We start from the raw sequence: 288358 nt of genomic DNA on the forward strand, positions 1-288358 counted from the left end.
GGCCTCAACCAGGTAGGACATGCACAAAACACCTCATCTAGGAGGCGTCTAGGACACATCCTTCTTAGATTTCTTAATCACCTCAGCTGGTTCCTTTCAATTGGGAGGAGCAACTCTACACTGAGCACCTCACCCTGTCTTTAAGGCTGAGACCAGCCACCCTTCAGTGAAAGCTAATTTGTGCCGCTTGGGATCTCATTCTTTTGCACTCTACCCAGTTTAAAACTTTAGTAGAAAATTAAAGAAAAAAACTAACCTCACTTGCCTGGGGGAGAAATTTGATAAGTAAATTTATTTTTGCTGTTTTATTAATGAATATTAATATTGTTAGCACATTTGCATGCAAATCTTGTAAAAATGAAACTTGAAACTTCGTAGTTAAGAGTAAAGGCCTGGTAAACAGCAAATTGCTTTACTAAATAAGACTATAGCAGATGCTGTTCAGAGTGTTCTTGATGTCCAGGCAGACAGATTGTGTGAGGTGCTAAGCTAACTTCAATTTGTCCCCAGCTAACCTCTGTATGTTTTAGGCTAACCTCTGTAGCTGTGTCCCAATTCATAGGCCGCTTCCTTCGAAGGACCCAGCCTTAGCAGCCTACGTAGGCCAAATTGGGACAGCCTTCATGGCCTGGCTGTGATGTAATACGCCTTCAAATGCGGCCTCCGAAGGATGCAGCCTATGAATTGGGACACATTTTGCATGTCCTAGGCTAACTTCCATTTGTGCTAATTTCTATTTGGGCTAGACTTATCTCTGTTTGTCCTCGCCTAACCTCTCTTTGTACTAGGCTAACCTCTGTTTGTACTAGGCTAACTTCTGGCCGCAGTTTCATATCAAATATTAAAACAACTCATCTAGCTCTTTGTTTGAAAATTAAGCACATTCACCAAAATATAATACGTTCTTTTATTTACCTATTTTTTTTTATGTACATAGCAAGTACTTCAAGGGTACAAGCATTATTTCAAGCACATTACTGCTGAGGAAATTCAGCAGAGTCAGACCCTCTGCTGGCAATGGTTACTGTAATTGGTCATGAGTATGCACTGAAAGGTTTTGACAACTTGTGAACATTTCAAATCCCCACAGGAAGCTTAATAATCACCCCTTGAGGTTTAACTAACAAAGGAGGGAAATGAGAAAGAGCATCAAATTTCTCCATCAGCTGAATTAATCAGGAGCCTGAGAGCACTCTTTAGAGCACAGGCTAGCATCACATCTAATGACTGCAAGTCAGAGCACAGTGTCCCTAATTGGACTTTAAACAGACAAGGAGAGAGGGGACAAAAATATCATTGCGCTTCCATTAAACTCCATGTAGCAGAGTGGAAGTTTAGACTGAAGTCAAGGTGGAATACAAAGTGATGACCTTACACTGGGGTTTCAGTGGGACATACAGATTTCCATTGGAATGATAAATCTTAAGCACATAAAGCTGCACTCAGGAGTTTACATAAACTCATCATTTTGGGTTTTTTATGATTTAAGTGAACTGTTCTTTGTCCATGGTGGAATGATTGTACAGACTTCAAAAAACAAGAATTCAGTGAACAGGCTTCAAAATTATATGGTCAAATATGCTCCCCCGTTAATCTTTGGTTAAATATTAGCGCATTGCACCTCGACCAGACACTTCCCATCAACAAGCTTCTGCCAAAATTTTTGTTGGATATTGTTGGACTGCTTTTCTTGGCAGATCATTTAAAGTAGTCGGTTTCTTTGCACAGACCAAACTTTTAGGCATACTTCACGAATTTCCCTTGGGTTGAGGTTGGGGTTTTGGGAAGGCTGCAGTGAAATTACAATAAAATTCATGTTCATAATGAGTATATGTTCTGACCACCGCTGTATGGAAGCTTGTTTCTACAGGTTTAAGTCAAAATAAAGTCAAAAGTTACTTTATCAGAAGCTGGAGTCAGTAAGTCAAAATCTTAACATGCCTCACGTGAAATTTTGAGATAATAACCTGATAATCTGAAATTTTAAGTTATAGATGGGATTTTCCTTTGAGTGGCAGAAACAAAACGTTTTTTTTCCAATGGTGGAAACAAACTTCCATAAGGATCATGTTTCAAATCCAGTATGTCTCTTCTTTTTTTTTAAACAAAGCATATATTTTCAGGGATTAGCCAACTGTGCAGTAAGACCTTGATTTGTTCAATAGTAACATTCCCAAGTGTGCTTTAATACAACACACAGTTTGCATAGCAGGCAAGTCTGTAGTTTCTGATTTGCAATTCATAGCAGCTTCCCTCACACGTTTGCTCTGGTGTAATAGACTCGTGTCATTGATGAGTCCCTGGGGTGTGTAGAGTGAATCCTTTCTCAGGTCTGTATCGATTGGTCTGAGAGTCCTACCTGATTTACATTGACAAGAGCAGCGGGGCCCAAATGAAAGTAAGCATGTTTCTCAAATTGGAAACACAAGGGGCACGGTGCTCCGCAAACAGACAGCTGGGAAGGTAGACGCTGACATTTAGATTGAACACCGGTGAGGAAGGCTGACTCGGCTGCTTTTGGGGTTTCTTTAGACGCAGTGGTCACTTCTAATTAATCATATACTCAAGGATTAACAGATTATTTCAGGTTTATTTTATCTTTTAAATGTGACACAGGGCTACTGTTGTTAATTAGTTACTGATTTTTCAGTTAAAATAAATTATTTAATTACATATTTTGAACTTCATTAACTATGATCATATATTTTTAAAATAAAATTATTATTGTGAGTTTAATAAAAGTTACTTCTTCATTCCCCAAGGGGACACCACAACACATGGATCTGAATATTTGATTTGACACTACCTTGGGACCAGCACTTACACTCTAAGAAATAAAATGTTGTATTTACTCCACCCAGTTATGTCAACCGGTTCCACACAACTGGGTTAGTGAAATATAAAATGTATGATACATTTAATTTGAACAAGAAATTTTAAGTACATCTGATAAGATTTGGATAATTAAATGCAAATCAAAAGAATCATGTTGTATTAGCTGAATATCATAATGTTGATATAAACTAACCTTGTTGATTTAAATTGAGAAGACTAAATAAAACCTACTCAACCAAAACAAGCTGTACTTACTTTGAGAAATAACATGTTGTATTTACTCCACCCAGTTATGTCAACCGGTTCCACACAACTGGGTTAGTGAAATATAAAATGTATGATATATTTAATTTGAACAACAAATTTTAAGTAAATCTGATAAATCTACTCACCCAAAACACGCTCTACTGAAACTATAGGATTAAATCACTTTAACAGAATTGCAACTTAGTCTATTTAAGTTTGTAAATTAAATAAATCGAACACAAGTTTATTCAGTTAACCTAACTTTAATAACACTTTGTGTAAAACTTGTTGAAGCACACTTTGAGCAATTCAAATGCTTCTAGATCTTTTCCCCCAAACAATCTTTACATATATTCAAGTGCATTTTAGGTGCAGGAAGACAAGATACAGAATGTCATGTTAAACTGAAATGATTAAAACTGGAAAGTGTTGTGATTCCAACATTTTTAACATTAACATGACTTAATTTAAACTTGATTGGGCTACAATGAAAAGCCCACAATACAGCCCTGCAAACAGCAGGTAGAAATTACTTTTGTGTCATTTTTGTCCATATTTAGAAAAATAACCTTTGCTTCAAAACTTAAACTGAAGTCCAAAGTTAGGAGCAGTCTTTTTCAGTGTAGTTGGATGTTGGTAAAGGTTCAAGAACAAAGAACGCAGAAAAGTGAAAGGCCTTGCAGAAGTTCTTGTGGCAATTCAAACTGAACAGTTTATGAAGTGCAAGGAGAAGGGTTCGAGAACCTTAAAGTTCAGTGTCCTCTATAGTTCACTGCAGGCTGTTTCACTCAAGCAGTTTGTTTTTCAGAACCTGCACCTTCATGGATAGGATGTTCCCATCCAACTCCATCAGCACCTTCTGAAGAAATTCAAATGTGTATTTCAGGTGCTTTGGGTAGCTCAGATTTAGACTATAGATTAGTCCAAGCAGGAGGGCACAACCCTTTGCCACATCACTAAGAGCTTGCAGCACAGTGCATCCTTCTATGATGACACCAATGTCCTCAGGTGTATCTGCAGAGTTTGCTCTCATGTCTGACAACATAGACTCCCAAAGTCAGCTGCTCTGTTTCTCTGCTTGCACCAAGATCCACATCCTTTAAATAAAAATTAAAAAAAGATAAGTTAATTGCGTACATATACATATGGACAAGTAAGTCCACCTTCCATTTCCAATCCCAAATTTAAAAAAGGAAAATAACTGATCGTTTTCCTTTTTTAACTTACCAAGAATTCCTTGAACAGGTCGTCTGGCTTTTCATTTAAGTAGACACAGACAGCTTTCAGAATGCATTCCTGTCAAACATCAACGCTGGGATTCTGGTGGAGATAAGAACTCAATATGAGAGAAGTTTCCTATTTTGGTTCCTTTCAACCTCTTTACAAAACAAAGTCAAAAATATTAACACATAGCAGATATGTGATTAAGCAATGTTTCATAACTCACATCAGTGATGTGCAGTGAGGTTCATGATTGGTAAGGCACTGACTCCTCTGTGTCAGATTAACAAATATATGAACCCAAAAATCGAAGCTTTTCAATTTTGACATTACGTGAAAGCTTTCATTTTTGCTTTAATCAATTCTAGATTGTTCAACAATATATTTAATAATTGTGCCCCTAAAAATATTAAAATTAAATAGAAGATTAGAACTGGGCAATATGGACTTAAAATCCTATCATGACATTTTGTGGATAACAATAAGTCTGTGAAGGTTCACAGTCATCCCCAGGTCATCGTAGTCTAAGGAGCTTGGAAAGAAAAGTGAAGCTTCTTCAGTGAAGATTTCTGACACTAAACCAGAAATCAACATGGAGTCGAATTCTTTCAAACAATGTAGCAACTTAATTGATGCACATTTCTAAAATACACTACACATTCATTTCATTCTTCAAACTACAGGATCGCTGGCGCTCCCAGTGGTCATTACTGATGTCAGGGAGCAGGTGCGGTAGATGTTGGGAGTAATTTTAAAACTGTCGGTCTTAGTAGGCAAGTCTCATCTTAACAAGAATCGCAAAAGATTTTGGAAAATTACACCGAAGCAGGTTCAACAATATTTGTTAAATGTTTTCATACTTCTAACATGTGAGAGAGGTATACAAGCTAGAGTGTTAAAAAATTTGCCAGGCATCATTTGTTTAAAAAAAATGCAAAAGTATTCCCGAAAGTGTCAGATGTGTATCAGTTAGTATACATTAATCAAATTTGTCATCCTTAAATTGTTGAACTTACCAAATAATCCTCAGATGGCGATGGATTCTATCCAGGATGCTAAGCATATGCAAGTCTCAGTTGAAAATGGCGGATGATCAAACTTCCACACTGCACATGTGCAAACTCAGAAGTACGGAGAGCCTATTAGGACAATCCTCTTTAAATTAAAGTGCTCTTCATTTTAAATGAACTTTTTACATTGGATTTAATTTACTGCATTTTGTTGTATTGAAATATTATGTTGTTAATTAAATTCAAAACAACATACTTGTGTTTAAAGTTAAAAATCAATTGGTGGCATTAGTTTTAACATGAAGCATTTACATAATGCTACCAACATCAGTGTGTCATTTCTTAGAGTGTAGAAATGCTAGCATATGACCTTCCTAGGGTGGGTTTGTGTGCCCTCCCAGTTCCAAACTAGGGATGTGTGAGGTGAACAAGTCTGGTTAACCGCTGGTTAAGGACTACACCATGGAGCCACTTAAAATATATTTATAGAACATTTATATTCATATAAAATAATTAAATAGTTAATAAATTAAACTTAAAGTAACAGAGTTAAGTACAAAATGAAAATAAACTTTAATATACGATAGGGCTGCCACGATTTTTCGACTAGTCACGATTACGTCGACTATCAAAATCGTCGACGACTGATTTAATAGTCGACGCGTCGTTTGAAGCTTTGTAAGATCACAAAAGACGCAGGAATAAGTGGCAGGATTTAAGAGTGTAATAACGGACTGAAACAGAAGATGGCAACATTGCATGTACAAGGATGCCAGCTACCGTTAAACCCCGAAGAAGAAGAAGAAGAAGCAGCTGTGTCCCAGAATTCATAGTGTGGCCCAGCGCAGTTTCCAACAATGGCGGCAGCTAGTTAGTTTTAATGTTACTCTTATTATTCTTTCTGGGTCACAAAATAAACGTTTAACATATTTTCAGGCGAGAATGTAGCTGTTTAAACCTCAAATATCTGCTCAGTTTATCAGGACACCACATATTTTCAAAAGCGCTCCGACGTTTTCGGAGACATCTGTTACCCACTAGGTCGTTAGCGAGCCGGGGGCAAGGCTAACTAGAGCCGTGAGAACACCGGACTCCCCGCAAATCGTTTTCAAACCCACCGCCGTCTTTCGCTACTCAGGTTAAATATATATGAGTCACTTAGATAACTTAAAATGTTATTGTTTGGCTTTTTTTTTTTAGTATTTTATTTGTTCCTGAGTAAATCAGTTTGTCTGAGATTAAAGTTATAGTTTTTACACAGCTGAATAAACGTCAAGCAGACAGCTGATTATCAGAAGTGTGAGATGCTCCAGAATATACTCCGGTGTCCTGTTATATTTTAGATAGCAAGGAGTTTATTAAACTTTACCGAAACAATCTGCAAATTTCATTAAAATTTAATAAACTATCATCTTGTCTTTATTTTTAGTTAGCACATACCTTAAACACTTAAAGCTGTAAGCTAATGATAGTTATATAAGAGCAGATGCTGCTGGTGCAATAAGCTGTAGTTTTACGTCCAATGGATGATGATCTGATTAGTCGACTAATCGCAAAAATAATCGGTGACTAGTCGACTATCAAAATAATCGTTTGTGGCAGCCCTAATATACGACAGATATGCTGTGTATATATACACACACAAAGCCTCTGTAACCTTAGAAATCTTTAAGAGGTCACGTGTGTAAAAGATGTCCATGATACAGTCCTGGACTGCGCTCAGATCGTGGGTGGAACATGTTTTTAAAGCAAAAACATTCATTTGTATTTGACAGGGGGCAGATGATGGAGTGAAGCTGATGTAATTATGATGTTGAAGCCTGGTATGAGAGTCGACGGAGCCAGCAGCTCAAGGAAATGTGAGCCTAAAGAATGTCAAGGGTTTTAGTTTCTCTGAGGAACACGACAGATCTTGGGAAATGTCAATGTGTAAACACATTAAAAGGTTACGCTTCATCAGTCACATGCACCCGACAGGTGCACAGACGAATCTGCACATGAACAGACGCTCACTCTTAGACGTTTGAGGAAAAAAGACAACAAAAACCCCCACATAAATAAATGCAGGCAGATTCACAAAAAGCACACATACAGACTGACTGCATCAGTAAATGACCTTTTTGTCTAATCCTTATTTTTGAGTAAGCAGCACAAATGGCTTTTTCATGAATCTCAGAGACAACCAAATTACTTTTCTTTGCGTAGTAATTTCTGTGAGAAATGGCAGGGTGTGCAAAGCAATGCCTGAAAAATGGGGTATGAGCAAAAACAGAGCAACAGTGAAGGGAAAAAAATTACAGGACAAGCACTCAAAATTTCCTCAGAGCTGTAATTTAGACACCACTAAAATGCAGTATTTTTTCCTCCCAAAGAACCTTGAATAATAGCAGCAGCATTGCACCAGGACAAAAAATTATTTGGTCTTCATAGATACACCACTCAGCCACCAGCTTTCTGTTCCCTTTCTGCATATCCTAAATTGTATTTAATAGCTTCAATCAGTGTGGGGTAGTGAAGCCTGCTGCTAATGCACTAGTCGTGTTTGAAGAGGGGGCATTGTGGGCGAAGCATCAGCCCGTCTGCCATTAATGTTGCATTACATGTCCCATTCCCTGCTATAATTACAGCTCTTTCTCTGCCTCAGTTCAGACTCGTGTCTTGACCTGAGGCTGGGAATAAATCCAGTTTATCAGGGGCTGAGGATGAGACCGGCCCTGAAGCACACACAGCTCGGCTGCAAACACTTCTTCCCAATGCAGGCGTGTGGCTCGGACCTGGGAGTGTCAGCCAAAGTATCAGCTGCATAAGGCGAGCTGCATGCCAGATATTGTTGGTCTATCCACACAGAGCTCAGGATCCCAGCCAGAGAATTACCATGCGCACCGGGGTGGAGGAACGTGGCTTGAGATGAATAGATACAGAAATCCTTAGTCACACTGTGCTGGAATGGCATCTGCTCTGAGATTTGTGTGACACTGAGCAGAAAGGAGTGGTGTGCATTTTCCCTTTGTTGCTTTTTAGGTTTTTGCAGAAGTGAAGACTCAGACCTTTCAGATGCGTTGCTCTAGGAACAGTAGGCCACAGATTTCTATAAACAGTTGAAATTACCCTCAGCATACTTTTTTCTGGCTTCTGTTTGAGACTTTGGCATTGGATCTAACATTGTGTGAAACATGGTCAGTAAAAATAAATTTATGCTTCTTATAACAATGGCTCTCACCTACAGTGTGGTGCAAAATCCTTGAGTCTCTCGTCATTTTTAAAGCGGTCTTGAGCAACCATTCTTCAGGCTTTTACTTTGGCTGCTTTCCACTCACTTTCAGTCCAGTTCTTGCACCTGACTTTCAGAGGAATGCTTTTAGTTTGTTTGGTAAGCCGCTTAACACTGACCTATGAGTCATTCAAGCACAAAACTAACCCAATTCAAAGGATATGTCTACACATAACAAACAACGTAGAAATAAATCCATTTTAAATGGTATCTTTAGGCATTTTTTGGCAAAAATGCATCATTTGGTACCATTTCTTCAGTTGAATGAGCATGCCAATGACAGGACAATTTGACAGGAATAAAACACAATTAACGCACCAACGAAGTGATTCTCAAAAAGCTATTAGCTGTAAACTTGGCCAATCTTAGCACGATGTGCTATGTGTCCTTAAAAAAAAGGAAGAAACTGGACAAATGAGGATAAAAGAAGAAGTGTCACTGTTAAAAAACAGTCTGCAGCAGATGAACTGTATCTACAAGTCATGACCTTAAGAAATAGATATAGCTCTTACAAAACATAGCTTTGAATATCCTGGAGAACTATTCCTGAAGACTACTTGAAGAAATTACAACAAGCTTGGCTAAGAGAGTTCAGGCTGTGCTGAAGAATAAAGGCGGTCATACCAAATATTGACTTTCAGGCTTGTTAGAATTGTACAGACTCTGGCTTTGCCTGATACGCTGTAATTACTGCAACCATTTCCCAATTTCCTGGCAAAATATAAAGAAAGACGCGCCTAGTGACTTTTGCACAGTGTTCTAAATTGGTATTATAACATTATCACACTGCCTAACAACCGGTTAACAGACAACAACATTAAGACTGTACAGCTAGACCAAAGCGTTGCAGGAAGCAAGCAAAAATTAGATAAGATTAGATTTTTCCAACTTATAATGTATAATTTTATTTAGTATGCTTTGGTTAGATTATTTTTTGAGGGTCAACTGCACAAACACACCAAACACACATGAGTGTGTCACAGTGTTGCTGTAATACAGAAATCTCTGTCTGTCTGTATGTGTGCAAACTCCTACACGATCAGAAGCTGAGAAACCAAAATTGCCACACAGGTACATGTTAGGCCTATATCCCACATTATGTCATTGTGTTTCCTAGCAACCACCTACTAACAGTCAAAGGAGCTTGCAAAGAAAAGCGTCTGGACTTCTTTAAGTTGCTTGAAGACGTTTCACCTCTCATCCGAGAAGCTTCTTCAGGACACCAAATGTCTGCCATCTATAATCCAGTTTTGAGTTCCCTCCCCAGACGTCTTAACTTTGACTAGTAAAAGCGCTATATAAATACAGGCCATTTACCATTTACCATTTAACACCCACTTACATCCTGGGCCATCTGACCTCAGGAATTCGCATGATAAGGTGGGGCCAGGTTTCACAACGAGCTCACCCGAAACCCTGGCTGATTGGGACCCACACCCAGTTTCACACCTTTGCTCATGCGATTAGAGGATCATCAGGGGGTCCTTTTGTCCCTCTGTGGGGGGATACTCCCACTAGGTTTAAATCTGGGACTCCCCACCATTTGACCTTAGAACTGAAGAAGCTTCTCGGATGAGAGGTGAAACGTCTTCAAGCAACTAAAAGAAGTCCAGACGCTTTTCTTTGCAAGCTCCTTTGACTACGATGACCTGGATGACTGAGAACCTTCACAGACACCTACTAACAGGCTAAAATGACACATTATGAACCTGTAAAGCCTCATGAAAGCATCTGATCAGTTCAACTTCATGACGGTAACATATAATTTATATCCACAAAACCTGACTTATGTATGGTATATTATACACCGACTGTAACAAAGAAGTAAAATTGCTGGCCACACAATACTCTAGTATATGCTGTTGCTAGTTTCAATTCTACTCTTCTATTCTATTGTAAAAACTCACTGAATAGATGCATTCCAATTAAAAGTTTAAAATACATTTCTTTGGCTTTGGGATTTATGGGGAACTTCAGATATTTATTAGAAAGAAGTAAAGGACAGATGTTCTCTAAGACACCTTAGGAACTCATATGTCTAATTTTCTACATTTCAACTATACTAAAGTCAGAGCCTTGAGAAAAGAGTTGTAGCAGACAGGTGATCAGGTTGAAGTTTGTCTTAATTAATTAATAAGCATAAAACTGAATTAGATATAGAGTGGAAAGTATTCAGAATGAGTCATATTGTACGGCAGCTTTTAATATCAACCACGTGCAACATAAATACCTCTCTCCATCCAGTGCTTGTTACACGGTGATAGTCTCTTGACAGTGATATACCTATTATCCCACACAAAGGTGTGTTATTATGGATCACATTATGATTATGCAGGAGTTTCCAATATATCATGATCTGCTGGCAAAAAACGGATAATTTAATTGGGAGATTTATTATAATGAATTTGCATCTATTAAAAAATATACTTTACCAACCAAGTTTTTGAAAATTAATCTTTAAGCCATTTATAATTTTCAGTTTAAACCATCAAAGTCAATGACTTGTAGACCCCCATCCATGTCATCTTTAATTAAATCTGCTCTTTTAATGTAATTGGGTTCTTTATACAGAGATAAGCAAAAGTAATGTCGTTTATTTTTTGTAATAACTATTTTAAATAGCAAGTAGTACTGAGCAATGTTCCCTCTAATTTTTCATGTGTCTGAGGAAAACACACAATCTCCCTGAGCGATCCCTTGGACCACTGTGAGCAACAGCACATGTGTGCACTGTGGTCACGCCAGCATCGAATCCATCCAAGTTACATGGTTTATTAAAATAATCAAATTACAGCACTTACATTTATTTTAGACTACTTTTAATTAAGTGCTTCAGCCCACTTACAATCAAAATTTAAAAATAAATCTTGTTCATGACCTGTGTAGTATGTTAACACTATTGGAAGTAAAAATAACTTTAACTCCAATTTTGAAAACACAGCTTTCTTTTTTTTTTTTTTTTTTTTTTAAATAAAGCTCTGACTTGTATTATGAATCCGTGGTCTGGGAGAGAGTCCTGTAACTCTCTGTCTGCAAACTACAGTATATAACGACCAAAGTTGGGCAATTAATTATATAGTTACTTCTTCAAAAAAAGTTACTGAGTTTTGCAAACAACAAAGGTTTTTTGCAGCTGTTTACCTAAAAATGCAGCCAAGGCGGGTTTTTTTAAACAAACATTTCAAACTATTTACAGAACAATCAGGTGTTCTGCATCAAATGTGATGCCACACAAATTATTTGTGCCACTCCAAAAGATAATTTCTGTCCACTATGAGATAAAGGAGAACAACAGCCTGATACCTGCAGGCCTGACAACAGGAGATGTATCACTCCTGTAACACCTGTAACATTCAGTAGTCGCCTCATTGTTCTGACACACACAACAAAACTATTGACTACACTACACACTAACTACACAAGATTTGCGCTAAACGTCGAAAATCTCTCACATCTCAAAACACCGCCGTCACTCCTAAAACTTCCCCCCTTCCTAAACAACTAAATGCCATGTTGCCATATCATTTTTTGATTGGTCGACATGGTACTTTTTTCGACCAATAGGAAAGGGTGGGGGTTTTTTTGGTTTTGTTTTTGCTCACAGGCTTTCGAGCGTTTTCCTTATAAAACGCAGTTTTTACCGTTTCTTCCCGCAGTAAAGATAGTATTCAGGAAGAAAACCAAACATTGCATATATTTTTGTCATAACTCTGGTTTTACGTGGCCTATCAACACAATAGAAAAACTGGTATAAAGTCCACACTGTTTCCGTCAATTCTTCCGTCTGTTCTGCTCACATCTCCAATGGTTGTGCACGTTGTCATTAACATGGCTTCACTCCACATCAGCATGTGTTGGCACATAAGGACGCTGCCATAGCCTGCCTGACGTTGATTAGCTGCGTATATACGAATGTGAATCACATTATTGGCTGGACTATGGGATAAGGTGGCATCGTTCTAATCCCATACGGGAGCAGCCAGTCACTTACTGACTAACTGTCACGGTCCTGGGTCGTTTTGACCCAGCGTTTTGTGTTTTCTTGAAGTTCATTTTTGTGCCTTGTGTTTGTTCTGATTTGTATTGGTTTAGGGTTGAACCTGAAGTTAGTGTATATTCAGCCCTACCTGTGTCTGTCCTTGGTGCTCTGTTCTTGTCCCCATGTTGTGTTGTAAATCAGTCCGTGTGTTCCCTGCTTTACTTTGTAGGCTCGTGTCCTAGAGTTCCTGTCTTATTCTGAAAGTCTGTGTCTCCTCCGGTCCTCATGTGTATTAGGTTCAGCTGTTCTTCCCTCCTGTGAGTGATTACCTGATTACCTTGTGTGTGTATATTTAGTGGGTGTCGGTCTGTGTTCTTTGTCGGCTCGTCTGCGTTATCTGCATTCATCTGCCTGCATTACTCTGCCCCTCTCTGCCCCGCACCCCTTTGTATGGTCTCAGGTTTGCTCTTTAGTTTCTCCCAGTTTAGGTTTCCGTTTGTAATTGCTCATGCTGCGTTGCCTGTTTTTGCCACCTCCACCTTGTAAATAAACATCACTCGTATCATCAGTTTGCTGCATTTTGGGTCCTCCTTTTCCTCCACAACACACGGCTCACTCCGCCAGCCGTGACACTAACACTGCAAAACAGAATTGTTAAAGTATTAATTTTAATTTCAATTCAGGTTAGATTTTTTTTTTGTGCGCAACACAGATTTTCCGTGCGCAGAGACCGTGCCAGCAGTGCGCAATTGCACACGCGCGCAGCTTAGAGGAAACATTGGTACTGAGTATGCTGGATGAATCCAAATCGAAATGCTCTCCAAACAAGCTTGAATGAAAGACAGGAACTAAAAGCACAGAAGACTCATAAAGAAATATATCAAAATAAAACAGGAGGAGAAAACCATGAGGGCAAAGGCCTTCATACAGAGACAAGACAGAGGGAGGAACAAAAAGACACTGCTGGAAACAAAAATACATTCCCAAAACCTGAAACTGGGACAATCACAGTTATTTTGAGTAGCTGGTCTTTGACTCTTATCATTCATTATTGTAAATGATGAGTTGTAGCCAATATGCAATCTGTCACATCTGATGTGCATGATCAGCCACAACATTAAAACCTGCTTCCTAACATTGTGTAGGTCCTTGTCTAAGCATGAATCTCTGCGTGTCTCCCGCTCTAGGACACTTGCAGCGGACCCTTTAGTCCTTTGTACTGTACAGTAGGACCTCCTTGTGGGTTTGTTTTGGCAGCTCAGATTGGGATCTGGGGAGGTTTTAATCTCAGCCGTGCTGTTAAGGGCAGTTTTTGGGACAAAGCTGTGGCCATTACTCTGCTGAGAGAGGCTGCTGCCTTCAGATCACAGGGATAGGTGTTTAGGGGCATGTCACAAGTTAAAGTAACATCCACATCAATAGCAGGACCTGAGGTCTTCCTTCAGAACGCTGCATTTTAATGAGAAGATCGGTTTTACTTACTTCACCAGTCGGAGGTTTTCATCTTGTGGCTGATCTGTGTGTACCTGTGTAAAAGATTCCTGCCCCGAAGGTTTCACAGTGACCTTCACAAGTTGTGTAGCGTTAATACGTGAGCATTTCTGGCCCTCGTCTACAACGGGGATCGTGTCTCATGCAGTATAATTATTTTCACACAACATCCCATGCTGCACTAAAAACACCACTGACTTACTGGTTGCTATGGGAATAAAAAGGAGGAAAAAAACCTCATGTTGCGGCCACCATTATCCGGCATTTCAGGGTTGTGTTCAGAGGAGCCAAGAGCATGGCACACAGGAGGCAGCTGGTAAAAGCAAAAGAAGAAAAAGAAAAAATAGCAAGCGTTGCTTACAAAAAGAAGGTTAACTGTTCCAAAACAACGAAGCATGAAAACACAACACGGGAGCAGGCCGAGGCTGAATCCAAAGCACAGGCAGAGTTCAGAGAAACAAGCAAGAACTAAGAGCTGAAATCTGAATCCGTAAATACACGGTGATGCTCTGGTTTCTGCTGAGGCAACAAGAGGTAGGAGGGTGGGAATGTGCTGCATAAACTGAAGAGGGCTGATGAGCGGTGTGAAAACAGGTGAGAAGAGGGTCAGGAAACATCAGGTAATGCAGCAGGGCAGGTGGGACTGAAGAGGCAAGTGAGTGACTGAGTCAATGACTGCACAAATTAGGCCTCCAGCTACACAATATATTTGTTCCCGACATCTAAAGCAACCCACCTAAGCACCACTGAAAAGCTGCACAGTGCAGGAGTGGCTCCACTTCAAGAGAGTGAAAAAAAATCAGAGGGCAGGTAGGGTGCAGGAACCACAAATGTTACAGCTGACTTTTGACCACAAAATTTAAACTGCTTGGCAATTTAACATTGCACGCTGTGCAATGTTAAATACATTTTGTCGGTTGTCAAAGTGTTTAAGATTAAAAACAACTATAAAACTACAAATAACCTATAGCAACTGTCTGGGGGAGGACAGTCTCAAATATCAGTGATAAAACCTGCTATGAACGAAACCTTACTCAGAACCCCATTTAAAAGCAAAATCTATGGAGGAAGCGATACCAGCATATGCAAATAAACTACGACATATATTTTAACACATGAACTGACGGTTGTTTAAAAAGAATCCGTCTCTTGGATAAACTGTGAAAAAATGTGTCAGCATCATAATAGAAACTGAATGAAATCACAAAAGTAGCATCAGTTGTGTTTTTGTATACAAATATTAAGTCTCTGTAAAAACATTATCTCCTGATGCATAGTTACATTCACTGGCCACTTTGTTAGGTACATCTGATCAAACTTCAGTGGAAATATCTAATTAGCCAATCACAGCAGCAGCCTGCTGAATATCGAGCTGAGCATCAGATTGGTGTGGTTGTCAGTGTCAGGGGCTCAGGAAGTTGCAGAAACTGCTGATCAGCTGGGATTTTCCTGCACAACTATCTCCAGGCTTTACAGAGAACTGTTTGAAAAAAGAGAAAATATCTCTGTGTGAAAATGCCTTAGAGGTTAGAGGTCAGAGGAGAATGGCCAGTGCCAAAAGAGCATCTCTGAATGCGCATCCGGTACAGCAGCAAGAAGACCACACCAGGTGTCACTCCTGTCAGCTACAAACAGGAAACTGAGACTACAGTTAACACAGGGTCACTAAAACTAGACAACAAAAAAACAAAAAAACAAAAAACAGTCTCACTGGCTTAGTGAGTTCTTATTTCTGCTTCAGCTTTCACATTGCCAGAATTTGATGTAGACAGCACGAGAGCATGGATCCATCTTGCACTGTGGTTCAGGCTGCTGTTGGTGATGCAGTGTTGTAGGCCCCTTGAGAATTGTTTAAACAGCACACCTGACTATTGTTGCTGACCATGCTGAACATGAAAATGAGTTCACTATGAGTGTATGGCCTTCACAATCACCAGAACTCAGTCCAACAGAGCACCTTTGGTGATGTGGTGAAACAGGGAGATTCACATCATGGATGTGCAGCTGTCAAATCATCTGCACCCGCGTGATGTTGTCATGTCAATATGTGCCAAAATTTCTGCGTAATGTTTCCAGAAACTTGTTGAATCTATTCTACGAATCATTAAGGCTGTTCTGAAGACAAAAAACTGGTTCCAATCCAGGGCTATTAAGGTGTACCTAACAAAGTGGCTTCTGGCGTTATAGGCATTTGTTTATTTTGTGTTGCAAAAATGAATTTCTTCTTATTGGCACTAACGTTTTTTTAAGCTTTACAAATATCAAGTGAAGCTCAAAGAGATTAAAGTTTGTTATCTGTATCAGTCACAAAACACACTTTACACAAGTTTTCCTAAATCACACTGTATCAAATCAAAGAAGCACAAAGAACATGTCTGATAAATGCCGGTCCCGAGGTATTTGTCAAAGTCTATTAGGTTATTTGTCTTTGTAAAAAGAAAACAAAGGTGCATGGAAGCAGGCTGCCCCTGCGTCTATCTGCCTGTGTCTATCAGGGCCTTGAGAAGTCATTGATCCATGCAGACCCTTTGCTCATATGCCCGGCAGATGCTGCAGTAACAACAAAGACTTCTGTTCCTCCCTGACAGCACGACCACTCGTGTTTCCGTCAAGAATGGGTAGAAACCCTGGAGCCGTCAACCTTGCACAGCAGGATCAAATAAAACACGATGATAAGCTGGGGTGAAGTTTTCCAGACCTAAGAAATGCTGCACCTTTCATGTCCTCGAGTCGTATTAACATCCTGCAGAAAGCTCAGTAAATACTGCTTCTTACCTGTGGCCAACTGGCAAAGTGGACATTAACTGAGCTTTAAACTCTGTTATTGAGCCGCTGCCATTGACATCTTCATTGATCACCAGTATTCTCATAAGGCCCAGTAGAAACTCAGCTGATTAATCATTTAAGCGGATTTTAATGAGAGCACAAAGAGGCTTGAATTGGAAATTGATGATATATGAAAATCTTAGAGGGTGATACTGCCCTCAGCAATGATGGTTAATTGGCAAAAGGACTGAATTTATGTAAATAACATAATGAGCTACAAGGAGCGGTGTAATGAAAAATGTTGATGGATGTCAGTGACACAAGTAATTCTCTCTTATGTTGAACATTTGACAGCGGCATAAAGGAGCTTCAATTTATCATACATGCGACAAGATTGCTATTTTTCCCCAGTTTTGAACATCATGTATGTCACTTGTGAAACTGCTGAGATCACCACTGTGAGACCGTGATGGCTAAAACGAGGAAGACAGTTCATCAGGTGATCGAACAGGATTTAAGCTCAACAGATATTGTTTAAGGACTGTTTTTGCATTACTTCAAGATAAACGTAGCCTCAGAAAATAATGTCCTGTCAAAGTCTTTGGTGGGTTACATTATACAGTGTACTTTGGTGGTGCTGCAGAGCTCATGCAATGGCAATATAAACAGGGGTCACTTCCAGCTCATCACTTTTCTACATGCATTTTTAATGTTTTGTAGATCATTTTAACCTGAACCATGCTTTTCCTTAAGGTACAAAAGCAGTTTTTAGTGAGTAAACCTAATCAACAAGTGACAATGAAAGCAAAAAGTGAGTGCAAACTATGGTCTCCTGGCCATTCCCACCCCCACCAGCCTTCTTGTCTGGATACTGTAGGTCTGTTAAACCTGATCATTATTTCTCGGATATTGTTACCTTGTGCAGGGTGGCATTATACAGTGCAACAACCTGGGATGAGAATATGTTATGGAACATTTACATAACCTCACAATACTTTTGAGTTATTTCTCCTGCTACATATTCACTAGAGACTGAACCGCAGCAGCAGGAGAAGTCCGAACAATAACCACTTATCCAGGCGCAGTTCAACAATCACAGCAGGAAGAACAGCTGCAACTGTGCTCACAACCTGCAGCTGGATGCTGTTGGACATCTACAGTTTAATATGAGTAATGAGCATTAAATGCATCATGTAAAATGTCACATCATTTCTCCTCTTCAAGTTATCTGCAGCCTTTCTTTTACTGGACTGGATCACAACGACTATTCATGTGGATTAAAATTCATGTAAACCATATTACGACTAAATTATTGTGACATAAAGGCAAAAGCATTGCAAAAAAATCTACATTTTATGGTGAGTTAAGAAAAAAATGTCCTCTGTGGTCTTTAGGGAGCGCCATAGAAAAGGGTTCAGCTTATTTTGGAGATTTGGGGTGTGGTCGTTTTAACTCAGAGTGAAGGTTCTTGCCCCATCTCTCCTAATTTTAGTGATGCAGTCCTAATTTTTGTCTGGGTACTGTTATATAATGGATATAAATGATGACCTACAAGCTGGAGTTATACTAGCAGTATGCTTAGGAGAAACTTTTTTAGACAAACATCTCAGTAATTCCCAGAAGTTAAAAATTTAAAGACCCCAAAGACGCTCAGATGTCTTATAGGTAAGTTCATGCGGCAGATGTGCTTTCCTATAGCAGCTCCTGCAGGGCTTTAACATTTCTGTAGAGAAGCCTGTTTTTGTTTTTTTTACTGTCCATCCACCCAAAACTGTGTAACTAGAAATTTTGAGATAACTCAAAACTTTGACTTAGCACTGCTTGACATTTTTATTTATTTATTTCACTGGCAGCAACAAGCTTCCATACATCTCTGCTTTTCTGGGTCAACTCGGATTTAATAAAAAGTTCTCAGACCAATCAGAGGATGAGCTATCGGGCCTTTTGCTGGAGGAACACTGACTTAAATCAAATCAATCTCCACATTATACAGCAGAGAGGTTACAAGATGTTTGCAGACTGTGAATTCAAACTGAGCTTGAAAACTGTCTCTAAACTGTATTATTAAAATAATCACATTGCATGTGTTTTTTTTTTCATGTAATGAACATAATAAATAATTGGGAAATAGATGTTATGTTACCACATGGACCCTCCTGGGACTCCCGCAGTGACCCTCAAAGAGGTGCCGGTCTCTATTTTGAGAAACTGGAAAAGCTCTACGTGGAAAAATCAGTGACATTATCAGAGAGAAAGAGAAAGAGAAAAGCAGAAAAAGACAGCAGCGAATACAAGAAGAAAGCTCGGACTGATTCAAAAACTCTGACCAATCCGAAGTCACATGACTCAACCACCAGCAGCGAACGGAGAGCACAAAAGAGACGCAGAGCCTCGGTGTACACAAGCCTGCACACCGCCAATCCGACACGGCTATACGCCCAATTTCTTTTTAATTGAAACCTTTTACTCCCGCTCGGTGAGTACATTTCCCACTGCCATTTTCTTAAGCATATTTTTGTCCTCTTTTTCTTCCTTCCTGTTCTTGGTGTTTCGACACGGGGAAAATGTTTTCTCGTTTTCTGCATGCAATGATTTAAATCTTGGATGCAGAGTGTTTGTGCTCCGGTGACATCCACTGAGAAATAGCCCTACGTGCTTGCGGACGCTCTTGATATTTTTCCCCCCTCTTCTCTGTCTTCCTCTCCTCTTCCCGAAGCAGCTTTTTCACGAGCTCACTTGTTCCGATCTCGACCTTTTGCTTATTTTCTGGCTTTTTCCTCCTTTATCATGGCTTATTTTGGTGTGGTTTTGGTGCTTTTCTCGGGTCTTACAGTGTTTCTCTGGTGTTCGAGGCTGTACGTCTCCTCGGGCGCAAAAATAACAGTTTTGATTTTCATCTTTGAGGATTTTGCTTTTCCAATAGGTGAGAAATTTAACTTCGCTGGAGTTTGTTTTGGTGCTGTCTTTGTACTTCTTTCTGCAGCCTAGATGAGAGAAGTCTGAACTTCCCTTTCCTCTTTTTTTGTCTTTTTAAGTAAATGTCTCGAACAAACCTGGATTTGTTTTAAATAATGAACTAATTTGAGCTCTTTTAATGAAGAAAAAAGAGAAGAAACATAAATCAGTCACCATGCTACAGTTAGAAAGATCTCCACTGTAAATGTGTAATTTGTTTCTATAGAGAGCGACTGGAAAAGGTGAAGGCATTCAGCTCTTTTGCTCTTCACATTTGCCTTCCAGTGACAGCATTGTGCAAAATTCAAACAACTTTATGAATGCAAATCGCTGATATGCAAAAGGAAACAGATTCCTGCCAGCTGAACCAGACACAGCTGTGCTTCTCTGCCCTGTTTGTCTTGCTACACACATAAGCCTTGATGCATGTGGGATTGATAACTGGTTGACACAGTCAGGCTTTACGCAGAGAAGCTGGGAAACTTAAACTCACTAAATGAGTCAATGAAGAGGGGAAAGGAGTTGGCTGGAAATTCTGTGACAGCTCATTATGCAAATCAGGCTTGATAGATTTGATTAATAGTTTGACCTTGCTGTATCAGCCAGATCTCACCCACAAACCTGCAGGCAACAAATCCAAAAAGAACACTAAATCCCAGACAATCCATATTACGTTCCCCTTTTAAATGGCTGCTGGAATCCTTGACCAAAGTTTTGTTTTTGTGCTCCACTGAGGGAAACTTTCAGAGCTCTAGACAAAAACCTTTCAATCAGCCTCAAAAGATGTGTGTGGAGACGTTTGACAGCGTTTCCAGCCTTCAGACTTCGCAGGTCAGGGAACAGGTGGGGGAAGCCGAGCATGAAATGTGCTGCTACGCAAACAATACTTATCTCTCACAAGGAATGAGGGTGGGAGGCTGACTCTGGAATAGCCAGCCGATACACGCATGCACTGAATCGCTATGAGCTCAGAGAGGGGATGGAAGGAATAAAGTTTAGCCAGGCATTTCTGGACCGGTCAGCAACCTGCCCGTATCCAGCGGAGGCCCGGCTTTACGTTTGTGCCCCCGTGGGCTGAGATGATCATTGACCCTTAGCAGGTGTACGATGCGGGCTGCCTTGAAGCCACGCACCACAGAGCCCATCTTCAGCGAGCTACGGATGAAAAACATTTTAGAGCGGCTGCAGCTTTCAAACTATAGGTCAAAGAACAGATTAGGAGAGCTGTCTCTCTCTGTCTCTTTTTATATCCCCTGCATGTGAGAGATAACCAAAGAGAAAAGCATACGGGCAAAGGCAGAAACAGAAAGAAAGATGATGGGATGCTCATGTGGAGGAGTGGGCTTTATGAGTACATACGTGTGATATCTACTTCAGTTCTGTGTTACATTATGCATGTGGTAATACCCACTGCTCCTTATTAAGGCTGCTGCTCTCGGATGCTATTTCTATGCCTGCATTTGTCATATTCAACACATTTCTCTGGGCAGAGTGTGTGTTTGGATAGCAGCAGCTTGACTGAACGACAGCCAGTGTGTACGTATGCATGCACCTGATGCTCACTTTTGTTGTGAGACGTGCCATTCGCCTTGCAGCGTCAGTATCTCGGCATCACGGCCAGTTACTTCTATTCCCTGTGCACAGAGATAGTAGTTGATTTCAGCACCATGGACAGCTCCCAACACTTTATTCCTTTGGCAGCTGGAGCGAGATGATTCTTGCCTGGAAGTCTGGAGCGTCTCTACTCACTAACCCCTGCCCTCTCCACCGCAGACGTCTTATTCTCAGCTATTTCAAGCTCTGCACCTCACATTCAAAAGCCGAAGAAAGGATAATTATCATTTTGTGTTTTATCAACAGAACAGGGAAAGTAGTTTAAATTAAACATTTGAGCATTTCTTGAACCGTTTCAATATAGGAATCTAAAGTATAAGTTTAATTTAATACTTTATATGAAACAGAATTAATTAGTTTCTGGATTCACATGTTGGGGAATTAAATCTTGTTTTATGACCCACGCCATCTTTGTTTTCTGTTCCCAGAAGTGACTATATTTAGAGGAGAGAATTGAGTGCAAAGTTAACACCTGGAATCCTCACCCATAAACTGCACAGGTGCATCACGCAGACACAGAAACATGCTAATTAGTAACAGATTGATAAAATAATTTCTCCCAAACCAGAGAGCAAAACTGTTAGACAGCACATATTTCACAGTCAGCCTTATTATTTATCACATAACTCCAGTGATGTGCTCCTGAAGGAACTGACACCACAAATTGAGGCCTTAGCAGATCGCCTGCAGCTGCCTGTGTCGGTGCTCCTCTCAATCAAATCAACTGCGCCCCTAAATTTAATTGTTAACAAATTCAAGGGTGATCATTGTTCTGTTGTTATAAAAGAGAATATCAGCTTTCGACACTAAAACCATTTCCAGCACCAGGGTGTAAACATGCTTTTTAGTGCTTAGAGTTGGACATTTTGACTGACTGTACACAGGATAAACAGACAGATGTCAACAGCTGGTTTTCAAATATGCATTTTGGAGCTTTGACGTTAGCCCTTGCTGGCATGTTTGCCAGATTGGATGAAAGGGTGGAGTGCTAAGCTATCAGCTAATGTCAGATTGTTTTGTTAGGTGTTAGCAAGCTGTATTCATAAATTACATCCCTGCATTGCGCAGACACTCACATCTAATCATTAGTGCAAAGTAACATTAAAATACTAAGATTACATTTACCAAAACTGAAGCACAAACTTTTTGAATCGATTGAAGCTGTAATGTTTGTCATCTGTCCATGAAAATGCTCCTAAAGGCACCAACAGCACAGCCAGAGTGCAGTGGTCCAGTTAAGTGACTAAAAGAGCCTTTTATTCTAGTGTTCAGATGGATAAGTTATAAAAAATTAAATCCCTTTCAGGCATTTTTGTGAAGGGTAAGACTATCCATAGAGATACTGGGCTGTAAATGTGCGTTTTAATGATGGAAATTTGGACATTTTAACATGAGTCTATATGGGTCGACTCACTTTTACAGCCAGGAATTGTCCACTAGAGAAAATGCACATTTTGGCTCATCCTTGTGGGCTTGATTCTTTTAATTCCCCCTCATACTGCATGTGATCTGTGGAAGTTTGTTTATGCCACTGATACAAAAAGGTTTTGGTCAAAATTTCATGTTTGTATCGCAAAATTTTGACTTGCTCAGAAGTAACACAAAATTTAGAGATATTAAGCCAGAACCTTGACATTTAAGATTACATTATTTTCTTTTTTGTGTGTGTGTGTTTTCAAGGGACCACAGTGAGCTGTTTGTGTTGACAAAATATAAACAGCACTATAAAAGCACACACTGTGCCCTTTAAGTTACTCTAGAGCTTAACTGAGACTTCTTCAGCAAACATTAAACATCAGCTTCATTAAAGAAGCTCAAGTGTAGCCGGCCCAATTTTAAAAACCTAACGAGATAACTTATTTTAATGATTTCTGCTGTGTTTTATTCTTTAGTGTTTAGAATTTAATCTCTAATCTTATGCACTAAGAATAAACAGAAGTATAGCAGAGTAGATATTTCTGTTTTACCAGTATCAGGAACATTTATACTTTTTCCCAGAGCGTTTTCTGACCCAACCCCAACAGAAGTAACCCTATGACATTCACCACCATTTTTTACCAAAGAAGAAGAAGCAGAAAGCATTTTGTGAGTTGGACTTTGTTGGCGGAAATAAACTTCAGTACACTGAGATTTAACAGGTTTGCAGCCACACAGACAATAAAACAGAAAAAGAAGCTGCTATTTTGCTACGTGTGCAAGTATAAAACTATTTGCTGCCGTGGTATTGGTATCCTAAAATGACCACACGCTTTGAGCCATGCGGCTTTGTGCTTTCAAACAATGTATAATCGAGTCCAGTGCCATTCAAAATACAATGGTTTTCAGTTTTTACTCTGCATTTTGAAGATTGGTTCTTGGTAAGGAGTAAATATTATTGTTGCTCCAAAATGTTATTTGATGAAGATTAAAGAAGCTCTTTCACCTTAAAAACATTGAAATGTTTTCGTAGAATACACATTATACTATAGTAAATCTTTAAAACTGGAATATCCTTTAGTTTTTAAGGATAGAAATGCAGATACATTTTTTTTGCTACTTTACACACAAAAATTACTCAAGAATTTAATAAACAGTCAAACTGGTAAAAAAAAAAAAAATGCATCAGATCGTGTTCTGAACACACCTCTGAGGAATCCACTTAGATAGGAACCTTAATCACAAATCCCATTAAAACCAACCACCGACTGATCCCACAACATGTATTGTCTGCATGCAAAGCCTAAAGATTATACCGCCGTGCCGAGTATTCCCAATCAGGGATACATCATCCAAGGGGCTATGCAGACTGTCGGTGTGAAAGCTGCACAGGACTCCATTTGTTGCTATTAATTTACAGCTGAAATGGGTATTTGACCAAAAGCAGATCAGCAGCATACCAGGCTCAAAGTTTGGGAAATTCCAAGCTTAGTAAATCTAAAAATACTAAAAGAAATTCAGCTGTTTTAAAATTGATTGTGTTTGATAGCAGCCACTTTAAAACCTTTAAAAAGACACACACTTTGAACATGACTCATAAATGACTCAAGCTGTTGCACGGTCTCCATCATTACTGTAAACCTAAAAAAATGTGGTTTATTTCAGGCACACTCACTGTCAGAAACTGATCTAAAGCACCCAGGTAATTTAGTAAATTAGTTATGAGTTCTACACTTTTGCCTAAAAAGCAAAGGATTCCAGGAGGAGACACAGAACCCTTGGAAGTTGCATCAGGAAGGCCACGCAACATAAAAATCTGCCAAATCAAATATGCAGAGCTTCCCGCTGGCGACCCCTTGTGAATGAGGAGCTGAAAGAAGCTGTTATGTAGTTGTATAAGTGAGACTGGTCTTTTCTGTAGTTAGATTTCAAAGCCACGGGTAAAAAACAAAACAAAACAAAGCTGGAATATGCTCTACCTGACACTCACTGGCCACTTTATCAAATACACCTGTTCAGGTGTTTGTTAATGATGGCTCTAATCAGGTCAGATGGGACCAGGCATTAAAAAAAAAGTATCAATATTTTGTGTAAAAACATGAAACATCGTGTAGCAACAGTTCAGGCTGCTTGTGGTGTCGTAACAGTGCAGAGGATAATTTCTTGGTACACTTTGGGCTCGTTAGTAGCAACTGAGCATAATTTAAACAGCACAGTCTACCTGAGTATTGTCAGTGACCATGTCCATCCCTATATGACCAAAGTGTACCCATCTTCTAATGGTTGCTTCCTGTAAAAGAATACATAATGTGACAGGGCTCGCATCCTGTCAAACTGGTTTCTCAAACATGATGTTGAGTTCACCGTACTCACACGACCTCCAGAGTCACCAGATCTCAATCCAATAGAGCGTCTTTGTGCAGGGATGGGAGATTTGCATCATGGATGTGCAGCTGACACATCTGCAGCAGCTGTGTGACGCTATCATGTCCATATGTACCAAAATCTCAGAACAGTCTTTCCAGGTCTACGTAAAAAAATTGGCTGGTGGATGTTAATTAACATTCTTCCCCTTATTTTCATCTCCAACACAAAATAAGAACTGTAATATTTACAAATGTAGCATTTCCCACACGACTCTTGTTTGGGATTGGGATTTTTTTTTTTTTTTGGTCAACAAATATAGAAACCAGAAAGCGAAGGATCACGAAGAGAGAAAAACTGGCTCCTGCCCGAATGTTTTTGTTCTTTTTTAATTGAATCTTTCCTGCTTGCATCACAGTGGATGTGTATTTGCATTAAAATGAGCACTATTTAGTGTTTGTGACACAGCATGCATTCACCATGCCGTCACTCTGCTTACAAAATCTGTTGTGCACAATAAACTGAAAACATTGTCGGCACGTAACGTTTAGCAGCAGAAGAGAGCCTTTTTTTCATTTAAATTGCAAATTCTTCCTAAAATGAAATGATAATCAGCTCTTTGTCGTGCTGTTTTTCACATTCATGGAAAAGAACCTCCACATCATCCGCATCCCCCTCAGCCTCATGCATATTTCGACTCATTTGCTCCATTTCTGACTTTCACGTTTGACCTTTCACCCTGGGTGTCAACTCCTGCCCCAAATTATTACCTCAATATGCCTTTTAACCCCCAGTCTTCACCCTTCTGGTGTCATAAAGCGGAAACATATTTTGTTATCTGCTAATTACCCACAGCTCTAGTGACCCAGTTACTTTAGCCTGCTGGAGAGGAAGCTAAATTTGGCACTCACACAAGAGGAGAATTAAGGAAATGGAGAAATATGTCCGTGCCAAGAGATATGGGAAAGCATGGCATATGTTCGTATGCCCTCGAGCAGAGCTGTGTGTGGACTCCCCCTGCTGCAACAGCAGGTGGAGTCTTTCCCCCCCTGTCATTCATTCACATACACATATTAGTAATGCAGGAGAAATCCTCTGTTTTCATGAGAACAGGGTAGACTCCCAACAAGACGGAAAGTAAAATTTTAAGAATACTTTGAATGTAATGAATTGGTGCACAGCGATGCAGTAAAGCAAAAATGCCTGAAAACAATGTCCCTGTGGAATCAGTGAGACTATATGTAAGCAGCTTTTACCATCAAAATCACCCCAAAACAGAGTAGTGTGAAAGACACACACTGACCTCACAGATCACGTTTCTGGTATGTTATTAAATTGCACCGATTTCAGAGATAATCTGAACTTCTATTATTGTAAGATGCGAGATAAAATGTCTTCCAGAGATATGACTTCATCCCATCTCACTGTACAGGTCACATTGTGCTTTATCTCCCGGCTGTCGTCGCTATAGGTTGCTCAAATCAGATTATGGCACTGCTCATTTTAGGCACGTGACCGTGTGCCCTCAGTCTTCATGCTTCACAGAGACTCCATAAAGAGGCTGGTAAAGCTGATGGAAAATAGAGTGTATTCTCCTTTGAGAAACTCTGCATATTCGCATACTTGTGGACTCTCGCACAGTAAAGCATAGCCTTGCAGTTCAAAAGTCAATTCATCAAATATATGAAAAATATGTAAACGATAAAAGGCTGATGGGATAGTAATATAAAAGGATAGAGTCGCAGTAATAATTTATAAGCTAGCACTACCTACCAACCGCATGATGTATGCCTGCATTTTCCATCTTTGATATTCCGGTCCAAGGCCCAGTTCTAAGCTCCTTGAAAATGATTGGCATTGCAAATGTCTTTTTCCCTTCTACCTTTTTTGAAGTTCGCTCATTCTCTCCTTCCATCTCACCTCCTTTTAAAACCCCCCTCTCTCTTTCTCTCTCCTTTTGTTGCCATTTCCCCTCTCCTTCTTCAATTCAAACTCAAGACAGGTATTATGCAGAAGGTAATGGGGTGTGAACTGAAGGGAAAAAATATAAGAATAGTGCCTGACAGTCATCCTTCCTTGTTAAGATCCACAGCAGAACTGAAATTCCTGCTACATAGTAAACAGGGCTCGAAACTGGAGGGCAGGTTTCTGGTTATATGTGTGCAGTAATGGGCTATTCTCTATTTCCTTTGCACTGTTAGCCAGTATTTACTGTACAAGTCCTGCAGGAGAAATTAGATTCCACCAGGCTCCTCTGGGCAGGGAGGAAAACGGCCCAGCAAGGACCTCTATTCATTAAGTCCTTAATTGCTAATTGGGGTCTTTGAATGATTCAGCAATAGCTGCTGCTGTTGGGGCATTAGCCGAGTAATTTATGGCTGAGAGGGAGCATGGAATAATGAACGAGGGTGAGACAGGGTTATTAAAAAAGGGCACTGGTGCCCACATAGTGTTGTTATTACACAGTCACCTTATGTTAATGCTCAGAAGTCTGTGGTATGCTCTTTTTTTCTGTCTGATTTTCACCATTTGTCTGAGTTAAATTCATTATGTTCTGCAATTAAATTTAATTTAGCACTAATGCAATTTTTTTTTTTTGATTAAGCATATTATTGTGCCTTTGTGGAATTTGTGCATTTAAAGTGATGACATCTCTTTCTTTGACTGTGACAGACAATGAAAAATTGCGGCGGTCCTATCAGCTGCAGTCATTATTCCTGCTCCAAAGTCTCCCAGTAACAATAAAAGCTGGTGGGTCACTGAGAGATTCTTAACAGCATTTTCCCCAGCATTTTGATAAATCTTCACACCTCATGCTGTGTATATTCTCACATAAGAGAGGACGGGGAAAAAACTCATACATGGAAGCAGCATAGTTTATAAATGTTTTTCTGTCCACATTTAGTTTCTCATTTGGCTGTGATTCAAAAGAATGGAGAAAACGGGCGTATCATAAAAACTGATTCCTTTGTAATGCGCATGTCTTTGAACAAAGGAGACATAAATTAGATTAATAAGCTTCAGGTATATTATTCTCACTCCCTACAGCCTCAGAGATATAGGTCTAGTAATCAGCTGTTGACCCCCTGGCAACCTCTGCTTGCTATGGAAAATGTATTCCCCAGCCTTACCACATTTCAAATGGTGCAACTTTGAAGGTGACATTCTCCATTTCTGGTTTTTCAGTTTCATTGCTGCTTGACGAGTAGAGTGTTTGCACACAAGTCGGTGTTACCAATAGTTTTCAAGCCTCCATGAATGTGGGACTACCAATAAAGTTTATAGCAACCGATTGGGGAATACAAATTTTTCCGTTGGAACAACACATCTCTTACTGTGCTGTCAAGTTGTTTTCAGATAGTTTCATTTGCTGAGATTGAAAGTGGTTACTTCCTTTCATGTGCGGCGATTACATTGAAATTACAAACCAGATGTGATTAGTTTATTGCATTCAAACTAATCATTAATGCCCGTTTCCAGCATAACATTTAATAAATCATAATACTAGGTTTAGTCCTAATAAATAACATTCACTAATCTACATCACTCTACATGATGAGTAGTTAAAATAGTTTTTAATCATCATCCAATTGTTACTTTGATCTGTTGTGTTTTTCTATTATAAGTTACAGAGCGGCTCATTGCACCTTTATACTGAACTCACAAATACAACAGTGTTATCAGTTTATATTCAACAAAATATTTTTCTGTTTTTCTGAGTTGAATTCATTACAAGATTGTATTCAATGCACTCCTCATGCAATTTTAACAAGGTTTTTCAATTTTGAAAATTAAACCTGTTTTTGTCTGGAGATGTTTTGCTGCTGTAATTAAGCTTTTTTACTGGCCCATGACTGAGAGTGACAGCCACAGACCAAGTAACTGAGTGATTTCAGCAAAATTATTGAAACATTTTGTTAAATCCTCACATCTTCACAACAGAAACATGGAAAGTGCTACGCGTCTGCATGAAAAAAACAAAGAAAGAATTAAAATACACGAATGCTTCATTCTTCATGTCTGTTAAATTCGGAACAACAGTCAAGAGAAAAACTCAATTAACCTGGTATCACCATAGTGTTTATTGTTCTTATTACACATTAAACATTCAGGGTATATAGTGTTAATATAAGGCAGGGATGTCAAACATAAGGCCTGGGGGCCAGAACCTGCCTGGAAAAGATTTCTGTTTTTTCACGATTGACAATCATTTTTTTATTTATTTTACAGCAGTAAATTCAAAGTTTTTCACACTGAGAGGAGAGTTCAGTGGCCCATGATGTTAAATACCCCTGTTTGACACCTCCGGTCCCCTGATAAAAGGTTAAGAGGTGGTTGAAGAACTTCTATTCTCCAGACATGCTACTCTTGCTGTTTAGCCTCTTGGCTAAGCTAACCTCCAGCTTCATCTTTATCAAACATACGCTCAGGTGGAATCTATCTTAAACACCTTAAACCTACCTGTTGTTTATGGCTGATTAACATTTGTTTGATCTATTTTAATCTACATGATGATCCTCATGGTTTGCGTTACACATGTTAAACAGTAGAAAGAGAAGAAATAATCCATAGCTGCATTGGTGCCCAGTTTGTAAATTTAGATTGTATGAAAGCGTAATTAGGTTTCAGTACACAGTATTTCCCTTGTAATGTGTTTGGCTGTCCATCAAAGAAATGAGGCAAAAAGGTGAAAAGGTGTCTTATTATAAACCAATATTTTGTTCACTTGAGCAGCCACGTTTTTCCAGAAAGGCACTACAAGCAAGAGACATGAGACACAGCTGAAAAACACCTGCCTCCTGATAAAGCAGAACCGACGTGTGTCGATGGCTCTGTTCAGACAGACTATGAAGACGTCTGCAAATTAAACTTTCCTCTGTTGACGAGAGTCGAGGTTAGTCGCTTTTGGTTGTGCGCTGTCAACTTGCTAAAGATAAAATGTTGCAGTGCAGCATTCAAACAGTGGGGAGTGAGTGTGGCCTGAATGCATCTTTCACATCCCATATGTATTTGTCATATCGGATGAGAAGTTTTCATCTTTCTTCCTCAGACAGGAGCGTGAGTCAGTGAGGAGAGATCAGGGAGAGAGGAAGTGCTAAAATGATTACTTTCACCAGTTCCTCGCTTCTTTATCTCAGGAGAATTCAGGCTCTGAAGCCCCTGACAGTCAGTGTGAAAGGACCAAAGAGGATCCATGAAATACTTACACTTGGAACCTCTGCAACACGGGAGGATGCTGTAGAAGCCCTGAACAAAAAAAGGAAAGGAAAACATCACTGTCAGACACTCACTTCTGTGTTATAAGAAAGACTTTTAAGAGACAAAACAAAGTCTGTGTGTGGAAAAACATGCCAGTGATGAGTTTGGATGTATTCACAGCTCCGGTGATGCACGAAGATGTAATTTTGCATTAATTTCAGGAGCGTTAAGCATGCCAAGATGAATCCAGCACCATCTCTCTCCTCCTGTCTTGCCTATCAGACTGCTTTGAATTCGATGTGAGCGTGTTTCCTGGCCTGGGACGTTTCCACCAAGCATTTGCCAGCAGTTATGCCACATGCTTCTTCTTAAAAGGCTTTGAGGATCTTAGAGCCTCATGAATATTGTAAATGGCCTTTGAAGTCTCTTTCTTTCCATTTTGAAAACCAGAGGAATAATGTTACTCCTTTTTCCTGTGATCACTTTCATTAAAAACATGTAATTGAGGATAACTGAGTGATGCTCTACGTGAAAAATGTGGCGACTGAAAGCTTCTGCTTAGACTGACTGTGGTTGTATTTTTGTACCAGATGCAGCCTGCGGTTATTTAAAGCGTCGCTTGAGCGGTTGCTCAGTGACCATCTGATGCTGTCAGCTGCTAATAGAAGTTTGACAAGTTTGCAGACATTGTAAGAAACTTCAAGCCATTAGTCGAGGTAATGTCTTGTGTCTACAAGCAACTTTGCACCAGGCTTTAAATTCAGAAACAGACATACAAACACTTAAGAAGCAATTTGCTGTTTTCAACCGTTTCTGGTCCATATAGCTGTTTTTGCTCGATGCCGTTCCCTCAGGCTTTGAAGAACCTACTGATGCTGGGCAGGCATTTGTCTTCGTGCTCATTACCTTACTTAGATGCTAACGTTTGAGCAGCTGTGGCTCAAGCTATAGAGGGAATGTCCCCTAGTCACAGAGATGGCAGTTTGAGAACAACATATATTCAACCCAAAGTTACTCTCGATGTCCGGTGAGCTTCTAATATTCAGGTAGGAAAGCTTAGCCACTTGCTATGCAATTATCTAATGAAAGTTTGGACATCTATGGTTTGGATGGTGCGGTGGTTAGGTGGTTACAGTTGCCAAAAGGTTCCTGGTTTGAACCTGCCTACAGGCTTTTATGTGTGAAGTTGGTGTTTTGTTCTTTCTGGGTACTCCAGCTCCCTCTTACAGTCCAAAGACATCCATGTTAGCTTAACTGGTCATTCTAAATTGGCCATAGCTCTACCCTGGGTACCCCACCTTCTACCCAGTGGAGGTTTCAGGTTCCCTACGATTCTGAATTGGATAAGTGGCTAAGAAAATGGATGGATGGCATAAAGTGTGGATCATTTGGGTTCTAATGTATATTTTAACAGTTCAGTGTATATTGGAACAGTTGGATTTTAGCAATAATGAACACATATACTGACTCCTCAAACTGCATGAAAATAAAATAATAAAATAATAAGGTACCCTCTAAAATATGTCATTAACTCTGAAACAATACAACCATGCATGCTGTAAAGTCCGTTAATTATAATTTCAAGGCTGTACTTCCAGTAGTTTACTGGAATATTTTCTGGACCAAAGCCACATTCCCACCTCCAAAGCTAAAATTCTTTTTAAAGAATAAATCCTCACTGCAGTTTTTTTTTTTTTTTAAGAATGAGCGATGGTGCAGATGTAAGACTCTTTTGTCTCATATTAATACATGTGATTAATCTTGTGATCACTGAAAACTCATTCTCTGTTTTAAGACAGAATATGTATAATTGTTCAGTTTTTGCCTTAACTGACCGACGTCATTACGAGTAGGCTATTCATGCCTTTGCGTACCGTCTGCCTCCTGGAATCCTTATATTGAAGCTATGATTATTTTTCTCCCACTGATAAGTGAAAAAACTGTGGGAAAGAAGTATCTGGAAACCCAGGAGGGATTGACAGTACTGAACAGGCCAAACACAATAGTTGTAGGCTGCATCGACATGATGTGTAGCTCGATTTTCCAGGGAGCTGCTTGTCAATTATGGCATCTGTTATGGCGTAGGTTACATCGTAGGGTTAATGCTGAGTGTCCATTAATTAAATGTAAGAAACAGCAGATTCCATTTAGCATGTCCCACTCCACTGTATGTAATGAATAAATATAAGATACCTAAAAAAATTATTTACAAACTACTGTAGTCTTTCCAGCACTGTGCATTTAAACCGCTTAACTAGTATTTAATAAGCAAATGCCACCTCTTTCATTCAGTGCTCAGCATTTGTCTGAATCACATTTTCTCTTATTAAATCTATTTAAAATATTCTCCTGCTTAATCAACTATCTTCCATCTAATGGCCTCACCTCTGTACATTTGCCTCAAAGAGACCATTCAGTGCACTCCACATCCATCAGTCACTCCGCAGGTTGGGTAAGGTGTTGGGGGTGCGATACCATTCAAAAGGTAGAGACGGGGTGAATGGGATTTGAGGTTTGATTGGATAGAGTGTCAGCTTCCTGCTCTCTCACTACCGATAATTAAGTCAATTAACTCCAAACTCACAGCACTACCGTAATATGGGACATGCACCAGTTTTAATTCATCTACTCTTCTCTGTTGTGCAAAAGGAGATTTTTTGAAGAGCAGCAGAGGAGATTTAGAGTGGATTATATGTGGGTGGAGGCAAAGGATGGAAGTAAAGAAGCGGTTGGGGAGGATGGGGGAAGCTGTGACGCAAGGGGAACCTGAGAGAGGATTGACTGCACTCAGTGCGTCTGTGTTGGTGTAGATGTGTGCAGATGTTTAGAGTAACTGTCACTCGACATGCTTGCACTCCACCTCCAGCAGGGAAAATGTTTCTGAGAAAATACCTATGGATATAACTGCACCTCTTTTTGTATATGTTTTATATTCAGGTCATTTGATTTCAGCTGTGCAGCAAAATCAAGCAATTAAATATATTCGTAAGAGGCACATCAGCTAGCAAGTACTATATAGAAAACAGTAAATATTTTAGATTCTATAAAATGAGTTTTTTAGATTTCTTAGCTTTAGTGTTTAATTAGAAGAAGACGCTCATCCAGCAGGTGATTAGCTTAGCCTAGCACAAAGACAGCTAACTTGATTCAGTACAGGAAATAAAATCTACTAATGAGACTTTTTAAAGCTCCATAACACAAGAACAACCCAGAGCACCCTCTCAATTAAGAAGCTTAAACCACAGAGATTGTAAATTAATTGATTATGACTATATATAAACAAATATCTAAATCTAGTTAAATAATTCTTAGTATTAATAATTAATCTCTCTACTCTCTGTGAGTAGCTGTAACAGCGCTAACCACTGGGACTCACTTCTGTCCTTATAGCCTCATGAGAGCTTATCCTGCATGGCAATGTGTCTACACTTTGTGAAATCTGGGTTAAGAAAGCCTCATTACACACTCTCACTCACAAACAAAGACCACCACCAACTGGGAATTCCAAGAAGAAACAACTTGAAAGTTTCTTCCTTCCTCTTGAAGTGGATGTGTCCGATTATTGTGGTGCACATCTTTATGCTCGTCTCCCAGGACTGTGGCATGATAGGAGCAAACAGTGCAGGCTCCACAGAGGTAAAAAGATCATGATGTGCTGCTGATGTTTACAGAAGGATTGCCCTAAGATTAATTCTAGATGACCTATTGGCTTTATGCTTAAATGCAAATTAATGTTAGGAGTCCAGTTAAATTATCTTTATTTCTGTTGACCTGGTTTCTGTTTGAAAGTAATTCTTCTTCTGGTGGTTAAAATATTCACATGCTTTCACATACCATGCTGCACTCAAATAAATCTTTCATTCAAAGAGTACTTAACCTAAGCATAAGTAGTGGTTATGCAGTTAAATGTCATTTGTGATATTATGATGCAAATATAATGACATACTACAAGATTAATGCTGATAACCTGGGAGGTTGGTACCTTTACACAAAGCAAGTTTGTACATATACAGTCATGTAAAAAAGAAAGTACACCTCTCAAGTCTAAGGTTTTATCAGGTGTTTATCAGGATATAATAAAAAAAATCTGTGTTTTTGCTTGTTAAAAAAAATCTAAATACAACAACGTGTTACACCATGTCATTTATTTGTTTGAGTTTGTAGAATGACCTTTAGCTGCTTTAGCATGTAGTAATTGTTTTCTGTATGAATTTATCAGTCTGTCACATGGCTGTGGAGGAATTTTGGCACACTCATATTTACACCATTGCTTCAAACTTGTTTTGGCCGGTTGTGCACCAATTACCTACACCTTGAATGTTGGTTGCTAGAGATACAGCCAGTTTGTCGTGTCGATTTTTTAAACCACCAGTTTAATGATATATTAGTACAAGCCCAGAATTCACAGTGTATACAGAGAGAGTTATTGCAAAAGTTTGAAAAGATTAGATTTCTCCTCTTATACCAGTGCTGATGTCTGGGGCCTCACACCTATCATTCAAGTGAATGCAACATCAATAGCAATGTGCAAAGCAACCAAAGCGGCATGTATAATGTGATCCTAAGCTGTGTTGCCATGCTGTTTTTAGAAAAAAAGACACTTTCTCATGGCATCCTTTACAAACAAGGTAAATGTACTGTCATGAACATTAACATACTTCTGCATTTGCACTTAGTTTTTGGTAAATAAATAAATAAATAATGGATGTAAATAAATAATGTTGGTATATTTACCTAATTTTAAGACTTGCTAAGGACTTTTTTAATGTGCTGATAAGTAGGGTGTGCTTTATTTATCACATGAACATGTATATAGAAACAATGTGTCAACCATAGCGGTAACAATATATAATACTACATTTTCTCCTTTTTGAAACGCTGTGAAAAAGATGAACATAGTGATTATAATGTGAAATACTCAGTTGGAGTATAAAGGCCACCTCTGGCACTGCATATAGAAGAGACTCAAAAGGAAAAAAAAAAAAAGAAAAGGGTAAAACAGTGAGTGGGGATTCTTGTGACTTCAGTGTGATGCGCTATTTTCAAATGTGGGAACACAGTTCACATATATAGTGAGATCTATCAGATTCACACGCCTGAATCACAGCCGCCTCCGTGTCAGAGTTCCTCTCCCCTCCTGCAGACAGCAATCTGTCTCCATGCTCACTGAGGTAGGCACAAGTACAAGTGAACACTTAGACAAGGATAATAACAGCATAAGCAGCATAACGACTCATGAGCTGTAACCATGTGATTCATTGAATACTCGAGATAAATAATGTAGAATTTTAAAATAGCAGTTTAGGCAAAAATAACCAAAATCAGTCTGTTCAGACATTTTAAATGTATTTCATTTTCATTGGGTTTTTGATTTTTGCTTCCACAATCAAGCAATTAGTTTAAAAATATATAAGCAGTGGAGTAAATCCAAAGTTACTGTCAGTCATTTTTTAAATTATAGATTTTCTTGTTTTTTTCTTTGTTTTATGTCAGCAAACTGAATATTGTTGGGTTTTATCAACTAAAAAAATAGACACCAGGAAAGAGTTCCCTCTTACCTTATTTTATTTTTTGATGTTTTAAATGATTAATTGAGAAAACAGTTGAAAGATGATTGAAAAAAAAATGTCAGCAATCAAGGTTTGGCTTTGTAAAATTATGTTCAATGGTGCCTGGAGTTTGATTTAAACTTTGCTTGATATTTATTGTAATTATTATCTATCAATGTCTTCCTCTTTGTCAGTCCTTTTGCTCATTTGTTTAATCATAAAAATTTCTCAGGAGGGAAAGATGACACCAAATACATGCTGTATTATAATTTTTACAAGTGGCAGTTTTAAAAATAAATAAATAAATAAATAAATACGTGAATATGACTAATCTAAAATCATTAAAGATTTGTCTACAAAAAGCCTTTAGGATAACATGCAAGCCTTTTTACCCCAGTTTTACTAGGGAGGGATTTGTTTCTCAGCCTGTACAAAGAAAATCTGAGGAATTATTTACAACATATGCTCTCAGATCTGACCAGTGTTTACATCCCACTGCTGCTCGCTGTTTGACTCTCTATGTATAACCTCTGCAATCTAACCTTCCTGGCTTCCTGAGCAGTGTTCAACTGTGTCTCCCTGCAGGCATTGCTGCAGGAATAGGATGACTGGGAAGACCCAGACCAGCAACGTGACCAACAAGAATGATCCTCGCTCCCTCAACTCTCGCGTTTTCATCGGCAACCTCAACACAGCCGTAGTAACCAAGGCTGACATTGAGGCCATCTTTGCCAAATACGGCAAGATTGTGGGCTGTTCTGTCCACAAAGGCTACGCCTTTGTTCAGTACGCCAGCGAGAGGAATGCCCGGGCAGCCGTGGCTGGAGAGAACGCCAGGATCGTTGCTGGACAATCACTTGGTAAGCAACAATTTTGATCCATGAACAGGTGAAACTTTCCATTATACTCCACATATACTACAGTGAACATATGATCAACTGAAGCAGTATATTCAGTACTTGCAGTATAAATAGAGAGAACTTTGTTTACAGCTTAAATACTTTCAATACTTCGGAGTTGGTTCTAGTTTCACTGTGTGTCAGGACATACAATTGTGGTCAGAAATTTTTATACACTGATCAACAATAGTTTGGGGCTTTTAATTGTTATTTTTTTTTAAACCTTTTCCACAGTGGAATGATTGTACAACATACATCTTTAATGTCCTCTTAGCAGAAGTGAGGAATGCCGAAGGTTTTAGAGCAGGGGCTTCCTTCTTGATTGACACCCGCTACATGTAAATCTCGCTGCACTGTGGACAGGGATGCTGGTGTACCAGCAGTTTCTAGTTTTCAGTTTACATGGCCACTTTTATTCGTCAGATTGATCTGAAAATTCAGAGCAGGAAATTAACGTGATTATTTACTCCAACACTGTACTGTACAATTTTCAGGTACTTGTATAAGTGTTTGGATTTGCAGTCAATCTACTACATTCTCTCAATACACTTTAATACATTTACTTCTGAGCTTAAGCTGCTATTGTTGACAGATCTGATTATGACAGAATAAACTTCTGGGCACTTTCATCCAGAAAGCCCGCATCCGTGCTATACAACAGCAAAACCAGACTGAAAGCCTGCTGGTGGTTTATCTTTGTCTCTGTGCTTCTTTTTTTTTTACCGCGTTGCTTTGACTGCAAACATTTTGTGTTTCTTTAAAGCTGTTGGCATTTTCATCTGTATTGTGACTTTTTTGTTCTGTGCCTCTTAGTAGTGTGGCTGTTTAAGAGGTTTTTGTGTCTCTTTGTTGTTTGATTGACTGCCCAACAAGAGATGTTAACAGTCATGTCTTACCAGGGCTCTGGCCAAATGAAATCTCTAAGGCCATGTGATCTGGCTCTGTGCCTGGCAGTCCTATTCAGTAATCCATCCTGATACTACTCTTATAATGTTATATGCACACAATATAGTTATTGAAAAATGCTCCAACTTGACCTGCTGCAGGGCTCATTTACTGCTCAATAATGTATCAATAACAATAAAATGCTAAAGAGGTCACTTGCACACGACAGCAATTTGAGTCTTTCCATTATATCTTTGAAAGACTTTTTCTTGTTATGAACGATTTCATAGTAGTATATTTATACTTTTACTAAAGGAAATTATCTTAATGATGTCAATTTGGATAACCTTGGTGGAAAAGCATGGGAAACAATAATAGAAGTTCATGCAAACGAGGTAAGCAACAGCAGGTCATTGCTGAAAAGGATGGCTGTTCACAGAGTGCTGTATTAAAATTAACTGGAAGGAAAAAGTATGATGGGAAAAGGTGGACAAGCAACAGTGGATTGTCAAGAGAACTTCACAAGGACTGAGGCTGGTATCAGTGCAAGAGCCACCACACACAGGGGTATTCAGAAAAGGGGCTATTATGATATTAAGCTATTCCTGAACCAGAGACAGTGTCAGAAGTATCTTGTCTGGGCTAAGGAGAAAAAGAACTGAAATATTGCTCAATAGTCCAAAGTCCTCTTTTCTGGTGAAGGTACATTCTTTCATTTCATTTGGAAATCAAGGTCCCAGAGTCTGGAGGAGTAGTGGAGAGCACAGAATCCAGACCAGTGTAAAGTTTCCTAAATCTGGGTTGATTTGGGGTGCCATGTAATCTGCTGGAATGGCTTGTCCACTGTGTTTTATCAAGTCCAGAGTCAACATAGTCGTCTACCGGAAGATGTGTATTGCCTTTTCCACCAGGACTTAGTACCTGCCCACAATGCCACAGCTATTACCAAATTGTTTGCTAGACATGTCATTACTGTATTCAGCTCCCTAGGCCTGTTACTATCAAAACCACCTGGGCTTCAGTGTCAACTCAGCAGTGTCCCAAGCTGATTGTCTCCATGCCATCCTGCATCGACTCCCAACCAAGTACTCAATATAAAAATGAACATATTTTACAGAATACTAGGAAATGTTCTTATGATATTTTCACAATTTGAGAAGCCTGAGTTCTGATTTTCATGATCTATAAGCCAAATACAGGAAAGACCTGATATTTCACTTTACATTGAATAAATTCAAAATATATGAAAGTTTCCATCCATAAATCCATCTGTTCCTGCTTACCCATCCAGATATTTACATTTTCTGAGATGAACTAGTAGACTTGATCATTTTTTCCCTTTTTAAATAAAATAACTAGCAATAATAAATGTTTATTTAGAAACCTAAACAAAATCAGTTTTAATTTAAGATTTAAAATATGATTGATTTGGTCCGTGTAAGGGCTTCTAGAATTATGTTTCAACCTCATGGAGCCTGAACAGCTTACAAATGATCAACTCTTATTTTTAATCAATAATGCCGGAAGACCTTGAGCTGTCATTTGGTTTTTACCATTCATGGTCAAAAGTTCTGCACTGTATCTGGTTGCCAGTCTTATATTTGATCTGTAAAAAGTATGAAATAATTTAATAAACTGAAGTATGGCCTCGGCAAAGTTTCTGAGATACAGAATACGTTTTTACTTAATCAGCTGAGTTAAAAAGGGAGATGCTGCGGGAAGGACACAAGGCGAGCTCGTACTGTACATACATTCAGGCCTCAGTCCTCATAGGCATTCTGTGGATCCCTCTAAGTCTTCCTTATATTACTTATTGATTGGCTCACAGCCTCCTCCATAGAGAATAAAAGTCCTCCCCAAGCCCTGTTCTCTCATTAAATATGAATAGTGCTGCAGGGTCACATCTGTAATTCCACCTTATATTTTCCCAGTTTCATGCATTTCTGGATATGAAATTACATGCGGCAGTGGTAAAATTGCAAGGTTAACAGTTATTACACATAATTACGTGACTTGAGAACTGTTCTGGTATTATTGTAACTATATGACTGATCTCTTTAGTGAAACTGTCACTCAAGTTATCAGCCTGAGCCAGTAATGAAAATGTATCCTTAAAAAAAAAAAAAAAAAAAAAAAAAAAAAAAACACCACACACGAGTGTTTTTGATGATTATTCATATAATATGATTATTGTACTCACCAAGATATCAGTACAAGTCTAATGGTGAGGAACCCTCCAGATCTCAGACCTCTCTGGAAATGATTAACTGGAACTACCCAATCTATCAGTTCATTATAATTTAAAGACTAAGTTTCTGGTTTTGTCCTTTAGTTTGTACCAAACTTTGCATTTATACATCAACAAGACTCTAGTTTACAGTCCTGTGAAAAAGAGTTTTCACAGACCTCTATTCAGTCCCCATGATTGAATAGCTGGTAGAAGCACCTTTAGCAGCAATAACTTGAAATAACCATTTTCTGTATGGCTTTATCAGTCTCTTACATCATTGTGGAGGAATTTTGGCCCACTCTTCTTTACAGCATTGCTTCAGTTCATTGGCGTTTGTGGCCATTCGTTTATTCACAGCTTAAGGTCCCACCGCTGCATTTCAATCAGGTTGAGGTCTAGACTTTTCTTTTTCAGCTATTCTGTTCTACATTTGCTGCTGTGCTTGGGATCATTTTCCTGTTACATGACCTCGTTCTGGCAAAGGTTTAGCTGGTAGATGGGTTCGCCTCACATTTGACTCTATAATACTTTGGTATACAGGTCGACTCAATGTCTGTAAGGCACCCAGGTCCTGTAACTACAAAACAAGCCAAGATCATCACCCCTCCACCGCCGTGCGTGACAGTTGGTACGAGGTGCTTATTCTGATGTGTTTGTTTTTTGCCAAATCTGGCTCTGAGCATTATGGCCAAACATCTCCACTTTTGGTCTCATTTGTACAAGTCTTGTGTCTTTATCAGATGCGACTCTGGAAGCCTAAGCCTTGCTGCCTTGTTCCTTTTAGAGAGAAGAGACTTTCTCCTAGTAACACTTCCAAATGAGCCACACTTGTCCAGTTATTTTCTAATTGTGCTGTCAGGAACTTTAACATGCTAACTGAGGACTGTAGAGTCAAAGCAGTCCACCAACTAACTAAAAGAATACCTGAGCTCACCACAGTTAGGTAAAAATATAAAAACTTAAATTTGGTAACCGACAGCTCCTCAGATAACGTAACCCTTTCTAACATTTGCTATAAGGCTTTACTTTTCAAAGTGAATAGCTGTCTCAGGCAGAGACAATATTAGAGACATTTCAGGGATACTTAATTTAGTAAAACTGGAAAAAACAGTAAGCACTGTGATTTTTTTTAACATCATAGTTAAAATAGAAATGCCACAAAAGCCAAAGTTGTTTGCATATGATTAATTCAAGTTGCTGTTCAGAGTCAAAAATTGTCAAGAGTATAGTGAAATGTGATAGGTGGGCACCAGAGATTAGCATCAATTCACTATCAGACAACATATGAAAAAGTATCACAATGTCTCCTATGTGTTTGCAGGACATTTGTCAGCTGAACCCTTAAGCTCAGTAATGAAAACCCAATGTCAAATCCCTGCTTATATGTCTTGCTAGCTGTCAGCTTATCAGGCAAACCAGCTGTGTCTTTAGGAAACAAATATAAAATAAAGACAGACCAGCCAGGGTTTGCTCCTTTTGATTTTCTCTCTATTTTTGTTTGAAAAAACTAAAAACAAAACTACATAAAGACCATAGGTCTATTTTAGAAATAGCAGTATTCTAGCTTTGAACAGTCTCTTTATGGCTAAGTTAGACTATCTGTCAGCTAGCTTCAGCTCAGCGCCCAATCAACTGTTTTAAACAGTTTTCCAGCAAAGATTGTGTTTAAAAAATAGATGTGGTCTTTATGTTAGCTTCCTTTTAGCTAGAAGTTGTCATGTAGTTGTACAAGGCAGTAAAGTTATTAGTTAATGCTAATGAGCTTAGCTAGCAAGATATCTATAGATATCTATAGACATGCATAACCGCTATTTAGTACTAACCGACTAATGAAACACTAGAATCTCACTCACCTAAACTGAAGCACAAGGATGCACCAAAGAGCAAGCCAATATTAAGTGTCAGATTATTTCCTAAATTCGCTCCAAAAGACACCAACAGTGCAGACAAAGTAGAAAGTTTTAGTTTAGTGACTCTAATTAGCAGAGACGAGGCTGCTAATTAGATGATCCACCACAGCTGCCAGGTGTTGAGGCATCTGCCTGTCAAACCAGCCAAGCTCCTACCTTCAGTGTCCAGGTGGATAAGTTATAAAAAAAATTAATTACCCTCCTGAGAGTTGTTATGATGTGTTAAACAATCCATAAAGGACCAAACTGTTTGTACCACGCTGTAAATGTGCTTTTAATGCTGCAAAGTTGGGCATTTTAACATGGGAGTTTTTGGCACTGACTTCATTTTAATTCTCTTTCCAAATTAAGTGGCTGCTGGCTTTAGCTTAACTAGCTATCCCTCCTGTGTCCCTATCTTCCTGTCTCTGCTGGCTCTAGCTTTGTGTTAAATGTACCATGAAAAAAATGGTATCAATCACTTCGTCTAAGTAGCAATCAAAGTTTTTACTCCGGTGTAAATCAACATTTTAGCTCTAAATGTAGGCCAGAAATTGGGGGTATAATAAGATCTCTAATAAATGCTGCTCATCACTGCATTCATAAGACCCAGTTAGTGCCAAGAAAAACAGTCGTAGTCATAAACACCACTCTGTTTCACTTTGCCACAACACAGACATATTCACAGTGGTGTCAGCACAAAACCACATGTCCCCTTTGCTCTGCTAAAAGAAGCTCGCCTCATTGTTATGCATGCTGACACAGTTGTATTCTCTGAGAAACACACAGAAAGAGTGTCTAGAGAAGATCTCGGGTCAACACGTCATCTGAGCTTCATACAGCAGCCAAAGTGAAATACTACTTTGCTTAGTGTGCCATACTGAGGCTCCACTGGCTGCTCTTGATTGTCTGACCATCTGTGCGCGCATGCATGCACACACACACACACACACACACACACACACACACACACACACACACACACACACACACACACACACACACACACACACACACACACATTAAATCCAGCATATTAACAATGCACAGTAGTAAGTTGCCTAAAGTAATGTCTCTTCCTACTTTGGAAGTAATCTCTTCTGCCTTTATTCTTCCAAGAAATTTAACCCTAAACACCTTATCTTTTAAACATGAACAGGCATCTGCAGCCTGCCTAAGATATTAATGCTTGATATTTTCCTTAACATTTTTTTTTTTATTAAATTATATTCACTGAAGCATGACAGAAAATGCAGCTGTGTGAAGGTATGATATGTGACAGGAATGTTACAAGGTCAGAATCAAACCTGTATATCCTGCAGTGAGCAGCTCAGCCTGCTGAGGTACCACAGCACCCCTTGCATGAGTAGATTTGATAGCAATGAGATACTGACGTGCTTGCTTTACCTGCTTTAATTTCTTCAGACATGACTGGATTGCAGATACAATGACTTAAAGTGTTAAATGTGACTAAAAGTGACATTCAATCACCCTGATGCGGTCTTCGTCTCGCAACCGCTTCTTGGGCCCCTGATGAAGATGTCTGCTGGTCATAGGGGAGGGTTTCATTTCTTTTTTTACTCACTCAGCTTCCCTTCTTGTAATGTCTCTGTGGATAAAATCTGGACACAGATGTACTGATATTTCCCACATTCATTTTTCATAATCAGTGTTTGTGTGATCACATCTTGCTTAGGTTTATAGTGTTTGAGAGCGTTCATGGGTGACAGCAGTCTTGTAGTGTTTGAGTGCCTCCCTGTGGTTGAAATAGATACTACAGTAAAACCTGTGAAATCCTGGCGTTTAGTTGAGAAGAGCGGATGGTCCTATAATAAATTCTGCACTTGTGAGTTTGAGTCAGGAAAGGTGTTACATTGTAGTAGTTAACTAGTAATAGTTTAATTGTAGGCTTGTTTACTGAAACTCCATCTTAAATAAAAATAACCCCACAAGGAGAAACATTTCTTTGAGATTGCTTTAGTTTAAAATCAATTTATATAGTACGTTTTGAAGGGCTTCACAGGAACGAAAAAGATAACAAAGGAGAATAAATGTCGTTATACGCACAAGAATAATGGCATAAAATCAATACAGAGGACTGATTAGATGCCTGTTTGTTTTTCTTTTGCTAATTTGATATTTATATTGATTCATGTTCTTCTGCTTATCCAGTTCAGGGTTGCACGAGTGGGGTATCCTATTGCAGCTGTCATAGGGGTGCACAGTGGACAGGTTGGCAGGCTTTTGCAGGGCTAACACAGAGAGACAGACAATCATTCACGCTCGCATTCACTTAGAGTCACCAATTGGTACAAGATGGACTGTAGGAAGATCCTGGAATACCCAGACATAACCCACGCAGACACAGGAAGAACCTGCTGGGGTCTTTCACACTGAAAGACCCCAGCTGGACTCAGGACCTTCTTGCTGTGAGGCCACATTGACATTCATATATTAATGCTTAAACTTTTGTCTAAAGGTTCCTCTGTTTTCTTTCCAATAGCAGCAGTTTGTTGGCCTCTGCTGATGCATTTATTAATTTCTCATCTGCATGAACACTAGATGGTGCTGAGAGAATAGCATTGAGACCAAAACTGGGACATCTCATGCTGTCCCTCAGCATGTATCATTCATTTGTAGTCAGCGAGGGAAAGACTGCATGCATCCTGCACAGAATATCCAATCGCATTTTTCCATTTATGAATCATTAAATTCCACAAAAAGATTTTTCTCTGTTTGTTAGAAAGTTCTTCGCCTGCCACTCAATGTGGTTTATTTCTAAATTAGCCACAGGCCAGTTTTTTGAAAATATGCCAGAACACAATTATATATATATGTTATATGTTGTTGTCACGCAGTATTTTCACCACTTAAGTCACACAGCGGTATTTTTACTCTTTCTTAAGAGATGTCAAATTGAGACAATAGCTGATGACACTGGAGTTTGATTTCGGCGACTTGAAGCCACAAATCGTCTCACTCAGCCTGTTTTCTTCACGAGCTTTTAGTTTCTTGTCTTTTTTTTGTGAGAACAAAGAAACAATTAAGACTTCAGGCTTTGCACGAGGCAGCTGCAAACCCCATGTCAGTGTAATTAGATATCACAATTACAAGGCTTCATCTTCATCCAAGCCTAAGAGCTGCAACAGCTGGGGAGTCGGCTCCTTTAGACACACTGCTGATTTTTTTTTTAAAATCTGTCTCTTAAGTCCACAGGCTATCCACTTTAAAATGAATTAAAAACCCTGATTGATGAATGAGAGACAGTGACAATGGGAGGCTGATTTACTTTTATGACAGGATGCCATTTGAATAGTGAGGTCACACAGAAAATTTCTGTGGCTTTAGAGGACAGAAAAATCAGGACATTTTTTAAAGATGTAGCTCAAATATCAAATGAATCGTTCATTTGTGACCCCCGTGATTAGATTTTGTTTTGTTTATTCTGCTAAAAAGATTGGTTAAAATTCTGTGATTAATAGAAAGAATGACCTTTTTTTATGCTTGCATGTAGTCATTATACCTATAAAGCATCATGGAACTAAGGATAAGATCTTAACAGTTCTTACAGTTGAAATTATATAATAATAAAATGAATACAACAGTCTGTGTGTATGTAATTAAACATGTTAAACATATTATCTATGACTGGGCAAGTGTTCACACAATGCAGAAGTCTATATTTAGAGTGTGCAGTGCACACACGTGTGCATCTTTGTTGTTGTACCAATCACTATTTTTATATCATTGTTGGGTTAAGTGAGTTAGAGAGGGCCGCTCACAAGTGCAGACTCACACATGTGAGCGCACAATTCAGCATCTTTCAGCTTTTAGTCTTGCTTTTACTGCCTACAGCTTTATGTTTGATACAACCCCATTTCTCTTTTGGGGACCCAGTCTGGGCTAATGTGGGCAAAGGTCAGTTTTTCTGTGCTGTTTCTCTCTGCTGGGCACTGTTTAGAAAAGAAAAATAAGTGGAAACATAATTTGACGAAAGTTCAAGGCTATCTGGACAAATGCCATGAGCTGTTCACCTGCATGCAAGCTAAGCCTGCTCAAATCTCCTAGGTCACAGGCCAGGTCGGCTAAAATCAAGAACCCAGAAAGTTATCAAAACGTTTCCCCTTGCCAGCAATTTTTACATAACAATATCACACATGTATGTTTATTTACATCTGGTCATGATTATGCAAACTGGAACAGTGCTGGTCAGTGCTCCTGTTTTCGCTTTATATTAGGCCTACACTGTAGATTGGATGCAAGTATTTTATGTTCATTTTTTTAAATGAAGATTTTTAAGGCTAAGCCTATTTGATACACCCGGCATCAATCATATTGGTCACCTGTGAGTCTCATGGACACCCATTAGTCTATGTAACCCCACCCTTTTTGCCTAGTGGGTCTATTCACCGCCGACCTGGCGCAGCAGATGGCGGCCCCTCCCTCAGCCTGACTCTTCCCACTGTTGCCAAGTGCTTGTTCATAGGGGGGCGTCGGATTGTCTGGGTTTTCTCTATGTTAGTGTGGGGTCTTTACCTCACATTATAAAGCACCTTGAGGTAACTGTTGTTGCAAATTAAATGGAATTTCATCTCCTCACCATCAAACTGAGAACAACGAGAACCCTGTAAGTCAGGAAGAATCTGTGTAACCTTTAAATTATTTGATTACCATTCACTGTAGAGAAATATTTCACCTTTAAAGACGATGGAAATAATGAGATGGTGAATGCAATGGGGATGTAAACTGATGTTATCCTAATTTATTAATTTATTTTGATGTGTAGAAAAACAAATCATCCATCCATCCATCCATTCAATCATTAACTGTCAGATTACCGAAGAAGATATTTTAAGGACATATCTGTGGAGTCTTTGAAAAGAGTCTTTTAAACATGCCATGTTTGTGACAGTTACATTTTTCTGCATCTATCATGGCTATTTTAGATTCAGTAGTCTTAGATTAAAGTGGATTCTACTGAAGCAGCTTTGCATGATCAGCATAGTTCAAAATAAATGATTTTCAACATACAGTGGGGGTTGGGGCAGACACTCGGTCAACCCTCTCTCTCTTTCCGGCACCCTCACTTTAAGCCAACCCTTTTCTTATTGGCTGCCCCATGAAAAGAGAAGGTTTGAACTGCAAGTGAGTGTAGCTATGTAGAAAGTAGAAAAAAGTAGAGCCTCAGCTCTTTTTTTTGTCTCATGGGGATAACACATCTACACTGACCTAATTTTTGAAAACTTTGACCATGTTTAATAAGAACATCCAACACTGGAACTGTTTATATGTAACAGAAAATTAGAATATAAGACAAAATTTTCTAATAATAACAAAAGCATATTTTGGCCAGTAAGTAAGTGAAATATGATGTGTGGCATCTTTTGAAAATATTCAAACATTACAGGAGAAATGAAAAATGACAAAAACCCGGTTAATTTGGTAAACACTTTGTGAAGGAATGGAGAAACTTTGAATGTAGCCATGGGCAAAATATATAAAACATTGGAAGACTTATCTACTGGAGTCATACAGCTTCTTCAAGATTTTTTATTTATTTATTTTTTTTGGCTTCAGGGGCTCCACAAAAAATACCAGATATTACAACAACTTCTATTAGGCAAAACTTTAAGGGGAGAGTAGCCAGTATTTTTTTCTGCCATCCTTAGATAATCATTATAATTAACGCATTTTAATTCTCAGCAAATAAACCGCGCAAAGACGTGAAAGCAGGATTTTTACTTCCCCTTCTGTGCTTTTGCTATTGGAGCATAGCGGAGCGTTTGCGTCTATGGCTCCCCCTGGAATAGGTGGATTAATGGTACGGTCCAGAGCGGCTCCGCTCAGCTCTGCTCGGAGTCTGGAGGTGCTCCGGCAGTCTGTCTGGTTTTTAGGAGAAAGAGGAGGCAAAGTCGGCTCAGCCACAGCATCACCCGTTTTGTTTCTACGCTCGTCATGACCATGTACAAAGGCAGGCGTCGCAATCAGAGATGTGAGTATGAGGAGGTCATTACTGGCACTTTAAACATCTGGTGCAGAACGTATAGGAAGATTGTGGTTTTTGTTTTAGTCGTGTAAATGATTAAAAAGTTGTTCAACTGGAAGTGAGAAACTAAGTAACTGGAAATGTGTTTATTTGAGGCACTTTTCGGATTAAAGTTTGTAACCACTGCTTTTCCATCCTCAGTATTTTAATGAGTGGATGCACCTTTTCGAACAACTCGCTTGATCTCACAGCGTGGGCTGTCGCACTGTAACTAAATCTCGCAGAATCAACACCTCCGAGTCATTTAAGCACTTCATACAGCAAAAGATCCTCTTCCTGTTTCTTTGCTTTTCAGAGGGCTTGGAGATTTCTGAGGATGCGGGATCTGATTTAATTTTACTGTCGCTGGAGACAAATTAAGAGTGCGGTTGTACGAGTAAGACGTCTTCTCTGGAGCTGCTCAGTGGCTCGCAGCTCCAGGTGAGGCTGAGTGCTGCGGGTCCATCTTTGCAAATTTGTGGGTGCATGAATAATTTTTAATAAACCTCATGTACCAAGCTCTATATGTACTAACTGATAATCGTCATCAATTATTTATAAAAGGCTGCAGTTTGCGTTTCTAACTCTCCTATTAATATTTTATTGAAATTAATTAAACGTGGCCCGCAACTGAGCGTTATTTTTGTCAGCAGCAGGGATTTCTCAGCAGACATGCTCATTCACACACGCACAGCCCCGAGTTTGTAACGTCACGTAAGGCTCTGGTGCATCAGGACTCTGAAATTGAAGCGGCTAAATGGCACCGCATCATTAACTTTAGTATTATTATTGTGATATTTCCTATTTTAAAGAAATCTAAGTCACTACTATTACATAAAATCAACCCATGCAGTAAATTTGAATGTGAATTTTTGTATTTCTATTTTGGCTTAAATGTGATTAAGCCAGTGGTTTTCAACCTTTTATTAGCTTGCGAAGGAGGAAAATGTCACAAAAATTGTTCTCCTTTCAAATACAAATAACCTCCACATCGCTTGTCTGATTAAACTTTGTCCTTTTATTGGAGGATGAGTACCAACATGTTGGGACCTACTGGTTTGAACAATGAATTATCAAAGTAGCTCATCACAGAGTTGGTGACAATTCATGTATGCTAAAGATGTCTCACGGGAGGTTTGTGTGCTTGTATTAGTTTAGGCAGGTGGTTTTGTCTACAGTCCACCTTTGAATGAAGTACACAAGTTTTGGAGAAGATGTTCAAGTAGTTTCAAGCACGTTGCAGCTGTCACTTTGTTTTCCAGCTGCTTGCACAGATTAACAAGCGTGTGCTTATGTGGAAGTGTTGGACCGGCTCCAGGGGTTAAAGTGCTTCAAAGTGTTGCACTTGAGAGCCACGTAGTTACATCATAGGAAAAAAAAATGCCAAACTGGAAAAGGAGGAAAGTGCATTAGTGCAGGAGTGCAGCTCAGGAGAGATGAAAGACTCTTAAATTATCTTTACCTCACGCTACAGCTGTATGCTCATTATGTTTTAATGCAAAAAAAATTAACACATACCAATGTTGGGAGATACAACAGTGGCATCAGAATGTTGCCTTTTGTGCTTACGAACATCCGCCTACTAATAGGTATATCGCCAATGTGATATTTAGAGTCCAGTGACTCCAGTCAACTTGGAAGTTCAGTGGCCTAACATCACATTCTTCTAAATGACTCATAGATCAGCAGGTCAAATAATTTCATTAGATGCTCAGGAGCTTGAAGACAGGCTGCCAAATTTATGCACTGCCAGGAAACCATTTTCCTGAAAAGGGCAAAAGAGTAAAGTACACGGATTTCATTAAGGAAGGACAAGCTGTTGAGCGATTAATCCCCGTATCCCCACAACAAAAACTGTCTAAGCCCCGAGGTCTTCATCCATATTGGAATAACTACATGGTTAGACGGAGCCATGCAGTTCAAAGAGAGCTGACAGATTAATTACAGTACACTTCTTGGGTGGGAGTCCTGCAAGCAGGTTAAGACTAAAGTATTTGATATTGACAGGATGATTCATATATGTCAGTAGCTCATTAAAGCAGTCCAATCTTAAATTCACTCTAACTGCGTTTGACTTCACATTGAAACATATATAACAAGCTATTTCAAATTCCTATTAGTAAGAATGAGCTAAATCAAAGCGACTTACAGGGAATTTTGAGATAAAAGATATCTTCCAGTAATTACCTGGTCACAGATCTAACAAAAAAGCGGAGCTACAGCTTCATTCATAGTACTGCATTGAATCCCTGTCACAGTGCGTGACGTTGTGAGCTGGTCCGTCTGCATTGCTCCGTCCTTACAAGTGAAACTCGGCTGATCATTTTCAACTCGGAGCTGGTAAATATTGAACAACTGTTACTTTTAATCAAGTGCAGGGAGAAGAGAACACTTTATACACATTTGATTCTATACACATAATGTCACACAGAGCTGTGACAACAAGAAAAACAGCCTGTGTCCACACTGGCAGAATACTAGCTGTTGCAGTAGAATAATGGGCACACTAAATACAATTACAGCCTATTACATTTTGTTTCACAGAGTCACGAGCCTTGTGCTAATCAATGTGTGCATATTACCACCAGTCAGACCTGTCACAGCTGCTGCATCGCTGCGACGTGTAGTAACATATTTTGGGGAGGCGCAGGTCAAGCTACAGCATAGGGTGTAGGCCTACGCTGTAGATTGGATGTGGGTACTATAAATCAAGCGTAACTATGTTAGTTAAGCTGCTATTGAGCTTGGAGTGAGGGGGGAGCTATTTTGGGCACTGCTGGTCCAGGAAGGATAATTTATGGATGTTTTTCTCATAGAATATAGAATAAGGACTCGGTGCTACACCTGGACGGCATGAAGCTCTAAATTATTAACAGCTAAATACAAACTATCAGGTTCTTTTAAATGATTTTTCAATGAAAAGTACAATAATAATAATAATGGATTGGTTTTATATAGCGCTTTTCAAGGCACCCAAAGCGCTTTACAATGCCACTATTCTTTCACTCTCACATTCACACACTGGTGGAGGCAAGTTACAGTTGTAGCCACAGCTGCCCTGGGGCAGACTGACAGACGCAAGGCTGCCATATTGCACCATCGGCCCCTCTGGCCAACACCAGTAGGCGGTAGGGTAAAGTGTCTTGCCCAAGGACACAATGACCAGGACAGAGAGCCCGGGGATCGATAAGGCGACCTTCGATTACAGATGAGCTTCCTCACCTGATGCTTTGGCATGCTATTGAGAGTGCATGGCATTGTTTTTTTGTGTGTGTTTATAGGAATGGCGATATTTTTCAGAACAAAAGTAGAAAGGTATACATGTCATCATCATCAACAACTTGTACCTCAAGATATTAACCGAGACGTCCTAGGTGTATTGATGAAAGGATTCACTGCTTTAGTGTTATGTCTGCATACATACTAAGAATATGTTAATGCAGTAGATGATTCAGTTTATATCTCTGATCAGTTTACCTTCAGATTCTTTGCCGGCTTTGATGGTTTTATCAACGCTGCTGGACTTTTACATATAAATGAACATCAGTCACACCTGAGCCCTTCAAAAATGAGTTCACACAGCACCGATTTCTGTGTTTTGCAGTACACACGTTTTCAGTATCTTGCCTGTCACAACACATCCACGCTGTCAAATCATGGAGATGTGCTTTTTTTTAAACTAGCATTGATTGAATTGCCAGAACTCAGGAAATGGTAGACACAAAAGGCAAATACTCCTGAAACCTGGTGTTCAGGTAAACGTTTACAGGCTGAAACAAAGTATTAACAGCAGAGCAAACATTTGGGTGTCATAAATATACAAAAGATAGGATGTAGCCTCCTGGTCTGAAAAGAGAGGCCAGTATTGACCAGCAGGGGGCGACTTCTGTGGTTGCAAAAAAGAGTCCAACTGTACAAAAGAAAGTTCCTACTTCTTGTTTGTGGGTGATTTCTCGTTACACACTGCCTGATGAGATTAGGCTTTCCAGGCAAAGGTTTAAGGTCATCTACTGTAATTTATGGTGTGGTAAATAAATGATAAAGCAGGGTACACTTTAAAGTATTGATACTTTGTTATTGACAAGTTACTACTGTAATATATGAGTGTGCAGGATTGTTGGTATCTTAGTATAATCCATGGGAGAATGCATGTGATGCCTGGGTAGAGTTTGTCTTTAAATGGCACTCTCACCACATCCATTTATTCTTTTTATCTCCAACTTTTCAAACTTAGCATCGTTAGTCCACCAAACAGAGATTCAGACAAACGCACACTCGCAGTCCTTGGACTGCAGAGTGGAAGGGGAATCACACAGACACAGTGAGAGGACAGCATCTGAAATCCACCCGGAAAGATCAGGTTGATATCCTTAACATGGCTGACCATTCAGCAGAAGCTTTGAGCCTTTCCAAATTAAAATGCCACAACTTGTTAAGTCTGCTTCGCTTCGTACGGCTTAACATCATGAAATTTTTCTCGGTTAAAACACTCAAGAAGCTCCCACCAGAGATGATTCATTTATGAACATCTGACTATCCCTGTGATCCACAACTCAGGTCAGAGACTTTTCTTGTGAAATCAGCTCTAAATTGAATAAATGTGTGTTAAATCGAGAGAAGTAGTGTTTTATTGCATCGTGTGATGTAGTCTACAATATAGGTAGCCTAACATGAACATAGATGGTTTGTAATAACATTCAGTTCAGATCTAATCCCATTGTCATTCCTTGCGACTGTAAATCACGCTCCATTTTCATTGTGAGCAGTAGCAGTCTCGTTCTATTACAGTAATCAGGTCATCAACTTCCAGACTGAATATCCTTAAGAATTAATAGGTCTTTGTTTTTATATTAATATTATTGGATAACTGGCTTAAAACGGTCTGAAAATTACATTAACATCATTTCTTGGTATTATTTCTAGGACAATATATAATCCTCTAAATATAATTATGTGAACCAGAGATGATGATGTCCGCATGTGTGAGCAGTCAAACGCCCAGCGGCACATTCGCCGTGTCTTCTCTTTCAACCTTTCAGTCACCCTGCTCCATTTGAGAAAATGCATTTTCAGGTGTCGCAAAAAGAAAAAGAGCTGCCTGTGCCGATGAGCTGTGATCGGAGATTATTCAAGTCTGCTCTGTCAGATTTACAGGGCGCGAGAACACAGCCTAGATTGAATCTGCGGCCGCTGTCTTGCAGGATGTCTCTTAGTGGTACATTTGTATTCATGCAGGTGCCTGGATGATCTCTTAATCAAATATCACTCACCTGCTCTCAGGATGCGTGTAGACTCCGCAGAGATGGGAGTTTGTTCTGTGCCAGAATTGATCGTTTGCCTGCCAAAAGATTATGTTTTGGCATTAGCTGAGGAAGAATCAGAATCAGAATACTTTATTGATCCCTGGGGGAAATTATTTAAGGAAGGAAATGTTTTCTCCCATTTCTTTTCTCAGGTGATATTGTAGTACTACAGCACTCACCTCCTCTGTCATAATTGTTTTGTTTTTGCAGCGAGAACACTGAAGGACGGCAGTGTTAAATGTTCAGTTGCTTTGTACAGTCTCTTCAAATGTATTATCACATATCAAAGTAACCTCACTCAAGAGGAAAATTGCAAGTGCTCTGTGATTCAGCTTACGCTTGGCTAAATAGAGGCAGCGGAGGGGTTATGCATCCATTTCCTTTTTTTTTTAACTTTTAAAAGCAGGCTCGTCTGATTCAGATTTAGCCTGTGCTATGACTCCCTTTGTCTGTGCCCAGTCCAGTTATCATGTCTCCGGAGGGGAAAGTTACGAAGGGCACTGTGAGCTGAGGGATCAGTATCTAACTAAAACAGACACGCATGCAAGCAGTAACACGGCGAAGCACTCATAGGTAATTCAGCACAGCCTCATTAATATGAATAAATCCAAAGTGAGTCAGAGGGCCCCTGAGGTGCAGATGATTGTATTCTTGAAGGAGCCACTGTGGATAGATAGAACTGTTACTGAGCTCAGTCGCAGCTTTTCTGTAGGAGACGCTGAGCTGAAACGAGGTCTTGTAAAGTCGGCTATTGGCCCTTTCATCTTCTACACAGACGAGGAAGAGGAAGACAGTGTGAAAACATCACTTCAGCTTTTGAGACTGTGACTTACAAACTGACTGTGTAAGACAGAAAAACATGGCTGGAATATTTCACATTGCACAGTAAATAATAGGACGTACCATTGTAGGTAGAAATGTTAATATGGAGTTGTAGAAGAGGGAGGTTAGTTGAGAAGTTTATGAGAGAAAATGCACCAAATTACACAAAAAAAGTAAATATGTTAGTACTGAAATTCCCAGATTTTTAAAGTCTTAAAAAGTGTAAACAGGGAATATCAGTTACACATTAGTGAGAAGCTGCTGTTGTGTAGTGCTCAGGTTTAGGAAATACTTGTGTAGCATCCACAGAGGTAGTTTTATTTGTAGTCGTATTACTTCCTGAAAGGATGCAGATGCTCTGTGGAGGTAATACTTTCAGTACCATTTGACTATCTGTTTGTGCGATTCTGCTAAAATACACAAAGACTATAAAGCTGATATTTTGTGAGACTTGTTGTACAGGCAGTGGAAAGGAAGAGGAAGAAGTCTGATGAATTTTTTGTGTGGATCTGAATGACTTTTTAACACATAGTGAGATAGTGTCATTGGCCCTGGCAGATGTCCTTGTCCTTCTGTTATTAACACTTGAACCAGTGTCTAAATGTGAGGTGAACATAAGAATTATCAGCCTGCTGATAATTATCACCCTCCCTATGAAGTGTATAAAAGTCTTTGGTTGTTTCAGCAGACAGCTGAAGTTACTAGCTGGTGAGCATACTGGAGCACTTAACGACAAAATATCCGTTGAGTGCTTTAGTTAGCTAAAAACAGCCAATGAAAACATTTATTTAACCAGATTAAAATTTTAAAAAACACTCTGTAACCAAACACAATGTAACTAAACTAGCTAACATAAAGAAAAGCTATAAAAAATGTTATTTAAAAAATATAAAATAAATATAGAATTTTATACATTTTTGTCTGTGTGACTGTTTCAAGTGTTTGTAAATGTGACTTTGTTATTTCCTGGTTCTTGTTTTATTACATTAGTTCCTTCTTGTGTATCTCCTGCTGTCTATATATTGTATGCATCTCCTCCTGTTCTTTGTTGCGTTCTCCCCTCTAGCTGTGTTTGCAGATTGTTCCAAGTCTCTTCCCAAGTGCCTAGTTATTTCCTAGTTTCTGCCTGATTTGAGATTTTTTTGTTTGTTTTTTGTTTGTTTCTGCTGAAGTAGAGCAATAAAGCTGCAAGTTTAAGTCAGTCTCGTCTCCTGCACTGGGGTCCTTTTCCTGTCTGCCACACAGTGAACCATGACATGAACACTGAAACTAAATATTTCTGAACAATAAAACTGTAACCTTTTGCCTTCAAAGCTTTAATTCTTCATGACAGATGCAACAGGGTGCTGGAAACATTCCTCGGAATTTAAAAGGTGCTCTATTGGATTGCGATGTTGTGACTATAGCAGCCATTTGAGTACAATGGACGCATTATGTTCAAGAAACCAGGTTGAGATAATCTGAGCTTTGTGAAAAGGCACATTGTCCTGTTTGAAGCAGCCGTCAGAAGACTGGTACACTCTTCATAAAGAAATAAGCATGGTTAGCAACAATGTTCAGGCAGGTTGTGGTTTTAAAACAATACTCAACGGATACTGAGAGGCCCAAAGTGTGCCAACAAAATATCCCTAACACCATTACTGGACTGTTGATACAAGGCAGAATGCTTTCACGTTGTTTACACCCAATTCTGAGCCTTTGTGAAATGTTGACAATGATGGCACTGTGTGGTCTTTTGCTGCTGTAGACCATCTGTTTGAAGGTTTTCTGGATACCTTTTGGTATTTTAGTTATTGTCGCCTTCCTGTGAGCTCAAAGCAGTTCTCTGGCATCAACCATTTCAGCTATGACACTTACCAACTTACTGAAATCACTGTCCATACTCATTCTAATGCTTGTGTTGGGCTTGAGTAGGTTGTTTTGACCATGTCTGCGTGCCTGAATGCCTTAAGTGTTTGCTACGTGACTAGCTGATTAGATATTTGCTTTAAAAAGCATTGAACAGGCATACTTGATAAAGTGAGTAGATGTGCGTTGTTCATCATATTCTGACAGCAGTGCATTCTGCATTGTAGCAGCGCCAATAGGAGTATGCTCTCAGGAGTTAAGAGGGCGGCCAGTGTTTTTACAGTGTCTGTGACAGACTTTCTTCTACTTTGAGTTCACCTCTGTGATCGGTTTTTGTGGCCAACCTGGACATAATGGCTTCAGCAAAGTACATTTTTATATTCCCCTTCAATGCGATGCCGCATGCAGTTTATAGTATCAATCAAGTCCTAAGTGGCTATTGCTTAGCAACACAGGCTCTATCTCCTCTATCTCCCGCTTCAACTTTTTATGAATACACGCACAAACAAGTCTCGGCTGCAAGCACACATATACTTATTCATGCGACTTTTGAATATGATTAGTATAATGACTGTAATTAATCAGAGACTCTATGTGTGTCTGTTGCGATGTGGAGGGAAGGGGTGTTGTGAGGTGACAGTGTTCATTTTAGAGTGCTTTTTAGTGCTCCACTCTCTCTTTAATGACCCTAGCAGGGGCCCAAAGAAGAGCAGGCTTTACAGTGCGAACCATTCCTCACGTCTTCCTGTGTCCTAATGATAATGATACAGCTGTCCCTGTGCACCTGAGAGCTAGCGATACATCCCCCCACTCCATTAGTCCATTAGGGAGAACAAGGAAGGAAAGGAGGAAATCAAGAGAATGAGAAAGAGCGAGACAGTCTGGGCTCCAACCATTGCACCCATGGTGATTCTGTAGACAATGTGATGGAAGATCCAGACATATCTGCAGCTGCAGGACTCTGTGTGAAAATGTGAATCTGAGAGAAGTGCTTGGATTTATCTGAGATATTTTCCATTCTTTAATTCATAAGATTGGTGCATTAATATTGCAGCAGAGAGTTCATGCTTACCCCACCCCTGGAAGAAAAAGCCCAAAAAACTGTGACTGCAACCCTTTAGGCACAACAACTTGACTCCAGCTCCAGTCATGACACTTGCTGCTGCATGATCCCCAAAGCTGATGTTTTATCTCTGCAACTCAAGGGTGACTCATCCATCAGAAAGGGATCTCTGTTGCTGCTTTGTCGGTTCACCGCTGTGTTCGTTTGTGTGTATGCGTGGGAAGGTGGCGTTTTGATTTTTGTTAGTGTTTTTTGTGTATGACCTTGAGCAGCACTCGAGGCTGATTGAGCAGAAGCAACGTCGGAAAGCCGACAGACTAAACGCGGTATGATACCAGCCGGGTTTAATGCGCCGGTGTTCTTGGTAGGTAGAAGGGGCTGTCAATCATGGCAGTAGTCATGAGGTGCGTGCAGATGAGTCACAGCTGTCTGCTAATGCATTTGAAGGGGATTTCTTTCTTGAAGTCCCTTTTTTGCACAGTCAGTCTCGGTTGTTTCGAGGCTCTTACAAAATCTTGCAAACTATGCACCGTCTGTTTGAGCGTTACAATGAAGTGAAGTGAAATCATTAAATGAATCAATGTTTTGTACCCCAGTTCACCTGGTTAGTTTCATCACACAGAGCCCTATAGGCACCCAGACAGCTCAAACTAAGAAAAGCTCTTCACTACTTCCTCATCTCTGATGATATTGCTGCTATTTCACACCTATTAAAACAGAAAATAGAGGAAGGCTTTTTCAAATGGGTTTTCACATGTTATACACTAGACAATCTATAGATAAGTCTTAAAAGATGAATTTTCATTGTTCAACTATTAACTAATTAAACTATAAGAACATTTGGGATAAGATTTGTGGCTCTTTTCCAAATATAGACTGTATATAAAGGGTGGACGTAGCTATTATGACATCATCAGCTGTTTTTGGAAAGCTTAAATTGAGGAATTTGAATCTGACCTACAAATTAAGAATGCCAAATGCTCATATGGCAGCAGCTCTCTAGTTATAATGCAGGCCTGGCATTGTTTATCGTCTATTTTACTTAAATGGGGCCATAATTTACATAATTTACAAAAATATACGTTCTGCTTTATTACAGAAGTCTTAAAGTTAAAGGTAGACACTAAACATTAATCAGGAAAACATTTAAGGAGATCATAAATAACATGACTTAGATGGTTGTTTTCTGATAGACTCTGATACAACTCGATTTGTTTTTCATTTCCCCTGGATCGCCACCTCCTGGCCACTAGAAAGAATGCAGGTTTACACTTTTATATCCTTGTTCTTCATATAAAATCGAAAAACTGCGTTAATAAGGAAACAGGAACAGTAAAGTAGCAATGAATACTCCATAACATCCTGACTGTTATAAATGTTTTTAATGACAAACACAAACTGACCATCGCTCACTCGCTCTCTCGCGCTCGCTCTCTCTCTTTTCTTTATTTGATCCCATTGATATGGTCATGCACTCAGAAATGCTACGAGACGTAATTAGCTTTAGCTAGCAACCACCCTCTTACTTTTACTGCTGCTCTTTAATTTAAAACGATGTTGGCCCACTTTTCACAGCATCTTTCATCTTCAAAACCCACTTTGACCATTCAGCTAAGAAATTTTAAATAAACTTCCTTTTAATGCATGAGATCTGAGGGTGAGGATCATACAATTTTAAAATTCACAGTTTCTGCTGAACGTCTAGTTCAGTGAGGATGAATGTACACTGCTACAGTACATGAGCCCTGGCCCATAATATGGCAATTCTGAATGAAAACACTGTCACACTGATAATCTCATAAAAATGCAGTTTGTAATTTGTTCAAACCTTTAAACAAAAATTCTTAGGAGCTTGAAAATGCCCAGGGAGCCTCTTTATAAAGACTGTGCTACATCGTATGATGTGGTATTCTGCAGGACAGGCTAAAAAATAGCTCCTGGAGTCAGGCAGGTATAGTGCTTTTATAAGAATATAACTATAAAATTATTACAGTATACATATGAAGATATGTTTACCCTTTATTTTCCATTATCCTATTGTCTCCTTGGCAACATAATTTTATTTGTGCCACTCTTTAAAAAGCTTTGGGTGTAGGTGCTTTGAAGTCTTTTGGTTTCATAAAAATAAAAGTTTATGGTCATCCAGGGGGGAAAAAAAGCTGGACTCATGAATGACCATCATAAATAAGCACTTAAAACATTGAAGATTTACTTCCATCTGTCATAAGATGTATATGAATATAGAGGATTAAAATGTGTTTATACAAATATTCAAATAAAAAATAATATTATGATCTAAGCATCGGTGTCCTTCATTACAATATAAATATTTATTTTTTTCACACTGTAGAATATTTCCAGTCTAAGCAGAAAACAATTTTTTGTGTAACATTTAGGTAAAATTACAGTGCTTGGAAAATCAAGTTATGTTTTATCAGAGAAAATAGCTACAATATTTGCATTGATATTAACCAAACGATAACTTAAATGACAGAAAAAAATCATGTTGGTTGTTTTTAATTAAAACCCACTTGAACATTTTTTTTAAATTGCAGCTGTCTTCATACAGTCTCTCACTTCAGAGGCTTAAAAAACTGTTGGACAAGATAAAATAATTTTAGATATAAGTATTATATTTTTATACTTTCATAAAAAACACCAGCTGCTGTGTTTTCTCCCTTCAGATGCTCTGTTTGGCTTTTACTGCAGCCACCTTCAGTAGCTGCTCATTTGTGGGTCTCTGCCTTCAGTTTTGTCTTCAGTAGCTGAAAAGCATGCTCTGTTGGACTGGGATCAGCTGACTGACTTGGTCATTGAAGAATATCCCATTTCTGTCTCTTGAGAAACTCTCGGGTTTCTTGGGTGCAGCTTACTTTGGGTCATTATCCAGTTGCACTATGAAGCACTGTCTGAGCAGTTTGGCTGCATTTGGCTGAATGTGAGCAGAGAGTACAGCCCCGTGCACATTTTGCTTCTTCTACCAGCAGTCACATCAACCAGCACTTTCGTTTGGTTTCCCTGGCAGCCATACATGCCCACACCATAACATTGCCTCCATGTCTGACAGATAATATGCTTTCGATCATGAGCTGCTTCTCTCTGTCATACTTGTGTCGCCCCATCACTCAAGTTTAGAAATTATATTTTTCCAGAACTAAAGGCTTTTTCAGATGTTTTCTGGCAAATTCTAATCCGGCCTTCTTGCTGAGTTTAGCCAGTAGTCTGCACCTTGTTCTGCATTCATCTCCTATTCATGAAGGCTTCTATTGATTGTAGACCTTGACAGTGATACTCCTACACAGCAAAATCTTTAGTGTTAAATTAACACTTTTGACAGTGTTATATGTTTAAAAGTAACCTAGTCAGTTTTGAAGATTAACAAAGACTAACACTGAGCAGTGCTGATTTTCTAACACTGGAAAATAACTCAAAATGTTAGAAATATTCCAGTGTTAGAAAATCAGCACTGCTCAGTGTTAGTCTTTGTTAATCTTCAAAACTGACTAGGTTACTTTTAAACATATAACACTGTCAAGTGTTAATTTAACACTCAGAGGTGTGGACCCATATAGACACTCTCCAGTGTTAATTTAACACTGGAGAATTTGCTGTGTACCTCCTCGGGAGTGTTCTTGATTTAAGTGTTCACCTGGACCTTTAAGTGTTACCTTTGAGCCTTTGAACATTTGCCTCTTGAACTATTAATGCAGTTCTTTTGTTAAAGCCCTTGAACTGAAGTTGAAAATGTATTGTCTGTGATGGTGTGCAAAGGCAAAACGACACAAATTGGTGCAATTGTCCAAATATACGTGGATCCAACTGTATGTTGTGGATGATCTTTATATTATAAACTGCTTCTCTATCACACCACGACTTCAACTCTCATTTTTTCCCCCAGATATCAACATGGCTGGAGAGCCCAAACCGTACAGGCCTAAGATGGGCTCCAAGAGGCCTCTCTCATCCCTCTACAGGTGAAACATGTTTTTCTTATTTTAGAGTGTCAGGTGGATGTTCCTTTCCTGACCTACTTTTTCTGTTGTACCCTCTCCCTCTGCTGTCTGTAAAATATGTGTTTATGATCCTCTCTGGCAGGCTGTGCTCTTAAGGACAAACAGCCAATTCCCTACTTGTGCTATTAGTGCCATTTTTTTGTCTGTTGCTGTTACACACTTTGCTCTTTTGTCATCTCGTTGAAAGAAACAACAACAAAACAAACAAAAAAAAAAGTCCACACAAAGTTGCTTAGCAGTATAATAAAAATACAAAATAACACCTTATTCAGGCTTTTAAAGGAATAGTTTTGGGAAATGTCTCTTCCTGCGGGGGCTTTGAATATGATTTACATAGTTTAAGACACAGACTGGAAACATGACCAAATTCTGTCTATATTATATTCTGTCCCAAAGTAACAGGATCAACCCAGCAGACCCTCTGTTAAAAGCTTACACAGTCGTGTGAAACAGACAGGTTTGGCAGGACTCTTTGGAAAAATGTAGTGCACACTTAGTGCTTCAATCAGAATTAAAAGGGTAAGTAGCAGCCAGGTGCTGTTAATCAAATGCACTTGATTAACTAATAATCAGCACGTGTGAGCGCCCCCATAAGAGCAGAGGTTTTGACAGTTTGCTGGTCTGGAGCTTTCAAGATTGTCAAAAAAAATCCACAAGATACATCTCCGACTCAGTTAGCTTATTGAAATGTTAAAGTTCACCACAATACAAAATGGAACAAGTGTGGTTTGTTTGGGAGGTTTGCACAACAAAGTGTCTTCTCTCTAAAAAGAAAACAGCAGCACAGCTTTGGTTTGCATGGTTCTGGAAATCTTGTGAACAAACCACTTCTAGGACAATGTCATTTAGACAGATGACACCAAACTGACAATGTTTGACTATAATGCAGTGTCATGTTTGGTAAAAACCAAACCCATCAGCACAAACACCTCATACCAACTGTCAAGCACCGTAGTGAAGGGGTGGTTAATTGGACTTGGTTTGAAAATGCAGTCCCTGAGTTTACCATAAACTCCTCTGTATACCAAAGTGTTTTAGTCAAATGTAAGGCCATCTGTCCTACGGCTAAAGCTTGGTTGAATCTGGGTAATGCACATATCAAGCCTAGCAGCAAATCTACAACAGTCTCTTATTATACAAGCTATAATAACTTGAAGCAAATGAATCATTGGGTGTTCCTTGGTTTTCTCACACTGCTTCAACATGTCGGCTTAGTTGTTGTTAAATAAGTGAGATGGTGTGTTTAAATAATTTTAGAACCTGGTATTGAGTCATGAGGCTATGAAAGGTTTATTAGTATTATTTTTTGCATGATTATGTGTTATTTAAAAGATAATAAGATAAGAACAAGAGTTTGGGAACTCCTTTACTAGAGGATTTGAAAATGAGAAGGAACACAACATACACATAACAAATTCTACCTATTTAAACTATCTCACTAAAATTTAATAAAATCTGACAAAACATGTGTTTTATGTTTGTATGTTAAGTAAAATGGTCATGTTGTGGTTTTGTAGCAGTTTTATGTGTCAGACTGCTTTTGAAGAGATTACATCAAACATGTTGCCTGGGTAAAACGTGCTGAAACATGTCAAAGATCCAATCTTCATAGTAGATCGTATCTGTAAAGGGAGCTACTTATTCATCATAGTTGACGATTCTAGTGCGCTGTCTTGCTTTTACTGCTAATTGGTTGCTAGCCCAATAGCTGTAAAAGTGTACTTCGAGCTTAACAACTATCCTGCAACACAAATCTGTTACATTAGGAAGGAAGCTGTCATGAACCACAGTATTTTCATCTGTATTCTTGCCATTGGCCAGTGGGGATGCTTATTAAAAGGCAGGAGGGGAGGTTTAGGAAGACGACAGCTAGCAGCTGGACAAATTTCCTTTGTTTCAGCCTTTTGTGAATTGATTAGAACCGTGCGCCTTTAGGTAGTCAGGCGCTCTAATCACACAACTTTAATGTGAAGGCTGTACCGAGGTGCTGGGGTAACAATAGATGAAATACTCTTCACATCACAGTGAGCAATGCAATGGGAACAGAGTGGCCTGCATCATTATAGAGCTCAGATTTTCTTCTTCTTTTTAAATTTGCAAAAGAATTCAAACATTTGTGCCTGATTTTTGCCTCCAAATCCAGAAAAGAGATCGCTCTCTTGGACCTGTGTGTCAGGGGCGGGAAGATGGCAGCACTATGCAACACACACACACACACACACACACACACACACACACACACACACACACACACACACACACACTGTGTGTATTTATATCCTTGTGGGGACATCTCATTGACATAATGCTTTCCCTAGCCCTAACCATCAAAAATGAATGCCTAACCCTGACTCTTACCCTAAAACTAATCAGAACCTAATTGTAACCCTGACACAAAAACCACATTTAGAGTCTCAAAAATGCCTTCAAACAGCCCACGAGGGCTGTTTGTCCCCACAAGTATAGTAAACTACCAATTTTTGGTCCACATGAAGATGTTAATACCCGTCCACACACACACACACACACACACACACACACACACACACACACACACACACACACACGCACACAGTTATTGAAAATACTCATGAAAATGAATTCGTTAGGCACAATATTGTAAATGACAGTGCTTTAATTTCTCTACATTTATCAAGTTTGTTCGAGTTTTACTGTCGCTGCTTCCTTTCTTTTTCCAAAATGGAAGAGTAAGCTGTGTAGCTGTGAGCAGTGTTGAGCTGCCCACCGTCTCTCAAGCTCTTTTGATTCCTGCTTTCTTTTATCCTGAATTTTTGAAAAGTAATCAAAATGCAACCATCAGGAACTCGTGCATATCGTGGCAGAAGTCTTAAGGCCACTCCTGTTGTGCCAGATTTATCACAGTGTAATTTGTAGCCGGGAATGGAAGCTTCCTGTTGTCAGCAGTTGTTTGTAGAAATAGCCTGCATTACCTTGCTTTCTAGTTTGATGGGAATCTGGTAAGTTTACCGCTATAGCAACCAAGAAAGAAATGCAACATAATGAGGCAAACTTGTTGTTGGTGCATTTCATTTTTTAAATGGATTAAAGGAAATTCGATTCCAGTGCTCAGCTCAGTTAAGAAACCACACATCAAATCTTAACAAGAAGGAATTTTCCAGTAATAGTCTTTTAGGACACTGAATAAAGAATTCAGTCTAAATGTATTTGCACCGTCATTTTCTTCCTTTATTGTTTTATGTTTTTGTGCACAAAAATCAAAGTAAAATAGAAATGTTCTCTTTTATTTCCACAGTGGCTATGAATTTGACTACGACTACTACAGAGATGACTTCTACAGTAGGTATGTTTAAAAAAAACGTTGGCTCACTGGTAAATAACACGTCTTTGTCATTTGCAACTTTTCTTTTTTCAACCAGTCCCTTTCCTCCCGATATTTTGCCCTTAGTATACACATCCTTTCTCCCCATTTCCCATCTTGAATAAAGATGATTTTTGAGCAGAATGGCCCCATTTCCTTCTGAGGCAAAGTAACTACATTATCACAGGCATAATGAATGTCATATTGAGGAGGTTTTTATTCCTCTCCGTTGGGCTTACTAATGATGGTTTTATCCGCATAGCCGGGTACTGAATGTCAGATAGTCCCCCGGCTGGTCATTTGCGCTGGCAAGGCACAGAATGTATCTTCATTCTGACATTTTCATTGGTTTGTTTACTTCCTCTTCTTTGCAATATCCCCAAGAGCAGAATCCTTCAGCTTTGAGTCATTATTGCTATTTTGGCAATTTGATATGTCAAAGGTAACTGGGAACAGGCTTTGATTGAATTGCTGTGGCATTGTTCAATGTGTACCTCTATCATTCAGACATCTTTTGCAGCATGTCTATTAGGTGCTTTGTAAGTGTTCCTTGCTGCTTGAATAAAAACATCTGACCAAAAACAAGGGAAAAAAACTCCACAAAAACTCCCATAGTGATTACAAAGTTATATCCCCACTTTTTTTGTTTTGTTATTTCTCTGCATTGTAATACTCTTGGAATATTTCTGTTGCTACAACTTTATTCTTCATGTGTCTTCAGACTGTTTGAGTACCACGGCCGCGTTGTGCCTCCGACCCGAGCTGTGATCCCCATCAAACGCTCACGACTAGTTGTCCCAACCACACGCAGAGCCAAATCCTCTTTTCCAGTCAGGGCTTGCTCTTCCTCTTCCTCCTCCTCTTCCTCCTCCCGAGCACTCAATGTCGGCTCTTCCATCACTGGCCCTAAACGTATGTTTGGTGGTTTTTCTTTGTCCCTTTTTTGTTCCTATAGTATCCTGCCATCTCTAAAGTGATTTCCAAATGTTTTCTAAATGTGATTTTTATGTGATTGTTTGTTTTGAACTTACCTCCATGTCCATTTTTGGGGTTTGAGTCAAGTTAATGGCAAAGAAAATAAATTCAGCCGCTACAAAGAACATTTCCTATTATCATAACTTTGAACACATGTTGGCAGGTATCATTTCTGCCCATTATGATGGAAATGTACTCAGCAAGTGTAAATGCTAAGCTCTCGAAACAAAAAAAAAGGTTAATAATCGAAAAAGGTCAGGCCTGCAATTCCTGATTATTTTCATTAGTAGTCTTGATAGTCCCTCTTGAACTGATTAGAGTATACGCTCATTGGACACTTCATTAGGTACACCCGTTCAACTGCTCTTTAACTCAAATATTTAGCCAGCCAATCACATGGCAGCGACTCAAAGATTTTAGACATGACATGGTCAAAATTAATCTGTTATATTATGTCATAATAATAATAATATTAATGGATTGCATTTATATAGCGCTTTTCTAGGCACCCAAAGCGCTTTACAATTCCACTATTCATTCACTCTCACATTCACACACTGGTGGAGGCAGCTACAGTTGTAGCCACAGCTGCCCTGGGGCAGACTGACAGAAGCGAGGCTGCCATATTGCACCATCGACCCCTCTGGCCAACACCAGTAGGCGGTAGGGTAAAGTGGCTTGCCCAAGGACACAACGACCAGGACAGAGAGAGCAGGGGGATCGAAAAGGCAACCTTCCGGTTACAGATGAGCTTCCCAATCCCCTGAACCATGGTCGCCCCCAAGGCGTGGAGGAAACTTTCTTTGCTCAATTTGGGCCTCTTAATATCAACTGGGCATTGTTTAAATGCCACAGACTACTTGAGTATCGTTATTGACCATGCCCAGTGCCTTTTTGACCACAGTGTACCCATCGTCTAATGGCTGGTTGTAGCAGGATATAAAACCATGTCACAAACCTCAAATCTTCTCAAATGGGTGTCCTAAACAAGACAGTGAGTTCACTGTACTCAAATGTCCTGCACAGTCTCCAGATCGCAGTCAAATAGAGCACCTTTGGGATGTGATGCAGGGGGAGATTTGCATCATGAATGTGCACCCAACAAATCTGCAGTGTGCACTGTGTGATGCTATCATGTCAGCGTTGAACCAAAGGTTTTGAGGAATGTTTCCAGCATCTTAATGAGTCTTTGTTGAATAACATGAAGAATGAAGGCAGTTCTGAAGACACAAGGAGGTCCAACCTGGTCCTAGTAAGGTGTACCTAATTAAGTGTCTAGTGAGTGCATTTAAAAAAAAAAATATTGTAATTTTTAAGATGCCAAAACTGACATTTACAGTACTTTGTTTGTTTGTTTTTTCACCAAACTGTCCAAAACCCCAAAATAATAAGAGATTTTCATACAAAACAAAGAAAAGTGGCTTATCCTCACGTTGGAGATAAAAAACTGTAGTGATTTCCAAATGCTGAATCATTTTCATGTCAAAACTGTCGTTGAATGCGATTTACTCTTGAATAAATGAGTAATTTTTTAAAAACACCACCTTTGATTTTAATAAGAGGTTAATGTACAAGCTATTTTGATTGTTGAGGCAAAAACTGTCAAATAATGCAATAAAATGGGGAGGAAAAAAATGACCATAATGACTTCCTAAGCTAACCGAACAGATTCACAAGAAATTGTCACATTTGAAAGCTGGTTTTAAATATTTTCTTCTTGAAAAATTACTTTATTATGGCATTTATTATCATTTGATTTTAACAATCATTGCTGATTAATCTTCAGTCAGGTGACAAAGCCAGCCATTGTCAAACTTAAGGATGTCTTGGCCAAATTTTAAACCTGCGCCGACTGAACCTTTAATCAAAACTCTGATTGAAACACAAGACTTGATGTGTTTTCTCTGATTCCTTTTGATCTTCTGGTGATTTTCTTGTTGAGGCTGAATCTTCATTAAACACTTTCCTTTCCCTTGCCATCTGAAAAGAAAAACAAATCATTTGAATCTCACATCTTTTCTTTAGTTCTGATGACCTTTTTGATGTAAATATTTAAGCTGTTCCATTGTAGCTTCAAGCTAATTACATGTTTGTACATGAGAAACTTTGACCTCCTGCAGACCACCGCCACACTCTTTAGGAATGACTGGGATAAACAGTAAATTTTTTTCTTTTCTTGAGATGCATTGAAACACATTTAAACCAGAGTTTTTATTCGTGTTAAAACAAAAGTAAGCACACCAGAAATGTTGGGAATAAACCAAAATTATACAGAATAAATCTTAGATCAGAGTCTCAGCTAGTTGTTTGGTTATTTTTTTATTTTCTGCTCTGTGTAGCATTTCTGCATCATATTGCTCATCACTTTCTATTGTTTTACAGCAAGCAGGCAGCTGTTTTCTCATCATCTAAGCTAGTAACAAGGTGGTAAATCTAATAGTAAGAGCCAGATCTTTCCTCTACAAAAATTGAGGTAAAACATGGCTAAGAAACATTTTCGCTGGTAGCAACAACAGTGAGATTATGGCTTTAGCAGCTGCTGTACTGTTCAAACTCTCGCATGCTTATGATTATTCTCCCCTCAATGCAACACAGTGAGATTTCCTGCTTTTCATCAGTTGTGCCACATTTTCAGTGAAGAACTTGACTGTTGAGAAGAGTCTGCTGCTGTCACAGTGTCTCTTGTAGAACATCCCATTAATTATGCTTTTTAACTTTATTAATGTATGCTTGCAGTGAAGACAGATCAGCTTCTAACAATCAAAAAGGAACTGTCGCAAATCAAAACCAAGATCGACTCACTGCTGGGAAGGCTTGAGAAGATAGAGAGGCAACATCGCTCTGACGCCGGTAAGATTTGACAGCCAGGAGGGGAGGACCTGTCTGATGAGCATGCATAGAAAAACGGGGAAGATGCTGAGAGAGGCCGCCATGTACTGAAATAAAAGCCACACAAACGTCCTTTGAGGAGAGTTGACGGAATGATACTGAACATATTAAATGCTTGTTCGGAGGCTTGTCTGAAATACAGGTTCTTCTATTATCAAAACAAGATAGAAAGTCAATAAATCTACTATGCTCTGATGTTAACTGCCAGTCTTTGTCTCTTGATGTCTTTTGCCAGAGATGCAGAGGAAGCAGGAGGAGATGTGCGAGTGTCTCCATGGTGATGCAGCAGACCACTCTGGGGGGGAGGAAGTGGAGGGGACGGCTGAGGTTGAGGCAGGGGAGATGACAGACGGTGGTGAAGACGACTTTGAAGATGAAGGCACAAGCGACATGGTGAGCAGGCCAAGTACCCATGTCCAGTATTAATAAGAAGTTATTTGGTTCCAATTTAGCTGCAAAGTGTGTGTGTGTGTGTGTGAAAATCGTTGGCAACAAGGCCTGTAGACTGATGAATCCAAATCGTTGTCATCATTAGTGTAAGTCATTGCCAGTATGCACAGAGGTCAGGAGAGAGGTATAGTGGTGAGCAGCTACATGGAACTATGAATGCAGAACAGAACCATCAAATTTCAATCCACCAATACCATCTGCAACACAGCTGATGTCATTTTCTTTTAACACGACAGTGATCCAAATACACTGTCAATGCCGTAAAAGCCGATAGTAGCTGACGAGAAACACAGTCATGAATCACACCCCTCCCAGAACCTGGACCTCAACATTTTGGAAGCAGTGTGGGATCATTTTGAGAGAGAACAGAATAAAAGGCACCCAACATTCAAAGAATACTTTGATTGTCCTTAAAGAAGCCTGGAGAACTATTCCTGAAGAATACTTCAGGAATAGCTTACATGAAAGCTGTCTGTGAGACTTCAGGCTGTGTTGAAGAATAAAGGTGCTCACACCAAATATCAACTTTCAAGCACAGCAGAATTATAAAAACTCTTTTTCTGTATATCCATGTATATTTCGACGTTTCCCATCCCATCTCCCAAGCAAGATATAAAGAAATGAGGGGTGTTTCAAGACTCTTGCATAGTAGTTTATCTATTTTATGATGCGGAAAATGTTTTCCACTGACATAATATGCCAATAATAACAGTAAGTATAATGTACATTCAACTCTGTTGTATAAATAACTTTGCCTTAGATGGAACCATTTGAGTCATACAGGATTCTTATAAAACTAAAAGGTGAAATGGTCATGAAAAAGTAATCAGGTTGTTCGTGGTGATGGATACAAAGTTTTGCTGTCTTTTGTGACAATCAGCATGATTTGAAAAGTCTAAACTATATGAGTAAAAACACTCAGAAAATGATTCTTCACCCACAATAAACACAATACAATACTCTGAAATATATATAAAATTACATTTGAATTTATTTAATTAATTAATAATTAAAGATAATGTGCCTGGTACAAACTAAATGTGTATCAATCAATTAAGTTTAGTTTGACCAGATCCCATTAAATGTAACATTTTACATTGTACTTATGCAACAAAATTACATGGATAAATTACATATAATTAAATTAGTTGAAGTCAGAAGGGCAATTTTTTTATTTTATGTTATTTTTGAGTGAGGTGTATTTTGTCTCTGTCTGAACAACATGCATGCTGCAAAGTGGGGACACGTTGTTGTGGCAACCAAGAAAAGTAGTAGCTGTTGTTTTAAAGCTTAATCTTAATGTGTTTTGAATTAATATTGTATTACAAAGTAATAACTATCATCAATGACAAAATAATTCGAGGTCGTCTCTATCACAAACCGCCATGAAACTGAACAAATCACATGAAAACACCAAAGTCAGCAGCACGTAACGGTGTCTGTGAATACTTTGGCTTTCCTTCCCTGTCTCAGACAAACCTGAATGGGAGGAGTTTGTCTTCGGAAATGTATTTTACATTTTTAAACTCTTAGTTTGGTCAGGTTCAGGCAACAGAACTTAGGTTTGGGAGAGACCCTTATAATTTTCCCTCAGATTGAATAAAATGTGTGGTACTGAGCCCATCTGCCAGAAGAACTCGAAGGCAAACTTCTTCTCTGTGTTATACGCAAAGCCTCAGGCATAGAAGTTTTATAAATCTTTGAAAGCATTGTTTATTTTAATAAAAGAGTAAATAATTTAATTTTACAGTTAAGTGCCAGACTTTTTTAAGTCACTATCTATCGCTGAGTGAGGTAACGCACGATCACTGATGAAGAGAGCGTTTATACTTAGTTTCCACGGCAACATACTTGGAAAAACTGCTGTATTGAAACCTGCCATGGCAAACCAAACATTTTCTTCTGATGCCACCAAGCATTAAAAATAATTTAACTGACAAAACAAGACTTGACTTTCACAAGATATTTACAAGAAATGGGACACATCTGTCAGCTACCTCAGTAATTACTGCTGTCATTCATCTATGAAACAAGACAGCTGGAGTAACGGAACAAGACGGAGCAACAACACTAAGCTGTTAGATGAAGAGCTGCAGGTGACAAGCTATGCACCTCCAGCTCCTCGGTGAAGTTAGGCTGCTGTTTGCAGACGCTTCGCCGTGTGCAGAATGAAATCGGAGCAAAGTTTCTCACAGAGTGTTTGAAACTGATCTGCTACTAACTACATCACTCTCTGGATACACTTGTGAAACTTTTTGGGTGGTGTTAATTTACTGTAATGCAGTAAAAGAGTGTAATGCATGCAGCATATCACCAATTATTACTTTAAAAATCATAAATCATCTAACTGAACATTTGCTTTCCAGTTTTATTACTGTGACAGTTTTATTTCTCAAAACTATTGCCTTACTTTGACACTAAAGAAAAGTTATATAATCATACCTGCTTCCTGTTTTATGAGATCTGGACCCACTGTTGGGTGGTTTATTGGCTTCATTCTGCAAGCAGACTAAACTATTGATTACTGGTAATCATTAAAGCTTATATGTGTTAATCCAATAGATACTGTGGCCAAAAGGCTTAGAATAAACAAAAACCCCAAATCCCTATATTGATTTAGTGAAAACACACTGTATAAAATGTGTCTCAGAGGACATGGATGAGATGTGAATTGATGCACATTTTCAAGGTTTGGACAAACAAAAAGAAAAAAAAAGATTTGCGAAACAAAAAAAAAAGTACAGCCATTTCTAAGGTTTTAAAAATCAGGACATGAAAGATCCTCAGGTATTGACCAGGTTCTGATGACTGTGGAGTCCATTTGAGTACAGTGAACTCACTGCCATGTTCAAGAAATCAGCTTAAGACATTTTGAGCTATGTGACATGGTGCGTCATCCTCCTGGGAACACTGTGGTCATGAAGCGATGCACATGGTCCGCAGCAATACTCTGAGTGTTATTTGTCATTGAAACAATGCTCAGGTGTTACTAAATGTGTCAAGAAGATATTCCCCACACCATTACACCACCAGCAGCTTGAACTGTTAATAAAATGCAGCATGGATCCATTTTTTCACGTTTATGGGTTTTGTTAAATGAATAACAGAACTTGTGCGAACCAGTTAATTTTTTAAATATGTACTGATGTGTATTTCAGACTTAGAACTGGAAGTGTTTCATTTTTTTAATGACTGTGGATTGAGCTAGAAAAGGGAAGGCTATGTTGCTGCCTAGTTATAAAAATTAATTCTTGACTGATTTAAAGCAATCTTATTTCTTTTACTGCAGATAGAGAACCACATATCGGACATTGACAACTGAGTAAGGTCAGTATTTAATCTTGGTTTAACAACACACATTTTGCACAAAGCTGAATTTATTTTTGGGAATAACGTATGAAAAGCAGAATCATAGAAACATTTTAGCATCCAGCAGTTGAAAGCAATTCGAAGGATCTTTCGCTTCCTGCTTTAAAAAGAGTAACAGAGTAAGAAACATTGCTCATCCTTGGAGTTTAATCCTCCAAAATGTTCTTCTAAAGGTGGGGTCATTCTCTGCATCTGGGGGCAAAAGGAAAAGCAGCTTCTCTGCAGTGATCGCTGATGACTGAACAGCCGCAGAGATGAGACTCTTTCTCATGTGCATTTCCTGTCAAACGACATTTAAATCTCCCCTGATTTTCTTTGTAAGAACAAATAGCTATGAGATTTAATTTGCCTCTTGGCTGACATTTCCTCCCTGCTGTCCTTAAGTGCCTGCGAGTAGAAGTTTTTCCCTTTTTTTTTCTTTTCCTTCCTCAGGCGGTCTGAACATGATAGATTGTTAAGATGATGGTTTAATGAACTGCTTGTCCTCTGGTGGATATCTGAGTGGTTGCAGGTAATAACAGCAGCGTTAGAAAATTTTAATGTTGGTCCTCTTGAGTTTCCAAGCTTCACAGGAAAATTTAAACCTGCAGCTACCTTTTTTCACATGAGGTCGCTGTGAGAGATGAAAAAATAATAACTTTCTTTTTTCTTTCAAGTTGGGGAATAATGAAGCTTGCATTACAGAAGATGGGAGGACAGATACCAGCAAAATCTTCTTGATCAAGGAGGTGCATTTGACATTAAAGGAAAGGAAGTGACAGACAGCAGTGGAAGAGTGTGTCAGACTTGTATTTTGCTTGTTTGCCTCATTAGAACATGCCACTGCTGATGCATACGTCATCAAAATCCTGGGTATAAATATTCTCCAGACGACTGCAAGATCTTCGCAACCAGCAGTCAGTCATTTCCCCTCGGACTGATTGCTGTTCTGAAAAATACAGACAATACAGTATATTGTGTGCTTATTATATTGTGGTCTGTATTGTGTATAAAAATACAGTTATGTGATCTACCAGAAGAAAATTTGTCTTTTGTTGTACCTCAGATGTTTGTTTCTGTTTCTGTGCATTGAAAACTGTGAAAAGCTGCATTGCTGGCAGAGAGCTAAATATGAATGTAACAGTAACATATTTTCTTTGACACTCATTAATTCTGCATTTTGTTTTCATTCATTTTGAGCAAATGTACAGTATGTAATTTATTCACAATCTCGCCACATGGTATTGAATGCATTTCATGTTTTTAATTTGTTCTACATGACAACGTGTATTTGAAATTCTTTACTTTCTGTTTACAATTTTAAAAAATGAAAGACAACAATTTTTGCTGTCAGCATGTTAAAAATGTGGCTATCAAGGATCATTTCTTTGCCTCTGTTGTACAGCCATGGATAATAAACATTTTTGACATAAACTTGTGTCCTTCCTCCCCAAAACTGAGTGGTGTAGCTCGCATTTTTTGTAAATGTATTGTTTCTTTTTCTATTTAAATGGACCTAAAGCTAAGGAAAGATGAGATATACTTCTTGCATCTAGTTTGACTGCCGATTGCATTTAATTTTTTTCGCATTTGCTAACTGATGAAAAGTAGTGCTCATCCCCACCCAGAGACCGTGTTGCATGGACAGTCTCTGGGTGGGGATGAGCATTCAATGTGTCTGACAAGGCGATTGCACAGGTCACCTAGTGGGAGATGAAGTGTTTCCAAATGCTGTCAGACAGACTTCTGAATTACAAATATTTCCCATTAAATGTAGAAATGCAGGCAGATTGTTGACATGTTGCAATCAGTCTGAGTCGGTGTACGCCGATTATTGCAACTCATCTGTATCATGTTTCTTTGCAAAAAGAGGTTCATCTAAGTTAGTTTCCAAGTGTCTTTTTTCTGGTTATATTCCTATCAAAACAAGGTTGCTGTGCACTTATGTCATTATAAAGTTAAACTACTGTTCTGCAGCAACTACGCAACTATTTGTTTCAAAACTGTGTTCTGATTAGACTCTGAATGTAAGCAATTCATTTGAATTTCTGTGTGTTTTAAAGACAACAGATTTGCAATTTTCACAGGTTTATCTCAGCGAATCATCTTATCATCCCAGATTGAGGTCAAACTGACAATTAAATACAATATCATCCTTAAAGACGGAATCAGCTTATTGGCATATTATTAAATTCTTGATACACCAACGTTTTTCAAGACAGAAACGTGACTCCATTCTTCTCAGCAACCATTTCCAATAAGATCGCAAGTTCATTGCGCACGGTTGTGCCGTGGTCACCAGTCACTGTTTTCCCTTGTGTGACTGCAGCATAATGCAAACATTTGAAACTTTACCAGTGCGCTAACACGATCAAGATACTGTTAAATAAAACAGTTACTAAGTTTTCTTTAGGACGGATTTAAATATTGATAATTGAACCCTCAAAAATGCTGATTTTTTTTAAATCTAAATTTTTAATCGGCACCTTACAAACAAATTAAATAACGAATTCAAAGTCTGGATAATAACAGCTGGAAGACAAAAAAATCAGAGGGAACAACAGGCAAAAAGCAAGAAACAGGAAAGCTAACAAGCTAACAGCAAGGGACATAACAGTATGAGACAACAACAGCATAGGCCTGATGCTCATACCTGCATTAGTTTACTCATAATGTTGAAATGAAATTGTGGGTTTAGTTTATTTTTCCCTTAAAACAACTATGCACATGATGATTTCTTTATTCATCATTTAACAGTTTTTAGCGCTTACAGTTATGCAGAGTCAGGCATGAAAAGGCTGCTGTTTGTGACAGGTGGGTACTGACAGACGTGTGCAGCTGCCAGCTGTCCTCTAGGCTTCACTTCTGCTAAACCTGTGTCTCTGAACTGGACCTCGTCGATGTTTGTGGCCTCATAAGCTCTCCTGTGATATTTAGTTTGTATACTTGGATTATTCCAATGAATGGTTAATATATGCAAAATCTGCACAGATTTTTCCATCTTGGATTTGAATGCAATTAAAGTCTCCCTCTACAGCCTGTTGATTCTTAGTTTCAGCAATGAAACTGAATTTAAAACAAACTATAGCTGACATTCTGTCCCCTAGGCAACCACCAATGTCCTACTGCCTACACATATTCAGTAACACTCAGAAAAATATGCTGGTAATTAGATAGTGTTAATAAATATCTTTCAGTAAGTATGAAAGTTTTCTACATGTCCTAGTTTACATTATGAAATAAGTTTTTATGAGCGAGAATATCTTGAATGTTTAACACTTTTCGACTAAACAGTTGTCTTCTACTTTGGTTAGTTTTTTTTTTAAACAATCATTTATTAAAACCTTTCCTTTAAAACTTGTATTTTATTTAATGTTTTTGTGGGTAGAGTAGCTTTTATACTGTTAATTCAGCATATACTAAAAAAAAAATAAAAGCCTGTTCTTACAATATATTTGTGAGCTTTTTATTTTGCAAAGAAATTCACAATCAGACAGACAGACTCACCAGGCTGCATGTCCTCACCTCATGTGCTTGATAACCACTTTCTCTCTCTCTCTTTGTTTCTCTTCTGTTGTTGTGAGTGTGTGTGTGTCTATGTAAGTGTTTGTGTATTTAAAACAGCTGCCTGTCTTCACCTCTGCAGTGCTGCCGTCTCCTGAAATCTTGCATGTTTAGAAAGTATGTTTTCTCCATTTTTATGTTGTTCTTGTAGTTTTTGTCCTCAGATGAGGTTTGAAGTGTCTGTATCCAGACTGCAACCACCTGTAAAAGGTAGAGGCTCACCAGGACATACACACCTCAGAAGTTCCTGTTCTTGGCACAGCCCCCCGTCCCCTGGCGCCCCCTGCGATGCCCCCCTTCTTAGGGAAACCCTCTGCAGAGGAGCCGTGAGAGCCAGGAACTTATGACTTGTGTGTGCACTCAGGCATCACTCATACCTGCTCTGTAGACAGTTCCTGTCAGAAGGAGGGGGCACAGCAGTGATGCCGGGGGGCAGAAGGTGGTGCCTCAATGCCTCTCTCATTCTGAGAGTGTAAAACAAAAAAAACAATTGTCAGTGAACATTTGATCCCCACTTGGTCACAACATATGGCAAACCCTTCCTAAGCCTGGTTCTGTCGGAGGTTTCGCCCCATTGAAAAGGAGTTTTTCCTCCCCACTGTCGCCAAGTGCTTACTCATAGGGGATTTGGGGGCTTTTTAAAAACTAACCACTGAAAAGTTCAGCGGCATCAAATTTAGGACTCACCAAATATGTAACTGGATGATTCGTGATTAAATGAGAAATCATCCATTTAAAACATATTTGTAAGTCATATTTAGTTGTATATAAATTTGATTCCAGGGACATTAAGGCCGATCACAGACTAATTTGGACAACTGGTAAAAATAAATAAATAAAAGAAATTGGAAAAAATCAATGTGTCATTTTTTAATATAGATTTCAAATAACATACCATTTGATGTCAACATATTTTTGTTACATTTGCGGTGCTCGTCATGTTATATTCTTATGATTCTGTTCATTTTATGAGTTCATGCTTCTGCCTTGCTTAACTGGTACTTAGCTAGCTTTAGTCATGCTAGCATCAGCACAGGTAGAAACACATACACATCAGAGAATCGCACTATCTACAAATGGAAAACTACAAAAATAAAATTTAGAAAGCTTTCAGATTAGTAAACCTATCAAAAATCAAAGTTCCTATAGTGAAAACACATCATTTCATATTGTGTTCAAGTCAGTTGTTATCCAATTTTAAAACTATAAAATGTGATAAAGTGTATTTTTAGTTTACTTTGTTAATAAAGAAATTTTTTTTAGAAACACTAACGTTATATATAGCAAAATATGAAGCAATCTTCTACCTCCCGTTGACATGCAGACCTGTGGCCAACTCTACAAACCATTTAGAATTTTTTCCAGCTGAGGTGTTCAAAATAGATAACCAAACTGGTGATAGTTACAGTGTAATGTGGGCAACTGACTGCCTAATATAATGTAACATCATCACAATATTTTACGAAAAAGGAACAAATGTACCTTTGTTTCCTCAGCTAAGACAGCTGGGCTGCAGTAGCTTGTGTTTATGTCAAGAGTGCCATTTGATTTAAAAGCAAGGAGCAAAAGACTCTGAGCAGCATATCAGTCAGAAACAATGCCATATATTTAAGGAACAAAGGTCAAATTCTTCATGTGTGTACATGTACTGTTGTGCACATAAACTCACAGATGTATATGACAACTCAAGTTTGTGACCAAAAATTTGTATTCTAATTTTAAAAATGGAATACCATCCATCCATCCATCCATCCATCCATCCAATGTTCCCTCTAATTTTTCATGTGTCATGTTTTTTTTTTTGTGCGCAACGCAGATTTTCTGTGCACAGAGACTGTGCCAGGAGTGCGCAATTGCGCACGCACACGGCTTAGAGGGAAAATTGCATCCATCTTCTTCTGCTTTATCCGGTGCCGGGTCGCGGGGGCAACAGCCTAAGCAGAGAAGCCCAGCCTCGCTCTCCCTCCCTATTCATTGTAATACATACAACAAATATGCATTACCAACTCTTAAGAAAAACAAACAAACACTGAAGTCTTAAATTGAATACCTTTTTCATGCTTTTCAACATCGTGAGAAGATGGAGATGATTTTCTTTCTACTTTCAGTTTATACAGACAGCTGCATGTTTAGCTGAGAAACATTGCAGCTGAGAAACATGCAGCTGTCTGCATGTTTCTCAACATGGAATAAAATGTTATTCCATGTTGGAATAACATTTTATTCCATGTTATTCCAACATGGAATAAAATGCTGCAAATATTTTTATAATAGCAAACTTTGGAGGCAGAGACATAAAGACTCGCACGTCACATGTTTTGAAGGTATCGTTGTTCAAAATGAAGAATAAAAAAGAAAAATACTAGAACTGATGAGTGTTGACAAAAAGGGTGCATTGTGTCTATCTTATTTTCTTATGTGGCACAAGCAACTATCCAATGTAGTTATTATGATCTATTCATTTTTTTGATGCCGCATAAATTTTAAGACCACTTATTTGTCTTGCTGTTAGATAAACCACTGACTAAACTGACCCCTAAGCCTCGAGCTCATTTTGCCCCACAGCCAATATTAAATAAATAAATAAAATATTTAGTCTAGAAACTAATGATAAACTTTTTAATAATGCAGATACATGTTATGAAAATATAGAACTTTATAACCTGAGATTTAAAAAAAGCATTTGACAAACCTGATATAACTCGTAACTCTACAAAAACCTTGGACACAATAACCTGTGAAAAACAAATGCTTCATTCATAAGGTTCTTCCTTTCAAAGAAAGATGAAAAGGAAGGTGCTAATTAAAGTTTAGGGTCAGTTAACAAAAGGTGTGTAGGGTTGCATAGGTACAGGTGTTAGATCAGCTAACCTTGCCCCACTCTCCCATCCAGAAACTTTCACTTAACTTCTTATGACACCAGTAGCGGATTTAGAAAGTTTCTATAAGACTCATCTAAAACTTCGTCCTCCACTCTCAAGCCATTTTCAAATCTGTCGGTCCAGATTTAATACCTCGACAGATATGTATGGTCCAATCCTAATAACGTTGGTAAGCCTGCTGACTTTTAATCTAGGATCCCCATGAGGTTGATATTCTGTAGTTTTACCTTTGGTAGAGACAGTCACCGAATTAGAGAACTTTAAAGCACATATTTTTGTATCTATATGCTTCATGAATTTATTACACACTTATCTCAGTACATTTCAGGAATCGCTCATGGACAGATTGATCAGTCTCAAGACCTTGTGCACTCTTATTCCAATGTTTAGCTGAGTGGTGCATGTCCAAGTAACAACCATATGATGCCATGACTCAAGGTTTCCCTAAAGAAGGTGTCATTGTGCTATACGAGTTTATGAATCCCTTCACCTGTCAGTGGTTTTAGTTATGTGGCTAATTAGTGTATTTACAACTGAAAAGATTTTTCCAGTAATTAACATTGTATAACTGGTATAATCTTTTCATTCTTCCAGTTTCTTAAACATGAGAATTGAGAGGTCTTTCCATATAATTATTTAATTGCTTCAATTATCAATGTGTAGTCAGGATTTTGTTAACTGAGAAGGATATTTTCCAATAATTTCTGAAGATTGAAGCAAAACAAAAAAAACCAGCATCTGTTGTGAGAACAATATTTAGCTCTAGCCATGTGATTAAAAATATATCCTAATGTCCTGCTAAACTCACTTTGTGCATGGAAATAAAATGACAGTGTTCAGCTCAAAGCATCAGGGAGGCACTCTTATTAACCTTTTCCAAGCTTGTACCAAAGCCTGAAGCTTTACTTCTCTGTAACCTCTGTAAACAATTTTCAAAACAAATGGGAGTAATAAGATGAAAACAAAGGTGCAGAATGATGCTAAAATTCTCCAGTTGGCTTTAATTACAGCACCCTTGTGCATTAGTACTGATTCCTAATTGGCTTTGAGATTATTCCTCCCCTCTGTCTTTTGAAATTTTTTATTACAGTGACCTTGAAAACTGCAGCCAATGAGAGATAAGGTGCCGAAGCATCAACAGATGGGATTTCTAATTCACTCACTTCATTTGCACCAGATCATCATTTTCACAGGTTAAGGAGGGCCATTGGCTGGGTTGCAGGTATAATTGGTTCTATCGTTGCTGGCGAGCAGCCAGTGAGTACAGTGATCAGTCATGCAGCGTCTCTAATATGGACAATGCTCACTGTGAGATGAACTGAATCAATCACCGGCCTGCAGAGCTGCTGGATAAATTATGACTATAATAGGGGTCAGGATCTTTATAATACATCTGTGATTAGCCATAGTTGAGCGAAGATACTCAACTTAGAGAAAGCATTGTTTCACAGGGCTATAAGTCAAGGACGGTGCTAATGTAGGAAGTTTTATTAATTATAACTTTGGGGATGCAAGCATGAAAGGAGAAATCTGTATTTAAATTATTGCTCCATGAATAATTCCAGAACTGCAAAAACTGTCAACTGTCATCAGCTTTATGTTCTTCTATTTGTTTTACATGGTCAGAGTTGGTGTCACTCTGGCTGTCATTTATCACTTTCACATAATTAAGCGTATGAAATTTCTCACACGTGTATTAATTTTATTCATTTACACTTTTAACTGAGTGTATTACAAATATCACAGTGTACACTGTGATATTATGAACCATTCCTGATTAATTCCCTGACATGCCAAACACCAGTGCTTCAGATTTAGTTTAGTTTAGCTTTGCTTTCCTTCTTTGATAAAACTTCAGAAATATTTAAAGATGTGACTCTAATGCATACTGGGTGATGAAATCAGGAAGTGCAGTAAAGCATTCAAAGGCAAAGGTAGAATAAGTCAGCAAAGGAAAAGTGGGATTGTCAAGTAGGTAAAGAACGAGGAGGTGAAGGCAAAGGAAAAGGCATATAGCGAGTTGTATTTGAGACAGGACACTAAGGAATGACAAAAGGACTTGTATTGATTGGGTAGGAAGAGGGATCAAGCTGAAAGGATGTGCAGCAGGTTAAGATGATTAAAAATTGAAATTGAAATGTACTAATGAGTGAAGAGAACATGTTACGTTTCTAGAGGTGGGCGGAGCAAAGAATCTGTCCCGGATGTGCCCGTTAGCGACGTCTAGTAAACAGGAAGTATGATACGAGAAGCGGTTAGTTCAACTGAACTCCAACGAACAATAAATTTACAACACTTTGTTAGAAAATGAAGTACGAAAGGCTTTTGGGCTCTCCCAGAAGTTGCAGTTGTTCTCTGTTGATGGCCTATAATAAGTTTGGCTCCTTTGAGGCCGCTCGGTAGTCGCTAAACTTTGGCTAGCCTGCTGGGTAACTTAGCAGGATTGTTCAGAGGATGTGTTCGTCGACTTTTTTTTAGCGAGTTTTCTACGTGTTTAGCCTGATGTCGGTAGCGGTTCCTTGGTTTATTTTGTTAGTTAGCTGACTTTACGCGTAGCGGTGGGACAGCTACATGTCGTCGTTATGGCAGGCAAGGAGCTGAGTCTTATTGACAAAAACATAACAAGGTAAAGTTACCTATTCACAACTAACGTATCAAAATTTACATTACATCAGCTAATAAGGGACTACTATGTACCACTGACGAACCGATTAAGTCTGGCATGAATATTTACTTACTTCATGACGAGCTTTACGTTACAATTTTAATCTGATGATAAACGTGATATTTATAAGGAACAATAAGACCCCATACAATGTGAACTATAACTCATTGCTGTATGAGAATGACACGTGTGAATAACATATGAATAACATTTTGTTGACATCAGTACCATTCTTCAATTGTATAGATCTGATTCTAGATAAGATAAAATAAGATGATACATTCCTGCCAGTGCAGACAAAGAATGCTGTAAATAATGTTGAATTGCGAAATGAAGTAACACAAATATTTTATTTCTTTAAAGTAAAGCCTAGATAAGTTAAGCACTGTGGGGAAAAGGCCTATATAGGTTATTAGCGTCATCTACTTCATTATCTAGTGAATACAGATTTTAAAAAGACTGTATGTTAGGTGGACAAAAGCTTTACTACCAAGAATTCAATATTACTGTCTTGCAATATGCAGACAAACAAGTGCAAATAAAAAAGGGCTATGTGGTTGTCAGTTTTAAATTAGTTCTAAATTCCCATGTTCTGTATATAATTTGAACTTTCTAGTCACTGTAATAGGCACACCTTTTCATTGCAGGGTAAGATGCATTTTCTCCTAATTCATTGTGGCAATTCATTGTTAATATTTTGGTCCATATTGAAATGTTGCAGATGTACAGATCCACATCATTTCTCCAATATTCTGTTGTTCAGGTCTGGTGACCCTGTATGAACTCTATCCTCAATTTCCTCGAGCCCTGCTGGAATGTGATTGGCTGAGTAAATATTTGTGTTTAATAGCAGTAGGACAGGTGTAACTAATACAGTGACTGATGGGTGTATGACAGACTGAAAATCCAAACCCAAAAATATTTTAATAACAGAAACCTATTCTCTTAGCTGAAAAGCTGTAACCAGAGGGCTTGACTTTTCTTAATTTATTCGCCGTCAGGACTTGCCAGTTATTCTGTTTGATTTCATGTTTGATTGCTTTTTCAGTTCTCACAGTTTGTGTAAAGACTATAACTCGCGAATATGGAGAGAATAGAAGTACAAGTAGAATCATCAGTCAACTGAGAGACACTTAGGCAACAGAAACTGTATTTGCATAAATGCCATGTTTTTAGTAGTCCACAAGAGGTTGCTTATCTGGAATATTTTCTTTGTAGTAAAATATGAGAATTGTCTTTAATGTCATTGAAAACTGAATACCCTCTAAGTTTTAAACACTTGGATTGAGTTTTTAGAATTTTCAGAGGAGATTTTACATCATTTAAAGTAAACTGTTAAGCAATTGATTAAATAAATTAACAAATTTATTGTTATTGTTATAATAGTCATTAGTTGGTACACATTTACCTTCAGAACATGTACTTATTTGCACAAAGTTTTACCTTCCGCTGTGAATCTGACCTTGTTGCCCTCTTTCTAGCTTGCTAGATATTCCCCTGATACCCACTGTAGCGTCACTTAATCTGCACTGCAATCACATCCCGAGGATCAAGGGCCTGACCTCAGCTTGGCACCTGCGACACTTAGACCTTTCCTCCAATTGCATTTCTAAGATTGAGGGTCTGAGTTCCCTCACTTCCCTGAGGACTTTAAATTTATCCTGCAACTTAATCACCAAGGTTGAAGGTGAGTCTTTAGTCACCATTTAACAGAGATAATAAATGCCTCTGCTCTCTGTGAGTTCTCCAAGTAATAATTCTTTATTAGTGGATCTTGTGTTTACCCTGACATTGCTGTCACTGCTCTATGAGCTGTAAAATCACTCAGTTGTTAATGTCCTCTCCCTTCACTCCAGCACTGAATGGGCTTGTGAATTTAACGAGATTAAACTTGTCCTACAATCAGATAAATGATCTCAGCGGTGAGTTGAATTTTGCCTGAACAGTGTTTTCTTTTTCTGCATCCAAATGAGAATGCTAACAAGTGAATGATGCTTCAATGCTGTCAATTCTTCATGCCTTCATTAGGCTTGTTGTATCTCCATGGCACGGAGTACAAGCTGAAACACCTCAGTCTCCATAGCAATTACCTGGACAGCATTGATCACCTCCTGCAGTGCCTTCTGGGAATACAAGGGTTAAGAGAGGTGATTTTAAGTCAGGATGGCAGAGACAACCCTGTCTGTAGGTCACCAGGTAGGAAACCTTAACACTCATAGACAGGAGCCCTGTTCACATCTATAACAAAAAACTGGTACTTAACGATATTCAGAGGGTGAACAGTGATTGTAGAAATACAGATTTAAAATGCAGAGAGAACAGAAGCAACAAACGAGCCAGAAGCTTTGTGATATGTATTCAATATCTTATCTGAACCACAAGGCCAGCAGACACATCAGCTGATAGAGCCTGTGACCACTTCTGTATTGGAGTGCAGTTGTATCAAGCAGCTGATTGATGTGATAGCTGTACATGTTGACCTATCAGATGTGTAAATGCACTGGCCTGATGTAGGAGAACCAAACAAGAAGGCTTATGTTTGTTGGGATGGAATTTTCATTAAAACACAATGCATTGAAAACATGGTTTATCTAAAAGGGCATTAGCTCAGCATTGAAAGTCATTGTACTTGTATATTTGAGCTGTTTCCCTCTGAATTCATTTGTTTCTGTTCCTTTCATTTTTAGTACGAACCTGTAGCTATACTGAATGTGTAATAACATACGCCCAGCAAGTGCAACAATACGTTTTCACTGACATCAATGTAAATGGCTATATTAGAGCAGCGCCCTAATGGTGCGTGTGAGACTTGCTCCTCAAGCGGAAAAATATACCAGTCTTCCATATATTTATTTTTTACGCAATTTGTTCAGTCTTTTTTGCATTTAAAAAAAATGTTTGCGTGTGTGTATGTGTTTTTTAATGGAACCAGCAGTATACAGGAAATGACTTATTTTGCCAATAGGAGCTCACTGTTGCAAAGTAAATTTGTCCCTTAAGTAGTGATAAAACTGTAGTCTGTAATTCAGACTAAATTAGCTTACTCATATTGCATACATTCAGTGTCAAATTTAAAGTTTTAAATATCTACAAATGCTGTGTTGTCATTGTTGTCCAAGTGTATGTTAGTTAGCTAGATGAAACATATCTTGTGGAAGCTTTTGTAGGTGCTTTTGTAGGTGTTACAACAGTGGGGTGAGCTAGTTGAGGTTGGTCTGATCCCAGCTTGTGTCCCACAAGGAATTGTCCATAAATCCACCCTCGTAATTGAAAGCCACATAGTTGCTCTCTCTGTGGTTTTGGCAGCTGATTTAATGGTCCTCCTTTTGTCAGCGGGATCACCTGCCTTTTCTTCAGCACGCATTAACTTGACATGCTTTCAATTTCCTCATCCATATGATGTTCCCAGAGTACTATTATTTCCAGCATAATCACTTCCTTGGTGAATGTGGACACAGTGGTCACGTCTGGCTGCAGTTTTGATATTATAATCTGGACTGAGAACTTCGGCTGCTTAACCAAGGCGGTAGTTTCAGCTTAGGGGCGAGATTTCTCTCCAATTCTTATAAAGGTGATAGTCATTGCCAGATGGTTGCATCTGGTGTTTCTAAAAGCATTTACCTTGAAGACCTGGTCATGGCACCAGCAATAGTGCTTGCCTCTAAAGGCTTTTGGACAGCTATTGAAAAGATGCTCGTTGGAACACCTTCCAGAGCAAAGAGGGCAGGGAGGTGTCTCTCTGTGACGAGGTTTTCTAGAGTGGATAGGACATCAAATACACCTTGGACAAAGAAGTCCAGTCTCTCCTAACGCCTTAGGTCATTGTTTTGAGTAAGAAAAGCATCTGGCAAGCTGCTTGGTAGCTGTTCATTCTTTGTTTAAGAACATCCCAAATTCACCTTTTGTCAGGCATTTTGCATGTATCACATAATGATGTAGATGAAAGACTGGACTGTCAACAAGGTGTTTGCTAAGTAGCAAAGAATGGATATAAATTCAGAAGAATAGGGGAAGAAAAACTCCCTTTGACACTTTGCAGACATTTAACATGTACCAACAAAGTCCTATAACACACTGAAGGAATGGAAAAATCCCAGGAAACATAATGGAGGGCACTTAAATGGAATGTCAACCATCTAATCTCAGAAGTCAGTGAGAAATCATCACATCAGCTACTATGAAAGATTATTATTGTTATTATTATTATTGTAAGATGTTCATTTTGTAATAATACTCTGTTAGTTGTGCTTTATGGTTGTGTCTCTGTTGTGTGCTCCTGGGCAGAGTTAGGCTAACTTCAGAATTGTGCGTAGTTTTGTAAGAAGGAAGACTAGAGTGCAGATGGGACTCCAGGGGGTATGATATTTTGGCTTTATTGATGGAGATAAGCACTAATGAGGTTTCCTGTTGTGGTGGACCAAAGACTATGATGTGATGTTTACTGCAGACTGGCTGTGGTAACAAGGCCAGGGTCTCTGATGGCAGGGGTGAGAGGAGATGAAAAGATGAAAAGTTGGAATTGTAACTTTGTTCCAGGTCTTCCAGGATCGCTTCTTTGGATTACACTTTATTTTGAGCATTTCCGCATCAAATGCGAGTATGTCAGTTCGCTGAATTTGCAAAAAGCAAAAGTTTGTTGTACGTTATCCAATTACAGAAAAAAATAGGTCGATACATAAATTATATATATATAAAAAAGATAAACAATTTAATTCATATTTTCCAACTGCAGTTGGATCAAACTTTAATAATAGCACCCAGCATATCAGCTATGAACAGCAGTTTTACAGGATATTTTTTCCAATTTTGCAGAATAACTGATTTAAAACTCCCCCTGTAATGAAAGTCCAGTGAATATCAGTCAAACTGACAGCCGCTATTAGTAATGACTGTGATCTTTTAATCTCTTTGTTTATCTTATATTTGGCTTCTTCATTAATTGGATTGGCTGCAGTTAAATTAATGTAAAAAGCTTTTCAGTGATCCTTTGCACCCATTATCCATATCTTCCAGTTAATGATTAATTCACAGCACTAGTTGTTGAAGGCGTCTCTTTTCATGTTGTTAAATACGAGAAGGCACTCTTGCAACTCTTGCTGTCTGTATGTGTAGATATACTTGCATAAGTTGTGCTCACTACCTATTAAATAGGGTACATCAGTAGTGCATATGAAGGTGACACACAAAGGTTATTCATTCAGAATGAATTATTTGATCTTTCATGAAGGTCATATGCACCACTGATGTGACATTACTGAATAAGAGACTCATGGCAATCAGGCAGCTCTAGCCTCGACAGGTTTCTCTGATATACCTGCGTTCCTATCTTACTGCAGGTTACAGGGAGATTGTTTTGCGGTCACTGCCGCAGGTCTCTGTTCTGGATGGCCTAAACCGACTGGGAAACCGATCACCTCAAAGTCTCAGTAGTCTCTGTGATATCCCCGGTCTAGAAGATTACGTGGACCTTCTACTCTCATCTGACACAAGTCACAATGAACCGGTAATTTTTTATGCTAAGCTACTATCAATTCCAGTGTAGTTCTTTTATTTGTTTAGATATACTCACCATGCTTTAGGGACTTTTGTTATTAAATCCTGTTTTATTTGACCGGAAAGTCTCTCGCCATGTGTTTGCTTTTTTGCAACTGACACAAACATAAAGTTATTTCCCAACAATTAATTTACAGCTTTCATAACGCAACAGAATGTGAGACGCATGAGAACAAGAAAGTTGTAGAACAGTTTCCACTTATTGTATGAGTGATGCTCAACTGCCTGATAGGCAGCATATCAAAATCCTGCGCTCCTGATACAAAAGAAAGAAGAACCGAGAATTTTATTGTCATACACACCACAAATAACTGTGGGTATGTTGAGCAATGAGGTTCTTACTTTTCGGGTTCACTACACACAAATAAATAAATAAAATATAATAATAGATTAATAAGCACAGAAAAAATTTAATAAATAAAGCACGTACTATTTACAGAAGAGTAGAGGGTGGTTAGTTATGCAAAAACACAAATTCCATCTATCCCATCAGCTGTCGTAGGGCAGGATGCAGTGTACAGGTCACCAGTCCATCAGAGAACAGACAGACAACCATTCACATCTTTACCTTTGTCCAATTTAAAGTCAACAATTAATGCACCTCTTTGTACCGTCGGAGGAAATCGGTTCACCCGGAGAAACCTCACACAAACACTTTGTATTAACCTAAGACAAAATATCATAATTACACAGCTTTGCTTATAGAAGACCTAATTATGTAGGTCTGCTTCGCTGCAACGAGGAATATCATCGAGCCAAATAGATTTCCCGGTTGTCACTGAATTATTGGAACATAATGAATTTATGTATACTGGGATGATGAAAGTTTGGTTGCTTTACAATATACTACTTTGCATATTCATTGCACCAGATGGCAGTTTCTGTCTGTTTTTCTACAGGAAAACAAACTGCAGTAGAAGCCATTTTTCTTGCCGTTATTAACTCTTTTCTGTCTCTGCAATGAAGTCCTGTAAATACATTATAATTCGAAACCACACTTTTGCATTTGGAAACTCTGAAATAAAAGTGAAAGTTTCCGTTGCAGGTCAGAGGCGATGCTCCTCTCACCACACCCCGCATTGACCAGCTGCTGACCCAGTTTCGTCAGAGAGGTGCTACCTCAGAAGTAATCACAGACCCAGTCACACAACCAGAACCTCCGCGCGCACAGCCGGTTCGCTCCACTGTGACTGATAAAGGAGACCCCGTTAATGAAGAGCGCATCAGGAAACTGGAGCACCAGATGTCCCAGCTCATCCAGCAGGTGTACACCTTTTTGAAGATCAATTTTTTACGCATATGTGCCTTGTTGTTTTTTTTCTTTTGTTTTTTGGCTTTTTTTTAAAATAATGATAGTAGGAAAAGGTGGGAAAGAAAAAGTTGTACTAAATGTTAATGTAATTGATGTTCTCTTAATCTACTGCACTTTGAAGTTATTTGTTCAATATAAATTATTCATGGCGATATTTTGAAGTCATCTTTACATAAATTAATTTTTGCACATTTGGCTCTTAAATGGTGATTTATCCCCAAATAAAGTAGTGTGCAAAACTCCTAAATCACCCCTCTGCTCTTTATATTTTGCTTATAATGAGCCAGGCTTTCTTGTCATTTTTACCCCTCCCAGCTGTAAGTAGCCTATCTGTTGAACACAGTGGAGGCTCTATCATGGTTTCGGGCAGGATTTCAGCCACTGATGTTCATATTTGACCCACCATCTGAAAAGAGTCTGATCACAGCTTCACACTGTAAAAACTCTGTTTTTGCCTTATGTGCCATTTGTGTTAACTGATGTTGGTGTACCTATTTCCCACTTTTTTATATTTCCTAGAAAAATATAAGGAACCGGGGGGTGACAAAAAAACCCTTTAAGTATTTCTTTGTTATTTACCCAGAACCCTGCAGATAATAAATCCAGAAGATCTGCCCATTCTGTGGTGATGGTACGGAAAGCCAAGCGGGACACAGACCGCACTTCAGAAAGTGAATGTGACAGCGGGAAGGAAAACAGGAGGCAAACGAGAATTCCCAAATACCATGACAGCGTAACATCGTCGACAACCACCAAAGAGACCAAGAGATCAGAGAGGTGATTCTGCACCAAAAGAGATTTCTGGTGTCATGTTAGCTGCTTTGAAATGCCATCATGTTTATATTTGGACTCCCTGATTTTGTTATAGCAGCTGAGATCCAACTTAGCAAAGCCTAAAACTTGATGAACCTAAACTATGTGAAGACATTTTCAGCACTGGTGGGCACTACATCAAAATCAGAGAGTGTACCTCTAAGCAATGATAATCACATTCATACATTCACCAAACAATATGCAGCAATGGGTTTTTCCATATTGTTCATCATGCATCAACTTAATATTATCAGGTATCTTGATTAGGGAAATTCCTTTTACCTCCCACTTGAGAGGGGGTGATAAATTTTCCTCAGAGAGATGATATGTTATAGACGTTTCTCCTCTCTGTTAGAAATTACCGCCGGCAGCTCACTCGCATGATTAATGGCCACGCTTCTCTGGTCAACCCCCTCATCTTACTTCATCATCCACTAATGACATGTGCTTAAGATTCAGAAATTTAACTTACCGTATTTCCCGGACTACAAAGCGCACCTGAATATTAGCCGCACAAGCTAAAATCAGGGGAAAATCCTGTTTTGTACATACATTAGCCGCACCTGACTAAAAGCCGCAGGTGTTTCAATGTTGACTTATCATATGTAAGAGAATATGCACAAAGGGAATTGTCAGGAAAGAGATGGCTGTTTGGAGACACACCCCTTTTATTAATATTTTGAAAAACAAGTTATGGGTACATATTTGCACATGTAGTACATAACAGTAACCTACAGCACACCAGAAAAATAGATTCGGACTACCTTTTAGGCTCAGGTGCAGTGACACGGCTGTAACAAGAAGAAAAGTCAGTCATTCACCATCTTTCTCTTCTTCCTGCGCTCTAAAACCACCAAAGTCCTCTTCTCCAATGTCGGATACAAACAGGCTGAGGATGGCTTCGTCATCCACTCTCCGCTTCTCTCCTTCGTTGTCACTTTCAAAACCAAAGAAATCCTCGTTGTCAGTGTCAGAGTCTAACACCCTCTGAAGGGCCGTGGCGGTGTCCTCCTCTCCATCATGCAGCAGTCCAGCCCTTCAAAATCCGTTGGTGATCATGGATGTTTTCGCACTTTTCCACGCTGTCAGAATCCACCGGTGGAGTTGGGCATAACTTGCTTTTCGCAAGTTTATCGCCGCTCGTCATCCATGCCTCCCGCTGAATGCGTAGCGCTACTTTGAAGTTTGTTTTTCGCGCTACTTCGTACGGCACTACGTTGCCTGGCGGACGGACATGTGACTAACATACCACTCTTGAACCCCGATCCTTCCGCCAGGCAACGTAGTGCCGTACAACAGCGGAACAAACAAAACAAATCGTCTTACGATATGACAAAAATCATGGACAATCCATAGAAAAGCCGCACCTGACTAAAAGCCGCAGGGTTCAAAGCTTGTGCAAAAAGTAGCGGCTTATAGCCCGACAATTACGGTAAGTAATCTCACAATAGCCCTCATCAAAAAAAGGTTACTTTGAAATATTACTTCAAAATTCAAAGTTGTTCAGACTTTGCTTCCCTATAAAACTCAGTAAATCTTCTGCTTTGACCTTTGTTTAGCCAGACATTAGCTGGAGGGTTGTTTAGAATCTATTTTACAGCCAGTTTAATACTTGTGATTTGTTTTATGTGCAGCGATCAGGAGAATCATAAACGGAGGGCTTCAAAGTCTGCCGTTGGATCCAGGACGAAGGCTGGTAGCACAGGGAGTGCAGAGGCAGTGAGGCCAACAAGGAAAGGACCTTTAAGAGCAGCTAAGGCCTCAGGCGATATGAAAACCAGATCCACTGAAGAGGAGGAAACCTACAGGGTACACGATGGACGGGTCACCTAGCTGCTTCTGTTTTTATTGAGTGACTGTAAAATAGAAACGGTTCTGTCCCCATTCAAAAAGAGAGTAAATTGGTGTGTTTGCAGAAACATTTGTGTAAACAAAAAAAAAAATGCAGGAATAGAATAAATGGATAATGCTTTTAGAAGGTGACAGCAGAAATAGGACCACAGTAAACAGAAGGTTTTTCATGTTTTGCTCTTTGTTTCTGAGAGCTTTGTTTCAGTAACATTGACTTTATCTTTGTGATGTCAATAACTTCTTTGTGGTAACTTTGTTAAATTATGCGCAAAATAGAGTTCAAGCCAGTAGTCCATCATCTGTTTGGTTATTTAATTTCAGTACATTTAATGAAACTCTTGGCTTTTTGTTGTGATAAGAAAACATTCGATTCCTTTCCACAAAGAAAGTTTCTATTTTTTCAATCATTTATTCAACAAAAATATCAACAGATCCAACATTCTTCTGTCAAAGTAACAGAACAAACTTCTTGTAGGCATTTCATGTAGTTCTCTACAAGTCTCTTACATTAGTTTGCTGATATTATTTGACAATCTCCATGTAAAATTCATTCTATTGCAAGAGATTAATGATTTTTCATACTTATACTGTGTGCTTCAAATGCCCCCAACATCTGAAATGATTTAAATCTGTGCTTCTTGTTCTTTGTCTGCCATTCTTTATCCTGCTGACGGGTCCACTTTTACTTCAACGTTTGGACAAACGCTCGTCTGTTATCTTCAAGCAGAATTCACAGTTCAATCAATTCCTGCAAACTCCCCAATCCTGAGGCAACAAAGCAACACCAGTCATAATATTTCTACAGTCATAATTCACAGACTCTTTCAGGGTCTCTTCCTGAAAAACTGTGATTCATATGCATCGATAATATCTGCTGCCACTGTGGCCAAACAACTCTTTTATTTGATCTGCCCGTTCAGAGCATATTATTTTTAAAAAAAAGCAAAAAAAAAAAAAAAGCAGTGTCATGTCCTCCATGTTTATTGGCAGATGGTAGTTGTTCTTTAATGTTTTTTTTGGAAAGCACAGGCTTTTGTTTCTGGCACGTATCCCATGCAGTAATTTCTAATATTGGATTTATCCTCAAAGCAGATGTAACACGAGAGAAAAATGGTGGAAATATCTTTTATTCCTAACAATATTTTTTGAGGGGTACTCACTTGTTTATACAGGGGGGTAAAAATCCTCAATGTTGCTTTCATTGTTCCTACAAAAACAACGAGATGCTTTAAATAAAACTGTAAAAAACACTTGAGCTGTAAGAATAAATTGGTATTTCAACTTAAAGAAAAAATGACTTTTTTTTTTTTTTTTTTTTTAAGCGTTCAGTGTGTGTTTACTCTGGGAATTCATACTTTGTGTATGTGTTCTGCTCAGACGATTGTGGAGGAGCGTGACCAGGAACGGGAAAGACGCTGGAAAGCAGAACAAGCTGTGAGAAAGCTAACAGAGGAGCTCAAGTGCCTGCAGACCAAGGTCAGCGAGGAAAAGGACCTTCAGAGCATGGCCCTGCACACTACAGACAGGTAAGAGGGAGGCACATTTACCGTGGACGCCTCTCATCACAAACCTCCACTTGAATCTGTTAGGCAGCTCTAAAGCAGATATCATGCTGGAAAAAAAAGTGATAATTGAACTCTTCTCTGTGGATTTTAGTTGTCAGCTTCATAATGGATCCTCATCTGTTTCTCACTATCACGGTGCCATAGTCTCTTTAGAAATCATGCTCACATTTTGGCTCCATTACACCAAAAACCTTTCAAGTATGCCTGCAGTTGTCTGCGATAATAAAGCTATTTAGTATAAAGATCATTAAGCGACGCAGCCATCCTGATTATATACCTAACGTTTAAATTTCCAGAGGCTTTGATTAAATATTCCTATCTCTGCTGCCACAAGGCCATTTTACTTCTGCTCTGTACGGTCTTCGCTGGCACCACATCCTGCTTAGATAAATCTGCATTATGGTTGTAATTAGAGGCCCGATGACACGCATATGTCAGCAGTATTACACAAATCAATCTTAACTGTCACTTTCTAATGACACTGAACACGGCTGTTACTGTTGCCGTCCATGCTCAGCGAGAGACAGATTACAGTGACTCATCAAAGCACATTTTAATAGTGGACTACTGTGCGTGAGCTGCTTCTACTGTTTTATAGTTTCTTAGTTGTCCCCTGTGTGCCTCATTTCCATTTCTACTTCCATTGTCTCTCCCATGAGATAAGATTTTGACTATACTATAGCGTTAGAGTTCTTCAATTTCAAAAGCTATCACATATTTGACACTATGGAAGGACAGCCAAGGGCATCACAGAATTGGGGAGTGCTTTCTGGTACCAATTTCTATATAAAGTGAAAAGAGAAATTCAGGGTATTACCGCGGCTTCCCTTGGACACCCTTATCGTATTTTTCTCCCCGTCCAGACTGAAAGAATTGCTGCTGAAAGAGCGATCGGGGCACTCTGAGCTGCAGGCTCGTGTTGAGGAGCTGGAGGGGAGGTGTCGATCCCTAACCCAGCAGCTGGAGCAGGCCCGCAGCTGTGAGGAGCAGCACAAAACTGCACTGCATAGACTGGAGGAAAGCGTTTCCCACGGAGAGGCGCTTAGGGCTCACCAGCAGGCTGAAGAGGTACAGATGTTCGCTTATTTCCCCTAGAACAAATCATGTTGATAAAGATAAGGTATATTCAGTCAGGCGGTGCTAATCGATGCTCGACATACAGTTTTTCTCCCATCAAAGCAAGTTTATCACACTGCTTCTGCTACATTCGATTACCTGCCGCTGAGCTCCCCTTATCGCTCTAATTTTTGATTGTAACGACGCATTAGTTCACTGATCCAGCCTGGAGTGAATACATTCAGATAGATAAAAGGATTCAGTACAGAGAGGTCATTCAGCTCTGACAGGCTGGTATAAAACATGTGCTGACCTTCCTCAGATAAAAAGGCAACAGGAACTGCAGAACAAGGCAGCAGCTCTGAAGAGAGAGTTGGACATCCAGAGAGCGTCAGTACGACAGCACAAAGACAAACTGCAGCAGCTGCATGAACTGCTGGCAGCCAGGGAACAAGAGCACAGGTACATCTAAGAAGAAGAACCCCTGCTAAATATAAAGTTCATCTTTAGATGCCATGGAAACCATTTCTGTAAAAGAGTTGCTTCTCATGAGCAGTGTGATCCTAGATAAATGCAACATTTTCTCATAAATTTTGAAATATTATAAAATGCTTAGAAATCTGGAAAAGTTTTATTATTGCTTATTTGTCATGAATCCCCCAAGGTACCCGATTGAATGCCAAGTTTCAAGGGGTTCTAATATCTAATGTTGTTTAATTTAGAAATTTGCATCTAAATTAAATATTGGATGCAAATGCAAAAAAAGATACAAATGCAAAAACAGATTACAATAAGCAGTTACATGCCTTTAGAGTTTCTGTTGACGACACAGTCTCCATTTAAAGAGGCGTTTATCCTCGTTTGCGTCATTCTTCCTACAGAAAACAACTAGAGTTGCGGTTACAACCCGGTGGGGCAGATTTTCATGATGCTGTGGCGAAGGAAGTGGCATCAGTGGAAGAAAGGCACAGCCACAGGGAGGCGGAGCTGCAGGAGAAGCTGGCAGAGGGCAGGAAACAGTACACTGCTCTGGAGGACGAGTTCCGCATGGCGCTAACCATTGAGGCTGCTCGCTTCTCTGAGGTCTGCTAAAAGATGGACCCCTGCCATCCAGATGGCCTATAATCACTGTAATGTTGCCCTGAATTTTACACTACAATCTCTGAGCAGTCCAGCTGATAAATGATTACTTTGAACACTAAAAAGTGAAATGATTGAACTTGATTTCACCCAGTTGGGAGAGACTTGGCTGATGGGTTTTTTTTTTCAGCACGATGGGGAAAACTGGTATTGAATTAGGATCTTTTGCCTCTGGACAAGTAGTCTTTGATTGCCACATGGACAGAAGCTTACAAAAGGATTGGGCTCGAATCAATTCAGAATGTTCAAAAATGTAATCTCATTTTTGATTGCTACTGCTTGCACAAATTTCTGCTCTTAGTCACCCAAACTTGTGACCTTTGAGAAAAGTGTGAAAAAGCTATTGTGGGGCACGTGTTTCTGTAAAGCCATGGCTCTGAAACTGTTCTGACCGATTAAAGTGTCAGGTAATGCTCGGACCTACGCTTTGGTTAACTCCCAAGATTTCTTATTAACATTCAGTTCCACACTCTCACTTTTTTCTGTAGGTAAAGGAGGCGTGTGATCAGATGACTGCAGAGCTGATGGAACTCAAGGCAACCCTGGCCCAGTCCCAAGAGAGGGAGAGGAAATCAGGCTCTCTAGTGCAGGAGCTCACTGCTATGGTCAAAGAACAGAAGAGCCGCATCTCTGAGCTCATCAAAGCCAAGAGAGACGCTGTCACTGATCTAAAGGTGTGCAGCATTGCAGTAAGAGAGGGAGATGTGGGTGATTTTTATTCCAGCATTTCAACTGGATTTGAGCCCAGATTGCAGGATTTAAAATATTGAAATATGACTTCATGTGAGATAGCATGGGCACAGATTCATCAGTCACTGCCTTTTCAAAAACATGTTAACCCTGGTCCTGTAGGAGACTGACTACTTTGAGACATCATGAATACTGAATGGTCCAGCTGCCTTCCCATCTGCCATCCATGACAGATGGCCATTGATCATTAATACTGTCTGTCTCTCTCTGCCAGAGCCGTCTGCATTCCTTGGAAGCAGAGGTAGGACAGGACCGGCATCTTGGCCTGCAGCTAGAGTTGCTTAAGAAAGATAAGGCTAGAGTGTTGTCTCAGCTCATGGCTCAGGAGTCGGTGATAGACGGCCTCAAGGTAGAGAGGAAGATTTGGGGCCAGGAGCTCGCTCAGCAAGGTGGGAAAAATTCAGGAGAGTACTTGTTTTGCACCTTGAGTCTGCCCTGCAGTGCACAGAAAAAGCTGATAATGCAGTTTTAGCTGTTTATTGGCAATCAGTGGTGCGGGTCCTCCCTGGAGCCAATCTAATGCACTGACTTGTGCTTAACTCGTAAAATTTTGGAGATTTCCACCTTAGAGGTAATTTAAAAAGAGGCTCAATACAGTACGTGCTGATTTACATTTTTATCAGGTAAAAGTCTGCCATCTAGTGGTTATAGCCCAGATGCACAATTAGAAAACACCGGGCCAGCTTTCTTTTTTATATCCCTCTTAACGTTTGTCTTCCACATGTGTTTACATAGAGAGTTAAAGCGACATTTTGATGGGTTATTCTTTTCCAGGAGCGTCTTTGGCTCAGGACCGTGGTCGTTTAGAGGCCAGGATAGAGGTGCTGAGTGCTGAGTTGGAGGCTCAAAGGAAACAGAATGAGAAGGACAATGATACTCTTAGAATCAAAGCCAAAATCATGGACGACCAGACAGAAACCATTCGCAGACTCAAAGAGGTAGGTTGAGAACTTGTTTTACTCAAGCCAGAGGGCTCAAACTCCAAGCTAAACAACAACAAAACAAAACTTTTGTGTTTTAACCGTCATTGTTGTGCTTTGTAATCATTTATGCATTTATTCATATTATCATGCAGTTTCTCATTATCAGTCACTGCTTTGTAGTCCTTGCAGGAGCGTGATGATCAGATCCGAAGGCTGAAGGAGGAGGCAGCAAAGGCTCAGAAGAGGCTTCAAGAGCAGCTGGAGGAGGAAACAACCCAGCAGGCTGAACTGAAAGAGCGAGTGGAACATCTGAGCCTGCGCAAGGAGGAACTGAAGCAGCAGCTGGAAGACAAGGAGGCAGAGCTCGAGCAGGTCAAAAGAGTTTACAGGCAAGTACCCCAGCATAACCACAAAAAGGAAAAGGGCCTGCTTTAGGCAGAGTACTTTCTGACATTTTAGGGTAACAATTGTGTTTAAATCAAACAAGTTCCAATGTTAGTGGTGCTACTGACCCGAAGATGATCAGACATTAAAGCTTTAAGCTGTTTCTAAACCAGTATGTTTTATGCTTTGTGTCTTTCATCTTTTTAGTGAATCCACTAAGAAGTGGCAGGAGAAGGCAGACTTGCTCACTCGGCTGGAGAGCCAGGTGAAGCGTATGAAGGAGAACTTTGATTCCAGGGAGTGCTTGCTGCTGGAAGAAAGAGAAAAGGCAACAGAAGCACACAGGTATGTTAAATATCAAGTTATTCTCTCCCGGTTGTTCAGAGACTGCCCTTATCAGGGACTTTCAGTGATACTTTTGCACTGCTGCTGGTTCACTCTCTTGGGTCAGGCATGTTGAAATGCATTTTATTTGCCTTTCTTTGTGTCTAGAGTGCTGTTGTTTGGTTTCTATCATTGATTGTTGTGTGTTTGATGTTTGCCTGCCTGCTGGGAAGAACTCAGAAGAAAGATGATATATAGCTTTGTAGATTTTGCACCAGTAAGAAGTAGTTTTTAACAAAGCCCTTATGAAACTGTAATGTTATGGTACTTAAAAAGTCTCAGATGTCATATCAGGATTAGGAAAGTGTTTGAGTCTTTTCCCCATAAAGCAAGGCAAGGTGAATGCTTTTGTTGTAAATAAATGATCACATAAGGCTGCACTTCCTGTGTTAGTACTTTATACCTGTGGCCCTTCACCATCAAAAACGCAGACATGTATTTTTCCCAAGGCAGCATTTGGAGAGCATCCAAAGTACCACTCCTTACGCAACCTGTCACGTTTGTGTTGGTCTGTTCCGCAGAGCTGCACTAGAGAAATTACACTGCGTGGACGATGCTTTCCGTCGACAGCTGGAGTCCGTCCAGGCTGCCCATCAAGCTGAGCTTCTGGGACTTGCTAATGAAAAACACCAAAAGATAGAAGAGGCCAATCAGAAGGTAAAATGTGGGCAGCTTTCCCACAAATGTTTTTTTTCTCCAAAGTGGAAGAAAGAAACTGGTATGTCTTGGTATGAGAAAGGGGAACGCAAGCGTTGGTTTGCCTCCTCTGTGACAGTTCAAAAATAAAGTGTAAGAGAGGCTGCAACGGAAGCATTTCGTAACAGACTTTAGTCGCTTGCTTCACTGTTGGATTCATAATTCATTATAAATTATGGGGAAGATTCAGTCACTGAAAAACTGAAATTCTTCTCATACTGTAACGGTTTGTTGTTATGCAACAGTTGATGACATTCATCACTTTTTCTGGTCAAAATAAAAGTCACTGTGACAACGTTAGATTAAAAAATAATGATGAGGAAAATGTTTTAAAGTAAAGCATGTTTTCTTTTGTCATACCTCCAGTCAAGGGGTGGGTTTTCTTCAGAGGGCTATGTTGTCTAACATAAAGTAAGTAAAGTGCTGCACTTTGATGTAAACGTGGTACACACAGCATTGAATGATAGTCCACAGATTTTTGTACACATTACAAATAAGAATGGGACCTCAGTCCAAAAACCAAGAAGTGAGCTTGTGCAACATAGTTTTGTTCTGCATTACATCTTTGAAGTAGTGCTGAATGACAATAAAGTAAATCTTGACACCCCCCCAGAAAAATATGAGTAAAAAGTGCTGTAGTGCACAGAAAAGCTTTGTTTGTGTGGCACACATTCATTTGGAGTCTTACTGAATGGTATTATTGGGGGCAATTGTGGCTCAAGAGTTGGCAGTTCATCTTGTAATCGGAAGGTTGCCGTTTCGAGCCCCGGACAGTCTCGGTCGTTGTGTCCTTGGGATGTGGCTGCAATGTAGCTTGCCATCACCAGTGTGTGAATGTGTGTGTGAATGGGTCGATCACTGAATATAGTGTAAAGCGCTTTGGGGTCCATAGGGACTAAGTAAAGCACTATACAAATACAGGCCATTTACCATTTACAGATGTATTAGACTTAATCATCTCAACATAAAATATACATAATAGATAAAATTGATACATAAAATATGCCATTTCCTTTTTTTGTTGGATTGTTTATTTGTCCTTTTAAGACACCCAGGGCTGGGTTGAGATGGTTCAGCGACCGGTTCTGGCCCTCTGGTCATACGTTGCCAATGTGTGCTCTGGTCATTGCCTGGTTTTAATTGCATTTTACCCATCAAGACATGGTTAATAAAATGCTAGTTAACATACAAATGTTTTGAAAAGCAGTTTGTGTTTCTGCTGCTGATGTTGTCTGTCTGTGCTTCTTCCTCAGGTATTTGAAGTGGAGGAGGAGATGCGGCAGCTCCTGGAGGAGACAGAAACTAACAAGAGAATCGTGGAAGAGAAAATGAAACGTCTCAGCAGTGTACTAAAAGACTTTTAACAAATAACGGGGTTGTTTTTGTATTTTTGTTTTAGAATAAGTTCTATTTTAGTACTGTATTATTTATTCAATAAATTCTTCTTTGATCTTATTTTTGTTTTCTGTTTCTAACCAGAGACCACAAAAGGCTAATGAGACATAATGATTTAACAGTTTGTGGTTAGTTCAGATAGAAAGAAGCTAAATTGTGTTCTTAAATACAGAGTTACATTAAGAACAATCATAACTACTCCAGTTCCGAGTAAACACAGGAAAGCACAAAACTGACTGCTTTAATGTTATGTCACTACGTTATGCAAACCTGCAGTTTTATTTAAGGCTGAAATGGTTATTAAATTACAGCTTTGTGGTCTAACTGCTCCAAGATAGGCAGGTAAACAGAAATTAATTCAGAAGGTTTTCCTTTCATTTAAAATGAAGAAATACAACCTTAATTCCAAAAAGTTTGGGTGCTGTGATGAATGTAAACAAAAACAGAATGCAATTTTTTGCACATCTCATAAAGCCATATTGTAGTCATAATAGAAAAAATAAAATACATTAATTGTTTTAAGTGAATAGATATAATATTTTAAGAAATAAAAAAATAGGATAATTTTCAATTTGATGATTGTCACACATCTCAAAAAAGATGGGCTAGGGCCATGTTTACCACTGTGTGGCATCCGTTCTACTTTAAGCAACAGTCTGTAAATATCTGGGAACTGAGGAGATCAGTTCTTGGACTTTTGGGAGAATGGTGTTCCATTCTTGTCTGATTCTAACTGCAATGAAAGGTCTGGACTGTTGGAGGCCGGTTTGGCACATGGACACCTCTACTGTGAAGTCCTGCTGTTGTAATAGCTACAGTATTTGGTTTAGCATTGTCTTGCTGAAACATGCAAGGCCTTCCCAGAAAAAGATGTTGATGGGAGCATATACCGTAGTTTTCGGGTCATAAGCCGCTACTTTTTTCCCACACTGTGAACACTGCGACTTATACTGACGTGCGGCTAATGCATTTCTTTTTTCATGCGGCCAAAAACATTTTGCCTGGTAACAGTAGACCAATCAAAATGACAAGTAGTGTATATATACACGGTATATATTTTTATCAGTTGTTAAGAGACGTTGTAATGTTGTTTGTGCACTGTTCCGTAAAAAAACCATAAGCAACGTAATTTGTGTGTTACGATACGTACGTAGACTTAAAGGTAGCCGTGTTACAGGCGCTGTTCGAGGAAAAAAAGCATTTGCAGTATGTATTTTTGTATGTTACCATAACGTTTATGTTACCATGTTTATGTTACCTTATATTAAACGTTAAAAATCCTCACGTGTAATATTTCTGTGTAAATATCTCATATTACAGGTGAAACGCATACGGCTTAAAATCCGGTGCGGCCTGTACAAGTACAAAATTGATTTTCTTTCTACAATTAGAGCATGCGGCTTTTAATCAGGTGCGCTCTGTAGTTCGGGAATTACGGTATATTGCCCTACAACCTGTAGACCCTGCAACATAAATAGTGCATTTCCAGAGGTGCAGGCTGCCAATTTGCCATTGATGCTAATGGACCCCTATATCATCAGAGATGACAGGCATATAATATTTAATTTTGGCCTTGTCCCAGAATCTTTTGATGCTATTACATACTGTAGATGATGAGATATTCAAAGTATTCACAATTTCACGCTGATGAACAGTTTTCTGAAATTGTCATTTATAATGCAATTTGTAGTGCAGGTCTTTTTTTTTTCATATTTGTGAACCTGTTCTTCCTCTGCTTATCTTTACTTCTGAGAAAATCTGCCTCTATGATACACCTCTCTTTTTATAACCAGTCACATTACTGACCTGTTGCTAGTTAATTAGTAAAATAGTCCTTTGGCCTCTCTCTCTCTCTCTCTCTCTCTTTTAAATCATTTTTTTTCAGGCTTTCATTGTCCCAGTGCTGTCCTTTTTGGGATATGTTGCTGCCATCCATCAAACTCAAAATAAGCTAGAACTTGTCATTATAAAACAAAATGTCTCAGTTGTGAATAACAAAACACCCCATGGGATCATGAGATTTAAAAGTCACTTCACTGTGATTTTACAGATGTCCAAACATTTTTGTAATTTGTGTTAAATAGGTGCTATATATAATCCTGTATATAGGATTAGTTGTTAGGATTAGTTGATTTTTCCCCATTTTAAAAAATAAAAATGACAAGAATGTTAAGTTACTATGACTTATCAAGTAAAGATAAAAAAAAAAAAAGTTAATTTGAATATAGTGTTTGGGAATTTTACCAAAATATGATAAGATATACTTAGATGGTATGAAATCCTTGTTAGGAAAGCTAAATTTAAACACGACCTATAACAAAATAATTTAAATAAGTAGAATAGCTCAATAAAATGTTATATGTTTTTTTTAATTAGTTAAAAAAATGCTAACCTATATTTTTGGCTGCTATGGGCTTCCATACTAATACTAATCGTACCGATTGGTCAGTGATGTTTGATGTGCGGGGAGGCGGGACTTAGTTGGCACGAGCTCGGCGGTGGGGGTCGACCGTGGCACGAGCCGCAAATGGGTTGCCATAGCAACAGGACCCTAACGTAACGTCCGTTCATTTAAAAACCCTTCAGGTGCTGCTATCGTCCCGTTAAGGGATCCGGCGTTATTTGCTATTTAAAGAAATTATCGTTATTCTCATTAAAACGTAGGTGGCTGAGTAAAAACAAGTAAGGGTTTCTTTTATAAAAAGAAGATGGAGTTTGAGACGACTGAGACGGCACCCTCGACATCGAGTCGCCATGAGAAAAGTTTGGGGCTCCTCACTATTAAGTTTGTCAGCCTGCTCCAAGAAGCCAAGGACGGCGTCCTTGATTTGAAAGTGGTCAGTAAAACGGAGACGACGGGTTTTGTGGGTTGTTTTGGGGGGAGCATTAAGTGGTGTTTTCCACTGACAACATTAATACAACAGATGCGAACAAAGGGCTGTCGGTCATTACGGGTCCAGTCAGGTATACTGATTTTTTTAACAGGTGGACTAGCAAGCCGCCATTACCCGGACTCCTCCTTTATACTTCCACTGATACTCAAAAGGGTTTTTTTTTTCTTCATTAAAGAAATTTTTTTTAGAGTATTTGTTGACAGAAAATTAGCTAATCATTGTATTTCATATGCTTTATCAATTTATCGTGTGTTTAATGCTAAATCAGGCCTAATTGAATTGCACTAAAATACACTTAGCAGTCTCCCTTGAAACCTACTTTTAATGAGCGACCGGGGAGATGCCAGAGTGGCACCCTGATCCCCAGTCTTTTTGCATTATGATTAAACATGGCATTATCCTGTGACCCAGTGTCACCAGGTTCATATGTCCATGGGCTATAAGATGAAATAGGAATCATCTCCTTTTAAAAGAGAAGGCTAAAACTTAACTCCTGAAATTAAGGTTTCTGCCTACCTGTCTTTATGCTCCTGAGACCTAGCAGATATCAATTGACTCCCTGTGGGATCCTGCAGTAACATATAACAATGCGGTACCCAAATCAAATTTTTTCCAGTCAGTTTTATATATGTAATTGATTTCATCTATTCAATTTCCCCACTAGCAATGTCCTTAAGTATTGGGCATCTAGTAAAATTTGTAAATGACTTTTACACTCCAGTGCTCTCCTTGGAGACTTCTGTTTCATGTTAACTGCCTGTGTCAATCTCTGATCTACTTGAAGCTTTAATTACTGCAACTGTTTATTTATTTATTTATTTTTTATCATTGGTAGCATTTTCCCTCTCTTCTTGCCCGCCAGACTTGGGCAATGTTTACACAGCAGGTTACTCAGCCCTTTCCCTCCTCCCTTTGCCTCTGGTATTGTATAACTGGCTTCTTCTGCCAAGGAGTTTGATTTGTTATTTTGTGCAGCTTAATTTGCCAAATTCCCTATTTCTTGGATTCACCGATGAAGCATTTCCTGCAGAAACTTCCTGGTATCTATGATGGACCTGCAAGTGTATATCTCAAGATGCTATAAACGAACAGCTGATATGGAAATATGGATGTGATGTTGATATGTCTGTCTGAATTAACAGGCTGCAGACAGCTTGGCAGTGAAGCAGAAGAGGAGGATATATGATATCACCAATGTACTGGAAGGGGTGGGGCTAATTGAGAAGAAAAACAAGAATGTAATCCAGTGGAGGTGTGAGACAAAATGTTTACTATTTCAAAAAGTTGTTATTATTTTAATGTTCCTGTAGATTTAAAAATGCATGCAGAGTTGGTGCTTACATTAATTTAAAGATAAACACACTTTAATTGAAGATGAAGCAGATGGAGCAAATGCTGAGAAAACATCCTTATCCTGTACGTTATGTTAAGGGGTGAGAACATAGCCAGCCAAACTGAGGAGGCTTTGGAGCAGGTAAATGTCTTAAAGGCCCAAATTGCTGAGCTGGAAGCCCAAGAGAAAGAGCTGGACAACCAGAAGGCCTGGCTGGAGGAGAACATCAAACACTTGAACCACGATCCCATTGTCAACACATATCCTTTTTATGACTACATTTTTGAAATAAATGTTTTTATTTAGTTCGCTTGGAGACACTGCTTTTGTGCATCTCATGTCATCGCTCTGCCTTTTCTATCATATGTTGGCAGAAGAGAAGTTCTGATTTTCTTTTTCATCTTAAGACTTTGTAAAATAACCAAATCTTAACTCATTTTTTTCATATTAAATGAGTAAAATATCTGTTAGTAGGGCTTGCTTTGTTTTGCAGTGAAATATCACCAGGTGTTTTTTTGTACTGTTGTCTGCATGGTTTGTAATTCTAGTTCCCTCGAGGCCCCATTTACTCAGTTCAGAGACAACAAATCCTTCTCTGATCCTTTTAACATTGTTTGCCTATTGATCAAAGAAAACACTATAAAGCAGGGATTATAAATATAATTGCCATTGTCAAGTAGTGAAATGACATCCAGGCTAATCCCGATTTGCACAATGCTCACAGTTCTTGTTTTTCAAGTTTATTGTCTCCATTTCCTTCAAACAGTAATCCGGCTTCTTTAACACTTCTACACATATAAATTTGTGACGCATGAAGACATCTGCAGCGCTTTTAGTGAAGAAACACTTCTAGCTGTTGTGGCTCCTGCTGGGACTCAGCTGGAGGTGCCACTGCCAGAAATGGTAGTATTGCTTTGGTTGTATAGAAATGTACTGTTTTATTTGACTCTGCTTTAATGAGAACAGACGCCAGACACAGCACAGGCTTTATCTAGCAGATTTTATTACAGGTGGATAAAAGCTTGTCGTTACATTTGGCTTTTTATTTTGTACATAAGTGTACATATGTGTGCTCTAACATCAATCAGCTAGCCTGTAACTTTATGAGCGTCTAGATATTGCTGTGATGGTAAACAGTAAAACTGTAAAGTTGCACAGAAACTAAACAGTGCAAACCTAAAAACACTGCACATTTATCTGACAGTTTTCTGTGTTTATCACTGCAAGCATCTTATTTCATGCCCTTGTGATCATGTGATCAGTTTTAAATATTCTTAAAAAAAAGATCAACTATATAACTGCTTTATTAAATGACATACTTAATGACATGCTGCTGTTTTTAAGGGTCAGAGTGGTCAAAAGAAGTACCAGGTGAACCTGCGCAGCCACTCTACTCCCATTCAGGTCATGCTTATCAACAGAGATTCAGATTCCAGAGTGCCTGTGGTCTTCTCTGTACCCCCCACTGATGACATCTGTCAGATGCCAACTCCACCCAGCACCCCCGCGAGCCTGCAGAGATTCCCTCTTTCAGTTTCCACTTCCAACACCAACACCACCTCTTGCTGCAGCCAGGAGTCTTTCTGCTCAGACCACCAGATGGTGCTGCCAGAACATGATGATGTGCTGACTCCGTCGGCCACCCCTCCTGACGTGCAGATGGGTAAGGATGGGCTTTAGGGCATGTGAATTTTAATGCTGTTGAAGTTCTTCAACAAAACCACCACAGAGTTTTACTGCCTGCTAAAGAGGCTGCGGTGAACACATGTGTAATAAAAATTTTGCATTTGTAGTCAAGAAAAACTTCTACAACCTGAGTCATTTGTGAAATTTAAAGTGGCCTCAGAAGAAACTTCTGACATAGTGACCAATTCAGAAGAACTAGGTTTACTTTCTGATGTTCAGTTTTCGTTGGAATAGTTTTTACTAATTATATAGTCAACCAATTTGTGGTGCTACATAAGGTTTCAGGTTTTCGGTGTCAGAGTCACACACAGGAGCAAATGTGAAAACCACTGCACTAGGGTAATAAATATTACTTTATATTGTTGTAACTTTATTGCAGTTTATTGTTTGATAACAGCATTTTGGTTATTTTGTAAATGATTTAATTGCTAGCCATATGTTTAGTGAGAGCTGTTAATTATAGATTAAATTTTCTGCTAAAAAAGAGCATTTAATACATATTTTCATTAGAAGACTTCCTATCCTTTGTTGTAGACTTGGAAGTTACTCATGTTTAGCTAGGAAAAGAAAGTTTTCAGGAAGCCATTATATGTTGTTCTGATGTCGGTCAGTTTATGTTTTGTACACCCCTTTTTTGAGGTCCTATATAAAGACTGTCGTTTCTATAAAAAAATAAAAATAAATAAATGTATCAAACATCATATATTCTTAAAAGAATGAATGTGTCCTAACACACATGATAGTGTGTTTTCTTTTAAGAAAGACACACTGTCGATGTTAAACAATGAGTGATCTACTATGAGTGATGGGTGCTTTTGCTGTTACATTTGATTTGTAAGCACTGCCCTTCATTTAACTGCTTTTAACAATGGAGTTTGCGTTCCTCTTCTTTCTGTAGTGCCAGATTGTTATGGATGTTAACTATAAATCTATAGTTATAAATCCCATGCATGTTGGCTTAAAGAAAGAAACTGATAAAATATTTTAGATATAATGTGAAGGTGGTATAAACTGGCCTCAAGTAACAGTTGCGCATGTTGTTTCTGAACTTCAGTGCCTATTTTAACAGAATAAACTGCATGTGTGGTCCTGATTTTTAACACTTTAATGTATTTAAGCCTCAGGGGGCCCCAGGCCTGTGTACTGGGAGTGCCAGTCACAAGTCTGGATAAATGGGAGGAGGATTGTGTTAGTAAGGGCATCCGGCGTGAAATCTGTGTCAGAATAAAACGTGCAGATGTGTCCTCTGTGGTGACCCCTCAGGAGCAGTCAAAAGTGCTTCCTCCTTCATTTAAGGATTTCACTTCTGGTATTTTTGATGTTCACATAGTCATGTCTGGTCATGGCCGGATGCATTGCAACACTTCTTGGCATATTACTGCAACCGGTACTGTGCAGCCTTTGCTGGCATTTATTCAAAAATAGTTCCTTAACAATACCAGAAATTACCAAATCCACACCATAACTTTCAAGGTGAAGAAAAACTTGCATTATCATTATTTTTAATGGTAAATAGAGGTAAATGTAATTCTTGTAATTCACCGTGTAAAATTCTCAATTTGCTATTTACTTTTTAGTATCTGGTTATAAAGGTGTTTGTCAGCAGCACTGGAATGCAAAATGATTGGCCTGTCAGTCTTATAAAAATATCAGAGGATCTCCTGGTTGTTTAACTGTATTGCAGGATGGCTTCAGGGAAATGTTTTGCCTACAGACACAGTCCAGACAGACTCAGCTTCCAGTAAACCACGTACGCAACATCAACATGGAAGTCATAGATGTTTTATTGTGAGGTAACGTGGAAACAAGCCTCACTTGACAGGAAGCTGCTTGTCAGTCAGTTGTCTAGTGAGTTCTGAGTCACTGAATGTGGAGCTTGTGTATTAAAATAGCTGCAATTCCAAAACGGTTGCTGCAGTACTTTTCTTAAAACCCTTTAAAGAAACCGGAAAGTCTGCACTTTAATCAGACACTGTCCACGGACAACACTGAAATTGATTATGTAAATGTGATTGATTTATTGTTTTAAAAGTATTGCTGTTTATCAGCTGACTTGGAAGTATTAGCTGTTGTAGAGTCTTGACATGCAAGAACAGCAGAACTTATTAGTTGCTACTTTCTTCTGTAATACTATACAGTGCTAATATCTTGAAACAAAAAATAAAACTGCTGTCTGTCACTATGTTCCCTCTCTTAGCAAGCTGACTTTCAGAGTTACATGAACCAGATCTAGGCCGTAAGAAAAGAATCTAAAGTCTTAGGAAAACTGTAGCGTCAGTATGCACAGTTTGACCCATTTCTTTGCAGATTTACTTCAATCTCTTGTAGCTTGTGAAAAAATGATAAACAAGGAGAGTATGAACAAAATTTTGCGCAGAAAACTTGATCTTCAATAACCTCAAAGTGCTGTTACTATGGGACAGTTTCATTTTTATTTATCCGATTCTCTGGAATAACATTCTCCACCTAAATGAGTCACAAGATATCAAATTTCTCCCAATCGCAGCTACTTGACAACTTGTTTACACTGCTTAAAGGTTGCCTCACCACCTGCCTAATACTGTGGAAAAATACACTTGTGCAAAACAGCTCTGGCCCCTCTGAGTATGGTCACAGGACCGCTGAAGTTATCCTGTGGTGTCCGTCACCAGGATGCCTGCAGTGGGTCTTGTTGGCGCTCCCTTAATTTGACTTGTTTTTGTACATTTCTGTAATGCTGAGACTGGATTCCATGCAACCTGTGGGCAGCCTGTTAAGGGTTATAACAGTATTTAGGTGGGTGGTGCTTGTAACATCCACGTTGATGCCAGTTTCCCTCCATCAGAATATTGCATTGCGGTGCCATATACTTCACTGGTTTTAATGTGGCTAATCATTGCATATGTTCATGTGGCTTTATTAAAAAAAGACTTCCAGTATATCTGACAGATCGACAGCTGACAGCTCTAAGTTTTATAGAGGATGAGTCAGAGTTGCACTAAAAGTAGAAGAGTGTCAAAGCGAAACCCAGTCTGACCATCCTTCCAGAAAATAAAAAAATGAGGAATTGCCCCAACAAAATCACAAGACCTTTCACTGAATGATTTTTACTTACTCAACATTTGGAAACACTTGGATTCTGTAAAATGAAAGCTTATGGTATGTTTTGCACAGTGGTGTGTAGATGAGAAGCCAGTGCATAGGGTTGGGTGTGTTTATTTTTTTTGTACATTAAGAATGAGTTAGGTAAAAATAATTCAGATTTAAAGTGGGCCATGTATAGGATTCTTTTCAGGCATGACCTCGTGGACATTAATAAATTAACAGCCTTTTGGCATTAACTTCTTATTTACTGGACAAATGAGATTGGTGGTAATCATGTTTTTCGAACTCTTACATTAACCCTGGAGAACCCATGGGGTCAGAGCCGACCCCATTGGTTTTTGAAGGAAACCATGGGGTCAAATTTGACCCCATGGGTTCTCCAGGGTTATAGTAAACAAGTGCACATTCCAACATTTGTTGTTTTCTGCCTCCAGATAACTTAATCCTTCATTATGAGGTTAAGTGACCTTGTTTCGACTCCTCATTCTGTCTGCAGTCTATCACGGTCGACCAGTGATGGGGTTGGAGCAGCAGGAGATGGACTTGGTGGACCAGGAGTTCCAGTCTGTTCTGGATGTGAGCAGCCTACTGAAGCTCAGTGCCACTGGAGACCACATGAAGGATAACCGAGAGGGTGAGGCCCAGGGATATGAATAGAATCATAAGTCTTTTTCCTTTTTTTAATGTTTACTTCACATTTGTTTCAGTTCTGATTCAGTTGACGTTCTTAGGTCTAAGCATGCTTTTATTTAATGATTTTTCTTTCAGTGGGAGGAAAGGAATGAATTGTTTACAGATATGCTACAAATGGTCCAGAACAGTGAACGTTTAACACCACAGTGGAATAGAAACCTGTTTTTAATTTTCTTTGTAGGAGCTGTTGACCTGATTGAGGAACTCATGTCCACTGATGGTAAGCATCACAGCACCTGTTTTAACTACATTCAGTATCTACGCTTAAATATATATTGCTGCTCACCCCTCCACAGCAGTGCATTGCTTGGCTTCCATTCATCGCCCCAATTTTCTGTAATGCTGTCTAATTGGGGGCACACTTACCCCTAACTACTGGAGGTAGTCTACCTACATATAGACCTCAATAAAGTCCTATTTCAGATAAACTGAGACCCCTAACTCTGTTATAAAGCTCTCTGGTTTTACCTTTCAGACCTTAGGCATCACTATAATGTGTCCATTTTAACGACTGGAGGTCAAAGAGAAGACATTCAAATGATTAACAGATGCTCCTGAGTTAATGCTAACATCCTGATGCTTAGCAGGTTTATTATTTGACATATTTAACATCTTAATTTGGCATATTAACATTTCCCAAAAAGTTGCTTCTGTTCACCTGGGAGTAGTGTTTTCAGTGGGAGAAACATTTCATCAGTCACCCAAGTCATCCACTTCTACAGTCTAAAGAAGAAATGCTGCTCTGACAGCACAACTCTTTGGGCTTAAACTCAAAAATAAAAGTGTAAAATTACCGAAAAAGTTCTGGTAGCTCATTGTTCAAAACATTTTTGTTAATTAAGAAAAGGGAAATTTCTATAGTAGACTACGAAAAAAACAGGAATGTTAAACATGAATATAAAATGTTATTTAATTGTTTATCTATTAAAGGAGCTGTAAAACTTATGAAAATACAGATGAAAGTGTAAATGTTTGCCCTCCTTCACATTTTCCAAAGCAGTGCAGCGGGCTGGATTAATGTCTTTGTCGGGCCAATTCTGAACTCTGGGCCTTGCCTTTCACATTCTGATCTAGGTCCTAAATCATCAACAGCTGGAATGTGTGTTCAGTGTGGGTGCCATCTTTTCATTTTTGCACTGATTCCTTTCTCCAAATTCAGGTATAGACTACAGCTTCAACCTGGATGACAACGAGGGAGTGTGTGACCTGTTTGATGTGCAGATCCTGAATTACTGATGTCTGACAGTGACTCTGATGCACACTCTTACAATCTTGAGAAGCACTTTCTGCCTCTTAAAAACTGTAAAGATTTGTCCTATTTGTTAAAATTTCAGAGATGATACTTTGATATACCACTGTCATCTTACAAAAACAAAAAACAAAGACTTCACTGATGTGCACCTCACAGCTAAACATATCCAGACTCTGTCCAGCAAAAAGTGCCTGATTTAATGAACCATAAGGTATTTATAAAGCCATGAGCCACGAGGTCTCAAGTAAACAGAGAAATCCTTCACATTCCTGCTGCACTTTTGTGTCTCTGTATTTTTCCACATCCAGCGGAAAGCTTGAGTTGTTGATAACTGTTTTCCTTTGCACAGCTTATCCACTTTTGGGACTGTAACAGTGTTGTAGATAAGTTGAACTTTGCAATAACATTTCAGTATTTGCTTCTTTGATGATCCAGTTCAGGAGATGTAAGCTTTGTCTTCATGCAGTACGTCTTCATCTGTTCAATTTCCCAGTTAAATTTCAACCACCGTTTTGTATTTATTGAATTAATGGTTTGGCTACATTTTGTTTACCTTGTTTTTGTGAAAATGTCAGAAAGTTTTCTTTTCTAAATTATTGTGATACTGCCATTTTAGGCCTCAGTTTATCCTATCATTAGTTAAATAATTGAATATTTTTACTTATTTAATTAAAAAAAAAAAGTAGTTCAGGTTTGAAACTGAAGTTAGTTGACTGCCTTAATCATAATTTAATTTAATTTGTTGCACTTTTGTTCTAAATATAGTACAAATGCAGAGTTGGGTTTTTTTTTGTATACTTCATTTTTTATTGTAAGATATATTGTTTATGTTCTCAATAAATCAGTTTAATGAGCACAGTTGTATTTGCAAAGGAAATTCATGTAAGGAAAATGAACAAAAATCACTCGAATGCAAATTTTGAGTCTGAAACAAGTAATTGTTTTCAAAATTGTCTTGAATCACACAGAAGGTATGCAACAATTCAAATTGGATCAACCCCCTCCCCCCCCCCCCCCCCCCCCCCTTTTTTTTTTTTTTCTTTTTTGGCTCAATAAAGTGTTTTGCTCTTTTAACAGATGGATAACATTTCTCAGATGCTTTCCACATTATGTGACCTGCAGTATACACCAATACTTGAGTTCCACCAGCTGGGATGCAGGGAAAAAAAAATACCAAAGAATAATAAATAAACCTCACATCTAATGAATAGAAAATGAATGACACAAGTAAACATTCGATTGTATACATTTTGTCAAATTGGAGCATTTAAAAAAAAAAAAAAGGAAAAAAGAAAAACAAGTTGCAACAGACATCAAAAACATTTGAACTATGCAGTATCCTGTTTACATCTGTCAGGGTTAATGATGCCGATGCTGGACGGTAAGGGTAACAATATCTGAATGTGTCCAGCCCTCCCTCTGTCTGCAGCTACACATTTTCTAAGGAATTTCAGCTCAGTGGTAAACCCATATGTAGTGATAAAGTACGATTACAAACTTGTCGTCATTGACTCATAAAAAAGTGTTTTTTACCCCGCTGTGCAGCCTCGGCTCTCAGTGCAGAGGAGCGAATCTGTGTGTGGAAAAATGTGTGTTTCAGATGTTCCTAGGAATTCAGGAAACAACAAATGCGGCGTTCCCACATCAAACCAAAGTCCCAGTGGATGTAGATATATCACATGATTCTGAAACACCAGCAGCGCACTACAGCAATTCTGTTGATGGTTAATGTTTGTTGGTTTTTTTTGTTTTTGTTTTTTTAAGAGTTTTCAGGATACATCCTGAGCTGAGAAAAACAGATATTTGGCAAACATACAGAGGTTTAAAGTCTTTGCTCACCCTTTCATAGGTGCACGATATAATATCTGGTTTACAGGCTATGCAGATTATTACATGAAATGGGTCTGGAGTTTTTATTCATGGTTGATTGTAATTAAACAAAGCACTTTTTCAACAAAGCTGAAGTTCCAGCAGGTCTGGTTTTTCTTTCCTTTGTGGGTGTTTTTAGTGTGTAATGCAGAGAGAGTTTAGTAATAAATCTTAACTGTGTGGGCAGAGTGCAAGTTTCTGGTGAAATTTCAGAGAAGCACAAGTTAACTTGAAGATCTGGATTAAAAGGATAGTTAGGTCCATAAGTATTTGGAGAATATTTTTATGTAATTTTACCTCTGTTCACCACCTCAGCAGATTTTTAAATCAAACGATAAAACGTGATTAATGTACTGACTTTAAAGCTACACAGACTCCCATTTTCAGAGGTTTAGATGTAACTGGACAGTTGAGAAGCAGAATAATGGAAAACTAAACAAATATCTGCATTTGGTTCAAAGTGTTGAGCTTGTATTTGGTAACTGTCTACTGAACTCCTTATATTACGTCCTGCAAGATATTAAAAAAGGGTGAGGTAGGACATTAGGTTGAAAAAACAAACAAACAAACAAACCTGTCAAAGAGAGCATAAATCTCTAACTCTGCAATCTAGTATGTTCTTTAAAAGAAGGCCAGCTCAAAAACAAGACCTGAAAGACCACAGAAAGCAACTAAAGTGGAATATTGCAGAATTCTTTCCTTGGTTTAAAAAAACAACCAAGAACACTGGGGAGGAGGTAGACATATTATTGGCAAAGTCTACTCTCCAGATACACCCTCATGATAAATGATCAGCACAGTGTGTTTCACAAGGTGCAAACCGCTGGTTACATTCAGCAACATGAAAGACAGATTAGACTTTCCCTTTTTTTTTTTTACAAATGAAACCAAGATGAACTTTTATCAGACTGATACGACAAGAAACATATGGAGGAAGAGAGAAATGACTCGTGATATGAATCAAACCACATCATCTGTCAAACATAGTGGAGGCAGTGTTATGGCATTGGCATGGCTGCCAGTGCAACCGGGTCACTAGTGTTTGATGTGCCTGCTTATAGAAGTAGCTGGATGAATTATGAAGTGTACAGGCCTGTAGTCTCTGCTCAGATAGCATTTTACAGTGCACACGGAAAAAACCCAAAACATCCTGGAAAATCAACCCAAGAGTTTCTCGGGGCAGAGAGCTGGGATATTCTTAACTTGCCACTTGGTCACCTGACTTCAACTTAGAAAAGCATGCTTTTTGAATCCAAAAAAACAAGCAGCAACTGAAGTAGCTGTAGTAAGAGCCAAGTGGAGTATCTCAAGAAATGAAATGCAGCAGTTGGTGATGTCCGTGGACTTGGATTTTCATCCAGCTATTAAAAAGAATCCTTATATCTAAAATTTATTTTAAATATAAAATCAAAAAATTTCCAGATTTTGAAAACGGAGCACTGTGTATAAGAATGTCCGTAATTCTTGAAAAGTTAATGCAATACTTGAATTAGTTCTCAGTGAACCCACTGTGGTGGATGTCATTGTCACTAATGGATACTACTGTAAATAAATACATCTACTCCTGCAAAGAGTAACTACAAACTGTCTCAGCAGGTCTTTTCATAAAATATATGTGGCTGAAATGATTTTTTTTTCTCTTCAACAGAGGGCAAAAGTAATATATATTGGAGCTCTTTGAAACCAGCACATAAACTGTTCGCTTTGGCAGAAAAAGACTGTTTTTAGGAACAGACTGTTAAAACTAGTGGAATTTTTGAACAGTTTAATGATTTGCAAGCATTTTGCTACTGCTGCTACACCCTACATCAACAAAAGCTTTATATGCTCTCCTGCTGGACCTTGTGTGCATATATAGACACATAGACCTCGCTGACATTTTAGTCATGTCTCATATTGAGAATGAGTTTGTCTCTTGGGATGCAGTGTGGGAGTTGAATGACATTTCCATCCCCTCCTCCACATTAGTTTCTGTTGTTTTGCTTCCCCTCTTCCTTCGCTTCGCTTCAAACTTCTTGGCCACTCTCATCATGTGCATCTTAAAGGAAGACCCCACAAAGGCATAGAGGATCGGGTTCAGACAGCAGTGAGTGTGAGCCAGGCTTTCTGTCACCTGAGCCGCCTGATCAAGCACCTTACTCGCCCCGCAGTGGGTCACTAAACTGTAGACTGTATCCATTGCCCGATACACCTTAACCACGTTGTAAGGCAGCTGAGTCATCACAAACACCCCTACGACAATGAGAAGGACACGCAGAGCTTTCCACTTCTTCCCTCTGCTCTCATCAGGGAGGCCCCGGAGTGCACAGCCCACCCGCCAGTAGCAGGTCACCATGACCAGCAGAGGAAGTAGGAATCCCAACAACACCTCGACCACCTCTAGGACAGCTTTACCTCCTCGAGCCATAGATGAAGGATAGATGGTTAGACAGATATTTCTATCAGATGCCTGCCTCACTTCTGAGAGTATTAAATCAGGAAGGCCAAGGAGGAAAGCTGTCACCCAAACAGCTAAACACACCTTCCAACAGCATTTCCTGGTGAACGCCCTCTGTAGCCATCGTCTTTGGTCTCTATCCTGTGCTCTGACCAGCGATAAATAACGATCCAAGCTGATGCACGCCAGCAGCAACATGCAGCAGGTGAAATTCACTGTGTAGCAGGCGGACACGATTTTACAAACAACCTCCCCTAGCTCCCAGCCCCTTGCAGCATCAGCAGCCCAGAAAGGGAGCGTGAGGAGCAGGAGCAAGTCGGCCACAGCCAAGTGGGTCAAGAAGGCATCTGTCATGGTCTTCAGGCGTTTGTGGTAGGCGTAGACAGCCACGACTAAAACGTTTCCAGCCAGTCCCACCACCAGACACACGGTGTACATGATGGGCAGGAAGAGGGCTGCGAAAGATCGGATGTCCCCTTTCTCGCATACGGCAGGATAGTCATCATAGGTGAAGTTGTAGGTGGTGTTTTCATAGTCGTAGTCTTCCTCTGAGAATTCCATGTTGATGATATAAAACTGTCAAGGGAAATACAGATGTAAACATTCACAAAAATATACATCCCCAGAGTGATACAAACAACAAACACTTGCAGGATTTATATACGAGGCAGATTTAAATCCAGTTCTTGAGATATGACTTAACTGCAGTAATTCAGGGCAGTCATTTAGAATTTCCTTGATTATCCTCTTAGAAAAAACCCAAAAACCCTGAAACCTTAGAGATTAACCAAATGAAACTTTATTTATGTTGTAAGAGCACTGTACGTTTCATTCTCTTTCAAGCTTTTCTTTTTTCCTGCCCTCCAGTCTCTCTTGATCATTCGTAGTAAAAGCTATGACTGCATGCGTAATGGTGCATTCTCAACAAAACCAAAGAGGGCATAGTACATTTGTGCAAGTTTAAATATTGCAACATTGCTGAAAAACAGCCTAAGCATGAACCAGCTGGGGTTCTCCTGACACCACTGACAAATCAGAAATGGAGGATGCAGAGATAACGATTGGAGTGGTCTGGTTAAACTTTGCTTTTAGATAAAACACAGAGAAAATGAACTCAGTTTGGAGAAAGGTAGGCTACACTGTAACGGCTGAAAGTATGTTGCTGTAACGTGATTGGTTGCCGTGCTCCTCCTCTTTTTAAATGTTGGGGACCAATATCTGAGGGGAAAAGTTGGTTTGCTTTTTGTATGAACACACCATATTATTGTAATAATATGGTTAAGTATAGGCTGACCCACTCTCATCGAAACAATAGATATGAGTACAGTGAAATTAATCTGCAAAATGAATAATGCTTGATTATGATCAAAAAAGAAGAAAATGTCACAGGAACCCCAAATTCCAAAACCCAAGTTACAGCATGGCTAGTATGTCATATGATGTGTTTCATATTTTTAAGGTAAGGATGTCAGTAACGCTAGCACAAATTCCCAAAAGCCATACAGCTTTGGGGTTCATGATCACCTCGAATATGCATACAAGAAAACAATGAAAAAGTTTTCCTCATGAAAATTTAATTAACAACTTTAAAGGCAAGTGGCTGTTAGTGTTATAGAGAAGGGTGCAACCAGAGGACGCATTCTGCCATGGCTGTAGTTTTAAAACCGAGTGCTGTAGTTCTCATTTCTATTTTCTCTGTTTTCTTCTCAGCTTCAGTTTTTTTGTATTTTCAAGAGTTTCACTATTGCGAGAAATGCTGAATGAGAGATTGTTCTGAGGGAGTGAAGTCAGTGCAACAGAGGTCAGGATGTATACCACAGGTGATTCATATAACCACTCCTCAAACATAAGAATACTGAACAAATTATATACCTTATTGGTTAAAAGAAGAGAGGGATTTTGTTGTAAAAATACTGAAAAGCATTTCACCGTGTCTTTAAACATTCTGCTTGAGCAACAGTCTGCACATTACTTGGCAGGGGGACTATCTTAAATCAAGAAGGAACACAAATTAGAAACTGACAAAAATAAATCAAAATTTAGCGCCACGATTCCTGTAAAGCTGCAGGCAACTATAGATCTGATGTCTGGATTTTATGTTCCCATTACAATAAAACAGTAAAATACAACACTGCTAAGCTGTAAGCAGAACTGGAGCCACATTAGGAAACATTTAGAAACTTCACGTTCCCTGGGTTTAAGAAAATACATGTAAAGAAGAAATACTGCAATCTGGAAACAGTTGTGTGATTGTGTGTTAATTATTCTGTCGTGATGCTATCAGTGGTAACATCTGGACACCATACCCTGACTTGAACTCTTCCTCCCTTTTTGTACCTTCACTTTGATAAATAAAACAAGTTCATTTAGCCTCTGTGCAGACTGATAAGTCCAAAGTGCACTAGTTTCTACCAGTGCATGTTATCAAATTTCCCTGGAGATCCTCTTGCAAAGATTACAGCACATTAATCTCCTCTCCATTGACTTTCACAGGGGAATATTATTGTTGCCACTACATTCATTTGACAATTACATTTATAATTATCTTCAAAGTGTTCCCCTTTTTTAGACATTGATTTCGAGGTTTTTAGAGTCAAGTTCAGAGCACGAGATGCCCACATTTTTTCACTTCTACACACAAATAAATGATCAACAAATAAAGTGCAATGGCACGGGAAATATTTAGAGAACCATGTCAAACATTTGCACAGACTGACCCAATCAAGGTTGTTTGTAATATGATTTTTCCCCTTGTAAAATAAACTGTAGACACAACACTACTGGCAGTATCTTCATTACTTTTGCCTGGTTATATGGGTTTATCATGTGGAATGTTTTTCAGTTAACTGTTGGGCATTATTAAAAGGCCATTGGTTGTTTTCTGCAGAGCAACCATATTCAGAAAAGCATCCTTTCTGTATGTAGTGTCATAGTCATGGACTCTTACATTAAACGTGGCCAAAGTTCTTCATCCTAGACTATTGTCCCAACACCCAACACAGCATTCAGACCATGACTCTCACGGGTGAGAATGATCATTAGAAAGGTGGTGGATCAGCCCAAAACTACACAGGAAGAGTTGTTAATGATCTGAAGGCATTTGTGACCACAGTCACTAAAACGCCATCCGTAACAATCTATACATTAATAGATAGAAATCTTGCAGTTCCTGCAACGTCCCCCTGCTCAAGAACAGACATGTACAGGCCAGTGAACATTTAAATGATACAAGGCTTGGGAGAAAGTGCTGTGATCAGATGAAACCAAAATCAAGCATGGAGCATGGAGGTGGAAAAATATCCTGGGACTGTTTTTATGCCAAGGGTACAGGACAAATTCTTGGACAAGTACCTACTTCCCTCAGGAAAACACTGAAGATGGGTCGTGGATGGTTCTTCCAGCATGACAATGACCCAAAACATACCGCCAAGGAAACAAAGGAGCACAATATGGTCATGGACCATAAATCCCACTTAATGGTCACTATAGCTTACCCTATATATCTTACCCTATCTCTACCATCCTGTCACACCAATCTCCTGCATGTCCACCTTCACTACATCCATGAATCTTCTCTGTGGTCTTTCGCCTCGTCTTATGCTCCAAAGGTATTTGCTCATCTGCCTTCACACCCACATGAACTTGGGTGAGATCCCATTTTTAATCTATAGGGTTTAATGTGATATCAGCCCACCCAATCTATAACAGCTTTAACTCTCCAGGGAAGGCTTTAGACAAGGTTTAGGAGTGCGTGTATGGGAATTTTCAACCATTCTTCCAGAAATACATTTCTCTAATTCATCCCAAAGGTGTTCTGTCAGGTTGAGGTCAGGACTCTGTGCAGGCCATTTAAGTTCTTCCACACCAAATCTGCCCAACCATGTCTTTATAGACCTTGCTTTATGCACAGGGACCATCCCCCAACTTTTCCCACAAAGTCAGAAGAATGAAACTGTCCTTTCACTGGAATCACAGGCCTCAGATAAAGTCCTGAAAAAACAACCCCCACCCCCTCCACTAAACTTTACACTTGCACAATGCAGTCAGGCAAGTAACGTTCAAACCATTTCAGTGTTGCCTCTATAACTTCATCTCAAAACTATTCAACATAAGCTGTCCCTCTGATATTTTCATTTGTAAAAAATAAATAAACAAAATGAAATAAAGCATTATCGAGAAAGACAGATACGATTTGGAGAACTACTCTGGCCAAGAGACACATCAGACATGACATCAGAGCAGTGGAAATTTTTACTCTGGCCCGATTAGTCTTAGTTTAGATCTAACTGTTTCAAGACACAAAGTTGGTTGGATGTTTGTGGATCCTGCTGTGTAGCACTGAGAAGGAACTGTGATGGTTTGAGAGGATCTTTGTGTGACAAGGTTGATTTATTGTAATTTATTCAGAATTCAAAGGAACACCTAAGTCAACAGCTTGGAACGACAAACAATCATCATCTGTTTGGAGTTTATAGTGAACATTATCTCTCCACCACAGCTGGTTATTGCTGTGGTCCACCCTCCTTGAATGTGGTTCTGCCCCAGGTTTCCTCCTCTAGAAATTGTTCTTTTTCAATGCCACCGTTGCTAACTTGAAATGAAGTTGAATCACTTGTCCTTTAACAGGACAGTGAGCAAACCACCATAACAGATGACCTGGCCTCCTTACTCCCCCAGCGTAGACCCAACAGAGATGGCTTGGGATGAGCTGGATTGTAAAGTGAAGGAAAAGCAACACGTGTTCAGCATATGTGAGAATGGCTTCAGAATAAACATCTTGAGGCAAAATTAACAAAACTAATTAAAGTAAAACTCTTATCAAAGCGTAATGTTAAGGAATGATTTATTGTTACGGCCCTAGCAGGGCCTCCTCCTGAAGGTGCCTGTGTGGGCGTGTCCCACCACCTCTTCTGCCTGAGGTGCCACCTTTCCCTGTAACACAGCTGACTCACATCAGTAATTAAAAGTATTTAAGCCCAGGGAAAGGTGAGCTCTGGGCCAGAGTGCCATTTTGTGTGGTGTTTGCAGCTAGTGAGCTGTGTGTGTTTTGTGGTGTTTGCAGCTAGTGAGCTGTGTGTGTTTTGTGGTGTTTGCAGCTAGTGAGCTGTGTGTGTTTTGTGGTGTTTGCAGCTAGTGAGCTGTGTGTGTTTTGTGGTGTTTGCAGCTAGTGAGCTGTGTGTGTTTTGTGGTGTTTGCAGCTAGTGAGCTGTGTGTGTTTTGTGGTGTTTGCAGCTAGTGAGCTGTGTGTGTTTTGTGGTGTTTGCAGCTAGTGAGCTGTGTGTGTTTTGTGGTGTTTGCAGCTAGTGAGCTGTGTGTGTTTTGTGGTGTTTGCAGCTAGTGAGCTGTGTGTTTTGTGGTGTTTGCAGCTAGTGAGCTGTGTGTGTTTTGTGGTGTTTGCAGCTAGTGAGCTGTGTGTGTTTTGTGGTGTTTGCAGCTAGTGAGCTGTGTGTGTTTTGTGGTGTTTGCAGCTAGTGAGCTGTGTGTGTTTTGTGGTGTTTGCAGCTAGTGAGCTGTGTGTGTTTTGTGGTGTTTGCAGCTAGTGAGCTGTGTGTGTTTTGTGGTGTTTGCAGCTAGTGAGCTGTGTGTGTTTTGTGGTGTTTGCAGCTAGTGAGCTGCGTGTGTTTTGTGGTGTTTGCAGCTAGTGAGCTGCGCTTTCCTTTTGACTTTGCTTTTCTTAAATGGTGATAGCGGCTTGTCCGTCTCTCTTAGTTGAGCTACTTTAATAAAACTCTTTAATTTAACCCTTTTGCCTCCTTGACTCCTTTTTCTGACCTGGACACCTTTTGTTACTTCCCCCTCACCGCCTAGACCCCTCAGGGGAACGTAACAAGTGGGGGCTCGTCCGGGATCGTTGAAAAGGGAGTTTTGAGTTGGAATTGGTTTTTGATTATCTTGCTGTTTTTACCTTTGGAGATTCAACTTCCCAGTTAGGTGAGTGTCCAGCTGAGCTTTGTTTTAAGTTCTTCCTTCGGGCACTCTTTTGTTGTTTTGCCTTTTTTATTTTCGGAGTAATCCTGGGCGGGGATTAGTTCCCTGTTGGGGGTAGGCAATTCAGGGCTCCAGTCGCTGAAGTTTCGCCTTTCAAGTTGCCTCAAGCCCGGCACGCTCCAGAAGATAGGTAAAGTTTGTTGTGCTTAGGAACTGGGTAAGTTGTGTTTGTTTATTGTGTATACTGTAAGAGGTACGTTGGTCAGCTAAAGTAAGTTGTGTAGTGGTCTGTTAACTGTCTTAATTAGGTTGTGTTTTGCTAACTCTTCACCATCCCCAAAATGGTTGACACAGCTGCTAGTGTACAGGTGTCTAGAGGCTCGTTTGTGAGCAATAACATTCACCTGGTTCCAGACTTCTGTGAATCCAGTGTTCACAGCTTTTTCAGTGTGTTCGAACGCCTGGCAACTGCACTGCAGTGGCCTCAAGATGTGTGGGGGGTGATGTTGCTGTGTTGGTTGACAGGTGAGGCTCAAGAAGCGTGCTCTGGTCTGTCTAGGCAGGACAGCCTAGTTTATGAAAAGATTAAAAGTGCTGTCCTCCAAGCCTATGAACTTGTGCCTGAGGCCTATAGGCAGAACTTTCGAGGTTTGGAGTTGGCACAGGGTCAGTCCTACCTTGACTTTGCTTGGGAGAAGGCAAAGCTTTTTGGTAGGTGGTGCTCTGCAAGCCAGGTTAAAAGTTTGGGGTCGTTACGTGAGCTCATGCTTGTGGAGGATTTTAAAAACTCTGTTCCTGAGTGTATTGCTCTTTATTTAAGTGAACAGAGGGTTTCCACTTTACAGCAGGCTGCCATACTGGCAGATGAGTTTACCCTAACTCATAAAACAAATGCTGTAGAATGTGACATCCCTTCTCACTACAATACATCTTGGAGAGCTAGGAGGGAGCCAGCTAACGAGGCTGAAAAAGTGGTGGTTTCAAGTTCCAAAGCAAAACTGTGTTTCTTCTGCCACAAGCCTGGCCATGTGGTTGCTGATTGTGTGAAACTGGCACTTAAGCGGAAAGCGTATCGAAAGGGAAGAAGGCCTGATTTGAAAACAGTCACTCATGGTTCTCAAACTAACAAGGTTGTCAGGCCCAGCAAAGGACCACACTTGGGGCATAGTTGTTTAAGGGGCTCCTGTGGTCAGTGTAAGGGATCAATTAACTCTGAGCGGCCGCTGGTTGACAATTTCCCAGGTCCCCAAAATGACCTGCAGGGGGACAGGCTGTGTATAAAACCACCAGTAAGACCCGCAACCCTGGCTAACAAACATGCCTGTACCGGTGACTTGAGGAATCGTCTGCAAAGTGTTGCAGAAAGGTCTTCTGACTGCCTGTGTTCTCCACATGTGATGGCTCAAAAAAGCCCTAGCCATCACATGAGACATTGTTTTGAGGGTCTGGGGCCACCTTCAGTAAGTATTTTGAACCCATTGAGATGGGGTTGGCAGCTTCCGCTGACAATGCCTAACCGTTGCTATGGGGTTTGGTAGGTGGAAAACCTGCAATTTGGTGATGCAATGGTTACGGACTTGATTAATCATTTTGGTTATCGAGATAATTTGACAAACCACGGGTTTGTATTTATGGGAGGGGGTGTTACGGCCCTAGCAGGGCCTCCTCCTGAAGGTGCCTGTGTGGGCGTGTCCCACCACCTCTTCTGCCTGAGGTGCCACCTTTCCCTGTAACACAGCTGACTCACATCAGTAATTAAAAGTATTTAAGCCCAGGGAAAGGTGAGCTCTGGGCCAGAGTGCCATTTTGTGTGGTGTTTGCAGCTAGTGAGCTGTGTGTTTTGTGGTGTTTGCAGCTAGTGAGCTGTGTGTGTTTTGTGGTGTTTGCAGCTAGTGAGCTGTGTGTGTTTTGTGGTGTTTGCAGCTAGTGAGCTGTGTGTGTGTTTTGTGGTGTTTGCAGCTAGTGAGCTGTGTGTGTGTTTTGTGGTGTTTGCAGCTAGTGAGCTGTGTGTGTGTTTTGTGGTGTTTGCAGCTAGTGAGCTGCGCTTTCCTTTTGACTTTGCTTTATTGACCAACGCCTGAGTTTTGTTTGTTTTTCTTAAATGGTGATAGCGGCTTGTCCGTCTCTCTTAGTTGAGCTACTTTAATAAAACTCTTTAATTTAACCCTTTTGCCTCCTTGACTCCTTTTTCTGACCTGGACACCTTTTGTTACTTCCCCCTCACCGCCTAGACCCCTCAGGGGAACGTAACATTTATTATTTGGTGATTATATATTATATTCTGCTATTCCCTATATCTTAACATATTCTACTGTTAAATAGTCTGGTCTGTTTTTGTTGATGTTACGGTACTGGAGCAACTGTAACCCACATAATTTCCCCAGGAATTAATGAAGTATGCTGATTCTGATTAAAGACATATGTTGGTTTACAATGAATCCATATGTGTTATTTACACAACCCCAGTTGGTCCAAGCTCACGACCATCCATAATGAGAGCCTGATTCTTGATTGAAGGTTTCTTCAAGATGTCTTGCTATGGAAAGGGACTTTTTTACACCCAGCCAACAAAGTGCTGCTCAAGGAGGAAATTGATGATCTTCTTTTTGTGCAATAATGTTCCTGTTTAATGTTTACTGAGTGCTCATTAGTTTTACTCTGCACTGTAGAAAACAGTAATAAAGGAATAATAATAACTGAGTCGATAAGTTCAAAAACTTCAGTCGTACTATGTTAAAATATAGTCCTTTACATGTGAAAGTCCTACACTTAAATAAATGAGAAAAAGGCCATACTCTCACTAATACATGTTTATCTTCGTACAAGCTTGTAAAAGACCTTATCATTTCTTTTTAGTGGATCTGGTGTATTTAAAGTATAAATGATAAAGTGAAAGTACCTCATATTACATGCTGTGCTTGAATAAATATCTGCATGTCACTCCACATTGATTCAGCAAAACAATCTAAGAACCAGTTACGATAAATCACATTTCTAATATTACTTTAAATTGTACTTGCTGCTGATTATTTTACATTCATTTGCATGTAAAGCTATTTAAATCTTTATTTTACTAAAAACTTTACTGGAATGCATGACTCAAGTAAATATCTAACTTCTTATTCAATAACTGCTTCGTTATAATGTTTCTGACTTCTTAATACCTACATTACGAAAAACTGACAAACAAACAGACTTAAATCACTCAGTAATATAAAATATTACAAAAATAAATGAATGGTGACTGCATAGCACAGGTGGAAAAAACGAACTCACAACAAACCTGTCTCTCGTGTTCAACGTAAATCTAAGCAGCCAATCAGCTTTTAAAACGAAGCTTGCATGAATACAGTAGAAACATGAATATGTCTCATAGATACATAAAGGTGTTTGATATTTACTCACTGTGTCTTATTAACGATCGGTCCCGTGTGCACAGCGAGCTCGCTCCAAGCTGCTGACCGGCTTCAGACTGCTCTGAGGAGGTACGTTTGATTTGACACCAGCGCAGCGCGTGTGGGCGGGAAGTAAAAAAAAAAACAAAAAAACAAATCAGTATGTGAGTTTGATCGATTCAGATTTTTTATTTTAAAGTTTTTGTTTATCTGAAAGGGTAAGCATGTAACACCACTGCATTTATTTTATTTACCTAAACTATTTTTTTGCAATGCATGTGCAGGAGTGGATTATTGTAAGGGACAGAAACTGCCATTGTGAAGTTTCCATTTGTTTCTCCACTGCAAATTGAATAAAACTCTGTATTCATAAATACTAAAATAAAGACTCAAGCTTTGGATTTAACAGAAAGCACATGTGGAGATTTTCGGGCTGCTCAGCGGGCATACCTCGCTCCAGTATTTAAAACAGATGTATGTAGGCCCCACAGTAAAAACAAGAAAGAAGCAAAGGATTTACTCAGGGAATCTGGTTGTGCCATCTGGTGCTTTGTTTTCGGGTTTCTCTTCACGTAAATGAAAAACTCCAGCAGAAGCCGGTGGAGAAAATGCACAAAATTCTGCACAAATCAAGGAACTGAACCCTTCATGCTCAAATGCTCCCACTGATGTCCCACCAGTGCTTGGAAGAAACCTATGCACATGCCTGGAGATGACACATGCGGACACACTTGTTACTCTGCATTTGAATACTAAGCCACATCCATAACTCCAAACCCTACACTAAACTTACCCGAACACAGTTTTAACACCTTAAAAACCAACTTGCTTTGCAGCAGTTCTCATAAAGCACAAATTGTTCTAAGCATTTGGTTTAAAGCTGAAACTCATTTTCCAGCCGGATGAGTTTAACAGTAGGTTTCCTCCATATTTTGTCAGATTTAATTCAAATTTAATGTTTGTTAGCTTGCATCAAATATACTCTGCCACCCGGATACTTTGATTATATTTGGGCTGTCTCTGTGTGAAGGGAGCACCCGCTGGTTTCAAATGCATTCACATTTGCAGAAAAAATAAAGGGGACAGGATTTCAAAACAAGTTTTATGTTGCTGCAAAGTTTAACAATGTGATGAAAAACCCTTTTATGTAATGCATGTGATATAAAACAAAGAAAAAGTATTTCTGTTTCCATTTCTATCGTTTTCTGACGTTCCAACAATAATATATCACTGACGGAGTTGTTAAAGGATTTGTCTGTCATCGAGTCAGGAACTGTTCTTACCACTGGGAGGAAATCTGTCCAGTTTCAAGTCCAGCTGAATCTTGTATCCGTGCAGTTCAATTGCACTTCTGAGAAGGATGACTCAGACCGAGAGAAGTCAAGTGACAGGAGACAGAAACCAAGTCACACTAAACCATTTGTTTGTGGTGTTTATTGAGGAATTGTTTCTGTGTCTGAACATGACAGAACATGTTTAGACTGAGTCAGAGTAGACACTCTAAGAACATTTGGACAGGGAGAGTTCAAAGAAGGAGGAAGTAGACCAGTGCCACTGAGAGATGTACTGTATTTCACTGTACGCCCACGCCCACGGCGATAACAGCCTGCAGAGTGAAGAGTGAAGATTTGTTTTTCATCTATCCACATTTGGCAGAAGAACAGAGTTTTTTCTCTTCTGTTCAGCGTTCCCACTGAGGCCAGTTGGAGCTGTTCGATCAACAGGAAACCAACAGACACTCAGTTCGCTCTGATTTTATGAATGAAATTGTTTTGCATTTGTTATTTCTCTGAGTGAGCTGCTCTGTCAGTGATTATCGCAGAAAAATGACATTGTCTTTTTAATTATTACAAAGCGGCCTGCATGGGGCAAAAATTACATCATTACATCCCGCCACACCACAAAGTTGCCCTGCTAAGTTGCAAAACAGAAGATGTCCAAATTCTCAATAAACATGTCCATTAAGGCCACATCAGGCAAGTTGTTGTAACACATTTGATTGGTGTAACAAATACTAAAACTAAGGAGATTTCCTCATGTGTTTTTATTTGGTTTTAGGTTGTTTTAAGCTAGTTTTTATTTGTTCAATATTTTATTAATTTTTCTTTTTTTGCATCTTTAGTTAAATGAACTTTTTTCACATATAGTTTTAGTATTTCATTATTTAACCTTGGTTATTCAATAATCTTGGTGCTGGAGTTTCTAATAACAGTGAATTGGCAGCATATCCTTCAGGCCCTGCGACCTGGCTCTATCACATGCTCTAGAAACTCGGTGGTGATGTAGGATCTCTCTCTCTCTATGTGTGTGTGTGTGTAGTACATTCGACAAATAACTAGTTTTTTGTGCTTTAACTCTGGATGACTTTATTTGAAACTGAAATTCATGAAACAATAACAGTTACAGACAGAAGTCTGAAAACTTACTCTTTATTTCATCAAAACCAGTAAAATGAACAAGGCCACATTCAAAACTTGTGAACATAAACATCAAATTATAATTGTATCAGATACATTCATTTATGTAGTGCCTTAATAACCTTTTTATATTACACACATATTTCTTATATACCACTGGTCTGAGAAATATTGTGATTTTTATAGTTATAGTGTCGGTCTTCATTTCTGTTTTTCTTTTTATTTCATCATCTTCAGAAGAAACAAAGCAGGAGACTCACTGAGAAGAAGTGGAGGAATAAATACATCAGTTTGAACAATGTTAATCCATCAACCAGATAAAATAGCAACTGGAGTCATTTAATGTGTTAGTAATCGTTCCCATTGTCTTCACTTTTCATGTACTTACGCGCTAGACGTGATCACTCCTTCACTTCATTCCTTTACTGTATCAGAATTGGAGCCAGACTCCCTGTACGAGTTTTGGGTCTGTTAGGAACAAAACAAAAAATAAAAAATAAAAAATGAACCAGTCCTGCTGTGTTGATCTTCATACCAAAAATGCCACACATTTCTTCATTGTTGCTGCTGCTCAGCAGAAACTTGGACCTGATTCTTGATTTTTTTTTTATTGCACTGTGTGGTTACCTGTAGGGTTGTGGCTTTATGTCTGATCCCTGCTGTGGTTTCTGTAATAAAAAGAGAAAAGGGTTTTAGGGGGAGCTGCTAGTTTCACACACCATGCAGAAGTAAAATGAATGAGATGCAGTCAAACTGCTGAGTTTTCTTTTAAACAACAGAAAGAGTAAACTGCTGATATGCTGCAAATTGTTTTGAGATGTAAATACTGAAATTATTATGATTATTCCTTAATTTATTTTACTTGTTAAACAGAAATTTGCCTTACTGTGTGGTGTCGTCGACATCCTGCTTGTGTCACGCGGCATTTTTTCAGATGTTTAACATTTGGGCTTTTCACCTTCGTGTTGTGTACAGAAGTTATCTCCTCTGTCTGGGAAAAAAGTATTCAATATTTAGACACCACATCTTCTTATTTCATTTCATTTTGATAGTTTCTGTAATAATTAATGAAAATCTAGACACTGGTTTTGTAAAGTTGTCCTCCTTACCGGTGTCGGCTGTTCAGCTGCCATCTCAGATGAGGCCGTGATGAGCAGGATCGCCTGCAGACACAAAAGGACCAGCAATGTGTTTTTGTTCATGACGAGTGGCTGAAGAGTTTGATAAAGATGTGAAACACACACACACATAGGCCTTTATATACTCTTCGCCAACAAATAACTTCCATCTGAAGAGGGAAAAAAATAGGGTGTGTGTGTAGATAAAATGTAGCTTGTCCAAAAACGTGCAGCATATATGAAAGCTGTTTGAAGGGGGTTGTTTAACTTATCTTGATTTAATTTGATCACATCATTTACTCTGTGTTTATTTACCTGATCTCTTGGTTTCCTTCCTGCAGTCCCTCCTTGGGTATTTCACAACAGTTAAAAAAAAATGTGTCACTGAACTCAGCAAAGACCAGAAATGAAACACTTAATCTTCATTATAAAAAAAGAATGAATAAACACAGGACTGTCAGAGTTTCACTTTCTATTGAAGACCTTTTTCCACAAGCAACATTCGAGAAGGAAGATTTTAAATTTCAGTCTCGTGAGGTGTTTTCTTAAGGATAACCTGGATATTTGCTTCTATATGTTCTAAACTATATGTTTTAAACAGTAGAGTTAATAATTTGGTAGCTGTTAACCACTGTGGCCTTAGTCGCATAACAAAGTGTTGCTAACATGCATAAAACCACAACATGCCCTTCACTGTAAGGGAAGTGGTGTGAGTTTAAAGCGGATTTTATCTCTGTTTTACGGTAACAAGTGATATGTTGAGATGGGGAATCTTCAGGGAAATAGTATAACGTAAAACCCAGTAGAAAATGAACATTCTTAGATGTTGTTTTGTTTATGAGTGGGTGGATGTGGGTTCATTATTGTGAAATGTGCACTTACTAAATGTTTTCGTTCCAACAGCCGACACACACTGTTGTGTCTGTTTGCCACATTACAGCTACAAGAGAAGTGCGTGTTTGTCCTGTAATTCCCCGTAAAGAAAAGGAAAACCTGCTGTTATGTAATACATGTGGACTTTTCTTTTACAACAGGGGTGTCAAACTTATTGCGGGGAGGCCAGAATCGGCCAAGCAAAGACTCCGATTACAAATCAGTTACTCCAATTTCCATTGCAACTGAGCATTACCTCAATGTGCTTGCGGTAGTCATGGTAATGCGTCCAAAAGTCTGTGACATCATTTGTATGCCACACACACTCAACACAAAAAAACAGAGGATGTCGAGGTGATGGTATACCTGCTGCTCGGCCTGTTGCCCTCGTCACTGAGTGGCCGATTGGTGGCGTGCAGTCTGTGGATGTCACATTTTAAGATTGACTCAACTCTTAGAACCCAGGCCAGAAAAAAAAATCTTGTACCGTGTATTTCCATCTAATGGAAAACCCTAAAAAGTCGAGTCCAGTCGCCTTCTTTCCAAGCTCGTTAGACTAGGAATAAAATCATTATTTCAAGTGATATATTTACTGAATAGAATAATGAATGCTCTTCACGCTTTCCAGCTGTCAGTGTGATTATAACTCAGACTTGTAGCGGTTGATGTGAGTTTGACCTTTTTATGTTAAAACATATGTGTTAAACTTCATAACTAGCAGGTACTTGCAAATTATTGATCCTTGATGAAGATAGTGGGCGCTACAGTATACAAATCAATATAAATTATTTACTTTGATATAAAGTTGCAGTGATGAATATTTCTTGCGCTAGTCTTTAGTCCTCTGGTCTTGTTTCATCTGGTTTTCTTCTGAAAACACACACACACACACACACACACACACACACACACACACACACACACACACACACACACACACACACACACACACACACACACGCAAACAGAAAAGAGGAAAACTCATTGCAGAGGAATTAACATTGGACTGATGTTAATAAAACAGCAGCACTTTTCTTGCATGCAGAGATGTTTTCTTTTTCCTCACCTGCACAACCGATGTGATCAAAATTTGATCAAAATGTGTTTCACTGTTTTTTCAGAGCTTCCTGTCAAGGGTTATGTTGTTGCCATAAACTGTAAAAAGAGATCTTTCCACAGCCTGCACTGTTTCCTGTGTGCAGGTGTTCAACATGAAGGCCGCATCATCCAGCTCGGATCTTCTTTTAGCAGACATCAGAACTTTTTTATGCAGTACACACGACCTGATATTGCACACCTGATTTGACTTGTTTCTGTTTCTTACTTACTGCATAAAGTGGTTATAAATTTAAGTCAAGTTCTTTATGACTCGGAGGGTGTAATAACTGCACATGTGACACGTGACAATTCATTTCAGTGCAAGATAACATTTTGATTTCTGAGTTTACATTCATACATAATTACCTTCACAAAAAGACAGTCCTGCACAGTATCTTAGCTCTTCTGGACAGAGATCTCAGATGTTGTTCCTGAGATCTGCTGGAGTCACTCGGCTAGCTTCAGAGTCACTGAACCAAGTGCTCCGATTCCTACTGGAACCACTGTTACCTTCACCCTCCACATCTTCTGGAGCTCTTCTCTGAGTCCTTGGTACTTCTCCAGCTTCTCATGTTCCTTTTTCCAGATGCAGCTATCATTCTGTATCGCTATGTCAGTCGCTACGGTCGTCTTCCTCTGGTTGTCCACCACTACTATGTCCAGTTGGTTAGCTATCACCAGTTTGTCCGTCTGTATCTAGAAAACCCAGAGGGTCTTAGCTGGGTCATTTTCAACCATCCTTAGAGGCGCCTCCGATTTTGACCTCGGCCCTTCTTGGCCATACTCGGGACAGATGTTTCTGTATACTGTGCCGCCACTTGGTTATGGCATTCTATGTATGCCCTGCCTGCTTGCATCTTGCATCCTGCTGTTATGTGCTGGATTGTCTCAGGGGCATCTTTACACAGCCTGCACCTGGGGTCTTGCCTGGTGTGGTAGGCTCCAGCCTCTATGGATCTTGTACTTAGGGCTTGTTCCTGTGCTGCCATGATTAGTGCCTCTGTGTTGTCTTTGAGTCCACCTTTTTCCAGCTACTGGTAGGATTTCTGGATGCCAGCAATTTTTTTTTTTTTTAGCTACCAGTGGTACATAGCGTGCAGGGGCCTGCACGGGGCCTCAACAGGAGCAGCAGCACAGTTCTGTCCATGACATCTGGGACATGTTTCGGCGCAGCTCTGATGACATCAACATGTTTACGGAAGCGGTTGTGGGATTTATCGGGAAACTAGCGGACGACACAGCAGAAAGAACTATCATCCGAACGTTTCCCAACCAGAAGCCGTGGGTGGATAAAAACATCCGCGACGCTCTGAGATCACGCACCGCTGCCTACAATGAAGGGCTTGTCTCCGGTAATATGGACCTATACAAGGCTGTGCGACTCTAGGAGCCTGTGGAAAGGACTGCGGACTATAACGGACTATAAACGACCAGCTTCTTCAATGATGAATGCAGATGCTTCACTGGCTGATGAGCTGAACACGTTTTATGCTCGCTTCGACGCCGCAGCAATTAAAACAACAAACGGCTGCGCGCGCTCGGAGTGCACCAGTGAAGAAAATGCATTCGTCATCACAGAGCATGCCGTGAGGAACACCTTCAGGAGGGTGAACACCAGGAAGGCAGCAGGACCAGATGCAATCCCTGGCCGGGTCCTTAGAGCCTGCGCTGATCAACTAGCACCGGTGTTCACGGAGATCTTCAACCTCTCCCTGGCCCAAGCTGTGGTTCCCACGTGCTTCAAACAGTCCATTATTGTCCCTGTTCCAAAGAAACAACAGCCCGCTTGCCACAATGACTACCGTCCAGTAGCACTGACTTCAATTGTGATGAAGTGTTTTGAAAGACTGATGAGAGATCACATCACTTCTTCACTTCCTGCCACCATCGACTCACTTCAGTTTGCTTACCGGACTAATCGTTCCACAGACGATGCCATATCTCACCTGCTCCACACATCCCTGAGTCACCTGGACACTGGCAGAGGGAATTATGTTAGGATGCTGTTCGTGGACTACAGTTCAGCATTCAACACAATAATTCCCTCTAAGCTTTTCACCAAGTTGACGGATCTAGGACTCAGCTCATCACTGTGTCAGTGGATCCTCAACTTCCTCACAGACAGACCCCAATCAGTGAGGGTGGGAAAACAAGTCTCCCCCTCCATCTCACTCAGCACTGACTGGAGTGCCTCAGGGCTGTGTTTTAAGCCCCCTGCTGTACTCACTGTACACTTATGACTGTGTAGCCACATCAGACACCACCTCCATTGTCAAGTTTGCTGACGACACTGCTGTTGTGGGCCTGATCTCCGACAACATCGAGACGGCCTACCTGGAGGAGATTAGGAACCTGGAGACCTGGTGCCAGGAGAATAACCTCCTCCTAAACATCAGCAAGACTAAGGAGCTGATCGTGGACTTCACTACAAAGCAGGCGAGGAATTACAAACCCCTCATCATCAGTGGCACGCCAGTGGAGAGAGTGGACAGTTTCCGATACCTGGGTGTCCACATCACTCAGGACCTGTCATGGTCCTGCCACATCAACACCCTGGTTAAGAAAGCCCGTCAGCGTCTCTTCTTCCTCAGAAGACTTAGAGACTTCTGAGAATCCTCAGAAAAATGGACCTGAAGAAGGAGCTGCTGACCGTCTTCTACCGCTGCTCCATTGAAAGTGTGCTGACATATTGCATCGGTGTGTGGTTCTCCAGCTGCACCACAGCACACAGAAAGGCACTCCAGAGGGTCATCAACATGGCCCAAAAAATCATTGGACATCCTCTTTCCTCCCTGAAGGACCTGTACAGCACTCGCTGTCTCAAGAGGGCACGCAGCATCCTACGGGACTGCACACACCCAGGACACCGGGTGTTTAAGCTGCTGCCGTCTGGCAGGAGGTTCAGGCTGCTGAGGTCCCGAACAAATAGACTCAAGGACAGCTTTTACAACAGGGCAATAGCCCTGATCAATGTAAATAGCTGACCTGACTGGATACCTCCCTGGACTTTTTAGGGGGAGGTAACAATGTTTAAAACAATAACAATAATATTTATATTTATAACAAGGTGCAATAATAATTAATGTGCAATAATAACAGTGTGCAATACACATACACTTATTCTTCTTTTTTATACTAAGTTAATATACTGTGTTGTGTTGTTTGTTACGTTGTGATGTGTCATATCGTGTCGTGTTGTGTTATATGTAGTGCCGACGTAGGACAGTTTTTCCAATTTCATTGTACTACTGTACTATGTATGACTGTGCAATGACAATAAAGAGTTATCTTATCTTATCTTATCTTATCTGCCACTGAAGGTGCTCAAGAACTTCTACTCCTGCACCATCGAGAGCGTCCTGACGGCAAACATCTGCACCTGGTTTGGGAACAGCACCAAGCAGGACAGACGAGATCTGCAAAGGGTGGTGCGCTCGGCAGAACGCATCATTCAATCAGAGCTCCCTGACCTGCTGTCCATCTACACCAAGCGGTGCAAGTCCAAAGCTAGGAAGATTATGATGGACCTCTCCCATCCCAACAACGGACTCTTCTCACTGTTGAGGTCTGGGAAGCGCTTCCGCTCCCTTAAGGCCAAAACAGAGAGAATGAGGAGGAGCTTCTTCCCCCAGGCTATTCGGGGCCTGAACCAGGTGTAGGACTGGACTCTCCCAAACACGTCACTATAAGACTGGACTCTCACACACGTCACCACACGCACCACCACACATTTCCTATAATCCTATAATTCCTATAATTTATAATCCTTATCTTTATAATCTCTTCTGCTATTTGCACATTCTTTACTGTAAATTCCTAAGTTAATTTGTAAATTTTGTAGTAAACTGTAAATTGTAAATATTGTAAAACTTTTCTTCTGTCATTTAATGGTCGGGCATTGTACAGCTACAAGCATTTCACCCCCATGTCATACTGTGTATGGTTGTGTGTGTGTGTGTGTGACAAATAAAATTTGAATTTGATAAACTGAGGAGTGTGATACAGCTGTGAAACTCTTGAATATTTGTATTCTCCCTGCTAGCTATAATTTCAATGTGGACAGGGAGGAGGAAGTTGAGAGGCAGCATCAAAATGAAATAATAACACTGTAGTTAAACATTATACAGACCTCAAGTGCCTCCACTGCTTTGCTTTTAAAACTACGCAGAACTGTACAGGATTTACTGACCCAGCTGAGCGCTTACACGATGACAGCTTTTTTAAAGTTTAATGCTTCATGGCTTTCTATTACCGTTAAAGATGATGCACAAAGATGACAATTTCTACTTCAGTCAGCTTTATTTTGCAGCACAGAATACACAAAGTGAACTGTTATGAAATCAACAGCACTTGGAGAAAGCTTATTATTTCAATGAAGAACATGAGTAAGGCCATAAAACCTTTCTGCAAGTTTGAATGCTTCATGCTTTCCTTCAGTCAGGTGTGATAAGTGCAAATGTATACTGGGGATTATTGATTCTTTTAATGCAGATACATATCAGTGAAGAATATAGGGATTTCTTACATCATGCAAAGCATCACTGGTTATTGCCTTCATAATAGTACATGGAAACAACGAAAAACATTTCTTGTAACGAAGGAAGATGTAGTCGGTAAAGGTCTCAGTTTTCAGCTCTCCGGTGGGTCATCTGGTTTTCTTCTGATCACTGAGACACACACAGAAAAAAACGTATTTAACATTTGACTGGTTGTAATAGATCAGTTACTATAGCAGTTTTCCTGAGTGCATAGATGAGTTCTTTTTTGCTCACTTTTTTTTGTTTTGTGTATCGAAAAAAACATTTCAGGTTTTCTTCAGAACGGCCCGGGGAGGCATTGATGTTGTTTTACCATTCTGTAAAACCAGAGAGAGAAACAGAGTGTGATTACAACACAGCCTGCTTCCACAGGCTGCACGTGTTAGACATGAAAGCAGCGCTGCCTGAGTGAGATGTTCTTTTGGCAACATCTAAACTTCTAAATCAGTTTTTTTTTTTTTTTTAAAATCTGTAGCATGCACACAAATATACAATGCACAGTGCCTCCCATTAGACACCTCATTTCACTTGTTTATGCTACTTGCAGACATCTGTGGTAAGTTTACCTTATTACCAGGAATATTAGGGTTGGCCTGTGGCAAAACAACAACAAATAATTAATTTGTGTCATTTATATGCAAGACAATCTCTTTAATGGTGAGTTTATTATTAGATCCATTAATTTTACTGTGAATGAAAAAATAAAGAAATCTGGTCTTACTTGGCCAAGGAGGGAACATCCACCAGGCCTCGAGGAACAGGACTGTCGTTTGACTCTTTCTCTTCCCTTTCGTCTGTCATCCCTGGTTATTCCCTTCACCAACAAGAGAATGCTTTATTCACTATTTGTCTTAGAAAATTTAGGAAAAAATAATAAATAAATAAAGCATCTAATGCAACAACATGAAACATGCATTAATATGTATCCAGCAGTTCCCAAAGTTTATGACTTCTTACCACATCCAGAGATTGTTTCTGATCGTCTGGCAGTGTGGCTGCATCTGTGGAAGTGAAGGCTGTGATGAGCAGGAAAACCTGCAGACTCAAGAGGAGCAGCAGCACTTTTCTGTCCATGGTGAACTGAGGAGTGTAATGCAGTTGTGAAACACTCCAGTATTTATATAATCCCTGCTAAATAATCATTTCTACGTGGACAGAGAGGAGGGAGTTTACAATAAAGATTCTGAAATCCGATATCTGATAGAGGCAGAATCGAGGCATTTAATTCGTCCATACACATGCACATATTTTCATAATGCTGACTCTCTTCTGACTTTTCAGCACATGCAGTTATCCACAGAAGAATGTTTTCCTAGAACTCAACTGACTAACTTGTAGAGTCCCCTTTAGAAACAATAATTTGAAGTAGATGTTTGTGGGAGAATTTGCCGCACTTATCTGTGTCACAAAGTACCTCTGGACAAGATACTGAACCCTGAGTTGTTCACAATGCATCCATCTGATGCATTAGGTGAGTGTCTGTGGTGCAAACACTAGTCTACTATTACTTAGAAGTTAGAGTTAAAAAGTGCGTAGGCATAGAAATGCAAGTGTCAGTGCTTGGATGAGGCTTCCAGTAGAAAGCTGGTTGAGGGCTTAACTGAGCAGAACAGTGCTATTTGTGAACATTTGCTTTTGCACAGCTCTCTAAAGTCCTGACAAATTATTTCAATTCGGTTGAGGTCTGGACTTTGTCTGGGCCTTTTGCAATTTTGGCCAAGCTTTAGCTGTCCCGCAGTTAGCCTCACATTTGACTCTACACTTTCTCATATATTTGAGTTCTAATCAACTCAGTAACTGATAGGTGCCCAGCTCCTGCGGCTACAAAACAAGCCCAAACCATCACCCCACCATCAACATGCTTAAACGTTGGTATGAGATCCTTGTGTTGATATTCTGTGTGTGATTTTGCCAAACACAGGGCTGTGCATGATGTCCGAATGTCTCCACTTTGGTCTTGTCTCACTAGAGGACATTGTCCCTGTGCTGCCATGTTCCCTTTAGAAAGACGCGGCTCTCTCCTGGCAGCTGTCACGATCCTGTGTTTTGCATTTAGTCTTACTCCCCTTTGTTGTTCTCTAGATCCTGTTCGCCTGTGCCCTGTTTCCCCCAGTTGTGTTTACTTCCTCTGATTACCTTGTGTGTATGTATAGTGGCGTCATTCATTATATCTTCGTCAGATAAGCTGGGTTTGTTCCTCTGTGGGTCTCATGAGGATGTTCACAGTCCCTTTTTCACTCTGGATTTTGTTTTATTTTGTTTCTATACCTGACCTAATTAAAGCTTAGTTTTGTTTCCTTGTTGTCCGTGGCTTCTGGGCCCTTTTTGACGTAACTGTGACAGAAACCACTCCAAACAAACCAAACTGTACTTATTAGCATACATTTAAAATGTTAACTTTTGTCTCTAGAGTCTGAGGCTCTTTTTTTCTTTATCTGTAGTTTGTCTGCATGATTGGCCTTGCAGTGAACTTATTCAGACAGCCACGTCTGGAAAAATGATGGACTTATTATTTAGAAATGGTGTTTAATCCTTCCCAGATTGATAGGAAGCAACCGCAGCATCTCTAGGATTATTGCTGATGTTTTTCCTCCTTGGCACTGTGTAAGACACACCTGGAAGCAGTAAGAGTGTATTTAGGTTTTTACAAGAAAAATTGTAAATGGTAAACATGTAATTTTCCAGTAGCTTTTGCATAAGAAATATTGGATAATATGTTTCATATCACATCCTGGATATGACTATAAACAAGATGGAAAGTTACAGTAAGTTTAGTAAGACTAAAGTTAGAGTATTTACCACATTTTTCCTTTGATTATATTCATTACCTGATAATAAATTAATTAATAAACAAGGCTTCTTCTTTGTTTTGATGTTTATTAAAGACAGTTTTTAGGTAAATTGTTATCTGTGTCAACGTCTCCAAATAAATACTTAATTTTGCATGCAACAAACTATACTGAATGAAAATAAAGGTGGACTGACTCCATCTTTTGGTCATAGTACATAGATACACTAAGACAGACCACTACAACATCTTAGGCCAGGGGTAGGCAACTCCAGGCCTTGAATGCCGCTGTCCTGCAGGTTTTATATGTCCTTGATCCAGCACTGCTCATTCAAATTTCTAAATGACCTCCTCAACATGTCATGAAGTTCACCAGAGGCCTGGTAATGAACTAAGCATTTGATTCAGGTGTGTTGACCCAGGGTGAGATTTAAAACCTGAATGGCACCAGCACCAGAGGCCTGGAGTTGCCTACCCCTGACTTAGGCTAATGCAAGACACGTAAATATCAACAAATTTAACAACTCCGAGGAATGTATATGTGTATATGTGAAGGGATGTTACCTCAAAATGCTTCACTTTGTATACAATAGTTAAAAATAAAGACAGACCAACTAAAAATAAGTCAGACTGACTCTGCTTTTGTGCTCACTTGCAGACTGTTTTCTGAATCTTGATGAAAATTACACGACGCCCACGTCACGATGTCCATTTTTTAAAAATCATGTTAATCGAAAAATGTTTGTTTTCCAATTCTTCTGCCATATTTTCTTCCTTAATTTTGAAATCAAAAGTGCAGTTTTGGAGCTGGTTGTCTATTAATTTATGCATTATTACAGTGTGAAACTCAAATTTTATGTACATTGCATTACATTTTGAGTGCAGTTTTTAATCTTTACATATGACATGTAGGGGTGGCACATATGACATGAGCACAGCCTCATCAATTATGTAAGCCAGTTTGGTCTGTGCTGAATATTTCTGTCATACCCTTGTTGGTCATTTATGACTGTTTCCTTGCAACACCGATTTCACCCACCAGAGGTCCTCAGTTGTTCACTCCACATTCCACCATCATTCACATGCTGATTAGTTCCCCTGCAGTTCCCCTCACTTTATCAGTCTTGTAGTGTACATGTACCAGTTTTGTCCATCCTGTTCTTATTGATGACTTTGATCTTTGCTTGACAAAGACCCCCCCAGTCTTACTGAACACTAGTAACATATTGTGGATATGCTCTGACTGTTGGTGTTACAAAGCAAACAGATTTTCTTGTAGATAGGTTTAACATGTTACATATCAACGCTTGCAAGAATAGATTCAGGTCTTTACTGAAATATGATAAAACTGTCAAAACCAAACATGTTTACCAGCCACATGCTCTCAATCTAGACTATAGAACTGTCTCTTCTTTTCTAATCAGTCTTACACTAGCTTTTCTAAACTTCCCTCTTCGTCACAAATATATAATTGCACATAGCAGATATAATTTTTTTAATATTATTAGCGCATTATCAGCTATATATTTTAAATACGACTGACTGTCATTTCATGTTTGAATGCTGTTGTGAAACTACCCACTGTGACCAGAGCAGCTGCAGAAGCAGAAGAAGTAAAGGCAATGATGAGCAGGAAAGCCTGCAGGCCTGACAGGATCAGCATCAAAGTTCTGTCCATGACCGACCCACTAAAAATAACACAAAGCCAACCTTTATGTGCTCCTAGAGCTAGTATGGAACACATTGAATGATAACAAAAATGAGGATGAGAGATAATTCACTTTAGTACTAGCAAATTAAATTTTGCCTGTGCGAGAGTTAATTTGCATGTGTGAAGGTTACTACCTGTAATATAAAAACACTTTTTTATGTTGTAGCCTGTGCAGCAGTCTGCCGATCAGTGGCAGGTAAGTCCTGTCCTGTCCAGGCAGCTGAGTCAGAGAGGTAAGATGTTGTGCCATCATCGCACAGGTCTCATCATTTCACCACGGCTGTCCTTCAATCACTTAACAGTCCTTCAGTGCTGTTACAACAAGCTAGCCAGTGTTAGCATTGGCTAAGGCAACTGACACTGCTCAACTTAAAAAAAAAAAACCCAAAAAACAAACAAAACAAAGCAGGAATGCAATGGGAAAAATACATTTTGGACTATTTTTTGGTTACTATATACTTACTATTAAGATTGTAGTGTATTATGTATACGTGTGTATGGATCCTACCTCCCCCTTAACCAGTGAGCCAGTCTCAATGAAATGCAACACATAAGGTGACTAATGACGTCTGTACGTTTAAAAAAAAGATTTTTTATTAATCCCAACTGTTTTGATTTTCACATTTATCAACCACTGGTGATCTTATGCTCTGCTTTTGCATTTGTTTCACGTTGGACATTCATCGTGACATAGTATGCGTGTCATGAGATACATCATCACACATGAACTCCCCCGTCAAACTTGGCTGGACTTCCCCTAATTTATACTTTATACTTGGCTAATAACAGCTCAGGATAAAGAAATCGTTAAAAAACATTTTCAAGAATGTTAAAAATTTTATTAAAATGAAATTAATAGCACTGTTAAGGCATTTCAATTGAATTTAAATAATGGAAGTTTAATTATATCTTCATCTCTTTCATGTTTAAAAAATAGTGCAACTTACTTTACCTCAATGGACCAGCCATTACTACAGCACAGCTAGCCTTGACTAGAAATATAACCCATCCACCAGAACCATTAAGAGTTTCTAATTACGCCAATGTGTGTGTGACTTTACCAACAATTTCATTATCCGATTGTTCAGTCTGACGTCACTGACGTGGACCTAAACTCCGCTGCAGGTCCATATATCAAACGATCACTATGGCATTACTGAGAGTTGAAAAACTGTCTAAAGTCTTTCATCTTTAATAAAATGATCAGCGTTCTGCTCTACCAGGTGTAACAATTGAGTTTAACATCCAGGCATCCATGAAAACGGAATTTATGACATTTAACGGAGTTAGAAGTTAGCAGGGAGTTAGCTCGCTAGCTTCTATCTAAATACAATATAGCATGTCCTGACTGCGGGTTTTGGAAACAAATTAAAACGTACAGCTCTGTTATCACTTTCACTTTCATAAATGAAGACAGAAAACTAAACAGCAGTGACGTTTGTAGGGTTACTGAAGTTGGGCTAGCTGGTATATAATGATGTGCTACGTGACCGCTAGCGACACAGCTATGTTAGCATAATATAAACAAGCTAACTTTTTTTTCCCACTCGATAAAAGTTAACGTGAGTGTTCTCGGTGGTCAGGAACAAATGTAATCGCATGGCAGGATGCTGTAAAAGGACCAAACTTCAGCCAGGAGAACAACTGAGATAATCCATCCACAATACGAGGTTAGTCATTCATATACTGCTGCATGGGACGGGCTGTAGCTACATCCTAAGGTTTTAAAAACTGAGCTTAAATAAATGATTAGCGGTAATAAAAGCCGAGGGAGGTCAACAGTGATCACTGACTGTTTTTGGAGCTTTTTGAGATCAAATAGAAGAAAATACATAACATTAAACATGTTAACAACACAAAAGCCATATTAAACGCAGACTACTTTAGGCCCGGAAGTAGGATTCGTTGCGTCATCACTGAACAACCAGATATAACCTTTCGCATTTAAGCTTGAGATTTCGTCCTGTTTCCAGTCATAATGCTATATTATGGTAAGTGCTGGTACTGATGTTTGTTAATGACTTATATCAGACAGAATCTCATTATAATTTTAAAAAAGTTAACATATTTATTTTGTATGTAACATTTCCTTCCTTCTTAATCGCTTAATTCTTGGAAAGTGTCAGTTGTTTTAACAGGAAACATGTTGTGGATAAATGAAAGTTTATGCGCAATTGGCCACTTCTATAAAACAATAATGAGAAAGTCATCATTACAATACTAGTGGTAACTAAGTACAAACTACAGTTGAGTTCATAAGCTTACAAACAGTCATCATTTTTTAAGGATTTTTTGAACAGTTCTTTTTCAGGGTGAATGATTCGACATTTAATGTCTTTAAAAAATATTAAGTTATTTTGGGTTTTGATCCACACAGGGTCAACAGTACAAGTTCAAACATTTACATGCTCTCACTCAAATCTCCTAATAAGTGGTGCTGAAGGACGTACAAAGTCTTTTAGCTTGATAAGACACAAAGCATTTATTTGATTGCACAGAAGTTTTTTTTTAAACTACTAGACATGACCACAACATGCAAGCTGTTATCAGCATGCAAGTGATAATAATAGTTATTTGGGCAACTGAGGTGACAGCATCTTCCACATACTTTCAGGTATAGACATTATTCAAACTTACCTACAAAGTCATTGAACTATTAAACTTGTTTTGATTTTTTGATGTCATTTACAATTTTTGTTCAGTTACAGTTTAAGTTTTGTTCGTGTTTGAATCTTTGGAGGCAAAGTGGAGGCATCAGGTGATCCCTTTAAAATGGTGCTGAGCTGTAAATTTTCCCTCCGCACAGGCTAATTTTATAGTAGGATAAAGTTGTACTTAAATTTGTCTTATTTCAAACACTGTGCACCTCAAACAGGCTTACACTCTTTGAGCTGGAGCCAACCTACTAATGAGTCAGAACACTTAGTGCCTCTGATCACTCCTCACTCCTCATGCATTGGTCTCCTGAATACATTTGTGCTGGCAGTTCTAATATATTTGTGTTACTGATGGTATTAAAGTGTAGAGGTTTAAGTTTTTTGTATAAAGGATGATTTAAACAAAGGAATTTCACATTCAGTGGTTTTTACCTCCAGTAAATGAACTACATTGAAGTACACTGGCAGTGTGACAATTGCTGTTTTTGATACTGAAACTACTAAACTAAGACTCAAGTGCTTTTAAGTGTTTATGTTCTGGGCAACAGAAGTCTTATTTTGTAGTGTTTGCTTGTGGCCACCAGTTATATACTGTGTAATGTGACTGACTCTGCTCAAAAGTTTGACAGTTTCAGTAAGTGTTACAAAGAAAATAGGGATTTTTTTGCATATAGAAAAGCTTCTTCTGTGTTTTGATGTTGCATCCTCAGTGCAAGAACAGATTGTCTGATCAAACTATTTTTTTTTTAGTAAACTCTTCTTTCACTGTCTTAAAACCAAACACAGGTAAGTCAGTAAGTTACTGAATAAAATGTGCAGAAAACATGTGGAAGTTTTACAGTTGTTCAAAGTCAGTGAGTCAGGGGCTTGAAGGAGAAGCAAATATACATCTGATACATCTGATTTTCTGGCGCTGTGTTTAACACCATGTTATCATGTCTTTATTTGTCATCATTGGACAATCTTACAATTAACTACACAACTTCTTTTCAGAATATCAGTCTAATTCACGCAAATGTGCAGTGCTTTAAATATTTTATTAGTCCAGTTTATACTCAGCACATGCAGTACTTAACAAAATTATTATTACTATCCAGTACAAGGTTCCACACAAGGTACTCACAGCTGCCCTAAATACACAATACTGGTAATTACCAAAAACACTTTTTATGTTCCTGTGGTTAATCCTCCAACATGCAATTATTTATTTAATATCAAAATAATTATTGTTGTTATCTATGATTTTTCAAATTCATAGTTTTACAAAAAAATATATCTTAAAACAGTTAAGTGCTTTAGGATTTATTTTTTTTAAAATTAAGATGCAAAGGTTATTTATACGACGTAGTATTAGGGTCGCATTAAAAAAACAATATCATTCATCATTTTGAGAATAATATTATAATTCTATTTTGTTTCAAGACAATCAGCCATGGTTGCTGTACCCTCTGAGTGAAATCGTACTTCAGAATCGACTTAAGTAACAAGGAAGGAAATGATTTCTTTTTTAGCACACAAACATATTATGGTGATATGTAAAAGGATGTTGAAAAGATGGTGCAGATGGTTGCATTCGTGTAATGTGAAATGGCTAACTCATCTACACAAAGGTATAAGAAACGTGGCAGTTTGTCTTGAAACAACAAAAGTAATCTCCACATTTTGATGCTTTTCTCAAAATAGATTTTCGATTTTAATCGTGAAATTTTGACTTTATTCTCAAATTGATCAGAATATTTTATTTTCTTAATGTGGCCCTAATACTCCGCCTTATATTTACTTCCAAAATTAGTTTTAGTGGTTGAATGTTGTTTGTGTTTAATTTCTGACTTCTCAGAGAAGTCCAGTGAGCTGGTTCAAATTTTGCATCTGTCTGATGTATGCGAGGTGACTTCTGCACCAACTGCAATGTTGCAACATGTTTGCAGAGAATCTGTTGTTGTGATAGTTTATATGCGTAGATTATTGAAGCACCCAGGTCAATGGAAAAATGCAGGAAGGAGTTTCTGGCCGCAGCGATGTGTGATGGGTAAACTACTGGCCCTGCAGAGAGAGAAATAAATAAAACAGTCTTTGCTCTGCTTTAGCTTTAAATATCTATGTGCTTGAAATTAAAAAAAATAAATAAATTCAATAGTGATCATAATAACAGGACCAGCTTTTTCTTTATAAAGAAAAACATGGGCTTCGCAATCCATTATTGTTTTCTGTAATAAGAAAGCTTTGGAAACAGAAGGATAATTCACAAGATGATTCAGTGTTTATCAAGTTGCTGTTCTGTAACAGCAGGAAATAAAGAAAATGTAAATAACAAAACAATTTACCATTGGGCCGCACCCTCCACGTCTAATGGAACACCTTCTCTTCTGTTGTTCTTGGTTTGGTGGGTTGACCGTCCTGTTTGCCACCTATAATGAAATGACATGAACATTGCGTTTTTATGTAATGATGATAAATTAAAATCAACATAAAGTATAGACATGTTGTTACTGTATAAAGAAATCATGGTCATGACATTTATAGATTAATATACAAAGTCCACAAGGAGTTTGAAAAATTGTGATCCTGTGTAAACAGTAAATAAATACAGAAGGCAATAAATTGCAAATCTCACAATCCCACATTTGATCTAATAAAACAACAGATCAAATGTTTAAACTGAGAAAATGTACAAGTACAAGTAACGAGTTCTTAGTTACTTGTTCATTTAGAAGTTTTGATGAATCTTTCCAAACACAAGGAATGAACTTAAGGGAGCACAAAACTGCACAAACACCTATTATGATGCTACGTTCCAATTTTGTAATGGAAAAGTAGAAATACACTCAAAATCAAACACATTTGCCAGCCACGTGATCCAGGTCTGTTGATACAACCTAAAACAGCGAGCTTTCACTTCTGCGGCATTAAGTTCCTCTCTCCACAAAATATAATATGGAATTTGTAGTAAATTCAGACAGATAATTAAAGGTATGTATCCCTACCTTTTTGATTGCTGTTGCGGATCTTCTTACCTGATCTGGACCTTTCACTACGACTTGACCAGCTGCGTCTAAAGGAAAGGCAGTGATGAGCAGAACAACCTGCAGGCACAACAGGAGCAGCACAGTTTTGTCCATGGCTGACAAAAGAAACGAACAGAAAGCTGATGCTCACTAGAACTGCTGTGGACAAAGATGTGGCAATAACAGACTGCCAGCTGTGTTTTCTTACTAACAGGAAACTGCAAGTCATTATCAACACGAAACTTACTTACATTAATAAGAGTGCATAAGAGGTGCGACCCAAATACATTGACAGCTGTGGTTTTACTACAGTGAAAACCACTCCTTTAATCTTGGTTTACAAAAAAATTGAGTTGAGTTTAATTTCATTATGCTTCGTTATATTCTTCCTAGATGATAGATGGAATACTATATTTTTTTAAAAAAAACAGCTTACAAACTTAATTATGTAGCATAAAGACTGAAGACAGGATGTAACAGCTATCCATACTATCTCAACAATCACAAGATCTGTTTACAAGCCTTTAAATTAGTATCATAACACGTAAAAAGCCTATGAATATGCAGCCACAATCCGTTCACATCTACTTTCACAAACTTACAAGTAAACAAACTGAAGAGATCAAAGTATGCAACTGTTTCTGTACTATGAAGATGAAGGTATTGCCGCCTACTAACCAATCAGTAATCTTAAAAGCAACATCACTATTCCTGGAAGATCCATCAGACCTTTCCTTGATGACTTGCAGTAATAAATGTATATTTGCAGAGCTTTGATCTGATCTGACTGATGCTGGTGATTTGCCTGCAGTAATGACTTTCAGTACTTACTGACTGTTTAACCTGTTCATGTATTTGCCAAAGTACAGTTTGCTGTTACAACATCAACAGTTCTCTGTGGCTGTGCACAGAATTAAAGATGTACTCTGTGCAATCATTCTAACCGGGAGAAAGAACACTTCAAACAAATCATTAAAATCCCTTAAATTATTCCTGTGATGTGAATGTAAGCTTTCAACCATAGTTGATGAATAAAACTGGTGTCACAATAAGCCACGTCTACAGAACAATAATGAGGAAATAGCAGTTCACGCAACAGCAATAGACAAAGCAAACAGCCATCTCTTGGCTCATATACGCTCACACAAACCCACAGTCAAAGCCACAGTTTCCATCACTTGTCACGTACTAACTATTGTAAACCTTTGGCCATCTTTACTGCCGCTCTTTGGTAATATGCATGAATTTATGTAACTTGTTTATAATACTGCACAATCCACAGACTTTACGTTTCTTTTAGCTGGATTACATCAGTTTAGAGGAGGAAATCTGATTATTTATCATCATTATTTTGTCAGTGCCGCTTTTAAATTCTGATTTATTCTGTGAATTCTGTTTATTCTGAAATTTTGTCAGATGTGTTGAGTGTTACATGACTTCTTCTGACAACCCAAGCTCTTTGTAACTGTGTCACTTGGTTCAGTAAGTACATCTACACAATCTTAGTGTTTAATGTCTGTGACAGTTCATTGACTGAGACAATGTAGAAGATAAATAGGCATGTAAAACTGGGTCTGTTATACTTATTTCAGACTACTAGATTTGCTTTGCATTCAAAGTAATTCAAAATGATATTTATTTATTTATGCATTTATTTATTTATTTATTATTCTACTGGGCCTTAGTGCATTCAATATGACCCAAAATGTGAGCACACAAACTCACTAGGAAAATGTTTAGAAATCAGTCAGAAAGCCATTTTACTAGTCACTTATATAGGACTAGAACTACAAATATCACCCCCTGGTAGCCATAGAAATGCAACTTTAAGACGCTTCAGCTTTGGCTTAACTTTTCAGAAGTTTATGTTTTATGTTGTCTGTTGTTCTTCCACATTACTCTCTGATTATTTTGTTGAACTGATGAGCTGTACTGATACCTTTCTCCAAGGTTAAGTCTGACTGCCTGCAGCTTCTGGGACACTTCAGTCTCTGCTATACTGATGACAGTGTGATCATGTATTTGTTTGTCTTTGTTGGTACCAAAGTCACAAATCCGAAGGTGGTTTTTGCCAGTGGTTGTAAAACACCAGTTTCTTCTTAGCAACAGGGGGTTGTCAAGAGTCTCCTACTAGTCTGTAGACATGCATCACTGGGGCCTTAGCCATTATTTACCTAGCAACTGCCATCAGCCTACCTACAGGAACCCCTGATGATCAGTCAGGAAATATTCATTTTTCTCTCATGATTGGTCAATGCCAGATGATTGGCAGAGCAGTCTATAGGATGATTTTGCAAAACTACAATATCCTTAAAGAATATGTGAAAAGTACAAGACTAAATTATGTTTAGATAAAAATATAAATAATCACATTTTCATGAAGTGTATTTGCAAATTCAAATGTAATGATTTCATATATTACATAGTCAGAGATCACAGTAAATTTAAGCTCGATTTATGAAGACAAATAAATATTATATATATATATATATATATATATATATATATATATATATATATATATATATATATATATATATATATATATATACACATACACACACATATATATATGTTTTGTAATTGCACAGATCACTTTTAACCTCAGAAATATCAATTTTAGCGTTCTCTGGTAATGTAGTAGACTTGCAGTTAGTTTAAAGTCTTGATTTCAACATAAATTTGAAACACTTTAATGATAATGCCTGATGCTGATAAAGAACATTACATCATCTCTTGTTATTACATCATTACTTAATTTCCATTTATTGGTTGACACATATATAAACAATTCCATATAAGTCAATTGATTAATACTTTTGTTTGATTATATGTTATTGAACAATCAAATTAATTAAGTAGTCTTGCACACAGAAGAGATACATCAGATTACAAACCATTTTTTTTTAAAAAGCTAGAAAATTAAATACAAAAAGAATGGTAAATGGCCTGTATTTATATAGCGCTTTACTAGTCCCTAAGGACCCCAAAGCGCTTTACATATCCAGTCATCCACCCATTCAAGCACACATTCACACACTGAAAAAGAAAGCAATGGTCTTAATAAAATGTAAAAATATATCAAATGTTTAAACTGAGACATAGTTCAGAATTTTATGAAAAATATTAGCTCATTTTGAATTTAATAGTAGCAACATGTCTCAAAAAGGTTGGGAAAGAACAACAAGAGGGTGGTACTAAACTTAAAACAACTGGAGCAACATTTTGGAACTAATTATATGAATTGACAACAGGTCACTAACATGACCGGGTATTAAAAAAAAAGAAAATCTCAGAAGTTAAGATGGGTAGAGGTTCACCAATCTGCAAGAAACTGCCTTTAAATTATGGAACTATTTCAGAACAATATAACTATGTCCAAAATTAGAAAGATATGCCAACATCATTAAAAAATTCAGAGTCTGGAAAAAAAATTGTACAGTGATCAAAGCAAAAAATCACAATTGGATATCTTTCCCCCATTAGGCAGCAATAATGGAATTGGCAGCATTCACAAGGCTGAAATGTAGATATATGAACTTATAATATCTGCAAATCATTGTATTTGGTTTCTATTTCCATTTTACACAGAATCCCAAATACTTGGAATTGGTTTTGTAAATAAGCAAAACAATATAATCAATGTAATAATCAAATTGCATCGAAAATAAATGACTTTTTTGTTGAAAAAAGATTACATATTAGATAGAGTTACACTATAGGGCAGTAACTGGGAATATACTTGGAAACTGACAACAGAAGGACATGTAGACAGGCTAACCTTTCTTTTTTCCTGACTGATTAATAATGCAGTCGACTAAAATATGCTATCCTTTGCTATTGTGTCTGGAAATACCTTAGAATTGAATATTTGACCTTTATACTTTACTGATTTCTGATCATGTCAAAATTTGTTTGAAGTCTGAAAATAATCTTTTAGAAAGAAATCAAACGGCCCTACCTTACCTAATCCTAAACAGCATTTAGGACTAAGGATTTCTAACAGTATGTATGATTCTTATGCCGTCTTACCTGTATTAAATATGTATGTTTTACTACAGAATCAAAAGATCTAAATTAAAACTAAATTGAAAAATTGCCTCAATGTCCAAATTGAGGTAAATGTGTGTGGTTTTTTGTATTTTTGTCTTCAATAAAGTAAAAAAAAAAAACTGAATTAAAAGTATCATATCATAATAGAGAGGTCTCTTGATGATGATCAGACAGGCGGAAGAATTGTTTGATTGTTCACCAGTCTTGTTCTCAGTTGTTGTTACTGGAAAGAAAAGAAAGAAAAAAAAAACACATCCATCTTGTCAAATCTTGCCACAAATCAAAGTATTGTGTGTAACAGCGTCATGCACCAATCACATTCATTAAATGTTATAATCCTGCTTTACAAATGTACAATAAATCCATAACTCTAGACCAGGGAGCAAAACATAACAATTAAAAATAAAGCACAGATTTTTTATTTTAGCTGTAATTTAGTATCATATCAAATGTGATTGTACCTGTTCAGTAGAGGACGCTGAGGATTGTGTTCCTTGTTTTTCTTTGTATATTTTTGCCATTCTTGGTATAACTCTACTTTTCCAAACTCTTCCTGGTGTAACCTTTTGCTTTCTTCTATGGCCTTTTTGGGTGCAGCTACTTCTGCCACGTACCAGTCCCCTCCCCTGATTGATTCAGTCAACTCTTTGTGCTTGAGGAAAGGCTCCCATTGGCCTGGGTTACTGAGGAGAGCATCAGCCTCCACAGATCGAAGGCAGTCTGCTTTCAAAGCGATCTCGGCAGAGCTGCCTTCTGGTTTCATACCCCGTGCCAAAGCATGAAACAAACAGCTCTTGCCCTCACTCTCTATAATCACTGTCTGGTTATTGATGTGCACATCATAATGGCCATCAGGGTATTGGTCACTCTTTTGTCTGTAGATCAATGTCACAGTTGTATTGGCAGGTCGAGTGTCTGGGCTCAGCTCCTGCATTTTGGTAAGTCTTCCATTGCTGTCCTCTGTTAGGATGACAACTTTAGTGCCAGTGGCTTCTGACAGAACTTTGATATCGAGGATGGTGCCTGCAGTCGTGGAGTTCTTGATCTTTTCAGCATGTGATTGTGAGCACTGACCTGCCTCTCCTTTAAGTTTGTGTTTAGAATTCAGCTTTCTTGGGGTGTATATGTTGTTCTGCCCAGCTCTGAGTTTTTCCTCTGTCCTGTCACTCTTTAAGCTGTTTATGATTATATGATGGTCAATATTGCTTTTTATTTGACCGTGAACATGAGAAACAATGTAAGTAGAGAACTTGTGGTCGAAGACTTCTACCAAAGCATTAGCCAATAAAGTATTGATGGTGGATGCTAAGTCTTGCTTGAAGTCTTTCAAAAGTTTAATGTCCTCTCCAGATAGATCACTTACTTTCACATTCTCGTTGCTTTTCTTTTCTTTAAATATTTTCAGCTGTTCGTGAAGATTTGAGAAAAACTTATATGAGAGGCTGAGCACTGTACTGATGGTATTGTCTGCCAGTCGGCCCATGTAACGAGTTTGGATTGTGGTAAGAATTGCAGATGCATTGTCTTTGGTGTGTGATTTGGCTTTTTCAGTTATTTTAGAGAGAGATGAATTCAGTTTATTTTGCCAACTGAGGTCTGCATAGAATGGCTGCACTGCAGTTTTGCTTAACTCTTTGAAAATGGCCAAGAGATTATTCTTTGTGCTCTTATCGTTCAGAAGATCTTGAAGTTGCTTTTTATCCTCAGCTTGTGAGAGAATGATGAAGTCTACTAATGTAGCTAAGGGGTCTTTTTCCATGTTTGATTCCACACTGGGGACAATCCTTTCTTTTAAATCAGATTTGATGCTGTTTACTATATCTGCCAGTATTTTCTCTTCTTTATTCCCAAAACCATTAGTAATGATTGTCATTTCTGCATTCTTCATATTTGTCACAGGACTAACATTTTCTTCAGCCTGTCTGGAGAGAAACTTTGGCATCGGCTTCATCTTTTTGCCCATTCCTTTGAGTAATATTTCAGAAGATTTGAAGCTCTTTGCGACCAACTTTCCAACTCCAAACCCAACGAGAGATACACCAAGAGAAATGGCTTTTTCTGTTGCCCATGACTTCCAGCTGATTTCTCCTGTCATCGTAGACTCACTCGTGCTGTCTGTTTTTTCTTCAGTAATGAGTCCCATGCCAACTTGAGCCAATCTATGAAACATACATGCAGTGAGCAATGATCCTCCAATATTCTGTAAAACTGCAAAAAAGGTCACTAGAAGACCTTCCCATGAGAAACGAGGCTCATCTTCCACAGAAAATATATATCTCAGACCTCTATTATAGAGGGTATAGACTTCAACTTGGAGATCTTTATCAGCCCCTGATACCAAGCAGAAAATAGGGGATTTTTTTACCACTGGATTCTGCTGTTTTATTTTATCCAACTTTTTGATGGCCTCAGTAATGTTTTTGTCAAAGTAACTTAGAACGTTGCACTTGGTTGATAACTGTTTTTCCAGACTGGTTGGGTTGCTGTTGGCTGAGTATGCAGAGGACATTGTTACAAACTGAAGGCAGACTAGTGATTCTTCACTGAGAAACTTCAGAGATTCCTGTGCCTTCATTAGATCATCTATTGCCTTGGTGAGGTAATCTCCTTCCGCCTGTTGTATAGTGCAGTATGCACGAGTGTAAAAAGCTACAGCTGCCCAGCTTTTATCCTCTGTCGTGGCTTTTTCAAACATTATGGCTGCGGTGTCCCACTTTTTTTCATCCAGTGCAACATTTCCAAACTTGATGTAGTGATAAATGCTGGAACTTGGTGAAGTCTGACTTTCAGACTGACTTTTTGCCTTTGACAAATCAGCTTTCAGACTCTCTTGCAGTTCATTTCTCTTCAACTGATCAATTTCTTCTGATTTAGTTTGCAGCCAAATCCCCCAGAACTCATTCATGATGGCAACAACAGCTCTTTCCTCGTCTCCATCAGTGGTGTCATAAATATCTTGAAGTGTTTCACAGTATTCTGAAAACAGGTCCTCCCGCAGTTTCATCTCAGCAACATCGTTCATCATGTAACTTATCTTTTCTGCTGCAAGTCTGTCTCTTGTGCTCTTGGCTTCCTCCAGAGAGGACATTGTGTGAAAAGATGGCTGCAGGTGTTCAGTGGAAATGATTATCTGAGCAGATCCAGGTTTACCTTTGCGTGCAGTTCGTCCAAAAGCCTGGAGTTCCACTCTTGTGTTCTCAGAAAGGAAGGAGAGGATCACAAATAACCCTCCATTATTGTTCACCTTTGGGGACACTTTTATGTCTGTGCCACGGCCGGCAAGGTTTGTGGCAACAATGACATCACCAGGATGAAGCTCCTTGTCTATTTTACTCAAACTGTCTCTGTCACTGCGGCAGTAGAGAATCAATTTTTTATTTGGGATGCTGCTCTTCAGCTCTTCGTAGATCTCTTTGGCTTTGTTTATAGTTTCACAGATCACCAACGCTGCTCTTCCTTCTCTGTATGAATTTGGGGAAATCTGAGCCATGACCACATCTTTTATTTCAGATTTCCATTCTTCAGCTGTTTTTTTCAGAGTACCTTTGACCTCAAATAACTTTTTCCTGCTGAATGTTGGTATTTTGCACACAGAGAGATTTGGATACAGGTCCTGCAAAAACTGAATGTCTGCTTTGCTCCCCAGTGTTCCTGTTGTTCCGTATATTTTCCCCTGGTATTTCTCAAAAAAGGAGATGTTGGAAATGTAGTTTGTCACTGTTGAAATTGTGCTCAGTTTGACTTGGTGTTTAACCTCCACAAACTGCTGCAGACCATCCCCCCATTTCTTATTCAGTTCAACAATACCAGTGGATCTGAAGTCCACTGGACAGACGTTGTCATTTTCTACGACATATTCTCGTCCTTCTTTCAGTAACATTGCCAGAAAGGCATTCTGAACCCACACTGAGACTTTCTTCTCCACCAGAGTCTTCAAGAATCCAGGAATGCTGATTTTGTCTTTATTGTTTTCACATGGGGTGTACTGAATCCTCTCAGAGATCAATTCTGCAATGGGCTTGATGAGAACTTCTTCTGACTCATAGAGAGGACAACACAATCCTTCCTCCAGCACAAGAAATGAAAGCTCTGGGATGTCCCGGTCATTGTATGGACTGCACTTTTGAAGACAGAGCAGTCCTTTGCCATCTAGCGTGTAAACAGTAAAGCCATAGGGGACATAGTCCTCAATTTCTTTGAAAAAGTCAACCATAGCATCCTGACTCACTGTTTTCAGTTTACTGAGAATTTCATGGTTTTCACTCTTGTAGATATCTTCTGAAAATCCTTTTGGCACAATGTTGGATTCTTCAGCAATAGTTAAAATGTCCATTGGATCACTAATTTCAGTGTTTTCTGTGTTCATTGAGTCATAGATAGCCTTGAAGAATGAAGCAGGAGGACCTCTTACAAATGTCTGATGTCCTGTAGATAGGAAGCCATACTGACTGACGTGGCTCCAGATCATGGTGAGAATAATGTTCAGGTGCTGCATGGAGACCATGGGGCTGGACAGGTATGTCAGCTGCACTCCTTGATCTAGCAGCAGTGAGTCCACTTCATCGATAATGATGCACTGAAAGTTACGATCAGCCCTCACATCCTTCATCTCAAATATTTGGCGAAGGTGATCAGCAGCAAAGGCTTCAATGGTTCCATAGACCACGTCCTTCTGATAGCATTCTTTCCGATCTTTATCCTCATTTTTATTTGTGTTTGTGTCGACTGTAATGCCAAAGTATTTGTAAAATTTGGCCCATTCTTTAGCATCTCTTTGGCATAACACAGAGGAGTTGGACACCACATCCACCTTTTCACCTCTAAGCACACGCAGCACGGCAAACATCGCTATGACACAAGACTTCCCTTCTCCAGTTCCCATCTCCAGGAGCTTCCCAGTGTCAGACAAGGCCAACAGGCACCAGCTTATCATCTGAGTTGCCCTGGGAAACCACTTCCTTTCAGCTTTGTGGAGGTGTACAGCATTGCATAAGACTGCAAGGACTTCCTGAAGGTCCTCAGTTTCTTTGCTTTGACACAGAGACCTAACATGTTCCACATCACATGTGTGCTTTTTAATTTCACCAGTTTTGATTAGGTTTGTTACATGAGTTACTATGTTGTCTGATGTACTCAGTGTTTGTTTATCAATGACTTTCATCTGCTGTATTTCACAGAAAAGGTTTTCAATGTTTCTTTTTTTCTCACCTCTAAGGCTCTTTTCTAGATGCTGGATCAGATTCTTAGTTGTGCATGAATCTATGAGCTCAAGGAGAGATTTGTTGTTTTCATCTTTCCACTTAGAGGAAACCTGATATGTTTCCATCAAATGTAAAATCTTCATGATGGAAATACAGCCGTCATCATGGTGGTTATCAGTTAATGCTCCAAGAAGGTTTAAGACCTCTACTGGTGACCAAAGTCTTTGTTCCCCAAGATTTGAAACCATCTTGAAGACTTCTTTGGTTTCTTTGTCTAAGTCTTGGAATTGTTCCACACAGGCAAATAAATTCTCCAAACACCATTTGCCTGCAGGATCTGTCATGTTTTTAACAGCTTCTGTTTCTCTAGCAAACACTTGCAAGAGATTTTCCAGGAAGGTCAAAATAAAGATCTCATTAGAAAGCAATTCCTTCCCTGTGATTTTCTTTGAGACGGTGATGATTTTTGTGTCAGTGATTGTGTCTTCATTTAGGTTACAATGGAGGACCTGAAAAAGGGCCTTAATAAAGATATGTCTCAGTTCCACATCTTCACTGTGAAATTTACTCATGAGGTTCTGCAGGACCTCCGCAGCAAACACCAGGGAGTCATCGTCTTTGAGTCTTGAAAGCTCCAGAGCATGCAGAACACTGAGACTTTGTTTTTCAATAATAAATCCACGACTAAACTGTGTATGCCCCGTTTCCATTGCCTCTATGCCACGTTGAACATAATCTGACACAAAATCATCCATTGTACCATAAACAATGTCTGCTTCATAGACATCCTGGAATGATGGGTCAGTCTTCTTCATGTTTGTGTTAAGTGAAATGTTAAGGTGCTTGTAGAAGTCAGACCACTCCTTTGTTTGCTCCTCTGAGTGAACATCAGAGCTCAGCACAATGTCCAATTTGTTTCCCATGCAGACTTGCATGGCTGCAAACATGGCTGTAACACATGGGTCTTCTTCCACACCAACCAGTTGTACCACTCCACTTTTCAGAGTCAGCACCAGTCCACACCACCGCACCATCTGCCTCACTGTGGGCCACCAGCCTTTTATATTAAACACTGCTTTGCAGAGCTGACACAGACATTTCTGTATGTTGTCTGCATTCAAAGATTCACATTTAAATGAATCTTTCATAAAAGTTTCTTCTTTTGGTACATTTTCTGTATATTTCAGGACACCAGTGTTAATGTTTTTTATCATATCAATGACAGAGTCATCCAAATTCCACAACATCTTTACTTCTGCTAGAACTGCAGTTACACTGTTCTCATCATTTCCTCTTAGAGTCTTTTGGAAATCCTGACAAAATCGCTCAGGAGCAGCAGATTCAAGGAGCTGGATTAGAGAGTGCCCACAGTCATCTATCCAGTCTGGTGGTATGTCATACACTCGTACCAAGGTAAGGATTTGAGTTATGGAATCATCATCCGCATATTTCTGTGACAGTGCTTTAAGCAGAGTGACTGCTTCCATTGGAGTCCATTGGTTTCTTTGCACAAGTTTGAGGAGCATTTCAGTGGATTTTGAGTGGGCTTCTTTTCCATTTAGATCTGTGAGTGTGGATAAGAGAAGCTTTAAACACTGGATTTCCATCTTTAAAGTGAACACAGAGGCTCTTCCAACTGCACTCTGCAGTGATGATGTGAGGGTGCTCAGGAATTCAATTATAAAGAGGTTTTCAGTGGAAATCTCATATTCTGCCCATTGTTTGGCTATGAGGACAGCATCATTATCAGATCTGTCACGGTCATTGAAAACATGCATCAGGTTCAGATACAGGGCTTGAGTCAAGAGGAAACTCTCAAAAACACCACTTGCTGATTGGCTGATGGATCCCAAATGGGACTGCATATGATTGGAGATGGTTTGTAGGGAAACTTCTTCAGATATTTCCAGAGACAGAGCACAGAGCTCTGTGATGAACACCTGAGTGTGCTGCAGAGTGCTGATGGATGGAGGAGCACTGATCCACTCATCAAACAGAAGTTTGTCCAGGACTGAAAGGATCTCACTGAGCTGATCACCTGTGAGCTGAGTCAGACTGAGATTTATAACTGGGAGACTGCATTTCACCGAGAGGAGTTCAAGAAGCTCGTCACTGTCACTGATTGATTCATAGTTGGCTTCAGACTTATGCAGATGCTTTATTAGAACATCTCGCTTGGACTCACATTCCTGTGAAATGTGCCCTCTCACCTGTTTCTCAAACTGCTCTTTAGCTCGTTGGTAGGAACTTTCCAGAGTTTCATTGAATTTTTTTCTTCTTTTGTCCTCTTCTCTCCTTTGCCTCTCCTGTTCTCTTCTCTGTTCTTCCTCTCTCCTTTGCCTCTCCTGTTCTCTTCTCTGTTCTTCCTCTCTCCTCTGTCTCTCCTGCCTCTCCGCTTCGCTTCTCCCCCATTGGTCAAAGCAACTTCTACACTCGTACGCATTATCCTGACCAACTGGTCTGTAATATTGACCTCCGTTGAACACATATACATATCGTCCATAAATAGTATTTTGAGAAAGGTTGTTGAAGCTCATGCACGGAGGCAGGCCATTATAACATTTACAGCATCTCAGGTTGCTGCCCATGTTACTTTCTGATGGTGCATTCCCCATTTTTGATGATTTAGTCAGCAATTAGTCAGTGGCTGTCAAACGTGCCCAGCATTCTTCTGAAAAGCCAATAAATAAATAAAAATTCAATGACTTAATTATATAACAACTTATCCATAATCCATAAAGTTGTGCTGACTATTATTATAGCTCACAAAATAAATAAATAAAGTAGATAATTATAAATATTAAAGTACATAATAATTAATTTTAAAAATTCAGATTTCTTTACCACTAATGTACAACAAGCCATGATGGCACTGAAGAAACAGTTAAACATATAATAAATTAAAAATACAAAAATGTATTCATTTATAATACATAGAACGTAAGTAAACATACATATACATTCCACTTACATGCCTGTTAAGCAAAAAATGCCCAGCAGTTTATATACATATATGTATATGAGGTGCGATGAAGAAGGTGCCTAATAAGTACAGCAAGCTGTCCATACCGGAGGACTTGAAAACTGCCTTGGAAACTCACAGCCTTGTCCAGGTGCTTGAAGAGGTACACCAAAGAGATAAAGGGCAGGAGAATAAACCATCTGTTCTTCACAGAAACATCCAAGATGTACTCTCAGTGGCAGGGGAACAATATGAGAACAACACCACCAAGGCTGGAGGAGGAGCATATAGGAGAAGGACGCAACCCATAACAGCAGTTGGTGGAGCTAAGAGAAGACCACAGCAACCTCCCTGAACAGGACCCAGTAACAATCACAGTGGGAGATATCAAAGAAAGGTTCATATGGTTCACGCCTACTGGCTGAAGAAGCTGACTGCACTCCACAAGTGTCTGGCAGCACTGATGAACCAGCTGCTGGTCAATGAGAGACACCTGGAATGGCTAACCGAAGGCCGGACAGTCCTGATCCTCGAGGACTGCCAGAAGGGACCGGTCCCTTCCAACTACAAGCCAATAACCTGCCTCAGTACCACATGGAAGCTCCTATCAGGCATCATAGCCATTACAAGAAGGCCTATGACCCGATGTCCCACACCTGGATCCTGGAATGCCTATAACTATACAAGAGGATACAGGAACTCAATGGGGATGTGGCGTACAACACTGGAGGCTAACTTCAAGCCAATAGCACAAGTCACCATCAAGTGAGGGACCAAGGAGAGGCTCTGTTCCCACTGCCGTTCTGCATAGACCTGAACCAGTGAGATCATAGACATAGATCATAGTCTCGATAAATGCACGGCGTTTCGGCGGGTACACTGGCTTCCGCGAGTGTGATGCTTATTTGGAGCAATGAAAAAATAATAAAATGTAATTTTATTTTTATATTTCAATATCACAATAAACTTCCAATTTAGAAGTACAAGTTTTTTTTTCTTTTTTTCTTTTTTTTTAAAGAACTAACATAAATAAAATACACTTCAGCTAAATACTTCTAATTTATTTTCCCAAACCACGAGGAGCCGCACTATAACGACTAAAGAGCCGCATGCGGCTCCGGAGCCGCAGGTTGCCGACCCCTGGTCTATACCTTACCCTAACACTATACTGTTTATACCGTCTTTATACGCAGGGGTGTCAAACTCCAGGCCTCGAGGGCCGGTGTCCTGCAGGTTTTAGATCTCACCCAGGGTCAACACACCTGAATCAAATGATTAGTTCATTACCAGGCTTCTGGAGAACTTCAAGACATGTTGAGGAGGTCATTTAGCCATTTAAATCAGCTGTCTTGGATCAAGGACACATCTAAAACCTGCAGGACACCAGCCCTCGAGGCCTGGAGTTCGACACCTGTGCCATACAGTATAAGGTGTCTATAAAGTTGGAATGTCAGAAGATTAATCTCTGCTATACTAACACAAAAATTAATTCTCAAACTCCTAACTACATTCACAAAACACACAGTAGTTTCAGATCATGCACACAACCAGTCACAATAACATATCATACTATAAGGACTGTAGTGTATTTTTGTTTCTATCACTGAGGGAACATTGACTGCACACTAAAAAGCACAGTAGCTCAACTATTTTCAGCATCATGTGTCTCTTAAATTCCTCAAAAATATGATAGGAAAAAAGAAATGGACCTCATTCTGTTTGTACTTAAACATTCGTATAATACACATTGTCCTTCTTCTGTTATTGACATAATAAAATAAAATAAAATGTTAATGTTTATGATTGAAAAATGATTATTTACACTGTTAGTGTAATATATTAGTGTCTTAGCAATTCAGAAAAATGTATACAAAATGTAAAACTTTTACATTACCTTGATCTTCAGAGAGGAAGAAACAATCAGCCCCACAACATCTAGAGAAGTGAAACTGATCTTAAGGCTCACAGCTGAAGCTGCCAGTGATATAAGAGTGAAGGACAGGGGCGTGTCTAAAGGGTTGTCTCTGAGTTTACTTGTAATAGAGTATTTTTACACGGTAATATTGCAACGACTGCTTAAGTAAACGGTCCAAATGTTTTACAAGAGTTGATCAATACGAATACAAAACACATGAAAACCATGGCCTCTTTTTTTACTTAGCTAGTTTTTAATGCTCCATTTATTTCTGAATGAATTTTCAGAAATTTTGAAATTTCTGAATTTTCTTGGCATCTCAGTCCTTCTCTCCTGACTGGTTGCTAGTCTTTCAATGCCATCATATTTGAAAAATTCTATAGTTGCCGCTGCATATCCGCATGTCACGAGCATAAATAATGACATTCAAAGGTATTAGAAGTAGGAAGTTTTGCTTCTGAGGCTATATTGCACAAATAATTCATTATAAGAATCAGCACTGCAATGAGCACATTGTCTTCTTGTGGTGTAAAGGTTTCATCCAATATTTCACGATTAGTACCCTGATGTACATGTGGCATAAAAAAACTGAGATAATAACATTTTCCCTACGGTCTTTCTGCAGTCCAGGGGTCGGCAACCTTTCTGATGATGAGTGCCAAGTCAATGTGCCATTTGATTGCATTAGCAATAAATTTAATAGCACTCTATATTAGCAGTTACACGCTATATAGAACAACTTTATAGAATTATATTTGTTCACAGATGCTGGCAGCTATCAGCGAATAGTTATCAGCTATTTTTTTTTTAAAAAAAAGAGGCACTTTTTATCCATAACAAGAACTCTATAACAGCAAACAACAGAAAATCCAAATGGTCTCCAAATGGTCTCCTCACAACAATGATAAGAAAAAATAAACTGAACCAATACGGCATGTTTGTTAATACAGAGATACACATGTTAATGTGATCTCTGGTCTCCCACTCAGAGACACACGTCTCCCAGCATTCAGATGGCTACCTGAGGACACTCTCCGTATGAGAAAAAAATCTGTAGAGCCAAATACTGTAAATAATATCCCTGCAATATTCTGAAGACAGTTAACCTTGTCAGGTAATGATGTCCAGCAGGTGAAAATGCAAGCTCCATGAACACGCACAGCTGTGGATTCCAGCTGCGTTCGTAGTTCTGCAAACTTCGACTGCCAGCTAACAATGTCCGTCTCACCGGTAGGTTAAGTGATTTTTAGCCAATTACAAGATGAATCTGGTAGTTGGGGTTGTTAGCTAAGATACTGTCATTAAGAAGCCAATATGGGACAAATAATGTGTCAACTAATGTGTCTATGGGAGGAAATTTGCGATTTGCACCGCTGGCCCGGCCATCTATTTTTTTAAGATAAGATAAGATAACCTTTATTAGTCCCACAAGTGGGAAATTTGTTTTGTATTGCACCTTCTCAGATTAATTCACTGTGTGTTGTGCCCGGGGCTGGACTGGGACAAAAAATCGGCCCAGGCATTTTGACTAGAGACCGGCCTACCAGGTATTATAGGAAAAGCCATAAAGCCTTTGAATGAAAACAAACGCTGTTGTGACAGTGATGTACACTGTCTTGTTGGTATATGTATGATTTCTATACATTTCACATCAAATAAAAACTTTGGTTATAAGATTCAGATAATTATTTATTAAAAACGAGACATTTTAAATGAGAATAAGAAAGAAAAGTATTTCTTTGTGCCCCCCTTTCCCTGTTGTGAAGGCCCCCCTGGCAAAACTTTGCTAGACCTGCAGCATCTGTAGAGAAAAGAGTAGGAAACAAGTATAAAATCTAACAATAAATTGGCTCATATTACTCTTTCAGAGTTTTAGACATTATTTAGACAGAGATATAGACATTACCTATTACCTATGTTATAGCCTTAACACAGAACGAAAAAAACTTCCATCAATTTTTAAGTTACAAACCTTTCTTTGCCTAATTAGCTATGAGTGTGTGATGTCTCCAGTTCCAGTTACACTCCATCTTGTCTTTTTTTTTGGTGCATGTTTGTGCAATCTAAATTCATACAATATAGCCAGGTATTTCACGACATAGAAAGTTGTATGCATCCTTCAATTCATTTATTGAATTGACCAGATATACCAGATAAAGTTAGAAATCTACTATGGAGGTTTATTTGGCTTCTTCAAACTTGTAGCCCGAGACTTCCAGTAAGAAACAAAATGATCAAATGGCTTATTCACAACTAGACAGTTTCTAGTGGGTTGATAAAAGAAATTATAAGTGAAGGCAAACATCTAAAGAGAAATAACTCAAATTGCTGAAAAATTAAATCAAGTCACCCATACATACATACATATTCTAATTTTAATTCTGACATGCAGGCATATAGAAACAGAGAAAACAGGGGAAACAACTGTGACGATAGGCCTGAGTATAAGGTTGTCCACAAGGACTAAAACCTGAAGAATTCTTGTAAAAGCCGAGTAGAAGGTGGACAAGGCACCTCAGAAATTATCTCAGTTGATCTTTACAGTGAAGCTGAAGGGAAAACATAGATAGGCTAAGGCCTGAGAGCAAGACCAGCTGGAAACCAGTTAGATCCAAGTGAAGCTGGCAGACATAAGGTCCTTGGTCTGCGAGTCTATGGCAATGACTGTCTAGATTGATGGAGGTTGACTGTAGATGTCAAACAACTCTAGGGGATAGACTTCATTGGCTGACTCAGGATCAGGATGCACATGGCAGAACAGACTCAGGACAGAATGCCTTAGACTCAGACTTGGTATCAGGAAAGACATCTGATAAAATAATGACAGTCTGTTGCTGCTTCAAAGAAACGCCAGATTACCCAGATTCACTAACAGTTTCAGGATACATGGGGGAACAGAAAGATTGTATGATCATTCAGAAAGAGGAAATTGGTTAGCTGATCCATAGATATTTTCAGGAACTGAAAGGTCATCCACATATTTTGACTCAGAAACAGGAAATCAGTTACCTGACCAAGGGATGGTCTCAGGAACAGAAAGATATTCAGACATAGAAACAGGAAACCAGCTAGCTGACTCAGGAACAAACTCAGGAACAGGAGGTATGACAAACTCAAGGTCAGGGGAACTTGCAACCTATTCAGGTGCATTCCTTCAAGAAGGGAGAAGAGTCAACTGACCAAAGACAGTATTTATGCTGACCATCCATAAAAGGAGCTCTATGGGTTTAATGTGCAGAGTCAGGCAATCGTTTTGGTGATCATTATTAGTAAAGCTGTTATGAAATGTACACTGTTTGTGTTTTTTTATTTATTGATTTATTTTACAAATGTTATATTTTAAACCTTATGCACTGAAATCATGTTTAAATAATGTCAATGCCACTGAGGTTATCTTGCCATCAGTAAAATAAAGCAGACACATCAGTAGTAAATGTCAGGCGTAACAACTATTTGAAATTTGCAGCTTTTTCTTAACTTTTTCTTTGACTGAAAATGTCAGTTTAGTCAAATTTATTTGACTTTACCATCATCTTTCCACAATACGTAAAAAATACTACATATTGATCTACTGCTGTATTTAGTATAACATGTGCCGATGCTCTGAGACTGACTTCAAATTCAGTGTGAACTAAATATTGATGTTTGGATACAGCTGTTGTAACACAGAAATACCAGAAATTTACAGTCATGTGAAAAATAATGTTTTTTTACATGACTTTGTGCAGTACTGCGAAAAACTAAGTACACCATTGGTGTCTTCATAGGAATTAAGAGGGTAAATAGCTAGGTGCTGCTGATTAATTAACCATCACCAAGTGTGAGCACTTCCATAATCACAGAAGGTTTTGAGGTTTGTTAAATCACGCCTGAATGCATCACACAAACAAATACTTTCAACACCAAACTGCTGCTTCAGGTTCAGCTGTTTGATCAGTGGTTTTTAAATAAAGTTGCCTTAGCTTGGCTTAATATTATCTTACAGTCTTCCCAAGATTAGATGTCCCAGCAAATTCACAGCCCCATGTTTGACGAAAACAGAACACAGGGTTTCAGAACATGTCAAGCAAAGTGGTAGAGGATTAATGATTTTGGTTTCTGTTTGAAGCCACAGAACTTAGGCATCTTGCAGTCACCGAGTCAACCATCAACTCCTCTGTATATCAAAGTATCTTAAAGTCAAATGTCAGGCCATCTATCCAACAGCTAAAGGCTGGCCAAAATAAAATCATGCAAGAGGATGAAGAGCCCAAGCACAACAGTAAAAGAACAAAATGGCTGAATGTGGCAGGGTGTGGTTTGTGGCTCAGCTGTAGGGGAGGGGTGGAGCAGTGGGTTCAGGGTGTGGGTTCAGGCGAGGCAGTTGTTCTCCATCACCTGATCACATCTGCCCTATTTCAGGAGGATACGGGACCTGACGACAGAGCTGAGTGCTGCACAGGAACAAGGCAGCTGGAAAGCTGCACAAGCAAAAGAAAACAACTTTATAAAGTAAATAAAAACATTGACATGATGTAACACTTTGTGCTTCATTTGTACTATGCTGGGAAAAAAAAGAATCAGTGGGTTTTAATGACCCAGTCAAAGTCCAGACTTCAACCTGACTGAAATGCCATGGTGGGACCTGTAGAGAGCTGTGCATAAGTGATAGACTATAAACCTCGATGAACTGAAGCAACATTTGTAAAGGAGAAACGGAAAAGTTTCCTCCACAACAACGTGGGAGACTGTAATATTTCTGGAGAAAACAAAAACCTTTTAAGGAAAAAAGGAAAAAAAAACCCAACAACTTTATTTTTCACAATTCAGCAGATTCACAAAGAGAGAAAGGGCACAATTACAAAGCACAGCCGAACAGAAGCCCCAAGTTACAAAAACTTCAATTAGTAGGTGTGTATTTTATGTATCACTTGATTTTTCTTCCCTGTCATCTTCTTCTTCTTTTTAAGAAATACTGAAGAATAATTTTGCTTCCCTTTCAGTTTGTACACACAGCAGTGAACATGTTTTTCTGTTTTTGTGTACCTGCAGTTTGTGTGCTGATTTGACCACATGTTTGACTCCTGTTGCTGCATCAGCAACTTTTATAGAAAAATAAGGAAGAAGCAACTTCAAAATGAACCATCACTTTGAGATAACAATGGATTACTGCACACTACTCTCTTATGTTTAATTGCCTCACAGTGGCTTTAAACAATTTCTGAGAAATTAAACCTTTGTAAAAAAAAACAAAACAAAGTGTGCAAGTGATTTTCTCCAATGAGTACAGTAAATAGTACATCTTAGTTTAAAATGCAATAATTAAGCATGCCATTTTGAGCCGGTGCCCCATACACCATAAGGTTAGTAAAGATGGCTCTGGCTGTTTATTATCTTCCCTTGGTTATTCTTCATGGTCCTATAACATTAAATGCTAAAAAGCCCCCAAAATGATAGTACAAAGAAATGAGTGGTTCACTTGGACCACTCTAATAGATTCTCCTACTGAATTAATAATCAGAAATGACCCTGAGGTAACATGGAAAAATGATCATATTTATGCCTCTATTATACAAACTTTAGTCAGGAATGTCAGGCATTTCTAAACAGGAATCTGTGTTCATTTGACTGGTGCGTTGGGTCTCTTAATGATATTAAAAATTGTATAGGCCTGAATTAAGTTTATTTATCTACTATCATTTTCTTTAACAAATTCTGAGTTATTTAAGTATCTCTGCTGTATTGGCACATCCACAAATATAATATGTATGTATGTTTGACTTCTTTTATCATGTAGCCTGATGATTTTGGTAATAAAAATATCGCCTGTGAGCTCTTCCATTCATTCAGAAATGCAGTGTTATGAAGTGTTTAGAGAAAATGTGAGAGAAAAAGTTCTTGTCCTATCTTGCAAAACTGTACAGAGGACTGGAGCAAAGTAAAACAAAGAGCCGTGGGTCATTGTACAATTCAAACCATCATTGTTTTGTCAGACCACTGCTGATTCCACGGACAGCTGTTCCTACTTACATCTAGAACCTAAAAGGAGAGCCGCTGTTAAAAATACTCAAACATGTGCGACACGTGTGTCTCATAATTCAGAAGGTCTGCCGTGGTTCATGGATGGATGTTTGACATCCTCACAACGGCGACTATAATCTGCAGTTCTCCCGCTGTCCACTAGATGCCCTCAGTTCCCTGCTCTTTATCCATCCATTCCCTTTCCCTCCCAACCCACCAGTTTTAGTTTCTACCTTTAGCTGTTTGTGACTTTATCTTTACAACATGTATCCTAAAATTCTGACTGTTTCTGACCCTCATCACCTGCTTTTTACATTTTTTGTTTGCTGATTCTGCCGCAAGTCCCGTGGAATTTAGACTCATTAAACACTGTTAACAGCACGTGTTACTGAAGCGATTTAAGAATAATATCGTGACAGAGTGTTTGCAAAGCATCAAGATATGACTCCAAGACTATTGTTCATTTACGATTGAACACAGTCAGACCCTAAGGGTTTTATTATAATCCATGTCCTCTTAATAAGTGATATAAACAAGCTTTCATCACTTCTACGTCACCTTGGCAAGTGGAGAAACGCTCGGATAGACCCTAATCAGGATTTATCCTGCTTTTCTCTCAGAAACCAGGCCTTGCTGCGCAGATCAGGCTGGAAACACTTTCCCCCCTCAATCTTTCATACGAAAAAAACAAAACAAAAAAACGATGAAACAAAAAGACTCACTGGATTATAATAAGCGTTTGGCTTCGTCTTACTGATAATTCTTTCTAGAAGTAAACGGAGTTCAGCTTTAAAGGTGTTTCTCTATTTCAGCCACAGATTCTGGTAAGTTGTTGTTATCAAACTATGACTTTATCACCTTCAGCCTGAATGAAAACTATTAACTTGCATGTTCGCATTTTTGTTTGTGTTCGTATTTTCCGTTAAAATCGGTACTATTTGCTTCACATTCCAGTAAAATACTTGTGATTGTGAGAGTTACGGTTATTTATTAGTTTCACGTCCGCATTCAAGAACAAAAACAAAAGTAAGCTGCAGCTTCAGGTCTGATGGAAAGAAAAGAGATTTCTTCTACAGGAAGTGTCAGTAGCTCTGATTTTTCTTGTTAATGCTGCAAGTTACGTCAGAGTACTAGATTACAAGTTTACACAAAACCCAGTGAAGTATAATTAATTATAAAAATGTATCAAAGGTGAGTAAAAGTACTTTTATTGTAATAAATTAGTCCCTAGGAGTGATATGTGACATGCTGAGAATTAAAAAGAAGCCTGAATGGAAAACATGTTAGCTGGATCTGATTCACTCTCTCCAAAGAGTCTCAGCATGTATTTTAGGAATCATGTCTTAATTAAAGACCCAAGAGAAAAAAATAATGACTCCTTGAACATCAGGCTCAAACATGTTTGATTAACAGTAGTTTAATGTTTGTGTTTTATAATCATACCATGTTTTTAAGAGTAAAATCACATACTTAGAACTCGTAACTATAACTGTAAAGTACTATAAAGTAGTGAAGTACTCCTTCTTTAGTGAATATATTTATTTTTCCTCCCCCAGTTTGCACTAAACCATCCAGCTGTAAACTCAGGTATTCTGGGAACTTTGTCACTGTCAGGTGTTTTTGTTTGTATTTTGTGTCATTGGCCTGACTATTTTTCTCTTTTCCAGATGAAAACAACAAGCTGATTATTCAGTCGGTGAGTTTGAGACAGCTGGTGGGGTGTCAGCCATGGGTCGAAAGCTTGATCTGACAGGACTGACGGACAATGAGGCGGAGCACGTGCTGCAGGTGGTGCAGAGGGACATGAAGCTGCGCAAGACAGAGGAGGAGAGACTCAGGTGAGTTCTGACCTGTAAATGCAGTGGAGCTCCAGGTGTTTTATGTTTAGGAAGTGAACTGTACTGACTTTTCCCCCCATCCTGCTGTTTTTCTATTGCAGCTTGGTTACTCTCACTGCTCATATGAGTGTTTGAAAGTTTTGAACTTCCTTACCTCTGATGAAATCTTATTTCTTTGAGTCTGCTAGTAAATGTGAAACTGCTGAATAATCAGCTTATCACAGCGGTTTATAAAAGTACACTTTTTCTCTTCTTAGTGTTGCAAGAAACATAAACCTAGGATTTATTATTGGAGATATTCTTTTATTTTTGGTTTCAATTTGAGTAGATCTTGGGGTAGACAGAAAGAGGGATTGTGGAAATTAAAATTGTGCAGAGACCATGGAGACGCACTTGTGTGCAGTCCTCCAAAAATTACAAGAATTACAGTCATTTTAATACTTTGCCATTTTCAAAGTCCCAACATTAACTAGACAAACCAACCAAATTTAAACATGAAGTTTATTTTAAATCCTTTGAAATGAATGACTGCTTGATGCCTAGAACTCATGAACATCACAAAATGTTGTTTCCTTCCTTGAGATGCTCTGCTGGGCCTTTACTGCGGCTACCTTTAGATGCCGTTTGTTTGTGGGTTTCTCTGCATCCAGTTTTGTATTTTATTTATTAGTTGAAAAGCCTCCTCTGTTCGATTGAGATCAGGTGACTCACTTGGCCACTGGGAATGGAAACTATATCTCATTTCTTTGCTTTTGCAGTTGCAGCATTTGGCTGAATCTGTGTAGAGAGATCAGCCCTGTACACTTCAGAATTCATATTGCTTCTTGTATCCACAGTCACATCCTCAATAAACACTAATGACCCAGTTCCAACAGTTCCAATGTCATACCATTGCCTCCACTGTGTTTGACAGATATGTTATGTTTCAGATTATAAACTATTTCTACCATGGTGATGAAAATATAAAGTATGGCTATGGAAACAAAATGAAGAACATATAAGTAAGTAAGGCACTGCATAACCAGTATACCTTTAAGGTCTTTCACACCAATTTTCTCAGGCTGCTTTTCTTTAGCACAATTTAATTCGAGGAATTTTTAGACCTTGGTGGAGATTTCCTTTCCCGCCTCTTTGCTCTGAAGTGTGTCCTAAACACAGTAGCCAGGAAGTGAAGCCTTTTTCCGCTGCACTCAGACCAGCTTCCTCCTTCACCCAAACCTCAACACATATAGATACAAAGGCACAATAACGTGGTAAATAGGTGGATTTCATTGCCTGTAGCCTCAGCCTGAGAGTTACACAATAGTGGAAAATGATTTGCCTGTTTAACAAAAAGAGTCCTTGCTGGTCCTGGTGCTTTATTTAGAAAAACACTTACCTCTTACAGCATTACTCCACTGTTTACCAAAATGCTTTCAGTGGACTGAAAACCCATGAGAAGGACCTCACATACAAGATGAACCTAATTGTCAGGATTTCCCTTAGATTTTTATCAGCAAAAGCCCTTTTATTTGGACATCTGGCTTGATTAATTAAGTGTTTATGTGTAGTGTTTGATAATGTAACTTCACAGCTAGATTTTTTTAAAGTATATATTCTTAGGACTATGTCTAGTGTGTGCTTATCAGCCCAGTGTGGTCTATTATAACTTCCCATAAGAACTGTTTATTGTTGTTGCTGTTACCCTCCAGTCTCACTCTGTCCACACACTGAGGACACGAGGTTTCTGCCTGTAGGTCAGACTACGCATATGTTTTGAAAGTATTTCATATTTAATATGAAATGTTTTACTTTATAAGCCACCTACCAGATCAGTTAGCTACATTAGCTACATTCACATAAAAAAAAAAAGCAGATGGATTTATTTTTCAGTACCACATACTGAAGATGAAACAGGGTCCACAGAATTATCTATGAAACACCATAAAATATCTCTGCATCTCTTCAGACGCAGTCTTTGAGGACCAGCAAACAGATTTTCAACCCGTGGTCTTTTCTTTAAACTTTTAATCTATGTTGTTTCAGATTATTTTCTGGTTACATTTTGGAGGTTGAGGAAACAGAGACACCAAAATATTACTGTAAGAAAAATATGCTTTAAAGAAGTGCACTTTAGTATATTAGACGGGCAGGTGGTTGTTACGTACCATACTTTAACTGAGTTATAGAAATAGTGAAAAACTAAACTATACGACTAAAATTTATGACCCTCAGCTTAGGGCTGCTCAATTAATCGAATTTTAATCACGATTACGATCTGGGCTTTCAACGATCATTAAAAATGACTGAGCCGATTATTAGCCCCTCCCTCATGCTTTACTCTCGCGCTGCTCCATGTGGCAAATCAAGCGCACTGCTCTGCATTTCGAACACGCGTCACAACAATTAAGAGGACCCGAGGGAAGCTCGGAAAGCTAAGCAGAAGTTATTTGGAGAGGAGTGGACTGCCGTTGGTTGAAAAGAGAGGTAAAAAAAAAAACTTAAGTGGTGTGGAAACATTATGGCTTCGCGGAGTCAGACGTGGATCAAGTAGACATAGTGTGTAAACTTTGCTATGGTGTCGTAGCTGCACCACAGAGCAACACTGCAAAGTTCACATTTTTCATTTATTTCTTATATTGCAAACATTTGCACTGTTATCAGTATTTGCACACTATTTTATATTATTTTTTAAAGTCATTATTCAATACATTGTTATTGTTAACCCTTTAAAGCCGGTCAGAGCAGCATGCTCGTTTTGTGTAACTATTTTTAAATCCCTGTAGAACCGGAACAAGCTAGCACAATAAATTTTTTTCCATATGAAACCAGAGGAGTTGTACTTACATCTTATGCCATCAGCTTGTCCTCGGTCACGGTTTCCTTCCACATATAGCTTTGCAAAAATTGCATAAAAAGAGCTTGCAGGAACAAAAACATAATATTCCAGAAACACGCTTTGCCGATCCGATCAGCTGTTCTTAACACTTCCCACATTGAAAAAGACGTCAACGTGAACTATCGCAAGTGACGTCATTTTTGCGGAAAATGTAGTTTTTTACTTGTAGGCCTTAGAACTCGAATTGCACTGCTGGAAATAGTTTATTTTGATGCACATGCACATTCTTTGCAAATTTGCATCATAGGATTGTTTTTTTGTTTTTCCTGCAGTATATAAAAATTGCTGTATCTCCAAAAATAAAACTATGAAGACACTCAAAATAAATTTCCTGTTGTTGTAAACTATTTTTTGCAACTTTTTTGTATTTAAAGTTTTGAGGGATAAACCTCTTAAATTTCTCCAAGTAGAAATATATGTAAAAACAAAAACGATTTTCAATTTTTTTGTAGTTTATTGCACTTTTTTGCAATTAATGTAGTTACTATGGACTTAATGCATACACATTTTTAAAATATGGGCTATAACAGTTGTATTGATGTATAGCAACTTGAAATGCTCCCACAAATGGCACTACAGCATGTAAAAAAAAATAATATAAGCTCTGGCGGACGAAATAAATATCGTCAAATAATCGTGATCTCAATTTCAGTGAAAATAATTGTGATTATCATTTTTGCCATAATCGAGCAGCCCTACCTCAGCTGCATATATATTTTCGGTACATTCACCTTAACTTACTTTCCCACCTCCCAAACTCTAACTCTATCTAAGTCTCTGTGACAGTCTAGTCAGAACATAGAACATACGTCTGTGGCCTGAAAACACTGTAGAACTACAGTATCGATCCAATTTTGTGTCCATATTCAAAAATCTGTGTATTTGCTTCACTGTACCGGCATTAATGTTTAAAAAGGCCCATCATCACTATCTGAGGCCACTGAAATGACAACAGTTTCTCTGCTTGAATCATATGTGTAACTGAAAGGGGTTTTTCTGTTAAATCCCCACATGACATGACGAAAAAAGTGATTAGTTGGTGAGCTTTTTACATTCCTTAACTTCAACAAGTGTTGCTAAGCAAAGCGCTTACCACCAGCTAATCTTGTAATTGTTTAGCCGGCATGATTACACATTGTTGACATTGTCTGAGTTCTTTAAAGACAGACATGCTTTTGCCCAAAAGTTAAGTTATTTCTTAGGTCAAAACAATAATAAAGTCAATCTATACTGCAGTTTTTAACAGCTGATAAATGTGGCCAAAGATCTTCACGGCTAATCCCCTCTTTAGCAGAAGTACTTGATACAAAAGGTCACGTACTGCTTTCAGTCATCACACGTATGAGTTTAATCTGTCATGTCATTTCGATTGTTCACTTTTCTGCTTCCTCACTCCCAAACTTGTTACGTGAGCTCTCACTTCATGCATCTTGCTTTTCAATTTCTGCACCGACATCCCTGAGATGAAACCCAGGAGTGTTCATGCATCTGAAACAGCAATCAGAGGGCAGAGATGAAGATAGGAAAGGAATAGAGATGAGCGAAGAACAGGAGAACACATCTGGATGCTGTTGACTTTCTTTGTGACCTCTGCTGCATCTTTTTCTTATGAAAGGAGAAACTTCTGTGTTAAGATGTTCAGGACTGATTTGGATAACTGAAGTGTCACACATGTATTTTGTAACTGATCTGAGATGATGCTATGTGTGATAAAAATACTCTTCTGTTTTTCTCAAGAATGTTCAAGCATAACTACTTCATTAGATAATAATAGAAAAGCAAGAAAGACACAAAAAACACAAATAAATACTCCAGATGAGATTTGTTTTTAAAACAGTGTGCTGGGGATTTCTGAAGCTAAATACAGCATCTACTGATTTCACACTTACTTGGGGCTAATACTTAGTTAGACTCCTTTGTGCCCTCAGAACTGCCTCAATTCTTCATGGCATAGAGAGGCAGAAACATTCCTCAGACATTTTGTTCCATATTGACATGACAGCGTCACAGTTGCTGCAGATTTGTAGGTTGCACATCCATAATGCAAATCTCCCATTCTCAATCCAGCAGAGCATCCCAAAGGTGCTCTACTGGATTGACATCTGGTGACTGTGGAGGCAAACTCACTGTTCAAGAAACTAGTTTGACATGATTTGAGTTTTGTGACATCGTGTGCGGTCATAAAGGGATCGAAAAGGGACGAAAATACGAGCACAGAAAAAAATATTAGAAGCATTCCTGGTTGTAATTAGTGGTTATTTGAGTTACTATTACTATTACTATCAGCTGAAAGCATACTGGACATTCTCCTCTGACCTCTGGCATCAATGAGGGATTTTCACCCACAGAATTGCTGCTCACTGTTTTTCAAACCTTTCTCTGTAAACCCTCGAGAATTTCTGAAATACTCCGACCAGCCAACAACCAGGCCACATTCAAGGACACTTAAATCACCTGTCTTCCTCATTCTGATAATCAGTTTGAACTTCAGTAAGTCATTTGTACATGTCAACATCCTAAATGAACTGAATTGTATCCCAGCTATGATCAGAGACAAGTTAAATGCACATTGCAAAAAAGGTGATTTTGCAAAGCTTTTCTGAGACATGGTTCTCATAACTGAAATGACTGATCAGTAGATGAGAAAATCAGCTATAAATGAGTTTTAATGTTGCCGCATAGATGCTAACATGTAAATAAGCTGCTATTTGTCAGATGTTTTCATGCATCAGCCTAGAAGTTGATGATATATGAGAGATTAGCTGTCCTGGAATTGTGAATAGTGAAAACCTCCGTTCACCAGATACAAAAATCCTAAAACTTAAAACACAGCTGTCCCCTGCTGTTCAGAAGCAGCACAGCAGGCACATTCATTTGGTAAGATACACTGTTTACAAAGAACAACATGACCCATCTTTTTATCTTCTTATGACAAAAGATAACTGATCCCCATTCAAATCTTCAAACACAAGAAAAATAAACTAAGCTCCATTCAGACAAATGCCAGCAGACATTAGTTAGCTTATCACCAAGAAGCAGACTTTATGTGAGGATAACTGCAGCTGACACAGCCTGAGCCTCTTCTTGTTTGTTCTCTTTGAATGACCGAAGCTCAAAAGCTTCTTTCGCTGAGGGTGTGTGAGGATAAAGCTGCAGAGTGCTGCGAAACATTACTGTGCATGTCTTATTAGGTCAAAAAAAAGGTCCACAGCTTTTTTTTATGTTGAGTATCATGGGATGCTTTATGTTTCAGGTATGTTTGTACATGTTTCTTCACTTTCTTGATGTTATTACCTCACAGTCTCTGTCTGAGTCTGGCTGATGCTGTTCTGTCTGGGAGGTATTTATATCATCCACTGAGCTTTAGTAATGGATGTGGTGCTGTAGTGAGGGGCATCCGAGGGAGACTGTAAAGTGTTTATGGTTTTAAAGTTACAAGTTTCATTTAAATATTTGTGGTTAAAATTTTTAAAGGACTTCTAAGTCATATAACTCTACAGAGCTGAAGTGATTAGCCAACAGAACCAAAGCTTGCTATCATAATTGTTCTTTTAAAAAAAATAAAATTCATCTTTTTCGTCATCGCTGATGTGACCTTTTACTTGTTACTATTGATTAACAGAGAAATTGACACATTTTTCTACACTAAAAATATTCATTTGTTGTCTGAGTTTTTGCTTTGAGCTTTTGTCACATATAACATCATCATCTTTTCTTTTAAAGAAACCCCTAAGTTTCCATAAATCACATTCTGTAAACGTACTTTAATAAACATTGTCACGTGCAGAATGAGGAATTTATTTTGATGCTTTGCATTTTGAATTTCATGTCATCAGAAACTGAAATGAAACCAACCTGCATACCTGCAGAAGCAGTTCCTGCCTCTCTCCTCATCTTGTCAGACTCCATCAGTTTCGAGCTGTTATAATTTATAAATGATTCAGTTATGGCTGATGCTCCTGCTGTCATGATGTGAAAATAATGGATTTCTTTCTAGTGCCACCTACACAGTTACACTTTCTATTTGCCTCTCCTGCTTTGCCTTCATTTGTTTGACTAATTTTATATTCCATCATGTTGGAGCTCCTGTCAAATCATCTGCTTCTGTCTGTATTTCTTTGCTGGAAAGCTAATGATAAAAGAAATGAATGCTAAATTGTTACACAATTACCCGTGTTTGTTTGCTGTCACATTTACTGAATGTAACAGAAAAAAAAATAGCTGGCAGTTATTCAGCTCCCTGGCAGAAAGCAACCAGTCTAAAACAAATTTATAACAATGTAAATTCAGATAAATGTGATCTAGTAACACCACAAATGAAGAGAGATGTGCATACCAAGTCCAATTAATTTAGATGAGTAAATAAATAAATAAGTAATTAGATTAATGTGTTTCATTTTAATAAAACAAATAATGAATTTGCGTACAGTTTTAATTCTATTACTTTGACCAGTTTGACCAGAACAGATTTGTTCCTCACAAACGCACAGAAACAGAAACACTGTGCCAATGATGTCAAACAGCAACATTAATTTAACTCAACAACAAAAGAAGCAGACTGCTGTCTTTGTATGGCACTGAAACAGATGGTAAAATGGTAAATGGACTGGTCCTTATATATTGATGCACTCAAAGCACTTAATGTAAGTGCTGTTTGCAGGTTGTAAATGCAGGCTGCTGTAAGCCTGTTAGTGCTTTGTGTTTGCGAAAGGATTATAAATGCAATCAAACGTGTAAAGTCGAGACGGCATGTTAAAAAAAGTCATATTGAGGCACACAATTACAAAATTACATTACATTAATTAGCATAAATTATTATTGCATTAATCTCCATGGTTTGAGCTCTTCTCACTTCTTTTGCACTTTCATCCAGATTAACCTAAAAAAAGACATCAGGGGTCTCAAATGAACCCCTTTCAGTCCAATGTTACCTGATTTTACATCTCTCTCTTCAAGCCTCAACAAGTTCTCATATATTCATGCCATCATTAACACCATAACTAGTGAAGATACTTGTTCAGTTATTAACATTAGTTAATTATCAGGACAAGCGACTGAATTCATTTGTCTTAGTGAAGATGCACTGAAGACACTGGGCTCTTTGTGTGTGTTTTAACCATGTATTTGTGGTTTAGTCACCACGGCTGTTATTTATTTAATACAGGCTTTCTGGTTAACAAGCAGCTCGATAAACATATGAAGCAGCTCCATAATTCTCACCGTATCTATTTATTTTCTGTTTACAAAATGATGAAACAACCTGACCGAATTTTTGAAACCACTTTAATTTCTGCTCCATTTTCATTAAAGGGATGCAGAGGATCAGTGTGCGTTCATCTGTGCACTCTGTGTCCTCATTCACATAATCATCCTATTTGACACAGTAAACCCTGGTCTGGTGCTTTATCCATGTGCAGGAACTTCATATGATCCCTGTGGAATACTATACTTCTTATCTTACTCACTGACACATAAGCATCTTTTTCAAACAGATTTTATACATCTCTCTCTCTCTCTCTCTCTCTCTCTCTCCCTCTCTCTCTCTCGCTCTCTCTCTCTCTCACACACACACACACACACACACACACACACACACACACACACACACACACACACACACATTCCTAGTTTCACTATCTCTCTCCCCCCTCCTCCCCACAGCGAGCTGAAGCAGGAGCTGGACGAGGAGGGCAGTCGCTGCCTCCTGCTGTCACGGCAGAGTTGCTTCAACCAGCGCTGCTGCATCCGCTGCTGCTCGCCTTTCACCTTCCTGCTCAACCCCAAACGCCAGTGTCACGACTGCCACTACAATGTCTGCAAGGCCTGCCGGGTGTACAACAAACGGGACAAGACCTGGCTCTGCTCCGCCTGCCAGAAGAGCAGGTAAGGTCAGCGGTGGTGCCTGGAAGTGCTGTGGTGTTTATCTGTGTGTGTGTGTGTGTGTGTGTGTGTGTGTGTGTGTGTGTGTGTGTGTGTGTGTGTGTGTGTGTGTGCGATATACAAGGAGACTAAGTGAGGATGAGAGGCCGAGAGTGACGTCAAAGGTTATTAAGGTCTTACTCCACTGTTGGAGAGATGGATTTAGCACTTATTACACATAACATAGACACTAAGATACAGTGCAGGATAAAGTCTCCTTTGGCCCCAACATTTGCACTAATGCAAGATGACAGAGGTAGGGAGATGTGCAGCAACATAAAATGGATTTTCAAAGACATTTTCCCAAATTTTCCCTTTAGAGGTCTTTTCTCGAACTCAACTTGTTTGTTTAATGTTACAGAAATCCTGAAACGCTCCATTAAGCATGTGAACTTTAAATCCACACGCTCTACTTCACTTTATTTTTGTGTAATTTTATATTTTTTACAGTTTGCTCAGATTGTAAAGCCTAATGGCTAAAATCGAAAGTGTGTCATAATTAAAATTCCCTTTGTTCATGAAACGCTGACATTTCAGGAGTTGACATTTTCTTTTAAAAGGACGAGGCTGAGCTTGTTATATGTTTTTCTCATTGCTGAGGGGTACAAAGCAAAAAACTAGTTTCTATGACAAATTGAATGCTGTCTTGTAAGGCCTGCTGAAAATGCAGCAATCATGAAAAAGGTCGAGACGTGATAATCGTTCAAATGTGTGGAGAACACATTTCTAGACAGGCTCCTAATCAGAAGTGATTGCATGTAGAAGAAAAAAAATGGAGCCACTATTCTCACCTCTAAACATGCAGGTCTGACCCTCAGACTGTTGGTGTTTGAAAGTTACAGACTGTCAGATTTATGGGGTTTTAGTGGGAATGTATTTCTGCAGCCTCTAGTCAAACTCTGAAGTGACCATGTCCGGTCACGTCTGCTGCACAGAGTCCAAATTAAAAGCCTGTGATTTCTGCTAAATGATTACATTATATACTTCACAATGGCACCTTTTTAAAAGCCTTAATATATTCCAGAAACTTCAAAGACACTGTAGATGTAAATTTTAAATGTGTAAAGCAGTTGCTGGTTTAAATGCCACTCTGTATGCAGTGGATCAGGGTTGTGCTGCTGTCTGACCCAGACATTCAAAATCAATTAAGTAGATAATATGAGAATAGAGAGCCATGACATGCGCTGGTGTCAGGAATCACTGTGATAAGCTTACCTACCTGCCACCTGCCTCCAGATCATTCAATATAGCATCAGCCGTGGGGTCAACGGGGACTGCAGATATCCAGTCATGCATTAAACGATGTATTTAGGTGCTACGTTAACTTTAGTATTTGTCAGAGAACCTAAAGGTAGAACATCCAAATAGACTTAAAATAAAGAAAAAACTGCAGTGTAATAAAAATGTAATAGTGCTTTGTAGATGTACTTCTTTCTTTCCAGTGAGGCATCGTGGCCAGTAGCTGGTAGTTAAAACCTGGCTGCTTAGTCTGCACCAGGAGGCACCTTACAAAGCCTGTAGAAGTGCAGTAATGATGTGTGACATTTTATGTTTTGCATCTGCTTCCTGTCAAAGCACTCACTCGCTGTGTACACACACTTACAACCACTCAGAAATCGGAGGGTACCTCATTAAACATAAACGTGTCATTATACAGTTAATTTAAAAGCAGCAGTGATAGGAATTTCAATCTTAAATGTACTTGAAGATAATGCAGCACGTAACTGAGCTAGACTAACAATATCATGCACACATTGGATCATATACTGGGTCTGTTTACAGCCATGTTTCATATGTTACATACAACAATTTTAGTTATAGTATGCAAGGCTATAAACAGACACTTTTCATAGAGTCAGTCACTATTTGTAAATGTTGTAGTTGAGATACATTTTCTGCACACTTACTCAGATTCTGCAGAGTAACATGTTACTTTCACATTAGTCTAATTCATGTGACCTCACTAACTGATAGGTCTACAGAAATCTTCAAATTCTTCACATTGACTTATTTAAGTAAAACACTGCTGAAATACTGTTCACAGCAGCAGTGTTCTGGGTTTGGGTACATAAACGCCCTTCTGTCTGGGGTTTGCATGACCTTACATGATTGTGTGGGTTTTCTCCAGTTAATATGATACAGTAGGTAAAACAAAGAAAACAGCACAGTGTATCTACGAGATGTGTAACATTAACAGGTTTTGTTTTGGACTGTGGGAGGAAGTCGGAGTAAACCCACGCAGACATGGGCAGAACATTCAAACTCCACACAGAAAGATCCCGGCTAGATTTGAACCCAGGACCTTTTTGCTGTGATGGTGCTAATTACTGCACCACCGGACTGCTCCCAACCGTCTTCACATTTAGATTTATTGGTGGTTCAGACTTTTCACAGTTAACCAAACAGTGATTTCATATCTACAGATTGTTTCTTAACTTTACGTCAGCAAGACTCTGCTAAGTTTGTGTGAAGTGTTTCTGTAATGCTGCCTTCTTGCTGCAGATCAGATAGTGTCACTGTGATTTGTTGGCTGTGACTTCTTACCCGTCACAAATGATAACAGCTGCTGTGTTTTTCCAACTCACTTCCAGCTTTAAAAACACTTATTTTTTAGGTAGAGTGTAAGATGAAATCAGTGCGACAATCCTGCTATTTAATCAGTGTTGTCACTGTATTACCCCCCATGACGACCCAACTTCAGTGTAAACCGGCCCGTGTGATTTCATGCTGTCTTGCAAACATCAAAGTGAGATGCTTATATGTCTCCTGTCTACCTTTTACTAATGATTAAACATCTCCTGCTGAGTCTCTCTCAGCCTCCTGATTTATGAAGTAACTCCAGAGAAGTTTTGGCTATTGATGTGAGAGACATAGTGGAAATGAATCCGCACAGCTGCCAGCAGCTGGTTGTGTTCATCTGTGAGTCAGATGTAGATTGGCACCAGGACTGACTGATGGTTTTGCTTTTTTGTGTTTGACCTGGTTACTGAAATTCTGGTTGAATGTTGCTTGACCAAAACGTGGATAATAACAAATCTGTGGATAATAACAAATGTGAAGAAAACTACATTTCCTTCACATTTGGTAGGGTGATTAGCATGATCTATATTAATCTGTTGTATGTTTGTGTGTTTCTTTCTCAGGTTGTTGAAGACACAGTCACTGGAGTGGTTTTACACTAATGTGAAGAAACGCTTCAAGAGGTTTGGCAGCGCCAAAGTGCTGAAGACTCTTTACAGGAAGCACCTGGCAGAACACAGTGCGCTTTCAGAGCTAACAGGTAAACTACTTCTGCTGCGTTAGATGCTTAAGATTCTCAGTTAGGAAACCGTTCCCAGCTCTTACTTCACTAAAACCTCACATATGATTGGCTCGTTTCATAACAGCTTGCTGTAGGGAGAATCTACTCTGATGAGAAATTAGTGTGCTCGCTCAAAGTTGTCTTGATTTTTGCTGTTTCATATCTCAAAGCAGTGGAGAACATGAACTTGGGAAGAGGGTGAAAGAGGATTAAGCTCTTGGCTTTCATCCCACATTACTCTGGCAAATCACTCAGGCTGTTGCTACACTTCAAGTCTATTAATGTTTGTTTGCTTCTTTCATATCTTCACTCAGCAGGGACTCAGTGCTGCTGTATGTGTGCAGGTTTTATGATCCACTGTTCAAAAGTGTTTACAGACGTAGATGTGAACATGACGGTGCAGTTACAAGCACAGTTTAAGTTAACTCGAATCAGTGGATCACTTTTTAATTTGTTTTCCTCTGTTTTTGGCCTCAGAATTTGTGTAATTTAAAGCTGCAGTGATCAACGTTTTTATATTTATAATCTCTGGTCTTTAATTATTGTTATTAATAGGTGTAATGTGTATTGCCGACAGTAGATGTTCTTTAATTGATGTTAGCGCAGGGCCAGTTATGGTTCTTGTCAGTTTTTTCTTTGTAATGTGTGATCCTGAAGCTTGTGTGAGATTTGTGCAGCAATGAAACATTTCCTCTAAAAACCTTTCAGCACATCTCACTGATTCGACAGCTTTGTGGTGGGCTTGAATTTCTGAGGGATGAAAGTCATGCTAGACAGAATCTTTGCACTGCATCAGCAAATCATCTGTGAACAGTGCACCTGGCGCTCCCTGATGACTAATATCAGTGTTGGGTCCAGCTGTTTTGAGACGGCAGCTCTTTAGCCCTTTACTTTTTTAGGGATGGACCTGGTTCTAGATTAGAGGAGTTTGTTCTCAGAGGAATTTGATTCGAAAGATTTTCTTTGAAAAGTTCATTATGAACTTCAAACATTGCAATATCTTTTCCTAAAAGTTTTGTTTTTACACGAGATCTTTCAGTTTTAACCTGTTTCTACTTCAGTGACAGTAAGAAAAAAAGGCTTTGAGCTTTTCTTTAATGAAAGCAAAGTCAGTGTAGAAGAAGCTTTTTGTGTCTTCACAGCTAAATGAGAAGCTGTCACACTGAAAATGTTTTGGTTCAGACACAGAGAGCTTTGAATAAATGTGTTCCTAGTGACATATGCTCAGGCATCTAGGTCTAGTCAGTGACAAAGCACCAGAGCATCTGTGAACCACTGGTTCAGAGTATGATCTGATTGAACCGACAAGGGATTTCAGAGAATTATGTGTGTTGTGTGGAGGAGAGGTCACCTGCTGCAGATAATGCAGAGCTCTGACCCTGGTGGGAGGAGGACTGATGTGGGCTGGCGTTAGGCCGTCGCTCCTCTGATGTATAGCTTTTTTTTATTCTCTGCACACGCACTCTTTAGCACTCTGTTTCTTCCGTTTTTGTACTTTAATGACAGACCGGCACTGAAAACTAAACTCTCCATCCAGTTGCAAAATGCGATCGACTCAGCGTGACTCATGATGTTACTTTGCATATGAATAATGCGTATGACATGAATAGCATCAGAACTAGCGGAGCTGACATTTGAGAACTAAATGCTGTGTGATCCTGAACCTTGTGTGAGATTTGTGCAGCAATGGAACATTTCCCCTCAAGACCTTTCAACACAGTCCACTGATTCAACAAAGCCTGGAGACATTCTCCTCTGAACAGAGACGCAAAGGAACAAAGTGGCCCTGAGGAGCAGAGGAAGTGAGGCGAACTCATATATATGATTTACTCAAGGCTTTGTATAGTACAGACATACAGGGGCCTGTTCTTCGTACCGCGCTAAGTGAGTTAGCTGGATGAGATTGTTGACGATTTCGCGTGATCCTGGATCGTTCGGTTCCCCGAAGCCCATCCGGGACTTGCTGTCATAGCAACAGAGCCGTAAGCGTAAACCTGCTGGGGAGCAGGTTTACTTTATGTAAACAGGATTAGATCGCGGCCACGCAAGTATGCCCGCGTCATTCATACGAAAGCAACAGCGATATTCCACCACTGTTTCACCATAAATAAATAACATCAATGTAACTAAAGACAATGCAGCACCTGATCCATTTATTGATTTCACACAGATACATACAGGTCATTTCCTAAAAAAGGGAAATGTACTATTAACATTCTATTACATGTATGTGATTATTACAGATTTAATTCATATTTCAGAGTAGCAATTGTAAATTACTTCGTGTAATCAAGATGAGAGACCACGGCTATAAAAGCGAAGGTGGATTTGGGAAGTCTGTCGCAGCCATGTCCTGTCCGTATACGCGAGCCACCCATTGCGGAAGGTGCAAGATTGATAAGGAGAGTCCTCAGAATTCAGCGTATATTGCGGGACAGACAGGATCCTTTAGCTCAGCGCGACAGTGTGCTCATAGAGAGATATCGATTTTCCCGTGAGGGTATTATTTACTTAACCAACTTGTTGACGAGGGGGTGCAGGACCACCACCTGTCTTTTTTTGCTCTGCCCTTTTCTTGGTTGCTGTTATAAACAAACAGATTATTCCAGGGTCTCTTTCCAAGAGACTAAAAGCAATATAAGTGATAAATATTACCATTCTGTAGAATATTCTTATATTTCACTTTTACCTGTTCCCATGTTCTAGTGGGTCCTGTCGTGGCTCTAATGTGAAAGAGGATAAAATATAACATATTATAATATAATGTAATATAATATTGGATAATATAGTGTAATATAATAAATCTACCCTACCGCCTACTGGTGTTGGCCAGAGGGGCCGATGGCGCGATATGGCAGCCTGGCTTCTGTCAGTCTGCCCCAGGGCAGCTGTGGCTACAACTGTAGCTGCCTCCACCAGTGTGTGAATGTGAGAGTGACTGAATAGTGGCATTGTAAAGCGCTTTGGGTGCCTTGAAAAGCGCTATATCAATCCACTCCATTATTATTGTTATTATTAAATTACTTACGAGTTTGATTTGTCAGCAACTTTCTGCCAGCCCTCGCTCCTTGCTTTTGCAGCCTTTGCAGTGTTCCCTTGCGTTCTGATTAAACTCTGAAACTCCTGAAATCCCTCACTCAAGAGTTCTTGCTCTGCTGCCGAAAAATACCGAGCCGAGCGCGCTCCGTCGACATTTTCGCCGACCAATCAGAGGGTTGCCGATCAATGTTTCTACTATCGATGCGTAGCCCCTTTTACGACACCCAGTGATGTCACATTACTGCGTCCAGCTGTACTAATCGTCAACAGCAGGTGTGTTCGGGGAACCGGATTAGCGCGCTCACGGTTAGCGCGATGGTTTGGTCTTGGATGTTTCATTTGATCTTGGATGTAGTAAGCGACGTACGAAGCACAGGGCCCAGGCGTTTTATTATCATCTAAACTAGTGATTACTGTTGTGATTCATCATTTGAGAATTCTGAAACTAGTTTTTTCCACGAACAGTCAAATCCTGATGATAACTATGATTATAAAATAAATACATCTACAAATCTTTACAACTGTTGTTGTAATTTTGGTGTGACATCACTTTTTTTTTTTAATTGTTCAGTTTTTTAGTTTGCTGCTGTAAACATGGAGAACAAATGGCATCCTCAGTGTTAAAGATTACTTATATAAGCATACTAACAAGTCAAAAAACATTGTGGGCATAATGATGATTATTAGGATTCTGCTAGCTTTAGCATTTAGCTCTAAGTCCTGCTAGCACGTTAAAGATATCTAAGACTGTAAAATAATAGGTTAGCTTTAGTACTGATTTAATTTTCATTTTAATTCAATTTCAATTAACTTTTATTTACATAGCTCCAAATCAGCCCCAGCAAACAGATGACTACCTATGGCCAAGCACTTAGCAACAGTGGGAAGGAAAAACTCCCTTTAAACAGGAAGAAACCTGGCAGAACTGGGCTAAATCTTCCGCTAGCGGTTGAAAGTGATTAGACGAACACAGGACAAAACACACCATGGAAGAGAAATTAACAATAACTCTTTGATCAGTTAGCTGTTTAACAAATACTCTTTCAAGAAAATGATAAAAGGATGGTTTGAGATTGGCCTATAATTAGGCCAGTTGACAGCCGGGTCGAGTGATGGCTTTTTAAATGATGGTTTAATATATAATGTGTAGATTAATCATACGATTGAAAAATTAATAATGGTAGGACTTCTCTGAGCAGTTTTGCAGGAATAGGGTCTAAAAGACACGTTGATGGTTTGGAGGAAGTGTATATTGAAGTTAAGTAAATATTAGTAGTACTGAAAGTAGCTGTATATAATAATGAGTCTGTAAGGTGGTTAGAAATGTTTTCTCTCTAATGGTTTCAGTTTTACTTTTGAAGGAATTCATAAATTCATTGGAAGTTGTGGTTAAAGGAATTTATTGGATTTCTGTAAGATCTAAAGGTAGAATAGATGTAGGTTAATGTTATTCAAATCAATGGAATATACTCTGCCATTCATGATACACGGGAGAAGTACTTTCTGCTGCAGAGTTCATATTCTCATGCATGCCTCTGTCAGCTCGCCTTCCCGAGAGATTCATGGCGCCTTCAGGGTTACAGTGACCTCCAGCTGCTGTTCTGGTCATACTTCTAATCGCATGCATCTGTTATGACACAGATGTCTGCAGACATACACGAGGCGTCACTAGAACAAAATCCCTTTTCCTGCAAATAAAACACAAAAAAAATCCTCAGGTTGTCTCTATTTCAGGATATTTCACATCAAGCTTGTCTCTGGAGTTTTAACCAGTGGAGTAAAGTGCTTGCTTCATTTAAAAAATCTGAACAGTTCATATTACTTAAGTGCTCTTTGGCCTTTTAAATGAATTGAAGTGACCCCGTGTACTCAGCTGTACCCTTGAACCGGGCCCTGCTGTGCACAGATCGGCTGGTAATGCCATGCATGAGGAAACTAATGCACTTATATAACCACAAATGGATGCATTGTTGCATGAATATTTAAATGATGTGAAAAGAGTTCAGAGCTTAAGAGCTGCAAGGGGAAACTATGTAGAGAGTGACTGAGTGCTCTCTACTGAGCAGTTACCGACATTAAAATCAGATTATGTATTTCAAATATCGGTCAGAGATACTGTTGATAAGTTTGTGTAGTTATATCTGTTTACACCATAGATGTATTACCAGCAAATGTAGTGAGGAAACAAGTAATCAAACCAAGCGAAAAACATGGTAGAGTGTCATTTTTATCAAAACTTACACTTAATAAATCAAAAATTAAGCTCTCATACAGGAAAGAACATCTCACTGGAGACAGCACAGCTGAGGTTTAGGTATTTGCAATGAAAACTGTTCTTGTCATAATAAAATATCAAAATTAATTCTCATAATTGCACAAATGTAGTTTCCATAACGCAATTTAAAAAATGACAGTGACCAAAAAGATGCTCCTTCATCTCTTTAATGCTTCATCTTATTTAAAGGTTATTCCCGTGATCAGGTTCCAGGATAAAAAGGTTAATCCCACGTGGAAGTCTTTTCACGTTCATGTAAACATGTGTGTGTCTGCAGAGGGCAGCGCCTATGAGGAGAGCATCTGCAATGAGGACAGCGTCTGCGGGAGCGACTCAACGTTTTACAGACAAACTGAAGGTGCAGACACATTTAATTATGACTTCACTGATGCTTGATTGTACTGTACACCTGCTGTTGTAATTACACATGCATACACTTGGACTTTCACATATCAAAAGTATGACACTTTGTGGTGGCATAAATGCTTTATTTAATGTACAAAAGTTACAGATTTTCCCCAGTTCAGCTTTCTCCCAGTAACTAGCTAAGATAAACGTTAAACTAATTAGTTTCAGTTTTTGTTTGTTAGCAATGAAGTAAAAAAAAAAAGACCTGCCATTCAAGTTTTGCTTACAGTTCTAAATATAATTGGTTTTAGTTGTATTTCTGGTATTTGTAAAATACTGAAGTGCCAAAGTAACTTTAAGTACAGGGGTCAGTTAACTCATCAGTGAGCCCTTTGGAGCTGTGCGCCTTTAAGTCCCAGCGTAGCTCTGTTTTCCTCAATTTTTGAGGTTGGGCAAGTGCAAATTTAACAATCTGCACCACAATATTATAACATCAACTTTTATATTGAAGATAATAAAGCTGAATTTGGGTTTGCAGGGAAATATTTGCTTTCTTGCGAAGAGTATTAAGATGCACAAAGGTGGATTTTGTTAACTTAACACAGTTCAGATGATTATCTTGTGTTACACTCTGCAAGAAACCAATATGTATTGTATTGCAATGTTGGCTTATTTTTTTAGCCCTTCCTGGAGCATCAGTTTTAGGCCTATTAATTTTATGTTTCTTGATTTAATCTCTTATGGAGTGAATTTAATAGCTTAAACAGAGGTGTTATGGTGCTACATGTTTTATTCATTTAGCTCCATGATAATAATGAAGTTCCAGCCAGGCCAGAAATCCAGAAATTTAATGGAAAAACGGCGCTTGGCAACTTTGTGTTTATATACTATAAGAATACAACTCGTTGGCAAACAGATTGAGTCCTGTATTGCAAAGACACCCATTGCAACTGGGTTGGTCTCATTGGTGCAGACAGACCCAGACAGCAAATATTTGCAAACCTTCACCAATATGAGAGTATTTGCAGTCGAATGTGAGAGCTTTTCCATCTTTTACCCAAATCAGTCAGTGAAATGCTCACCATTTATTTGCCATACATCAGATTTGGCTACTCGAACATTTGGCCTTTTTCTCCTGATTGGTCATCCATTTCCTGTTAAAGTGAATTTCAACAAGAAAAAGATATTTCCCAATATCCAGGTCAAACATAATCCTCTCATGATTCCACATGAATCCATATTTGTTCCCATGCTGACTTTCATGTAATGCTTTATAGCAGAAGAATTGAGTAGTTTTATGATCTTAGCTGTAATCTTTTGGCGCAGGTTCCTATTGCATCTCAAACAACCATGTCAGTCTGTTCTCTTCTGTGTCCTGCCTTGCTCTCATTTGTCATCACGCGCATAGTTCACTGCGCTAACAGGATGAGTGACGGCAAACATGAATGAAAAGCTGCTTTGGGCTGGTGGTCATGTCTCAGTCTGCAGAAACTGGGACTGAATGCAGACAGATGCATGTCTTTAAAAGTGAACTGAACTGAAAACTGCTCCTTCTTTATAAAATTTTGCAGAGTAAACAATGTAAACAATTGTTTGATCCAAAAGTCCTTCAAATAACAACAAAACACGTGATTGTTATTTTCGCATTTAGAGCACAGCATGGCAGAGACGCTCACTGTGGCCAGGCGGGTGGCAGAGGAGGCCATAGACGAGGCCATTTCCAAGGCTGAATTTGACACTTCCAATCAGGTTATTCATGTTTTTCCTCTCATACAAATAGTTGCTTATTGTTCGAACCTTTATCGACCCATACAGTCTTCTACTGGAAATGCTACATTATGTTGGAGATTATCCTCAATCTGCACTTTGATAAATAGCCTCTAGAGACCTTACATGAAGTTTCTTTTTAATCTGACTATTCTGTTTTTTTATTTTCTTTCAGTCAGATTAAGTTAAACCATCAGGATTATGCTTCAGTCCAAAACTCAGATGGTTTAATACTACAGTATAAGACAATGGCAGGGCGATTGCTATCTTTGTGTAACACTTCCAGCTCTTCAAAAATCACAGACGCTCAGAAAGATTGGCTTTTCACGATTTATTCCTGCAGAAGACATAAAACACACTCAACAGGTGTCTTCTGATGGTACCAGCAATTGTAGCTCCCTCACAGTGCAAACGCGCACTGTCTTAACAGACTTACAATTAACCTTTTAATAAAGAAAAGGTGGAAAATAATAACTTCTCTCATTTTACACTCTGTCATACTGAGCTTGTATACAAAAGAAATCTTATGACTAATAAAATACATTTCACAATCGTATAAAACAGAATAACAGGATAACATAAGTATCACCAACTAAACATTTCCCTCTAGTGGTCAAATTAACAATAGCGCATTACATCTTCACTTGCTTGTGCTTTACAGACAAAATGGCTGTTAACAAGCTCACGTACCTGCAGAAGACATAAAACACACTCAACAGGTGTCTTCTGATGGTACCAGCAATTGTAGCTCCTACAATGTAAAACAACATCACAAAAAGCACAGAAAAACGGTAAATCCAAACACATTTCCTGCTATGCGCAGCAACCACTAGGGGGCTGACAAAGACTAACTGCCAAAGAGCATAAATACGGCAGAAACACTATTTAACAGCAACCCGCCTTTGTTTCAGTTACACAGAAACTTTCTAACATCAATATGAACCTATATACATCGACATGTACAACTTATGTAACAACATTCACACCAGAAACCATAAAAATGCCAGAGCCTTTCATTACAGGACTTACCCTCACAGTGCAAACGCGCGCTGTGAGGAGCGGAAGCCTTAGCAGCTTCTAAACGTTAGAGTGAGATCCGGTTTCTGGGTTTTCAAAATAAAATACAATAAAAAAAATGATAAAATTCACACTTAAAATGATAATTAAGAACAGGTAAGTGCATGTTTTTCATATGTATTTAGAGGAGGCCATAGACGAGGCCATTTCCAAGGCTGAATTTGACACTTCCAATCAGGTTATTCATGTTTTTCCTCTCATACAAATAGTTGCTTATTGTTCGAACCTCTATCGACCCATACAGTCTTCTACTGGAAATGCTACATTATGTTGGAGATTATCCTCAATCTGCACTTTGATAAATAGCCTCTAGAGACCTTACATGAAGTTTCTTTTTAATCTGACTATTCTGTTTTTTTATTTTCTTTCAGTCAGATTAAGTTAAACCATCAGGATTATGCTTCAGTCCAAAACTCAGATGGTTTAATACTACAGTATAAGACAATGGCAGGGCGATTGCTATCTTTGCTCATAGCTGTATGTAAAATGTGGCCACTCCATGAAATAACCCGAGGAGGTCATGATGTGAATCCTCGATTTGAATGCTTTTGCTGATGTGTTTTGGCTGAGTGACCCTTGTATGGTTATAACTTGTCAATCACAAGGAGGGACTGCCATGAAACCGCATTCTTTTCTTTTCTAACTTGAATCATAATTTAAAAAATTGTATTCAGTAAGCCTTGAACCCAGTATGTACGACCATAAAGCCATGAGGTTGGGTCGTTAAAGAGGTCATAGCTGAAAGGACATTTTTCCTAAATTTCTTTGTTTCAACCATAGTCAGCACCCCCTGTTGGTCTTTTGAAAGAATGCAGGTTGAAAGTATTTTCTTAAACAAAGTTCATCTAATATCTGCATACCTTTTTAACTCAACTGAAAACGATTTGCTCATTCACATGAAACCCCAGTAACATGCTAGCCTTTAAAATGTTATACTTTTTCATATAGGGGGAATTATTTTGGTTTAATTCATCACTTGACCTTTCTAACTTAGATTTCTGATGCTGCATCTTTAAAAACACAGTTATGTTAGAAAAGATTTACTTCTTACTAATCTCTCAAAGTATGCTAAAGCTTTTGGATGCAGCACAGCAAACATGTATATGTAGTGTATATTCAGAGGAGTAATCAGCTTAGAGTGTTTGTTTGCGGCGATGAATAGCTTTTTTATTTGTGTTTACAACAGGAGAAGCAGAATGAAGCACGCTATCTGCGGGAGCACAGAGGAGAGCTCATTGAGGAACTGGCCAAAACCATTGTGCAAAAAGTAAAAAACATAAGAACAATAATTTAGCATGTGAAGGCCTCTTCAAACCTTCCAGTATTAGAAAGGAGTTAATTATTTAATTTTATTTATTTTTTCATCTGCAGAGTACTGAGCTGTTTGCAGCACTAATCCTAGTCTCTGTTTATGTAAGATCATTAGTAGGAGAAAGACTTTGGCTGAGATGAGAGCAGAATATGATCAAGACTTGGCCCTTGAACGCAACACTGACCTTCATCATCAACATCAGTCCCCCTCTGATCAAGCGTCCAGCTCACAGAAACATCAACCAAGCCTCTGGGTAAAAATAAATAAATCAGAAACACGTTTTGTGATCCAATAACTTTACCTTTGTGAATAATTGGTGGGAAATAACTCAAGTAATGTATTTGTATTTATTCTTAATGAGTAAACCAGTTTGCTTAGAAGACGTTAAAGCTCCAGGAGCACATGTAGTATGAAGAACAAGTTACATTTAAAAATCTCTTTTGTTGGTACCACCCAGGCTGTGTTTTTAAAAAAAAGAATATTTGGTACTTAGAGTCTGTTCTGTGATGATCCTGATGAAGGCCATGGGCCAAAATGAGTTAGTCAAGTAAAAAGGTTGTTCTTCATATGATAAATGTTGCTGGACCTTTAGGTTCTTCTTCACACGCACATCAGAAGCAGCTGAACAGTAAGTCATCAGTTCTTCTTTCACTGAAACAAAGGATGACATGATCATTTCTGTTTCCACATGCTGACCTCTGCTGGTTGAACTATTCAACAAGGAACCTTTATATTATCATCAGTTTATAGAAATAAAAGATCAATTCAAATATCACCAAATTATTTTTTTCTAATTTTGCAATGACTTTTATCTTTTTCCCCAGAGGTCACAATCTGCTTTCTCACTGTTGGACAATGACCTTCCGGGCCTTATAGAAGACTCCCCGCAGACATTACAGAAGGAAGGAGCTGGGTCGGCTTGGAAGAGTGTAGACCGGCTGGATAACGCTGGTAAGATCCTCAAAAACTCAACAAGTATGTTAAACTCACAGTTGTAAATTGGATTATTTTATGTATATTTTTCTCCTCACACTGTTTATGATTGAATGTATTACCATAAAAAGTTGGAACAGGTTCATTACATATGATATACACAACATGCGTGCTCCTGTAACTGGAACAACATGATTTAAGTGACAGGTAAACAATGCTACAGTCTCCCAATTTTAAGGAAAACGGTCCACATTTGCATCAGCATTTAATGCTTTTTTTCATACTTTATCTCTTTTCAAAGTTTTCATACAAACTGGCTTCATATCCAAATTTTCTCTGCCTTGTTGGGGAACTGCTAGCTGTAATGTCACGCTCTCAGTTCTAGTTAAAGGTGTGGTAGGTAATACTTGTGTGGGTGTTTTTGTTGCATCGTTATATGCCTCGTTTGGCACACTGCTCCCTGCTTCTCTGCGTGATATCTGCGTCCTTGTGTGTGTATGTGCATGTCTGTGTAAATGCGTCTATGCGTCGGTGTGTCCGCAGTGCTGAAGAGCCCTGATGGGAACTGGATTGCCCTGCAGAGCGCCCAGCTGTCTCGTCCCAGCCTACTCACTAAAAGGAAGAGCCTGGTCTACAGCGCTTTGGAGAGGGAGTCCGGAGTGGTGTCAGCCTACGAAGGTCTGGGCTCAGACAACGAAAGCAGACCAGAGCCTGACAGCTCCTGGGGTGCCGTCCTCAAGGAGATCCACAGGAAGATGACGGACTCTAACTTTCACCTGCCTGACGCCGGCGACAGCATCCCATCGCCACTAACGGGCGAGCGAGGCAGCCAAGATGGTCTGTTTTCAGACTCTGAGGGGAACTGGAAGCCTAAAAAACCTCTCATGGCTCTCTTAAAGCGGAAGGTGCCGGCAGAGATCATCAGACCTTCGTCATCCCACAGGACAAACATCATCGATGTGAACTTTAACCTGGAGGGAGCAGGAGGGAATCAGGGAGAGACGAAGGTGACAAAAATGAGGAAGTCACGGAAGAGGAGAAAGAGTAAAAAAGAAACGGTGGCTTCTTCTCCTGTGTCGGTAAGAAAGAAATACAGATGAAAGGACACTGGACTATCCAGCTGAGTCATTCAAGGACCTTTAAACATGCAAAGCTGCCAGCTTTTGCTCTGAAACTTGTCTAATTTCTGCAGTTGTTTGCATGGAGCTATGACGATAAAGAAATGAGATGATTACTCAGTTAACTGATAAATCAATCAGTCAAGTCTCTGTTTTTCAAGACAACAAACCCACTTCACAAATAATAGCAATGGTAAATATAATAAATTTATATTTTCTAAGTCAAACACTCTTTCTGTTTGCAGGATTTAAATCAAAATGACAACGTCCCACCACATCCTTCTGATGATGTGACCTCTGACACTCTGACGTCTGAAGCCACCACCCCTGAACCGTTTGACTCTGAGGGTAACATCACTGTAAATAAATCCAATCCAGTGGACGAGGAGCTTCAGTTAAGTCTGGAGCAGCAAGCGGCACGAGTTTCTGACTCGACCACAAGAAATGAAAAGCTTGATGAAGACGGAGATGATGGACAGACGAAGAAAAGGACTCAAGAAAGTACGGATGTAGAGGAGGAAGATGAGAGGCTGTGGAAAATGGAGATCGATTTGGATGAAAGGAGAATGGAGGATGAGGAAGAGAAAGAAATGGATGAAGAGATGAAATACAGATTTTACAGGCTTGTTGCACAGTCCAGACTCTCATACTTTTCGTCTACTGAAGATAACCTCGACAGAAGTGAAGGAGAGTGGGAAAGAGAGAACGATGAAGATATGGAGGAGGAAGATAAAGAGCAAGATGAGAAAAAGCCAAAAGGACTGACTTACAAAATATGTCAGTTGGAAAAACAAGTCAGAGCTTCACAGTTCTCATCCACAGAGGACGAGCTGGACAAAGTTGGCATAGAAGAAAAGGAAAAGGGAGAGGAAGAGGACGAGGACGAGGAGGAGCTGGTGGTGAAAGTGTGTAGATTAGTTAATCAAGTCAGTGCCTCCGAGTTTTCATCTACAGAGGACGAGTTGGACAGAGTGAGCAGAGAAGGAGACGAGACGATGGACGAAGAGTCTCTGTGGAAACTGCCAGCAGAGGAAGCAGCACAGCTACGCGATTTGGTCAGTTTAGTGAGGGCTTCTCAGTTTTCTTCCACTGAGGATGAGCTGGATAGAATTGGAGAGAATGAGGGAGAAATGGAGGAGGAGATGAAACAAGGAGAAACTGAGAACAGCATTGAGATGGAAGAGCTTTGGGAGAGAGCAGATAGGGAGAGGACAGAGTCCATTGGAGACCTGGACGTGAACATGTTTGAGTTAATGGCTGATACTGAGAAAACAATGAGAGAGGGCAGGGATGGAAAAGTAATACATGAGGATGCTTTTTACAATCAGATACAAGTCGAGGCTGTCCAGCATGAGGAAAATGAGAGAGCGGAAAATAAAGATTGCACGGTGGAGAGGGTAACAGTGGATGAAACAATAGCCAAGGGGCACTTAGGCGCTGAAAAAGTAGAAGTTTTCAAAGGAAATGAGAGTGAAAACGACTCAGAGAAAAGACAAGAGATTAACTTAAAAACAGGGGTGGAAGCACAGGGAAGCGACTTACAGCAAAAGAATTGGCTTGAGGCAAAGTGGCCCGACCAAGACAGAGAAGACAAGTTTCAGAAAGAAAGCAAAGAAAGCGAGAAAAAGAGGCAATCTTTAGAGGACAGCGATGAAGAATTCGACAGAATAATCAGCAGCATGTTGTTAATGACTTTGGGCGACATGGACGTAGAACCAATAATGGATAATGTCGGAGGAAGAAACAAAGAGCTAAAGGATGAAGATGAAAGCAGTGATCAAGGAGGAGAGAAAGGAGAAAAGGTTGGACAAAGCACAGACGCTTCAGAGGAGACGGGACATCTTTCAAAGGAGTCTCAAAGTCAAAGAGGCCACCAGAGGTCTGAGTCAGAGGTGAGAAAACATCCCGAGGAAAATAGAAGTGAGGAAACTGAAGGAGATATTTCTGCAAAACGGGAGAACACAGACAAGGCAGGCAGAGATGTAAATGAGCAGAAAGAAAGTGAAAAAAGTTTGGTTAAAGAAAAACCTGCAGCTTTGACATTTACCAAGACATTTGAGACAAGTGAAGCTACCATGATGTGTGAAAGAACAGAAGAGGACACGGAGGAAAAAGAGGATGGAAGAGAAAGTCTGGCAGCAGAGCGGCAAGCACTGGAGACATGGGGAGATACTGCAGACATGGAGAAGACAGACATGAAGGAAGTCAAAGACAAAAGTGCAGACATCATGGAAGAAAGCAGCACTTTGTCTCTGCCCGAGGGTTTACTGTCAGCAGAGGAGATTCAGAATGTAAGCACTCAAGCTGTGAGACCATTTCAGAAGCTTTTTTCTGACACTTATTTCCTACTAACACTCTGCTGGGTAAAGTGAGCCTATGCACCTTAGAACAAAACAAACACACACGTGCACATTTCACCAGTTACAAATGAAAAGGTCAGTTCATAAGAAATAAAACACAGGATTCATTATTTCTATCAGTGCTACAAGATTACACATAATCCTGCATCAGACATAGTCTGTCCCAATAACCAGATTTATTAAAGACCCTCCAAAGAATGTATAATCGTGCTAATGAGTCTGCATGGTGTGTTTTATTTGCCAGAGGGTCCCTGATTAATTCCTGGCTGGCCAAACCTTTATTCTATTTTCTGTCTCCCGTAAAGAAAACAAACGTTTGTGTAAACCTGCTTTACATAACTTCCTGCTTCATCGCTGTTTTCCTCTCACTTCCTAAAAGTTTTCCGTTCATTTGAGCTCAAGTGTTTATATTCAGTCCAACAGGCCTGTGCTAAAATTTCATTTACAAACTTTGCCCCCTTTAAGAGTTTGATTACAGAAGAAGTCTTGATTTGTGTTATTACAGCTTATAGTGCTTCCTGCTGTATTGGACTAGATTATAATAACATAATAAAACAATACTGACGATGCGAAATGCAGAGTTTATGATAGAGCTGTAAGAGCCGACACCCCAGTAGAGCTCTCTACGAGTTTAGGTTCTCCTGTGTCTCCTTTACTTGCAATATATCACTTTAAAGTCCAGTGCAAACTCCCTAAAAATCATTTGTTTTGAACGCAACTAACTTCTGTCTGATGCTTCTTTCTCCTCTGTGTGCTTCGTTTCCTCCTGCGCTGTGTGAGCTGTAGGGTAGAGACATGGAGCTTTACAAAACAATAGAGTTTATGTCGACTCTGTTGGAGCAGGTGAGAATGAACTTTGTTTTGGTTGAAGACGGGTACTCAGATTAGTTTTTGTTTTTTAATATTTTTCCATGTTTGTCATGCATAACTTATTTTTCAACATGTCATCAATGTTACCCCCCCCAAAAAAGAAAATCCATAATATTAATGATTTACTAGCTTTTATAGCTGATTACCATCCACTGTGACTGAAGTCCCTCCTCCTTAAATGCATTTGAATTCATTCATGCATCTGGATGTTTTTATTTTGAACTTTATTTAGAGCAGTAAGTGGAGTGGCACTGCATTTCATTAATCTGAGTCCAGGCTAACGTAAGAGCGTTAATATCCCAGTATGACCTAAAAAAAACATCAGGATGTGGAGGAAATTCAAACTGCAAGCTTTAAAATCCTTCACACTGAATTCCTATATTTTGGTCACCTGGGTATGAACAGTTGTTCTATTGCACTCTTACTTGTTTTTCTAATTTAAATGAAAATAAAGGTATCCTTAATCACACTGCCAGGAGATGTCAGTATTTAGAGTAACACCCGTCTCTGTTTGTGTGCTGTAGAGATACTCAGCCGTGTCCCTGCGCAGCATCACTACTGAGATGCTGAAGGTGCTGAACGCCACTGAAGACCTGCTGCAGGGTGTGGAGGGAGGAGAAAACACCCCACCCCCATCCACCTCCCTGCCCCCCAACACTGACCCCAAAAAACTGGACCAGCAGTTCTCCAGACTGGAGGAAAACGTGAGTTCAGTTTAAAGATATTCTACATCACATGTAGCACGGTTAGCTCTTGTTTTGAAGATGCAGCATTTTAATTTAGGCTTTAAAAGGATCCGCTAAGTATAATTAAATATTACCATAAATCTTTCAACAAACATTAAAAAGAAACAAAGCCAACTGAATAATAAGTTACTTTGGCTGCTTCCTTTTTCCCTTACATTTACCCTGCTTCAATTTCTCTCTCAATAACTCAGTGACGTGACAGCTTGTTTTAATAGTTTCACTTTATTCACTAGATTTTCAATTGCTGTTGAGATAATTTATTAAAATCATTATTTTTAATAATTTTCAGTTGAGTCCATCAAGTAATTAACACATAAAAATTGTGGTTAATGTAGCTGTTATTCCATCATGCATTGTTTTTGTTTTTTGTTTTATTTTGTTTCACACATGGTACAGCAGTAATTCATTTCCTATACACAACCTTTCTTTCAATTAAAGTAACATGAAAAGGAGCAGGAAGAAGAATAAATTCTGATTGACACTTGCCCCCTATCTGTGATAATACAAGTAGGCACTTACAGCCAAAAATACACTCTGACACTATTCTGCACACAACACAACACAACAAAACAAACAGAACAATATACTCAACAATGAGCAATACCACTAAATATCAAACTAAAAGGATCATTCTTTCTACAATTTCTGTTATTTTCAGCTTCTTCATATCGGTTTATCATTTTATTCTTATAGCAGATTTTAAATTGAGAAACATTTGTACAACCCTTAAAATGATCATGGAGAGAATTCCAGTTTCTTATGCCTATGACTGTTGGACACATTTGGCTTTGTGTGGTTCAAGCAAACCGGTGCTTAAAATAAAACTTCCTTCTGCTGTCCCCATTTTCTGAACACAATACAAATAAACTTTGTAACTTAAGAGGTAGTGTTTTATTTTTTGCCCTAAACATAATAATTAATGTCTGTAATTTCACTATATCGTCTAGTTTTAATAATTTAGATTTTATAAACAAATTATTAGTGTGTTCTCTATATTTAACATTATGCATAATTCAAAGTGCTCTCTTCTGTAATAAGTATAATGGTTTCATATTAGTCACATATGTATTCCCCCATACTTCAACACAATAACTCAGATAGGGTAGAAACAATGAAAAATATAATATTCGCATTGCCTTGTAATCTAATATATACCTAACATTACCCAGGATATAAATACTTTTAGCCAACTTTTTATTTTTAACATGTTGTTTAATTTTTTTTTAACATCCTGTTAAAGTTTATAACCAAAAACCTTTATGATTATCTAACTGTTCAATAATATAATAATGTGGAACTAGTGAAACTTGTTTTTCATTATTACAGTTATAATTATAGTTATAAATGAGCACATAAATGAGCAAATATGGCCTAATGACATTATTGTGAAGATGAGTATTAAACAAAATCGTCTGCAAAAATGTGTTAAAATGCAGCAAAATCTCCAAAATAAGTGCTTATTTCACTTATCCTTGTTCCATCACTGCAAGCTGCTATTTCCTGTTTTGTGCAATTTTAGTAGTTTTAGAGAAATAAAGTTCAAACGAACGCAGGTTTCAAAAACACTTAAACTTGATTTTTTTTAAATGTGCTGCAGGTGTACGTGGCAGCAGGATCAGTGTACAGTCTGGAGGCTGAGCTGAGTGACCTGGAGGAGTGTGCCCGGGGAATCTGCAGCTCCACGTCTGACATGGAGTTGTCCTTCCTGGAGGAGCAGGTGGCAGCAGCAGCTGCCAAGGTACAACAATCTGAACTGCAGGTAGGTCGTGGTTGGATTTCTAGTAAAATATGTAAATAGAAGGAGAGATTTTGATTGACAGATATTTGGACGGTATTTCCTTTAAAAAAAGACATAAAAACATAAAAATTACACCATCAGATTAAAATGAAAAACAATTCAAATATTGAACAGTGCTGTTTTGTTTGTTAAAAACACAAAATCATTTTAATCCTTTCTCTGCGTCTGCTGTAGATCTGTGACATCTCAGCAAGGATCGCTGCTCTGAAGAATGCCGGTCTCAATGTGGACACACAGTCGCGCTTGATCAAGAGCAGGACTATTCCAGTTATGGTACAGTATCTGTTTACACTAACACACTGCAGTGAGTCCATCAGAACAGGAAGTCAAACTTTGCACGTGCACACAAAACTATTTCTCACATGCATCTCCCTGCAGCCCGTCACCCTCGACTCCTCGAGACAGATGAGAAGGCGATTACCTGCACCCCCCGTGAAAGGTGGAGAAACACTGTCCTTCTTCAAACAGTAGAGTTTGAAATACTTTATTTCACTTCATATGGTTTATGTAAAAACAAACAAAGACATGAAGTGTTTTAGTTATTCATAATGAACTTATATTTATGATGTAATATGTGACTTGTTAGTTTTTATTGACCCAATATCAGCTAAATGCAAAATTACAGCATTTACGTAGAGTATTTTCTAGGAGTACTGCAGTGATATCCCTTTATTTTGTAACTTTTCATCTTCCCTGTTTTCCAAATCATATTCTTTTTATTTCACTGCATCATGCAGCTGCTTTTAGACAATATTCAAATTTATGTCCAGTACGGGACATATTTTTTCTTCATGAATTTGATATTTGACCCTCCCCCAGGAGCATAGCTGTGCAGATGGTTTCTTGCTTGGATACTGCAAAATGTTAGTGGTTGTAGCAGGATTTCCACTTGTTTTGGGGCATCATGGACTTTACATTCATTGCATACTAAATAATATGTATTAATTATACATTATATAAGTTTTGCAATTCATTACGTGTCGTGCCAGGAAAAGCATAGGTGAAGCAATAATTGCTACTCAGTTTGTGTCAGTGACACTGAATCAAATGGGGAGGGGGGTTAGGGATTAGGGGTCCGGGTTAGGTACACCTGAAGGTCTTTTTATGTGTATTGTTCTATTCAAAATATTTTTGTAAAACAGGCCAATTTATGTATGCAGTTGCTCTTTTATAGCAGTACCTGGGTTACAAATTAATGTGTCTTTCTCCTCATTTTCTTTCATTCTGCTTTAGAGTACAAAGACAAATAAGTCACCGGACAAGAACGTCTGTAGTACCTCCAACACATCAGTGCCTTGACCTTGCTACACTGCAGCCTACAGGCCAGTCTTAAACAATCCATCTAGACACCATTTGCCTTAATTTAATTTTAAACTACTCACGCCTCAAATCATATACCATAAGACTTTAGTACTGTATGTGTAATATGAGATGTACAAATAATGCAGGAAATAGTTGATTTGCATCATTCTATCAGATGCATCCAGCAGATTTCTATCAGCACTGATCACTGTTAAAAAAATCAATCATTCACTTTTTAATTCCCCAAACAATGAAACAGCAATCTGAAATGATTAAACATCAGGTGTAAAAAAGTCTTAATGTTTTATTTAGAAAATGTTTCAGTCTTCATTTCACTGCTGTTACTGGATAAAACCTGCGATTTACACTGTACATTATATAGAAAATACAGTGATTACATTTACACAGGAGCAGTTATAGCATGTTAGAGAAATGTTGTGATACTGCTTTATGTCTACAGTTAATATAAATTTAAACAACTTACAATGTATACCTGTATTTTATTTAAGTGTGTATGTTGAAGTGTACATATTTGCAAAGCAATCAGTAAATGTTGTTTTCTGCCTTTTAAATATAGAAAATAAAGAGAAATAAGCCAAAGTTGCTGCAGTGTGCAAATGTTACACAGGGCTGAAAACACTGTGCATCCTGTTTTCCACCTCAGGTGGATGTGGGTGTAACGGTGAGGAATTTAGTCTGTAATTTTGAGATGAGGAAATGACACTCAAATATGACATTCCTCTTTGTGAAGGTGTGGGAAGGACAGCTGTGGAAAATAAAGGCCGTCTTTGAGAGGTGGTTTAAACCATTCAGCAGCATCATCTCGCGCTCTCTGTGGAGCTGTGGTAAAAATGAGCGGATGACCTGAGCAGCGTAAACTCATTATTTTGTCCTTTATGCTTCATAAAAGTGCTGTGGCTGGCCAAATGAATACAAACAGGAGGTAAAACTGGTGCATAAACATAATCGTAACACTTTCCTCATAGAGGTTTGGTGTTTTTGTGTTTCTGTGTACTCAGCTGTTGTCCTTAAAGTGCAACAGCTAAATACAAATAAACTGTAGCATCTGAAAAAGGAAGAAGACGTCCATCGAGAACCAGATCTTTCCCAAAGGATGGTGGGATTTGTAGTTTTGGTCAGGAGCTCTCTGAACTTAGGAAGCGCTCCCTCTGATCAGGAATGACGAATCCTTCTTTCTGTTCGCTCTCTCGTCTGTCGGAAATCACAAAACACTTTTTGGGATCGATGACCACGATGCTGTCTCGGTCCTGACCAGGAGCTTCCACCTCGGCGTAGGAAGGACGACCCGAGCCTCGCCTGAACTTTAGGATTGGCCAGTGGGTTGGGCGTCGCTGTGGGGTTGGTGGAGGGGGGGCACAATTAGCAGACAGTTCAAGGAAAAAAAACTATTAAAAATAGTGCCCATTCTATTATCCCCCCATTTCCTGCAGTCATTACAGTCCAACAACAAGCACTCATGAAGATCACATAAACATTCATCACATTTCACCTAAAGCAAACATAATGCTCCACTTTAGAAGTGTTCATTTCTGCCCATTTTTATCAGACTGACTTCTATTTAGATGTATTTAATGTATGTAAAGTCCATGTGTAGTCCATATTTCACTGAATATTATAACAACTGATGGAAGAATTTTTGGCTGAGCTCTCACAACAAATGTCGAGTAAAATAAGAGCCAAACAATAAAAAGTTAAAGTTCACTTCAAGTATTTTTCTCAATGGGAAATATTTCCACGTTGCTAAAACAGTTCATTTCAATTCAGTTCAATTTTGTTTATATAGCACCAAATAAAAGATATGTATTATTTAATTTTATATAATTACACTGTTTGGAATATGATTGCATGTTTTTGTACATGAGTGTAAAACATACTCAGTAATGTACTTGTAGGTTCAATAGGAAGTAAAAACAAGGTGACTCATTGGTGCTGATTCACTTCTCCAAACACACTGAAATAACTGATGAGTAACGTCTGCAAATGTCGAGCAATGTCTGGACATTAATTTAAAATCATGTTTTAAAGGGAAGTTTGAGTAACTAGTTTCATAGTAAATGTGAGTAGTTTCCTCCAAATTAAATCTAACCAAATGTTTACTGTGTTAGGTTTGCTTCTGATAATTTATTAAAATTCACTGTATTTCCAGTTTAATTTTAAAGAGGGGGGAATTAAAAGGATCTAGGAACTCGTGATTTTGCATAAATATAATGTTGGCAAGTGTAGGTTCAAATAAATTAAGCCGTACTACTAGTGCCCTTGGCTGATTTTAGGTTGACGCACCTCCATGAAGAAGAGGCTGGCGCTGGACGTGGGGTGGTTATACACGTAGATGTATGTAAAGATGGCTGCTGCCAGCAGGACCATCACTACGAGGACTCCCACCAGCAGACGCATCGGCGATGCCTCATAGGTGTCTGTGTTCTCCCCCTCTCCTGCTGTACACAGAGAGTGGTCAGATTCAGCTCATAGACTTAAATGTAAATGCTTCTGCAGTCACGTTAACTTTTCATTTTTCTCGACATAAAAAATTTACCAACTTTGAACAATATCAGGTTCATTAAGTTGCGACATTGTGTGAATTGGTGCTTTTTCACACGAAACCCAACAGGAGGCCTGCCTCAGACACAGTCTCACTATGGGGAAACACTGTGTTTGACTAAGGCGGAGGTACTGCTTGGGTAGAGCGCAGAGGAAGCAAGACTCAACACACACTCGCTGGATGTGAATTTGTTAAGGAAATTACATGCACTATTCTCACACGGGTGCAGTTTAACATCACACACTTTGGACTAAGGAGCTGGAAAGCAGAGACCGTTTCAGGTCCAATAGAACTGCACGAGGCACTTTCATTCGACTGTGAGTGACTTACGTGCATCACTGATGTGAAAAGCAGTCTCTGCACCATCTAGAAAAGAAAAAACAAAGACTTTTAAATGCACACAGTACATGACATGCTGTGACATGACTTTAAAAAATATTTTGGTTAAATTTCACAAGTGGCGGTTTCTGAGCAATCTGTAAACTTCATTTTCTCTTCCTAAGCTTTCACTTCAGTGGACTTGACTTAAAACGTAGTCTGCAGAAGAAAGAAAAAAGTGATAATCAACAAATTTTTTTGGGTTGAGTCGGATATTGAGTCTTTCTCACTCTGCTAGAGTGATGAACGTATATCACGCCATCCTTCAGCACACTGAGGACATCATGCAGTATTTAACATGGCGCTGTATATGCTCAGCTATGAGCTAACAGGGGGCTGGGAAATAGCTGGCCACTTGACCCCCACCCTGTCAGATGTTCCACAACACACCAAGCATGGATACTGTGCAACAACAACAAACATTCATTCATGGGGTCGTAATGATGGCTGCGCTGCAGAGGTGCACAAAGAGCGACAGAGTGATCTCAGATGATTCAGCATTCAAGATGATTTATTTTAATGTTAACAATCAAAAGGATTCCATTAAAGGCATCCACGCTCCTCTATGTTAGTAGAAACTGACATTTGTTTATAAGGCAAACAAAATAAAAGTGTAATCAAGGCAAAGAAATTATTTCAATTAGATTTCAAAACCGTTTTTTTTATTCTTATTGATTCTCTGATTAGAGTCAAGTGAAAACATGTGCATGAGGAGTGTGATCAGACAAGCAGTCACAACAAACTATGAGTACTATTAAAGCAGATAAAAAAGCTTTGTGAGTTTACCACCTGCAGATTTGTTGGTGGGACGCTGCGGATGTGATTTTGTTTCTCTGCTGATGCTGCTGTGTGTTGAGGGAATGGTGAAAGTGGGAGTCTCGGGGGTGGAGGTCATGCCAGATGTCCTCTGCTGCCCTGCAGACACAGTAACTGGAGGGGTTCGGTGTCTCCCGTGATGTGATGTGGCATTTGTGACTTCATTCATCCGGGGACATCGCAGATTCTGCCTCTGGGAAACAAAAGTGTGTTCAGACTGACGCTAATGGTGCTAAGCTCTAATGTGGTCAATCTTTATGGAGAAAAGCAGAAGAACCTCCTCTGGACAGCCGAGGTCAACCCAGTCCTGCCGTTTACGATCAAAACCACTGGAACATCTGAGAAAGAATGAAATGACTGCTGTTACATTTTCACTCTGTGAGAGCACAACCCGCTTTATTCATGGAGATGAATGTTTCCAAAACCAGATTTAAGTTATCCACCTTAATGCTGGCAGCTGATGATTTATTTTTAAATTAAAATTAAAATGATTTATTGGAGATGTGGATAATAATCACAAAATATTTAAACCACCATGAGTGATGCTTAAAAACCTTTTTCATTGTCACAAATCACTAAATGTATTACAATTATTTATTTAAAAGATAAGTTTATTAGACTCTTCAGTGCTTGACAGGAGATTCGGCTGCATATTCCTGCTAACTGCAGTGAACTTTGTATATTCATCTCTTAAGGTCGCTAGGCCAGATTCGGGTAGTTGGGGTTGCTGACTATCCCGCAGGCTTCCTGTTGACTGTACTGTATGTGAATGACATGCGAATGACTCTGCGAGCCTGCTCTGTTTACTCACAGTGACAGGATATGAGACAGTCTCAGGAAGCACCGCCTATGAATCAAGTTTACTGAGTGTGAGTGAGTGAGCGTATCCCTGCACGCGCAACCGCAACTGACTGAGAGCTGAACTGAACAAACTTTGGGCAACAACAAAAAACTCTCATGGATAAACTGTGAGGTTGAATAGGCTGCATGTACAAAATACTTCAAATTCATTATTATTAAAATGAGAGATAATGCAGTTATTATATTTTCATATTTATCCAAAGTGACAAATGCCTCAGTTTCACACTGGAAAAAAAAACTTACTGTAACTGCCTTCAACTAAAAATATTCTCTAATTTTAATGGATCCACATTAGACCATGAAACATTTTCTATTCCTAAAATAGTGGCAAAGTCACTGGTCTCTTTGATCTCTTTGACTGCTTTTCCACGTTACCTTCGTAGCTTACTGCACCAGCTGCAGTTAAAGCCAATCTGAGAAGTGACACATGGGCCACAGCTGGAGAACTGCAGACACGCTGAGAAGACAGACAAAGAGAGTGAGGAGGAAGAAACTGCTTTGCCTTCTGCAGATAAAACAGCATAATAGTAGAATATCCTGTAGCACAAAGATTATACATTCTTTGAATACTGACTGGTTCAAATGGTATTAAAAATAGGAATAACCTACTAGGGAGAGGAAGCATCTCCACCGCTATTAAACGGGAGATTTTGGACACTGGAATGTCGACTTTGTGATACTCATAGATGGTTCTCCGACGAACATCTGACGCATGTCGGATAGAAAATAAAGATGTCACATATAAGCTGCTAATAATTAAAGAAAGTATTTTGATGAAATTTTAACAGGACAAATTTTCAACTTACTGGGAATCTGCTCTAGCTCACGAAGCACCATAAACGCATCGGACAAGCCCACTTTGACAGGATGATTCTCAGAGCTGATGTCGCTGATGCTAATAGGAATCTATGAGGTAAAAACTGCATGAATAAATTTACTTTGTTTTAAAAGATGGACACAAAAGAGAGAAGAAAAGCCACCTCTTTGTAGGCAAAGACAATCCGCCCGTCACTGTGCAGAATGGCCTGGAAGGTGAAAGCTCCCACGCTGATGTTGTCCTGGAGGTGAAGGTGGTTCCACTGAACCACCAATGCTGTGCCTAATGGATGGACATGGGCACACACAATACTGTAATGTTTTGTACGCATGTTTGCACGTTCCCTGCCAACCTTATGCAGCACATGTTAGGGCATCTATTCAGTAAAAATATTTAGTCTAGTAAATAAATAAGATCAACAGTTCCCACCGTTATCGAAGTAAAACACAGATGAGTTTTTCGACAGGCTCGGGTCGAAATTCGCCATCAGAGGAGCGACGTACTGAGTGGCTGTGAGCATCCGATGGATTATGTCTCCAGTGTAAATAAAACCTGGTAGGAAAAGATGTGCAGCTGTTAGCATCAGTAACTTATTATACATTATAATCAGTTGACGCTGACAGCTGTCATGTAAATTGCTTGTAGACACAGTCATTAATTTAACTTACGGTATGTACTTTGTTCCTGTCAATGCAACGGTCAGATCTTTGACTCACTAAAGCTCAGGCATTGATACTGCCCCAATAAAACTTCAAAATATGCAAGTAACAATTATTTATTACCATTTAATAAACTAATATATTTATTAAGTAGGTGGAATTCCAACTAACAAAAGTGTGTTTATTCTTAGATTTGAAGAAGGTGATGGGATTTCCTGACACGTGCAGCTTTGGGCTCACAACCTCCACAGAAACAACACTGAGTGTAGTTAAAGACTCACCTCCAGTTGCAACTGTGATTTCTTTGAGTAAATGGCCGTAAAAAGGAAAGTCAAAGGAAAGATTCACTCTCTGGAAGCACAGAAACATAAAGCAGGAAATTAGGTAAAAGAAAGTTGTTGTTTTTTTGTCTTTATTTAGGAAGAAGATGAAACTATAAAACTAATATGAAAGGTGTACAAGACAGTCTGGACATCATACCTGGAAAATAAACCACTTCACCCCCCACAAATTTGAAATGTTCCTATTTTAGTTATTTCTTCACAGACTGATCTCTTACCTCAGCTTGTCGGTGAGTTCTGGGCAGGAAGCCACGGACCTTTTGCTGATCCGCCTCCATTTTACTGATGTTGACCCACAGCTCTTTACCAGCTGCATCTCCAGGAGCATAGATTTTAGATGTGTAGTAGACATTATTCATATCCTACAACAGCAGATATTTATTATATATGTTATTATATGTTCTTATCACATCTTTGCATGTACCCTTTTTTAAACACTAAATCAGTAGTACAGTAATATTTATATTACATTAACTCTATCTGCTGTTGAATGTCTTTGCAGCAGAATAACCTTACTACGATCTGTGTAGAATTACTGGGCTCATCCTCCATCATTACATTTGGATCTGACTCCTCTGACTGGTGTTGGTTTCTGTAGTGGCCTCGTTTATCTGCAGTCCTGTCAGGGGCCTCGGACCTGGGCCTAGATGCCCACCTCCGTTCTCTGGGCTGGTGGTTCACAGAGATTATATGTAACCTCTGCTCTGGAGGAGACGGCTCCTGCATGTTGGCAGGGTAGACTCCTAAGAAGTAACAGAGGAGAGCAAAGAAAATAGGTTGGTTAGATTAGAATTTTTAATGAGACAACAACAATGTAGCCAAATAAAAAAATTATGCATTTGTTGTATGAAGCATTTTATAGGGCTTTATATGTATCTTATCATAAATCAATTTATTATAAACCAGTGCTTTTAGTTCTGTCTTTTTGTTGTTTTTGTTGTTGTTTTGCTTTGTTTGGTTTTTTTTTGCAATTTTCTCTTTTATTCTGATATAAAAAAAACTTTTAAAAATCTATACTTATAAAAGACAAAGGGGTTATAATCAAACATCATAACAAATCTAATTAAACATCTATTGACTGAAGAGTCCAGTGAACAGATTTAGTGGATTTAGCAGATGTAGTAGATAAAGCAAAATCTGACAATATAATATTCAGCAGATCACTAACTTACTGTAACTTGAGCGCTTACAAAAATACCAAACTGACAAAGTTTTAAATAAAATCGAAAATATTAAATGTACCTCTCAAATATGATCTCTTGAGGCTTTTCATTTACTTCTCTCCATTTTAAGGTACTGATTTGTTTTCCAAATCAGTAAACAAACAAACACATAATTTAAAATGAAAAATTTTGTTTTCTAATTACAATTTCGCTTTTCTAATTAACTCTGTAAAGTCTGATCTGATTGAACCTTCAAACAAATTTAAAAAAAGAAATGAAATGAGTATTAATTTGTATAACTTCTCTACATCCGTCATTTTTTCCAAATGTATTCCTAAAAAATGTGTTTGTGCAACGTATTAATTGTTTTCAATAACAACAAAAATTGACTGACAATGCTGAAAAACTCACAAAAACCTGTGTATCACAGTAGCCATTAAATAATTAAGAACATCAATTGTATTTTAACACGACGTGCTGTCATAAACTTTACATCCACAAAGTTTATAATATCAGTTTCTTATATGAACCCTTTCAGAAAGTTCTGGCTTTTCTTACGTCACTTCAGAGGGTGTGGTTTGTGTGCTAAATTGCATTATGTCGTATTGAGCACATTTCCAAGAACAAAATATGACTATTTTATTTAAGCATTTTTAACAGTAGCACAAACCAAATCCTGTAAAACAACACCTTGCCAAAAACAGTCTGTATGCTGTGAGGCTGCTGTATTAGAGTGCATCAGCTTTACTGAAACACCGCAAACTAAAAAGCTTAAACAGATTAAAAGATTATTTTAACAGCATTAAAATAATCTTTGATTATTAGATATTAAAGAGATTAGATATGGACAATACGATGTCTAAAACGTAAAGCAAACTCGCTCTTTTACATGTCCGGCTGGATGTAAACAGTTCCTCAGTGGGTGCCATGTGGCAAACATGTGGTCACTCTTCCCTTCCAGTGACAACAGTGTCCTAACTTTTCCTTTCACAGCGGACAGTGGAGGCATGCTTCACATTCTTCACACCAGGAGCTCCAGGACCTGGCGTGTGAGGCCAGACATCAGTGGGTGATGTGTCCATGAATCTGTCACACGGTAACTGTCGGGGCTCAAAACACGCCACAGCAAATGCCAATAGGTGCTTCCACGCAAGATGTGTTAGATTTTCTTACAGACGTGAACTCTATTACACAAAGCAGCAGCAACAAAACAGCGTGGTTAAACATTTCATTAGTTTGCCGTCTTAAAATAATAAATAAATAAATCACTGCTTTCAAAGCAGGAGGTTAAATTTGTGATTTGGCACTAAAATAACTGAAAGGCCATCGGGCTGTCAGTACTATGGTAAGAAATATGGACACTGTAAGCATATTCAGAAAAGGTTACACTTCATGACAGCCAACCCATTATTAGCCTAATGACAACAAATAAATGTTAAAAATGAAAAAGTGATTTAAAAATTGTCTAAATAAAATTAATAATATAATTAACACTTAATTCACGATGTGGGTCTGTGCTTTTTGTAGCTGGTGTCAATTACATTTTTATGACTCACCGTAGGCAGATTTTAGCCTCATGAAGCTGATTTCAAGCTGGAGAACAAAGACCAGACATCTGACGAGATAAACCGTCTTTGTCGTCGCCATCCTTCCTGTAGCTCCAGTTTCTGAGCGCAGAGAAACTCATTAATTATCCCGAACAGATTCTTCACTCTTTCACTGATGGCAGTTATCTATTTAAAAAGACAAATGCAGTCCAGTGTTTTGAAGAGAAAAGAAAGGAGAAAAAAAAGCAGACGAAGCAAAGTTAGATATTTATGTATCCTCATGTGATGTTGATGTCCAACTTCATCGGTGTTCATCATCAGCAAGCCTTCTCTGCATCAGTTCAGTCTGCAACAAAGTCAAACGCTGCAGGAAACGTTGCATTCAGGCACTGTCGTATTGATCAGCATCTTCAACGTCATTTCATTGATTTAATTTAATTTCTTTTTTATTTGTCTGAATTTTATTTGAATAAATCAAAATGTTTTTGAAAAAGAATCTGTGCATCTCAACCAGTATACTGCATTGGCCTAAGGTACTGACAGAAAACTTGGGCTTAGGCTACTAACTATATCATTCCTGTGACTGTTTTAACCTGTGATGTGCACAGTGCACAATTCTGCAATTACAATGTTTGACAAATACATAAAAATCCATGCATGCATGAGTATTATAAGGTAACCAAAAGCACCAAAATTAAGACTAAAGTGTCCCACATCATAATCGTCTTGCAGATATAAAGAGCAAAAGAAATCACACACACTGCCAGGATGTATCTTAACTCAATCATACACTCAAATTTCTAACTGTTAGAAGACGTTATGAGAGTTTGCTCTTTTTTCACCTGCACCTACATTCACATTAATAACAACCTGAGTATCCTCTGTCTATCTCACTCTTCTATCCAAAGAATGTTGAATGCAAAAACCTGCACCTACAAATGGAGAGATGCCAAACTGTGTTTCTGGTAACAGTGACATTACAGATCTATCTTATCTTAATCTGCATTGAAGTTTCACGATTACGGGGAACAAGTGAATGCACCAGGTCATCCACGCAGCTCCAACCTTTCCCGTTGGATGGCGCACGATTGTGCAACTGAGAAAAGGACAAAGCAACCCACTCGTGGGACTAGTATGAGTTATGCATTTATTTGAGTATGCTGATTCATTACCGCTTATTTCACTAATAATATGCCACATATTAGAACAAACAAAATGCCTAAATTTCTGTGATATTACAGGTTGAATATTTAGATAAAATCAGAATGTAATGACATACAAATCTCATAAGTCCATATCTTTTCAGAAACCTAAAGAAGATATAAAATATATTGAATGTTTGATTTTCCACATCCGTGGAAGTGATTTGAACTTGTGGAAATGTGGAATTGATTTGAATACCTGAAAACAATGATTTTGATGTGTGAGACAATACTTTTTTCAATATTTTGCAACGGTCTATGAACACAGTTCATCGCACCATCCATAAATGCAGGTTATCATGTTTTAGTTTTAGAGTAACATGCTCACAATGACTATGTTAAAATGTGTATTGCATCTATTACAGCACACAATGAGTCCTACTGAACTGGCCTGCATGCTTGCAGTCCAAACTTGGGACTGTCCAAAGTGGAAACATTGAATGAAATGAAAAATACAACACAGAAGACCCAGGACTGTTGAACAAGTAGCAGGAGGAGGAGTCAGCGGCCTGGTCAGGGTCTGGGATGCTGGGCCTCCCTGCTGCTGTAGGACCAGGGGCGGTCTGCTTGTCTTCACCACAGGGCCAAGGGCAACATCTCCTGGGTCTGGGGGTGGATTGCCCCTCTGGGGGTGATGGTACCTGGACCTGGGGGTATAGAGTATGTTTGGGGAGTGTGAGTGTGTCTACAGTGTTCATTTCTGTTTGTCTCCACATTGGGCGAATGCTGACTATTTGTATATGTGTGCATGAGGGTGGGAATGCATGTTTGTGTCTGCGTGCACATAGGTGTATACACGGTGCTCACAGACTTACGTGCTGCTCAGTAACATTCAATATTGATTATTTACTGTTACTTATACTTATCTAGGTTGTTGCTGTGGTCTCCCTACTCTGTTGTTCTGTTTTTGCTTGTTTTCCTTCCCCCCGTTCCAGTAGATGATCCAGCAGATTTTTAGTGTCTTTTCTCACCGTCCCTCTCACCTCTGTTTTTCTTTCCTTCTTGTTTTCTTGAACTTCTCTTGTCTATGTCTTTCCCTTTCCTATCCCCCAGTCATGTCTGTTCCATTTGTAGTAACTCTAAAGTTTAAATAAATAAATAAATAACAATAATAAAGATAAATCAAGTGGACCAGTATGACAAAGCCATAACAATCCACTTGGAAAAATAAATCCATTGGGCTTTTTTGTTGGTCTTCAGAAAATAATTCTGATTGCTACAGTGCCGAACAGGACAGGCAACAAGAAAGCCTACAGTTGATTTTTGGCCTGTCTTGACTATCTTCCTATAATCAGCTAAGTCTTATCTTGTTCCCTCCCTGGATCTATAGTGGTTGTGAGGGTAGTCAACTAAAAAAATTGCACTCTTTACATTCTCCAGTTTTCAACCTTCATTTCTCAACACATGGTAGTTGGGAGTTATTTTAGTTCAACATTAAATTAATTTTGAAAGGAACATTAAGCTTAACAGTTCATTATTTTCTTCATTTCTTTTATATATTCATAAATGTCATGGGAAAAACACTTAAATATGCAAAAAAAAAAAAAAGAGAGAAAAAATTATTACTAAACTGCATAGCAACTGAAAAGAAAACTTCTTTATTTAGAACAGACAAAAAGAACTGACTTTCATAGAACACAGCGTAACATTTCAAAAGCACACAGATTAAATTTAGAGTGTAATAGTCTCACCCGATGACATTGTAAAACATGGAAATGCATGTCTGACGGTGTTCCAGTAGAGGCAGCATTACTGTGGTATTTAAATTCATCACCGAGAAATGTGCTGGCTTCCTCAAAATGCATTGCTTACCTCACGCCACATAGCCACTAATTCAACATACAGTAAAGCTACAATGTTTGTTGTTTGTGTTCATAATGGTTTCATTTTAGGAAAAACAGGCCATTGCTATTATTTTTTGTCATCAAGGTTGGTTCTGTTTAAATAAAGAAAATGACCCTGCATGATAAGTTCAGAGACAGGGTATCAGATGAAACAGTCCTGGTAGGCATAATGTCTAGGGAGAATTTAGCTTCACTTCATATCGACATTGTGGCACTGAATGTTTTCTCTGTCTAAACTTCTAGAGGTTGGTAATGTAGGAATATTGTAATATTTTACTTATTTACATGGTTTTCTTTGCTAAACTGTGCTAGACCAGAAATGGAAAAAAATCTGCTACTCTTTTTTTAAATGAGGAAAAACAACACCGCAACAACTCAGCTCAGCACTGAACTTTGAGTAAAGGGTATGAACACCCCCCTAAAATGTGGTAACCTGTGCTGGATACATAACCTAGTTGGGAATAGTTTATTTTATAAGTTTCTAAGTATTGATTTAAAAATGGCTGTAGGTGCCACGTGATTACAGATTTTTTTTTTGTTGTTGTGTATAGCTTCTCTAACTTAGGAATAAAGCATACCTATACTCTCTGAATGAAGCCCAGCTGTAACATTAAATATTATATACTGATACTGATTTAATGAAGCAGAAAATGTGTAAATGTTCTTATGTTTCTAATCTGCTGCTATATAATATTAATGTATTGCCCACAAACGAAAGTGATTTTGATGTTTCCTTTATAGATTTAAACTTTAATGCTTAAATGTATTCAGAGTTTCAGAGCACAGATTGTCTGACAAATAGAAAGCAGCACAGATAGCACAAATAGTGTTGAAAGTATTAGCTTGAATTGTTTATTTTAGTCTTATTTGCAGCCAAGTTGCATTTTGCTGTCATATTTTTTTTTAATGATGATGATGATGATGATGTCTCCAGTTTGGAATAGGTAGCGCTCATGAGGATAATTTTGTGCAGAAGAAGAGTCACATGATCCACAAAGTGCCCCTTTTTGTGAGTGAGTGTAACCGGTGTGTTTCTGGGTTGTGTGTGATCCTGACGATAAAAGGTAAAAGAAAGAAAGACCTCCAAATAAATAGCTTGCCCACTCCAGCTCCTCTCCCACAGGGGAATTGTAGAAAAGGGCTGGCATTTATTTTTTACATTAAACATAAAGTATGAATTTACACGAAACATATTTGACATAAGATTAAAAAAACAACAACACGAAATCCGACATACCTGACAATAAAAGGTAAAAGAAAGAAAGACCTCCAAATAAATAGCTTGCCCACTCCAGCTCCTATAACCAAATACAAACAGCGGGGAAGAGGGTTAGCTCAACCCACCACAACTTCCAAGCTAGCAAGAATTATCTATTCATGCTAGCATTCACGTTTCCTAGAACACATATGTGGCACACACATACTACACATTTATAGCATCTAACAAAAAACAGGCATAATGATGACAATAATTGAACTAAAATTGCAATCAGAAACATCTGGGTGGCTAAATTATAGCCACCCAGATGGCTAAATTATATGTGTGTTTTACAGTTTTGGAAAGAAATGACACCCACCTCTCCCACAGGGGAATTATAGAAAAGGGGAGAGGCAAAAGGGGTACATTTAGGGTTGCCAACCGTCCCTTAAAATACGGAATCGTCCCGTATTTAGAAACAAAAGTACACGTCCCGTATTGAGCTAATAAGGGACGCACTTTGTCCCATAATACAGTGAGAATCAAAAGTAGTCTATAAATGTTTATGGAATTAACGCTTTGTTTGAAAACATAATTCCCAGCCCCTCTCCTGCTTTGTGACCAATGAGCTGACAGCACACTTATGACAATTCGAGTATAACAATTCAGATTACCGCTCATCTCATTGGTCGAGGAAAGGTCGCTTACAGAGAAAATACCGGAAGACAACAGATGACCACAACAAGAAGCATGGCCAACAGGGAAACAAACGCCGACACTGCGGTGCAAGTCTCGGATGACAGTACACCTAAAGCTGGGCAGACACTGTGTGATTTTTTCAGTCACGTTATTCAGCTCCTGCTCAAACTGCACGATTGACTCACAGGGGTTAGAAGTTGGTAGGTCACGTGCAGGGTCTCACACTATTCCGCCCGATGCTCTGATGCCTGACCTGAGTGCTCACACTGTGTCTCCATAAAATGAAGGTTATAACAGAAAATCTGTCGCTCGCTCTCTCTGTCTTTCACTCACACAGACACACCACCACCATCAACTTTGCTAAATTGCTAATGAAAACATTGATCAGGCAGCTGTGATTGAGCAGCAGTGTAAATCCAACTATTTTCACGGTTGTTGTGGTCATGATAATTTTTGTGATGCCACATCGAAAAGGCTCGGATGAGCTTTCCAAAGTTCTACAAGTTGTGCCTCCATCACTTGTGTCCAGATCACACGCTGCACAGCCGTGCTGCTCCGTCTTTTTCACCGACGTTTACGTGTTTGCGCGCGAGCAGTGTGAGCGCCTGTGGCGACACCCTCACGAGCGATTGATAATCGGGAGCTGGTCGTGAGGTGTTAATCGCTTCTCGTCACCCCACGTATACTACACGATGCACGATGAAGGCCAAAATCGGTCCGATCACTCAAAAATCGGCTCAAAATGGGCCTAAAACCGCACAGTGTGAGCCCAGCGTTAGAGCAGCAATGTTTGTTCCCCTCAGAGAAAGGGAAGAATGGGAAAAGGAAAACACCTGGCTGGAAAAAGTTAATATGGGCATGTGCAGTGAATATCAGCGCTATGTGGCCAGAAGTGTGATAATATAACTTATTTTGTGTAATAAACAACTGCAAGGATAGATGATTACAACAAATTGATGACTAATACATAAAAGTAATACATAGATGAATAATGATGATGAGTTATGATGCGTAATCATGGGAACAAGCGGGTTTACAAACAGGAGCAGCTGATTAGCATTAGAAAAGCTGAAATAATACCTCAACTGAAGCCAATTGTACTAAATGCACTAAATGTGCACTGTTACAAGAATATTTTTCTTTCTATTGTTTTCTATTATTTTAAGTTAAGCAGGACAGAGTTCTTTTAAAGAAAGATTTACTTATATTCTCAAAAGTTAAGCATGACAGGCTTCTGTTTAAGAAAGAGACCTGTTTTATTGTGTTAATGTTGTCATTTTGAGCTAAAAATAAATGGCTAAATGATCATTTGTTTCACATGTGTTCATATCACAAAGAATAGAATATGCATCTACTTAAATCAACTTCAAGTCAAATGGTTAAAAAAATAATTTCACACACAAAAAAAGAGCTAGAAAATTCACCACACTGGGAAGGGTGAAGACAACTGGGTCGCTCGGCCCTGGCCACGAGGTGTCCCTTATTTATTTTTCAGGGAGTTGGCAACCCTAGGTACACTGTATTTATAGGGTTGCACCAAAGAAGAAGAACAATGAGGAGGGGCCCTAACTGATAATGAACATAACTACAGGCTTGGAGGTCCTAACAGTCAGGTATTAATAACACGTTTTGTGTAATTATAACAAGATGTGATTTATGACCCTGTTACATTTGCACAGAATCACAAGTAGAAAGTCTAACAGAAAAGGCTGATATGCATCCATACCTGTTATCTCTGACGGGTATCTGTTCATCTCTCTTTTAGGTTTTGTTAAGGCAGCTAACTAAAAGAAAGGCTGGCTTTGTTGAACTTTCTTCGTGTTGCCCCTCAAGTGTTTTTTTGACTTTGTTATTCTTAAGCGCCATTAAGCTACAATAAAGGTCAACATTTGCTTATCTCAAGTTTGACTGTGCAGACTTCCTTTGGATTCAAATGCATTTGTTTTTGCTGACTCAATAACCCCCAATGACTTGCTTTATGTGTTATTCGTAGGTCTAATAGATTAACATCAGAACAAGGTGTCATACAATTGTGCTTAAACACATTTCATTTGAAATGGTCCATTTTGAGAGTCAGGTCAACACTGTCTGACTTTCATTCCTTTTACTTAAATTTACATTATATTTTTCTTGACTAATGTTGAAGGCATAACACATAAATAAGATATCCTGATATCCTGGAGAAATATTTAAAGATCTTAAAATATGAAATGTTTGTGCACTGAAGTTTAATACTGGCTACGCATGGTTTGCCTTACAAATAGTACAACACAACAACATTAAAAAAAATGAAACAAAAAGCAAAATACAAACTGGAGCTTTCAAAATGATAACCTTTAAAGTTTCAACACAGCTCTTGTCAGATTTTATAGGTTATATTATTTTCTGATGTCTGGTACGACTGATGCAGGATGCTTGTAGACAGTTATTTGTCAGTAAAAAGTATGACAAACAATGTTAAAAAAAATGTGTGCTTTCCTTTAAGGCAGTGCTCTGACTAACTTAAAAAGAGGAACTATAAGTTTACTTAAGAACATCAAAACCTTTCCAGCACAGGAAATTGATGGCTGATGCTTGGGGTAAGTTGATCAGTATTTGCTGTGCCTCTTCTCCTAATTTGGTGCTTTATTACTCTGTGTTTTACAGATCATACAAAAACTAAAATATAAAAAAAGAAATTCCCATAAAGAAAATTGCTTAGTTAATGTGTTTAATTACATTTTAAAAATCTAGTTTTGTGTTTGTGTTTTATAGAAACTTGACAATGGAAAGCAACTACACAACTGAAGAAGAACATTATCTATGTGAGGTTAACTTTCCAACCTTTACTGGCACTTTGTTCATATTGATCTTCATCATCAGTGTCATAGGCAACGGTCTCCTCTTATGTGTCCTTTTCATCTACGAGAACCTGAAAAGTATCACAAATATTTTCATCCTGAACCTGGTCTGCTCTGATTTGATCTTCACCATCACACTTCCATTCTGGGCTGTTGATTATCTACACCACTGGGTCTTTGGAGACCTTTCCTGCAAATTCATAACTGCTGCATTCTTTGTTGGTCTGTACAGCAGTGTCATTCTGCTGACTGCGATGACAGTGGATCGTTTCATTACTGTGGTGCTGCACAACCAGCTGAACAAACTAGATAGAAAGAAGTACGCAATTGGTGCTTGTGTAGCTGCCTGGGTCATCAGCATCTCTGCATCCCTGAGGGAAGCTGTGATCACAAAGGTGGGAAACTGGGAGAATTATACCTATTGTGAGACATCTGAAGACAACCTCGGGCAACACCTCCAAGTGTCGCTGCTATTCTTCCTCCCATTTGCCATTGTTATTTTCTGCTATTCTGCCATCCTCAAGAAGGTTTTACAAGCTTTAAACAGAAAGAAGCACAGGACTGTAGCTGTGCTGTTGTGTATTGTTGCAGCATTTTTCATTTGCTGGGGGCCATACCATATTATGTTTTTAATCAATTCTCTCTATACACCCAAAGGTTGTAAAACACAGGAACGGTTGGCTATCACGTCTCGTATTTGTGAAATGCTTGCCTATTCTCATTGCTGCATGAACCCTCTGCTGTATATGATCTCACAGAAGTTGCGAAAGCATCTGTTGAATCTTTTGCACTGTGAAAATGTGTGCAGGAAGAACAGGGAGAGAGACACTGGCCGGAACACAACTATTAGCCAGAAAGTTGTTTTCACAGAACAAAGTACTGCTGTCAACGAGGACCTGCATGACTATCCATTAAACAATCTGTCTTAAATTTACATATTGAATTTGTAAATGCTTTTACATAATATTTTTCAGTTTTTCATTGAGCCAGTTAAGAAAACAACAACATATGTGCATTTCACTGCATTCCTTTGCATTCACACTGTTTTGTGTAAAAAAAATAAACTGTTGCTGAAGTTCAGTGAAGCCGTTTTCACTTCTCTCTTCTAACAAAATTCTGTATAATGCCATGGCAGGCCGAACTGACAAAAAATGCACTGACAGCACTACTTTATGGTGTCACTACTGTGAAGTGTAAGGGCCAGATTTGGCCAGTGGTAAATTTTGAAATGATGCACTCCCAGCAATGTGCCAATGTGAGAAGAGTGTTATACTAACAATGGACATTTTTTAAACACATATTTCTGTCACGGTCCGGGGCAGCGGCCGTGTGAAGAGTGGAAAGGAGGACTCAAATGCAGCACTTACTCAGATGTGAAGGCGATTTATTGACAATATCAAACATAAAGTGGAGATGGCAAAACAGAACTAAGGATGAACTAAACTGGGTGAAACTACACAAAGGAGTGGCAAACCTGAACATGAAGGGAGAACAGCAGGGAGAGCACGCAGGGGATTTCACAGGGTATGAACACAGACGACGCGACGAGGAGCAGAGGAAATCACACACTATAAATACACAAAGAGACACTGGGAAATCACACACAGGTGGGGGAAACAGCTGGACCTGATTAACCTGACGAGACAGGGGAACACTAACACCAGGGACCAACAGAGGGAGCACAAACCCAGAACCCAGTGTCTAAAATCCCAAACACAAACCATCCCAAAACAGCCATGAATAATAATGAAAGTAATAACAATAAAGAACATAAACATAAAGTCACTGAGTCATGGTCGCAGGACCATGACAGTACCCCCCCCCCCTCAAGGGCTGGCCCCCGACAGCCACAGAAACACACCACCAGATCCGGGCGGGCGGCAGGGGGCCCAGGACGGAGGGACCGGGCCAAGACCAAAGACGGAGGCCCCAGAGTCCCAAACAAATGTTCACAAAAAAAAAAAAAAAAAAAAAAACTCACAGGGGAGCAGAGTCCAAAACACAGTTCAGGTGGCCGGCCAGGGGCCCGATAACACAGGAGGCCGGGATGGGACAGTTCAGGAGGCCGGCCACGAAGAAGGCCGTGGAGGCGCACAAAAGGTTCAGGAGGCCGGCCGTGCGGAAGGCAACGGCGGCCGCTCAGGCGAAGAGGGTCCGGGGGCCGGCCGTGCGGAAGGCAACGGCGGCCGCTCAGGCGAAGAGGGTCCGGGGGCCGGCCGTGCGGAAGGCAACGGCGGCCGCTCAGGTGACGGCGTCCGGCCAGTAGCCTAGCCAGCGGTCCAGAAAACGGCCGTTTAGCTCCAGACCCAAACGAGGCTGGGCCAGGCGAGGCTGAGGGCACGGAAGCCGGGACCACAGCAGGCGGAGACGATGATGCAGACACGGAGGCTGGACCAGACGAGGATGCAGACACGGAGGCTGGACCAGACGAGGATGCAGACACGGAGGCTGGACCAGACGAGGCTGATGAGGACGCTGAAGCTGAGGCTGGACCAGGCGAAGCTGATGAGGACGCTGAGGCTGGACCAGGCGAAGCTGATGAGGACGCTGAGGCTGGACCAGGCGAAGCTGATGAGGACGCTGAGGCTGGACCAGGCGAAGCTGATGAGGACGCTGAAGCTGGACCAGGCGAAGCTGATGAGGACGCTGAAGCTGGACCAGGCACTGCAGGTGAAGATGAGGATGCTGTGGCCGAGGATGCGGGCACGAAGGCTGGACCAGGCCAGGATGAAGCCGGACCAGGCGATGATGAAGCTGTAGCTGAAGCCAGGCCAGGCGAAGCTGACGCTGTAGCCGAAGCTGGGCCAGGTGAGGATGAAGCTGGACCAGAACCAGGCGAGGCTGAAGCCGGGCCAGGCGAGGATGAAGCCGGGCGAGGACGAAGCTGTAGCTGAAGCCGGGCGAGGACGAAGCTTCAGGCTGAGGCGTGGCAGTAGCAGGTGGTAGCGCTGCAGCCACAGGTGGAGAAGCAGCCACAGGTGGAGAAGCAGCCACAGGTGGAGAAGCAGCCACAGGTGGCCGGACGGGATCCTCGGGCCCCCCAGCTGATGTGGCAGCCGGTGTGGCATGAGGCCGGACGGGCTCCTCGGGCCCCCCAGTCGAAGCAGGAGGCCGGACGGGCTCCTCGGGCCCCCCAGCGAAAACAGCCGCAGAACCAGTGGGCACCGGGGCCCCCGGCACACATGAAACAAAACCAGTAGGCACGTGGGCCTCTGGCACACATGAAACAAAACCAGTAGGCACGTGGGCCTCTGGCACACATGAAACAAAACCAGTAGGCACGTGGGCCTCTGGCACGTATGAAACAAAACCAGTAGGCACGTGGGCCTCCGGCACACATAAGGAGGGCTGCAGCTGCGCAGAGCACTGACCCTGCTCAGGCAGTGACAGCCCGGTGCAGTTCACAGCTGGCATCTTGGCCTCCAGGGGTCCAGAGTAAGCTGAGGGCAGTAACCCAGCCTCTGGGGAAGCCCCGGAGTGAGCAATAGTCTCTAATGTAGCCAGCTTTTGAGGAACAGGTCCGTAGTGAAACAGTTTGTCTCCCTGCCCAGAAACAGCGGTGGAAAAACAGTGTGAAAATTGTGGCTTAAGGGAGGCTAATGGTTGAGCTACAGACTGGGAAGCTTGTGGCTGGACACAGAACTGAGCCGGAGAATGGCAATAAAGTCCTGGCTCAGAAGGAGCGGCAGAGACACAGTCTGTCAGTTTTGCAGCGGGTTTGTACACGCCCACTTGGGAAGGATCCGTTACCACGAAGGTAGGTAAGCGATCCATACAGTCTCCCATCCCGCTCTGAATAGCCCCAGAAAACAAAGTCCCGGAAACTGGGGAAAGCAATGCATCCCGCTGACTCACCGCATCGGGCTGCTCGAAAGTGAATGCAGACAGGGGGTGTAGTCCAAGGTCCAAAAGGAGAAACTCCCGCTCCCACGGACATAGCGAGCCTAGAAGCCATGGGAGACCGGTCACCAGACGCTGTAGCCGCCTCTCTATAGCGCGCTGGGACTCCCCGCCCGGGTTTTCCAGCCACAGGTCAATAAGCTCCTGTGTGGCATCGATTAGATTCTCCCGTAGCTCCTTGGACGGGTTAAGCGCTGCTGGGTCCATGTTGTGGTCGCGTCGTACTGTCACGGTCCGGGGCAGCGGCCGTGTGAAGAGTGGAAAGGAGGACTCAAATGCAGCACTTACTCAGATGTGAAGGCGATTTATTGACAATATCAAACATAAAGTGGAGATGGCAAAACAGAACTAAGGATGAACTAAACTGGGTGAAACTACACAAAAGAGTGGCAAACCTGAACATGAAGGGAGAACAGCAGGGAGAGCACGCAGGGGATTTCACAGGGTATGAACACAGACGACGCGACGAGGAGCAGAGGAAATCACACACTATAAATACACAAAGAGACACTGGGAAATCACACACAGGTGGGGGAAACAGCTGGACCTGATTAACCTGACGAGACAGGGGAACACTAACACCAGGGACCAACAGAGGGAGCACAAACCCAGAACCCAGTGTCTAAAATCCCAAACACAAACCATCCCAAAACAGCCATGAATAATAATGAAAGTAATAACAATAAAGAACATAAACATAAAGTCACTGAGTCATGGTTGCAGGACCATGACAATTTCTTTCAATAATGATCAATGATAGTCTGAGTGACTAATAAAACAGTGTGTGCAGGTTTTACACGTGTTTCTCTTCAAAAATGCCATTACAATTTAGGAAAATCAACATGTTTTTGATATCAGGAAAACTGATCCTATTAATAACTGCTGTGGGTTGTGTGTGCATAAATCCACGTGGTCTGGATAAATCTGACGGTGAAAGAAGAGCACATGACTCATCCAGAGAAGGTCTGCATTATTACAACCTATTCCATCATCCTGAAACCTCTGCCGTCCTCCGATCAAACCACCACCGGTTTCACGTCTTAACAGCTGTTTTATACGTAAGCTGTGGGGCGTGACCAGGCTAGCCACAGTGTCTTAAAGAAGTATCCATGACCAAGGCAGAGGGGGCCATTTCCCTGTACATGTAACGGAGTGGAAAGATCATAGAGACACCGAGTTTCTCTTATATAAAACAGGTGCCTCTCCAGTGCCCCTGTTGTTACTTTCATTTACACCAAAGCAGATGAAAGGGATTCACAATGGTTTATGCTAGCTGACCGGACAGACTGATATCAGTGCACTTTAATGACTTTGTGCTATACTGTTTTGTTTACTGACTTATTTTTCAATTCATTTTTAAGCTGTGAAGTAAAGATTTCCAGTAATAAAATATAAATACATTTATTTTGAGAAAACAGCATTTTAGTTATTTCTAAGCATCCTTTCAGGCTACAAAGTAACAACTAAAATAAAAACTGTTTTTGATGAAAATCTGAAATGTAATTTTTAAACATTTTTAGTTAAACAACAGCCATAAAAACATTTCCTCCTCTCCTACCATTTCCTTAAATGAGATAATAGAAATTCAAATTATACTGTTGTAAAACTTACAGGTTATCAAAACTGTTTTATCAGGCTATTAATTTAGTGAATACTTCTTATGCCAGAAATGAGTAAATGCGAAGTTTATTATTATAAATTCGATTCCAAGTCTCATACTTACAGGAAACACAGTGAATACAGCAGTGGTTTTGACCTGAATGCAATCCCGACCTTCTCCATTAGATGGCGGAGAAATTTTAGAAATTAAAAAGTAAACCACTTACAGAACTACGCTGAGCACTGGGCTCAACAAAAATACGGCAGGTAATTGCTGCCTCTGGTTTAGCTGCACCAAATGCTTACCTTAAACGTAATCCATATTTACTGGCCAAAAGGCATAATTTCTAATCTTAAAGGGCTCCTCATCAATACATAAATTATTTTGATTAGGTTAAGAAAACATTTCAGTGATAGAGAAATAAATATGATTTTGACCACATCTCAAATCCATGAAATTACTTTAATTTGCTGTATTATTAGCAGGTGTTTCACCAAGAATATGTCAATTATTAGGGGGAAAAAAGACGGTAAACTGCACCCTTGGAAGCGATTGTCAGGGGTGGTTTAAACTTCTTCTGTGCCTAGAGCCTCATTCTCAGCTTGTGCCAGGGTGACCAGTCCTCTAATGTGGTCGGCTGCTCGTTGTGTCTTCTTCTCTGGGACTCTAGCTCTTTGGCCATGGGCGCCCCTCCGTCCTTCTCCTGCTGCGATGGATGCACAGATATCGCTGAGATGTGTACTCTTGTACTCTTGGGGGCTGTGGATGGCCCGGATCTCCTGGATCTAGTTCTGTCTGCCTCTGGGGGCGTTGTTGTGGCTTTTCTCCCTTATTATCAAGTACTTTCAGCTTTAGACATTGTCATACTATAATATATAATATTATATTTAATGTAACAACTGAAATAACATAAATAGAAATGCATAAATAAAAGAGATAAAAGAAACACATCAACAAGAGGAGGAAAAGCAGAATATGTTGGGCACAACAGTGCATCCAGATCATAATTCTGATTGCAAAAGTCATCAGACATGGCAGGAATAAAAAGAAAAAAAGGCTAAATGTCTCTTATGTTACATGATATAATGTAATAATCCTAAATCTTAATAAGAGGTTTTTAGTCTCATTCTGCCACTAAAGTTAAATTACCTGGAGATGTATGAATTTGAAATAAAAATCCCACCTTTTGAGCAAGAACAGAATAACTGGTTATATTTAGAGCTGAGGAGTCCTCACAGAGCTGGCAGTGTTTGGAAACAGTTCATGCTTCCAACTTTCTCTACTTCAGACTCCTTAAACAAGACCAGTCTTTTAAGGTTAGATCTGAAAGAAGAATATGCATATGCAAAATGAAACATGTAGACAAAATAAAAAGCCACAGCTTTGTGTTTGACACTCAGTTCAAACATTCCTGGCAGGTAACAGATTTAATCTCTGAGTTACAATTTAGTTTCACTTCATATGGATGCTGTAGTGCAGACTGCTTTCTCCATCTAAATCTCCACATGAAGGTAATGCAACAACTTTGACATTTTTTTATTTAATAAAAAAAATATTTTATTACCTTAATTAGACTAGACTAGAAACTGGAAAAAAAAAGTTTGACTCTATTTTCATTACAAATTTAATTAATCAACTCTTAATTCTCACTAAACTTAAAGATAAAGGGGCCCCAGTACAATATTTGCCTTGTTGTGTGTGTTTATTTTGCTGAACAAACAGCTGTTTGGGGAACAGCTGTTGGTATTATATTTACACAATATCGCGAAAACACAAAGGAGCATTCAGAGGACTTTGAGGAGCTGAGGTGTTTCACTTTTTTCACAAAAATATAAAAAGAACTAGTGTCTTTTTATGTCAGTGTATAAACTGTAAATGTTCGTATACTTTTTTTAGTCTGTGAAGAATCATTAAATTCATGTTTAACTTCTGATTAATTAAAAGTAATTTAGAAAGCTACCTTTACCTAATCATGAGTATCACACAGTCACGGCAGCTTAAAAACATTTCAGTTTTCATTGAACTTAGAACTTAAAAATGTTGAAAGAAGATTATTCTTCATAATAATAAGATTATTATTAGAAACAAGGATGCATCTTCCGTCCACTTTCTTCAGGACTACAGTTAACTTAATTGCCACTTGGGGATAAATGATGTCTTTCTGATTCTGATATTACTCAAAGGTGATTTTATGGATTTTTCTGTTTAACAAATATGTGCAGATCAGTAGCTGTGTAACAATGGACATAGATCATATGTAATTTTTTTTGCAATCTGATGCAAATTATTGTATGATTTGAATTATAAATGAAAGTATATTTTAATATTGATTGGTCAATTGTAATCAGTAAAGAAGAATGGACTCTACTTGAAAAGTGAATTTTATGTATATTACCAGCTCTTTGATTTCTGTGAGATGAAGAAAATGAAGGAAAATGTATGCAAATCTGTGAATTTTGTCCTAACAATGCATGAAGCCACTCGTTGAATTTCAGTTTGAGTTTTAATCCACACAACTTAATAATCTTAGACTATCTGCCCTTTATTTGAGTGCTTCTACATTAACTTTACATTCTGAGTAATGAAAAAACATCAAGATAAATCAAGATACAAGTAAAGAGTAAGAATTGCAAGTGTACACTATTATGAAGTAAACATACTTTAAAATTCAAAAGATAACCAACCAAAATAAAAAAGACTGGCTGGGCAGGTAAACTTTGTTGTTCATATTAAATCATTTTCATTTATTTAATGGTACCAGATTTTTAACACTGAGTGGTTTTGTCACTACTATTGTATCATAAAAAGCAACAGGAAAAGGTCATGTTTCATCTCAGTGAAAACAGGCCATTCCTATTATTTTGTGCAGTCAAGGTTAGGTCTTCAAGAATTTGACCAATGAAAATAACCCGGATAACACTGTGTTCTACTGTATTGTCTAATACAACATGTGACAAGTGCAATCAGTCTGTGCAAACAGTAGCATCCTAACAAAACAATCTACATCCTGAGATCTAGTAAAACAGGTAAAACATTCCTGGTATGGAGATATAATCTCTTGGCTAAGTTTAGTTTCACTTCATATGGACATTGTTGCACAGACAGTTTTTGCCAATTAAACTTCCAGAGGAAGGTAATCCAATCCAATCCATCTTTATTTATAAAGCATTTTAAAATACAAGGCACAGGCCAAACGTGCTGTAGCTTAAATAAGTTAAGAACAATAGAATAAAACAAAACAGTAAAAAATAAAACACATAATACATCAGAATTAAAACAGCCCTATATTTTAAAAAAAAAAAGATAAAATAGCATAAATTAAACTAAAACATCTGAAATAAAACTAGAACAAAAAACCAACATCTCACAAGGAGTCAAAGGCCAGGGTGAAGATATGGGTTTTCAGGAGTGATTTAAGAACAGAAACCTGTCTCATCTCTAAAGGCAGATCGCTCCACATAATGTAATGTAATAAGAATGAATTGCTCTTCCTGTTTCACCTAAGCAGAGAAGCTCAGACCTCCCTCTCCACAGCTATCTCCTGGCTTGTAACAGGCCAGACACCCTATACTCCTAAAGAACTTCCCAGAGAGAACTTCGAGGGACACGGTCAAATGCTATCTCCCAGTCAAGAAAAAAAATGGGTAAACTCCCATGCTCCCTCAAATGTCCTCGAGAAGATAAAGAGCTGGTCCGGGACAAAAACCGCATTGTTCCTCCTACATCCAAGGTTCGAATAACGGATGGACTCTCCACAGACTTTCCAGGGGAGCATTTTTGAATAAAGAAAATAACACAGACACCCTGTCTTACTTTATTCAACATACAAGGAGTACAGTCATTCTGTGTTAAATTGCATCCATCTAAATCTCCAGATGAAGGAAACATGTAAACATGTAACTGTTTTACTTACTAACACAAAGTTTTGTGCTATACTAGACAATTTATATTGATTACTTAAGTTTAGGTCTTCAGGAAACATAATTGAGATAATGCCATATTTTTGGGAATGTTTAGACCACTTGGTATGTAGTGAGAATTGTTTAAACTCGCAGGCTATCTGGGTTAAGGTTAGGGTTCGCTAGTTCGATACTGCTTCTTGTAACTGTTTAACTTCTAAGTATGTCAAGGATCACTACTGCTGTGGTGTACATCAACTGGTTACTGCATTCACACCTTCACATACTCTTGGTATGCAAAAAATTCCCCTGGTCACCAGTTAAGCTTAGTGGGTGAGCAGGCGACCATATGCCGTATGGCTCGAGAGCAGTAGGCCCAGGTCGAGTCTGATCTGTGGAATTGTTGCATGTCTTCCCACTTCACTCTTTCCCCGTTTTCCTGTCAATCTACACTGTATCTATCCAATAAAGGCTTTTTAGCTTTTATTGGATAGATACAGTGATGTCAGATGTTGTTCCTGGGATCTGCTGGACACACTCGTCTAGCTTGGAGGTCACTGCACCGAATGCTTCGATTACCACTGGGACCACTGCTGCCTTTACCCTCCATATCTTCTCGAGCTCTTCTCTGAGCCCTTGGTACTTCTCCAGCTTCTTGTGTTCCTTCTTCCATGTTGCTGTTTTTCTATGCGAACATAGAAAAAATATGTTTGATTTCGCACACATTTTGCCAAATTCAAAATTGCACCACCTTTGTCATTTCAACAGATCCTCACGAAAGTCCAGTAGCATGCTCTAGTTTGAAGAAATGGAATATAACAAGGCCAAGGCAATTTTCACATTCCAGTACACTGAAGTTGGTGCTTCTTGGCATTAAAAGTTTTGGAACCAGGTGAGTCACTTTGGCAAACGTTTAATCAGTTTATACCATGTCAATAAAAATGCCTTGAAATTGAGAAAACAAAATTATTGATGGTTACAGCGCTCAGAAACCAGTAGGAAGTGTAGAGGCCTTTTTCTTGGAATGGCTTTAGCATATCAGCACCAATGGGATATTACTAATGGCTCCCATTAATGGTTGGACTACTTCTTCTCTGTTCACATAATATGTTCCTTTGAATCTATCTGTTCATTAGTACATGTGAAACTACCCTTTAGGGTTTTCTGTTGATGTTAGGCTTGGTCACTGCTTAGAGGACTTATAACTCCAAACCATTTGAACTGAGAAATCAATGCCTGTCAAGAAAGTTCAGGAGTGAACTGGCAAGCAGTTTGAGATTTTCATCCCAAAAGACTTTTACATGGTTATCATTTTGTGTAGAGATTTAAAATGATTAGCCTAACTGCATATTATAAGACTTTAATTTCTGATCTATGTGCGAACTTCAGGCCTGAATGCACTGACCTTTGAAGATTCCTGTTTGGTCTCTGAATTCTAGCTGGGGATCTAGATTTCATCATCAGGATTATCCTTGACAGTCAGGCAGTGCACACAGATGATGTTCATCCTCTGTGCAAGATTGAGGTTCATGATGAAATTGTAGAGCAAGAAGGCATGTTGGCTAAACAGACCTTCTAGGAAGAGATCAAAAGTACTGGCTGTGATGCTGTTGCACCAAAGTAAGTGAGACAGTGATATAAAGAGGAGAACCTTCAAAATTAAATTACGTTTGTTTTCTGATTTTTTTTTCTTTTTTCTAATGAATGAAGTCTCATAAAGTGCTCATGAGTTGGCTGTTATATCAAAAAGTATTTCTAATTTGGTTATTTATTTATTTTATCTTTCAGAAAGTACCACGTCACTGTTCAGATCAAAACAGGGAACAAAGTTTCAAATGAAAGTCACATGGGTGACAAACTGAGATGCTGTGAATAAAGTCCTGTCTCCATGAATATCATTTTCATAAATTATACCAAAGTACTATTCATGAACGATACATACATGTGTTCAGTGGAAGGGAATACAACAAACCAGTTGTTAACGATGAGTTGAGCAGAAGAAAGAGGAAAGACAGAAAGAAAAACTGAATCAAAGACTACAAGAATTTCACCAACAAGCTAAAGAGCAGCTTGAAAAAACTGAGTGCCCAGATCTCAGATTAATTTGAGTCACAGTGAGATGGCTTAATAGGGCATCTGGATAAATGTGAAGCCAACTACGAATCAGGCAGTGACAGTGCTGAGTTTCTTGAAATCCTCTCGGTGAAATGCAGTCTCCCAGTTTCAAATCTCAGTCTGAGTCAGCTCACAGCTAATCAGCTTAGTGAGATCCTTTCAGTCCTGGAAAAGCGTCTGTTTAATGACATCCATCAGCACTCTGCAGCACACTCAGGTGTTCATCACAGAGCTCTGTGCTCTGTCTCTGGATATATCTGAAGGAGTTTCCCTACAATGCATCTCCAATCATATGCAGTCCCTTTTGGGATCCATCAGCCAGTCATAATGTGGAGTTTTGAGAGTTTCCTCCTGACTCAAGCCCTGTATCTGAACCTGGTGGTTGGTGGTCCACAGTGAGGCAGATGGTGCAGTGGTATAAAGATGAAGAAACAAAAGGCACGGACATTCTTTTTTATGAAATACGCCAGATGAAAAATATTGAACAAAAACTGAGTGAATCAACCTAATAACTTATGTAACAAAGCTGATCAAAACTGATTACATAAAAAACCACACAGATATACAGCAAGCTAGGACTCCAGGCAGCATCCCAGTTGAAATTATTCTCTACTGCCGCAGTGACAGAGACAGTTTGAGCAAAATACACAAGGAGCTGTTTCCCGGTGATGTCATTGTTGCAACAAACCTTGCTGGACGTGGCACAGACATAAAGGTTTCCACAGAGGTGAACAATAATGGAGGATTATTTGTTATCCTCTCCTTACTCTCTGAGAACACAAGAGTGGAACTCCAGGCTTTTGGTCAAACTGCATGCAAAGGTAAACCTGGATCTGGTCAGGTAATCATCTCCACTGAACAACTACAGCCATCTTTCAGCACAGCGTCCTCTCTGGAGAAACTTGCAGCAGAAAAGATAAATCACATGATGAATGATGTTGCTGAGATGAACCTGTTTTCAGAATACTGTGAAAATCTTCAAGATATTTATAATACCACTCTCATTGAGGAACTAACAGGCTGTCTTCAATTTGTAAAAATGTCCTCTGCAGACTCAACAAACAGTAACCCAAACGGCCTGGAAAAACAGTTAACAACCAAGTGCATAATGTATAGTTACTTTGACAAAAACATTACTGAGGCTATATCCAAAATTTGGATGTCTCTCTTATTGCGTCAGGAATTGGAAAGCTGATATCAAATGGATTCAAATGTTTTAAAACCTTATTTAAATTTGGTAAACAGCATAAATCAATGTCAATGTTCCTTTCAAGACAGGCTAAAGATGGCTTCAGTGTAGTCTTAAAGACTAATTTGAAGAATGTAGTAAAACACACAAGTAAAGAAATGTTAAAAGAAAAAATCAGCTATGCACCAGGAAAGACTGAAGGGAAAATACTGACTCAAACACTAAATGACACTGAAGATAAAGTGAAATTAAAAATAGAAAAAGAGCCTTTATCTACATTAGGAGATCTCATTATTCTCTCACAACTTGATGATAAAAAGCAACGTCACGATCTCCTGAAGGACGAGAGCAGGAAGAATAAACTGTTGGCCATTTTCAAAGAGGCAATACAGCCATTCTATGAAGACCTCAGCTGGAAGAACATGCTGAATCCATTCCTCTCCACAGTGACTGGTAAAGCTAAATTACATAGCCACAGAAAGACAACAGCATTTCTGGGAGGTATCCAAAGTGTCTACATGGTCTCCAGTAACATAGTTTCTATTGTTAAAGGCCAGGCAAATGGTGCAATTGGTCGTTACATAAGAAAGGGCTTAAAGTGTCGCAAAACAGAGGAAAACCTCAAAGCTGGACAGAACACCAGACACATTGCATGCATGCCAAGAAAGCTAAATTCTAATCACAAACTTGTAGGACATGCAGGTCAACACTCACAATCATATGCTGAAAAGATCAAGAACTCCACGACTGCAGGCACCATCCTTGATATCAGAGTTCTGTCAGAAGCCACTGGCACTAAAGTTGTCATCCTAACAGAGGACAGCAATGGAAGACTTACCAAAATGCAAGAGCTGAGCCCAGACACTAGACCTGCTAAAAAAACTGTGACATTAGTCTACAGACCAAAGAGTGTCCAGTATCCTGATGGTCATTATGATGTGCACATGAATAACCAGACAATGAGCATAGAAAGTAAGGGAAAGAGCTGCTTGTTTCATGCTTTGGCACGGGGAATGAAACCACAAGCCAGTGAAGAAGAGATCACTTTGGAAGCAAATCGCCTCCAATCCCTGGAGGCTGATGCTCTCCTCCGTTACCCAGGCCAATGGGAGCCTTTCATCAACCGGAAAGAATTAACTAAAGCAATGAGGGGAGAGGAAGAGGAAAGTGAACCAAGAAAGATAATAAATGAATGCAAAAAGATACTTCAGAGAGAGGTTGGAAAAGTAGAGTTATACAAAAACTGGCATAAATATGCAATTCAAAATCCAGGACTTGGAAAGTTCATCAATGCAGATCACCAGCCACCAGTCAGTAGTATATTGAAGGCCCATAAACAGAACCAGAATAGCAGATTAGCAGAGGCCATGCTTGAAGTGGCAACAAACTCATCTCCTCTGGATCGAAGTCTCATTTCTAAAGTGGACAGTTCTCATGGTCGGGAACTTCCAACTGTTTATGTACCTACAGAAGTCCATCGTGAATTTCCCAGTACAAAATCACCAGCCTTCAGAGACCTCTTGGCTGCAGCCATAAGTAATAATGATATAAAGAGCACCTTCAAGCTGACAATCCTTGGTTCAATGCCAAGATTCTGGTTGGATCATAATAAGGACTTCAAAGACTTTCAGAACAACTCAATGAGTAACACCAGGCTTGAAATTTTTGAAAACAGCTTTCAGAAACACAGCACAGAGATGGTAAAGACATGGTTTTCTCTGCTTCAAAACAAAGGTGTTATAACAGATGATGATGTAAAGACCATTACAGATTGGATTGGCAAATCAGGCTACAATGATCAAAATGAGCCATACAGGAACGAAGTCACCAACCTTCTCAGATCAAAAGGTATAATCACATTTAAAATGACATTTAAATAAATCACGTATACAAACTTATGTGTGATTCTTAATAAAAGGGAATGGAGGTGCTTAGAGTGGCATTCATTTGAGTGGATTTGTGTTTTCAGTTTGTGAGGTTTGAGAATGTGACTTACAAGCAGATCACACAGGACACTATTGAGAACTTCCTCCTGGCTGATCATCATCAATAGGGCTCTCTGTGTCGTGACTAATAACGACTATTTTCCTATTCAGAATGGTCATCACAGAAAAACATCCTAACTGTTCGTTTAGCCATACTAGCATAACTTCAATAGTAAATTGACTGTTTTTTTTTAACTCTTTTTATTTTGTTTATTTTTGATGTTTTAATTATTTTGTAATATTATGTGGCACATTATGTGGATATGAAACAAATTTGAATGTTGTTCGAATTATGTAAAAAAGCTCATGGTTTGTAAACTCAGAAACATAACATTTTTTGTATGGTCATATAAGATTTTATGTTTTTTAAAATAATCAAAACCAATGCTGACAGTTACCAACTTTTGACTCATGTTCAAGTATATGAGCAGTTGAAATTGATCACATACACTCAACAAAAATATAAACGCAACACCTTTGTTACTGCTCCCATTCCCCATGGGATGGACGTAGAGACCTAAAATTCATTCCAGATACACAATATAACCATCCCTCCCAAACAGTGGTCACAAATCAGTCCAAATGTGTGGTAGTGGGCACATCTGCCATAGTGAGATAATCCATCCCACCTCACAGGTGTGCCACATCAGGATGCTGATCTGACATCATGAGTAGCGCACAGGTGTACCTCAGACTGCCCACAACAAAAGGCCACCCTGGAATGTGCAGTTTTTTGCGCTATTGGGGGTCTCGGGACCCAGAACCGGTCAGTATCTGGTGTGACCACCATTTGCCTCATGCAGTGCAACACATCGTCGCATGGAGTCTATCAGATTGTCAATTGTGGCCTGTGGAATGTTGGTCCACTCCACTTCAATGGCTGTGCGAGGTTGTTGGATATTTGTGGGAACTGGTACACGCTGTCGTATACGCCGGTCAAGCACATCCCGAACATGCTCAATGGGTGACATGTCCGGTGAGTATGCTGGCCATGCAAGAACTGGGACATTCTCAGCTGCCATCTGCCCTGAACAATGTGAACCATGATTCATCCGTGAAGCGCACACCTCTCCAACGTGCCAGACGCCATCGAATGTGAGCATTTGCCCACACAAGTCTGTTACGGCGACGAGCTGGAGTCAGGTCAAGACCCCAATGAGGACGACGGGCATGCAGTTGAGCGTCCCTGAGACGGTTTCTGACAGTTTGTGCAGAAATTGTTTGGTTGTGCAAACCAATTGTTCCAGCAGCTGTCTGGGTGGCTGGTCTCAGACGATCTTGGAGGTGAACCTGCTGGATGTGGAGGTCCTGGGCTGGTGTGGTTACACGAGGTCTGCGGTTGTGAGGCCGGTTGGATGTGCTGCCATATTCTCTGAAACGCCTGTGGAGACGGCTTATGGTTGAGAAATGAACATTCAATGCACGGGCGACAGATCTGGTTGACATTCCTGCTGTCAGCATGCCAATTGCACACTCCCTCATTGCTTGTGGCATCTGTGGCATTTTGCTGTGAGACAAAACTGACAAAAACATTCCAGGGTGGCCTTTTGTTGTGGGCAGTCTGAGGTACACCTGTGCACTACTCATGATGTCAGATCAGCATCCTGATGTGGCACACCTGTGAGGTGGGATGGATTATCTGAATATAGCAGATGTGCCCACTACCACACATTTGGACTGATTTGTGACCACTGTTTGGGAGGGATGGTTATATTGTGTATCTGGAATGAATTTTAGGTCTCTACGTCCATCCCATGGGGAATGGGAGCAGTAACAAAGGTGTTGCGTTTATATTTTTGTTGAGTGTAAGTTCTCACTCCCCAGCCAGAGCATAAAGAGCATATAAAAAGCAATGTGTTTCTTAGAGAACATTAACAATCACTCTCATAGGCATCTGAATTCATGAACTTTACAGAGTACCTGAGTGACCTCTAGTGTTCAGAAAGGCAAAACACACATCTCTTGTATTTAGATCTAAGCAATGCTTATTTATCATTCTTTTCTGGTGGCAGCTGGTGGAGTTATTCTGCAAGAGTTAGACAGAGCAGCTAATAAAATGCTAACTTTGAATCATAAAAGCCAGAAAGATGTACGGTGAAAGAATTAGTAACATAATTATAGCATGTAGCTATAAATGAAGCTGGGACATTATGTAAATATAGATATCAAGTCAAGTCAAGTCAAGTCGGCTTTATTGTCACTTCAACCATATACAGTTTAACAGTACACAGTGAGGCGAAACAACGTTCCTCCAGGAACCAAGGTGCTACATGCAACATAAATTTACAACATAATTTAACAGAAAACTCTAAACTAGTTAACTAAGAGGCTAGTTAGCTGGCTAGCAGAGACAAGACAGACTGACCTAACATAAATTACAACATAAATTAACAAAAAAACTATCTAACTATCTAAGGATGACTTTTTTTTTAATTTATTTATTTATTTTTTTATATCAGACAGCAGACAACAAAGTGCACGTGCAAATGTGCAAACAAGAGCAGCAAGTGACAGTGTGACCAACGTAACATAATAATAAGGTTTTGTGATGATGACTTGAGGTAGTATAATAATATAGATATTGATATAATGCAGGTAAATAATGTAACGATTAATTCTGTAATGCAAGGAAAAATATGTGTATTACAGGTTAAATGTTGAGACGTCCCTGTGCAGTGGATGATTTGTTGGAGGGCTGCTGATTAGCTGGAGAGATTGATGTGGGGTTTATGAGACAGGCCTCAGAAAACACCACACAGTTTGGATGATGGGGAGCATTTCAGCAAAGATAACTTTACTTGGTGAATTTTTCAACCATAAAGTATTCTTGCTCTCTTCAGATTCACCAGGTTGCACCCACTTGATGTGTATGTATTACTGGCTGGTTTACATGAATGAACTGTAACTCTCTGTGGGTGATGCAAACCATTGCTATGGGTTACTTGTTGCAGGTCAAGCTACCTCATTTCCTGTTGGGCTTTTTCATTGGAGAGAAGACAAATATGCTCAAAGTGTATTTTCTTAAATGTATTAATCAGTTCAAGATTCAAGTTAAAAACGGTAGCCGTGTCTCTTAGCTCACTCAGGAGACCCAAACAAACAAAGAGCACCACACCCAGTCAGCAAACACTTTTATTAGGCCACAGAAACAGAATATCGTCTCACGTTTCTTTTTCTGGAACTCTCTGGACATCTCTGTATATAGAAATGGCCCTTTTACAGGTAACACTTGCATTACCATGGCAACCACCTCTTGCCTTTTGTTTAGGGCTGTAGAGTTAAAGAAGAGGGAAGGATTGGAAGACCATTTCCTAACACCAGAATTTATGGCCCTCTTTTGGTGTAGGAGAGTCAGCCTTACAGATTTGTACCTTCTGGTACCATCACCATTTCAGGCAGACCATTCCCCCTCACACAATCCTCAAAGAAGAAGGGTTCTCTTTGTTTATGCTTGTTAGTATCTAAGTGTAGCAGTCTAAATCCCAAACTATACTAAAATGCAAATCAGTGTGCAACAAAGGACATAAAACAAATCTGTGCCACAAACCACAAAGCAATTGTGCAACATAAAATTATGGGGAAACTTTAAACATAAAAAAATCTGACATTTCACAGAATTGTAAACATTGCTCTTTGCACGCTAAAAATTGGGTCAAAACAATTCTGGATTGTTTCAACTTAACAGGGTTGGGTTTTGGTTTGACTCAGCACACTGGGTTAGGATAACTATCCAAAAATTGGGTTAAACTGACCAATGTTCAAAGTTGAAGTCACCAAAAATTGGGTTGAAACTGTTGTTATTACAGTATCATCTCCAGGCATGTGAGAAAGGCGTTAATGCTTAACAGGAAACCATTGATATCATTATGTTTTTGCATTAATTTGCAAAGTTCTCCGATGGGATCAGTTTTCTGCTGTTCATTTCTGCCAGTGTAATCAGTTTTCTGCTTCATTTCCATGTAATAGAATAGAATAGATAGAATAGAACAGAATAGAATAATCCTTTAATTGTCCCACAAGGGGAAATTTGGTTGTAACAGCAGCCAAAAAGACTGCCTGACTTGTGTAAAAAAAAACATGAGTTCTCCAGCAGTTTCATTCCTTTCATTTCTAGATATTTTTTCTAAAGATTTTGTGATGTAATTTGGTTTTTACATGAGATGCAAAGTTCTCCCATGTTATCAGTTTTAGCTGCTCATTTTCTACATGGCGCCTGACCTGCTTTATCATTTTATCAGTTTTCGTTTTTCTCTCATTTTGACTTTTTCTTCGGTGCCAATTCAGTTAAGTTTAAGTTGGTTTCTAGTGTGGGTGTGCTTGTTTCAGTTTAGATTTTTACTGTTTACTTCACATTACTAAAACTCTTAACTTTAATTTAGTTTACTTAATTTTGCTTTTTACTATTATTGTAAGACAAATTGTATCAGAGCAAGGCTGAAGAACACCAGGGGTTAAAATAAAAACACAAAATTATAAAAAAAAAAAAAAAAGTTTCTTGTATAGGAAATAAGAAGAAATAAGAAAAAGAAATATTAAAAGTAAATATATATATATTTAGAGTTAATTTCTTATTCTAGTGAACTAACTGATGAACACGTTTTTTTTTAAAGAATAATAAAAAAATTCTTTAAAAAGCATCCACTAATGCTGGTCAATTTGTAGTGGATACTGTGCAGCTGTATGATATTATATCTTTACTAGGTACACTTTGGTTCAAATTTTTGGTTTTACTTTCACGGCTCAACCACCATTAGCTGTGGAAATAAAGTCCACATTTGGCAGTTTTCACAGTTGAACCATGATAATGATGTAATGATGTTATTTGCATTACTTTGCAATGTTCTCTGTGTTATTAATCTACTTCTGCTCATTTCTGATGATGTTACCAATTTTCTCCTTCTTCTTTCCAATAATGGTATAAATTTTCTACTGCTGATTTACATGAGTGACATACTGAGTCACAAAGAGGAGGGGTTGGTTCTTGTTATAAGGCGCTGTTTGAAAGACCAAAGCATGTCATCTGCACTACTTTGGAGGTAAGAAGTCTGTCTTCAAATTCTTCATTTATTTGTTATTCAGCACTTTTCAGATGAAGTTATTGTAGTTAAAGTGCTTACCTTTTCTTGGCTCTTTTAGATGAGCTGAGTTGGCAGTTGAAGCAGAAATGGGATATGAGCTGCTCTTTACTTATTTTAATTTTTTCCCCTTAAAGCTAAAATAATTTCAATGATAGCAATTTAGCCTACTTTATTACTTTATTTCTGTGCAGTTAAGGTTATATGTTTAGTTTCCTTTTTCTGGTTAGGCCTAAATTGTTATAAATGTATCTGTTGACACAGATTTTCCTGTTCTGAAACTTTTTTTGTGTTTTTTTTTTTTTTTTTAATCAAAGATTTACAAACTGCTCAAGCGACTCTTGAAAGACTGGTAAGTGCATTTACTCAACTGTTACAACCATGTTCCTAGAGATTGCTGGACAGAGCTTTTTTTCAGATTTTTTTTTAACATAAGTTCATTTTCACAAGTATTTCAATCTCTTAAAGCAAATAGAGCTGCACAACATGACATCAAGTAAATAAATGTCTGAACAAAGAGGAAGCGATTGTGTAATGTGTATACTGTAATGTGTATGTAATATGCACTACAGCATCATGGACTGTGGGTCTTAACTTGTGATTTGTGCAGTGAATAACAGTGAGGTTATGACTGACCTGTTGGCTTCTCCTGTGTATTTGCTGATCAGCCGATCAGAAACTGTACCATCAGCTGCATAGCCAACAACCGTAGCTGGAAATTTCACACAGTCATATAGATGCAGGGTGGAGCACAGGATCTAACAATGTACATGCAGTGTCTGACTTGGCTTCCGAACATAGGCTGTATTAAATGAGGCTGAAAAAAACGAACTAGTCACTTTGTTTCTGTTTCAACATTAGTCCCCTAGAGGACAGTCTTGTCTGGCAGCTTTTACAATCAGAGTCATGATCTGAATGCACTGTTGTGCCAAACACATATGCTTTTCTTAGAAGAGCTCTATAAATTTAATATAGGCTCTTGTCGGTGTTCCTTTCTTCTCTTATGTATTTATTTCATTCATTTCCATTATTATTCACACGAGTACATGTGTAATATTATCTGTCTATCTAACTATGAAAATATTCCAACAAATTATGAAATGAAGAACTGAAAAACACTTGAAACATATTTACAAGAATGACTTGATACAATCTTTGGTTCATATGGTACTATGTCATGTCATATTTACTCTCACATCGTGAGGCACTCTGTGTGAAACTTCAGAAAACTGTTCTTCTGTGCTGTGAAACAGAGGTGCACATTATTCAACAACTTTTGTGATCCTGCATCTTCCCTTTTTTTGTTCAGTTCATTTCAGTTATATTTATTTAACTCCAAGTCACAACTATAGTCACCTAAAGGTGCTTTATATTGAAAAGTAAAGATTCTACAATAATACAGAGAAAACCCAAGCAATCAGATAATCCTCTATGTGCGAGCACTGGCAACAGCGGCAAGGAAAAGCAGGAATAAATCCCTTGCCTAACCCAACTCATGCAGGGGAGACATCTGCCCCAACTGGTTGGGGATGAGGGTTTGTCATATATTGTTTACTTGTATTGTCTAACCGGAGATCCTGATTTGGAATGGGAGCTGTGGGTCTCTTTTGAGATATCCAAATGTTGGGCTGCCATCAAGAAGAACCCCTTATTCCACAATGTTGCCCTGAGGAAAAGAAAACTGAAATTTTTTAACATGCAAAATAAAAGACTCTTTCTAAAACCTGAAAAACTGCTTTCTACAGCTTCACACACAAGTAATTTTTATTTAAACATTGATGCCATTTTAAATATGATTAGTAGGACAAATATTTTTACCTTCTTCTCACACCTTGTGGTCTTTTAACCAAGCTTGATAGTGACTTTAAAATCTTAATTAACTGAAATTTGATATTTTTTAAAACACTGATTGGTTGGCACCATTTAAGTTGCACTTCTTCTATTTGCTGGTGGTACCTGCTGTCCAGTGGTCTGCCCTTCCACGATGCTGTCTCTTCTTCCAGAAATGAATTTAAAGTGCTTCTCATCACATGCAAGATCTTGAACAATCAGGCTCAGTCTTATCTTAAAGACCTCACAGTACCGTATTACCCTAATTGAGCACTTTGCTCTCAGACTGATATACGTGTGGTTCTTAAGATATTTAAATGTAGAATGGGAAGCAGAGCCTTCAGCTTGCAGGCCTCTCTTCTGTGGAACCAGTTTCCAGTTTTGATTCAGACACCTTCTCTACTTTCATGATTAGGTTTAAAACTTTCCTCTATGACAAAGCAGATAGTTAGGCCTGGATCGAGTAACCCTGAATCTTCCCTTAGTCACACTGCAATAAGCCTCGGCTTTTGAGGGCTTCCCATGATGCACTGCATATTTCTTCTTCACTCACCTTTCACTCACTGTGAGACTGTGTTTACAGACCACTTTGCATTTAATCCTTTGTTATTATTAATGTTGCATTCTCTTCCACAGCGCGTCTTTTGTCTTGTCTTCCTCCTATTACTCCCAACTACTCACGACAGATGGCTGTCCCTCCCTGAGCCTGGTTCTGCTGGAGGGTTCTTCCTGTTAAAAGGAAGTTTTTTCTTCCCATGGTTCCCAAGTGCTTGCTCATTTGTAGTGGATACTGTGTAGCTGTATGATATTATATCTTTACCAGGTACACTTTGGTTCAAATTTTTGGTTTTACTTTCACGGCTCAACCACCATTGGCTGTGGAAATAAAGTCCACATTTGGCTGACTATGGTGCAGTTTTCACAGTTAACACATATTCTGTTGTTTTAAATTTGCCTAAATGTTGTGCATTCAAAATGCAAGATGGACCCAGTTTTACCAGCTGCAAGATTTATGTGAGCTAGGGTCACATCAGTAAAACTAATTTATTATTGTAAATAAATACTGTTCAAAAATCTTGAATCCAACTCTCTTTCTTTATATTTCGCTTCAAATGTTCTTGTAAGTTCTTAAATGGGCCTTGAACAATAGTTCTCCAGGCTTTCCCAAGGTCTTTTTAAGTTTTTGTTTTGACACCGGCTTCTTTTTCCACTCTTTTTCATTCTAATACTTGTACCTGTGCATACCTACCACTTGCATCAAAATAAAAACTTTGTACCTCAATAATGACTTGTGAAGTCATTTAAGAATGTATTTTTTAATTCTGTTATTTATTTAAACATTACTAAATTAATGTATTGTATAGTAACTTTATTTAAACTAGAAACAGAAAAAAATTTATATTTCGAAATGAAATATCCATACTTAATAATTACAAAATAGTAAATTAAATACCCTGAATAAAAACCTCATTTCAAATAACATTTTCAAATTAACTAACAGATTTTCAAAATCTTTTTTTTAATACAATTAAACACAGACCTTCACAGGCAATTAACTTGTTTGCTAAAATGTGTCTGTAGATGGTTCTGATGAATATAGCTTTTTACAGGTAGCTGCTTTGTAGTTCAACAAGTGTTTCAAAGCACCTGACACTTTCTGTTTCAGTTCTAATCACTGTCTGTCATACGATGTCCTGCACCACTTACTTCCCTGGAGTGGAGATCCCAAAGTTTCCAACAGTCAAAGTGAATTTAAAGGCAGAAAATCATACTACAAGTATAGAAAACAGAGTCTGGTCTCCACACTGAATGATTGCCTGAACACACATAAGCAGGTTTTATCTTTGATCTAAAACAACTCTGAAACTCCTGAACAGCTTTAACTCGACATGTTTTAAACACAGAGTATCATTTAGTTTTTTGGCTGTTTTCACAATTACTCTTCTAGTTCACAGAGCTTCACTGAAAGCTGCAAGCTGTTATATAGAATACATGAACGTACATGATCATTTCACACAGTGGGTACATACTATATTTTAGGCTGATGCTAACATCCAGCTCTACTTGAGTCGTTTAAAAACTGCATGACATGACAGAATAGAATTTGGTTTAGTTGATTGCTCATTCAGTCGAGGTGTGTCTGCCTCTTTTGCAGCGTCCCCTCAGACTACGCCCTGTCACAGTGTGAAAGGAAGAAAAACGTACTTCCTTATACCTAACATTCAAATCATACCTGACAATGAACAGAGTTATGTTATGGGTTTAAAGTTTGTTTCACCTCTCAACACACTTTCTAAACTTGTACATTTCCATCTCATCTTTGATTACCCTGAGCTACTTGTCTACTTGTTCAAGAATATTTATTCTATAGCAGTTTAATATATAGGAGTTCTGACTTTGAGGCTTTCCTTTGACTTCGCCATCTCTCTCTTTGCTTTTTCCGTTTCGATTTGAATAATTATATGGCCTGAAAGTAGCATTAACCCTTTACAGCCGATCGGAGCGGGCACGCTCTGTTTTGCGTAACTATTTTTAAATCCCGGTAGCTCTGCAACCAAGTAAGCTAGCGCAATAATTTTTTTTGCATATGAAACTGGAGGAGTTGTACTTACATCTTATGCCATCAGCTTGTCCTCAGTCACAGTTTCCTTCCACATATAGCTTTGCAAAAACTGCATAAAAATCACTTGCAGCAACAAAAACATGATATTCCAGAAACACGCTTCGCCGATCCATCAGCTGTTTGTAACACTTCCTACGTCCATCAGCGCGAACTATCACATGACCGCATGACCTGCCCGAAACCGGAAGTGACGTCATTTTGCGGAAATGTAGTTTTTTACGATCGGGGCCTTATGAGCTTGTGTTTTACTTGTTATGTGTTTTAAAAAGTTATGTTTGACTTTATGACTTTCTGTGTCGTTTCTGGGATGCTTAAGACTCATATTGCACTGCTGGAAATAGTTTATTTTGATGCATATGCTGTTATTTTGCAAATTTGCACTATAATATTTATTTTCGTTTTTCCTGCAGTATATAAAAATTGGTGTATTTCAAAAATAAAACTATGAAGACACTCAAAATAAATTTCCTGTGGTGGGAAACTAGTTTGTGTAACTTTTTTGTATTTACAGTTTTGAGGGATAAGCCTCTTAAATTTCTCTAACTAGAAATAAAAAAACAAAAACGATTTTCAATTTTTTTGTAGTTTATTGCACTTTTTTGCAATTTATGTAATTACTATGCACCTAATGCAGACATATTATTAAAGTTTGGCCTATAATGGTTGTATTGATGTATAGCAACTTGAAATGCTCCCAAAAATGGCTCCACAGCATGTAAAAATATAATATAAGCTCTGGCGAACTTGGTTCTATGGTAGGTCTTAAAGGGTTAAAGTAGATTTTAATAATAATTCTCACTGATGGTGGATTCTGCTCTGTACAACTCAGGGCCCTGGTACACAGGGCTTCCTCATCTGAATCACAGTCTGAAGACAATGAAGAAAGGAGAAGGCTCTTTGTCTTTGCTGTTCCTGAAGCAGGGCCTTTAAGGCTGGTCCAAACCTCTTCTTGCTCTCCCTTTGCAAGACACTTTAAATCCTTAAAGCGTGGGTCAAGGACAGTAGCTATCCGGAGCCATGGCTGAGTGTAACTACAGGTTGGGATAGGTCCCTTGTGAAGGCAGTCTTAAATTTCACCCTGTAGTTCGAGTCATCATCGAAGACCTCCATGGTGTGATGCAGGTGGTAGAAAGCAGGTAAAACTGCTGAACATGAGACATATGTCTCACCTCCAAGAAGCTCAGTCACAAAGCTGTAGACAGTTCAAGAAAGTAATTATTAATCTACACAATAACTGTTAGCTATACAGCTTTTTGACAAAACAGTAACAATAAGTTAAAAAATAGTTTTATTTACCTGCCTGGCTCAAGGACAGTCACCAGCTTTTTGAGTTTTATCAGCTCTGATGGAGTAACAATGACTAGCTTGTGCTTTTGTTTGTCTAAAGCAGCAAAAACAGCCTCTTGATTCTTTAGTAGATGAGAAACCGTTTTCAGTGTTGAATTCCACTGTGTGGAAACATCCTGTGTGAGTGGCTCTTTCTTGTATGTTGTCTGCGCTAAATCTCCATCAAACATTCCAGGTTCACTTTCTTCACCGTCAGAGTCACTTTCCGTGCCGTGCGGCTCCTCGGAAATGATGCCGGCTTTTGCGAAAGCTCGAACAACAGTGCCAGCAGACATATTAGCCCAAGCATCTACAATCCATTCGCAAATTGTGGCGTACCGGTAACTCGCCCGGCGCTGCCTTCCACTCTTAGTGAAACTGTGGTCTCCATCGGTCATCCATTGCTCCCACGCCGCTCGCAGCCTTACTTTGAAAGGCCGGTTCACACCGATGTCCAGCGGTTGGAGTTCCTTTGTCAGGCCTCCCGGAATGACAGCAAGCTCACAGTTCATTCGTTTCACTTGTTTTTTTACATCGGCTGTGAGATGGGCACGCATAGAGTCACAGATCAACAGCGATGGTGATGCGTGGAAAAAACCACCTGGTCTCCTTACATACACCTCCCTCAGCCAATCTTTCATCATTTCCTCATCCATCCAGCCCTTTTCATTTGCCTTAATGATGATTCCTGCTGGAAACTTCTCTTTAGGCAAAGTCTTTCTCTTAAAAATCACCATAGGCGGCAGTTTCTGTCCATTAGCATGGCAGCCAAGCACAACAGTAAAAGAAGACTTTTCGTGCCCCGTTGTGCGTATCACTACCGTGCTGGTCCCCTTCTTCTCCACAGTGTGACTCACCGGGATGTCAAAAGTGAGCGGCACCTCGTCCATGTTAGTGATGTGTTTGCTGCAGTAGGAGCGGAAGATGGCCAGCTTTTCATTATAATCCGCTGGAAGTTGCTGCGCTACCGTAGTCCTGGTCCGGATGGAAAAATGGCACCGTTTCATGAAACGAAAGCACCAAGACGGACCTCCTCGGAAATGTTCAATTTTCATTTCTTCTGCAAGCGAAACTGCTTTTAGCCGAATGGTGACCGTCGAAACGCTTCTCCCACTCGTTCTTTGCTCGATGATCCACTGCTCGAGTCTTTCCTCCAACTTGGGCCACCTCGCCTTATGTCCGCGGAAACTCAGCTGCGTCTTCTTGACCTGTCGGAGCTTGTTTTCCAGCTTCCTCCACTTGCGAACCATCGATTCATTAATCTTAAATTCTCTCGCGGCTGCTTGATTTCCATGTTCCTCCGCGTAGCTGATGGCCTTCAGTTTAACCTGTGCTTCATAAGCGTGTCTCTTTGCCATTTTCAGGGTTGTTAAAACAACGATGTTCCGCATAATGCACATACCTGTCCTTTTATACAGGTATGTGCGATTGTCCCGGTATATACGATCAACGCCCACACTTCACCCTTTAGCGTTCTCATGGTGTTCTCTACTACGTCCTCCTTACAACACACAGGGTGCACTGCACTATAGGGCGCGCTGCACTTTTTAAAGAAAATCTAAGGCTTTTATGTGCGCCTTATAGTTGCGAAAATACGGTAATTGCAAACAAGTGCAATAAACTACAAAAAAATTGAAAATCGTTTTTGTTTTGTTCTTTTAACATATATTTCTACTTGGAGAAATTTAAGAGGTTTATCCCTCAAAACTTTAAATACAAAAAAGTTGCAAAAAATAGTTTACAACAACAGGAAATTTATTTTGAGTGTCTTCATAGTTTTGTTTTGGAGATACAGCAATTTTTATATACTGCAGGAAAAACAAAAAAACAATCCTATGATGCAAATTTGCAAAGAAAACAGCACGTGCATCAAAATAAACTACGTCCAGCAGTGCAATTCGAGTTCTAAGCATCCCAGCAACTATTCAGAAAAGTCAAACATGACTTATAAAAACACTAGTATAGGCTTTTAAGGCCTACAAGTAAAAAAACTAAATTTTCCACGAAAATGACGTCACTTCCAGTTTCGGGCAGGAAATGCGATAGTTCGAGTTGACGTCTTTTTCAATGTAGGAAGTGTTAAGAACAGCTGATGGATCGGCAAAGCGTGTTTCTGGAATATTATGTTTTTGTTCCTGCAAGCGCTTTTTATGCAATTTTTGCAAAGCTTTATGTGGAAGGAAACCGTGACCGAGGACAAGCTGATGGCATAAGATGTAAGTACAACTCCTCCAGTTTCATATGCAAAACAAATTATTGCGCTAGCTTATGCGGTTCAGGTTCTACAGGGATTTAAAACTAGTTACACAAAACAGAGTGTGCTGCTCTGACCGGCTTTAAAGGGTTAACAATAACAATGTATTGAATAATGACTTTAAAAAATAATATAAAATAGTGTGCAAATACTGATAACAGTGCAAATGTTTGAAATATAAGAAATAAATGAAAAATGTAAACATCTATGTTTAGTGAACTTTGCAGTGTTGCTCTGTGGTGCAGCTACTACATCGTAGCAAAGTTTACACACTGTCTACTTGATCCACGTCTGACTCCGCGAACCCATAATGTTTCCACACCACTGAAGTTTTTTTTTACCTCTCTTTTCAACCAAAGGCAGTCACTCTCCTCTCCAAATAACTTCTGCTTAGCTTTCTGAGCTTCCCTTGGGTCCTCTTAATTGTTGTGACGCGCGTTCGAAATGGAGAGCGGTGCGCTTGATTTACCACACGGAGCAGCGTGAGAGTAAAGCATGAGGGAGGGGCTAATAATCGGCTCAGTCATTTTCAGTGTTGGGACTAACGCGTTATTAAGTAACGCGTTACAGTAACTACGTTATTATTGTGGTAACGAGCACGGTAACTAGTTATTATGCCAAAATCAGGAACGCGTTAGTCATTACTGGGATTTAGATAGGGTCGTTACTCGTTACTTCATGTGGTGGCTGTCGCGGAGCTTCCACAGATTCAGTAACATTAGCAAGTGGTGGAGGCCAGCAGGTGGATGAAGGAAAAGGGACGCAGAAGGAAAAGAGACCCGAGGCGGCCGCCGGTCCAAGTGTGAACTGAACTTCAGGTAAGAAGTTATGACCTGCAGTCTCTCTGGGTCAGATATAAACCAAGTTTAGGTGGAGTTTATTTTCGCTATTCTGACTTTTTCCGTACTGCGTGCTAGCTAGCATGACGGAGTTTCTATACAGCTGGGTGGGTGCTATGAAGTTAATGATGTTGAACTTCATTTTGTTCATAAGTTATTAGAGTTGCCAACCGTCCCGTCTGGTATTCAGAGAAAATATTACGCGTTTCGTATTGAGGTGAAAAGGAACAGATTTTGTCCCGTAATTCAGCTACAATGAAAAAGACACAAAGCTGGAGTTATTCTGTGTCTTTACGCTGCACAGCTGCCTCTTCTTCTTTCATTCTCCCCCCTCCCTCTCCCGTTTCTACTTCAATCATGAAAACTGATCAATGATCAGCTGATCGTCTTTTCTCTCTTGTTTGTTTATCGCCCACTTTGCGCCGAAAGAGGAAAGCAGCGGATGTCGCGCTAAACAACAGCAGCACGTTTAAGCTTGATCAGCTATTGTTAGAATTTATTTAATATTAATTTCTAGTATCAGCTGATGTTTGCTGGAGCCACAGCTGCAAAAAAGCTGCTGGTCATGATATGGTTTGGTTATCTGGTGAGAGGGAAACATGAAGATGAAACCAGGAGATGTTCTTACTTGATCATCAGAGCTGAACAGGTGATGGAGAAACAGGTTTACCTTTTAGGTGACATGAATGAGTTGAAGGGAAGTTATGAACTGTTTCTGAGAGACAAATAACACCAGGATCCTTTTTAGGTAGCTGACAGCTGGTAACTGTGCAGGTGCGGATCTAGCAAAGTGTTGCCAGGGGGGCATGTAGGGCATTAAAAGGGAAAGGGGGGCACAAAGAAATACTTTTCTTTCTTATTCTCATTTAAAATGTCTCGCTTTTAAAAAATAATTATCTGAATCTTACAACAAACGATTGATAGATTGATGCATATATACCATCAAAACAGTGTACATCACTGTCACAACTGTTTATTTTCATTCAAAGGCTTTATGATTTTTCCTATAATGGTGGGCCAGTCTCTAGTCAAAATGCCCGGGCCAATTTTCTGTCCCAGTCCAGCCTTGTATGCAGCTCATCTGCAGTCTGGTGTTGCCTACATCTTCCTATTCAGAAGGCAGAATTTCCGAGTTCTGAGTACAATCGAAAGCACCACGACTGCAGTTTTTGTGTTGGATGTAAAAGGCGCACATGACGCTGTGACGTAGGCTAGAATCATGGCAGCAGTCAATGACGGTCCAGGCGTGGGATTTCTCTCGTGGAAATATGTACATTATCTTTTCCTTTCTATTGGTAGGTGGCACAGTGCACTTGTGGCAAGTAAGCAAGCTAGAAGACTGGCAAAGTTATGGAAGAAACACATTAACAAGAGAATTCTGAGTAAAACCAAAGTTACTTTCCCTAGTAACTAGTTACTTTGAAAGTAACGAGTAACTTGAAGTAACTGAGTTACTTTTGAGAGAAGTAACTAGTAATGTAACTAAGTTACTATTTTAAAGTAACTTACCCAACACTGGTCATTTTTAATGATCGTTGAAAGCCCAGATCGTAATCGTGATTAAAATTCGATTAATTGAGCAGCTCTAGTTTATACTATCAGTGTGACAGCGCCGTGCCGCCTTTGCAGGGAAACGAGTCCGCCAGCGCTCCGTAGTGGCCGCAACCACTGGCGATAAGGAAAGGCTACTCTTTAAAGAGGACTCATGCTCTGGGACATGTTTTCTGGTTGACTCCAGCTCCCAGAAGAGCCTCAGGAACTCTCTTGTTGTCTTTGCATACCTCCATTTTACTTGAAATAGTCGGGAGTTGGAAAGTTGGATCACCTGATGCTAACTGTAGCACATTTTCTAACCCCCTATCTTCTACCATTGATAGTGGTCTACAGTCCAGAGCAATCCATTTTGCGAGAGAATTTGTTTGTCCGATGTTGACTTTCCAATTTTGGTCCTGAAGCCAATCATTTCATCAAGTTTAGGCTGTCGACACCTTTTGTTGGTACTTGAACTAGGGCTAACAGCTTCCACAGTTTCTGTGCTTGCTGCAACATTTAGATCAGGGGTCACTAACAGGCGGACCGGGGTCCGAGTTCGGACCCAGACGCCATCCTATATGGACCCGGACCTATCCGGTCGTTAAGTGATGACGTGACGAATCCTACTTCCGGGCCTAAAGTAGTCTGCGTTTAATGGCCAGGTAAATATCCTCTCCTCCTGTAGTGCTCTGAAGGGAAGTTACACCTAGCAGGTCTTCACAGAACTCTTTCTTATCGTTGTTGAAGAACCTTACATAAACTAACAGCTGAGCATTGTCAGACACATCAGTGGACTCATCTACAGCCAAGCCTACACATGGTGTCTTATGAATAGCTTCTTCCAGCTGGGACAGCACATCCTGAGCTAATATTTCACTTCTCTTTGTGGCTGTTGATGCTGGCATGGGTATTTGCTTTATTTTGTCACAAAGCTCTTCTTTTTGTTTACCCTCAAGTAATGTTTCTGCTACTGCACTCATGCACTCTTTGACAACACCTGCATCTCTAAAGGGCTTTTTGTGTTGACCTAAAATCCAAGCAACTTTGAGGGAACATTCATGAGCACGTTGTTGGGCGGTGAAAGAACTGGTTAAGATCCTTGTGGATTGATCATATTGGGCTCTGAGACTGCTAATTTTCTGGGACCTGAGTTCAGACTTGGGTGGGTATGATTGTTCAAAGGCTTTGTGCTTTGCCTCATAGTGGCGTTTGACATTGCCACTTTTAATCAGTGCCAGGGTTTCTGAACATATGAGACACACTGGTTTGCTGCTTGCGGCCGGAAGAATGAACATATATGCGGTCCATTCAGTCTTGAAAGTTCTATTTTTGGTGTCTACTTTTCTCTTTTTTGAAAGCGCCATAGTTGTTTTACCTCTTGTGACTCCCACTCACGTTTTGTCTCCCTGTATCGTTAATCGTCTCACTTGTCATTCGCCTCTCACCGTCTCTTTCCTCTGTCTGTCTGTGTCTGCATTCAGAGTTGCGATCGGCTTGAACGCACAGATTTGATTGGCTAAGTAATGTCACGTGGGTGGCTTAACGCGCACACAATTGGTTTGTATGTTCCCTGGTCTAATACAATGTAACGTTACCGCTTAAAATTGAATCGCCCCGTCAAAATTAAATATAATTTAATATTTTGTTAACTATCCGGTCGTTCAGTCTGACGTCCCTAGCCGTGTCTGGGCCTAAACTCCGCTGCAGGTCCATATATCAAACGATCACTATGGCATTACTGAGAGTTGAAAAACTGTCTAAAGTCTTTTATCTTTAATAAAATGATCAGCGTTCTGCTCTACCAGGTGTAACAATTGAGTTTAACATCCAGGCATCCATGAAAACGAAATTTATGACATTTAACGGAGTTAGAAGTTAGCAGGAAGTTAGCTCGCTAGCTTCTGTCTAAAAACAATATAGCATGTCCTGACTGAGGGGTTTTGGAAACAAATTCAAACGTACAGCTCTGTTATCACTTCCAACGTAAATGAAGACAGAAAACTAAACAGCAGTGACGTTTGTAGGGTTACTGAAGTTTGGCTAGCTGGTATATATTGATGTGCTATGTGACCCCTAGCGACACAGCTATGTTAGCATAATATAAACAAGCTAACTTTTTTTCCACTCGATAAAAGTTAACGTGAGTGTTCTCGGTGGTCAGGAACAAATGTAATTGCATGGCAGGATGCTGTAAAACGACCAAACTTCAGCCAGGAGAACAACTGAGGTAATCCATCCTAGGGCTGCTCAATTAATCGAATTTTAATCACGATTACGATCTGGAATTTCAACGATCATTAAAAATGACTGAGCCGATTATTAGCCCCTCCCTCATTTATCCGCGACACCTTAAAGGCCGGTCCGTGAAAATATTGTCGGGCATAAACCGTCCGTGGCGCAAAAAAGGTTGGAGACCGCTGATTAAGAGGACCCGAGGGAAGCTCGGAAAGCTAAGCAGAAGTTATTTGGAGAGGAGAGTGACTGCTGTTGGTTGAAAAGAGGTAAAAAAAAACAACTTCAGTGGTGTTGCACACTATTTTATATTATTTTTTAAAGTCATTGTTAACCCTTTAAAGCCGGTCAGAGCAGCACGCTTCGTGTTGTGTAACTATTTTTAAATCCCTGTAGAACCTGAACCGTGTAAGCTAGCGCAATAATTTGTTTTGCATATGAAACTGGAGGAGTTGTACTTACATCTGATGCCATCAGCTTGTCCTCGGTCACGGTTTCCTTCCACATATAGCTTTGCAAAAATTGCATAAAAAGCGCTTGCAGGAACAAAAACATAATATTCCAGAAACAGGCTTTGCCGATCCATCAGCTGTTCGTAACACTTCCCACAGTGAAATGATGCACATGCTGTTTTCTTTGCAAATTTGCATCATAGGATTGTTTTTTGTTTTTCCTGCAGTATATAAAAACTGTATCTCCAAAATAAAACTATGAAGACACTCAAAATAAATTTCCTGTTGCTGTAAACAATTTTTTGCAACTTTATTGTATTTAAAGTTTTGAGGGATAAACCTCTTAAATTTCTCCAAGTAGAAATATATGTAAACAAAACAAAAGCGATTTTCAATATTTTTTGTAGTTTATTGCACTTTTTTGCAATTTATGTAATTACTATGGACTTAATGCATACATATTATTAAAATATGGGCTATAACAGTTGTATTGATGTATAGCAACTTGAAATGCTCCCACAAATGGCACTACAGCATGTAAAAAAAATAATATAAGCTCTGGTGGACTTGGTTCTATAGTACCCGTTGCCTACTGGTGGTGGTCAGAGGGCCCGGTGGCGCCAGTGTCAGGCAGCCTCGCCTCTGTCAGTGAGCCCCAGGGTGGCTGTGGCTACAATGTAGCTTGCCATCACCAGTGTGTGAATGTGTGTGTGAATGGGTGGATGACTGGATATGTAAAGCGCTTTGGGGTCCTTAGGGACTAGTAAAGCGCTATATAAATACAGGCCATTTACCATTTACCATTTAGTTCTTAAAGGGTTAAATAAATATCGTCAAATAATCGTGATCTCAATTTCAGTGAAAATAATCGTGATTATCATTTTTGCCATAATCGAGCAGCCCTAATCCATCCACAATACGAGGTTAGTCATTCATATACTGCTGCATGGGCTGGGCTGTAGTTACATCCTAAGGTTTTAAAAACTGAGCTTAAATAAATGATTAGCGGTAATAAAAGCCGAGGGAGGTCAACAGTGATCACTGACTGTTTTAGGAGCTTTTTGAGATTAAATAGAAGAAAATACAAAACATTAAACATGTTAACAACACAAAAGCCATATTAAGGAAATGTTAACAAAGCGAGGAATAGAGCCAAACCAAGTGGTTTCAATAACCAAAGATGGAGCCCCTGCTATGATGGGGAGAGAGAAAGGAGCTGTAGCAAGAATGAAACAGGACAATCCTGAGCTAATCTCTTATGAATTATTCATCAGTCTGTCTTATGCTCCACCCTGTCAGATGAGTATGCTGAGGTGATGAAAACAATGATGAAAATAATTAATTTTTTCAGGGCATCTTCTTCTTGTCAGCATCGCATGCTCAGGGAATTTCTCAGAGAAGTTGATGCACACGCTGATGATCTTCTGCTTCACAACAATGTGAGATGGCTCAGCAAAGGTAGGGCATTGGAGCGATTTTGGTCCATCAGAAGTGAAGTAGCAGCTTTCTTGGAAGAGCTTTAAAGTCAGAAAGCAACAAACTTTTCTCTCTTTTTAAATGATGGGAAAAACATGGATATTGTGGCCTTTTTGGTTGATATCACTTCACACCTGAATGAACTGAATTTGAAGCTGCAGGGCAAGGACAATTCAATTTGTGAACTGATGACAGCTGTCTGCTCCTTTCAGAGGAAACTTGAAGTGTTCAAAAAAGACCTGCAAGGAGACTATGCACACTTCCCAACAGTAAAGGAACAGGTTCAGGGACAGCGAGATGTGTCCTCTTTTGTTGACTTTGTTGATAAGCTGATTGAAAACTTCAGCAAACGTTTTGATAGCTTCAGCTTTGGACAGCAGCTCACCATGTTCATAAAGAACCCATTTCTCATCACAGATGTCAGAGGGTTCTCAAAGGAAGTTACACAGCACTTCAAGTGGGCAAATGCTGGGCCTCTTCAAATGCAACTAGTTCATCTCCAAACAGATGTGGCCCTGAAAGAGCAGTTTGGAAGAACTGAACCTGCCACTTTCTGGTTCCAAATGGTCTCTGAGACAGCGTTCCCAAATCTGAGGAAAGTTGCCTTGTACAACTTTTTTTTTTTTTTTTTTTGTGTCCCGTTTGGATCTTTAGCCATCAGAATTGTTGTCTTAAGGCCAAGAAAGATGCCAAGCGGATTTATTTTACCAAGTGGATCATCATGGCCTTGCCATATTGGTCCATTTGATTGACCTTTATTATGATTATGAATTTATTTTATTTTCAGTTGCTACAAACGGGACAGACATGACTGGGGGATAGGACAGGGAGAAAGAATGAAAGAAAGAGAGGGAGAGAAAGAAAACCAAAGGGGAGAAGAGACGGTGAGAAGGGGGAGAAGAAAGAAAGAAAACAAACAAACAAACAAACAAACAAAAACAAACACCTGGGTCACCTGTATGGAGAAAAAAAAACACAAGAGAAAGCAAACAACAAAGAGCAACATAATAAAAAAAAAAAGCACCATCACAATAAACTAGCTAGCAGTAGATATCAGTAGATACTAAATAATAAACGATATTGTGCAGCACGCAAGATAGACAGCGCACAATGTGCTTTGAGGCAGCAGCCAAGAAAGCTGTAGTCCGCGTCTGTGAATACCCGTGTGTACACCTGTGTGCATACCTGTGTGGATCAGCGCGCTTGCATTCCAAAGGTTTCTCCATGTAACGATCTGCTAGGGAGTGTGGGGAGCCACAGCCCCGTCCTCCAGGGTATGAAGCAGGTATGGAGGAGATCAAAACTCCAGACATCCAGAGGCCCCCAGAACACAAGAGACCAAGGAAGACCAACAGAGGGGCAGCCGCGCCACTGTCCCAGTAAGAGCTGAGGAGAGTCCCAGATGAGGGCTCACTCAGCAGCCGCGGAGCAGAAGCCAGGGGGAGTTGCAGTGACTGAAGTAAAATAACAAACTGAATGATATATGAAGGAAAGTATATGCATATGCGATTTAAAATTCATATGTAATGGAATTCATGATAAACTATGTTAAAGTAGCACTGAGAAAAGCAGAAAATGTAATGAAGAGATTTGAAAATGTACAATTAAAAAAATCGTAAATGTGAAAAGTTAGAGAGAGAGGATGATAAGATGTGGCTGCTCATCCGATAATTGTATGTCAACAACAGTAATTGTTGAGAGGAGCAGAGAGAGGTGGATGCAAATGAGCCAATGAGAATTAAGGCGGGCACCTAGGAACATTTGGGGTTGTTTTTTCCTCTAGTTCTTGAGATGAGCAAAATGCATCTATCTGAAGATCCAGCCCTGGAGGTCCATAGTTAGAAATTACCAGAGAAACAGCCTCTGCCTAAACACTGTGAAGCCACAAATTGGGTTAAAATTTTTTGACTTTTTCTTTGCTCATTTTATGCTACTGTTACAGTATAAATTCAGGAGGATTTGGATTTTCATTCTTTCCTACTGGACTTGGCTTCTCTCCTGTTGGGTTGTACCTACATGGATAAGATAGGGTCATCGGTGCCCATTGTCCTCTCAATCTTTCTCTTCTTAAAGATCAGAACAAAACCAGCAGTAGGTTAATTAGATAAATATAATTAAAGTGATTTGTTTCTTGTGGGATTATTATGGTTACCGGTATTTGTTCGGCTCTTGCTTTGCTCCTGCTAAACTGCTTTAATAAATATCCTACAAAAAGTCAAAATTGTGGACATTCCCTTTAACCTTAAAAGTAGTAATACGATGGCACTAGTCCAATATGGCGGCCAACCAAACCGGTTTGACAACCTGTTTGACGGTTTCGTGCGTGTGCGCATGCGCGTTCAGGTGTGCTACCGGTTATGCTTGTTCATGTGTGGAAACACCACAGGGCATCATAGGGGTTATATGAGTTTATAGGTTTATCTGAGTTCATGTGTTTTTAACTGGGTTTTAATTTAATCAAACCGTAGGGTTTTTTAATTAAACTATTTTTATCACTTAGGTGTATCGCAACATTCAGTTATGCAGACATATGTGTTCTTAAAAGCAATTCTTTGTTTCTTGTTTCATTCTTGGCGGAGTGGAAGCTGTTTTGGTTCACAGTGCGCCTTAACACACTAATTTTCTAAATCTGACAATGTCTCAGCTTGCAGTGATGCAAGCATTTTATTTTATAAATGTCAGAAATGGGAATTTCTTCTGAATGGGTGATGTCAGCATGTTCACAAGCGTTTCATTTAATCAAACCCCTAGTTTTAATTTAACTAGTTTTTACACATCTACTGGGGTTTCTTTCCAGGGTTGATGCGATCATTTTATTTAAAAATCGGGATTTCGGAATGTTGAACTAAGAGTGAGACAAAGCCAGCCAGCTAGTTTTTAACACAGTAAATGTCACAAATAGCATTCAGTCCTTTAGAAAATAAATGCTATAAGCAGCCAGTATCGCTCTTTTCAAACTAATCGTCTTTTAAATACACTCATTTTGTGATTCTGGTGTCACACCTTGCAGCGATGCAAGCATTTTATTTATTTAAAAACGGATCAAACGGGCATTTCTTCTGTAAGGGGTTTCATGGTTTCAGAGTAGTTTTTAACACAACAGATGGTCGCAAATAACATTCAGCCCTTTAGAAAATAAACGCTACAGTGATACTTCTAAAACCAGTCGCCCAGACCCGCTCCGACTTTTCAACAGCTGGCTAATTGTTTGAATTTGTTCAGGATTGCAAAAGCCCACCGCGGGTATCACTTAGTTGTTGAGAGGACCATGCGAACAAGGGCCCAACCTATTGTTTAAAGTGGCCGGTATCGGCTCTTTTTGTAATTCCTCGACAAGGTAAAAGCCCCGCAGATGTACCAGTCGAGCCAGGTCTCGCCTATTTTCTGAAGTAGCCAGCAACAGCGGTCCCTTAGGCCTCTCTTGGCCAGTTACACCGGATCTCAGCAACTGCATGCCCCACCCTCATTGTTTTAAACTTGCACAGCAAGGTGATGCCCTGCAGGTGTATCGCCCCCCCCCCCCCCCCCCCCCCAGACTTATAGGCACCCCAACTATTGTTTTTGGAAGCACCCGGTCCTTTATGAAGCGTTCCCGAGAGCGTGAGACCCTCACCATTTCGCGTCAGGACCAGCGCCGGTGCAGACCATTTTCTACCCACACAGAGCGTTTATGACCAACCGGTGTTGCTTATGCATAAGAGAAAAGCGACAATTCAACGCGGTTTTCTGCTCCAAGACATCCGCAGTCCTTTCACACGGTAAGCGTGTTATAGCCAGCGCTTCATAAATGTCTGTCTGGCAGCGCAGATTATTCAAACTGTTTTTAAAACGTGCCTCATTTGTTGTCCAAAAAACATTTCATTTGCTAAGTTGCTGATTTAAAAATATATATTTTTTGAATTTTTTGCTGGATGTCAAACATATGATAGACTCTTCAGTATATTTATATAGCAAAATTCACAGTGGTATTGTAACCAATACGTCTACTCACCAAAGAATGAGTGAAGCAATATGGATAACAGCAGAGGACAATTTATTTAGGGTCTGATGGCAATTTACCATCGGTGTCCAGCACTTTAAAGGATTGATGGACTGGAGCACATCTGTCCTTAACATACCCTCTTAAACATCAGCTTGACACTGATATATCAAAGGAAACTTAACCGACTTTAAGTGCAAATGCGTTCAAGCCGATCGCAACTCTGAATGCAGACACAGACAGACAGAGGAAAGAGACCGTGAGAGGCGAATGACAAGTGAGACGATTAACGATACAGGGAGACAAAACGTGAGTGGGAGTCACAAGAGGTAAAACAACTATGGCGCTTTCAAAAAAGAGAAAAGTAGACACCAAAAATAGAACTTTCAAGACTGAATGGACCGCATATATGTTCATTCTTCCGGCCGCAAGCAGCAAACCAGTGTGTCTCATATGTTCAGAAACCCTGGCACTGATTAAAAGTGGCAATGTCAAACGCGACTATGAGGCAAAGCACAAAGCCTTTGAACAATCATACCCACCCAAGTCTGAACTCAGGTCCCAGAAAATTAGCAGTCTCAGAGCCCAATATGATCAATCCACAAGGATCTTAACCAGTTCTTTCACCGCCCAACAACGTGCTCATGAATGTTCCCTCAAAGTTGCTTGGATTTTAGGTCAACACAAAAAGCCCTTTAGAGATGCAGGTGTTGTCAAAGAGTGCATGAGTGCAGTAGCAGAAACATTACTTGAGGGTAAACAAAAAGAAGAGCTTTGTGACAAAATAAAGCAAATACCCATGCCAGCATCAACAGCCACAAAGAGAAGTGAAATATTAGCTCAGGATGTGCTGTCCCAGCTGGAAGAAGCTATTCATAAGACACCATGTGTAGGCTTGGCTGTAGATGAGTCCACTGATGTGTCTGACAATGCTCAGCTGTTAGTTTATGTAAGGTTCTTCAACAACGATAAGAAAGAGTTCTGTGAAGACCTGCTAGGTGTAACTTCCCTTCAGAGCACTACAGGAGGAGAGGATATTTACCTGGCCATTAAGGAAATGTTAACAAAGCGAGGAATAGAGCCAAACCAAGTGGTTTCAATAACCAAAGATGGAGCCCCTGCTATGATGGGGAGAGAGAAAGGAGCTGTAGCAAGAATGAAACAGGACAATCCTGAGCTAATCTCTTATGAATTATTCATCAGTCTGTCTTATGCTCCACCCTGTCAGATGAGTATGCTGAGGTGATGAAAACAATGATGAAAATGATTAATTTTTTCAGGGCATCTTCTTCTTGTCAGCATCGCATGCTCAGGGAATTTCTCAGAGAAGTTGATGCACACGCTGATGATCTTCTGCTTCACAACAATGTGAGATGGCTCAGCAAAGGTAGGGCATTGGAGCGATTTTGGTCCATCAGAAGTGAAGTAGCAGCTTTCTTGGAAGAGCTTTAAAGTCAGAAAGCAACAAACTTTTCTCTCTTTTTAAATGATGGGAAAAACATGGATATTGTGGCCTTTTTGGTTGATATCACTTCACACCTGAATGAACTGAATTTGAAGCTGCAGGGCAAGGACAATTCAATTTGTGAACTGATGACAGCTGTCTGCTCCTTTCAGAGGAAACTTGAAGTGTTCAAAAAAGACCTGCAAGGAGACTATGCACACTTCCCAACAGTAAAGGAACAGGTTCAGGGACAGCGAGATGTGTCCTCTTTTGTTGACTTTGTTGATAAGCTGATTGAAAACTTCAGCAAACGTTTTGATAGCTTCAGCTTTGGACAGCAGCTCACCATGTTCATAAAGAACCCATTTCTCATCACAGATGTCAGAGGGTTCTCAAAGGAAGTTACACAGCACTTCAAGTGGGCAAATGCTGGGCCTCTTCAAATGCAACTAGTTCATCTCCAAACAGATGTGGCCCTGAAAGAGCAGTTTGGAAGAACTGAACCTGCCACTTTCTGGTTCCAAATGGTCTCTGAGACAGCGTTCCCAAATCTGAGGAAAGTTGCCTTGTACAACTTTTTTTTTTTTTTTTTTTGTGTCCCGTTTGGATCTTTAGCCATCAGAATTGTTGTCTTAAGGCCAAGAAAGATGCCAAGCGGATTTATTTTACCAAGTGGATCATCATGGCCTTGCCATATTGGTCCATTTGATTGACCTTTATTATGATTATGAATTTATTTTATTTTCAGTTGCTACAAACGGGACAGACATGACTGGGGGATAGGACAGGGAGAAAGAATGAAAGAAAGAGAGGGAGAGAAAGAAAACCAAAGGGGAGAAGAGACGGTGAGAAGGGGGAGAAGAAAGAAAGAAAACAAACAAACAAACAAACAAACAAAAACAAACACCTGGGTCACCTGTATGGAGAAAAAAAAACACAAGAGAAAGCAAACAACAAAGAGCAACATAATAAAAAAAAAAAGCACCATCACAATAAACTAGCTAGCAGTAGATATCAGTAGATACTAAATAATAAACGATATTGTGCAGCACGCAAGATAGACAGCGCACAATGTGCTTTGAGGCAGCAGCCAAGAAAGCTGTAGTCCGCGTCTGTGAATACCCGTGTGTACACCTGTGTGCATACCTGTGTGGATCAGCGCGCTTGCATTCCAAAGGTTTCTCCATGTAACGATCTGCTAGGGAGTGTGGGGAGCCACAGCCCCGTCCTCCAGGGTATGAAGCAGGTATGGAGGAGATCAAAACTCCAGACATCCAGAGGCCCCCAGAACACAAGAGACCAAGGAAGACCAACAGAGGGGCAGCCGCGCCACTGTCCCAGTAAGAGCTGAGGAGAGTCCCAGATGAGGGCTCACTCAGCAGCCGCGGAGCAGAAGCCAGGGGGAGTTGCAGTGACGCGCCCGTGAGCTCCGCCAGCAGCCAGCTGTGCCTGAGTGACCGAGCCCCAGGCCGAGAGGCAGGGGGAACCCCACCTCCGAAGTGGCCCGAGCGAGCCCCAGGCCCCAGGCCCTGATAAGCGGCCGCCAAGGAGTGAGCCGGTGTTTACCCGGACGCCCACCCCCAGACACAAAGAACCACCAACGCACCGACACCTGAGGGAGTCCGCCACTGGCAGGGGAAGTGGTGGTGGGTGGAGATAGGCCTCCAAACCTTGGAGGGCCTGAGATGTCCCCAGAGAGGTGGCGTCTGATACCCAACCTGACATATAGACACAGACATACAGGCACACACAGACACAAACATCCATTCCCACCCTCATGCTCTCATATGCACTTACTCCACACTCAACCAACGTGGAGACAGACATAAAGAGACGCTGTACACACGATCACACTCCCCAAGCGTACTCTACGAACCGGGTCTAGGTACCCTTGCCCCTGGAGGGGGGAACTGCACCCAGACCCAGGTGGTGTTACCCTTTTCCCTGCGGTGGGGAGAGGCAGACCGCCCCGACCCCGCAGCAGCAGGGAGGCCCCACACTCCAGACCGCAGTCGGACGGCCAACTCCTCCTAGCCCCCCCGCTCCAGTAGGCTGCAGAGAATGGGGGTGAGAGAAGACTCCAAACCTCCCTCCACCCGCTCATTGTAGTGTTGATGCATGTGTGTTCTAAAGTGCAATTAAAACCCAGGAGGGCATGGAGCTACCTGCCAGAGAGCAGCAGGTAAGCGCATAGTCCCTCCTGCTAGCCCTCAATGTCTACGTGTATTTAAAATTGAGAGGTGGGCAACGACGCCAGGGGTGAGGTGTACACCCTGATGGTAATTTGGACTCCGTGTATCGTGCCCACCCCCAAGATCCTATATGTATGTGTAATGAGAGTGTGAGTAATGTGAATGTCTAAGTTGTGGGATAAAATTGAGGCAGATGCAGCCAGAAGGGGACAGAGGGGGGGGGTAGCCTCCTCTGCACCCTGGTGACATACCCCTACTCCAAGGCCCTGCATGTGTGGGTGGTTGTGGTGGAGCGGGAAGAGGGAGGCAGCTGGAGATGGGGAGGGAAGGAAGGGAGGGGCAGGTGACCCCTCCCTGGGGCCAGCTCCCCCGCTGACCCCAGTAGGCACTCCCATACTCCGCGACCCGCCAGGGAAAGGGGGCCCAGGCCCATCCAGACCGGGGCCCAGCGCAGCAGCGCCCCCCGGCCCCACAGAGCCCGGGACAGTCCACCCAACCCCACCACAGAGAAAACTGCACCCACCCCACCATCCACTCATCTTCCAGACTACATGAGACAATAGACGCCCAGGCTGAGATCTTCCTCCACCTCTCCTGTATCTCCCCCTCCTGCAGAGAGTTCCTGCCTTGTACAACTTGACCATGTTTGGTTCCACATACAGCTGTGAGGCAGCTTTCTCCACAATGAACATAATAAAAACTAAGTATCGTTCCAGGCTCACCAATGAGCATCTACACATGTGTATGAGAATGGCCCTGACACCATTCCAGCCCAGATTTAAAATCTTAGTAGAGCAAACTAAAGCTCAATTCATTTTAAACAGCAGCCCTATATCTAATGTAGGCCTACTGTGTGTTTCAGAGTTCAGATATTGATCTAAAAAAAAAGGCTGCTTCTCTATCAAAATCATAACACAAGTTAGACATTATGATGTCCCGGACCTCTGCTTGAGAAAATCTTCTCCCACTGGACCTCCTCAAATTTTAGTTTAATACCCCTGATTTAGATGGTACTGTAAGGTTGAAGTGCTTCGGTGGTGTGCAAACTCCTTTTTGCCCAGTTTGCACAAAACCAAGGCCCAGTGAGAGCCTTGAACCATCAAGGCTTCCAATGGGCAGTCTTTTGAAATGAAATTTGCCTCCAATCAATCCTAGCAACGCACTTCCTTCTAATTCTTCTTCCATTTTTGTAGCTGTGTGCACCCGTGTAATCAGTATACCAGGAAATCACGCATTGCATTCCAAGCAAAGGGGAACTTTTGTCAAAGTGCAATTAAATGAATTTAAATAGTTGCAATTAACGTGTTAAATTCCCACCCCTAAAAGGAAGGAAAACATAGTTCCTCATACTGACATATTTTTCAAATCACTCCTGAGAAAGAACACATTTAAAAGTAGTTTCACTTTTTATAATTAATACTTGGTCCAAGGAGTATACAGACTAATGCTTCCAATACTAGCCTATTATAACATGAAGATTACTTCACACAACTGGACTCCAAAGATAACCAACTAGAAAACATCTAAAATAAAACAGCTTAACTTAGAAGATAAACTTTCACTGGCAATTTCTTCATCTTCGCTACCATGATTTCATATGATAGCACCACAACCCCACCACAGTATAGTAGTGGTGTGTGCATTATGTGAAAAAGGAGTAATATAAACTGGTTAGTTTAATTTCAGTAAAAATGGGACCTAAACTTGACCTGGAATACTCAATATTTGTTATGGTCCTGGGTCATGCGACCCAGTGTTTGTGAGTTTCATCATATTTTGTTATTCATCTGTATTCTAGTTTCTTTTCAGTTTGTCTAGTTACATTCTGTCAGACCTAGTTTGCAGTTATATTTCATGGTTTATCGTAGGGCTGTTCGATATAACGATATATATCGGATGATGATATAAAAACGTCTATCGTTTCATTTTACGGTATCGTTTGTTTCGTGGTGTCGCAAAATAAACTGTTTATGGCAATATTTTTTCGTCGTTTTGATGGTTACTGTACTGGCTATATTAATTTCTTTAATGCTTATATTTTATATAACCACAGTACGGACGGACAAGCGCCTGTTTTTATGCGTTTTGGTTAGCAACAATGACGGTAAAGCCATCGTTTTGTCCGCTTGTTTATGTTCCACATAAACCTTTCTCAATAAAGCTCAAGATCCTGTTGAGACTTTTCAAAATAAACTGAATCACGTGAAAGAGCAGATTAATTGTGCTAAAAAATAAACCTTAGATTCAAACGTTAGAGCAGGTTTTTCCCCGCAGCACGCCGTGTAATAAATACTCACAAAGAAAACGGCGGCCGTTACAACTTATGTCTAAAAATGTATACATTTTTATAGTTTCATGCATCGGTTAAAACACTCGACTCCAGGTACACGACGCCCAGCTGGAAACACTTCCCGCAAGACGGGCTGCCCGAGATTCACAGAATTTACAGAAAATGTTACATTTTTGTGATTTATATCGTTATCGGGACGATAGAATTTTTATATCGGGATATGAGATTTTGGTCATATCGCACAGCCCTAGTTTATCGGATTCCCCTTGTGTCTCATCCCTGTGTTAATTCTCCCTTAGAGGTTAGTGAGTCTTATCTGTCATGCAGACAGGAAACACCACAGGGGAGCTTCCCCTGTGGTGTTTCCTGTCTCCCCTGTGGTGTCATTGTGGTTCATTTGTACCAGCTGTTCCCCAGGTGTCTCCACTTCCCCTGATAACCTCATGTGTGTATTTAAGTCCTGTGTTCCACCCCTCATGTCATGCCAGGTTTCAGGACTCTGTGCAGGTCATGTTTATGTTGCTTGTTCATGTATAAGTTCATAGTTCCTTTATGTTCCTTCACAAAGTCCCATTCATAGTCGTCACAGTCCCCTTGTCATTGTCTTCCCAGTTTTCATAGTTAAGTCTCAGTTTTCTTAGTTTTCAGTTTCCCCCAGTTTAGGTTCCAGTTTAGTTTTGCCTCTGTGCTTACTGCCTTGTTTTGTTGACCTGATTATCAGCCGTAATAAAAGGTTTTGCTTTTTGTTCAAGTTAGTTGTGGTCTCCTCGCCTGAGTCTGCTCCTGGGATCCACACACCCACACACAGTCTTCCACCGCAAAACCATTACAATATTTGGTTTTTGAAAGACTTAAGCAACATAAATATCAACCATATCACAATGCTCACAGAAACAACTTCCAAGTTGTCTTCAACTCTTTCCGGGATAGTGGCGCGGCTGCCTCTCTGTTGGTCTTCCTTGGTCTCTTGTGTTCTGAGGATGGATGTCTGGATGTCTGGAGTCTTGATCTCCTCCATACCTGCTTCATGCCCTGGAGGACGGGGCTATGGCTCCCCACACCCTCTAGCAGATCATTACATGAAGGAACCTTTTAAATACAAGCGCGCTCATGCTCACAGGTGTACACACGGGTGCTCACAGGCACAAACTACACCCTTTTTGGCTCCTACCTCAAAGCACACTGTGCGCTGTCGATCTTACGTGCTGCACAATAATGTTTAATATTTAGTATTTACTGTTATATTCCCATAGATCATCGTGATGTTGTTTATTATATTGCTCTTCTCTTTTTTTTTCTTCTGCTTTTTTTCTCTTTTTTCTTTCTCAACAGGTGATCCAGGCGATTGAGATATGTATTTTTTGTCTGCTTATTTTGTTGGTTTTTGTTGTTTGCCCTTTATCACCTTTCCACTTCCACGCTGTTTTTCTTTCCCTCTTTTTTTCTCCCCTTTCTTTTCCCCAGTCAAGCCTGTTAGCAAGTGAAAATAAAATAAAATAAACAATAAAAGGTGAATCAAAAAAAAAAAGAAAAGAAAAAAAAAAAACACTTCCAAGGAATGTTGTGGAATTATTCACAGTAACAGGAAGCAAACATAGTTCCTCATATCTGACATATTATTCATATTTTTCAAATAATTCCTGAAAGTGAACAGATATAAACCCTGGGATAAACTCTCTAGTTTCACTTCCATCGGACATTGCTTGAGTGACTGTTTTTCCACCATCTAAATCTTTATTTGAAGGTAATTTAACATCTTTAAAGATTTTACTCAGTAGAAGGTCTTCTAGAAAATTCTGTGTAAATTATAGCCCAAACAATACTAATACAGGATTTTCAAGAAATTCTCGTTTTGTTTTTGTTGTTTAATTTTTTTTGTAATTCTAACATGTTTGTTTTCTTTTGTTTCAATGGCTGCCAATTTTTTTCTCCCTTCATTAATACTTGATAACATACTGATTTCTCCTATATATTCCATAGGTCTTAAGGGTCACAGACTGAATGGTTTTATATTTGCATTGCACTGTGCTTTTGGCTAGTGACTTGATAATTACTTCTGGTATTTGAAAGCTGTACCATTGTCATACCTGACAGGGCATTTTTCTTGCTTAGGCACAGTTTGACCTTCCAAGTTCAACTGGCTGGAGCGGAGGATTAATCGTTTTAGTCTGACTGTAAGTATTTTAAAGTATTTTACCAGAAAAGTACAACTACAAATATTAGAGCTTCAATGCTGAGTCCACTTGAGAGGATGGAAACAGTGAAGAGGTCTTAAGTCTCCACTAGAAAGCCATAGTACTTAACCCCACTAATTTTTCAAATGATTCGTTTGGTAAATATGGGTTCTCTAAATGAATATCAGCAACATAAAAAAACATTTCCATATACCGGTACGCAGATGTCATACAGCCCTGGCATCTACAGAAAAGACAGAAAGCGATATCAAAACAAGAACTGATGGCTTGTTTAGCATCACCAAGAAAAACGCTGTAGGATTCGTGCATATATTGATTATCTGTGTTGAATAGAGACACAGTATACACATCAACACATAAATGAAATAGCTTGGGCCTTCCACATCTCTTATGAGGTCAGGACATTTTATTTCTTTTTTTTCATGTCCTTCAAAAAGAGTCTGTAATCATTAAGTCATCCTGTTTTTTTTTTTTTCTTTCTTTTTTGTCTAGAAAATTAACACGTACTGGCTGAAAAGATCAAAAATGGGAAACGAAGTACCAAGGGAATCTAACCCGAGCGATCGCCTGAGTTGCACGGACTGTTCTACATTTCTGAAACCATGCCACAGCTTGGAGAAACGTTTTGTTAAAGGCTTACATGTACACGTGTTTAATGAAGGGGAATACTACAGACTAGAGGGGAACAATTATATATACTACTGCCGAGAATGCTTTTATAAGCTTAAAAACTGATGCCACATTTAATAGAAATATGGGTTAAGAACGTGGGACTGAAAGGGATTGAATCCCCCCGGACTTACTTCCTACATGTAAAAGAGTGCAAAAGGACTCGACATCCAGCCTTTTATGCTTAAAATGATAACATGATACAATCACATGATCACTACACATGATTCTGAATACGAAAAATGCTATTGTTGCTATGTTGTAACTGTTAAATGCACAATCATAATTTAGTTGTGATTTTGCTGATAGTTAATTATGCTTAATGGTTTAATATTGATCAGAATAGAAACAGGTTCAGGTTTAACCAATATAACCAATAAGAAAATATAATCTATGAAATCATTCAAAGAATAGGACTTTTACTGAGATTCCATATAGGGGACATATATAGGGGACCAAGGGTGTAAATTTGGTTTTGGCATTGGTGGGGACGGATGATTCAACCACCGAACCCTGCCCTGTTTCTTTTTTTTCTTCCTTTTTGTGTTTGCTTCTTGATAAAAAATAAATAAATTAAAAAAAAATTAAAAAAAGGAGAAATATACTTGCCTACATATGCTATTCTACATGCTTTTAAACCATTTAAAATTACAATTCATAGTTTATATGTGAATTATATAATGTTAAGTTGCTATAAAAAAATGACTAAGTATTTTAGGCTTTAGTTTACTTCAGCCATATTCCATATAAATCAGGTATCATACAAAAAATAAAAATAGCTTCAAATACAGTCATGACAATAAAAGAATATGACTTTAAGGAGTTAACAACATTACTTCAGTTATAGTACACCAACATCTCTTATACATTAGCACTAAGGGAACACTGAATGACCTGGTGGTTTTTGTCCATAAAACTACTCATCTATGATTACCACAAAGTAAAAGATCTCTCAGCAAAATTATGCAACATTTTAGGCACATACAAACATTGCTGATGAGTCACACATCAGTAATGTTTGTAGGGTGAGTGCATTTTTAAAACTATTTGTGCAACCTGCACTACAAGGTGGAATATTTGCAAAATCATGACTACCTCATGATATTTTGTCTCAAAAATTAATCCTATGAATATGTCAGTGCCATTAGAATGAAATTATTGTGTCACCAACATTTTAACGTTGGACATATAATTTTAACAGCCTCTGTAAACTAAAGTCTGCCGTTTTCTCTGAAAGTTTCAATCAAAATTAGAAATGCTACTCTGACACTGAGAGAACTAATACTTCTGCCTGTTCTGCAGTTAGTTTCCAAAACACGTTATTCATGGTTACATACAATTTTAGACTGATGTGGGCCAAAGCCTAGCATAGCCTGTAACGTTATTATGACTGACACATTTTATGAGTGACTTGACTTTAAGTGACTTACAGGTTTCTTTGAAACACTCTCTTATATCCAGCTTCTTCCTTGTTGCTGCCATCCTCCTCTCCTCCTCGCAGCGCAGCCTTGCCGCTGCTAAAACTAAACAGAGCTCCCTGAAAGGCACAGCCAATCACATTGGCCATATTTGTCACATGAGGTAGGACTCCAGTAGAGAACGTAATTTAACTCTTTCTGCACCGCTAGGTGAACGAGATGTTGACACACACACACACACACACACACACACACACACACACACACACACACGAAGAGAGACAGAGTGTGCATAGTATGCGAACAGCTACCAAACAGCCATCATAATTTGTCATACAATGAGAACAGGACAAATCAACAATTGACAATGACTAATTAATGTTAAAATCTGTAACATAATGTATTGTTTGAGTTTAGTCTGTTACTGTTACTATTTTTACCATTTCTTTTTGGAGCAACTGTAATCCACATTATTTCCTTAGGGATTAATAAAGTATTCTGATTCTGATTTTTTCAGGATACATGACCTGCTATTATCCAATGACACATCTGCTTACCTGTATCTTTTGCTCGTTTCTCCTCCTCTTCTTTTCTCTTTTTTCTAAACTGAGGACCTGATGGCTTTGAACTTTTCTTTTCCATCTTCCTTTGGTTTTAATTTTGCACTCCAGTATGAACACCCATCCCCCAACCCGAGGATCGCCACAACATAACCTAATAGACCTACACCTTAGTTCACAGATTCACTTTGTCTAGGGTTTATTTCTGGGATTTCACACAACCCAGGATTCAAATCATGAATACATAATGGGCTTGGATTTACATCATTATGAATGAAATGTGCTCTTTTTGGAAGCAGCAGGTCTCCCTCCCCTTTCGACGGGTTATGTGTGAGACTTTAAATCATCAACCTGTAAATTATAAAATTTAAATTGTTATTGATCCCTTTACCCCGAGTCCTAAAGTGTATATTTATTTTCTTACTCTTCTTATATTTATTGTTTGTTTACTTGCACTGCTGTAACTGGAGCCTCGTCGTCTCGTCTCTCTATATACTGGACTGTATGTAGCGGAGATGACAATAAAGTTTACTTTGACTTCAGCAGCAAGCAGGCGCACCGAGGGCTCTCGCGCTCACTTTTCGCATACAGAATTTCGAAAAAACATCGGTCCAAATTAACTCTGTATCATAATGTCTGCTGTTTTCGTGTTTGTTTGTTTGTTTATTTTGCGAGTTGGTTATTAGATGCTGCTCCAGCCAGCCAGAGAATCCCCCGCTGCCCCGCCCTCTCCTCCCTGTGCAGCAAGCAGCAGGCGCACCTCGCGAACGAGGGCGCCCTTACTCCCAGCAAGTGGGCGATAGAAAACCGATAGGCGCCTATGCCATTCCCAGTATGCGCTGGCTGATGTCGGGGCAGCATGAGTATGAGCAATTTTTTATTTATTTTTTTTCCCGACGCCAGTGATGCTGCCCCCCACCACGATGCCGCCCCGGGCAACCGCTCGTGTCGCCCATATTAAAAACGCTACTGATCGCTGGATATTGGTGGGGACGTGTCCCTTCCGTCCATGCCAAATCTACGCCCTTGTAGGGGACACTGATCTCAGAGAATCTCTGACTCTAATATGTATAATTTGAAGTTATACTGAGTATAATGTGATTAACAAACACAAAGTTTTGGAGATATAAAGAGAGGAAACGTATTTCTATGTAATTGAATTGATTAAATTGTGTTGAAATGGATGTTCATGTGAGACTGAACTAATAGTAAATCTAACTGAAGTAAAATAACAAACTGAATGATATATGAAGGAAAGTATATGCATATGCGATTTAAAATTCATATGTAATGGAATTCATGATAAACTATGTTAAAGTAGCACTGAGAAAAGCAGAAAATGTAATGAAGAGATTTGAAAATGTACAATTAAAAAAATCGTAAATGTGAAAAGTTAGAGAGAGAGGATGATAAGATGTGGCTGCTCATCCGATAATTGTATGTCAACAACAGTAATTGTTGAGAGGAGCAGAGAGAGGTGGATGCAAATGAGCCAATGAGAATTAAGGCGGGCACCTAGGAACATTTGGGGTTGTTTTTTCCTCTAGTTCTTGAGATGAGCAAAATGCATCTATCTGAAGATCCAGCCCTGGAGGTCCATAGTTAGAAATTACCAGAGAAACAGCCTCTGCCTAAACACTGTGAAGCCACAAATTGGGTTAAAATTTTTTGACTTTTTCTTTGCTCATTTTATGCTACTGTTACAGTATAAATTCAGGAGGATTTGGATTTTCATTCTTTCCTACTGGACTTGGCTTCTCTCCTGTTGGGTTGTACCTACATGGATAAGATAGGGTCATCGGTGCCCATTGTCCTCTCAATCTTTCTCTTCTTAAAGATCAGAACAAAACCAGCAGTAGGTTAATTAGATAAATATAATTAAAGTGATTTGTTTCTTGTGGGATTATTATGGTTACCGGTATTTGTTCGGCTCTTGCTTTGCTCCTGCTAAACTGCTTTAATAAATATCCTACAAAAAGTCAAAATTGTGGACATTCCCTTTAACCTTAAAAGTAGTAATACGATGGCACTAGTCCAATATGGCGGCCAACCAAACCGGTTTGACAACCTGTTTGACGGTTTCGTGCGTGTGCGCATGCGCGTTCAGGTGTGCTACCGGTTATGCTTGTTCATGTGTGGAAACACCACAGGGCATCATAGGGGTTATATGAGTTTATAGGTTTATCTGAGTTCATGTGTTTTTAACTGGGTTTTAATTTAATCAAACCGTAGGGTTTTTTAATTAAACTATTTTTATCACTTAGGTGTATCGCAACATTCAGTTATGCAGACATATGTGTTCTTAAAAGCAATTCTTTGTTTCTTGTTTCATTCTTGGCGGAGTGGAAGCTGTTTTGGTTCACAGTGCGCCTTAACACACTAATTTTCTAAATCTGACAATGTCTCAGCTTGCAGTGATGCAAGCATTTTATTTTATAAATGTCAGAAATGGGAATTTCTTCTGAATGGGTGATGTCAGCATGTTCACAAGCGTTTCATTTAATCAAACCCCTAGTTTTAATTTAACTAGTTTTTACACATCTACTGGGGTTTCTTTCCAGGGTTGATGCGATCATTTTATTTAAAAATCGGGATTTCGGAATGTTGAACTAAGAGTGAGACAAAGCCAGCCAGCTAGTTTTTAACACAGTAAATGTCACAAATAGCATTCAGTCCTTTAGAAAATAAATGCTATAAGCAGCCAGTATCGCTCTTTTCAAACTAATCGTCTTTTAAATACACTCATTTTGTGATTCTGGTGTCAAACCTTGCAGCGATGCAAGCATTTTATTTATTTAAAAACGGATCAAACGGGCATTTCTTCTGTAAGGGGTTTCATGGTTTCAGAGTAGTTTTTAACACAACAGATGGTCGCAAATAACATTCAGCCCTTTAGAAAATAAACGCTACAGTGATACTTCTAAAACCAGTCGCCCAGACCCGCTCCGACTTTTCAACAGCTGGCTAATTGTTTGAATTTGTTCAGGATTGCAAAAGCCCACCGCGGGTATCACTTAGTTGTTGAGAGGACCATGCGAACAAGGGCCCAACCTATTGTTTAAAGTGGCTGGTATCGGCTCTTTTTGTAATTCCTCGACAAGGTAAAAGCCCCGCAGATGTACCAGTCGAGCCAGGTCTCGCCTATTTTCTGAAGTAGCCAGCAACAGCGGTCCCTTAGGCCTGTCTTGGCCAGTTACACCGGATCTCAGCAACTGCATGCCCCACCCTCATTGTTTTAAACTTGCACAGCAAGGTGATGCCCTGCAGGTGACAATTCAACGCGGTTTTCTGCTCCAAGACATCCGCAGTCCTTTCACACGGTAAGCGTGTAATAGCCAGCGCTTCATAAATGTCTGTCTGGCAGCGCAGATTATTCAAACTGTTTTTAAAACGTGCCTCATTTGTTGTCCAAAAAACATTTCATTTGCTAAGTTGCTGATTTAAAAATATATATTTTTTGAATTTTTTGCTGGATGTCAAACATATGATAGACTCTTCAGTATATTTATATAGCAAAATTCACAGTGGTATTGTAACCAATACGTCTACTCACCAAAGAATGAGTGAAGCAATATGGATAACAGCAGAGGACAATTTATTTAGGGTCTGATGGCAATTTACCATCGGTGTCCAGCACTTTAAAGGATTGATGGACTGGAGCACATCTGTCCTTAACACACCCTCTTAAACATCAGCTTGACACTGATATATCAAAGGAAACTTAACCGACTTTAAGTGCAAATGTTTCAACCTGAACAACTTAAAACTTCTCTGGGATACAATGTAAACAAAGACAAGAAGAAAAAAAAATATTTCCATCAATAGTCACTTCTCCTAACCAGGAGACAAGTGAATATATTATGTAAAGAGTCCTTTTTCTCAGTCCTGGGGTTGTAACACCACAACCTCCTCAGTCCGTAATCAGAGAGTGTCTATTTGACAATAACCAAAATGTCTTTGGATAGTCTTTGTGAATGCAAACAAAACAAAACAAAAAAACAATGGTATTAGCTGGCCAGCAAAATAAAGAGAGTGTATGGCACTGAGTGCGGGCGTGTGTGTGAGTACTTCGGTCCAAATAATCAAGGTCCGGATGGATGAAGGGATGGCAGCCGCTTGTCCTTTAATGGCACCAGCGAGACAGCACAGCAGTAAGGCAGCACAGCAGGAGAATGAACAATAGTCTTTTTTTAAGGCTACTGCAGAAGGAGATATTCCCCGCTAGCTCACCCAAGCTTGCTCTCTGACACAGCTACAAGCCACGTGAGCTCATAGCCCCTCCCGCTAGGATGTACTACCACAGTCGACTGTCGTAAAGCAGCCGCAAACCAATAGCAATTAAAAAAAACAAACTCAAAATCATTGAAGAACATTTTATAACACCCAATATAGATATATACATATATACTGAATATCACACAATATCAGATAACCAAATTAACACTGGGTTACAGTATAACCATGTTAAATAAAAGATGCCCAAGTGTGCACCAATGCACTCTAATGCAAGCCTTTGAAATGTATGTTGATAAGTACATGAAGCGTACATCTACCTCTGTAGTTGAAAAGAGTCTGTATCCATACTTTGTGGATCTGCTGATTTGTTTTTAATGTGGCACTTTTTTCACCAACCGCAGATGATGAAATCCTCTTTATTTGAGAAAGTGTCCCTAAGTTGTTACTGAGTTCCCTAGCCACTTCTTTACTATGTCAGCAAACTTTCTGAACAGGAAAGGTATCGTAGATTTAAAGACACATCTTCATTGAAGCAAAGGCAAAAAATTGGGATGAATTTTATGTGGCTGTTCATATTAATTCCAACAAAGAGTGAAAATCCAAATCCAATCTTTTGTATTAATGATCTCTCTCTCTCTCTCTCTCTCTCTCTCTCTCTCTCTCTCTCTCTCTCTCTCTCTCTCCCTCCGTGTGTGTGTGTGTACAGGAGAAAGGTGATGGCTGGAGCTATTTTTTTTTTAATGCATTTCGAATCAACTTTTTTTTGTTTTACAAGAAGTGTATTTCATACATTGGAATAAATGTATTCTTTTCTATACTTTATAAGTATGAAACTAAAGATTTTAAGTTCATGCGCATTGTGAAACAAGAATCTAAATCTTTGTGAAACAATGATTTCTATAAAAGCATGTTGTTTATGGGGATAATGTGAAAAATCTTTTGCGGGCTCTAATAACGACCAGTGGTAATTGAAGAGTAAGCTTGAACCCTGGCTCTGGACATTTTCATGACAAGTGACAGTGCAGACATCTGCTAACGAGAGAACATGTTTTATCATAACGACTGCGAATTTAAGCATCGTTAAAGTGTCACTTCAGCAATGCTACTGGAGAAAGAAGTGTTGACTCATGTTTTTTAATAGAAGACTTAAAACACTAAACTCTAATTTCAGGGGTTTATTTTAAGTTTACAGAATATAACATCTGGTAAGACGATGAGTTTTTACTTCTCACTGTCTGTGTTATGTGTATCTATTTATCATGTGTGCTTTGCTCTGTAAACTGTTTCATTGTATTCATGAAATAAACCAGAATTTCAAATATCTGAATCTTTTACTGTTTTTCTGCTTTTGTTCACTCCAAGTTTGACAAAACCCACAGCTCACTAACTATGTGGAGCAATCTCAGTGTATTTAGCTGCTTTTTCCCTAAACACAATCAGTTGACTGAGAGAAATGCCTGTAGTCATCCACTCTGGTCATTGTCAATGTTGAAGGAGCTTTGTTCCATAGACACCTTATACTAGCGTTTCCTACACTTAATCCAACATTGCTATGTTCTATTTAATACCCAGATTCCTTTTATAGTTTGCAGTGAAATTTCTTAAACCATTGTTTAATGGGACAGAAGTACAAGTCACTCTTTACTAACACACTGTAGATAAGTTTATTGCTGAACGACACAGCAAGCAGTCCCACACACTCTTTAGATTTTTGAAGTTTTGTGTGTGATGGTTTTGCCTCTCACACCTTACCCCTTTCTCCCAGTATCACAACAGTATGACTCCCAAAGTACGACTCAGTAAACAAACAAGGACTCTAAACTCAGAACAGAAAGATACAGTTGAAAGATTAGTGATATCTTTTATGATGCGTAATAAACTACACCCTCTTCTTCTCTGTATTTATGTTGTTTGTGTGCGTGCGTGTGTGTGTGAATGCCTTAGAAGTCAAAGTATACATTAGCCATACTTACAAAAACATTTTAAATTTCATTTAGAACTGAGATTCTAAGTTGTAAGCAGAAATCTTATGCTCAACCAGGAGTATGTTTCCCCACTTTCACAATGCTGAGGCATCAAATCCATAATCCAACAGATGGTTTGTCACACGTGGGCGAGAAGGGCAAGCCAACCCTTACTTACACAACCTCACACACTATAGATTTTTAAAGCTCTTGTGTACAACGGTTTAGCTAAAGATATAACTTCTACTTTTGATAAAGATCACTCCCTCTGCATATTTCTTAAGAAATGAAGCGTCTTTACTGGGATATTTATTGTCAAACTATGCGATTTTCCAAATGTGTGTGGAGTAAAATGTTGTGACCAAGAATCATTCAGGATTAACAACACAAACTGTTTTGATAGCAGAAACAGTCTGTCTTATAGTTCCCATACTTTACCGCTAGTTTTACAAACACATTCTTCTTCATATCGGTTTAATTGGTTTTTTATGAAACTGATTTTCAATAGTACAACCAAGGTCTAACTTTTCCTAGCTCCCCAGTATAAATGCAAGAATTTTGCAGACTTTATTGAAACTGTCACAATTTAACACTCAATGCCATAAACAGAGTTGATCCATGTTTCTATGGACAGTGTTTCATACATCAACAGCTCTGAAAATCACTTTTAAAGTAATGTAGAACATGATCTCTCTCACTCTCAGCATCTCTAAAAAACCCAGCAAACTGACAATCACCTCTAAACAAGGGGGTTAGTTTATTGGCTTTTTGTTTGTTTGTTTGTTTTGTTTTTTATCAGCCGCAACACCATGTAATGCATGGATGTTAGACTCTTTCACCAGACCATGTTGCTAGCCCAACCACCAGGCTCAGGGTCTCTGAACTCTAACCCTGGCCCTGGCTGCCAAATGTGCCTCTGACCCTCTTGTGCCTGTTCACCACCAGACTAAGTTTGTACTCTCACCTACTAATATTATTTTATTACAGGGCAATATTCAGCTAGGTTACTACTTTGACTTTCTTACTTTGAGCACATTTCTGAGCCCATACATTATCAAACTTTTACTTGAGTATTTCTGACACTAGCAGCTATACTTTTACTTAAGTAAAAAAAATGCCTGCACTATCGGTATAAAGCTGTCTGTAATTCTTTAACAGTTCATGCAACAATTATAAATTAAACCTGCACCACAGCTAACTCTTTTTAATAACCAATAACAGGTGTATTTCTTAGATCTACAGATACAGCCAAAACACTCTGCTTGTATAATGCCATATTCTCTCCCAGCGTACCCTTGTCTCACAACAGGGTGATTCCCAAAGTACGACTCAATAAACAGAGACTCTAAAACCAGAACAGAAAGATAAAATTGGAAGATCAAAGATTAAGGTTTGTGTTTTTATAGCACAAAGTAAACTGTCCCCTTGTCTTCTAGGCCTTGCCGTGCGTACCTTAGAAGTCAGATTATACATTAGTCATACTTCCAAAAACATTTTGAATTCCATTTATAACTGAGATGTCAAGCTGATATCAGACATCTTGTGCTCACCAGGAGCATGTATCCCCAACTTCAAAACCTTAAGGTGTCAAATTCACAAATCCAACATGGGCTCATTCAACACAGGGGCCAGAAGTGCATGTCACCCTTTACTGACAAACTGTAAATAAGTTCAATACAGGGCAACGCGGCTAACAGCCTTGGAAACGCTTTACATGAAATAAAACTTTTTAGAAAACCCTTTACAAGAATAAATGTGATGATCTGTTTTACCTGAATCAAATGTATTAGTTTGTTTACTTGAAATAAAATTTATTTTGGAAACCCTGTACATGAAGTAAAAAGTATCGTGTTGTAAGTTCTGGCTTTAATATTTCCAGCTGATAAGGAGACGTTTTGCATTTCAAACGCTTCATATACTACCCGCCCTTTAAGATCATCCCACTTCAGGATCACGCCCCACCTTCTGTTATTTTAAAACAAGACCGCCGTCTCATTCCTCCAAAACCTTTTTTTTTATTATCTCAAAACAGCGAGAAGGATGGACTCTGCACCCCTGCGTCACACTGAGGAGGAGGACAGTTCCTCGGACGAGGGCTCATTAGTACCTGACACGCCCGGTTACTATAGCCCCTTGGAGAATCAGCAGCAGCAAGCCGTCGAGCTTGACGGTCGGGCATCTTCTTTATTTATCGATACCGTGAAAACAGCTGTGTATCACCTAGTCAACCTAGTAATCAACAAGTACCTCACTGACAAATGCAACGGCTGCAAGTTTGATCACCCCAGCCAGAGACAGCATGAGTGTCTGCAAGTGTTGGTGGATGACTTTTACGCTGAAAATTATTACAGCATCAGAAAAAGACTCCTCACCCCTCGCTTCATTCCTTCCATTCAACAACTGCTGATTGCCCGCAACATCAAAATGGACGACGTCAAAGTCCGCATGGTGGCGGAAACTCTCTTGCACGAACTGAAATCGGTAAGGAAAGTCTTTGACGCCATCGCCGAGGCATACCACAATCTGGTGGGGTTGGACGTGGTGAAAATCGGGCAGCTACGGTTGGTCACAGAGTGTTACAAAGGAGGCTGCTAATGTTTTCTCTGAAAGACTGATTCTTTCCAAAAAAACAAAAAACGTATTGTACCGTATCGTTCAAACAGCTACCCTGCTTATTTTTTCAAACATGCATCCAGATTTTTCTTTCTTAAAACATGTAACCTGCATTTTACCACGTTTTTAAAAGCATGTATAATTTTTCAAACATGTATCCTACATTTAGCGCATTTTTAAAACATGTATCCTGATATGGCCACCCTTCCAAGGCCCTGACAAATTACCCGAATCACTATGGGATAAGGATGGGGACTTACCCTATGTACCCACATAAACGGTGATGAATTGTGAAGTTACAATTCTTTTCTGTAAAAAAAAGCATTTTTATTTTGTATATAAATAAATGTTGATGTTGTACGACGGGATTGTGTGCTTCAATTTTACTTATAATGTGCCAAATCACTACAACAGACGGCTCAAGGCAATGCCGTCCAGAGTAAGGATCTTGTTAGACACAGTGTTTCCAAGATTTTCAACACAGTGAAAACTTGTGTATTAGATACCCTCACTCCATTTCACTCAACAATTCAGGGATTGTTACAGTAAAATTAAAATAAAAATATTTAAAAAGCAGAGAAATTTTCATCTGAAAATGTCAGTGATGAAAGCAAGAAAATAAAGAAAAATAGTAAACGGCTGTCTAATTAAACTGTTCCTGTGAACCTTAAGCCCAAAACAGCCTTAAATCATCCTTTAATATGTTCGGTGTTACAAACTTGAAGAACCACAGGAAAGGTCCTCAGAAATTAATCGAATCAGTTTTTCAGCCTTCATTTATATTGAAATGTTGAAATCTTTCCTGCTAAACCAAATTGCAGCATCTGATACCGCTGACCATAACATTTTATTACAGCTATTATTAAATGGAGAGTCCTCTTCACACACACTGAGGTTAATTATGAAGCTTCAAGGGCTTCTGTGCTAATACCAGTTGTGTTTACATTATACGTGCTTTAGAAGGCATAGCATACATTTTCACTGCTATGCAGATGATACCTACTTTTATTGGTTAAACTGTTGGGATGTTTTAGATACATAATGAGCTTTAATTTTCTGCTTCTAAGTAAATCCCTGAATTGTTGAGTGAAATGGAGTGAGGGTATCTAATACACAAGTTTTCACTGTGTTGAAAATCTTGGAAACACTGTGTCTAACAAGATCCTTACTCTGGACGGCATTGCCTTGAGCCGTCTGTTGTAGTGATTTGGCACATTATAAGTAAAATTGAAGCACACAATCCCGTCGTACATCATCAACATTTATTTATATACAAAATAAAAATGCTTTTTTTTACAGAAAAGAATTGTAACTTCACAATTCATCACCGTTTATGTGGGTACATAGGGTAAGTCCCCATCCTTATCCCATAGTGATTCGGGTAATTTGTCAGGGCCTTGGAAGGGTGGCCATATCAGGATACATGTTTTAAAAATGCGCTAAATGTAGGATACATGTTTGAAAAATTATACATGCTTTTAAAAACGTGGTAAAATGCAGGTTACATGTTTTAAGAAAGAAAAATCTGGATGCATGTGTGATACCCACTAATGTGTGATCACATTTATGTGAATTAATTTAAGTAATTTCACTTTCAATGTAAGTGATATTTCCATTTGGAAATGCCCTAAATAACTACAGTAATTGTAACAGGAAACTTGGTAACTACCCTGGGATATTTGTAGTGGACGCTTCATTTTTATACCAATAGGTGGCAGTGTGAGACCATGGTTTGGCCTGTTGTTAGCAGCCTGAAGCGCATGCTCCGCGCTGTTTTCTCATAATGGCGGAGTATTCAGGAAACGGCAAGCCACGTCTCCCTGTCTGATCATTTCTTTCCTGTTTACAGGTTCGTATCGTGCCCGAAATAGAATATAATAGCAATCACATCCATTATATAGCATAGACTAACCATTACGGTTGGAAAGTGAAAGCGTACAACATTGTGTAGTACAGTAAATTACACTTTTGTAAGTATTTGTTTACGGCTTTAGCAGCATGCTAAGGTTAGCATATTAGTTTGGGTCGCACACCTCCTATGCTCTGTGATGTTAGTGATCGGCTCCACCGTTATCCTGTATTGTTTTAGTATCTTGTTTCTGCCATAAAGTGTTTCCGTGAATTCAGTGCACATGTCAAGATGGTGCTGATTATACCATTCTTTCAAGCTGTTTGAGATTTATAGATTTGTCTTGTTGGAATTCATTTTGAACCAAGTCTTACAAGAAAATTGGTCATGTTTATAACATTGGAATGTGTTATGGAGAATGTGTGTGTGAGCTATGTTAAGAATAAGTAAATACACAGTTGTAATACTGTAAAAGTAATGAAAGGAGTGCATAATTGTGAATTTGAATAAATAATGGCGGAGTATTCAGGAAACGGCAAGCCACGTCTCCCTGTCTGATCATTTCTTTCCTGTTTACAGGACACATATATAGCTGTCTACAGGTGCTGCCACCCGGTACCTGTAACAGTTTTCTGGGGGCTCGTCCGGGATCAGTCCTGCCTTTGAGGCTGGGAGCTGATCCAGTAATACCGGTACTTTGGGCCAAGAGTGGCAAGAAAACACCGACAAGTCCAGTCTGCTGGTTGTTACCTACACCTGCTGCTGCCTGATGGAGAATAGATGCTACTGATTGTGCAGGAAATGCATTGGCCATGTGTCACAACTAGCGCAATGGACAAGTAGTAAGGAAAAAAAGATAAATAAGGACTGCTTGGTGCTGCTTGGTGCTGCTTGGTGCTGCTTGGTGCTCGGACCATCGCCCATCAAGGCAAAAACTGTACGAAAGCTGACATTGTGTGACCCACTGCAAGGGATAGGGAAGCAACCATGGCGGAAGGTGAGAGGAGGAGCTTGGTGTGGGCCATCAAGAAAGACCTTCTCACCCTCTCTGCTGATGAACTGTTCCAGATTGCCAAGTCTCTGGGTCCAGTGCCAGGAGTGGATCAGTCTTGCCTTAAGTCAGGGGATGAAGACAACTGCTTCGAGTACATCAGTGGTTTCATGTGCAGTAAGGCTTTATTAGAGTCAGAAGATCAGGGCATGTCACACTTATTGTCACTGAAAGATGTTGTTGATGCTGTTACCCAGGGTCATGTTTCTGATTTGCAGATACAGGCTGCCACTGGTAATGATTCATGTGATCTATGTCCAAATGCTCAGCCTCATGATGTCAGTGTTGAAATGAGTCCAACTAATGCAATGTTTTTAGAAGATGGTCATAATAGTGGTACAGAAGTAACTGACAGTGTGACCCAGAATACCAGCTCTACTGCTGTTTCCCAACGTGATATAGAACTACAAAAAATACTCTTCAGTTACGAAGAGCTCTCTAAGAAAATTAAGCAGTACATGCCCACATCAGGTTCTCAACTCACCTCTCAGACACCATCACAGGCTCATTGTAGAAGCACACCACACAATGACAGCTTAGTTGAAACTCAAGCACCCATGAGACATGACAAGGTGGTGTCCCTAAGAGACTTGTCTTACCTCCATCGCAGGGAGTTTAAGATTCACGGGGGCCAGATTGGAGACCAGGGATCAGACATCAGTTATAACAGCATCTGCCGCCAGATTGAAGAGGGTCTCAAAGAACAGTTTAATGATGCCGAAATTGTGAGGGCTGTCATGAGAGTTATCAAACCTGGTAATTTCAAAGACATGCTAATGAACAAGGATGAACTGACAGTAGAGGAGCTTAAAGACTTCCTCCATTCTCACCTTGGTGAGCAAAACAACACAGAACTCTTCCAGGAACTCATGTGCACCAAACAAAGTGACAGTGAGACACCACAACAGTTTCTGTATCGAGTCATAGGTCTCAAACAAAAGATCTTGCTCACCTCGAAGCATACCAACTCAGATGTAAAGTACTCAGCCAGTACAGTTCAGGATGTATTTCTTCATACTGTGTATCAAGGACTGGGCCACAAACATAGTGACATTCGTAGAGAGTTAAAGCCACTCCTTGCAGATGCCAATGTCACAGATGAGACTATTCTTAAACAAATGAAGAAAGTAATGAGTGATAAAAGTGAAAGACAGCGTCGTCTAGGATCAGTCACCCGTCAGAGAAACACCAATGTGCACAGCACACAAGTTGAGATTAGCGGTATGCAGTGTCCTGTATTGAAAGAGGAAAATGCAGGAAAAAGACCTAAGGTGGATATGATCCAGCAGCTGTCAGAGAAAGTCGAAAAACTTGCAAGCATTGTTGAACAAATGACACAGTCACTACAAATAACAGCTGAACAGAGCAGCCAGTACAAGAAAATCAAAACCGATCACCACAGAGAAAGAAAGTATGGCTGTGAAAAGTGCATAGAACAAGACCGCCCCGACTGTCCCCACTGTTTTCACTGTGGTGAGGAAGGCCACCGCGCAGTTGGCTGCATGAAGAAAACAATACGTCAGGGAAACGGGAGCCGGTCCCTGTCACGGGACAAACAGTGACCGTGTCCCACTCTCCGTCCCAATCTGACCTATGTAGTACTAGTGAGACTGTTGCTGTAAGTTTGGCAAAGTGTGACGCTGACACCAAACATAATGTAGTGCCAACCCAGAGACAGAATAACCAAGAAAATAAATCTGCTATACTTCTTGGCAGTTCACCCAACAGTAAAAGTGAAAAATTAGCCAAACTAATTGGAAAAAAAGCTCTCACCCAGTGCCATCTAAATGGTTTAGCAGTTAGTGCTTTGTTGGACACGGGAGCTCAAGTGAGCATGATTGACAGAGAGTGGAAAAATAAGTATCTACCAGATACACCTGTAAGGTCACTTGATGAAATCATTGATAATGAAGAAGAGTTAAAAGTCCGTGCTGTGAATGGTGACACTCTCCCATTTGATGGCTGGGTGCCAATCACAGTTAATTTGAGAGGGAATGAAGACCCTAATTTGTCAATAACTGTGCCTTTTCTTGTAAGCAGTTTTGTTTTGGAGAGACCGCTGCTGGGTTTCAATGTGATGGAGGAACTTGTGCAGGAACAACCAGGACGGTTCATGCCAACTCTCGTCACCCTGCTTTGCAATGCCATGTCAATACCAACAGAAAAGGCAGAGCTCCTGGTAAACCTCATCAAGGCTGATGAAGCCCCTGCACAATGTGGACGCCTGTGGACTGGCAGGTATGACACCCTTATTCCAGCGGGTCAGGTGATTTGGGTTAAGTGTCCAGTCTCACCTGCCATGAACCTGTCCGAATCTGTTTTCCTCTTTGAGCCTGATGATAACAACACACAGCTTGCTGAGCTAGATGTCTGTGAAGGACTGCTTGAAGTGCAAAGCACCAAGAGGCCCTTTGTAGAGGTACCTGTGGGCAACAACACAAAACATAACATCACACTACCAAGGAAAACAGCCCTTGGCAGTATTCATTCTGTTGAGAAGGTGATTACAATGGACTCACTAGGAGAATCTAAGCCCACAGTGACAGCCAATAGTGCCACCTCTACATCTACTCATACCAACTTACCCCTATGGCAGCCTCCTGTCGACATCAGCCATCTTAATGAGGAACAACAGGCAAAAGTTAACAAAATGCTTTGCGAGGAAGCTGGGGCTTTTGCTCGTGACAGTAGTGATATAGGATGCATACCCAGTTTGCAAATGGCAATCAACTTGAAAGATGATATCCCTGTTCAGAAAACCTACTCATCCATCCCTAAGCCACTTTTTAAAGAGGTTAAAGAGTACATACAAGAACTTTTGGTAAAAGGCTGGATAGTAAAGTCTCAGTCCCCGTACGCCGCCCCAGTCGTCTGTGTCAGAAAGAAAGATGGCAGTTTACGCTTATGCATAGACTATCGCCTTCTGAACAAAAAGACTGTTCCTGATCGACACCCACTGCCCAGGATACAGGATCTGATTGATACTCTGGGTGGGTACTCGTGGTTTAGCATCTTAGACCAAGGAAAAGCTTACCACCAGGGTTTTGTAGCTGAGGGCTCTCGCCACCTCACTGCCTTCATAACACCATGGGGTCTTTATGAATGGGTTCACATCCCATTTGGTCTCACAAATGCCCCAGCTGCTTTTCAGCGGAGCATGGAAGAGATGCTTGGCTCTCTTAGAGATGAATGTTGCATCCCATACCTCGACGATGTACTTTGCTATGCAAAAACATTTGACGACCATGTTGAGACCCTCCGCAAGGTTCTCCAGGCACTCCAAGAACATGGAGTAAAATTGAGGCCGGAGAAATGTGACCTCTTCAAACAAGAAGTCAGATATGTGGGTCGGCTTGTGTCCGCTGAAGGAGTCAGAATAGACCCGGCAGACCTGGAGGCTGTCAAAACCCTGACATCTAAGACACCTCAAACAGTTGGTGATGTGAGGAAGCTGGCAGGCTTTCTAAGCTACTACCGCTCGTATATCCAGGATTTTTCCCGGATAGCTAAACCAATCTATGAACTCCTTCAGACCAAGCCAGGCAAAACTCAGTGTCCAAAATCTGTGAGAAACAGCAAACACTCACAGCTGTCCTCTCGAGAGCACGTTGAGTGGACTCTAAAACACCAGAGAGCGTTAGAACAGTTGGTAACCCTCCTCACCAACCCCCCTGTTCTGACATATCCTGATTTTAGCCTGCCTTTCACATTGCATACAGATGCATCTGACCAGGGCTTAGGAGCTGTCCTGTATCAGCGTCAACATGGGAAATTGAGAGTAATTGGCTATGGATCTAGGACTCTGACACAAGCAGAACGCAATTACCACCTGCATAGTGGAAAATTAGAGTTCCTTGCGTTGAAATGGGCTGTATGTGAAAAATTCCGTGACTACCTGTACTATGCCCCACACTTCACAGTTTATACAGATAACAACCCCCTAACCTATGTAATGAGTACCGCAAAGTTAAACGCAGTGGGACATAGGTGGGTTGGAGAGCTCTCAGATTTCCGGTTCGACATCAGATACAGGCCAGGAAAGTCAAATGTAGACGCAGACACTCTTTCTCGTCTCCCCTTGGATATAGAGAAATATGAAACTGCTTGTACAGAGGGATTTCCAGATGAGGCAGTGAAGGCAGTCTGGGATGGAAGCCAGGTGGCCAGACAGAAAGATGTTGCTTGGGTAGCCATGCTCAATATCTCTTCTCTGGACCCCCATCAGCAGCCTCATATCAACTCGCTGAGCATCAGCCATGATGATCTAGTTAAAGCTCAAAGAGAGGATCCAGCCATTGGCCAAATCCTCAAGCTGAAACTAGATGGAGCAAAACTGACAGATGAAATACGCAAGATGGTAAGAGGAACTGCCCATAAACTCCTCCACGAGTGGGGTAAATTACATCTTGAAAATGACCTCTTGTATAGATGTACCAGTGACAGAAGACAATTAGTGCTTCCTGCCAAGTACAGGACTTTAGCATTAAGACATTTACATGACATGATGGGTCATGTTGGGACAGACCGAGTGCTACATCTCGCAAGGGACAGATTCTATTGGCCCTTTATGGCTAAGGACATTGAAGCCTATGTGACCCAGAAGTGTCCCTGTATCATGTCCAAGAAACCAGTAACACACGTCAGGGCTCCCATGGGTAGTATAAGATCGGACTACCCTTTAGAACTGGTGTGTATTGACTTTTGCATTTGGAAGCCAGCCGTGGAGGGTATGAGTATATTCTCGTGGTAATTGACCATTTCACTAGATTTGCTCAAGCATACCCCACAAGGAACAAGAGTGGGAAAACAGCTGCTGAACGGATTTTCCAGGATTTCATACCCAGATTTGGATACCCATCCAAACTACATCACGACCAGGGTCGTGAATTTGAGAATGAACTGTTCAGGACACTACAGAAATTATCTGGTGTCGGACATTCTAGAACATCACCTTACCATCCTCAAAGTAACCCTTCAGAACGTCTCAACAGGACAATACTCCAGATGTTGAGAACATTAACCGAAAAGGAAAAAGTACAGTGGAAAGACCACCTCCCACATCTTGTACATGCGTACAACTGTACTCGACATGAGTCCACCGGCTACTCACCATTCTATCTCCTCTATGGACGACACCCGCATCTACCAGTTGATCTGCTGTTTGGATTGAAGGGGGAGAATGAAACATACTCACCTACAGGATATGCCAAGAAATGGGCCGAACGAATGTCGGAAGCTTATCGGATTGCTAGTGAAAATAGCAAGAAGTCTAGTGCAAGAGGCAAAATAACATATGATAAAAAGGCAAAAGGAGTCATGCTTAAGCCAGGAGACAGAGTTCTGGTCAGAAACCTCAGTGAGCGGGGAGGACCTGGCAAGTTGAGATCATATTGGGAGAGGACTATTTATATAGTAAAAGAGCAGCTAGCAGATAGCCCAGTTTACGTAGTCCATCCTGAAGCTGGAGACCCAAAAAGAACCCGAACATTGCATCGCAATCTGCTGTTACTTGTAAATGACTTACCTGTTCAAGTCACTCCCCCCCTGGCAAAGCCTGCGATTGGAAAGACAACACGCAACAGACGAAGGATGGAAAGATCTGCAGATGCACAAAGACAAACAGACATGTGGGATAACTCTGACAGCGGTTCTGAGAGTGATTGCTCGGGGTACTGGCTAAGAGCACCTGTTGAAAGGACCGTGAGAAGGAACCTGGACCATGAGCAACACCCTGCATCTCAGTCATACCAGACCAAAGAACCTATTAGAGTGACAACAAACACAAAAAATGGACATTCACCTGTGCAGACGATGGAAGACATACTGACTATGCCTGAGCATTCACCATCCGTCAGCATTGAACAATTCGAAGAGGAAACTGGGAGAGAATGCTCACACCTGCCATGTTCTCTGAGAGAGGAGATGGAAGAAATGGAAGTGGGTAGTGACAACCTATCTGAACCCAGAGGGTCTGGTGAGGAGTGTGAAACTCATTCGCAGTCTAACGTACAGGTTCAACCACCGGGACATACTTGTACGGACATTAGAAGATCTACCCGTCACAGGAAACCACGACAGTTTCTGACTTATGAATCACTGGGTAAACCCTCAGTGCAGTCACATGCGGCAGTTAATCTAGTTGGGGAACGCACAGCACCACAGTTACCTGCCACAACCATACCATCATACACTGTATTTCCATACCCACCATTGGCAATTGTGCCGCCCATGTGTATGTCACAGTCACCAATGTACTGCACCCCAATACCATACTCACCATACCAGTATCACGCATCACTGACCCCATCTGCATACACACCACCCCCACTGCTTGTTTCATAACTAGTTCTTGGACTGATAAGAGTTAATAAGAATTTGAGAAGCAAAAGTTCAAAATGTCATGATTTTGTGAATGTTGGGAGCCATTTTATTTTTGTCAGGGAGTGTGTGATACCCACTAATGTGTGATCACATTTATGTGAATTAATTTAAGTAATTTCACTTTCAATGTAAGTGATATTTCCATTTGGAAATGCCCTAAATAACTACAGTAATTGTAACAGGAAACTTGGTAACTACCCTGGGATATTTGTAGTGGACGCTTCATTTTTATACCAATAGGTGGCAGTGTGAGACCATGGTTTGGCCTGTTGTTAGCAGCCTGAAGCGCATGCTCCGCGCTGTTTTCTCATAATGGCGGAGTATTCAGGAAACGGCAAGCCACGTCTCCCTGTCTGATCATTTCTTTCCTGTTTACAGGTTCGTATCGTGCCCGAAATAGAATATAATAGCAATCACATCCATTATATAGCATAGACTAACCATTACGGTTGGAAAGTGAAAGCGTACAACATTGTGTAGTACAGTAAATTACACTTTTGTAAGTATTTGTTTACGGCTTTAGCAGCATGCTAAGGTTAGCATGTTAGTTTGGGTCGCACACCTCCTATGCTCTGTGATGTTAGTGATCGGCTCCACCGTTATCCTGTATTGTTTTAGTATCTTGTTTCTGCCATAAAGTGTTTCCGTGAATTCAGTGCACATGTCAAGATGGTGCTGATTATACCATTCTTTCAAGCTATTTGAGATTTATAGATTTGTCTTGTTGGAATTCATTTTGAACCAAGTCTTACAAGAAAATTGGTCATGTTTATAACATTGGAATGTGTTATGGAGAATGTGTGTGTGAGCTATGTTAAGAATAAGTAAATACACAGTTGTAATACTGTAAAAGTAATGAAAGGAGTGCATAATTGTGAATTTGAATAAATAATGGCGGAGTATTCAGGAAACGGCAAGCCACGTCTCCCTGTCTGATCATTTCTTTCCTGTTTACAGGACACATATATAGCTGTCTACAGGTGCTGCCACCCGGTACCTGTAACACATGTTTGAAAAAATAAGCAGGGTAGCTGTTTGAAAGATACGGTAAAATACGTTTTTTGTTTTTTTGGAAAGAATCAGTCTTTCAGAGAAAACATTAGCAGCCTCCTTTGTAACACTCTGTGACCAACCGTAGCTGCCCGATTTTCACCACGTCCAACCCCACCAGATTGTGGTATGCCTCGGCGATGGCGTCAAAGACTTTCCTTACCGATTTCAGTTCGTGCAAGAGAGTTTCCGCCACCATGCGGACTTTGACGTCGTCCATTTTGATGTTGCGGGCAATCAGCAGTTGTTGAATGGAAGGAATGAAGCGAGGGGTGAGGAGTCTTTTTCTGATGCTGTAATAATTTTCAGCGTAAAAGTCATCCACCAACACTTGCAGACACTCATGCTGTCTCTGGCTGGGGTGATCAAACTTGCAGCCGTTGCATTTGTCAGTGAGGTACTTGTTGATTACTAGGTTGACTAGGTGATACACAGCTGTTTTCACGGTATCGATAAATAAAGAAGATGCCCGACCGTCAAGCTCGACGGCTTGCTGCTGCTGATTCTCCAAGGGGCTATAGTAACCGGGCGTGTCAGGTACTAATGAGCCCTCGTCCGAGGAACTGTCCTCCTCCTCAGTGTGACGCAGGGGTGCAGAGTCCATCCTTCTCGCTGTTTTGAGATAATAAAAAAAAAGGTTTTGGAGGAATGAGACGGCGGTCTTGTTTTAAAATAACAGAAGGTGGGGCGTGATCCTGAAGTGGGATGATCTTAAAGGGCGGGTAGTATATGAAGCGTTTGAAATGCAAAACGTCTCCTTATCAGCTGGAAATATTAAAGCCAGAACTTACAACACGATACTTTTTACTTCATGTACAGGGTTTCCAAAATAAATTTTATTTCAAGTAAACAAACTAATACATTTGATTCAGGTAAAACAGATCATCACATTTATTCTTGTAAAGGGTTTTCTAAAAAGTTTTATTTCATGTAAAGCGTTTCCAAGGCTGTTAGCCGCGTTGCCCTGTATTGAACTTATTTACAGTTTGTCAGTAAAGGGTGACATGCACTTCTGGCCCCTGTGTTGAATGAGCCCATGTTGGATTTGTGAATTTGACACCTTAAGGTTTTGAAGTTGGGGATACATGCTCCTGGTGAGCACAAGATGTCTGATATCAGCTTGACATCTCAGTTATAAATGGAATTCAAAATGTTTTTGGAAGTATGACTAATGTATAATCTGACTTCTAAGGTACGCACGGCAAGGCCTAGAAGACAAGGGGACAGTTTACTTTGTGCTATAAAAACACAAACCTTAATCTTTGATCTTCCAATTTTATCTTTCTGTTCTGGTTTTAGAGTCTCTGTTTATTGAGTCGTACTTTGGGAATCACCCTGTTGTGAGACAAGGGTACGCTGGGAGAGAATATGGCATTATACAAGCAGAGTGTTTTGGCTGTATCTGTAGATCTAAGAAATACACCTGTTATTGGTTATTAAAAAGAGTTAGCTGTGGTGCAGGTTTAATTTATAATTGTTGCATGAACTGTTAAAGAATTACAGACAGCTTTATACCGATAGTGCAGGCATTTTTTTTACTTAAGTAAAAGTATAGCTGCTAGTGTCAGAAATACTCAAGTAAAAGTTTGATAATGTATGGGCTCAGAAATGTGCTCAAAGTAAGAAAGTCAAAGTAGTAACCTAGCTGAATATTGCCCTGTAATAAAATAATATTAGTAGGTGAGAGTACAAACTTAGTCTGGTGGTGAACAGGCACAAGAGGGTCAGAGGCACATTTGGCAGCCAGGGCCAGGGTTAGAGTTCAGAGACCCTGAGCCTGGTGGTTGGGCTAGCAACATGGTCTGGTGAAAGAGTCTAACATCCATGCATTACATGGTGTTGCGGCTGATAAAAAACAAAACAAACAAACAAACAAAAAGCCAATAAACTAACCCCCTTGTTTAGAGGTGATTGTCAGTTTGCTGGGTTTTTTAGAGATGCTGAGAGTGAGAGAGATCATGTTCTACATTACTTTAAAAGTGATTTTCAGAGCTGTTGATGTATGAAACACTGTCCATAGAAACATGGATCAACTCTGTTTATGGCATTGAGTGTTAAATTGTGACAGTTTCAATAAAGTCTGCAAAATTCTTGCATTTATACTGGGGAGCTAGGAAAAGTTAGACCTTGGTTGTACTATTGAAAATCAGTTTCATAAAAAACCAATTAAACCGATATGAAGAAGAATGTGTTTGTAAAACTAGCGGTAAAGTATGGGAACTATAAGACAGACTGTTTCTGCTATCAAAACAGTTTGTGTTGTTAATCCTGAATGATTCTTGGTCACAACATTTTACTCCACACACATTTGGAAAATCGCATAGTTTGACAATAAATATCCCAGTAAAGACGCTTCATTTCTTAAGAAATATGCAGAGGGAGTGATCTTTATCAAAAGTAGAAGTTATATCTTTAGCTAAACCGTTGTACACAAGAGCTTTAAAAATCTATAGTGTGTGAGGTTGTGTAAGTAAGGGTTGGCTTGCCCTTCTCGCCCACGTGTGACAAACCATCTGTTGGATTATGGATTTGATGCCTCAGCATTGTGAAAGTGGGGAAACATACTCCTGGTTGAGCATAAGATTTCTGCTTACAACTTAGAATCTCAGTTCTAAATGAAATTTAAAATGTTTTTGTAAGTATGGCTAATGTATACTTTGACTTCTAAGGCATTCACACACACACGCACGCACACAAACAACATAAATACAGAGAAGAAGAGGGTGTAGTTTATTACGCATCATAAAAGATATCACTAATCTTTCAACTGTATCTTTCTGTTCTGAGTTTAGAGTCCTTGTTTGTTTACTGAGTCGTACTTTGGGAGTCATACTGTTGTGATACTGGGAGAAAGGGGTAAGGTGTGAGAGGCAAAACCATCACACACAAAACTTCAAAAATCTAAAGAGTGTGTGGGACTGCTTGCTGTGTCGTTCAGCAATAAACTTATCTACAGTGTGTTAGTAAAGAGTGACTTGTACTTCTGTCCCATTAAACAATGGTTTAAGAAATTTCACTGCAAACTATAAAAGGAATCTGGGTATTAAATAGAACATAGCAATGTTGGATTAAGTGTAGGAAACGCTAGTATAAGGTGTCTATGGAACAAAGCTCCTTCAACATTGACAATGACCAGAGTGGATGACTACAGGCATTTCTCTCAGTCAACTGATTGTGTTTAGGGAAAAAGCAGCTAAATACACTGAGATTGCTCCACATAGTTAGTGAGCTGTGGGTTTTGTCAAACTTGGAGTGAACAAAAGCAGAAAAACAGTAAAAGATTCAGATATTTGAAATTCTGGTTTATTTCATGAATACAATGAAACAGTTTACAGAGCAAAGCACACATGATAAATAGATACACATAACACAGACAGTGAGAAGTAAAAACTCATCGTCTTACCAGATGTTATATTCTGTAAACTTAAAATAAACCCCTGAAATTAGAGTTTAGTGTTTTAAGTCTTCTATTAAAAAACATGAGTCAACACTTCTTTCTCCAGTAGCATTGCTGAAGTGACACTTTAACGATGCTTAAATTCGCAGTCGTTATGATAAAACATGTTCTCTCGTTAGCAGATGTCTGCACTGTCACTTGTCATGAAAATGTCCAGAGCCAGGGTTCAAGCTTACTCTTCAATTACCACTGGTCGTTATTAGAGCCCGCAAAAGATTTTTCACATTATCCCCATAAACAATATGCTTTTATAGAAATCATTGTTTCACAAAGATTTAGATTCTTGTTTCACAATGCGCATGAACTTAAAATCTTTAGTTTCATACTTATAAAGTATAGAAAAGAATACATTTATTCCAATGTATGAAATACACTTCTTGTAAAACAAAAAAAAGTTGATTCGAAATGCATTAAAAAAAAAATAGCTCCAGCCATCACCTTTCTCCTGTACACACACACACACGGAGGGAGGGAGGGAGAGAGAGAGAGAGAGAGAGAGAGAGAGAGAGAGAGAGAGAGAGAGAGAGAGAGAGAGAGAGAGAGAGATCATTAATACAAAAGATTGGATTTGGATTTTCACTCTTTGTTGGAATTAATATGAACAGCCACATAAAATTCATCCCAATTTTTTGCCTTTGCTTCAATGAAGATGTGTCTTTAAATCTACGATACCTTTCCTGTTCAGAAAGTTTGCTGACATAGTAAAGAAGTGGCTAGGGAACTCAGTAACAACTTAGGGACACTTTCTCAAATAAAGAGGATTTCATCATCTGCGGTTGGTGAAAAAAGTGCCACATTAAAAACAAATCAGCAGATCCACAAAGTATGGATACAGACTCTTTTCAACTACAGAGGTAGATGTACGCTTCATGTACTTATCAACATACATTTCAAAGGCTTGCATTAGAGTGCATTGGTGCACACTTGGGCATCTTTTATTTAACATGGTTATACTGTAACCCAGTGTTAATTTGGTTATCTGATATTGTGTGATATTCAGTATATATGTATATATCTATATTGGGTGTTATAAAATGTTCTTCAATGATTTTGAGGTTTTTTTTTTTAATTGCTATTGGTTTGCGGCTGCTTTACGACAGTCGACTGTGGTAGTACATCCTAGCGGGAGGGGCTATGAGCTCACGTGGCTTGTAGCTGTGTCAGAGAGCAAGCTTGGGTGAGCTAGCGGGGAATATCTCCTTCTGCAGTAGCCTTAAAAAAAGACTATTGTTCATTCTCCTGCTGTGCTGCCTTACTGCTGTGCTGTCTCGCTGGTGCCATTAAAGGACAAGCGGCTGCCATCCCTTCATCCATCCGGACCTTGATTATTTGGACCGAAGTACTCACACACACGCCCGCACTCAGTGCCATACACTCTCTTTATTTTGCTGGCCAGCTAATACCATTGTTTTTTTGTTTTGTTTTGTTTGCATTCACAAAGACTATCCAAAGACATTTTGGTTATTGTCAAATAGACACTCTCTGATTACGGACTGAGGAGGTTGTGGTGTTACAACTCCAGGACTGAGAAAAAGGACTCTTTACATAATATATTCACTTGTCTCCTGGTTAGGAGAAGTGACTATTGATGGAAATATTTTTTTTTCTTCTTGTCTTTGTTTACATTGTATCCCAGAGAAGTTTTAAGTTGTTCAGGTTGAAACATTTGCACTTAAAGTCGGTTAAGTTTCCTTTGATATATCAGTGTCAAACTGATGTTTAAGAGGGTATGTTAAGGACAGATGTGCTCCAGTCCATCAATCCTTTAAAGTGCTGGACACCGATGGTAAATTGCCATCAGACCCTAAATAAATTGTCCTCTGCTGTTATCCATATTGCTTCACTCATTCTTTGGTGAGTAGACGTATTGGTTACAATACCACTGTGAATTTTGCTATATAAATATACTGAAGAGTCTATCATATGTTTGACATCCAGCAAAAAATTCAAAAAATATATATTTTTAAATCAGCAACTTAGCAAATGAAATGTTTTTTGGACAACAAATGAGGCACGTTTTAAAAACAGTTTGAATAATCTGCGCTGCCAGACAGACATTTATGAAGTGCTGGCTATAACACGCTTACCGTGTGAAAGGACTGCGGATGTCTTGGAGCAGAAAACCGCGTTGAATTGTCGCTTTTCTCTTATGCATAAGCAACACCGGTTGGTCATAAACGCTCTGTGTGGGTAGAAAATGGTCTGCACCGGCGCTGGTCCTGACGCGAAATGGCGAGGGTCTCACGCTCTCGGGAACGCTTCATAAAGGACCGGGTGCTTCCAAAAACAATAGTTGGGGTGCCTATAAGTCTGGGGGGGAGGGGTGGGGGGGGCGATACACCTGCAGGGCATCACCTTGCTGTGCAAGTTTAAAACAATGAGGGTGGGGCATGCAGTTGCTGAGATCCGGTGTAACTGGCCAAGAGAGGCCTAAGGGACCGCTGTTGCTGGCTACTTCAGAAAATAGGCGAGACCTGGCTCGACTGGTACATCTGCGGGGCTTTTACCTTGTCGAGGAATTACAAAAAGAGCCGATACCGGCCACTTTAAACAATAGGTTGGGCCCTTGTTCGCATGGTCCTCTCAACAACTAAGTGATACCCGCGGTGGGCTTTTGCAATCCTGAACAAATTCAAACAATTAGCCAGCTGTTGAAAAGTCGGAGCGGGTCTGGGCGACTGGTTTTAGAAGTATCACTGTAGCGTTTATTTTCTAAAGGGCTGAATGTTATTTGCGACCATCTGTTGTGTTAAAAACTACTCTGAAACCATGAAACCCCTTACAGAAGAAATGCCCGTTTGATCCGTTTTTAAATAAATAAAATGCTTGCATCGCTGCAAGGTGTGACACCAGAATCACAAAATGAGTGTATTTAAAAGACGATTAGTTTGAAAAGAGCGATACTGGCTGCTTATAGCATTTATTTTCTAAAGGACTGAATGCTATTTGTGACATTTACTGTGTTAAAAACTAGCTGGCTGGCTTTGTCTCACTCTTAGTTCAACATTCCGAAATCCCGATTTTTAAATAAAATGATCGCATCAACCCTGGAAAGAAACCCCAGTAGATGTGTAAAAACTAGTTAAATTAAAACTAGGGGTTTGATTAAATGAAACGCTTGTGAACATGCTGACATCACCC

The 288358-nt window shown here is 39.4% G+C and overlaps 10 protein-coding genes and 4 long non-coding RNA genes across 20 annotated transcripts; 6 read left to right on the top strand and 8 right to left on the bottom strand.

Moving 5' to 3' along the window:
- Positions 1 to 3712: 3712 nt before the first annotated feature.
- LOC146647863 (uncharacterized) lies at positions 3713 to 5440 on the bottom strand. The gene is made up of 3 exons (XR_014908564.1): positions 5319 to 5440; positions 4309 to 4401; positions 3713 to 4178 (listed from the first exon to the last, which is right to left on the bottom strand). It is a non-coding gene; the product is annotated as an uncharacterized LOC146647863 (long non-coding RNA).
- Positions 5441 to 19179: 13739 nt separating this feature from the next.
- On the top strand, positions 19180 to 73339 carry LOC146647864 (RNA-binding Raly-like protein). The gene is made up of 9 exons (XM_085389931.1): positions 19180 to 19295; positions 36502 to 36776; positions 60779 to 60854; positions 64168 to 64215; positions 64955 to 65145; positions 67945 to 68058; positions 68333 to 68490; positions 71837 to 71874; positions 72573 to 73339. The coding sequence occupies exons 2-8, from the start codon at positions 36521 to 36523 to the stop codon at positions 71867 to 71869; spliced, it is 876 nt and encodes a 291-aa protein (XP_085246057.1). The 5' UTR covers positions 19180 to 19295; positions 36502 to 36520; the 3' UTR covers positions 71870 to 71874; positions 72573 to 73339.
- Positions 73340 to 80555: 7216 nt separating this feature from the next.
- Positions 80556 to 98888, top strand: lrrcc1 (leucine rich repeat and coiled-coil centrosomal protein 1). 2 transcript variants are annotated; one of them, XM_085389073.1, is made up of 19 exons: positions 80556 to 80967; positions 82488 to 82693; positions 82863 to 82928; positions 83035 to 83202; positions 86343 to 86509; positions 87605 to 87823; positions 88455 to 88648; positions 90319 to 90493; positions 91913 to 92061; positions 92964 to 93168; positions 93479 to 93618; positions 94038 to 94239; positions 94785 to 94970; positions 95261 to 95435; positions 95821 to 95984; positions 96150 to 96358; positions 96561 to 96698; positions 97259 to 97394; positions 98687 to 98888. In XM_085389073.1, the coding sequence occupies exons 1-19, from the start codon at positions 80924 to 80926 to the stop codon at positions 98795 to 98797; spliced, it is 3054 nt and encodes a 1017-aa protein (XP_085245199.1). In that variant the 5' UTR covers positions 80556 to 80923; the 3' UTR covers positions 98798 to 98888. The 2 variants fall into 2 exon arrangements, with proteins under 2 accessions (XP_085245199.1, XP_085245201.1); XM_085389075.1 differs by lacking the exons at positions 82863 to 82928; positions 83035 to 83202.
- A 2435-nt stretch (positions 98889 to 101323) lies between these two features.
- Positions 101324 to 109852, top strand: e2f5 (E2F transcription factor 5). 2 transcript variants are annotated; one of them, XM_085388787.1, is made up of 8 exons: positions 101324 to 101665; positions 102865 to 102974; positions 103154 to 103311; positions 103846 to 103958; positions 104406 to 104718; positions 108322 to 108459; positions 108700 to 108738; positions 109678 to 109852. In XM_085388787.1, the coding sequence occupies exons 1-8, from the start codon at positions 101537 to 101539 to the stop codon at positions 109752 to 109754; spliced, it is 1077 nt and encodes a 358-aa protein (XP_085244913.1). In that variant the 5' UTR covers positions 101324 to 101536; the 3' UTR covers positions 109755 to 109852. The 2 variants fall into 2 exon arrangements, with proteins under 2 accessions (XP_085244913.1, XP_085244912.1); XM_085388786.1 differs by having other exon boundaries at positions 101327 to 101665; positions 104400 to 104718.
- On the bottom strand, positions 109704 to 124801 carry ackr4a (atypical chemokine receptor 4a). Of its 3 annotated transcripts, XM_085388782.1 has the most exons (3): positions 124683 to 124801; positions 123410 to 123481; positions 109704 to 114652 (listed from the first exon to the last, which is right to left on the bottom strand). In XM_085388782.1, the coding sequence occupies exon 3, from the start codon at positions 114635 to 114637 to the stop codon at positions 113531 to 113533; it is 1107 nt and encodes a 368-aa protein (XP_085244908.1). In that variant the 5' UTR covers positions 114638 to 114652; positions 123410 to 123481; positions 124683 to 124801; the 3' UTR covers positions 109704 to 113530. The 3 variants fall into 3 exon arrangements, with proteins under 3 accessions (XP_085244908.1, XP_085244909.1, XP_085244911.1); XM_085388783.1 differs by lacking the exon at positions 124683 to 124801 and having other exon boundaries at positions 123288 to 123419; XM_085388785.1 differs by lacking the exons at positions 123410 to 123481; positions 124683 to 124801 and adding an exon at positions 114902 to 114975.
- A 992-nt stretch (positions 124802 to 125793) lies between these two features.
- On the bottom strand, positions 125794 to 127104 carry LOC146647868 (uncharacterized). The gene is made up of 5 exons (XM_085388374.1): positions 126926 to 127104; positions 126703 to 126807; positions 126444 to 126484; positions 126205 to 126284; positions 125794 to 126075 (listed from the first exon to the last, which is right to left on the bottom strand). The coding sequence occupies exons 1-4, from the start codon at positions 127064 to 127066 to the stop codon at positions 126239 to 126241; spliced, it is 333 nt and encodes a 110-aa protein (XP_085244500.1). The 5' UTR covers positions 127067 to 127104; the 3' UTR covers positions 125794 to 126075; positions 126205 to 126238.
- Positions 127105 to 133193: 6089 nt separating this feature from the next.
- Positions 133194 to 136498, bottom strand: LOC146647869 (uncharacterized). Its single transcript, XR_014908545.1, has 5 exons — positions 134401 to 136498; positions 134165 to 134257; positions 134010 to 134036; positions 133678 to 133760; positions 133194 to 133572 (listed from the first exon to the last, which is right to left on the bottom strand). It is a non-coding gene; the product is annotated as an uncharacterized LOC146647869 (long non-coding RNA).
- A 5020-nt stretch (positions 136499 to 141518) lies between these two features.
- LOC146647870 (uncharacterized) lies at positions 141519 to 144190 on the bottom strand. The gene is made up of 3 exons (XR_014908569.1): positions 143584 to 144190; positions 142924 to 143007; positions 141519 to 142642 (listed from the first exon to the last, which is right to left on the bottom strand). It is a non-coding gene; the product is annotated as an uncharacterized LOC146647870 (long non-coding RNA).
- Positions 144191 to 147272: 3082 nt separating this feature from the next.
- LOC146647871 (uncharacterized) lies at positions 147273 to 155473 on the bottom strand. Its single transcript, XM_085389216.1, has 2 exons — positions 148119 to 155473; positions 147273 to 147880 (listed from the first exon to the last, which is right to left on the bottom strand). Exons 1-2 carry the CDS (start codon positions 155471 to 155473, stop codon positions 147868 to 147870), a joined length of 7368 nt encoding a protein of 2455 aa, XP_085245342.1. The 3' UTR covers positions 147273 to 147867.
- An 8871-nt stretch (positions 155474 to 164344) lies between these two features.
- On the top strand, positions 164345 to 196419 carry myripa (myosin VIIA and Rab interacting protein a). The gene is made up of 16 exons (XM_085389056.1): positions 164345 to 164559; positions 165403 to 165573; positions 174113 to 174334; positions 177514 to 177650; positions 183263 to 183343; positions 184985 to 185082; positions 187364 to 187444; positions 187596 to 187742; positions 188314 to 188440; positions 188966 to 189501; positions 189786 to 191831; positions 192687 to 192743; positions 193295 to 193474; positions 195114 to 195275; positions 195489 to 195587; positions 195693 to 196419. Exons 2-16 carry the CDS (start codon positions 165464 to 165466, stop codon positions 195783 to 195785), a joined length of 4176 nt encoding a protein of 1391 aa, XP_085245182.1. The 5' UTR covers positions 164345 to 164559; positions 165403 to 165463; the 3' UTR covers positions 195786 to 196419.
- On the bottom strand, positions 179539 to 180855 carry LOC146647873 (uncharacterized). The gene is made up of 3 exons (XR_014908459.1): positions 180485 to 180855; positions 180361 to 180394; positions 179539 to 180253 (listed from the first exon to the last, which is right to left on the bottom strand). It is a non-coding gene; the product is annotated as an uncharacterized LOC146647873 (long non-coding RNA).
- Positions 196420 to 196586: 167 nt separating the features above from the next.
- On the bottom strand, positions 196587 to 206095 carry LOC146647874 (plexin domain-containing protein 2-like). Of its 3 annotated transcripts, none has more exons than XM_085389060.1 (14): positions 205768 to 206095; positions 203607 to 203791; positions 203267 to 203410; positions 202989 to 203058; positions 202478 to 202600; positions 202212 to 202330; positions 202038 to 202137; positions 201841 to 201936; positions 201607 to 201688; positions 200648 to 200708; positions 200344 to 200563; positions 199507 to 199542; positions 198918 to 199072; positions 196587 to 197968 (listed from the first exon to the last, which is right to left on the bottom strand). In XM_085389060.1, exons 1-14 carry the CDS (start codon positions 205856 to 205858, stop codon positions 197753 to 197755), a joined length of 1698 nt encoding a protein of 565 aa, XP_085245186.1. In that variant the 5' UTR covers positions 205859 to 206095; the 3' UTR covers positions 196587 to 197752. The 3 variants fall into 3 exon arrangements, with proteins under 3 accessions (XP_085245186.1, XP_085245183.1, XP_085245184.1); XM_085389057.1 differs by having other exon boundaries at positions 196591 to 197968; positions 203565 to 203791; XM_085389058.1 differs by having other exon boundaries at positions 196593 to 197968; positions 198918 to 199069; positions 203565 to 203791.
- A 7370-nt stretch (positions 206096 to 213465) lies between these two features.
- On the top strand, positions 213466 to 214470 carry LOC146647875 (chemokine XC receptor 1-like). Its single transcript, XM_085389967.1, has one exon. It carries the CDS (start codon positions 213466 to 213468, stop codon positions 214468 to 214470), a length of 1005 nt encoding a protein of 334 aa, XP_085246093.1.
- Positions 214471 to 226762: 12292 nt separating this feature from the next.
- LOC146647876 (uncharacterized) lies at positions 226763 to 228393 on the top strand. Its single transcript, XM_085390032.1, has 2 exons — positions 226763 to 228092; positions 228341 to 228393. Exons 1-2 carry the CDS (start codon positions 226763 to 226765, stop codon positions 228391 to 228393), a joined length of 1383 nt encoding a protein of 460 aa, XP_085246158.1.
- The last annotated feature ends 59965 nt before the right edge of the window (positions 228394 to 288358 follow it).

Source organism: Rhamphochromis longiceps, linkage group LG18 (assembly GCF_057381845.1).
Source record: "Rhamphochromis longiceps isolate RC_006_pf linkage group LG18, R_longiceps_female_GT1.1, whole genome shotgun sequence".
NCBI lineage: Eukaryota > Metazoa > Chordata > Actinopteri > Cichliformes > Cichlidae > Rhamphochromis > Rhamphochromis longiceps.

Bases quoted from the DNA above. Each gene is read 5' to 3' on its own strand.
- LOC146647864 (XM_085389931.1), top strand. From the start codon at position 36,521: ATGACTGGGAAGACCCAGACCAGCAACGTGACCAACAAGAATGATCCT. The intron at 36,777-60,778 runs GTAAGCAACAAT...TTTTTCCCCCAG, and splicing joins CGTTGCTGGACAATCACTTG to ATATCAACATGGCTGGAGAG. The intron at 64,216-64,954 runs GTATGTTTAAAA...ATGTGTCTTCAG, and splicing joins AGAGATGACTTCTACAGTAG to ACTGTTTGAGTACCACGGCC.
- lrrcc1 (XM_085389073.1), top strand. From the start codon at position 80,924: ATGGCAGGCAAGGAGCTGAGTCTTATTGACAAAAACATAACAAG. The intron at 80,968-82,487 runs GTAAAGTTACCT...CCCTCTTTCTAG, and splicing joins ATTGACAAAAACATAACAAG to CTTGCTAGATATTCCCCTGA. The intron at 94,240-94,784 runs GTCTGCTAAAAG...TTTTTTCTGTAG, and splicing joins AGGCTGCTCGCTTCTCTGAG to GTAAAGGAGGCGTGTGATCA.
- e2f5 (XM_085388786.1), top strand. From the start codon at position 101,537: ATGGAGTTTGAGACGACTGAGACGGCACCCTCGACATCGAGTCGCCAT. The intron at 102,975-103,153 runs GTGTGAGACAAA...CGTTATGTTAAG, and splicing joins AAGAATGTAATCCAGTGGAG to GGGTGAGAACATAGCCAGCC. The intron at 108,739-109,677 runs GTAAGCATCACA...CTCCAAATTCAG, and splicing joins GGAACTCATGTCCACTGATG to GTATAGACTACAGCTTCAAC.
- ackr4a (XM_085388782.1), bottom strand. From the start codon at position 114,637: ATGGAATTCTCAGAGGAAGACTACGACTATGAAAACACCACCTACAAC.
- LOC146647868 (XM_085388374.1), bottom strand. From the start codon at position 127,066: ATGTGTGTGTGTGTTTCACATCTTTATCAAACTCTTCAGCCACTCGTC. The intron at 126,808-126,925 runs GTAAGGAGGACA...CTTTTTTCCCAG, and splicing joins CAGCTGAACAGCCGACACCG to ACAGAGGAGATAACTTCTGT. The intron at 126,285-126,443 runs GTAACCACACAG...TGTTCCTAACAG, and splicing joins ATAAAGCCACAACCCTACAG to ACCCAAAACTCGTACAGGGA.
- LOC146647871 (XM_085389216.1), bottom strand. From the start codon at position 155,473: ATGGGGAATGCACCATCAGAAAGTAACATGGGCAGCAACCTGAGATGC.
- myripa (XM_085389056.1), top strand. From the start codon at position 165,464: ATGGGTCGAAAGCTTGATCTGACAGGACTGACGGACAATGAGGCGGAG. The intron at 183,344-184,984 runs GTGCAGACACAT...TTTCGCATTTAG, and splicing joins GTTTTACAGACAAACTGAAG to AGCACAGCATGGCAGAGACG. The intron at 187,743-188,313 runs GTAAAAATAAAT...CTTTTTCCCCAG, and splicing joins AACATCAACCAAGCCTCTGG to AGGTCACAATCTGCTTTCTC.
- LOC146647874 (XM_085389057.1), bottom strand. From the start codon at position 205,858: ATGGCGACGACAAAGACGGTTTATCTCGTCAGATGTCTGGTCTTTGTT. The intron at 201,937-202,037 runs GTAAGTTGAAAA...GACATGCGTCAG, and splicing joins TGAGCTAGAGCAGATTCCCA to ATGTTCGTCGGAGAACCATC. The intron at 197,969-198,917 runs GTGCGTCAACCT...CCAACCCCACAG, and splicing joins CCAGCCTCTTCTTCATGGAG to CGACGCCCAACCCACTGGCC.
- LOC146647875 (XM_085389967.1), top strand. From the start codon at position 213,466: ATGGAAAGCAACTACACAACTGAAGAAGAACATTATCTATGTGAGGTT.
- LOC146647876 (XM_085390032.1), top strand. From the start codon at position 226,763: ATGGTCTCCAGTAACATAGTTTCTATTGTTAAAGGCCAGGCAAATGGT. The intron at 228,093-228,340 runs GTATAATCACAT...TTTCCTATTCAG, and splicing joins CAACCTTCTCAGATCAAAAG to AATGGTCATCACAGAAAAAC.